At 43.5% G+C, this 288,358-nt stretch overlaps 4 protein-coding genes across 5 annotated transcripts in view; 3 read left to right on the forward strand and 1 right to left on the reverse strand.

Annotated features, from left to right (window-relative positions):
- Positions 1-847: 847 nt before the first annotated feature.
- Positions 848-140,944, forward strand: KIAA1549 (KIAA1549 ortholog). Its single transcript, XM_032401288.1, has 21 exons — positions 848-903; positions 2,307-2,701; positions 55,231-57,939; positions 61,752-61,840; positions 62,896-63,073; positions 63,791-63,921; positions 65,826-66,009; positions 67,528-67,587; positions 68,816-68,964; positions 76,337-76,514; positions 79,742-79,926; positions 88,185-88,387; positions 90,032-90,147; positions 95,459-95,664; positions 97,284-97,507; positions 98,472-98,625; positions 103,906-104,223; positions 115,239-115,285; positions 121,260-121,417; positions 134,472-134,617; positions 136,585-140,944. Exons 1-21 carry the CDS (start codon positions 848-850, stop codon positions 136,837-136,839), a joined length of 6,141 nt encoding a protein of 2,046 aa, XP_032257179.1. The 3' UTR covers positions 136,840-140,944.
- Positions 140,945-160,676: 19,732 nt separating this feature from the next.
- TMEM213 (transmembrane protein 213) lies at positions 160,677-161,425 on the reverse strand. Its single transcript, XM_032401289.1, has 2 exons — positions 161,308-161,425; positions 160,677-160,846 (listed from the first exon to the last, which is right to left on the reverse strand). The coding sequence occupies exons 1-2, from the start codon at positions 161,423-161,425 to the stop codon at positions 160,677-160,679; spliced, it is 288 nt and encodes a 95-aa protein (XP_032257180.1).
- Positions 161,426-189,190: 27,765 nt separating this feature from the next.
- On the forward strand, positions 189,191-240,654 carry ATP6V0A4 (ATPase H+ transporting V0 subunit a4). The gene is made up of 20 exons (XM_032401161.1): positions 189,191-189,307; positions 190,195-190,273; positions 190,549-190,643; positions 194,351-194,476; positions 194,933-195,027; positions 196,085-196,211; positions 198,805-198,887; positions 199,785-199,878; positions 202,694-202,906; positions 206,096-206,246; positions 207,776-207,915; positions 209,605-209,762; positions 212,398-212,491; positions 216,233-216,351; positions 217,958-218,174; positions 220,179-220,280; positions 231,692-231,820; positions 235,575-235,692; positions 239,019-239,190; positions 240,561-240,654. The coding sequence occupies exons 1-20, from the start codon at positions 189,191-189,193 to the stop codon at positions 240,652-240,654; spliced, it is 2,523 nt and encodes an 840-aa protein (XP_032257052.1).
- Positions 240,655-253,977: 13,323 nt separating this feature from the next.
- The window catches only part of SVOPL (SVOP like), a 68,270-nt gene continuing 33,889 nt past the window's right edge, over positions 253,978-288,358 (forward strand). The window contains exons 1-12 of one of the 2 annotated variants that reach the window (XM_032401162.1): positions 253,978-254,059; positions 254,243-254,334; positions 257,344-257,442; positions 262,304-262,375; positions 263,927-264,051; positions 267,220-267,283; positions 269,706-269,831; positions 272,384-272,512; positions 281,622-281,695; positions 284,951-285,162; positions 285,816-285,927; positions 286,674-286,755. In XM_032401162.1, coding sequence (XP_032257053.1) covers positions 253,978-254,059; positions 254,243-254,334; positions 257,344-257,442; positions 262,304-262,375; positions 263,927-264,051; positions 267,220-267,283; positions 269,706-269,831; positions 272,384-272,512; positions 281,622-281,695; positions 284,951-285,162; positions 285,816-285,927; positions 286,674-286,755 — 1,269 coding nt within the window. Of the gene's footprint in view, positions 254,060-254,242; positions 254,335-257,343; positions 257,443-262,303; positions 262,376-263,926; positions 264,052-267,219; positions 267,284-269,705; positions 269,832-272,383; positions 272,513-281,621; positions 281,696-284,950; positions 285,163-285,815; positions 285,928-286,673; positions 286,756-288,358 lie in introns of those variants that run through there. The other variant, XM_032401164.1, reaches the window with a different exon arrangement.

Here is a 288,358-nt window from a genome sequence, read left to right on the forward strand (position 1 = left end):
TTGTTTCTTTCTCTGTACAATGAAAATTGTATGAGATAATCTCCAAAATCACTATTTTAATCTTTTATATCCCCTCCCCCCCAGCACTAACAGGTCATAGTATGTGCTCAAAAGTGTTTGCTCGATTTATTTTTTGCATCATTTGGTATGAGTACCCTAAGGTCTTGTCTTAATCTCTTCTCAGACACAAGTGTGTATGGATGCGTGTGTTTACATATATGTGCCCTTACCTTGTACCACTCAGTCTGTCTTGGACTTCCAAGTCACACAACCCCCTAGCTGGATGGTTCGAGCCCCAGGAGACATTTTCTTAGACACTCAAGCAGAATGCATTAAATCCTAACAGAAGTAACATTCAGTTTTATGCCTTCAGAGCTTGGAAACTAGGAGACCCTAGGGGTCTTTCTATAGAGAGTTGGTGACCTTGAGTCATTTCTGGTATCTCAAAGTTGCAATTGTTATTTCCCATTGATGTCAATCCCTTCTTAATGGCTTGGCCAACATTTTATCTTCTTTGAATTGGCTGAGAATGGAAAGGGAGCCTTCTTTCTCTGATACCCCAGGTACTAGTGTAGGTGGGAGCTTCCTGGAGGCTGGGGCCAAATCTGAAAGGTTGAACCACTTCACTGGGCAGGTGGATACTCTGGTTCAAGTCAACAAATGTACAAGGAGGGTTTACTGGTGCTATGGGAATCCCTAAGCAGGATGACACCATCTTCGAACTTCATATTAACTTGGTCGGAGAGGCAAAACATAAATTCATAAAAGATAAAATAATACAACAGGACAGGACAATTTAAGAATCACTCCAAGGCAGTGGTTTGTAGTCAAATGACATGTTTACACAATGAGTTCAGAGGATGAAGAAAGGCATGAACAAGAGGTCCTAGATCTCGGGCCAAGGTATCCCGGGCCAGACATGCCTGGATCGGCAGTGTTTTCACAGGGGAACTCACCTGGAGATTATGGGCTGAAGGCAAGGTTTGCAAAATCCTCTGGAAGCTGGTGGGGAATCAGTTGTTAAGAACATGGGACTGTTTATGATGGGGAGGCTTAATAAAGTACAAAACAAATTAGGAACATCAACAAGGCTATCTTTAACCTTTATTCTCAATTATCTTCCTTGAAACTAACAGGTAGGTACTTCTAGGAGGGTTCCTCAGCCTTCTTCAGAGGAAGGGCTATCACTGATTCTCCAATAATCTCACCAGAGGGTAAGTTGCCTGGGCCTAGCAGGGGAACGGGACTGGAGAGCAAACGGGACCCTTTTACCAATGAAGATGATTCACATTTTTCACTAACCACTATAGCTTCCCAGGCAATAAGATAGTCTCCCCAACTCACATCTTTAGTCCCCTGCGTGGTGCAAGCCTTCTAAGAGGATGCAAAGATCCAAAATTGCCAATTCCACGTTCCAAGACCTTTACACCAGGTGTCTTCAGAGTTAGATGCCTGGCACGTAGCAGTTACTTGACAAATGTTAACTCCCTTCTTGACTTTCCTCGTTTCCCCTCCATTCCCAAACTGACTCCCCAAACGCTTATCATCTGATCTTCTCTCTATTGCCCAAGAGAGCTGCTTTCCCTAAGAGGGCCTGGACGTGCGCGGTTCTTTCCAGCTCCGCTGCAATTCAACCGAATTCAACTCAATCAGCAGGCACCTACTGAAGGCCTACTACGTGTGGGGTTTGCGGGCCTCCCAGGCCCAGAGTGTCCTCTCCTTCCTTAACGACCCAGACAGGAGGCAGAACCTCTAGAGGGAGAAAGGATGGGTAGAGCTGTGTGCGCGCATTTCCCACCTCCTCGACTGCACGTCGAAGGGAGCCCGACCTTTCCTTTGCTTTGTCCCCTCTGCAGCCCCGAAGGCTGTCCTCCGAACGCAGGCGCCCCACTCACACCTGCTGCCCCGCACAGAATGGAGCAGAGCGAAGCCAGGCGCCAGAGGAGGAGCGAGAGGCCCGCCGCTCTCCGGGCTTGCCAGGTTTTCCGGCTCTGACCCCTCCTCGCCGGCCTCCCTCCCTCCGGGCGCCCCCGGGAGCGGAACGCGTGGGGCCACCCGGGCGGCGGGCCCCGGTGTTCCGTGCGGGGCGGGGCGGCCCAGGCCTCCCGCGCCTCCCCCCCCCCCCCGCCACGGCGCCCCCTCCCGGGAGGCGGGTCCTGGGGGAGACCCGGCACCGGCCCCGCGCGGCGCAGCCTCGGCGCGCCCGAGCCCCGCGCTCGCCGCCTGGCCGCCCCGCAGGCAGGCGCCCGGCCGGCCGGGAGGTGGTGCTCGCCTCCCCGCGCCCGGGCCCGCGCGTTGCCGAGCAGCGGCTCGGAGGCTCCGAAGGGGGCGGAGCGGCGAGGCGGGCGTGCGGCTGGCGGCCCCTGTCCGCGGTTCCGGCCCCCGGCCCGCCCCCGCCTCGCCGGCCTCCCTCCGCGCCGGTGCGCGGCGCCCCGTCCCAGCCGCAGCCGCAGCGGCCGCCCCTCCCGGGCCCGAGAGCAGCCGAGCCGCGAGGCCGGGCCGGGGCGCCGGCCGGGACTGCCGGGGGCGCGGCGCCGACGCCGAGGCGCGGCCATGGAGGGGAAGACCCGCGCCGGGGTCGCGCTGGTCCCGGGGCCGAGCGGCCGCGGGCCTTCCGCCCGCCGCGCCCGCCGCCGCCCGGGGCCGCTGCTCCCCGGCCTCTGGCTGCTGCTGCTGGCCCGGCCGGCCTCGTGCGCCCCAGGTAAGCACCGCCGAGACCCTCGGGCCGCGACCCTGCCTTTTTTTATTGCTGTTATTTTCAAAAATCCTGCTTTCCCCGCCCACCCTCTTTTATTCTCCACCGCTCCCTAGCCCTCCTTTCTTGAGATGCTTTTCCATTCTTCTTGGGCCCAGCAAATAAAAGGCACGGCGAAAATAAAACGAAAAAGCGAACGGATTCTGGCCAGTCTCGCTCAAGGTCTGCGAAGCTCTCCTGTTATTCACGGAGCCCGAGGCGGGTCCTGTGGCTTCTCCGAATGTGCCTTTATTTTCTCTGCAAAATGCAGGCACGGGAATTGTATTTGTGCGTGGCTGTTATCAGTGTGGTATATCAAATGTTTGGGAATACTTCATTGTAGGGGCGAAGGGGTACATTCGGTGTGTGGGCTTTAAAAACAGTATTGCATTACTCTGAGTAGCCCGGCGTCCCCCAGATGCAGGCAGGCTGGCGGTGTCCCCCGGTGCACCAGGACACAAAGAACATTCAAAGAAAATCTCTTGGAAAGCGCCCTGGCCATGGATCTTTCCAGGGAAATAGCTATTGCTATTACTTCTGCAAAGGCATCAGTACAATAGAGTGGGAAAATATTGTGATTCTTCAGTGTCAGGGCATGAAAGGAGTAAGGGTTGTTTTATAATAGATGCAGTTTACTGACTCTTCGTCAGCATGGAATTAAGAGCCATCATTTATGAAGGCGCATGTGGGCGGGTTTTGTTGCTGAAATGATTTAATTCATACTGCTTCTCTGAAATGTTTATTTGTCCACCCTGAGCATACCCACAGGATGGGCTGGAAACCATCTCTGAGCTGACAGACACGCTGTAAACCAGTGGTTGCCCCAGCGCACACCCTCGACCACTTTGGGGGCAGAGGAGGAGAGGTGGGATGAGCCGCTCTGGGTGGATAGCTGCTGCACAGTGAACACAAACAGAGCCATGGTAGCTCCTCCAAACCCTCCCTTCCTGGGAGCAGGGCCAAAGGACTGCCAAGTGGGTTTGGAAGGAAATGGAACACATTTGAAGGTGTCCCTTGGACATCACTGTTGGAATTCTAACCGGTGCCACATAGGGGATGGGACAATAGAAGCACAGGAAAGGATGTCGGGGATCTTAGAGTGGAACCACTCCTCTTACTCCAGAGGAGACTGATAGAGAAGTGGCTTGGTCAAGGTCACTGGCTAGTTGGTGCAGACTCATCGCTTTTCCATTAGCCCCTACTGCCCCGGGACCTATGGGCTTATACACACCTGAGGCCTCCGCAAAGATTTCCCGTAGCTGGGTGGAACCCTGGCTCAGGGAGTCCCCCCAGAGCTGGGGGCGACGAAACAGATCTCTTGCGGGCAATATATGGAGAGTGCCAACAACTTTGCCTAACCTAGAGCCTCAGGTCCCAGTCCTGCCCTCTGCGTGTTCCAGCCCTGCGTGTCCAGAGGAGAGGAGACGAGACTCAGGGCTTTGTGTGAGAAGAGATAATCCTGAAGAGTGCCCTTGGCTTTCATCTGCAAAAGAAAGCCCATCTGATAGTAACGGACTCATCTGCGAGGCGACCCGGCACACTAATCGTTTCCATTTACTGAGTGCTTCCTCTGCCAGATGCTGCATTTTATAGACGCGATCCAGTCATGTTATGAGTTGGGCACGATTAGCCCCATTTTACAGATGAGCAAACTAAGACTTCAGGAGTTTAGGTTAAATTGATTCCAAACTCTATGCATTTAACTTCTGCATGGCTTCCCCATGTGAATGTGGCCAGCTGGATATACTGCCGATGTTGTGGATAGAATAAGTAATTCTTTTGATAAATTTAAAGTATACAGTGGAGCTGTTTGCACTGTCCCTCTGTAAGTTTCTTGTCTTTAGAAGTTGTTCTTGTTTCCCATCAGCCCCCAGTACGAATATTCACCCTGGACACATGAAATTCAGTATATTTCTGTGCTAGAGCTGACATCACGGAAGTGGAGACTTCATCCTTTCACTAATTTGTGTATTGGGCTCCTCTGGTTTGTACAGTTACTCCTAGGCCAAGTAATAGAATAGCAACTGAAGAAGTGGAGGGCACACTGGGTCTGTCCTCAAGGATCCAGTTGGACACTCAAAGCCGGTGCAGATCCTTCCATGGACTGTTCCTTAGAGAAAAACATCTTAAAGGTGGCCCCTGACCCATTTCTTGAAGGTTATGAGGAGCCATAGTGGTGGAGGGTAGCTTCCTGATGTAGGAGACCTGGGCTGGTGAGTGCTGGTTGATCCTGGGAAGAGGTTGCATTTCAGTTGGCCCATGTCTTCTCTCTGTGCCACTAGGACCTTCTGGCTCCCAGTCCTGAGTGTTTTTTTTTCACCATGGGAGTGGGGATGGGGGTGGCTTTGCTGAACCCTGCCGTGGTGGTTCTGTTTCTAAAGAGCCTGATTCAGAAAATGGCATGTCTTAATCCTGTGTGGGATTTCCTGGGTTAGGCAGCAGTCCCTTTCGAGGCTGGCTGAAAATGATCTCCTTCAGCAGGCTTCTCTTTCCCTGTTAACTTTTGTTAAATGGAGTCCACCTTTCAGTGGGTCCCCTTATTTCAGTCTTCATTTAAATTTCTGTGTTTTACTGATTTCTTGTCTCTTTCTGTTTCATTCAGAATCTTGAATGTGCCTTTTTTTGTTTGTTTAAACATTTATAAGTTTGGTCTTGACTGTTCACTGTTGTGGAAACAACTGGTAGTACTTTGGACTTGCTTTTGATTGTATTTTTTAGACGATTCTACATCCACAATATAAAAAGAAAGAATTGTGCTCCATTTCTTCATGGATAAGTCTTTCTTAAAAATAATAGCTATTATGAAATTGATAACTTTGCAGAGATTTTGGAAATTACTAGAAGGTACAGAAAACAGATACCCATAATCCCACAACCCATAGATAGCACTGTAAATAGTTTTTTCTTTGTTAACATTAAAAAAGTGAACATTGAATTATATGCACGATTGCATTTGTTACTTTTTTCACTTGATATTTAACTTAAGCATTTTCCTATTCATTAAATATTGTTTGAAAACACAGTGTTCCATCCTAATAATTTCCTTAAATATTCTTTTATTATTTCCAGCTTTTTTGGCTGTTAAAATAATGCTATGATGAATAACTATGTAGATAAGGCTTTGTATTTCTCTGTGTGTGTGTGTTTGTGTGTGTGTGTGTATGTGTGTGTGTGTGTTTAGCATACATTTCTAAAAGGGGAATTAGAATGCAGTTTAAATCTTAAGACCCACCAGGCTGAATCTTTGCATATTCAGTGTGCTGGGTGCCTACTAGGTGCTCTGTAAGTGGTTGTTGAATGAATTGACTTTTTCTGTAAAGCTGTAGTGCTGAAATCTTAGCAATTTATGCAGTGGCCTGTTTCACTTCATCAGCAGCAGCATTGGATATTATTTTTAAAACTCTTGTAGAATAAATTTGTAATCCACTGCTTAAGTTTTTTTATTTTGGGTTGGCTATTTTTGGTTTATTTTGTATTTGTATTCTGTGAATTCTCTCTGTGTTTTTGCTCACGTATATGTTGTGGGTATATATTTAAATCTCTGTATGTTAAGGATAGCAACCATTTCTCTCCTATTGGTTGCCTTTTCCCCCTTCCAATGGATTTGCTTTTCAATTTTATATAATTTAGAAATTCAGAAGTTTTGATTATTTTGATTAGCAAAGTCTGCTGTTCTGCTTTTCTTTTTGTAACTTTTTTCATTGTGTTTATTCTCACGGCATGTTAAATTTTTATCTTAATGTACTTATTATTAGCCATTTTGAGGTGAACATTTGTTGTACTTTTTGAGTGGTTTAGTATCCTATAAACAAAGACTTTAAATGTTTCAAAAGTGTGATCCCCAGCCCTTCTGCATCAATATCACTAAGGGATGGGGCAGGTGCTTGTTAAGAATTTAGATTTCTGGGACTCACCCTTGACCTCTATTAGAATCTTTGGTGGTGGTGCCTGGGAATCTTCATTTTTAACAAGCTCACAGTTGATTGTTAGGCACTTTAAACTTTGGAACCACTGATCCAGAGACTATACACCCAGTAATTGAAAGTTAATAGCATTTTGGGGACACACCGCTTAATATCTTGCAGTTGTCTTTTCATGATGAGAACAATTGATTTAAAATTATGATGTTGCAATTGTTTTTGTTTTTTTTTTCCTATCTTGCTGGTTTGGTTTTCTTTGGGTTGGGAGTCAAAGGGCATAGAGGACTTCATTTTAAATTCTCAGTCCTGGCCACTGGGGAACAGCGGCTGCCATCTTTGTCATGAAATGCCTCACTTAATCCTGAAAACAGAACCCAGCCAGGGAGTTGTTAAAGTTCACCAGGGACCCGGGAGCCACAGGTTTTCTATCAGTGTGCCCTGGGTGCTAGGGGCAGCTAGTTACTGTAATTAGAATTACAGTAGGTTGATTCAGATGGGAAGATGCTGCTGTAACGGATCTAATTTGTTTTCCACGTTGTCACCACCCACCCCTTTCATCTGCAGCTCACAGTGACGTGATCTCTTTCTTGTGCTTAAGCAGCATGATTTGTTGGAAGGCTCACTGAGCTGTGAGCTAGCAGACCCGAGTGAGCTCTTCTCCGCTGATAACTTGCTTTGTGACTGTGGACGAGTTACCTTGCTCTGGGTTTCTTCATCGGTGTCAGAAGGGGTCGCTGAGATTATCTCTGAATTCCCTTTTAGCTCTTCTATTTCAGGTTATATCCACATGTTGGATACCTTGGAATGCACTTGTTATAGACAGCGACAGTCCTGTTTCTGTTGAATGTTTGTAGCACTGTCTGCCTGTCCTGTAGATGTTCTAGCCCAGTGACTTGCTGAAGGCAGTTCATTCAATTCTTTTCTTTTTTTTAAATTTTAAAAAGATTTTATTTATTTATTTGACAGAGAGAGAGACACACACAGCAAGAGAGGGAACACAAGCAGGGGGAGTGGGAGAGAGAGAAGCAGGCTTCCCGCCGAGCAGGGAGCCCAATGTGGGGCTTGATCCCAGGACCCCGGGATCATGACCTGAGCCGAAGGCAGACGCTTACTGACTGAGCCACCCAGGCGCCCCTCAATTCTTCTTGTTTTAAAAAAAATCTTCCTCTACTCTTCCCTGGTGCATCCCCACTCCTGGAACACATACTTTGCTTTCTCATATTCTTTCTTTTTGTCTCTTCCTTTTATCCATCTTCGTTGATAATGCTGTGGCTTATGGCTTCAGGCATTGCTTCTCCTCATTAGTGAAAAGTTAATCTTGTTACTTACTGTGAAAGTGTGGCCACAGCTTGTTAGAAATGCAGAATCTCAGGTCCTACCCAAACCTTCTGAGTCCGAATCTGCATTTTCACAAGCTCCTCAGGTGATTTCGAACATGCACTTAAGTTTGGGAAGCACTGGGCTAAGAAATGGTGCGTCCTGTTCCAAACATCTGGGAATAAGTGGTGTTGGATCACCAGGGCCTGAGTCAGCCCGCACTACTCTGGAGCCATTCCTGATCTTCAGGGACCTTGAGATGCACCCGCCTTAGGGACTGAGTCTGTGTGAACAGTGTGCAAGAGCCCTATCGCATTTGACCAGGCAACTTCAGAACAAAATAATTCTCTAGAGCTGCCCTGATTTATAACCCATTCATTCATTATGGACACTTGCTGGTTGTGAAATACCGAAACCCTGCCATACCGGTTGGTAAATCGCTGCTGTGCTGAGCATCCCCAAGCCCCCAAGTGCCTGGGGCCTCCCTGCCCTCCCTCAGGCACTCAAGATTTGAAGACTGAGTTGTACCCACCTCAGATGGAGGGTCAGCCCACGCAAGTTTTTCAACCCCAGGGTGTGCTTCCTGGTGACAGACCAGCAGCTGACAGAGGGCCACCTTCCGCTTTGTCGGGGGTGGGGGTGCTGTTTTTGTTCAAGGAGTGAAATAGAGCAGAACGTTAGGGGATGGTAAAAGAGGGGGTGGAAAGGTAGGGGCCACCTGTGCAGTTGAGGAAATAGAGAGGAGCGTGGCAACACCGGGTGGGGCTCAAGGAGGTGGTGGAAAGGGGGCAGGAGGGAGAAATGGGGGGCTAATCTGGAGACCGAGGCATTGAGGAGAGGGTAGCTTTGTGGAGAGAGGTAGACAAGATGATCTTTTGGGAGGACGGCAAGCAGGGGCGGAATTGGGGGCTTGAGAAAATACAACTGGTTTCCAGGGGCAACTGAGAAGAGGTGAATGCACCAGTTGCCAGGCGGGTGCTGTCTGCTTGCCCCTCCAGCAGCCCTGGGTGGCCCAGAGCCTTGGTGGGAAGTGAGCGGGCGACAGTGCTCCTGGGTTATGGCCTGGCAAGTCTTGGCGGGAGGTCGGGCTTGGGAGGCTCCTGAGCCTGGTGATGGGCGGGTAGTGCCCAGCCCTGTGGAGTCATTCAGAAAACCCTCCTTGCTTCTTTCTTTGTTCTCCTGTCTCTTGTTGGGGCCTGTGGAAGCGACCCTTCATCACTCTCGTTTTGGGTGCTAGGATTAACTTTGGAGCCAGACAGCCTGAAGGGCTGCTCTAAGACGCTGGGTAAATACTGCTGGGGAGCTTTCAAAGGGGAAAGCCTCAAACATACAAAACAAACCATCTTCTGAAGCCAGCTTTGGGGGAAGCTTGGGCAAAGCGCAGGAGACAGGTGTGGACTGGTGGCCAAGTCGCTAGGCCTCTGCTGCTCCAGGTGTGGTCCACAGATGAGCAGCATCAGCAGCCCCTGGGAGCTTGTTAGAAAGGCAGAGCCTCTGGTCCCACCCCACCTCTACTGAATCTGCCTCTTAACCAGCACCTCGCCCGGGGTTTGTACGCACACTAGGGTTCGAGAAGCTCTGGCCTAGGCCGTGTCTCCTTGAGGTTGGGTGCGTTTCAAAGATTTTTGGTTGTTACCTAATTATTGAGGAGTCTCTACCTGGTAAAAATCCAGCCCAGATTTTAAGTTGATTGGGCAAACCGAGGGAAGGAGCAGTAGAAGGTTCAGAGCTGAGCTGGTGTTGGGCTGGGTGTGCGAGTCAGAGCACGGGTCTCGTTCCGTCTCTCCCCACGGACCCCCCCCCCCCCCCCCCCCCGCCGCAGGGCCTGAGCGGGTTTGGAAGCCTTTTTTCTAGTCCTTCATTTCTCTGCCCTGATAGCAGGAGTCAGGGCGGCTGGCTGAGGAGGATTACAGAAGCACGTGGAGATCGTTGAAGCAAACAGGTGTCAAAGCTGAGGTGGCGGTGGAAGGGACCCAGGTGTCTGTCAGGCGATGAACGGATTAACAAAATGTGGCTTATACATACAATGGAATTATTCCTTCTTAAAAAAGAAGGGAATTCAGACGCAAGCTGCAGCATGGTTGGACCTCGACATTCTGCTAAGTGAACTAAGCCAGTCACAAAAAGACAAAAACTGCCTGATTCCTCTTATATGAGGTACCTAGAGTTGTCAGAAGCATGGAGACAGAGAGTAGGATGGTGCTTTCTAGGGGCTGAGGGGAGGAGGAAATGCGCGGTTAGTGCTTAATGGGGACAGAGTTTCAGTTCCGCAAGACGAGAAGCGTTCTGGAGATTGGTTGGTTGCACAACCGATGTGAATATACTTAACATTATTGAACTGTACACGTAGAAGTGGGAGGTCAATATGGTGAATTTTAAGTTATGGTTTTTTTTTTAACCACTATTATAAAAAAAACAACAACAACCCAAAAACCAAAGTGAAGCTGGGTGGGGACTAGCTGGTTGGGTAGCAGAAGTGAACGCTTGTGAGACCTGGGAGCCACAGTGGTCTGGGGACAGGGCAGGAGAACACACCAGGTGTTCAGTGGGGACAGGTGGGCTCAGGTGACAGGCGGGATGCAAGGGCTTCTGCAGACCATCAGAGGCCAGGTCTGAATGGGGACAGGGAGGGGCAGGTCAGTGCCTGGTGGCCAGGAGAGGAGTCACAGCCCTGCACCTGGCTTGTGGCACCAGCTAGGATCTCCAGGCCTCTCTGCCTCAGGACTGCTTGATCTCACCCCTAACCCCTTCCCTCACCCACCTTTCCCCTCACCCACCTCTCACCTCACTCTTCACCTCACCCATTACCCCTCACCCACCCTTTACTTCTCATCTCATACTCCTCACCTCACCCCTCACCTCTTTTTTTTTAAATTTAATTTTATTATGTTATGTTAGTCACCATACAGTACATCATTTTTTTCACCCCTCACCACTTATCTTACCTCCCTCCTCACCTCGCCCCTCACCCCTCACCCTTTACCTCTCACCTCCCCCCTCACCTCACCCTTTACCTCAGCCCTCACCTCATACCTCACCCCTCACCCTTTACCTCTCACCTCACCTCACCCTTCACCTCACCCCTCACCTCACCCCTCACCTTACCCTTTACCTCTGTCTTCACCTCTCATTCACCCCTCACCTCACCTCTCACCTCACCCTTTATCTCTCACCTCCCCCCTCACCTCACCCTTAACTCTCATCTCACACTCCTCACCTCACCCCTCCCCTCTTATCTCACCTCACCTCTCATCTCATGCCTCACCTCAAACATCACCTCCCACCTCACATCTCACCCGTCTCACCTCACCTTTCATCTCACCTTTTACCTTTCTTTTTTTTTTAAAGATATATTTTATTTATTTGACAGAGAGATAGCAAGAGCAGGAACACAAGCAGGGGGAGTGGGAGAGGGAGAAGCAGGCTTCCCGCCGAGCAGGGAGCCCGATGTGGGGCTCAATCCCAGGATGCGGGGATCATGACCTGAGCCGAAGGCAGACGCTTAATGACTGAGCCACCCAGGCGCCCCACCCTCACCTTTTATCTTTCACCTCACCTCACCATCTTCACGTTATTGAATGTTTTTCTCCTGGACAGCTGTTTGATGGAGGATGGGGACTGGGCTGGGGACTGGGCTGGGGAAGGGGTGGAGTTTTCAACCCAGGCCTAAATAGAGGCTGAATAGAGTCTTAGGAATTTATAAAATCAGATTCTTCTTCCTAGCCCTTGGAATAGGGCTTTTAAATATTTTTATGCGTTTTCACAATTACAATAGCTTTATTGATTTTTTTCCTGATTATAAAAATAATATGTGTTCATTGCAATGATGTGTAGGTACTGTTCCCTCTGCCTAGAACAGTCTTGTCTCCGATATTATCTATATGGTTTACTACCCCCTTTCTTCAGGTCTGCTCAGATCTCATGCAGTCAGGGAGGCTTTCTCTAATTAAGTTTTAAAAATACAGTAACCTCCTATTGGTGGGAATGCAAGCTGGTGCAGCCACTCTGGAAAATGGAGGTTCCTCAAAAAGTTGAAAATAGAGCTACCATACGACCCAGCAATTGCACTACTGGGTATTTACCCCAAAGATACAAATGTAGGAATCCGAAGGGGTACGTGCACCCCGATGTTTATAGCAGCAATGTCCACAATAGCCAAACTATGGAAAGAGCCAAGATGTCCATCAACAGATGAATGGATGAAGAAGATGTGGTATATATATACAACGGAATATTATGCAGCCATCAAAAGGAATGAAATCCTGCCATTTGCAACGACATGGATGGAACTGGAGGGTATTATGCTGAGCGAAATAAGTCAATCAGAGAAAGACATGTATCATATGACCTCACTGATATGAGGAATTCTTAATCTCAGGAAACAAACTGAGGGTTGCGGGAGTGGGGGGGGGGGGGGGGGGGGGGGTGGCTGGTTGATAGACATTGGGGAGGGTATGTGCTATGGTGAGCGCTGTGAATTGTGTAAGACTGTTGAATCACAGATCTGTACCTCTGAAACAAATAATACATTACGTGTTTAAAAAAAAAAAAAGATAGCAGGAGGGGAAGAATGAAGGGGGGGTAATTGGAGGGGGAGACGAACCATGAGAGACTATGGACTCTGAGACACTAACTGAGGGTTCTAGAGGGGAGGGGGGTGGGGGGATGTGTTAGCCTGGTGATGGGTATTAAAGAGGGCACGTACTGAATGGAGCACTGGGTGTTACACACAAACAATGAATCATGGAACACTACATCAAAAACTAATGATGTAATGTATGGTGATTAACATAACATAATAAAAAAGTGTGGAAAAAAATGCTCAACATCACTCATCAATAGGGAAATACAAATTTTTTTTAATATATATATATATTTTTAAGATTTTATTTATTTATCAGAGAGAGAGAGACAGAAGTAGGCAGAGGGAGAAGCAGGCTCCTTGCTCAGTAAGGAGCCCGGTCTGGGACTCAATCCCAGGACCCTAGGATCATGACCTAAGCCGAAGGCAGACGCTTAACCGACTGAGCCACTCAGGTGTCCTGGGAAATACAAATTAAAACTGCAATGAGATACTTACTTCCTCACACCTGTCAGAATGGCTAAAATTAGCAACACAGGAAACAACAGATGTTGGTGAGGATACAGAGAAAGGGGAACCCTCTTGCATTGTTGGTGGAAATGCAAACTGGTGCAGCCACTGTGGAAAGCAGTATGGAGGTTCCTCAAAAAGTTAAAAATAGAACTACCCTACAGCAATTGCACTACTAGGTATTTATCCAAAGGATACAAAAATAGCGATTCTAAGGCACATATGCACCCCAGTGTTTACAGCAGCACTATCCACGATAGCCCAATATAGAAATAGTTCAAATGTTCATTGACTAATGAATGGATAAAGAAGAGGTGAGATATATATATTTTTATATTTTTATTTTTATTTTTTGAGAGAGATATATTTTTAATGTAAATTACATGAATATACAATTTATATTTATATATGATATATAAATATAATAAATATGTAATATAACATATATATAAATAAATACATAAATATAATAATATAAGTATTTATATTTATAATAATATAAAATAATATATAATATAAATACTTATATTTATAAGTATATCTAAGTAAATACATGTATTTAATTAAATTATATTTGTATTTATGGGTATTTATATTATTATATATAATATGTATTTATTTTTATATAAATATAATTTATATTTATATTCATATATAAATTTATTTTTATATTTATATAAAAATTTACTTTATATTATTTATATATATTTATATATAAATTTATTTTTATTATATTTATATATAACTTACATATAATACATATAAATATATATGTATTTATTCATATTACTCAGCCATCAAAAAGAATGAAATCTTTCTTGGATGGAACTAGAGGGTATTATGCTAAGTGAAATAAGTCAGTCAGAGAAAGACAAATACCATGTGATTTCACTCATATGTGGAATTTAAGAAACAAAACAGATGAACATAGTGGAAAGGAAGGAAAAATAAGATAAAAACAGAGAGGGAGGCAAACAATAAGAAACTTAACTCTAGGGAACAAACTGAGGGCTGCTAAAGGAGTGGTGTTTGGGTGGATGGGGTAACTGGGTGATGGGCATTAAGGAGGGCACTTGATGTAATGAGCACTGGGTGTTATATGCAACTGATGAATCAGTAAATTCTACCCCTGAAACTAATAATACACTATATGTTAACTAACGTGAATTTAAATAAAATCTTGGGGAAAAAAAATACAGTAACCTCCTTCATAATTCCTTGTTCCAGACTGCATTATTTTCCTCCATGGTGCTCAGCACCATCTTACATACGTCTGTTTATTCCCTGTCTGCATCCACTGGACGTAAGCTTCATCAGGGCAGACTGTTTTCTTCTGTGCTGTTTGCTCATTTATTCTTCACCTCTTTCTCGAGTGACTGCTCTGTGCAGGCACGGTGGCAGGCCCTTGGGATCCATCAGTGAACAAGGTTAATTGTATGCTGTGTTGCTAGGCCCTAAGTGCCAGGAAGGAATGGGGCAGAGAGAAGGTTTGGATGAAGTTTTAATCTGGGTGGTTAGGGAGGCCTCATTGAGAAGGTGAGTATCTTCATATGCTAGGGCCGCCTTAATGAAATGCCACAAACTGAGTGACATTTATTGTCACATGGTTCTGAAGGCCAGAAATCCCAGATCAAGGTCAGCAGGGCAGTGCTCCCTCTGAAGGCGTTAAGGAAGGGTCTAGTCCAGGCGTCTCTCCCAGCTTCTGGTAGTTCCTTAGGCTTGTGCAGCACAGCTCTGATCTTCAGGTGGCCTTCTCCCTGGGTGCGTGTCTGTGTTAAAATTTCCCCTTTTTATAAGCACAGTCATTGGATTGGGGCCGTCCTACTCCAGTATGACCTCATCTTAACTAATTACATTTACAGTGACCCTGTTTCCACATAAGGTCACATTCTGAGGTACTGGGGGTTAAGACTTCAACATATGAATTTGGTTGGGGGGGGCATGGCTCACCCATAGCAATGACATTTAATCTAAGATTTGAAGGAGGTAAGGGGGTGAGCCGAGCAGGTGTTTGGGGAAACAGTGTTCCCAGCAGATGAAGTAGCCAGCATAAAGGTGGGACTGTGCCTGGTCTTGGGGGATGAGGGGGAGGCCAGTGTGCCCAAAGCACAGTGGGTAGGGGTGAGGGTCAGCAGGTGCTCAGGTGGGTGCTGGGGGTAGCGGAAGTAGGTGCTGGGGTGGAGCATCAGAGACCCTCTTGAGGACTTTGGCATTACTCCAGGTGAGGTGGGAAGCAGCTGGAGGGTTTTGAGCAGAGGAGTGATATGATGAAGCTTAAAATGTAAAATTTATTGCACATTAAATGAATTCAGATGGTACAAAAAGATGTAAGTTAGAAAGTGAAAATCACCCCAAATCCTACCACTCAGAGATAACCATTATGACATTTTGGTGTTTCTCTTTTCAGACTTCTTGTTCACACATACAAGCACATACACATATACACAAAGTAATGGTATCATACTCGCCATGTTGTTTGCTAACTTGATTTTTTGCACTTCACACTTTATCGTTGAATCTTTACGTTGTCAGGAAATATAGATCCACATTATGATTTGGTACGATGCTGTGGATGTTCCATACTTTAACCAGTTCTCTGTTCATGGGTAATTATATTGCTTTCAGCTTTTACTGTGATAAAAAACACTGCTCTGAGCATCTTTGTATATCTGTCTTTCCATACTTTTCTAATTATTTCCTTAGGGTAAATTCCCAGAAATAGAATCGCTGGACTAAGCAGTATTCATATATTAGATTTTGATACATATTGCCAAATTGCTCTCTAGAAAGGTTGAAGTAATCTGCATTCTCTCTAGCAATGAATCAGAGTGCCGTTTTGCTTCTTCCCTCCATCTTACTGGCTGTTACCAATCTTTATTATCTTTGCCAAACTCACAGGTAAAAAATACCTCCTTTAAAGTTGCATTTCTTTGACTATTAATTGGCATTCATTTGGGTCTGTCATTGAGGCCCTCTTTGCGCTCCTCTGGTTCTCTCCTGCAGAAATCTCGGGGCTGACCTGGGAGTAATAATACCCAATAATTACAGAGTGCTAGCTGGCCAGGTGCCAAACATTGTGGGAGGCACAGTGTATCTTTTTAATCTATACAGTAACTGCGGGAGGTAGGTGCTATTATTATCCCCATTTTATGAGATGAGAAAGACAAAGATCAGAGAGGTTCACTAACTTGCTCAAGGTCACACAACTAGTAAGAATCTTCCTACCCCCGAGGTGGGGGTGTGCACCCTAGCCAGGGTCTCCTTTGCTCTGGGTACATGCAATGAAGAATGACTTCATAATCTCTACCATTAAAATGCCCACTCACAGGTTTTTTCTGCTTGGTAGAGTAAACTCTTTGGGTAGAGCCCTGCAGTCAGGGTCATCTGTGGCCCCTGCGTGTGTCAGAAGCCCTGGCTGTGAAGGCTCGCCCAGGGCCCCACACAATGATAGAAAGGAGGCTGGACCCCAAAGTCAAAGGCACAGACCAGGCTTTATTGGGGCTACATCTAGAGCTGAATAGAGACACGGCATTGACAGAGAGCAGTTAGGCTGGCCTCCCAGAACAGACGAGGAGACCCTGCTTGTATAGACAGTTCCCTTCTCCTGATTGGTTGGAAGGGCCTCGTCCTGATTGGTTGATATTAGCAGGCAACTGAGGCAGCTCATTGGTGCTTTTTGGAGCCGCGGCTTCTATTTTAAGGCCAAGTCGTGTGTGTGAGGTGGCGTTCTGGGTCGGATGTGCTGACGTACGGGTAATAATGGCAGCGCCCCGTGTGCATAATGGTTTTCACTCAGGGCTTGTTCCCGTGGTCCCTGTCCCATGTAGAAGGTGCTCACCACGTTGGTTAAGAGAAATGAAAGAAGCAGGCTTTTGAAAACTAGAGTATTGTGTGGAGGTGTCATTTTGTTTGATCCCAGCAGATTAAAAATTAAAAGTTTTAAAAATAAAAAAATTCAGAAAGTAAAAATTAATCTTATGAGCCTATATTCCCTATCCTCCAGCACGGGGAATAACATTTTTCGTAATACCAAGTGACATTTTTGTACTGCATTTCCTCTTTTATGTGCTGGACCGTATCCTTGTGGGTTTGATAATATTTCTTCTTTGTTTCAACTACACTATCTTTCTGTGGTTTGTTTCTGACTGCAAAGCGTGTGGTTGTGATACATTCTCTTTGTTAATAAATCAGTGTATACCACTGGTTTAAAATCAATTTCTCATTAACTTTGAAATTTCAGTGGGAGGAAGTCGATGCCATAAAATAAATACCTTGCTCAAACTCAACCAGTGCACCTCACTGTCCTGCTTCCATTGTTTTATATGCTCCTTGAGCCTTTTCAGTTCTTCATAAAACACAGTGTATTAATGCCTTGAGTTCTTGCCTGGATCTGGTGTTAAAGTTTAACATTCTGAATAATTCCCAGAAATCTTAGGCCTGCAACTGTTATATTTTTTTCATCACAGTTTATATTGACTTTACTCATTGACAACCTTCAAGTTTCTCTTCTCCCTCTTTCACTTCCGCCCTGAGAGGAAAGCCACATGTAGAATCTGTATTCTGTCAGTCAGGATAGACTAGTTGTGTGGCAGAAACAACCCTCAATCTCAGTGGGTTTCAGCTTGTGACTTCAGACTCCACCGTGCTGATATTTCCCTTTGTCTCTTTCCTGTACCTTTTGGACTTTGTGTAGTTCTGGAAATTTTGCTTTTCCATCTTTGTCTTGGGGTTTCCAGTGCCCGAATATGTGCCTGAAGGTAGACCAGTTAGACCAGGAGGTCCCATTCATTCATGCATGTGTGCATTTTTCAGCTAACATTTTATTTATGTATTAAAAAAATTTACTTATTTATTTTGGGGGGGGGGCAGAGGGAGAGAGAGTCCTAAGCAGACTCCATGCTGAGTGTGAGCCTGATGCGGAGCTCACAACCCTGAGATCACAGCCTGAACCAAAACCAAGATTTGGATGCTTAACCGACTTTGCCACCCAGGTGCCCCTTCAGCTAAAATTTTTTGAGCACTCACCACCATGTGCTAGATGCTGGGATACGAAGATAAATATGGCAGTCAGTCATGGCCGTCAAGGAATTCAGTCAAGGAGGAGAGATAGTCCTGTACATAAGTAACTATACAACCGTGTGGTCAGTGCTGTATTAGAGGACTACAGTGATGATACAAAGAAGGCAAGAACTGGTGGTAGATGTAGGATCAAGGAACTGTGTGGGATATTTTGTTTTAAGATGGGATGTAAGATTGGAGCATTCTTTTAGTGCTGAAGGGGAGCATTGTTCAGTTTTCTATGGCTGCATAACAAATCACCCCAAAACTGAATGATACAAAACAGTAATGATATATTATTTCTCAAGATTCTTTGGGTCAGGAGTTTGGACAAGGCTCAGATGGGCGATTCTTCTCCACGTAGCCACTACTGAGGTAACTCACTTGGCTGCTTGTGGTTGGTACTGGGATTGGGCTGGAAGGTTTAAGAGGGTTTCACTCATGTGTCCAGTTTCTTGGTGCTCCTCCATATGCCCTCCCTCTCTTTCTTCTCATGTGACTGTCTTGGGCTTTCTCAAAGCATAGTGGTCTCAGGGTAGTAGGATTTCATATTTGGCAGCAGGCTTCCAAGAGGGATGAAGCAGAAGCTGCCAGTTCTCTTAAGATCCTGGGCTCGAAAGTTACCCAAAGAAGCAAGCAGAATGTTGCCTCTTGTGCATATTGTTGATCAGAGCAAGTCACAAAGCCAGCCCAGACTCAAGGGTTGGGAGGGAACAGGAGCTCCCCATTGATGGATGGAATAGCATACGCTTATGAATTGATGGCGGTCATCCTTGGAGATTATCTACCACAAGCACAAAATGGTCGCAAATGGAGAGGAACTGGAAGGAAACAATTACTGGAGCAAGTTCTCAGAGTGGACAGGAATAAATGCTAATAACAGGCATTATAACAGCTAACATAATACTTATTATGCCCATATACCGGGCATGCTTCTAGGCACTCAACATGTATTCATTGTATTAATTTATTTAATCCTGACAACCACCCTGTCAGGTACAATTATTAACTCCCTTTCACAGATGAAGAAGTTGATACACAAGGCGATGAAGTAACTCGCCTTGGGTCACAGAGCTAGTGACTGGGAGAGGAGGGATTCCGACTCCTTGGACAGGAAGGATGGCGCCTCTTCCATGGAGACAGGTGGAAAGGAAGGAGTGGTGGGTGCAGGTGAGGGTGGGAGGGTCGTGCTGTTGAGGAAGCCAATGTCCGTCCAACTGTCTCTTTTTTCTTTTTGATGGTACCGTGGTCATCACTTGAGTGCGATGGGGCAGGAGCAGTTCGGGCTCCATGAAAAAAGTTGTTTATGATTGTATGTCTGTGCATCATAGCAGAAGGAGCAGAGCAGGAAGCTTTAAAGGGATTGTTGAGTGGTCGAGGGCCACGCAGGTGAGGACCCTTTGCTCAGCAGCAGCACCCTCCCTTGGCCCTGTGGGGGTTTCTGCGGCTGGGTTTTTCAGGTAGAGAAGGTACAGCGTGGGGCTGATCCCAGAGTGGCTATTTGAACCCATGATAAAAGTCTCATAGATCTGTGTTCTCCCCAGCTGCTGTGACCGCCTGGTCTCACAATATTTCCCCAGTGGCTTTCAGCAGCATTTCCATCATAGATTTGAAAAGAAGAGTGCCAAGTGACTCCCTGTGTTGATCCTACAAATGTTCCTTGAACTTGCATTGGGTACCTGTTCAAGGTACCAAGGGTCAAATGTCAAGTCTTGAGACTGCTCCTAGGACAACTTAGAATGGGATTTTATCTATCTTCGTGCTCCCAGAAGAGACTCCACTCTTTTTGGTGGGGTGAAGGACGTGGGCATTGATTGTCACCCAGCTCAGAGTGAGGAGCAGATGGCTTCTACTCTTCAGGCCATCCTGATGGCCTGCAAGGGGCCTGTCTTTCCACAGGACTGCACAGGGAGGGGTTATGAAGGGGTTGAGGAAGAGACTGAACTTTGTGGACCATCCACCCCTTTTATTTGCCCATACCATGTGGGATCTGCAGTCTTGCTGCAGTTTCCCGTGCTTACCACTTACATTCTTGGAGACTTTGAATCATAGGAGTCTATCTTCATAATGGTTTGATTTCTTCGGAAAATCCAGAAGGTACCTCCACATGTCTTTCTAGTCCTACAGTCCTTTAGAAAGCATCTCTTGAGAAAAGCACACTTACTATGGAAGGAACAGCCTTATCCCAGAAAGTTCCAGATAAACTCCTGTGAGGTGCCCACCACTGTAGCTTGGATTCCAGCCTGGGGTGTCTGGGAGGTTCAGCCCCTTGCTGGTGTTAGAAACATTTTAGTCTGTATTTTTTGACGCATCATACTATCTCCTAAGCCACAGGGCTCCAGGGGACAAATTCTGTTTCTCCTGGACCCCAGTGGCCCAATAAGCCTTCGGCCAGTTGGAGTGGGGCTATCACTCTAATTCCTGCTTTGATTCACCTATCTCGGATTAAGTTCTGTGGTATAAGCTGAAGCCTCTAACTGGACCAGGTCTTATCCATGTCAGGGGACCAGCAGTCTTCTCAATCTCTGCCCTGTAGTCCGGAGAACTGACCTGAAACCATGAGGCCATGACATTTGGAGTTGAAAATGGTTAGTCCTTGAGACTGGTGTTTAAAGAAGGGTCACATCTAATTCAGAGGCATGGTCGCCTGCAGTTGCTCTGTGATCCTTACAGGTGGGGTTGCTCATCTCCTTTGACGCAGCAGTCAGCTCTTAGGAATTTAACCAACTTATGACTCTTTGACGGTAAAATTTACATAACTGTATAAAGACATTTGTTAATGGATCCTCTAATCAAGAAAAATTAATGTCTCTAACTTAACATAAATTTATTTTTTTTAAAAGATTTTATTTATTTTTGTGTGAGAGAGAGAGCACATACAAGCAGGGGGAGAGGGGAGGGAGAAGCAGGCTCCTCGCTGAGCAGGGAGCTCGATGTGGGGCTTGATCCCAGGACCCTGAGATCATGACCTGAGCCTAAGGCAGACGCTTAACTGACTGAACCACCCAGGCGCCCCTTACCATAAATTTAAATCTTGTTTTGCAACCAAACTTTCAAGACCTACTTCATGCTGAAATAACTGATAACCAACATCAGGGTTAAAAATGATCATAACAATGATTATATTTTCTCCATTTATAAAATCTGGGTTTGAACTGCAGGCTTTTTATGGGAAATATTAAACAGCTTAACAATAACCCACAACCCTCGGACCAACTTATGGGAAATAAATAGATCTTTTGCCCTGTGTGGTTTGGGTCTCTGCATCATGAATCCCCACTCCCTTTCCTCATGGTGGGAACCCCGTTTGAATCATCTTTTTATTCTATGATGCCCACCTCGGTGTCTTGTACAAGTAGACGAATGAGTGAGTGAATGGGTGAATGGCACTTTTTCTAGTTGTTCATGGTCATGATTTGTGGTTGTCTTTTAGTTTTGATGGTTGGCTAGTTGCTGAGAGGGAGTGAATTAATATACACCAGGTTTTTGTAATACTATTAGGGTTGTTGGGTTCAAAAATTATGCATTAGAACTTTTATCAATAGTACAAAAGCAAATCTGCATTTCCTTAATAGTGTAGTTTGTACACCTACCTGGACAGGAGCAGCTTCTGAATCACACCGCATTGTTTGGATCGTATTGGATCATTGCTGAGAGATCCAGTAGTGTCTGCCGTCCACGCTGGTTAGGGGTTGCTGGGCAGAAGCTGGTCCTCTCGGACCTGGGAGAGGAAGAGTGGCTGATGTGGGATAACAGAGCAGCAATAAAGTGAACTGGGATGAGAGAAATGCCATTTTAAGTGACCGTCCCAGGCAAAGTTGTCATCATGGGAAGCATGTGACAGATTGTAAAATAGTTCCTGACTCATAGAACTTTTCAGCTGGGGAGTTATATAAATAATCAATTTCTACTTCTGTGGCCTTGACAAGATGCCCCAGGGCCAGCACCTTCAGGATCCAGACTGTAGGAGTTGGAGACTGTTCCTTTAGGGCACACCCAACAGGATGAATATCAGCCTTTTTATTATTCTGTCAAGATTCAAATTTTGGGGAGAGAGGCTGTGGCTTAGGATTGGTACCCCTTCCTTGGGCAGGAGAGAATGGGCCTCTTGGGTGACAGATGTACTTAGATCATGCACCATGGTGGAGGGAGCATCCCCAAAGAAAGAGTGGGGGAGTCTGAAACCAATGTCCACTCCCATGGCCTGCATGTGTGAGTCATTCAGGTGCAAATGTGCAAACCCATAATGAGAGATAAACATGCCTGGATATCCAGAGGAAGACAGTCATGCAGAGATGAGAGGAGTCCGAAATAGCATTAAGAGGCATTTTCACAAATACAGAGTATGCAAAGCTACATGAGTGTATCAAGCAGCATTGTGTGTTCAAGCATGTGGGTCAGTAGCGGTGCGTACAGAGATGCACTTGTAGATGTATACGTGGAAATACATCCATAAATACAGACGCGTGCCCGTGGCAAAGTGCGTGGGTGCTTGGAGAGAAAATGAGCAGAGGAAGGGAGACTGAATAGCAGAAGGTGGATAAAGGAGAGAGAGTAGAGGGGCAACAGAGGTGCTTGCTTTCACCAAGTAGTTGGTCAAGATTTATAACTTGACTTTGGATTTCTGCATGTGTTCTTCATAGGCCTCCTGGCCCTGGCGCTTGTTAGTGTGCTAAGTTCATCTGATCAGAAGGGCAATGTGATGTCACAGACGGCAGTCTGCTTGTGGAGTCTTCGTTTTCCTTGGTCTGTTTGTATTAATGGAACAGCCTCTTCCCCTTTCCTGCCTCATTTTCTGCCTCTGCTCCCACCACACCGTCCTGGCTGTGTGGCTGTTCCCCATAAGGGGAACCATGTTGAGTTCTTTTATGCCTCTGTGCCTTTGCACATGCTGTTCCTATACTGTTCCTTCTGCTTGGAATGCTCTTTCTTCTCATTTGCCTGATTCCACTCTTCTCTCAGAAATCGCAGGCCTGATGTCACCTCCTCCAGGAAGCCTTCCAGAAATCCCAGAATGGTTTAGACACCATCCCACCATGTGTATCCCTATTATAGCACTGACTACTCTGTGCTATAACTGTTTTTAACTAGATCGGAAGCTTCTGGAGGGTAGAGATGTGTATTTGTATCCTCACCATCTAGTGCTGTACCTGGTCCTCAATAAACATTTGTTGAATTGTTAAATGGATGATTGAAAGAATGATTCTATGGATGAATGAATGATTGTATTATAAATGAGCAAATGAACTAGAATAACTAATGACTTGGTGACTTTCGTAACCTGAACTTCATAAAGCTGGGCTTCCTTTTATTTTTCGCTGCCTCTTACCTGTTTTCTCCTGTTGAATCATAATTCAGAGCTGCTTTGCATACCCCCTCTTCTTACTTGAAGATCTTAATCATGTGGTTAAACCTCAAAACTACATCTTGGGGCGCCTGGGTGGCTCAGTCGTTAAGCGTCTGCCTTTGGCTCAGGTCATGATCCCGGAGTTCTGGGATCGAGCCCCACATCGAGCTCCCTGCTCGGCGGGAAGCCTGCTTCTCCCTCTCTCACTCCCCCTGCTTGTGTTCCCTCTCTCACTGTGTCTCTCTCTGTCAAATAAATAAAAAAAAAATCTTTAAAAAAAACAAAAAACAAAAAAACCTCAAAACTACATCTTAACTTAAACCCCTGGAGATGATTGTCATTTAAAACTCAGTAGTATGTGAGTCTGAGTTTTCCTGGCATGCCCATTCCTTCTGTGTTGGGGTAATAAAGGTTTATTTGTCTCTGATGACAAATAATACTCATTTACATATACTTTGTAAAATATGGAAATACATTTAGAAGAAAATAAGGATCTTTATTTCTATCACCTAACTATTTTGCAAAATGTTTATGTTTTTCTAGTCTTCTAGGAAATGTGCATACATGTATATATAATAGATTTGACTTTTTTCATAAAATGGGATCATACTATCTATGTAATTTTGCATCTTGTAAATTTCACTTCCTGACAACCGTTCCCAGTGCTATCACATATTCTCTAAATGTTTTTTGAGGAATGCATGGTATTCCTTTGTAGAGCAGAATTTTTCAAGTCATTCTTTAATTGTTTGGTATCTTTATTGGTACTTATTGTGGCTATTATATACGATGTTATGATGAACCACTTTGTACATAGATGTTTGAACTTTTTTTTTCTTTTAAAGATTTTATTTATTTATTTGAGAGAAAGAGAGAGCACACATGAGCAGGGGGGAGGGGCAGAAGCAGAGAGAGAAGCAGGTTCCCCACTGAGCAGGGAGCCCAATGTGGGGCTCCATCCCAGGACTCTGGGATCATGACCTGAGCCCATGGCAGACGCTTAACCGACTGAGCCACCCAAGCGCCCCGATGTTTGAACTTCTGGTTATATCCTTTAGGATGGGTTTATAGGAGAGTAACCGGGTCAAAAAGGATAGGCTTTAAAAGAAAAAATCCTGTGTGTGTGTATGTAAACTAGAATGCATTCCAGAATAACTATTACAAAATATGTCTTCTCTGTTGGGATTTTCAAAATAGATTTATGGTTTGTGTAGTTGAGCTGTTTTCCAGAAAGAAGAGTATCTGGCCAGGACTTGTTTTTCCCAGCCCTGTTGTCTGGTCATGTACTGTTTCATCTCTCATTGTGAGCAGGTGTTTCCCCAGAAGGAGGTCACCACCCTATGCACACCTTTAAAGATCCAGAGCCCCGGAGACAGAAGGTGTTTGGCTTTGGGAATCTCAGCCACACTGGGAATGTGGGGGTGTTGTTTCCTGGGGCTGATGGTGTGATCTAGAGGTGAGAGGAGGGGAGCTGGAGAACTAGGCCCTTTTCTGGGGCGTCTCATCTGCCATCACCCAGCGTCGACCCTCCTTTGTGCAGTGACTGTTTCCATTGTCTTTGTACTGCCTGTTGTACTAGTGATTGATCGATCAATCGATTATTGGGGTAAATATACATGACGCAAGATTTCCCACTTAACCATTTTTAAGTGCACAGTGCAGCGGTATGAAGTGCATTCACACTGTTGTGCAGCCATCTCCAGAATTTAATCATCTCTTACCGAAACCCTTATAGTGACTTATTTTTAATTCTGAGCAGCTCAGGGTCAGGGACTGTGTCTCAGGATCCCAGAAATCTGGGGCTGTCTGTGGCACAGAGTAGGAGTCTGTCAGGGTTGATAAAGAGAGGGCAGAGCCTCTCTTTATCTGTACGTTAAATAGGTACAGATCTCTTATGGGGAATCAGGTAAATGAGAAGAAAGAGCATTCCAAGCAGAAGGAACAGTATAGGAACAGCATGTGCAAAGGCACAGAGGCATAAAAGAACTCAACATGGTTCCCCTTATGGGGAACAGCCACACAGAAGAGCCGGCTGTACGTTTGGGGTCTTCCCCGTTGCTGTGTGTGACAGTGTCCGCCTCTGCCATGGCCACCTGACTCTGCTGTCCTAGAATTAGACTGCACAGGTGCCCTCTGCTTGTGCTTTTTTTTTTTTTTTTAAGATTTTATTTATTTATTTGTGTGTGTGTGTGAGAGAGAGAGCACAAGCAGGGGGAATGGCAGGCAGAGGGAGAGGGAGAAGCAGGCTCCCCGCTGCGCAAGGAGCCCAAAGCAGCACTCGATCCCAGGACCCTGGGATCATGATCTGAGCCAAAGGCAGACGCTTAACCGACTGAGCCACCACCCACCCGTCCCTGCTTCCTCTTCTTTTAGCCATTTCTGTCCACTTCATTCATTTGCCTTTACTAGGAACTAATTTTTATTCTTATCAATCTGAGTTTTTATGTATACACCTTGTTTTCCTGCTTAGATGATTTACTCCTGGGCAGCATAAAGCCTTGCACAATCGTAATATTACTGCTGATTACTGATATAATAGTTCATTGAAGCTAATGGACCATTAATTTTCTGTACCTCTGAGAAAGCAATGTCATGAATCAAAAAACACTGCCATTTAAACCATGACACGCCATTGGTTCTAAATGCACCCTCATTTCACGTATCTCAGAATGTGAAAAAAAAATGTGTTTTTGAATGGATGAATCACAGTGAGAAATAAGTGCTTGTTTCATGTTTTGTTTCTTTGTGTATATCTGTATTATGTGAAAGACAGATGAGAACATTTATAAATATTCGAGGCAATGGCTTTAAGATTTTATTTCATGAAAATTCCTAATTAAATTTCCATTGATTCTCTTCTTGAGAATGTAAATCATATAATGTTCCCTTTGATTTTAGCCCTCCATTCTTTCTTAAGGTGGCTGTCCTCATTTTGTTTCACTTGTGTTTCTTTCATATTTTTGTTTTTTACTACAGATTTTTCAGCTTATTCATTCTGGGTCTTTTTTTTTTTTTGTCTGAGTTTCCTATGGGAAGGGTGACCCTTGTTTTAAAGGCCTCCTAGAACCTTCTTGAGTATTTTTTTCAGGGTCCAAAAGAGTCTTACAATTATCACAAAGTGACAGAAGTGATAAGAGCAAGTGTTAATGTCTTTAATGTCAAGTGCAAATTTCAGTGGCTGAAAAATGCATTTTTAGACTAGAGTATGAATATTTTGCTAAAGTGGCCCATTAGATGATGATTATATTAGTAGCTGGTTGGATCTTCAGGTCCTGGGAATTCACATCAACAATTTACAGTTCCTGCTGCTTAACTATGGGTAGCCTTCATGAACACCACTTGATCTATAGTGGCCTTAATTTATTCTGGGAACTACATTTTTTTTTTTTTTAATTATACTGCTGAGAAGAGCAGGAACAAGAAAGCATGTTTGTTTTTATGTGCCCTCAAACCTATTTCTGCTGAAGCTTCTTGATTATTAACTCACTTGCCTTAGCTTGATTTCTTTTCTGTGCCTAATCTTGTTTACACCCAGACCCTGAATTCTTATTTTTCTAGGCCATATTATTAATAATTATACAAATAGCTGGCATGTGTTTTGAAAGCTCACCTCGTTTTTGTTCAATGGCTCCTGACCTTGGGCACATTAAATCACCTGGGAAAGTTTAAACTTCCGGCCCATACCCAGACATATGAAGTTAGAATCCCAGAGTAGAACCCAGGCATCATATCACAGCCATGCATTATCTCATTTAATCTGTCTGATGACGCTGCGAGGCATATATTCTTTTCCTTATTTTATAGACGGAAACACCGAGGACAGGATTGAGTAACCCAACATTCGTGGAGACTCAAATCCAGTCTGTCGGATTCCAGAGACAGTTCTTTCCATACGTATTAGTTATGTGTTGGCACCAGATAGTCTCATTAGAACAAAGCAATTATGTTCTGCAGTATTTATAAAGGTAACTCTTTACTATCACTTCATGAACAGTTTCATAGTCCTGGCCTTTGTACAGGCATATATTGTGTTCTTTTCTCTTGTAATGGGCTCTTCAGGATGTATTAAATTTCCACCGGTTCAGGAGTATTCACCAAATTGGCATTTTATTAGCTCAGATTGTCCTGAATGATCCTGGAGGAATGACTTGTTCCATTTGTAGTACTTAAATTGGTTGTTTGGTGGAGAGAGCAGTGTTACCATCCAACAAGTGGGTTTATAGAGTGAGCTGGTGATAGTTGTTCATTCGAGTGGCTCCCAGAACCCCAGGGATGGACATAAACAGTTCCGAGGGCCGACCTTGTGAGTGTAAACCCACCAGAGAGGAAATGCGGAGAAGAGATGCTAATCGCGCATTCCAGGAAATGCCCAGGGAAGGAAAAGGGCAAGGAAAAAAAAAACAGAAATAGGGGCTGGGGCAGCAACAGGGTTAAGGACAGAATGTTCTAGGGACGGAAGGCCTCTGATGTTTGAAGGAGAGAAGATTTTAAGGAGGAAGAGAGATGAAGCTGGGGGTGGAGGGAAGGTCCCGTGAGCCCGCATTGTGATGCCATGTTTGGCTTCAGAGAGGAAGATGTGTAAGTAGGTGGGTAGGGGAGAGGTGCACCTGACCTTGGGGATGATGAAGGAGTGATAGGGAGGTAACTGGGTGCACAAGTGGGCCAAGGTGAGGGTGAAGGTGGTGGGGACATCATGGGAGATGGTGCTGATAATTTAACAAAGCGGGAGAGACGATCTGGTGAGGGGGTGGCTTCAACTCCAGCCAGAACAGGAGGACAGCAGCCCTAGGGAGGAAGGGGATCGGGGAGCTGGTGGGCGGGTCGCCTCTGCCCTCTGCAGCGCAATAAGGCACGGGGAGGCGCAGCACTGAAGGTAATTTGGAAGTGATTATTCTTGTGCTAAACAGTCTTTAGATGATGATAGGCCCCTGAGGCATTTCAATATAATTCAGATTCCAGAGGTGTTTCCATACAGGTTTTTAAGAATTCATCTCATCAAAGCATTAAGGCTCACAAAGCATATTCTCTTTTCTGGAAGACTAGTAAGGCTGGAAGGAAGATTATAGGCAACCTTTCCCTTTTGGAACAGCTTAGCTGAGTGGCTTAACTAGCTGACCAGCTTAGTTGGAGTGTTTGGTGGGTCTGTTAGAAGTGTTTTAAGGGTTTTGCAAATTTGATGGAAGTATAGTTTTTGAAATTTTGTATATCTCTATACCTTTTACTTGTATCTTGAGGTATTATGTAATATTATTATATATGTTATGTACGTATATATATATGTACTCTTACCATAGCTCGATGAATTTGCCCAGACTGAACACAGTTATATAACAATACTGAGATCAAGAAACAGAACATTACCTGCCCTTCAGAAATGCTCCTCACCCCCTCTACCCCTTCTCTTTCGAGTCTCAAACCCCTCCCAGCAAGGCAATCCTCATCCTGACCTCTAACAGCCGAAGTACTAAATTAGTGTGTGCAATCATGTCAGACACAAATTTGAATACGATGGGGACCACCAGAGTGTTAGCTTATGTGGCTGGGGTAACTTTGTTTTTGTGCAGATCTTAAAATAAGATGGCTTTAGCCGTCTTCTTGAAAATGTGGCATGAATTAGGAGGATTGTGGCTTGGCACGGTCTGGTGACTTCAGATCTGCTCCCTGCTCTCTTGACCTTGCATAAGCTGCCCCCAGTTCCTGTGCTGGCTCGTGGGGCTGGCTCAGATGTGTTTGCTTAGTGTGTGTGATACATCCATGGGTCTCTGGGAGCCTGGTGTGCTACGGGCAATTCTGGGGTTTGTCTCAGATCCTTGGTGCCCCTGGGCCTCTGCATTCATTCCAGGGAACACAAGTGATTGTTAGGTTACTTAAGGAACTCTTCATCTTTTTATTATTTTTTTATTTTTTAAATAAAAATTTAATTCTAGTATAGTTAATGTACAGTGTTATATTAGTTTCAGGCGTACAGTATAGCGATTCACCAATTCTATACATTATGCAGTGCTCACTATGGTAAGTGTACTCCTAATCCTCATCACCTGTTTCACCCCTCCCCCCCACCTCCCCTCTGGTAACCATCAGTTTGTTCTCTGTAAGTTGAGTCTGTTTTTTGGTTTCTCTCTTTTTTTTTCTTTGTTCATTTGTTTGTTTCTTAAATTCCACATATGAGTGAAATCATGCGGTATTTGTCTTTCTCCGCCTGACTTATTTCACTTACCATTATACCCTCTAGATCTGTCCATGTTGTTGCAAGTGGCAAGATTTCTTTCTTTTTTATGGCTGAGTAGTAATTCCTGTGTGTGTGTGTGTATCACTTCTTTATCCCTTCATCTATTGGTGGACACTTGGGCTGCTTCCGAAATTGGGCTGTTGTGGAGTAATGCAGCAATAAACAGGGGTGCATATATCTTTTCAAATTAGTGTTTTCATATTCCTCAGGTGAATACCCAGTAGTGGAATTACTGGATCATATGGTAATTCTATTTTTAATGTTTTGAGGAGCCTCCAGACTGTTTTCCCAGTGGCTGCACCAGTTTGCGTTCCCACCAACAGTGTAGGAGGGAGGAACTCTTCAATCTTAGGGCAAACATTTCCTGGTGCTCCTGTTTTGAGTTTTGAGCCTGAAGAAGTAGGCTCGTTGGCCTGCAGACTTATTTATTTTTAAATGTTGAAAGACTCACCAACATTTAAAAACTGAGATTTCACAACAAAATGTGGATTCCAGTCTTATCTTGAGGTAACTGAATAGGCAGCCTCACCAAGCCCACTTTTATGAACCGTGGCCCATGCTGAGGATGCTTCTTGGCAGCCCCCTTTGCTTGACCTCACGCCCCTTATTTTATAGAGATTCACTCCTAGTCCTCTTTTCTCCCTGGCTTCTCTAGGCACGTGTGTTTAAGAGCCTTCTGAGGTTGCAAAGTGAGGAGTTCAAGAAATGTTACAACTTTTTGTTAAGTTTGTTTTAGAGCATTCTCAGTATTGAGCAGCTTAACTATTTTTCAGCAAATATGTATCTAAATCATGGATCACAAGCTTCCAGCCAGAATCAGCAGACATGGTATGGTATTTATTACTTTAAAATTTTTATTAATCTAACTTTTATTGAATAGGTTATACTTTCACATGGTTCAAAGTTTAAAAGGTATAGGTCACAAACTCAGATGTCTGCAGAGAGGAGCCAGGCAGAGAATAAATAAATGAAGCAGGCTGGTGGCACAGTGATCAAAGGACAGTAGGGGATAGTGGGGCCTGTGGAGAAATGCCCTTTTAGGCATTACAATTTTATTTTATCTTACTTTATTTTAAAAAAGATTTTATTTATTTATTTGAGAGAGAGAGATAGCGAGAGAGAGCAGGAGCGGGGGTGGGGGGGGTGGGGGGGCGTGGTGAGGGAGAAGCAGGCTCCCTGCCGAACAGGGAGACGGATTCGGGACTCGATTCCTATGACTTGAGCCAAAGGCAGACGCTTAACCGACTGAGCCACCCAGGCGCCCCTAGGCATTAAATTTTAAAAACTATGTGCAAATGTTGGTAAGAGTCTGAAAGTGATTGCCTGGGGGTTAGGAATTGGGGATGTGGGATTGACTAGAAGGTGCATGAGAGAACTTTCTGAGCTGATGGAAATGTTCTGTATCTTACTTTAGGTAGTGGCTACCTGTGTACTTTGATTAGATAAACTTCCTCAAATAAATTCAAAAGGCACAAATTACAAATAGCAAAGTGTCCCTCCCACCTTCTTTCCTGGCCACCTAATTGCCCTCCTTGAAGGGGATCAATGTCTTCTGTATCCTTCCAGAGATTAACGCAAATGCAAACAAAATGTGTGTGTGTGCGCGCGTTGCGTGCATCCCTTTACACAGACGACTTTCCATGTTCACTGTTCTTTCCTTTTTCATTCAAGAACCTATCTTAGAGATTAGATTAATACTTAAGGAGCCTCCTCATATTCTGTTGCATATATTGCATTTCTGGAGGAAGTTTAGACTAATTTGAATCTGGGGGTTTGAGGTCAGGGGTGCACTGTCTAGGTCCCCCGAAGCCCTACCATTCCACATAGCCTCCCCCTGTGCTGCTTTGTGGTGATGGGTGCTCCCTGATGGGTCCTAAAGGCATATATGCATTTGCTCTGCAAGTCCAGCCATTCTGCAGTCCTGACCTAAGTCCTGCTGGTGCTATGAAGGCCTTCCCCAAGCGTATCTCATGGTACTTTTGGAAATTCTGTTGCTCTTGCAGTCACACTTAATTGTCTTGCCACCCCAAGAATTTTCAAGTTCTTTGTGGCAATTTTTTTTTAATGTTTCTATGGCACCTCGGAATTTACTTGGTACCTGGTAGATACTCAATAAATAAGCGTTGACCCAATGAGACTAGATGATTTGACCTTTATTAACTCGGAGTTGGTGGGCCTTTTGAATGGTAGTGAAGACGTCAGAGAAGTCCTGCAGGTTTGTCTCTTTATTGTATGATGAGACAGCCGTATAGGCTTATGGTCTCCAGAGTGGGGCCAGGAGAAAAATATGAGAAGTTTAACTTATTTTTAAAAATATCTATTTTGTATATAAAAATCGAGATTATGTTTTATAATCAGTCATGTATGGGTTGACCCTGACGCCCTCATTTGGTGGGTATGACAGAGGGCTTCGCATCACATACGAAGCATGAAGTATAGGAACACTGGGGATGGAAACAATGGCAGTGGGTCAGTTCTGTTTGCTGTCTTCCAGCAGCTTGGGGTGGACGGAGGTGTGGGAATGCTCTGGTAAGTGGATTTTCAAATTATATATAAACAAATTTTCCCTAGTAGACCAGTGGCTTAAACTGATTTTTTCAAGGGCGTGAAGACTTACAGAGCGTAATTTAACAGTGCAAACAGGTGAGCAGGAACGCTGAGCCCATGCCGCTCCTGTTGCCTGCTGAGCTCTTCAGCCTGGTCACCTGCCCGGCAGACAGTGACAGAATCTCTATGGTCTCCCAGGGCTGCCCACACAAAGTACTCCAAGCTGGCTGAAAGCCACGGAAATGTACTGGCTCCCTATAGAAACTGTTTCCGAAGGTCATGTCTGGAGGTCCTGGGGCTAAGAACTTCAACATATTTTTTGGCGGGGGGATGCAATTCCACCTGTAAGAGTATTTTATACGATGTAGTAAGAAATTGGCCCCTGAATATTGATACTGAATAATGTCATTTATCACATGTTTACATCATTCTTTTATTTATTTATTTATTTATTTATACATCATTCTTTTAAAATGTGCTTATGTGTGGAGTGCCTGGGTGGCTCAGTTGGTTAAGCATCCCACTCATGAACTCAGCTCAGGTCTTGATCTCAGGGTTGTGAGTTCAAGCCCTGTGTTGGGCTCCATGCTGGGCGTGGAGCCTACTTAAAAAAAAATGTGGTTTTGTGTATGATTTGTAAGATTCATAATGTTAAAACAGAAGGCTTTGTGTGGGGTTTTAAAAAGCATGTGAGTAGAAGTGTGCTTGGGAATTTTTTTTTTTTTTTAAGATTTTATTTATTGGGGCACCTGGGTGGCTCAGATGGTTAAGTGTCTGCCTTCGGCTCGGGTCATGATCCCAGGGTCCTGGGATCGAGTTCCGCATCAGGCTCTCTGCTAGGCGGGGAGCCTGCTTCTCCCTCTCCCTCTGCCTCTGCCCCTCTCTCTCTCTCTCTTACTCTCATGAATAAAAAAAAAAAAAGATTTTATTTATTTGACAGAGAGAGACACAGAGAGAGAGGGAACACAAGCAGGGGGAGTGGGAGAGGGAGAAGCAGGCTTCCCGCTGAGCAGGGAACCCGATGCGGGGCTCGATCCCAGGAGCCTTGGATCATGACCTGAGCCGAAGGCAGACACTTAACGACTGAGCCACCCGGGCACCCCTGCTTGGGAATTTTTTAATGGGGAGTGTGTGACCTGTCAGTTTGGAGACCACCACCTAGGCTGGAGGCTGGCAAACCCATGTGTAGATTCCCGTTCTGTGTCCTACTATTGGATGGCCCTCGTGAATTCCTTAACCTCTCTAGCTTTAGTTTCTTCATTTGCAGAATGGGTTGTTGGGAAAATTAAGTGCTCTAATCCCTGAAAGGTGCTTAGCACAAAACTTGGCTGACAGGAGACAGTCAGGAACTATTAGCCATCACTGATGTTAATAAATGGATTTTTGTGGCTTTTCATTTCATCTCAGGGAAATTGATCAGCACGGGCCACAAATCACTCAAGGAACACAGCTGGATAAATCATGATTCTGTACTAACAGCCTTAAAAACAGGGAGATCGTGTAAAAGGGAGTGAGAGAGTTTACTTTTAGTCCCTCCCGCTTGGTGTGAACATGTCGATAAACCCAAGTGAACGTCCTCCTGTGCTTTTCCGGGACCAGTTGGGAGTGGGGCTGCCGAGGGTGCCTTGGGGTTGTTCGCAGGTCCTCATCTGCTGCTCTCCCCAGGCTGCCCCGGTAAAGATGCAGCATGTCGGTGGTTCTCAGCTGGGTAGGGCCACCTGCGGAGGCATTTTTTGTTGTCACTGTCGAATAGGGGGCACATTACAGACACCGATGGGGTCAGGGATTATTCCAGACAGCTGGGGACCTCTACATGTCCCTGTGTAGGACTGCTATAAGGCCTTTATTTATTTATTTATTTATTTATTTATTTATTTATAAGCTAAAGTTCTGTTTTAGAATACCTTTGGTCTCTGAGAGATTTTCTTCCTGTCCCTATAGCCCTAGCAAAAGAAGGAGTCATTGTATCATGACAGTAAAGTAGTTTAAAATTCTTGCTGAGGATGCCCCGTGTTCCTTTTTTAAATGGTGTCAGTAATCAAGACTCTCTTTCTCTTAGAGGCCACTGATGCCTCTAGAGAAATCAACCAAGGCTTACATACCAGCAGAAAAAAAAACCATTTTTTTTAAAGAACAAATTATAACCAGTGTTTAAAAGCAGAGAATAAAAAGCCACTCAGTAAATGTAGCAGTGAATATAATGTTATTTGGTTTCATATTCTTGTGCTGAACCAGTGGAGAAAAGGGAGAAGACAAGAGGCAGATGAGCACACAAGCGCTACGGAGAAGCTGGTGAAGGATGGGGAGAGATGGGGGGGAGTGACAAGGGCGAGGGAGGTTAGTAAGAGATGGGGGAACTAGCTTCCAAAGTGTTCTTTGCCAAGATTGCTGTTGATCCAGACTGTAGGTACATTTCAAAATTGCCACTCATATATAAAAATTTATAATCTTATTTAAAATTTGGTTCTTTTTTTTTTTTTTTTTTTTATTTGACAGAAAGAGAGAGAGAGAGAGCACAAGCAGGGGAAGCAGCAGGTAGAAGGAGAGGGAGAAGCAGACTCCCCGCTGAGCAGGGAGCCCAATGCGGGGCTCGATCCCAGGACCCTGGGATCATGACCTGAGCCAAAGTTGCTTAACCGACTGAGCCACCCAGGTGCCCCTAAAAATTGGTTCATCTTAAAGGATGCTTTTAATATGTCTAGAAGAAACTGTGTTAGTAGTCTGGTTTTAAAGTGGAGATGGTCAGAAATCAATCACTGTCTTTGGGCCAGATGGCGCGTGTGAGTTCAGGCTTTAAATATGAACTGTACTTTAAATACCTAAAATTAACAGATGAAGTACAAACATAGAAAACCAAAAAGTCTCATCAGTCTCGAAAGCAAGGTAACCACTCTGTGGACCAGAAGTGGCACAGGACTGCAAATAGTCAGCAGGACCAAGGTCAGCTTCTGCCTGGTGGAGGGGCTTGACTGAGCAAATGCCACTGAGCGCTAATGCAGCAGATGCTAACAGCTCAGGGAGAGCACCCAGACAGCGGCTGTCAGCATATAGTAAGGAGGTGATTAACACCTTTCTTTTGAGAAGCTCTGGGAACTGGCTGGAAGGACAAGGATGGGAGTCTTAGAGGTGGTGCTAATGCACTGGGTTCCTGGGTCCCATCCTCTTGGAAAGCCTGGGGAAAGGCCTGGAAATCCATATTTTTGTTTATTTATTTATTTATTTTTAAAAGGTTTTATTTATTTATTTGGCAGAGAGAGAGAGAGCGCGCACAAGCAGGGAGAGTGGGAGGCAAGGGAGAGGGAGAAACAGGCTCCCCGCGGAGCAGGGAGCCCGATGCGGGGCTCGATCCCAGGACCCTGGGATCATGACCTGAACCGAAGGCAGATGCTTAACAACTGAGCCACCCAGGCACCCCTGGAAATCCATACTTTTTAAAAGATCTTCAGGAGATTCTGAGAGCAGGACCACGCGGAGCAACACTGCGGTGATAGAAAAGTCGGCTTCAGGATAGCAAGCTTACCAGTTAAACTGGCCTAAGGATGTTTCACTTGTACCCAGGACCTCTTTGTATTTGAGCCCTTGAATTGATTGCTTTAACATTATCGTAAAATACACATAACCGAAAATTGCCATTTTAATTATTTTAAAGTGCAATTCGGTGGCGTTAGGGATATTCAGTGTTGTGCAACCATCACTCCCGCCCCCACCCCCGGCAGCCACTAATCTGCTTTCTGTTTCTCTGGGTTTGCTGATTCTAGTTATTTCATGCAAATGGAATCATACAATATGTGTTTTGTGTGTGTGTGTGTCTGGCTGCTTTCACTTAGCGTAATGTTTTCAAGGTTCATCTGTGTCGGAGAATGTATGAGTCCTTCATTCGTTTTTATGGCTGAATTATATTGCATTGTACGAGTGTACCACGTTTTGTCTCTGCATTAGTTGATGGATATTTGGGTCATTTGCACCTATTGACTGTTGTTAATAGTGCTGCTGTGAGCATTCCTGTACAAGTTTTTGTTTGAACACCTGTCTCCAGTTCTTTTGGGTATATTCCGAGGAGTGGAATTACTGGGTCCTACGGTAATTCTGTGTTTAACTTGTTGAGCACCTGTGAAACTCTTTTTTTTTTTTTTTTAAATAGGACTCTCCTAATGGGTGTGAATTGGTATCTCATGGTGGTTTCTCTAATGACTAATGACACTGAACATCGTTTCCTGTGCTTGTTGGCAGTTGTATTGCTTTTAAGTTCAAATGTATTCAGGTGGGTGTTGTTTGCATCATGCAGGGTAGTCCTTTTGTATGTTGTGACTGAAGATGCAGACAGACCGGGGTCCTAGTCCTGACTCTCTTGCTGGGCTTGGGGCAAGCTAGAACTCTCTGTGCCTGCCTTCCTGTCGCTGAAGCACTGAGGGGACCTTTCCTACCTTCCTGGCAGGGCTAGGTGAGAGTGCAGGGGTACGTGTGAAGCATCTAGGAACAGAGGGAGCTCTTCGTCATCATCATTTTCACAGATGAGGAGATCTCTTCTTATATTCATGCTTCTTTCTTATGGGTCTAACTGCAGTCCTCGGTGATTGAAGAGAGACTGCCCGGAGGGACACATTTTAGTGGCCTGTCCACTGTGTGAGGCCCTTCTGAGTTGCTGGGGGAAGCAGGTCCTTTGGTCCTTTGTATTCCTACTTGGGTTTTCCTGCTTCAGGCCCCACCTCTTGTTTCCCCTTGCAGGTAAGGCAGTGAATGTATTATGGGCACACTGCCCAGGAAAGCTCACCCCTGGGAAAGTTCCCAACCCTTTCACGGATCCCTTCTTGGGGCCTCCCCATGGGCCTCAGCATCCTTAACCAAGTACAGAGTCTTCCCGTGGCATTACTCCTATGTGGTCCTGATGCGAGCTGACCCTGGAAGCTCTTTTCAACGCCCCTATGGATACAGGGTCCGAGACGTTATCCTTACTGTGTCGTTCTTTTACATACTGTGTAATGCACCCCAAGTTGATAGGCCTGTGTTGGGATGCCATGAGCCTAGTTTTCAAGTTGGGAAGCCATTTTTAATGAATAGAATTCTGGTTTGTTGTGTAATTATAAAGACTTTTGTGCATAGCTATTCAAGAATGATAATCTGGAAATGTCCCTTGAAAACTCTTGGGTGCAATTTAAGATCCATCGCCCCAGAGAGGTAGTGTGGTGCTGTGGAGAGAGCAAGGGGTTTTGGCAGCAGAGGGATCACCTGGCACAGAGGGGTGGTTATCGAGGACACAATCCTGTAGGCTCAGTTGACCAGTTGGCCATTGCAACATTTTTTCTTTATTGTGGTAAGATACACAGAACATACAATTTACCATTTTAATAATTTTTAAGTATACGGCTCAGTGGCATTCATTGCAACATTTTAAACATTTCCTTACTCATGGAGTTCAGCGTCCCTCCTCATCATCCCTGGAGGTCACATCTGATGGCGGGGCTCTCCCCCTCCCTCCCCTACTTGGGGCAGGCAGGCTTGTTCTGTGAGCTGCAGGCTCCCTGCCCCAGGGGGAAATGCAGGCTGGCCTGGGAGGCTTGGCTATTAATAGAGGCTTTCTCAGGGTCATTAAATGATTGGGCAGAAGGTATTAACTAGACTCCAGTTTTGGAGGAGGGGGGAGGATTCTTTTGTTCTCCGAGGCATTATACTGTTTATTAACTTCTCTGAGTATGGGACAGGGAAGAAAAAGATTCAGGTTCTTTTTTGCTATTTTCTCGAAACTCCGGTTAAGGGGTTTGGGAAAAAGTGAAATTGACCATCATGTTTTAAAGTTATTTTAGTACTTCATTCATCTCTCCTTGGGAAGGGACTAAAATAAATGTACTGCTTTGAGATATTCTGACATTTTATTTCCTCCTCCTTTCCTCCTTCATAATTCTCATAATTTCCAAGATTTCCTTTATTTTTTATTCACTATCTTTTAGGAACTTTGAATTTAAGAGAGAGTCAGACAGACATAAGGCTTTATTCTTTTATGCGCAGAATTAGTAATTTATCAATAATCTTTCTTTTTTTTTTTTTTAAAGATTTTATTTATTTGAGAGAGAGAGAGAGTGAGAGAGAGAGCACAAGAGGGGGTAGGGTTAGAGGGAGAAGCAGACTCCCCGCCGAGCAGGGAGCCCAATGTGGGACTCGATCCCAGGACTCCGGGATCATGACCTGAGCCGAAGGCAGTCGCTTAACCAACTGAGCCACCCAGGCGCCCTCAATAATCTTTCTAAAGAACAGTGCAGAAATGAACATCTTTGTATTGAATTAATCAGGTGACTTGAGAAATGTTCTCAAACACACACAAATATGTTATTATGTAATCATGTTATTGTTTCAGACACCAAATAATAATTATTCCTTCTGTGAGTATTTCTCAAAAGTGTTAGGAATATCTTTTAATTAACACAGGCTTAAATAACTTCCAACCTCCCTAATGAAATAATGGATGTAAGCAATAATCATCTTGACTATTTAATCATTAGGTGAAAAGTTGATGAAGAGTCTTATCATGTTGGTAAAGCAGACTGTCACCACCTAAAGCCCTTGATCAAGTTTAGCATCACTCAATGTGGGATAGCCAGGCATCAGTCACCTCCTGAAGTGTTGCCATGGGAAGTACAAAAGACCACCTAGAAAATATTCTTGCTAAAAATACTAATCCTGAATCTAATGAAGGCTCTCGATGTAATGACCAGTTTATAGAAAGTTTGGGGGTTAGAAGAGCATGTTAAATGACACCATGAGAATATAGTTAGCCAAATATGGAATATGGGCTGGCTATGGGGACAAATGACCTTTTTCTTTAACAAGTAAATTGTGAGAGCTTAAAAAAAGAAAAAAGGAGGAGGAAACTCTTGTAGAGTAAGAGAGACTTAGGAGACACATCACCCAAAGCAGTGTGTGTTCTTGGTTTGGATCCTGATTTGCAAAGAGCAATTGTACAAACATATTTGGAGGCCATCAAGGAGAACTAAGTATGGAACATGTAATTAGATGATATCAGGAATTATTTTTAATTTTGTTGGCTGTGATAATGATTGTGGTTATGGTTTTTTAAAGTGTTTATCAGAGTATTTATTGGTGAAAAGAATAGTACGTGGGATTTGCTTTACTCTTGTTAAAAAAAAAAGTGGGGGATAGAGGAAGAGAACATGGCCAAGAGTTGGTGTTGAAGCTTGGTAATGGGTTCTAGTCTTTCTGTTTTTGTGTATGCCTGAAAATTTCATAATAAAAAGTTTAAAATGCTGAAATTGGTTTAGTGGTGGCATTTAGACACTTTAAAATAGCAAAAACAAATATAGAACTCTGTATACTGGTAAAGCCTCAATTTTGGAAAATTGCCTTTTGGCTTATCTACATATTTGGTCTGGTTAGTTTCTTGGCAAATTAGTATTTACATTAACTTCATGTTATTCCTCATCCTGGAGTCCCACGGAGCCCTCAAATAAACCAAGAGAAGTCATAATTATAGATACTTAGAGAGTTAATGCTATGGATAATTGCTAATCAGTAGGCTCTTCATACCAATAAGCAGGCAGAAGAGGGGTTTTGGGAAAGATTGTCAGTGAATGGAAATAAACTAAGTAAGGATGAGAATAATTTGTGTGCTTGACTGAATTGGATTGTAGAAGGGTATGTAAATAGCACTCTGTCTGGTATGATTACTGAAGGTCGCCCCTTCTGATTGCTGCAGAAAACTGGGTTCTCTTGCCGCCCCTTAAATGAACTAGAGTTACAGGAGTTGAACTTTTTTTCTCTCTCTCTCCCTTGATGGGGTCATTTGACTTCAGTCATCATCTTTCCGCAGAGAATCACCAAATCTGTCTCCCCAGCCCCAGTGGCTCTTTTGAGCACTAGAATCACATTTCTACCCACCTGGGGTTGACTTCCTGCCTTCTGCACCAGCCACGCCCCCAGCCAGACTCCCCTCGCCGGCTCTGTGCCCCGCACACCAGCTATATTCACATCTCTCGACATCTTTCCTGCCTCAGGCTTTTGCGTGCACCATCTCCTTTGCCTGGAGCAATCTTCCACTCTCTTTTTCTCCTGGCTTCTCGTCTTCTAGGTGTTGGCTCAGACACAGCCTCCTCAGGGTTGATCTTCCTGATCTTTGCCCATCATTCTGGGTCTCCAGCATCTTCCTCGTTTCCTTAGCAGCCTTCTGAGTTTGTAACTCCTGTCTCCTCTCCTCCACTGTGAAGTCCCTGAGCAAGCAGGGGACCATTCTGGCTTGGTAGAGTTCTGAGCAAGGAGTGATAAGGACTCAAACTCATAAGTAGTGGTAATGGGGATGAAGGGATCTGAGAGTTCTCGGAAAGACCCTGCCGTGAGAATGAGTGTGAGCTGGCATGGAGGGCTGGTCAGGGGGTTCTTAGGGGCAGATACTCAGGTGGAGTTCTCTGTAGTGGGCAGTTGAATCTGTGACTCAGAATCACCTTGGACTTCTTCTCTCTTGCCCTGCCCATCCCGCCAGCTGCGGAGTTTTGCAGGTTTTACTTTTGTGCATCTCTCTGACTTGTGGCTTCTTTTCCTTTCCTGTGCGATCATGCTCTGTTCCTGCTTGCCCCGTTGGCCGTGTACCTGAGCGTGGGATGGATCACTGTTTCCTGCTTCTGTCAAGTTGCTCTTTCTGCAGTGTAGCTGCTAAAAAGGCCCCTTTGCTCGAAATACCCAGTGGATCCCCATTGTCTACGGACTTTCTCACATTCCTCAGCCACCTTTTCTAGTATTCTCTGCAGCTGGTTGGAGCCACTACCGTTCGTTACGCAAACACATCCCACATTGTCCAGACATGGAGCCTTTGTCTACGTGACTGCTTCTAGCCGCAATGGCTCCTCTCTGTCTTTTAAGCCTCCTGCCCCCCTGATAAAATATGAAAGCTTAATTCAGAGCTGAATTAAGGAATTGAGCCTGTAGCATAAGCTCTTTACTGTTTGTTGGAATTAGACCCACCCAGCGAGGCAGTGATGTCTCCTGGTCACTTGGTTATGGGCTTGTGCATTTGTGTGGACTCGAATGGCTGCTGGGTCCTGTGTTTGGGAGGGAAAGTGCCTCTTCATGCTGAGTCATGGGATGTCGTGTGCCATTCCGGCCCTGAGTGTAACCAGAGACAGAAGATTATCTTGAAGCTGATGGTGTCCTTTTCCCTGTTGTTATGGGGCTGTGTTTTGAATTAAATTATTTTAGAAACAGATGGCTGACTGAGAATTTTTTGCCTTTGTTCTTAGTGAGTTGGGAGTTTAGTTTGGCTGGTTTTGGTTGCTCGCAGTGCTGACGGCCTTGCCTTGCAGGTTGGTAAAAGAGGATTGCGTTTTATTTAGGAAAGAAGAGAGCAAAGCAAACCAGCAACTTCCGATAAGTACTCTGTACCATGCTTTGAATTAAGCCAACATTTCAATATCTTTATCTGCTCAAATGAGAAAATCATGCCCGAAGCCGATATAGTAGCCCCCCAGCCCCTTACCCATGAGGTATACATTCCAAGGCCCGTTTCCGTGGATGCCTGAAAATGTGGATAGTACTGAACCCTATATATACTATGCATACATACCTGTGGTAAAGTTTAACTTAAAAATTAGCATAGTAAGAGATTAACAACAATAACTAGTAATAGAATAGAACAGTTATAACAATATACTGTAATAAAAGTGATGTGAATCTACTCTGTCTCAAGATATCTTAGTTTGTACTGTACTCAGCCTTCTTGTGTTGATGGGAGATGATGAAATGCCTACGTGACAAGGTGAAGTGAGGTGAATGACGTAGGCATTGTGATGTCACGTTAAGTCTCTGTTGACTTTCTGAGCTTACGTCAGAAGAAGGATCATTTGCTTCTGGACTGCAGCTAACAGAAATTGTGGAGTGAAACCGTGGATAAGGAGATAGGGGACCAGTGCACTGATGTTTTAGCTGTCATAGTATGGATTTTTTAAAAAGCTCTGTGGTACCCATTATTCAGTATTTTGTGTAGTTGTTCTCTGAAGTTACTCACTAGTTCTCTCCATGTTTTAGTGAAGTCACTCATTGTTACATGTTCCCATCTCTAGAGGAGGAAACGGAAGGTGTAGCTAATTATCAGGGATTTCTCTAGGGAACCTGAGCAAGTTTGAGGTAGAACAGGGCCCATTTCTCTGTGGAATGTTCTGGAGCTTTTGGCCCTGCTGTCTCCCTCCCTGACTGGGATTGTATTCTACTGGTGCTGAAGAGCTGTGCTTTTTATTAGCTAAAACTGAAATACCCTCCTCTACAGACGTAGTGGCCATTTGTCACTTTGGGAGGCCACCCTTTCCCTTTTCGAGAAATCTTTCATCGTGTGAGGGTCAGAGAGGACTGCAGCGTTGATGAGGCAGTGTGGCATGGGATTTAGGCATGGCCAGTGGGATCCTCCTCCCAGCTGGATTTTGAGTGTTGAGGATGTTTTGCCACGAAGCAGAGGAATGATGGGTCCACTGGCAGCTGGGCCAGTGGAGACCCGACTTGGTTTCACCAGTGGACACACTCGGCAGTGGGCTTCTCTGCTGCCCAGCCGCACGTGGCTCTTGTCCGTGTACTGAAACTGACCTGCCTTGTCCGTTCTGTGGACCCTCTGGTCACCTTCCATTGAATTCCCCTCCTGCTTATGTGGTCAGAGCTGTTGCCCCTGCAAACAACAGAGAACCCTGAGAAAACCTACAGCATAAGCAGAGGGTCCTATTTCAGGCCTGTACATAGAAAGTCAACACACGAATGCTCATTTTTCAGGTAGTGATTTTCAGGAACCCTGTATCTTACCAGCCGAAGAGGGAACTGAGACCCAGGAATGTGACCTGAGTTACTCAAAGTTAGCAGTTAATTAACTGTGGTAGACCAGGGTAAGGCCCAAGGCCCACAGGCTCTTGTTTCTGGTAATCCCTGCCCCATCCCAGCGCCTCTTGTTTGAATCAGGAATGAAAGATGTATCCTAGCCTCTTGGGCCGTTATAACAGAATGCCACAGACTGCGTGGCTTAAACATCAGACATTTATTTTCTCATAGTTCTGGAGGCCGGAAGTTCAAGATCAGGTGCCAGCGGTGTTGGTTTCTGGGGAGGCCTCTGTCTGCTTACCGATGGTGCCTTCTTGCTGTGTTCTTATGTGGCCTTTTCTCCGTGCCAGGGTGCCGAGAGAGAGCGAGCTCTGGTATCTCTCCCTCTTCTCAGAAGGACACCGGTTCTGCTGGATCAGGACGGCACCCCTATGATCTCATGTAACCACATCCATCTCTGCAAAGGCCCATCTCTAAATACAGCCTTACTGGGGGTTAGATCTTCAACATATGAATTTTTTGGGGGGGGGGTCACAATTCAGCCCATACCAGATGTGAAATATAGAAATATGGACATTTTTAGAAGATTTTATTTATTTATTTGAGAGAGAGAGCGTGCAAGTAGAGGGAGAGGCAGAGGGAGAGGGAGAAACAGACTCCCCGCTGAGCTGGGAGCCTGACATGGGGCTCGATCCCAGGACCCCAAGATCATGACCTGAGCTGAAGGCAGACGCTCAACCATCTGAGCCACCCAGGCGCCCCTAGAAATAGAGACATTTTAATGTTGTCTGTGACTTAGTAAAAGCTGAGCAACAAAAGATGTCAAAGGAAGATTTCTTCTTTTTTTTCTTTTTAGAGAGGGAGAGAGAGCGGGTTGGGGTGCAGAGGGAAAAGGAGAGAGAGAATCTTAAGCAGGCTCCATGCTCAGCGCAGAGCCCAATGTGGGGCTCCATCTCATGACCCTGAGATCATGACCTGAGCTAAAATCCAGAGGCAGATGCTTAACCGACTGAGCCACTCACACGCCCCCAAAGGAGGATCTCTAAAAGAAGTTGTGCATAGTGTTGAGATCTTCAAGTATCAGGACTGTGCAGTCAGGTACTTAACATTCACCCTGAGAGCTCATCAATGATTGTTCTTTGGGTAAGTCCCCATATCCAACTGTAGCCCAAAATGCTGATTTGGGAACAGCAGCTTTTCCTCACATGGGACATGAAACCTGCTTTCTGGTTTTGGATTGTAGCTCCACGGGAGAGCCTGGCAGCGTTGTTCGTGTCTGTAGGCAGCCCTGCTCCCCACTCCATGTCTGTTTCACACATTCTTCGCTGTCTCGGTGCACTCTGCCTTATGCTACCTCTGACCAGAATTCCCTTATGTTCTCACCAGCATGTCTATACAACTGACCAGTTTCTGCTCTCCCCTTCTCAATCTGTCATCTAATTGAGGATCAAAGGCCACTTCCCCTCTGGATGCCATTTCTTCTTCCTTCTCAGCCACCGGGGTTCCTCACTTATGCACTGCCTCTTCCATCTCTTCCTCTTTTCTGGATTGTTCCATTGGCATTGCTCTAGTCCAGTCCCTTTCAAAGGAAGGTCCCTGTACTTGCATTAGAATTGCCCATGGCCATGCCTAAATCCCATGCCACATTGCCTCATCAACCTTGCAGTCCTCTGTCTGCTTGTCATCTCACATTCCTGGTTCCCCCTGCTTCTCAGATTTCTCCTTACTTTTGTAGGTTTATCTCCAGGCTCATATATCTGTTTGCAAACTTGATATCTCCATGTGGATTTCTCTAAAAAAAAAAAAAAAAAAATCTCAGGCTAGTGCTCTCAAACTTTAATGGGCACATGAATCACCTGGAATCTTGTTGAAAGCAGTTTCTGACCCACTAATGTCTTGATGGGCCAAAGAGGTTGCATTTCTGAAACATCCGTGGTGATGCTGATGGCCTACAGCCCACACTGAGTAGCAGAGTTCTGGAAGGAAAGACCACTCTAATGTAAGCCACCATCATCTCAAGCTTCGACTGCTGTGAGCACATTACCAGTCTCTCCACATCTCCTCTTGCCCCCTGTTAACCTGCTCTGTACACTGCAGCAGGAGGGAATTTTAAAACCATTCTTCTGGTCATGTCATTCTCATGTTTCTAAATGCGTTTGATGGCTTCCCATTGCGTTTATGAAATCATTATCCTCAACATCATGGCTTCCAAGCCTTGTGTGTTCTGATGCCCTACTTCCCTCTGACTCCATTTTGGGGGCACTTTATCTTTCCTTCCTTCTTTCCCAGACACACTGGTCTTCTCTGTGTTCTTCACTGGGCTGCATTACTAGTTCTTCCTCCATCTATCCCACCCCACTGGGCCTTGTACTGATCCCACATCTTCTGCCCAGATGATACCGTGCAACGAGCTGGCCTGCAAAGTCTTGTCTTCCATCCAAGATGAGATAAGGAACTTAGACCAGAGCACGAACTGACCCCTTGTGGAGCATGCTTTCTGGTTCAGCTGACAGTTACATTTTTGTATCACGACCTACTCTCTGAAGAAGCCATGCATTGAGTTACATGCTGGCTCAAGCACCTTTTCTCATTGCAGGCCAGTAATGAAAAGTGCAAACACTTTGAGTAACATCGGTCTGGGATACTCTTGTCCATGTTCATACTACATACTACATACATGCACGTGTACACACATGTGCACACAGACTTTACACCTCCAGGCACACGTGGCTTTAAATGAGAAAGGCAAAACCTTAAAGCTTTTAGAAGACAATATAAGACCATCGTTATGCCTTTTGATGTAGGGAAGGATTTCTTAAATCTCTGTGTTAAGACCAATGCATGTGAACCTCAGACAATAACAAAAGATTGGTGAATTTGACCATATTAAAATTGAGAACTACTGTTCATCAAAAGGCCACATAAAGAGAATCAGACAACAAGCTACAAAACTGGGAGAAGTTATAACTGACATTGGATTAGTATCCAGAATATATCAAGAACGCCTTTAAATCAGAAAGAAAAAGACAACCCAATAGCAAAATGGGCAGTAGAATTGAAAAGATATCAGAAGAGGCAACATGAATGGCTAACAGATATGGAGAAGGTGCTCGGTCTATTATAATCAGGGAAATGCAAATGAAAACCTTAAAACTCTTAAGGTTTCACACCAACCAGATGAGTAAAAACGTGAATATCTAGGAGTCTAAGTATTGGTGAGAATTTATAGCAATCAAGTGTGGGAGTCTAAGTTGATTCAACTACTTTGAAAGATTACTTGGCATTATTTAATAAAATTTCAGATGAACATCTCCTCTGACCCAGCAGTTCTTTTTTTTTTAAGATTTTATTTATTTGAGGGCGCCTGGGTGGCTCAGTCCATTGAGCGTCTGTCTTCAGCTCAGGTCATGGTCCCAGGGTCCTTGGATCGAGTCCCACATTGGGCTCCCTGCTTGGTGGGGAGCCTGCTTCTCCCTCTCCCACTCCCCCTGCTTGTGTTCCTGCTCTCGCTATCTCTTTCTCTGTCAAATAAATAAATAAAATCTTTAAAAAAAAAGATTTATTTGAGAGAGAGAACGAGCAGGGGGAGAAGCAGAGGGAGAGAGAAAAGGAGAAGCAGACTCCCTGCTGAGCAGGGAGCCTGACATGGGGCTTGATCCCAGGACCCTGGGATCATGATGCGAGCCAGAGTCAGACGCTTAACCGACTGAGCCACCCAGGTGCCTCTTAACCCAACAGTTCTGTTCTCGTGCATGCGCGCGCACACACATGCACACATGCACATACATTCTTAAAACACAGGTGCACACACACAAACATATACAAATACATACATGTGCACATGCATACTCAAACATTTATATTTTATATGTGTATTTGTGTATCAAAAGATGAGTCAGAAAGTTCATATCAGAAGTGTTTGGGGCACCTGGGTGACTCAGTCAGTTAAGCGTCTGACTCTTGATGTCAGCTCAGGTCTTAATCTCAGGGTGGTGATTTCAAGCCCCACATTGAGCTTCACACACTGGGCATGAGCCTACTTAAAAAAAGAAAAAAAGAGGGGCACCTGGGTGGCTCAGTTGGTTAAGCGTCTGCCTTCGGCTCAGGTCATGATCCCCGTGTCCTGGGATTGAGTCCCACATCAGGCTTCCTGCTCAGTGGGGAGTCTCCTTCTCTTTCTCCCTCTCCCTTTGCCCCTCCCCCCTGCTCATGCTCTCTCTCTCTCTCACTCTCACTCTCTCAAATAAATAAAAATGAAATCTTAAGGAAAGGAAATATTTGTAAAAGCAACATTGACAGTAGTCCAACTGTTCCTCAACAATAGATAGATAAATAAATTTTATAATATTCGTACCATGGAATTCATGTTGAAGTGAGAATAATTACATGCAAAAAATATACTTGGATGAACCTAAAAAAATATGGAGTGAAAAATAAGTTGCAGCATATATGCAATATAATTCCATTTTGATAAAGTTTGAAAACACACCAAGCTGGAGAGTATGTATTCTTTAGGGATACACACTTGTGGTAAGACTATAAGGAAAAGGAAGGCTGTGAGAAAGGCATAGTTGAAGAGTGATTCTCTCAGTGGAAGGGAAGGGGGGAGGGGTCCCCAGGGGATGCCAGAGGAAAGGGCAATCTTTTTTCTTAAACTGGGTGATGGGAACTCAAGTGTTCTTTGTATTATTATCTATATACCTGGCAAATATGTTTTTATAAATAGCATTTCTTATCTTGATTATTTGATAATAAAACCAGTACCAGTTGGAAGAGAGAGTGATCTAGTAGAAGGTATTAGTATACAGTTGGGTTTGGAAAAAGAAAGGGAAGGAAGATACTGTTTTCTAAACTAGGGAGAAAAATGGGAAGGGGGGAGGATGATATTTGTTTTAAAGATTTATTTATTTATCCTAGAGACACAGAGAGAAAGAGTGTGAGCAGGGGGAGGGGCAGAGGGAAAGGAAGAGAATCCCAAGCAGACTCCCCCACTGAGCGCAGAGCTGGTTTTGGGGCTTGATCCCCCCTGACCCGGAGATCATGACCTGAGCCAAAATCAAGAGTCAGAGGCCCAACCCACTGAGCCACCCAGGCAACCCAGGAGGATGATTTTAATAACGGCACTAAAATCTTCTTCAGGGTAACCCAAGAACTGTAAAAAGAAAAAAAGTCGCTAAACATTGACCAAACTGGGCAGTAGTTTAACTATCTGCTTTTTTTTTTTTTTAAGTCTTAGAAATCCTGGGGGCAGGGCTCTTGTTTGGTAGTAGGCTTAATATCCACACAGAGTTGAGATGACTCATTATGTTTTGAAAATTCCACAATTTAACAAAGAAGCAAAAGTAATGGTTCTATTTGGATTAAAGCTCTTCAGAGGTTTTTGCTGCTGGTTTCCCGGGCCAGCCCTCCGAGGACGTGTTGTTTTCCTAGCACCCAGGCCTGCACGTGTGAGCTGTCTCCAGGGGGATGGTGAGGCCTCTCGGCTCTGAAGGCAGGCCTGTGCATGGGCTTCAGTAGCACCAAATAATAGTATATGCTTTCAGCTCCTTTGCAATGTAATATAACTTGGCATGTTTTCCAACGTAATTTCTTTACTAGCAATTGTAATTAAATGGACTGATTTGACTAAGTGTGCTTTGGTGTGTGAGGAGCCTTCAATCACTGAGAATTTATGAACCTGCCTTCCTAAGGCTGCCTAGGGCCCGGGTGCTATTTTAAGCAAGTCAGCTTAAAGTGTTTGAGCCTCCTTTGCAACGTGATGGGATCGACTAAGGTCTTAAAGGATCCATTCAGGTCGGAAAGTCCAAGATTCCATGATCGACTACTGTATTTGGGGATGATTTCCAGTTAGAACAATATCACTAAAAAGAAGAAAACAAAAAAAATTATCTTGCTTGGGTAAGACCAACAAATTCCTAGAGACAGGCATCTCCCTCGTGGATTTCTAAAAACTTCTTAAAAAGCTTTGTAAGAGATTTTTAAAAGCTTTTGTTTTTTCAAAGAGCCGTTTTAGGTTCACTGAACGGTGAAATTGAGCGGAAGGTGTAATTTTCTGTATGTCCTCTCCCCCGACACATGCACAGCCTCCCCCACCATCAGCGTCCGCCAGCGAGTGGCGTGTTTGTTACAAACTGTGAATCTACGTTGACAAATCATTTGTCACCCAGGGTCCATAGTTTATACCTTAGGGGTCATTCTTGCTGTTGTACGTTCTGTGGGTTTGCCTTGTGAATTTTTAAGCCCCGTGAATCCACACAGCAGTAGGACAGTCCCTGCTCTGTTACATACATCGTGGCAAGATGGGAGCCCAGGTGGACAAGGTAGGCACCCAATAAGGTCTGTATTGTGCAGTCTCCATGGGAGAAAGTGCCTCAACATGGGCTGTTCAGTGTGGCAGACGTGGTACTGCCTGAGAGGGACACAGAAACTCAGCGCCCACCCCAGCCCTGCTTTTGTTTTGTGAAGATTTTATTTATTCATCTGAGAGAGAGAGAGAGAGAGACAGAGGACAAGCAGAGGGAGAGGGAGAGGGAGAAGCAGACTCCCTGCTGAGCTGGGAACCTGACATGGGGCTCGATCCCAGGACCCCGGGATCATGACCCGAGCCGATGGCAGACACTCAACCATCTGAGCCACCCAGGCGCCCCCAGCGCCTGCCTTTTAACAAGACCCCCGCCTCATTCCCGTGCACGGAGTCTGAGGAGCACGGGTATCTCCCTAGCCCCTTTCTCTCTGTCGGCACAGAGACAGCCTTTCACTCGGGTGAACTAACACTTTAGAACATGAAAATTGATCTCCAGGGCTTGAAATTAGAGTCTATGAAGGCTTTTCTGCTGGGAGAGACTCGCTTGGGTTTTCTAACCTCTTCCTGAATTAACTACAGAAGTAATTCCCGTGGCATCCCAGCTGCTGTCTCTTCAGAGCTGGTTTCTCTCTCCTGGGGCTTGGCCAAAAAAGGGAGGAAAAAACAAAAAACAACAAACAACAAACCACATCACAGCTAGGCATACCTCACATTTCTTAGTGGGAAGTGTTTGTTCCTCTTTTTTACTGTGCAGAGAATTTTTAATCTTTCTGACCACTTTGCCTTCTCTGTTCCATGTCCTTTGTAAACAGGGTGGATTGAATTCTAACTGGCATCAGATACTTGGGCTTATAAATTAGCCCCAAAATGTTGCTTTTCTTTGCTGTTTTATCTCTTGTAGTCTTCCAGTGCATTTTCAAATATGTTTCTGATTCATTTTAAAAGGGATCATGCTCTCTATTCAGATCTTATATTTCAAAATAAATTAGATCATAGCAGAGTTTTAAAGCACACATAAAATGATTTGTCCTTAGAAGAACTTTCAAATCTATATGTTACATAGGTGGACAGAATGTTGATTTTATTACTTTTATTACTATAAATAGATTTATAACCGTTTACCCTTTACTGTGGAAAAGAACAGCTACAACATACTTTACCATGGTTGTGAGAAGCATCGTGATTACTTTTTTGCCCATGCTTGGAATATGATAGGTAAATAGTAAAAGTACATAGACAAGAAATCTTAGAGTGAGGTTGTAAGGAAGACAACAAATGCCTAATCATATTGAAATCTCTAAGAAAAGCTTTCCTTCTTTTATTCATTTTTATTTTATTTTATTTTATTTTTTTAAAAGATTTTATTTATTTATTCATGAGAGACAGAGAGAGAGAAGCAGAGGGAGAAGGAGGCTCCCCGCTGAGCAGGGAACCCAATGTGGGACTCGATCCTAGGACCCCGGGATCATGATCTGAGCCGAAGGCAGACACTTAACCATCTGAAGAACCCAGGCGCCCTTTGTTTATTCATTTTTAAAAGTCACATTACATAAAAAGGAGTGTGACCCTTTTAAATAAGCAGGTTATAGCTGGTGTAAGTTTATGACTTTCAAATGCTAATGGAACCAGTTAGAAATCTTTTGTCTAAATAAATATATGACTAAATATCATGTACTAATTTTAGTGTATACACACAAAATCTATTCACAGAATTTTGTCTTAATCTTGATTTCCATTTCTGCTAATGAGTCACAAATACCTCTGGATGCCCTCTTTCAGTTTCTGTGGGATCGTAGTAAGCTATAGTAATTCTGTAGTATGTTTTTTAACCTCACAAATTACGTAGTAGTATTGTTCATTTATACCATCAGTATTGTTTAGACTTAGCCGTATCTTTATCATTTATTTATCTTCTGTTCTTTCTTCTCAGATCTTCCTTCTGGGGTAATTACTTTTCCTTTTGAAGTATATCCTTGCTTAGAGAGGCCCCTCTACTGAAGGTCTTCTGTTGGTATAATCACTTTCTGTTTATCAGAAAATGTCCCTATTTTAACAAATAGAGAGTATTGTTGGTTATTCAAATCTAAGATGTCAGATATTTTCTCTTAGTACTTTGAAAATTTTATTTCATTGTCACTTGGCTCCTAGTTCTGGGAAGTAGTTATGTGATGGTGATTAATTGCCAGTCCTTTCCTCTGACTCATTTACAGTTTCTCTCTGTCTTTGGTGTTCTGTAGTATCATCATGTGTGTAGATACGAGTATGTATGTATGTATGTATGTATGTATTTATTTTGGGGAGGGGCACAGGGAGAGGGAGAGAGAATCCCAAGCAGGCTCCACACCCACTGTGGAGCCCAACACAGGGCTCGATCTCACAATCCTGAGATCATGACCTGAGCTGAAATCAAAAGTCAGACACTTAACTGACTGAGCCACCCAGGTGACCCTGGATGTGGCTTGGGATTTCTTTGTCTTCCTGAATTGAAGGATTTATGTCTCTTACTAATTTTGGATAATTTTTAGCACTGTTTCTTTGAATATTGTCTTACCCAGCTCCCTCTATTATTTCTTTTAAAAACTTTTATCAAATGTATGTTGGACTGTCTCATTCTATCTTCCATACTTTTTTTTTTTTTTTAGATTTTTTTAAAATTTATTTGACACAGAGAGAGAGATAGAGAGCACAAGCAGGGGGAGCAGCAGGCAGGCAGAGGGAGAAGCAGGCTCCCTCCTGAGCAAGGAGCCTGATGTGGGGCTCGATCCCAGGACCCTGGGATCATGACCTGAGCTGAAGGCAGCCACTTAACTGACTGAGCCACTCAGGCGCACCCCCCCCTTTTTTTTTAAGTAGGCTCCATGCCCGGTGCAGAGCCCAGTGCGGGGCTTGAACTCATGATCCTGAGATCAAGACCTGAGCTGAGATCAAGGGTTGGATGCTTAACTGACTGAGTCACCCAGGCACCCCACATCTTCTATACTTCTTAACTTCTCTTTTTAATATTTCTCATCTTTCTGTTTCTCTGTATTCCATTCTGTGTAATTTTCAGATCTATCTTCCAGTTCACTAAATCTCTCTTTAGCTATGTCTAAATTGCTATTTATTGTTTATTATGTATTGCATATTGAGTTTCAAAATTTTAACTCATATATATTTTTAAAGTTTTTAAATTTAGAGGCGCCTGGATGGCTCATTCGGTTAAGTGTCTGCCTTCGGCTCAGGTCATGATCCCAGTGTCCTGGGATTGAGCCCCACATTGGGCTCCCTGCTCAGCTGGGAGCCTGCTTCTCCCTCTGCAGCTCCCCCTGCTTGTGCTCTCTCACTTTCTCTGTCAAATAAATAAAATCTTTAAAAAATAATATAAGTTTTAAACTTTATTTAAGTAATCTCTACACCCAATGTGGGACTCAAACTCACGACCCTGAGATTAAGAGTTGCACGCTTCTCCAACTGAGCCACTTAGGCACACCTTTATTTTTTCATTTCTAAATATTCTTTTAATTCTTTTTCAAGTCTTTCTGGCCATTTTTATATAGTCTCTTGCCCCTTACTCATGTTTTCAGTCTCCTCTTTATTATTTTAAGTGGATTAAACACACTTTAAAAAATGTAGCTCACATTCCAATATCTAAAGTCTTGGGGCGCCTGGGTGGCTCAGTCGGTTAAGCGTCTGCCTTTGGCTCAGGTCATGATCTCAGGGTCCTGGGATTGAGTCCCGCATCAGGCTCCCTGCTCAGCAGGGGAGTCTGCTTCTCCGTCTCCCTGCCCCCCACTCATGCTCTCTCTCACTCTCTCTCTCTCAAATAAATAAATCTTAAAGTCTTTACAGATCTGATACTATTTGTGTGGGCTTCTCTTGACTTTTTTCATAGTACCTTACTTCCTTGTGTGTTTTGTAATTTTTAATTTTGCACTCATATTTATTGGACCTCTAGCTGCAGGACTACTTTGATGCCTGGTTTTCGAGTGTGTTCTTCTGGAGAAGATTTATGTTAACCTCTGATAGACACTGGAGACCTGGTCCACTTTAAATTATGATTCTAAACATACAGTTTTTAGGACCACACAAGTAGTATAGATTCCAAAGTTGGGAATGCTTTTTTTTTTTTTTTTTAGACCCTCACCCCCCTGGGAATGCTTTTTATAAAATATCTGCACAAAGTTAAAGTTGAGACAGACACTTTTTCTCACTGTTCTCTGAGAGATGGGTATTTTTCTTCCTGATTCACTCTTTCCCTGAGAGTATGGCCCTTCTCAGGTCCGCATTTTTTTGGAGATGGTCTTCAGTTGGGTTCTTTACCTGTTCAGACCCAACACTCGTCCCTTATTCCCCTGTGGCCTAACCATTAGGCTATCTGGTCCAGTGTCCCTCTATCCAATGACTGTAGTGCTTGATGACCTTCCTAGTCCATCTCCTTCTTTGCTCCTGTGTTTAGCACATGTCCCTTTTTGTCTTGCAGGCTCATCCAGTCATGTAAAAGGATGTTTTTGAATAGCTACTAAGCATAATTAAGTGTTACGATGTGGGAAGACTTCAAGATCTCCAGTCTGTCACGTTGCCAGGAATAGAACAGAAATAATTTACTTAAAAAAAAACAAAAAGAGTGAATTCAAGGTGATCTCTATAGTATTTCACACACTCATGTTCTGATGGACTGTTTGGATAAGCAAGAGGAGGGTATTATTATGGGTCATGATAGTTGCTCAGTCCCCAGCCTCTGCTGCAGTGGACAGTACCCTGTGCTCTGGGTCTTCATTAGGGGTTTGGGCCATTACAGATCCTGCCTCTGTATACAGTGTATTTGAATGATAGGTGGAGATACCTCAACCACTTCCATGATAATGATGGCTGTGACAAGGATAAAGAATATGAAAGTTTTGAGAGGATGATAGGATGCTTTTGGCACATATCAGAACTCGGTCCTCACCATTCACTCCTTTATTTATTCATTCATTTAACAGATGCTTATTGAGCTCTCACTATGTGTCGTTCACTGGGGTAGGCACTGGGAAAACAGATTGACGGTCCTTGTCCTCAAGAGGGTCACAGTGTGATGAGCGGACAGTTCATTTCAGTGAGGGATGAAAAGGGATATGACAGGTAGAAGCCTCAGGAGAGGCACGGACTCAACTTTAGAGTACTAAGGAGGGAGGTGGTGTCTATGTGGAATCTGCAGGACCAGTAGGAGTGATTCAAGTGGGGAGCCAGGGAAGGGCATCCCAAGCAGAGGGAGAAGAATGTGCAGAGTCGCTAAGCCAGAGGGAATTTGGATTTGGGAACTGCAGGTAGTCAGGAAGGTGTGAGAGTGGAGCAGGGAATGATGAGAGCTGAGCCTGGAAGTAGTCGGGGGCCTCAGTGTGGGCAGCCCTAAACTAGGATCTTTTGAACTCTTACCTGGGTTGTGAGTGATGCTGTCAGACTTGTCATGTTCATTTCTCTTGAGAGCTGGCTCTTGTGGAAGAGCAGGAACGTGGGCTTGGGAATCAAGACAGGCTGATATTGAGATTCCAGCTTCACCTCTGGGTGATCATGTAACTGATGTAGTTACCTTCTCTGAACTCTCTTTCTTGTGTGATAAATGAGACAGAATGGACTAGACAACCTCCCAGGACCTCCTCTATATCCAGTATTCTGTGGTGTCATTTGCAAGTCAGAGAAAAAAAATGTTAATGTCTGCTTACACACAAGCTTAAGTAAAGGTAGAGCTCACAGTTATGAATATTTGCAGATATTACCCTGAATGTAATTCTGGCAATTTCTGGCTCCCAATTAGCTGTTTAACTTCTGTGTGTTGTGCATATTCACAGTGAGTGGAGATTTTGAAACAAAGTGTTGGCAATATGACTTTGATTGCCTTGCAACTAACCCAGCTTTTACTTCCCTTGTAGATGAGCTCTTTCTGGAACAGCAAAACCTCTCTTTATCCTCCGTGGAGCTCATGATGAAGAAAAGCACCGTGCACAGCACTGCACATGTGGCCTTAACAGAAACTGCCCCAGGGTCCCAGGAAAGCAGTTCTCTCCACGTCATATCATCTCCATCCGCCACTATTTTTGATACAATCTTTTTTAACCAAGGAACAATGACCCAAAGTATAGCAGATCACAGCATCTCGGTGGCAAATTATGTGTCGATGATGAGCAATGCGGTGGTCAGAGAGGATGATGAAATGGATAACTTTTTGCCAGAAGCTCCCTGGACCACTTCCCGCGTGGTTTCTCCGATTCGGTATCTCCCGGTCAGCCCGCCGGCGCTGACTCCATCCTCACCCATTATTTCTTTACAAGACCAACAGATGACATCAGCGTGGCAGAACACAATGCAACAACCAACGACGTATACCGAATCCCCCAGTCATTTCAGTGCTTTTCGGTCAGCTTTTCCCACATCCGAGGGCATGCTTCCAACTCCTAGTAGGAACTTGGTGCTTTATGCTACTGACGCTTACGGGCACTCAGCGAGCAGGACTTTGCCGGAGATTGTGGCTTCAGGCACGGAGGAGGCAGAAACCCTTCTTTCTAGCTCTCTGTCTGCAGAGCCTCTGCCCTTAGGCAGTGGCCTGACTCAGCAGCCTTTGCCCTCCTGGGCGGAGGTCCCACCGCCTCCAGAGGATGTTCTGGCCACGGTCACGGCCACGGCCACGGCCACGGCCAGATACCCTGAGGCGACCACAGCTGTGAGTCGTAGTCTAGAAGGAACCATCCTTTCTAGAACAGAGCCTGCCGCAGCTCTGGCACAGATGGCCCTTGCTTGTAGCGGCGGCAGCCCAAATTTGGCTTTGTTCTCATCTCCTCCTGCCTCCGTGTCCTCTTCTCCTCCATCAGCTGATGTTTCTTCTAACCCCTTTCTCCCCGGCAGCTCCGGTGAGACGTCGGAGCTGCCGGGCGACGCAGTGGTCGTCGCAGCCCTTGAGGACGACGCCCGCGGCCTGAGCCTGCTGTCGTCACTCAGACCGTACCCGGGGTGCGTGTCCTGCCGCGTGGCGTCGCCTCGGCTCGTCGCGTCAGCCAGCCTCCCGGGGCGGGAAGACGCGGGCTCGGGGGACGGCGCCGAGACCCTGTCGGTGACCGCACCGGAGGCCCGCGGCGTCTCTCCGCCGAGCCGCAGAGTGGCGGACTTCGCAGAATTCGAAGAAGAGCCGCAGGACTTCCATACACGCTTCCCGTCCCGGCCGGTAGTTCCACTCTCTTCTCCCTCCGCGGGCGTCTCAGGAGCGGGCGCTGGGGTTTCAGCCGAGGCGGGTGCGAGGAGTGTCGGGACCGGCCCGGTGCCTGCTTCCCGCGGCCACCTCTCTGCGCCAGCGTCACCCGATCCTGCTCCCTTGGGCTCCTCCTCTGTCCCCGAAACGCCGGGCCCGCCAGGCGGCGGCGGGACGGCGGGGTTTCCCTGGGTCATCAGCAGCGTGCTGCCCGACTCGTCCGTCCCGCGCACCGCGGACCAGAACCGCCCCCCGCCCGCTCGCGGCCACCCACGGCCTTCGGCTTCCGCTCCGGGCGCGTCCGGGGAGCCCTCGCTGTCCCCTGACCCGGAGCCGGGCCGCTTTTCGGCACATGAGACTGGACGGGCTTTGGAGTCCGCGGCCGGTTTTCTCTCAACTCCACCGCTCGAGTTCAGCAGCCTGGTCCCTTCACCTTCAGAAGGACTTGCCTCTCCGACTTTGGGGACAGCGAGTGCCGCGGCCGCTGTCGTTTCTCAGGCGTCCTCTGCCGCGGTTGAGACGCTCGCATCGTCTGACTCTCTCCGTGCGCCGTCCGCCCCGCTTTCCGTTCCTGCTTCCACAAACTCTGAATTTTCTCAGCCGCGGCCGAGTTCAGACCTTTTAAGTACACTCACGTTTCTTCCTGGCTACTCTGAAATGTCGCGCCTCTCAAGCCTCCCTTCTGATTCTCTCAAGTTGTCTGAAGCAGCAGCAGTTTCCCCGACAGGTCCCGAAGCTCATTTTACCTCAGCCCTCACTGAAACTACCTCCTATTTTGAGTTGTCGCTCATTGCCCATGACTCTGCGGTCACCACCCTGGTGCCCTCCAGGTCTGAGCCCACCCTTGACATTTGGACTCTTGGGACTCACTTCCCGTCACCTTTGACTGCTTTTCATACGACACCCATTTTAGCAGAATCTTCTCTCTTTCCAACTCCAACTCCAACACCTTCCAGTGACGAAGTCAGTGCTCCGGATGACCGCTCACCTGTCTTACCCTCTTTCTCCAAAGTCATTGCCAGCCCCACACTGCTGGGCACTGATGCGTACCTGTCGTCAGCATCCTCGTTTGTTTCTGAGGTGGTCCCCTCCCCTCTTCCTACAGAGCCAATATTTGTGGGCCCATCATTCACACCCACAGATTTACCAATGAACACCTCCACGGAACCCACCTCCCCCAACACCAGTGCTGCCCCTGATCGTACTGTTGACAGCACCCTGGGCAGCAGAACTGCGAGTCAGAATCCCCCCGAGAGCAGTTCGGTGCGACCCCCGCCATCCCTTCATCCCGTGCCCACCTCCACTTCTGGAGCAACTGTTGCTACTCCGGCACTGGTCACCACCAAGCCGCCGTATGTGTGTGATATTACAGTTCCCGATGCCTATTTGATCACAACCGGTAAGGCTCCACTTCAAGTCACCTCTTGGTTGGGGTGATCTTTCTAAGGTGCTTGTATGGATTGCCTCTGTGACATACAGCATCCTGGGAAAGAGCGGGGGCTTCGGCCCCAGGGAGCCCCTGGGTGGTAACCCTCACTCCTTCCCCTTTCTCCTGTGAGTTCTCTGGACAGTTAGTCTCTTGACCTCTTGGTTTCCTCAGTTGTCAAACAAGGATAACTGTGGCATCTACGTTGTTGGGTTATTGTAAAGATTTAAATGCATCATTGCACATAAAGTACTTAACCCAGTGCTTGGCACATAAGAAACACCCACAAAATGCTACATATTAGTAGTAGCACTAAGAGAGAGAAAAGATTTAGATGGAGGCTTAGGAGCGTTTGCTAGGATCTTTCTTTGCCTTTGGAACTCATAGCCTGGTGGATGCGTAGATGGCACGATTAAAACAAAAACCTTCGTGTTTAGCTCAAGCAGATGCACAAATGTGTAAGGGCAACCGCTACAATTTCTTATTCTTTTCCTTGAAAGGAGGGAGCACTTTGCCCCTACACGTTCCTGTAAATGTCACTTAGATCCTGAGATTCCGAGAAAGAAACAGGGAGCAGCTAAATGTCTGATCTCAGTTATAAACTTTGATCTCCACCCTGGTCCACAGCCCGAGTGACTGGCTGACAAGCAGCAGCTTCCCTTGTATCTGCCCAGCTGCTTTAGTCTCATGAAATCAGAGCACGTTTGACGTCATATCTGGACATGTCCAGTGACTGGCCTGCCTGGCTGGGTTCTCCAGCTTGTTCTTCATCAGGAATGACAGGTTGCGTGTTAAGTCTTGCGACCTGTTAATATACTCAAATACAATGTAATATTGATGTGCAGCCTGGCTCTGTGTGTTGTTGATTTTGGTGGGAATGGAGGATAGAAATGAAGAAAGGGGAAAGAAGTTGATAGAAGTAGAGGAGGAATGGAGTGGAGTGGAGAAGGAAGAAGAATAGGGAAACGTAAGGTGAGGAAGGAGAAGGAGATCATGCTGTGAGGTCATGCATCCTCTGCTCATCATGGTGGTGCCACCACCCTCTGAGGTCGTGGGGAGAAGCTGAAGCCTTTACTCTCTTAACTCCCTCCCTCCCCTAAATAAGGAACCATTTATTAATTCATTTGACAAATAATTATGCCTTTAGAAGGTTTGAGGGTTATCTACATGAATGACATGGATCTGACTTTCAAGGAGCTTAGATTCTAGTAGGGTAGACACAAGCCATGTTTTCTTGGAAGTTGTGATAAGAATGGTTGAAGCAGAGTTCTATAAAAGTGACTTTTGAGATAGATGATGAGGGATGGGTTTGGAAGGATGTGAATTGGAGGTGCACACTCAAGAGGGCTGTCGTCTGGAGATGAAGGGAAGTGTCCTTCTGGTGGAAGGTGTGAACACAGGTGGAGAGGTCAGACAGCCCAACAACATTCAGCTTGGCTGGTAATTAGACTGTGAAATGGGGGGAGGAAGTAATTATGCTAGGAGATGAGGTTGGGACTAGTGGTGAACTTTCATCTGTGGGAAAACAGTAGTCCAGAGGAGAGAGAAGAGTTTCTCATAGACATGATACTTTTCTTCCTTTTCTATAGCATTACTATGTAGTAACCACAAAGTGGTCAGTTACAAGAAGCTTATTAAAAGAACTACTGAAAGCTTCTTTATTTCTTGGATTTTGTGACATTTATGATACTTGTAGGCGTAATGTGTCTTTTCAAATTTTTCTACAAATAATTAGAAACCATTTTAGAAGATCTCTAAGAATATCAGACATATATAGCCTGGATTAACTGTCATAGAGGATGTACATTTAATGAATTTGGTGTTCTTTGTTAGGGATCCGAGTATTTGCAATAGCTTTTGGGGTAGAATTCACTCGCTGTAAATGTACACTTCAACAGTTGTAGTAAGTATGGGGAGTTGGGCATAAGTATCCCTAGTGTTACATTGTATTTTTAAGTGGACAGGAATGCTATCTTTTGCTCTCAGTGGTTATCTTTGAGCCCTAGGAAGGATCACCTCATTTAGAATCTTCATTTAAATTTGGCCTTGGTTTCTTTTAGTCTTTTAGTAATTATCAGAGAGAGAGGGTTGGGGTGATTACTTGTCCTCTGAAAGGGTTCTTTTTATGGAGCTCTGTCATAAAAGTAAGAGCCCTCCGTTGATCCGTGGTGGACTCTTGGGAGAGCACTTCACCATGTTTATCCTCTAGGGGGTGAGGCTGTGCTTCCTACCCAGGACCTGCGTGACCCTGGCCTCCTCAGCAGGGCTCTTTCGCCTCTCTTGGCCCAAACTAGATATTTGGAGAAACAGATATTTGTTGTCGATGATCCTTTTTCCCCAAAGACCCTTGTGCTCATATCCTGACGTTACAGTTTAGATCTTACTTAGATTAACTAGAGAAGGTGTAGGTTTTCATGGTGGGTCGTGCAGACTATTCAGAGTAATACTTGGATGGTTCACCCTTTAGAGGGGCTACTTGCAACGTGTACTTCTTCCTTTGGTCTTTTGGGTTTTTCTGTCTCTGATTTTCCATTCTGTCTCTCCATTCCCCAAGTTTAGCTTTTGAGATCTTTCCTTCCCTCCCTCCGGTCTTTCCTCTCTCCCTCCCTCTATTTCTCTGTCCCTCTGTCCCTCCGTTCCTTCCTCCTTTTCCCTTCTTTTCCTTCCCACTCGTTTTTGTCCTTCCCTTTAAAACCCATGCTGTAGTCTGTCCTCTTGGAGCCCGTGTAGTCCAGGCCAAGTTGGCCATTGGTGTGTCCGCAGACACCGTCAGGGTGTCTGCATTTGTTCTAATGGTCTTATGAATTAAAAAAGCCCTTTCCCGTGTTTACTATCAAGGTCATCGATCAGTAGAGAAAACAACTGAATGTAACTTAAATGTTTTTTTTTTAAAAAGAATGAAAGATACAGAGCGATTCTGTCTCCAGTTTTATTTTTTATTTTTATTTTTTTAAAGGTTTTATTTATTTGTCAGAGAGGGAGAGTGAGAGTACACACAAGCAGGGGGTGCGGCAGGCAGAGGGAGAAGTGGGGTCCCTGCCCAGGACCCTGGGATCATGGCCCGAGCCAAAGGCAGACGCTTAACCCACTGGGCCACCCAGGTGTTCCCTGTCTCCAGTTTTAAAAATCAAGAATAGGAAGCAGAAAACCGAATAATAATTTCAAACGTATTTAGATTCTGCATTATGAGAAGTTAATGGAAGAGGAAAGAAAAAATAATAGGGAAAAGAAAGGGGAGCAGCAAGACATGTTTACTAAATACTGAGAAAGAGGCTCTCTTATTACACATTTTAAAATAGAATTTCTTAGATGTGGAAGGAGAGCTAAATATAGCTAGACTTTGTTATAAGAAATATTTTACTTCCTACATAAAATTTTAATACATGGGGATCGTGAAAATCCTTCCCGCCCCGTTATTAGTGGTGAAAACCCTTCCCTTACTGCATTGAAAAATTGAGGTAGGAGACCTCATTTTACAGGGGAAGATGTCATCTAGTTTTGCTGAGTAACATCTTAAAGTCTTTTAAAATATTACTGCTGAGAGTTTTAAAACTTTGTGTTTTACCGTTAGGGGCGTAGCCAAGAGACAGAACACCTGGGAATGTCCAGATCCACTGCCGTTCCCCTGTTCTTCCGTAGTCTGGGCCTGAGTTTTACAAAATGATTTTGGCAGCGGCTGTCACAGTTTGGCAGAGCACAGGCTCTGCTTTGGGGACCAGAAGTGTGACGCCCACATTATTCATAATGAAACTAAACTGCGTTTGGTGGTTGGCTTTGGTTTGTAGTGCTGGCCAGAAGAGCTGTGCAGGAGTACATCATCACGTCCATCAAAGAGGTGTTGAGGATTCACTTCAACCGGGCGGTGGAGCTCAAGGTGGGTGCCTGTGGCGCAGGAGCTCAGGCTGAAGGCATGTCATGGTTCTAGAACGCTCTCTATCCTCTCCTCCCTCCTTCTCTTGGTGAACACCCGCTCATTCTGGGATAGCCACTCAAACGTCGCTTCATCAGGGAAGCCCTGATCCCACCTGAGGCCAGGTGTAGTCCACTGGAGGGGTGTGTTGGCAGAATTGGAACAAAAAGGCTCTAAGACCAGAGTTGGGGATGATGACGTGATGATTCCCTTGATTTACGTAAAAGGACTTGGATTAGAATTTTAATTAGATTTTAGAGTGAGTGCGTGTGCATATTTCTGTACACTTAGTGGGATAGAGATAGATTTCCATACACAGTGGACCCTGTGCTCCTACCTCCTCTCCCCTGATGAGGTCAGAAAGCCACGCTTTATACCTGCACCATCCTGAACAGAGCCACGAGCCACATGTGGCTACTGAGCACGTGAAACGGGGCTTGTCTGAATTGAGACGTGCTGTAAGTGCAAAACTGACACAGGATTTCAAAGGCTGAGTGAAAAAAGAAATGTAAACTATCTAATAATTTTTTACATTGACCACATGTTGAAATGATATTTCAGATGTATTGGGTTAAATAAAATTAATTTCACCTGTTTCTTTTTACGTTTTTTAATGTGGCTACTAGAAATTTCAAAACTGCATATGTGGCTCATGAACTTCTTTTGGACAGCCCTGCTCAACAGAATAAGTGTTCCTTCACATGTGGATTAAATACAACGACTTTGAATTCTCCGTAACTCATTATTCAGTTCGTATTGTTGGCTGTTCTTTCTCGCTGTTTTTGCCCTTGTAATTTTATGCTGTTTTTGAGACAGTTGGCAGATCTGTAAAAGGGATAACTAAAATAAAATTTTGATTGTCTATGCAGCCCTCCCCCTTCATTTAAAGCTACCTGTTTATTTTTTACCTTACTTGCTCTGTTGTTTTTCTACTTCATGCAGCTTCCTTTAATTTTGAGTTACAGCCCTCTCAAATTTGATAATTACTGTCTTTTGTGTTTTTTTTTAAATTTTCATAGGTTTATGAACTATTCGCTGACTTCACTTTCCTGGTAACATCGGGGCCTTTCGTTTACACGGCAATATCAGTCATAAATGTACTTATAAACAGTAAACTTGTACGTGACCAAACTCCTTTAATCCTGGCTGTGAAACCTTCCTTCCTTGTGCCAGAGTCCAGGTTCCAAGTTCACACGGGTGAGAAAACTGAGCATAGTTGTTTCGATTGATTTGTAAATAAAATTTTATTTTATTTTTTACGTTGTTAAAAAATTGGGGGAGGATTTTAAACAATTCATTTAAATTAAAAAAAGCCTTTATAATTACGGAAGACTTCTAGCATATACAAAAGGGCACAGAATAGTTGAATGAGCCTCCATGTACTCATCGTACGGCTTCAACAATTTTCACCTCCTAGTCTGTCTTGTGATACCTACATGCCCTCCTCCCACATTATTTTGATATGGCATCATGTCATCTCACCCATAAGCATTTCAGCTCATGCCTCTAAGAGATGAAGATTATTGAATACACTCACACACACATATCCACAGTTGAAAAATTATTGACATTTTCCCATTGTTCCATCTATCCCCCACAGTGTTTTTTGAGGAGTTGAGAGTATTTTCACATTTCATACTTGAAATGTTTCAGTCACTTGCATCTTTTGATGCTCCCATTGTTATCTTTTTCCATTTTAAAAGATACAAGTCACCTTCACGTTGTATGTATTCATTTGGGGCAGAGTTGGCTTTCTCCGTTTCCCTGCTAGGAGACCGCTAAATGCTACCTCTCAGTACCTAATCCCATGCTATGGAGGCGTTTTTTGAGTTAGATAGTATTTTTTGCCTCCTCATTCCTCAGTCCTAAACCAGTGCCTGGTTCATGGGCCTGTGATTGCTGTCCTCCTTCTAGTTCTTCAGTTCGTGCCTCAGAGTGTGGATACCAGCTTCTGCAACTTCACCCAGCGCATCGAGAAAGGCCTGATGATAGCTCTTTCTGAAGTGAGAAAACACCACCAGGGGACGCATAACTTCACCGTGCAGGTGAGAATAGCACTGAATGCAGAACAAGGTGCTTTGTCCTTTAAAGAGGAACTCGTTTCACATGTTTGTTGAGGCCACGATTAACTCTTCCTCTCATGGAAGAAGTTCAGTTCACATGAATCGAGGTCGATCTCTTTCCGGGGCGCCGAGTTCACGTAGTGTGAATAGGCTAGGTGTATTTGAAGATTACGGAGCAGTAGGATGACCACGGAGCTCAGGTGTGGTGAGCTGGACAGAGATGAGCATATGCCGGAAACACAAGAATGTTCTAAGAAGGAACGGTATCAACCTAAATACCCAATTGGGGAGTGCCTCAGTACACGGTGTTTCATGTTATGAGGTACCACAAAATGCAGTGCTTCACTCTAAAAACAGAATCTAGCCACTCAGGAATGAACAGGCTTTGTGTGTATTGTATGGAAACCCCTGATGTTGTTATATTTCTTTGATATTTTTTCTCCGTATCCTTTGTTCTCTCTTTCTAGAATTTATATTAAATTTTTGTAAACTTGGAGCCACGTTTCATAATTCTTATGTTTTCTTATAATACCATCTCTTTTTAAATTCCTAAACTTTGTCTTCTGAGTCATTAATTTCGTCTTCAGCTGTGTCCATCATGTTTTTCAGTCCCTCTGCTGAATTTGCTCTCAGCTGTCATTTGTCTGTTGTTCTTGGCTCCTTTTTCATGGTGATTTCTCCTACAAAGATGCAGGATTATCTTGAATGATGATGCAAAATCACCTAGAAAGTCTCCGAGGACATTAATGAGCATTTGTTAAAAGTTGCCTTCTGGTTTCCACGTTGTCTCTGTTTTCTCTGCAGCCATTGTTCTCTTGGTCCTTGGCCTTCGGGCTCCTAGTTTTCCGTAAATATTTGGAGACCTTTGGTTAGTCGCCGTTAGGAGTGAAGAAGCAGGTTGTTAATTTTGGCCAGCTCTCCCATTCAGCTGTGGTGTCTGTGTCTATATCCGCCCTGTCTCCTGATGGGACGATTCCCTGGAGCACTGGGTCCCAGGCAGAGGATGAGGATGGTGAGGCAGCCTGGGACCCCTGCCCCAGTGCAGGATAAGGATTTCTGGGGATGGAGCGCTTCAGTGTACTTTTCACAGCAAAGCTGCCCTTTCTTTCGTTTTCTTTCCTTCTCTGTCTCTTGTGTGCTCTGGTGGATAGAAGTCTCTACCTTCCTACTTAGGGGCCAAACCCACACAGTCTGTTAGCCTGCTCTGACGGGGAGCTCCTTTTCCTTAGGGAGCGGTTCTTTGGGCAGATCAGGGTGCAGATGTGGCTTGGCCAGCACTTCTGTGTTGCCCTGCCTGTGGCAATTAGAAGGGAAGAAGAGGGAGAATCAGCTCAGCTCTTTGGTATACAGGCTTTGATTAATTGTACTGATTGCTGTTCACGGCCTCCTCTGGTGTCCGTTCCTGCAGAGTTCTCCCGGGGCACCAGGGGAACCGGCTCTCTGCCCCTGCGCTCCGTGCCTGTGTATGATTTGGGTCTCAGTTCCCTCAGTTCTGGTTTATGTCATTATGATCCCATCCTCTCTCCATCTTCCAGGAATTTGACAGAAATCTCTGATTTTCTTCCATTCTCAGAGCTGTTGTAGATTTACTCCCCTTTGTTCAGCTTATTATTTCAGGGGGATTTGGGGTGGGAGGGGTGCGGAGGGACTATAAATACATGTGTTCAGTTCATCACTTCATGGGAAAAACATTTTCAGTAAACTGAGAATTTTAAGTATTGCAGACGGGAACCAGGTTGTGGAGCTAGTTCGTTCCTTTGAAAAACGTTACCTCCTTTTAGCAAAAAAAAAAAATCAATGAGAGGAATCGTGAGAGAGAAATCATCGGCTTTTAGCTCGGTGTTTTGCTTTCTTTTGGAAGCTTATCCCACCTTCCTTCTTTTTAGATCTTGAATATCACCATGGGTGCTTCAAGGCCAGCTCCTCGGCGGGGCCCGGTGAATATCGTCTTTGCCGTCAGGGGCACGCAGGGGTTTTTGAATGGGACAGAAGTGAGCCAGCTGCTCAGGAACTTGAGCGTGGTGGAGTTCAGTTTCTACCTGGGGTACCCAGTGCTCCAGATCGCCGAACGTGAGTACGGCTCTCTCGCAAAGTGCTGGGAAAGTGGCCGCAAGTATTTTCATTGCTTGGGCCACTTTTGAAATACTTGGCTGAAGTCCAGAGTATAAATCAGATAAAATCGGAGCATCTCAGAGTCAATTCGGGGTGGGCCTCCAGAGCCCTCCTCACCCACTGGCCTTGTTTTATTATTGTCCTATGAGGGTAAAGGGCACTGATAAAGCCTACCCCAGTTCTGGAAAAGGTAAAACCAGAGGCATAGAGAACAGACCTGTGGTTGCCCGGGAGATGGGTGGGAGGAAGGCTAGACCGCAGAAGAGTAGCAGAAGGCAACTTCTGGGGGCTGATGAGCCTGTTCTGTATCTTTAATGTGGTGGTGGTTATGCAACTTTGTGCATTTGGCAAAAGCCATAAAGCTGTACACCAGAAAGAGTATATTTTACTGCATGCACGCATAAAACTAAAAAAAGAATAATAAAACAAACAAAACCTTTCTTCCTGGCTGAAGCAATTAGAATCACGGTGCAAACGGAGCGGGGTCGGGGTGGGGAAAACATTTACTTCAAAAAACAGTAGATCCCAGGGTTGAAGTCAGGCCAAAAAAACATCAAATTCTTTTTTTTTTTTTTAATTGTTATGTTAATCCCCATGCATTACATCATTAGTTTTAGATGTAGTGTTCCATGATTCATTGTTTGTGCATAACACCCAGTGCTCCATGCAGAACGTGCCCTCCTCAATACCCATCACCAGGCTAACCCATCCCCCCACCCCCTCCCCTCTAGAACCCTCAGTTAGTTTTTCAGAGTCCATCATCTCTCATGGTTCGTCTACCCCTCCGATTCCCCCCCTTCATTCTTCCCCTCCTGCTATCTTCTTCTTCTTCTTTTTTTTTTTCCTTAACATATATTGCATTATTAAACATCAAATTCTTTTTCAAAAATGGAACAGCCAAATGGTCTAATGACTTTTATGTGTTTTAGTGTGCGGTTAATTAAATGAAAAAGGATAACTTGTCAGATGCCAAAGTATCTGGGCAGGGATAAAAATTGTTCTTTACAAATAGCACCTGTTCATTCTGTGCAGTGCAGGTATGGGTAAAATAGTATGCTGGACAGCAGGGGTACCCCGGGACTGTCCGAGCCATGCCAGGACATAGGGTCACTTTACCCAGAGTCATTGCTGGGAAACCCTAGGGCCCCGGGGAGCACAGTGTGAAATCTCATTGCTCTGGAACAATGAGATTTCAAGGGGAACTTGCAGGCGGGCGGGCAGCCGGGCTCTGTCACTCGGTGACACTCAAACCAGCCTTTTACTTCTTTTTCTCTGCCTTTCTTCTGGAGACTCTTGTGCTCAGAAACTGCATATTGTCCGTGCCTTCACACCAGTCTGGCATTTTGTTCTAACACATTTTGTGCTAAAAGGTATAGGAAAGGCGAAGTACTGTGACTTACCGGGTACTCCCTAGACTTTACCTTTCTGATGGGTGCGAACATGTTTTCACGGATTTCCCTCGTTTCCTTTTTATAGCCTTCCAGTACCCGCAGCTGAACTTATCTCAGTTGTTGAAGTCCTCCTGGGTGAGAACAGGTATGTCTGACTTACATAATGTTTTGGGAACTGTAGGAATAAAAAGTCTGGGCAGGTGTATCGAGCATGATGCCGACTTTCTTGTTTCTGAGTCCTAAATTCAGGGCATCATGTCCTTTAAATTCTTGGCAAAGAATGAATGAGAAGGGAATTCAGATTCAGCTGTGGGAATGTGTCCCACTGAGTTATGGCACAAAAAGGATTGGCTTTCTTTAAAATTCATACATCAAGTCCAGGGGAAGGTCTAAGAAGAACGGAGTCTTCTGATCCAGAACAGGATGGAGTTCCAAAGCAAGGAGCTCTCTCTCTCTCTTTCTCTTTTTTTGTTTTCTAAAGAGCCTTATTTGTTTGGTTTTATGAGGATGAATAAGGTAGCTCGGTGAGCAAATAAGAAGGTTTTTTAAAAAGTCTTGTGGGCCTGGGTCAGATATTTATAGCTATGGCATTGCAGATAAAGGCTTTCTCACTGGGTAATCAAAGAATAAGAGATAGTGCACACTCACTGTGTGCCCAGCGTGTGAGCGGCTGGGTAAGTAAGTGGTCGTGGGGAGGATGTGTGCTGTATGATGATCACCGTCTGTGGCTTCTCAGACCCTGCAGGTTCTCCTTGCTTCACATACAACTCCCCATGTAGGGGCTCCACCTCTTTGCATGGTACAGTGACCCCATGTTCCAGACCATTTTCACAGCACTTCAGAGACTTGTCCATGGTCCTGTCTCAGCAGATTTGGGCCAGTTCTGGCTGAAAAGCTCAGGGGTTTTTCTCTGAGGATATGCTAACAAGCCCATTATCTGTTTGATAATCTTGTTTACCACAGATGTTTTAAGACAGGCACCCTTATCTCGGGTCAGTTTATGCATCTAAGTCTTGAGTCTAGATGAGATAAGAACTCAGAGCATTTCCAGAAATTTTAAAATAAGGATGGATAAAATATTTGCTCTTGTGTGGGAGTTCTTAGCTCCAAAGCTTCTATGCTGCTGAGTTCCTGGGACTTCTGGCCACCAGTCTGTGTAACAGAGCTTGGAACTGTAAATAAGACCCCTGAGCAGCACTTCCTGGCTCCCCATGACCCCGTTCATGTTCACTTTTTCCTCCTCTTAATGTCTCCTCCCTAGGGATGGGCACTTCATAGGAATCCTACATTAATTTTGTCTTCTACACACACTCATTTTTCCTCCACTGCTAACTTGTTTTGGGGCCTGCGTGTGTTTCATTTTGTAAATGCAGTTCTCCTGGGCGTTGTCGAGAAGCAGCTCCAGAATGAAGTGTTTCAGGCTGAGATGGAGCGCAAGCTGGCCCAGCTGTTCAGTGAGGTGTCCACCCGGAGGCGGATGTGGAGAAGGGCCACCATCGCTGCCGGGAACAGCGTGGTGCAGGTACTCTAAGATGGCCAGGGGAGGAGGGGAAGAGATTTGTCTAAAAACATGCGGTATTTTCATGCAAATGGAAAATGCCATGAGAAAATTCTAAATTTGGACTGATGACTCTATCAGGTAGCAAATGAGCGTGGTAGCATTTCAGTTCGACTAGAGTCTAGACGGATAAACCCGTGGGGAGCATGGCAAGAGAATTGTGTCACTGGGTTGCCATGCCATCAACATGAGCATCATAGTTATAAATCATCTAGTGGAATAGACCGTAAGGGATCGGAGAGAGGAGAATTTTGTGTCCTCCCTTCTAGCACTTCATCCTCCCTGCCTCCTGCCAACCCAATCATGTTACCCGATTGTCTCCACTTTTGTTGTTGTTGTTGTTTTAATTGAGGTAAAATTGATATATATTATATTAGTTTCAGGTAATGATTTGATATTTGCATACACCTCAAAGTGACCACTGCAAGAAGTCTAGTTACCATCTGTCACCCTACAGTCCATTTTGTAAACTAGCAGGAAGGTTACAAACAACAGATTCATTTGAATCCGAAAGTGATCCATTAAAAATGCACATGCTCGCAGAGAGTTGGAGGTTCAGGCTGTAATTTATTCCCATCTCAATGTGAATTCTGTTATTTTGGATTTTTTCCTTTATTGACTCCTGACTTCTAGAGCTAGGATAATTTAGAGCTATGGCATCACAGAGACAGGAAAGTGGGGTGAAAGGAAGTGCAGGGGCAGAGAGGTGGGTGGTTTGGGGGCATCAGCGAGAAAGATGCACAGCTGACGTGGGTGGGGGCGGCGTGAGTTTGCCTTGAGCTGGTGGCATTGTCCTGTGACCCTCTTACCGAGTTTTCCCCATAAGCATTGCTCTTGATTCCTTCTCCCAGAGTAGTTCCTTTGCCAGCTGCAGTTGACTATAGAGAAATTTTTAAAAAACTAATAAAAAATTGAGAGTAACATTAAATAAGCATGAAACAAGGAAGAAATTAAAATGACTTGTAAAAGCCTCGCCTTATTTAGCAGCTCTGGCTTCGTGGAGCTCAAGGTCTTGGTGGAGGTTAATTTATGCACGTAAAACAGTTATAGAGCCCCATAAAACTACCTAATGAAGGGCTACGTTAGTTGTGCAAACTCCCTCAGGTAGGAATGTGAGATCTGTGGGCGTGAATGAAACCACCCCAGCCAGCGGTGCCATCTGATGGATTGCATAGGGACCGCACCCCACATGTCTTCCCCCTTAGAGTGACCTAGTGTGGAGATGTAGACAAGGATTCATGTGCAACAGTGCAGGACTCTTCATCAAAATATAATCTGTAAAAGTGAAAGCATTACAGCAACCTAATGTCCAGCAGTTGGAGAATGAGTAAATACATTATAGTGAATCTTTATATGTTGGAATGTTATGTAGCCATTGTCATTTTAAAAAAATTTGCTGGAGTGGGGGCTGGGTGGGAGGGATGGGGGGGCTGGGTGATAGACACTGGGGAGGGTATGTGCTCTGGTGAGCGCTGTGAATTGTGCAAGACTGTTGAATCTCAGATCTGTACCTCTGAAACAAATAATGCAATATATGTTAAGAAAGAAAAAAAGAAGAAGAAGAATGTAGCAGGAGGGGAAGAATGAAGGGGGGAAATCGGAGGGGGAGAAGAACCGTGAGAGACGATGGACTCTGAAAAACAAACTGAGGGTTCTAGAGGGGAGGGGGGTGGGAGGATGGGTTAGCCTGGTGATCGGTATTAAAGAGGGCACGTTCTGCATGGAGCACTGGGTGTTATGCACAAACAATGAATCATGGAACACTACATCAAAAACTAATGATGTAATGTATGGTGATTAACATAGCAATAAAAAATTTTAAAAAATTGAGGACTGGGTGTTACACGCAAACAATGAATCATGGAACGCTACATCAAAACCTAATGATGTAATGTATGTTGATTAACATAACATAATAATAAAAAAAATTATTGAGGAGTACCTGGGTGGCTTAGTCAGTTAAGCATCCGACTCTTGATTTTAGCTCAGATCATGATCTTAGGGTCGTGAGATTAGGCTCTGCGCTGGGTATGGAGCCTGCTTAAGATTCTCTCTCTCCCTCTGCCCTGCTCTTCCCTGCCCCTCTCCCCCACTCACACTCTCTCTCAATAAACAAACAAACAAACAAACAAATAAATGAGTGAGTGAGTGAGTGATATAGTGAACAGAGGTTAACCAAAGAATGCATGCACTGTCATCCAAATATTAATATGAAACTTATAAAAAAAAATGAAATATGCCAAAATGTTTATAATAATTTTCTTTGGTTGATTGAACTTCAGGTGATTTTCATTTTATTTTTTATATATTTTGTGTGTTTTCAAAATTTCTCCAATGAGCATGTAATTTGTACAGTGAACATGTGATTTTAATCAGAAAATAATTTTAAAAATGAAATTGAAAATGTTGCCCAAAATGATGACTCCGTCCTACTATGGTTGTATGGATTCCAGCTATGAATCTGATAAGAAGTTATCTAGAAAGGATGCTAGAATTAGGTTTTACTGACTGTTGCTTTCAGATTGGACAAGTTTGTATTATCTTTAATTATATACCCAAATATATGGGAACTTGGTTTCTGCAAGGCAAAACCATTTCTAAAATGTATCAGAACTTTCCAGTGTAATAAATATTTACATAGTCCTTTGATAGTATTCCATTCTAAGGGCTAATAAAAAATTAATCATTACAGCCCAGTTTGGGGAGAGAGTAGGTAGTTAGGGAATAGAAGTGGTCAGGGAATTAGCCTAGAAACAGCAAACAAAGGGCAGGATAGATGAGCCCTTGTCAGGATGGGGAGGTTTAAAGAACAGATTCTCCAGGGATGAGAGTTTGGACCTATTTGTAAGGATCTTTATAAATAATCTTGAAGAAGGCATTCACAGTGAAATCATGAAATTGTTGATTTGCCAGAAGTTTCCAGTGGTGAAGGAGGGGTCCCTCAGCCGTGTCCGGAACGCAGGGCAGGGTTACAATTCTGTACACGTGGCTAGAAAATTAGCAGCTGCATTTTGCCAATGGCAAATGTAGATATGTAGATACGACCAAAAATTCAAATTGCTTGTACAAAATAGAGGGCTTGGACTCATTGTTGATATTGCCCCAAAACATCAGTCCTGCATTTTGCTGGAGTCTCAAGGGGCAGTAAAATTGTTGCATATTATTAGAGAAGCAGCAACAAAATAGAAACATGTATTTATGTAAGACTGTGATGCAGCAAGTATACCAGATTCTGAAGTCCTAATGTGAAAGGGCTACCTAGAACACCAGAGGGAGATCGATTCTGGGACAAATCAAAGTACTATTTGACCTAGGTGATTGTGAATTTATGCACAACTTTCTAGCTTGATTGAAAGATAATTGACATATGACACCATATAGGTTTAAAGTGTACAATGTGATGATTTGATATGTGTATATGTTGCAAAGTGATCGCCACAATAACATTAGTTAACACATCCATTACTCTTTTTTTTTTTGGATGTGGTGAGAATTTTTAAGATCTACACTCAGCACCTCTCAAGTATGTAACACGGTATTGTTAACTACGGTCACTATGCTGTACATTAGACCCCTGGAACTTACTCATCTTACAGCTGGAAGTTCATACCCTTTGACCGCCATCACCCATTTCTCCCACCTCCTGTCCCTGGCGACTACCATCTACTCTATTTTTATGAGTTTGGCTTTTTTAGAAGTGTGTGTGTGTGTGTGCGCGCGCGTGTGTGTGCACGCACGCGTGTGTGTCTGTATCACATCACATCTTCTTCTTTATCCATTCGTCTATGGATGGACACTTAGGTTGCTTCCATGTCTTGGCTATTGTAAATAGTGCTGCAGTGAATGGGGGGGGGGGTGGTAGGCAGCTATCTTTGCAAGATAGTGGATTTCATTTCCTTTGGGTATATACCCAGAAGTGGGATTCCTGGATCACATGGTAGTTCCATTTTGAATTTTTTGAGGAACGTCCATGCTGTTTTCCACAATACCTGCACCAGTTTACATTCCCACCAACCATGCACAAGGGTCCCCTTTTTCTCCATCTTCTTACCCCCGCCCATCTCTTGTCTTTTGATGACAGCCATTCTAACAGGTATGAGGTGATACCTCATTGTGGCTTTGATTTACGTTTCTCTGATGATTAGTGATGTTGACCTTTTCATATACCTGTTGGCCATTTGTGTATCTTTTTTGGAAAAATGTCTATTCAGATCTCATGCTCATTTTTAAATCAGAGAGTTTGGGTTTTGTTTTTTTGTTTTTTTGTTTTGCTATTGAGTTATATGAGTTCCTTATATATTTTGGATATTAACCCCTTATCAGATATATGATTTGTGCCTATTTTCTCCCATTCCATAGGTTGCCTTTTCATTTTGTTGCGTCTGTCTTTTGCTGCGCAGAAGCTTTTAAGTTTGATATAGTCCACTTGTTATTTTTGCTTTGTTGCTTGTGCTTTGAGTGTTATATCCAGAAAATCATTGCCAAGACCAATGTCAAGGAGCCTTTCCCTTATGTTTTCTTTTAGAAGTTTTATGGTTTCAGGTCTTACATTTAAATCTTTCCATTGGAATTATTTTTTGTGAGTGATATAAGGTAGGGACCCAGTTTCATTCTTTTGGTTGTGAATATACAGTTTTCCCAACACCATTTATTGAAGAGACTATCTTTTCCCCATTGAGTATTCTTGGCTCCTTCGTTACCAGGGTCTTCTGTGGTTCCATATGAATATTAGGATTGTTTTTTCTATTTTTAAAATGCCATTGGAATTTTGATGGCTACAGAGGGCTATAGATGTTATCTATAGGTGGCTTTGGATAGTATGGACATTTTTTAAAAAGATTTTATTTATGTGTTTGAGAGCGAGCGAGCGAGAGAGAGCACAAGCAGGCAGAGGGGCAGAGGGAGAGGGAGAAATAGACTCACTGCTGAGCAGGGAGGCTGACGTGGGGCTCGATCCCAGGACCCTGGGATCATGACCTGAGCTGAAAGCAGATGCTTAACCAACTGAGCCCCATGTTGCATACATGTACATCACGTACCATGATCTTTTTAATGTACTGTGACATTTGGTTTGCTAGTATTTTGTTGGGAATATTTGCATCTAATTCATCAGAGATGTTGGCCTGTAGTATTCTTTTTTTTTTTTTTTTTTTTTTTGTAGTGTCCTTAATGGACTTTGGTATCATGGTTATGTTGGTCTCATAAAATGAGTTTGGGAATGTTCCCTTCTCTTTACTGTTTTGGAAATTTTTGAGAAGGATTAGTATTAATTCTTTGAATGTTTGGTAGAACTCATGAGTGAAACCATCTGGTCCTGGGCTTTTTTTGTTGGGAAGTTTTTGATTACTGATTCAATCTTCTTAATTCTTATTGGTCTGTTCACATTTTCTATTTCTTCATGATTCAGTCTCAGTAGGTTGTGTGTTTTCAGGAATTTATCCATTGCTTCTAGGTTATCCAATTTGTTGGTGTATAATTATTCAGAGTATTCTTTTATGATCCTTTGTATTTCTATTATCTGTTGTAGTGTCTCCTCTTTCATTTATAACTTTCATTTGAGTCCTCTTTTTTCTTTGTTAGTCTAGCTAAAGATTTGTCAATTTTGTTTATCTTTTCAAAGAACCAACTCTTAGTTTTGTTAATTTTTCCTATTCTCTATTTTATTTATTTCTGCTCTAATCTTTGTTATTTTCTCCCTTCTGCTAACTTTGGGCTTAGGTTTTTCTTTTTTTTCCCTAGTTCCTTGGGTTGTAAAGTTAGTTTTTTAAAAAAGATTTATTTATTTATTTCAGAGAGCGAGAGAACACGCGAGCACACTAGAGGAGGGAGGGTCAGAGGGAGAGGCAGAGAGAGAATCTCAAGCAGACTCACTACTGAGTGTGGAGCCTGATGCGGGGCTTGATCCCATAACCCTGAGATCATGACCTGAGCCGAAATCAAGATTTGGATGCTTAACTGACTGAGTCACTCAGACGCCCAAGTTTTTTATTTGAGATCTTTCTTTTTTTTTTTTTAAAAGATTTTATTTATTTATTTAACAGAGAGAGAGAGAGACAGAGAGATAGTGAGAGAGGGAACACAAGCAGGGGGAGTGGGAGAGGGAGAAGCAGGCTTCCCGCCAAGCAGGGAGCCCGATGTGGGGCTCGATCCCAGGACTCTGGGATCATGACCTGAGCCGAAGGCAGACGCTTAACGACTGAGCCACCCAGGCGCCCCGAGATCTTTCTTTTTTCTTGATGTATGCATTTATTTTCTGTTTTTATTTGTCTTGATTTTTTTTAATTTCCCTTTTGATTTCTTCTTTGGTCTATTGGTGTTTGCAGGAGTGTGCTGTTTAATTTCCATGTATTTGTGAAATTTCCAGCTTTTCTCCTATTATTGATTGTAGTTTCATACCATTGTGGTCAGAAGAGATACTTGATATAATGTCTGTCTTCTTGAATTTGTTGAGACTGTTTTGTGGCCCAACATATGGTGTATCCTAGAAAATGTTCCACATGTGCTTGAGAAGAATGTGTATCCTATTGATACTGGATGGAATGTTCTGTAAATGTCTCTTAGGTTCCTGTAGTCCATAGTGTTGCTCAAATCTGCTGTTTCCTTACTGATTCTCTGTCTATGTGATCTATCTATTGTTGAGAGTGGGGTATTAAAGAATTTATGAGATTTATCACCCTGAGAGCAGTGATTCTCAAGTGGTGTTGATTTTGTGTCCTCCCTCCCCCACCCGGGTACATTTGGCAATGTCTGGTGACATTTTTGGTTGTCACAACTGCTGAGGGAGGATATGGCTGTTGGTCCTGGCATCTAGTGAGTGGAGGATGGTGATGCTGCTAAATATCCTGCAATACTTGGGCTAGCCCCCCACTGAACCAAGATGGCAGTAGTGCCCTAAAAAAAGAGGAAATGCTGATAAGATTCAAGACGAGATTAGATAGAACCTACAATCGTTTCCGAGGACCAGGGATGTACCTAACATTAATGATTCATGTTGGGAGGACAGCAGCATTCTCCCATGATGTGTTGGAGCTGGTTGGTCACAATTCTAGACTGCCTGGACTTGGCAACCCTGTGTTCTCTGTATCCTTCTTGCCCATTTGTCTCAGGGAAGACTTGGAGCAAGATGAGGCACATTTGTTATTCTGTACAGAGTAACATTCATTGTCCCTCTTACCATTGAGAGCATCGTGGGGATTCTGGCATCCAGAATGGTGTCAGGAGCTCATTATGAGGATTGGAATGAATCCTGAATAACACAGTCAAGATAGAGTGCCTTGAGCAAGGGCATTTAGAAATAGGAGCTTCAAAAATGCTAATGGTTTCTGTTATCTTTCAGATGGTAAACGTGTCAAGGCTAGAGGGAGATGACAATCCTGTGCAGCTCATCTACTTTGTGGAGGATCAAGATGGAGAAAGACTCAGTGCAGTCAAGTCTTCAGATCTGATTAACAAGATAGATATCCAGAGAGCAGCCATTATCTTGGGTTACCGAATTCAAGGCGCTGTTGCCCAACGTAAGTGTGTGAGGCGTAGACCCTAAGTACTGTCTGTGCTGTGCTGGGGTCAAAAGCCAGTTTTTTGTTTTTTTGTTTTTTTTCCTTTTTTTGACAATGAAATCCGAATTTAAAGCATTCTTATGTGCACAGAATAGATTTATGTCTTAAATCCTTATTATTTATTACGTGGCACTTGTATAAAACATCAGTTGTTTTTTGTTTGTTTTTTGAAAGATTTTATTCATTTGTTTATTTGAGAGCGAGCGAGCGAGCAAGAGAGCAGGAGCGGGGGGGAGGGGCAGAGGCAGAGGGAGAAGCAGGCCCCCCCTCCAGCAGGAAGCTCAACGCAGGGCTCCATCCCAGGACCCTGAGATCATGACCTGAGCCAAAGGCAGACGCTTAATCAACTCAGTCACCCAAGCACCCCAAAATGTCAGTTGTTAAAATTCACTTGCCAAGTCCTTTATTTCAGCTGCTTGTAGTTGTGGCCCGCACTACTGTTTTCCTACCCAGCATTTTGTATCCCCAGTGTTAAGGGTTCTAGTAGCTTAAGTTAACTGTAATATTTTTTCCCCTACTCCTGTACTATTTCTCGTTTTAAAAATTTTGTCTTAGGTAAAATAACTTGTTTTCTCGGTATTTATTCCAAAACCTTTTCTGTCATATTTTGAACGTTGGTGGGGACAGTTAGTCACACAGGAAGCTGGGAGGTGCCCTCTGCATTTATTGGCTTCCTGCTGAGTTTTTTAGCACAAAGAAGTCCTTGATCCTTACCCTTTTCAGTGCTGTTTCTCTCCCTCCCCATCCTTGCAGTGCTTCACAATTTAGAAAGAGGTATTTTGATATTTCTGTATTATTGTTGGAAGATACTTGGCTCCTGCCCTCGGCAGCGGTTGCTCCCAGTGCCTGATTTTTCAACTCCCAGATTTTGGGTATTTAAAATTAAGAAAAAGGAGAGGCACAGAAGAGTGTTTTCCTCTAAATGTCCCTTTATGAATCAGACTGCTATTTTAATGTGGATGCTTTTGCTTATGAGCCAGAGAGCAATCCTTGTGGGAGCTTGGTGATATTTGCTCCCAACAGTAAATGGATAAGTAAGTGTTTGGAAGGAATGGAGCATCGGGGAATATTGAAAAGTTCTTTACAGAGAACACATAGCCTGCAAAGGCACCTTTACAGAATGACAGCTTCACGGTTATCCTCGGTAACAGAAGATTCTTTGTGACATCTGTACTTGTCCCTGGAAACTAAGCAGGACCAGGGCTCATGGGCACACTGTCTAATTGACAGATGATGATGGGGAGAGTTTAAGCAAATAATCCGTTGGTGGTTTGTGTATTTGAGATATGACTGCATATTAGTATGTTCTGTTTCAAAGCAGTGAGGAAGAAAAAATAACAAAGCACTTACTTATATATCTTCATCGAGGACATTTCTGATTGTAGGAGAGGTGCCCCACTCCAGCTAAGCACTTCACCTTTGAAAGAAGATTAGTTGCTATAGAGTATGGGCACCTTTCAAGCTCCTTCCCTCTGTTCTTTGCACCTGTTTCCTCAGCTTCCCGCTGAAGACCACGGGATAAGGATCGTGGGATTGGAAGCCTCAGCCAACATCAGGCTCAGCCCCCAGGCAGCTGTAGACCCTGGCAGCCAGGCCTCGTTTAATGCATCTGTGCCTCTCCCAGGGTGTTCTAGATTAGAACTAGGAAGAGCATCCAGTTGTCCCAGCTCCTCGGTTTGATTCTGTCCCTCCTGTATTGTCAGTTGTTATGCAAAATGAGCTACGTATATAGACTCTATTCAGGCCAAATTTAGAGATTAATACTTTGTCCCTTTTTCCATTTCCTACATAGTCTCTGCTCTGTAATTTGTGCTTCCTTCATAATGCTCATGCTTTAGAGTGCTTGCTCCCCTCCCTTGTCACTCTCAGAGGCCTGAACCCACACTTAAACTAGCACCAAGAATCTTTTTTGTTGTTACATCTTTGAGCAGGAACATTTTGATCCCATAGCATGTGCTAACCATTATGGAATATGAAAAGAGCATAAAACTTAGTCTCTGCCCGTGGAGACTGAACTGTATTTGAAAAGACAAGACTTAGAGTCATGACCATATTAATGAGTAAAGTAGTACAGTTTATCAAGATGACATATTTATGTAACAAAATGCTTTTTAAAATAGTAAGGTACCGGGGCGCCTGGGTGGCTCAGTCGTTGAGCGTCTGCCTTCGGCTCAGGTCATGATCCCAGGGTCCTGGGATCGAGCCCTGCATCAGGCTCCCTGCTCAGCGGGAAGCCTGCTTCTCCCTCTCCCACTCCCCATGCTTGTGTTCCCTCTCTCACTGTCTCTCTCAAATATTAAATGAAATCTTAAAAAAAAAAAAAATAGTAAGGTACCGTTTGCTAAGCAAAGGCACCCAGAACAAAAGAACTTAGACAAGGAGGAAACTCGCCTTCTTAGCAGTTTTTATGAAGTGATGATAACAGATGAGAAGGTTGGGCAGAGGAGAGGGGGACATTTTGGTCTGGGGCACTTGGTAATTGGAACCTGAGCTTTAAGAGGAGCTGAGTCCTTTGAGAGGATGAGTACAGAATGAAGAGGATGAGGGCCCAGGACCAGGAGGCAAGGTTAGGGAAAGGAGCTGGTGAAGGAAAGGAAGGCAGAGTGCTTGAAGTATATTCATCCAAGGTCACGGAAGATGGGAGGCTGCAGCAGTGGTCTGGGTGGTCAGGAGGGTGGGGAATGGCAGATTCCGAGTAAGTAAGTTGGATGTCATGTAATTTTAAAATTGACATCTGGTGCCTTAAATCTTGTTTCAGGAGTTTAGAGAGAGACACAGGTGAAGAAATTAAGACAGTGTTTGTAGACTATTTATTGGGATTTCTGATTTTTAGTATGGAAGCGTTTCTGCAGTGAGATTAGGGTGGAGCTAGTAGAATACATGGGAAGTCAGGAGACCTGGAATTAACATAGCTCTGCCATTGGATGAGCCATGTTCCCTTTAGACATGTCAATATGTCACCATGGTCCCTCGGGCATTGAGGATGTAGTATTCTATGTTGTGCTTGTTCACTGCATCACGTTTCTGGCCATCAGGAGATCACAGAGTCTAACCGCTTGACTTGACCTGAAATGACAAGGACTTTCCAGGTTTCTCATCGAAGAAGCCATGTTCCCTGCACAGAAGTGCTGTCAAGTAAGTGAGTGCAGAGGAATTAGTGAACGACCTGTCTTCTTTGTCTGCAGCCTTGGACAGAGTGAAGAGGCCGTCCCCTGAGTCCCAGAGCAGCAACCTCTGGGTCATTGTGGGTGTGGTCATTCCAGTGCTGGTGGTGATGGTGATTGTCATCATCCTCTACTGGAAACTCTGCCGCACGGACAAGTTGGACTTCCAGCCCGACACGGTGGCCAACATCCAGCAGCGTCAGAAGGTGAGGGTGTGACCCCCCAGCCTTCATATGGGCAGTCATATGGGCTGGGGGAGGCTGAGTTCAGGCTCTTGATACTGAAAGCTGGGACAGAAAGCTGATAGGGACATTTTTTGGCTTTAATGGTGGTATCTCTTTGCCTCACATTTGCTGCTGGAACCATGATTCTTCTGTCGTGTTAATTATACGGCAAGAAGATGAAGCTGTATCCGGGCTTAGCAGTGTTATGAGCGCTGAGTTCTACTGTGATTTTATTTATGAAATGATTAGTTCAAAGGTCACATCCATTTTTATATGAATTCTGATCTATTTTAACCCTGGATATTTTCAAAGAACGGGAGCCAAGGGAGGTTTTCTCAGATCTGTGTGTCTATTTCTTTCATACACAGTTCCACTGGACGGCTCCTTTAGTTTCCATCCACCATATGGGAAACCCACTGTCCACCTCGATCAAGACCATTTAATCATTAAAAAAATGATACTTATATGCCTTAAACATTTTAATTTAAATATATGAGTGGGTCTGTATTTGCCAATCTTTTGCTGTACCCTGAGTCTTTTTTCTTTTATATTTTATTTTTTGGACTGTTGGTTTACCGAGAGGATTCTGTTTGGTTTTTCTTGTAAGAAACAATACACCCGGGGGCACCTGGGTTTTAGTTTAAGTCAGTTAAGCGTCCGACTTGATTTAGGCTCAGGTCATGATCTCAGGGCCGTGAGACTGAGTCCCACATCGGGCTCTCTATGGGGCCTGCTTGTGATTCTCTCTCTCCCTCTCAAAAATAAAAATAAAAATTAAAAAAATTAAAAAAGAAACAACACCTATAATGCATCAGCTGCAGTTTCCAGTTTGGGTTTCTTTAGAGAAGAGCAAGCAACCTGAGTGTAAAGTGCTCTAGGGTTTTTTTTTTTTTGATACCCTCCCCAACTCTGTAGTCTTTCAGAGCTAATTCACCTACACCTAACTTGACAGCAGTGTGTTTTTAAACATCTTTTTCATGTTGTACCAAAGCATCCCATTTAGTTTTTAAAGATTTTATTTATTTGAGAGAGAGAGAGAGAGACCGCAAGAGAGGGAACACAAGCAGGGGGAGTGGGAGAGGGAGAAGCAGGCCTCCCGCGGAGCAGGGAGCCCGATGCGGGGCTCGATCACAGGACCCTGGGATCATGACCTGAGCCGAAGGCAGACGCTTAACGACTGAGCCACCCAGGCGCCCCCCCATTTAGTTTTTATAATAATAGCAATTCTCACTTTTATGTTTCAATTTCTGCAATACTTAATTGTCACATACCAGTTTCAGAGCAAAGACATTGACTCTTGGTAAGTATTGAGTTTTGGTTGATCTGGTGTGAGCAGAAACATGCCAAGCACTGAAGAAGAACACAGTAGCTGCGCACATCTAGCACCCCAGGCAATGAGCCGTTACCAAGGGGATGGAGAGTGGGAATCTGTCGACTGTGTGTGAATGTGCACCCTCTGTGGGGCTCACACATTTAGAGGACTCACTTGACTCTAGAACTTTGATAAGAAAAAGCAAGGAAGAGGCAGAAGAACAAGAAGTAAAGGGCTGCCTGTTAACCTTTTAAATTTATTCTGTCTGGGTTTAAAAATTTCTGCCCATTACAAACCTACACCCGCTGAATGAAAAAGTAGGTATTCTTCACTTATTGTACTTTTGTAAAAGTAAATGAAGAGTATTCTTTTTCTTATGAATTAACTGAAAATGCAAAATCGTGACTAAATTGCAAGCTGGTGGTTATCAAGGGTATTGGAAGCATTTTAGACATTAACATTATATTTATTACCTATCTTCATTTATTATTTACAGAGTGTGCTGAGATGGTTTTGTTGTTAGACTAGATAATGCCATGGAAAACCCTGGAAAAAGTGCTGGAGGTACTAAATCATTCGTAGTGTGAATTTCATTGGAATAAGATCAACAATAAGTTTGGAAATGTTTTTGTTCTGGTGAAAGAGTATTGTTGCAGAGAGATTTACCCAGTGTAGATGGTTATGTATTCAGGTCTTTCATGTTCCAGGTTCCCTAACATAAATACTCCCTGTGGAAGCCCATCCGTCATCTGTTACTTCATTCACCTGTCAGAGGATAGCATCCCTTGAGTTCAAAACAGGATACTCCCCAGGTTTTCTCCTTCTCCCACTTTTACTTCTGAAATATCTTCGTGCCCCAGATGTTGCTGTAAATCAGATGGACAGAGTTTCAAATAGAACTTCCAGCCCTTAGGGTTGCTCTTGCTTTGCATGTGCTGGAGGATTTGTGCGTATGTCTTTACAACATGTTTGTCGGAAGGTCTTCTGTGTGGAGGAGTCCCTGAGGGAGTCAGCGTCTTCTGACCCGGGTAGGGGGGCCTGACCTCTGTGACATTTCAGAAGGGTGGTCTTTGGTTTGCTGGCACAGGAACCTACCGTATAGATCTTGTCATGCGTTTATAATAGGAAAAGGATGATCTCTGTTTAGTTTAGAAACAAATATCTCTACTTCACAAGTGTTTCTTCTAAGATTTACCTGGCAGTGGTGAAGGGCCTCTATCTAGCCCATCCCTTGGGACAATTTGAAAACATGCTAGTTTCCCTGGGACTGCGAAAGTTCTTTTTCCTTCTTGTGCGACTCTCTGTTGTCTCTCTTTCTGTTCTGCTCACCCTGCCCCCTGATGCTGCCTTGCTGCTACTCTCCCAGATCCTTGAGCTCCGTAATCCCGGAGCTACAAACATCTGGAAACAATACATGTGCCCACCAAAAAAATCCACACCCCCTACCCCTTGTAACGAGCAGGAAACCTCTTCAGATTGTCTGGGAGTGGATTAGTTTTGACATACGATAAGAGGGAGAGGCCATTCTGTCACATTTTGAGAGAGGGTCCTTTTTTATTTCCAGTCATTAAAAAACAAATCTAACCTGTATCTTCGCTTTATCTGTAGTCTCTTTAAAGTCATCACTGTTGACTGGTATCAGAAAAACTGCAGCTTGGACCCACCTCACCCTGTTGAGGTTCTATGTAAAGAGATGAATGGCATTGGCTAGATGCTGCTGGTCCTGTGAAAACTTGTTCCTTCTGATGGGGACAGTCCACTCTCTGTGGTTGGTTGGCGTGGGACCGTGGTTCCTGACTGGTGGGCACTGCGGGCAGCCACATGGAGATGCCTTAGTCACTGCATATCCATTCACCAAACACCGAGCATTTGCTCTGAGCCCAAGCAGGGCCAGGCCGGGTTGTAAGCCCAGATAACATGCAGTCCCTGTTTCGAGGGCTTCGGTAAGAGAGAAGGACGAGGGACCCGGACACTGACACACAGTAGTGTAGGTCTGTCTAGGCTGTCTTGGAAGCAGGGAGAAGGGGCAGCCACCCCATTGGGTGGTGGGCTGCCTCTGCCTTCTGGAAAGAGGCAATGCTGGGGGGGCGCCTGGGTGGCTCAGTTGTTGGGCGTCTGCCTTCAGCTCAGGTCATGATCCCGGGGTCCTGGGATCGAGCCCCGCATCAGGCTCCCTGCTCAGCTGGAAGCCTGCTTCTCCCTCTCCCTCTGCTGCTGCTTCCCCTGCTTGTGCGTGTTCTCTCTCTCTCTCTCTCACTGGCAAATAAATAAATAAATAAATAAATAAATAAATAAATAAATAAAATCTTAAAAAAAAAAAAAAGAGGCGATGCTGGGGCTGAAGCTCAGAGGTGGAGGAGATGAAGCCAGGTGAAGTGGGCTCAGGTGGAGGGAATGGCCTGTATGTCAGGAATGATGGAGCAGAAGTTGTCTGGAAGGGCACAGCAAAAACTGTGAGGTGACAGGAGGCAAGAGCCAGGCTGGGAGGAGTTGTAGGACGTATCAGGGGTCGGCAATGGTGCCGTAGGTGGTGGGGAGCCATGGAAGGATTTTCAGCAGGAACAGCAGCTTGAACATATTTATCTCTGGAATGACCACTTTGGGAGGCTGTGTGGACAGCTGATCGAAGAGAGAGGCTCCATGGGTGTTTCTCCCATCTCAGCCAAATTCATCTTGTCCCCTGTGGTTGCTCTTCGAGTCTCTGCAAGGACCCCGTGGCACCTAATATGTGGAGAGTTCAGTTCACCTGTGGTCACTTGGTTGCGATTTGCTGTGGCCCCCGGGGCGGGAGAGTCTTGGAGTTCTGCTCTTCTACCTCCAAGACCGCAGGGTGACCGGGGTCCCCAGGGCTGCAGCAGACACAGGCAGTAACTTTGCCTTGTCTTCACCTTCTGAATGGAAACAGCACGGCGACTACGGAGACTTTTTCATAGATCTCATCCACCAAATAAGAAATGGGTAGACAATGCTGCTGTCTTCGAGATGGCAGATTTTTACCCAGGTACCTTTGGGGTTTGCTCTTTGATTTCTATTGTTATCTTAACTGCTCCTTCCCAGGGGTTCAGGCTAACTGGAGTGCTAGAGATTCATTCCATCTTGTTCTGCCTGGGGTTGTATTATATTTACGGCTCACATGTTTTAAAATTCATCAGGCATCTCTCCTGTTCTTTGGCTGACCAGCTTTACCCGCCCGCTCTGACTTGTCGGCGACGTTATTCCAGTGGGGCACGGACAATGGGGCCTGTCCCCTCTGTGACATATTAAAGAGAGAAGGAACAAAAGAACTGTCTCTCCTCAGAAATAAAGGGTCCTAATGGAAATATTGAAGGCACTAATTAATTGTGGCTCTTCTTCTATAAAATACTGATTGAAGCTTATTCTGCATGTGGAAGCTGGAGACACAATACAGCCAGACTTAACTCTAGATTTTTTTTTTTTTTTAAAGAAATGGAAAAACTAGAAAAAAACATTCTGGAAAGTAGGGATGAAACAAAAGAGCTAATTCCATAAGTGGGCAAGGTTTCCTCTAATTTCTTCCTTCTGTGTGTGTTCTAAGATAGCTTTTGTTCTGTGCAGAAGCACAGAGTAGTTGCCAAATTTCTATTGTTGTAGAGGGTGGTGACTCACCCTGCCAGTGAGAAGTGCAAGGATCTAATGGAGATATTTGAAAATGTTAGTAGGAATCAACAGTAAGCCCACAGTGCTTTTATGGACCTATATTTTATTGATGACATATACCCTTTTTCATGGCTCCCCACAAGATCCAGCAAGTTTGGAGCTTCAATTGACTTTTTTTTTTTTTAAAGATTTTATTTATTTATTTGAGAGAGAGAATGAGAGAGAGAGAGAGAGAGAGAGAGAGCACATGAGACGGGGGAGGGTCAGAGGGAGAAGCAGACTCCCTGCTGAGCAGGGAGCCCGATGTGGGACTCGATCCCGGGACTCCAGGATCATGACCTGAGCCGAAGGCAGTCGCTCAACCAACTGAGCCACCCAGGCGCCCTTCAATTGACTTTTTAAAATTGATTTAGTCATCAAATATTTACGGACGGTCTACCATGTGTCACACCCTGTTGCTGAATTATAAAATTTCGTATCTAACTTCATAGCTTTTATCTGATGGCTGAGAATGCTTAGGCATTTATATTAACTGCTTGATATTTCATCATCCAACAGCAATAATAATGCAGCATTTTTGACGTATACATACGCTTGTTTCTTGCACGAACCCGAGAGTCTCTCAGGGTATACCAGTAGTATTAACTCCTAGACTTGGGGTACACTGAATGCATCACAGAGGTAGAGCTGTTTGTATTTTTCCCTTATTCACTTGGAGACCTCTGCTTGGAGGAGACAGTCTGTGGCTCCTCCTTCAATTTTGGTAAAGCAGATCATCTGCTTTGCAAAAGTGATTGTCTCTTGGTCGTTGGAGGCATTTAGTTTCTTGCTGGGAAATACACTAAAAAAGGTTTTACCAAGATTTATTAAATGGTGTTGATGGTGTTGACTCAGTGACTATTGATTATCTCTGTGATCCTTTCATTTAGAGGTAGCTTGTTTATGGAGCTACCATGAGGTGCGGCTGGGTAAAGGCTCCCGTGTGGGTGAGAGGGGCGCCTCTCTTCTGTAAAGCAGAAGGACCCTTATAACGGGAGGTGGGAAAAGGGAACCAGCCCGATGGCCAGACTACAGGCACACTCAGGAAAATCACTGGTAGTGAAGAGCATACACAGAGCTTATCCATCTGAACTTTGATGGTCTTAAAATGGCTGCATGCCCCTAGGAAAACGTACACCCCCAGGGATTCAGGGAGCCCTGCTGAAGATCACAGTCTTGTGGATGAGGAGATAAACGTATCCTGAGTGGTTGGAGGGGCAGGGGAACCAGAGAGGGGCAGGTTTGGGTTCATATTCATGAAAGAGTGTTCCTGAGCCAAGGACTGTGTGGAGTAGCCTGCTCTTGTCACATGACATCATTAATTTAGAAAATACAGCCCACCAGGTCTTTACCTTTTGTTTCCAAGCAACATCTTTGTAAACTACATTTATAGTAAGTTTTGTCCCCCTCTGCTGGCAGAAGTCATTATTGCAGACTCCTTCCCTTGTCTTCACTGATTGTAGACTTGCAGTGCTAAAAAGACCTCCGAGATCACAAATGGAAACCATTGGTGTTGTCACTCATTTGGCATAAAATTAACACGGATATGGCAAAACCTTTTGCTTCTATATAACCCATTGTCTAAAATAACTCCTTAGGTTGGTTTGGCCTTTGTCTTTGACGGATGGACTCTCTCTAGGGGTGGCATACAGCCGGGATAAGGGCTTTGGTTGTGCATGTGGCCTTCATGCCAAGGAGGCCCTTGGGACAATTATTGAAATGTAGTTTAGTTTCCTATACTCTGCAAACTCAAATTAATGATGCATGATTACCCCCCCTACACTTTCAGGGTCCCCACAAATGGTGCCTCACCTTGATTGCCCATAGTTCTCTGTACCTTGAGCACATTTCCTGTGTTGGCACAGGAAGCTAGAAGCTGAGGTCTGGACTCCGTGGTGACAGGGGTCTGGGCTGTGGGTTTGGTGTTGCTACTGTGTATCTCAGGTAGGACTTCTGCGTCCCCCAGTGTGAGGGGTGGGCTTTTTTGAAGACCCCTTTCCCCTTCCTCCTCGTGCCCCCAGTACTTCTGTTGGCCACTGCTTTCTAGAAATTCTGTATCCCCTTGCCTTCTATTACATTGAACTTTACAAATTCTTTTTTTTGAAGTCATCTATTTTTTGCTTGCCTCCTTTTCCTCCTTTGAGCCCCAAACTATTAGATGTTCCCCAACATTTTATCCACAGACTCTGTTTTCATCTTGAAAAATCTGAGGAAAAAAAAAATCTCAGGTCCCCTACCTGTCATCTTCTGTACAGATTCTCTCAAAGTCCTGTCTCCAACCTGAGATTTCCCCCAAGCTATTGTCCTCCGTGTCCAGCTACACGGGGCTACTCTCCTTTGGAGCTTTTCTGCCATCTCAAACTAAGCATGTCTAAAGTGAAACCTATCTTTTTATCTCCTCAGGTTACCATTCTTTCATGATGAATGTCCCTTCCCCCGTTCAGGATGCCTGCCTATAAGTCATTCAAGTCATCATTGGCTGCTTTCCCTTTCCCTCCTTTGCCTCTTGTGTCTATTTTTGGCTTCCAGATCCTTCAGCCCAGTCTCTAGAACGATTCATTCCTTCCCATTTCCATTGCTAGGGTTTAGGGCTCAGGCTTTTGTCATTTTTTGCATGGGTATTGTTGGCCCTCCAACAGCCCTGTGTGTCCTGTCTGCTTGGATTTTAGAAATCTTCCTCTTCAGAAATATTTAGTGGTTTTCTGCTCTAGAAACTGGCATTTGGTGTTGGCCAGCCTTCTCTCCCTCCCCACATTCTGACCCTTCTAGGTCAGCTGATGGGATCTCTTCCCAGCTCTCAAGTGTTCTCTGGTGCCTGACTTGATCTAGAACATCCTCTGTGTAGCTGCCCCTTTTCATTTCCAAGTTCTGCCTGTCCTGTGAATCCTGGCTCAAGTCTTCATTTCTCTATAAAGAATATCTCACTCGTGCCACTCTCTCTGGAACCGCGTGATCATGCTACTGTGATGGTGGGTCAGGCAGGTATTGTCTTGTGATGTCTTTTGTACTACGGTCTAGGTGTTTGATCCTGTACTCTTCTTTAATCTTTCGCAAGTATCTGTCTTTTCTGCAGACTCTAGGTGTGAATGGCACTGTGCACACAGCCGACGTTTTAGAGATGCTTGTTGAATTAGAATGATGGGATGGCAGGCATGATCTCTGGTCAGAAGTCAGCACTCAGCAATCTTGCCAGCTCTCACAATCCCTTTTTACCGTCCTCAGATTTCAGATTGACTGTCTTCGTTTGTGTGTGTGTGTGTGTGTGTTTTAGTTGCAGATCCCTAGTGTGAAGGGCTTTGATTTTGCTAAGCAGCATCTGGGTCAGCACAATAAAGACGACATCTTGATTATTCATGAGCCAGCACCACTGCCGGGACCGGGACCGGTGAAGGACCACACCACGCCCTCTGAAAACGGAGATGTGCCGAGCCCCAAGGCAAAGATCCCTTCCAAGAACCTCCGTCACAGAGGAAGGTTCTTATCGGGCTTTCTGTATTGTTCCCTATCACAGAGCATGCTTCCCTTCTCAGTTTTGTCAGTTTCCAGTGTCAGAAGAGCTGATGGTGAGTATTCCCTGGGTGTGCAGCCCGGGAGACTGGCAACAGCTTGCCAAAGTCCACGAACCACAGGGCTCTCGATCCACTCCAGTGGACCACCAGAGGCGGCCAGATGCTTTGGTGGTCCCACCTCCGAGACTTGATTAGGTCTTGCCTAGCTCGAGTGGGTTATATTCTGGGGTGATCGTTCTGGGCCCTCTGGAGATGATACCAGAAGTAATGTCTGAAAAGTGCATGACACATAATACACACTCAGCCTGACTGGCTTTGCCTTCCTTGCTGCGTCTGCGGGTGACTTTCATCACGTCCTTTATTCTTTGCTTGCTTTCTCTCTGGCCGGCTGTGCTGTCACCCTCGTTAGCATGTTTCCACAGACTCGGCACTGCCTCCTCCCTGCCCAGCTCCCCATCCCCACTGTCTTTCCATTCCTCCTATCAAAGGGAAGCAGGCCGAGGGCTTCGTGTTAACACGCCACCTGGAAGTTCCCCCTCACCCTCTGATCCTAGGAGAAGGGCTGTAGCTCCGTGGAAGTTCAGAATCAGGTTTTATGCAGCTGCCTTTAGATCTCAGCACAGTCACTCTAGGGTATGGAAGCCTCAAATTATCAGCCTGCCTTTGAGCTTTGAACTCCAAATCTTGATTTCCTGCGAGGAGGGAAGAAATGTGTGATCATACCAACATTTGAAATGCTGTCACAATTTCTACCCCAGGGGGTTCTGGCCTAGTTTTAACAATTTAATGGATGTTACACCATGATCTCTACAAAAGAAAATGAATTATGTCGAGAGATGTTATTTGCTTAATCATCTTGCAGGCTAAGAATAAATCAAATCACATTAAAGACTGTTGAATATGTTAGTATAATTTTGCCAAGTTTTTTTTTTTTTTTCTCTTCCCTTGGTCGTCTCATCCTAAACATTTAGATGCAACATTTCAGTGGTCTGCATGATTAATGTAGGACTTTAGCATCCCTCAGGGGCACCGAGAGAAGGGGTGCTAACAGGTTAAGGACTTTCATTAGCCTCCTGCAACCTGGTTCTGTGTCACCCTTGCTTTTGATAGACAGATTCAAAGCTCAGGGGTGATCGTTGCTTTTGTGTTGTAAGTATAGGCTTCTCCCAGAGCTCTGGGGTTCTGTGGGGGTGACAATAGGACCACCCTGGGTTCCTAGGGATTCTGCAGTCCCTGTTGACCGGGAACCAGGCCTGAACCCCAGATCTTCTGATACAATCTATGCCAGACCCAGACTACCAATCCAGGGCCCTGGTAACTGTGGGACCGTCCTCCAGTCTGGCCCTTAGCTTCCTGACATTCCTTGGAATGCAGCCTGCTGAGCCAGAGAAGCCACATGATACTGTCTTCAAGAGGGGACCATGTGCTAGCAACGTGTTCCTTGAAGATGATTTTTGGGAACTGTCTCATTTCTGTCTGTTTTGCCTGGAAACCTGACTTCCACATCTAAATTGATGTGACCTCTCCCCCCCCCCCCCCCCCCCCCCCCCCCCCCCCCCCGGCCTTTTCTTTCTTTTTCCTAATGTTTGCATTTGTTCTGTGACTGCAGAGTTTCTCCCTCGGATGCTGACTCTACCGTAAGTGAGGAGTCCAGTGAGAGGGACGTGGGAGACAAGACGCCGGGACCAGTGAACGATGGCCAGTCCCACAGAGCCCCACAGAGCGGTCTGTGACTCTTCTCATTCCCCACGTTCAACATAGTAATGATGAGATTCCAATAGGATAAGGTTTTATGCTACTTCAAATGCTAGACCCTAAAAAAAAAAAAATCTGCAGTGGAATACTCATCATCTGTATGGTGAATTTCTCAGCATCGACTGTCACTGTCTAATGTCGTCCTAGTGTCTTCGTTGAGGCGGGAGACCGTGCTGGAGGTTAGGGGTTCACTCAAGTATGTTTTGAGGTTAATAGCCATGTTCCATTCTAGTTTAGAGTCCTAATGGTTTTCCTCTCCGAAGAACAGGAGGACCCAAACTAAAACCAGAGTCTCAAAAACTACCTCCAGAATTTAGTGACCTTCTTAGGATCCAATTCTGAATTTTTCTCAGCTGTCACTGCCAGGAAGTCATTTATTTATCATGGGTCCAAATGCATTCTATTTGGTCCTGTTCCTAGATCCTTCTTCCCACAGGTAGTTCAGTGAGACCGAATGGTAGTCTGTGGCTTTTTAGGCCAGGTCTGAAATGAACTTCATGTCCATCTCAAAGGACTTTACTGTGGAGCTCGTGCTCTGTGATCAAACTAAGCCCACAGGTCTAACTAGACTTAGGGGCATTTTTTGGTGTGATGGCAAGGTAGTTTGGTTTTAGTTTAACAGATTCCGTAAATAAATGTGCGAGTACAGCTCTTGTATTTGTTGGAGTTTTATTTATATCTCAGGACTGTTTCAGTAATGCAAAGAAAAGTGGGATGCTCAGGATATTATTTTTAATAGTAATTTTTATACTTAAACATTTGTCATCACACATTTCTTTGTTTGAAATGCTCTACAGAGTGAATCGTATTCTATAAATGAACAGATTCTAGCTAGAAGCCAGAGGGCCTGATCTGTCACCGTCATGCGTGTGATCTTGCGAGTCCCTCAGCCTTTGGGGCTTCTGTGGGACTAAACTAGCTCATTTCTGAAATTCCTTCCAGCTCCTTTTTGATGTTAAAGAAAACCCCCTTAGAATAAGGGAAGAGTTTTTTCTTTGGATCCAGTTTCACAGAATCTTAGAAGTTATTTAGCACCATGGTAACAGGTGCTCTGTTTCAGATAGACAGGACTAAAATCTAATTTTGATTCCAGGAAGGAAATATATGAGGGGGGAAAAAAAAACAAACAATCGGTTCTGGGGTTTCTCTGTATCTGTTAATTGCTTATCTGAGAAAATCTCGCTTTTAGTTCCCACATTTAACTCCTGACAGTTTTAGTATATTTTGCATGGCTAACAAAAATCAAAAGTCACTATCATCGTATATTCAAAATCCAGGTAGTGAGCATGTGAGGTGTGGGACTGAGTTGCCTGTGGAAGGAGGCAAGTGTGTTAGATGTTCTTGTGAGTTCTAGAAGCATAGCTGCTGCCATTATGATTTGGAGAGACACCACAGTGTGCACATTATTTTCATGTTTTAGAAAGATGATTTTCTCACTGTAAATATCAATTCACTTGGAAGATTTTATTTATTTCTGTAAAGCTTCCATGAAGGCATTTTATTGCTTGCGTAGAACTTAATTAAATACCGTATAGAAAAGATTGTGAGTTTGTAACCCCTCCTCCGTGTTGCCCTGGGGCCAGTGTTGCCTCTTACCACAGCAGGTGGCATGGCGCCGGGTCCCCTCTGACTCCTTGGCGAGGCTTTCGATGGATGTCACAAGTCATCTGACATTTCCAGGACCCACATGGCAATATAGCTGATTTGAAAAGAGCTTGTTTTGGTTTTGGTCTGTTAAAGGTTGTGCTTTATTCCCTTCCCAGCTGACTGTTTTTGGAAGGCAGCTAGACCATAATGCATATATGACCGCCCATGGATGGACCCTTATGACGTTATTGACTCAGATGTCACTGTGTTCATGGTTATCACGGTTTTAGAATAAGTCACGTCACTACCACGGGTTCCCTTTAGCAGAGCTGTCAAGAGTGAGATGAGATAGGGAGGTGACGTACCTTCCTCGGGTGAAGGCAGAGGCCTTCAGACCGTTACTGTGCCACCACTGTGGTGTCCTTGCATAATGTCACATCCCCTTTCCTTCTGTCACCAGGAATCCCCCAATAGGTAAGGACTGCGAAACACGGTGTGCACGGGTGTGATTTTTAAGGAGTTGGAACTTCATTAAGGAGAATTCCACAAATTCCGAATTCTAGAACGGAATTCTTAGTTGGAACTAAGCTGACATCTACCTTGGCATGTGCTGAAGAGTTTGCAAAGAAGGGGCGCCTGGGTGGCTCAGTCCGCTGAGCGTCCAACTCTTGGCTTTGGCTCAGGTCGCGATCTCAGGGTCCCTATCTCGGGCTCCGTGCTCAGTGGGGAGTCTGCCTGAGTATTCTCTCCCTCTGCCCCTCCGCCTGCTTGCTCGCGCACTCACTCTCTCTCTCAAATAAATAAATCTTAAAAAAAAAGTTGGCAAAGCAAATTAATAGTTTTAGAGAGATTGCAGGGCACCTGTGTTGACTACCTGTCACATCAGTGTTTTTCAGATGATTGTGGAGTGCTTGTTTATGAAATGATTTGAGGTCATAAATTAGAATTCTTTGTATTGCGGCAGATCCCCAGAGGCCTCTTTGAGGTAACACTTTATGAACTTAGCTGAGATGACTGGTCGTTTAGTCCTGCATTCAGCAAATGGGTGCTCAGGGCCTGTGGTGGGGGAGGCGCTGGAACAGGATGAAGAGGGAGAGAGAAATGGAATCCCTGCCTCACAGGATATTAATGGGGGCCACGGGCCTTACGGATGATGCACTTTGACCGTATTCACCTATAGATAATGAAGTTCATATTTCTTGAGAAGTGTTCCATTGCTTCAGCATTTTAGCAGTGATCATTGCCCTTCCCTCTGTCATTCTGCTTTGTCAACGTTATCCCATACTCTAATTTCTATAATTACAATTTTTTTTTGGTTTTGTAATATTTGAATAGAAATGGGTTTTAATCCAAAGTCTCTAACTTACCTTAAGGCAGATTCACACAGATTAATCTCTGTGTATCGAGTTGTACTTTCCATTGGTTATTGTTGTCCAGGTTGTTTTTTAAAAAAAATAAATTATGCAGTACATAGCAAACAATAAAAATAACCCAGTTATAAAATATATATTTATATATATATTTTAATAAATACATATATACTGCTGGGTTCCGAGCAGTTTGGAAGCTTGAGGATTTTCTGGGCTTCTCGTGCGTCTCTGGTTGCAGTGGTGAATTATAGAGTGACGAGCCATGACCATGGCTGGGGGCTGGAAGGGGCACAGACAGGAGCCAGTCACAGGCCTGCAGCTCCCAGGTGCCCAGGCAGGCAGATAGCACTGCGGGGGGGGGGGGGGGGGGTGCATTCTTCCTTTGTCATCTGTGTGTCCTGGTCTTTTCACCTTCCTGGAGGAAAGCGGTCTCACCTTTAAGTATCAGTAGCTTACTGGGCCCCCCTTTGTGACATTTGCTGCTACGCTGTAAGTTTGGGTTAGCCAGGCTAGCCTATCTGGAGAAGCTAATTACCTCCTTTTAGGCATCGAGCCTGTAATTTGAGTAGCTGCCCCCGGATGAATGGTGGTGCCCGGCTGTGCTCATGTTGCACAAATAGGCTCCCTCCGGGCCCAGGGCAGGGAAAGAAAGCCCCAGATTAGCCTGAATCGAGACAACTATGCTTCCTCGCTAAGGGAGTCGTCATTCATTCACAGTTCCATAAATCATTTCTAATCGTGTGGGGTAACGAATGAATATAATTCACATTGAGAGGAAGTACAAAGACTTCCATACTACTGATGTGCATACATTCCTTATGTAAAATAGCTGTTACTATTTTTTACTGTTTTGCTCATTCTATCCTGTTTTATTTTATTTATTTTTTAAAGATTTTATTTATTTATTTGAGAGAGAGAGACAGAGATAGAGAGAGAGAGCACTAGCTGGGAGGAGAGGAAGAAGCAGGCTCCCAGCTGAGCAGGGAGCCCAATGCGGGGCTCGATCCCAGGACCCCAGGATTGTGACCTGAGCAGAAGGCAGACGCTTAACCTACTGAGCCACCCAGGCGCCCCTCTATCTTGTTTTACATCAAGGAGAAACCTCTATATTTTTCACTTGCGCTTGAATCAACCTCAGGCTTTTGTTTGAAAACAGATTCCACATGCTCTCACTCCTTCTCGTGGCCTCTTGGCCATTTATTTTAAAGCAGTGTCCAGGGTGCTCTGTTAAGCATCTGCCTTCGACTCAGGTCATGATCCCAGGGTTCTGGGATTGAGCCCTGCATCGGGCTCCCTGCTCAGCGGAGAGTCTGCTTCTCTCTCTCTCCCACTCCCCCCTGCTTGTGCTCTCTCTGTCTCTCTCGCTCTCTCCAATAAATAAATAAAATCTTTAAAGTAAAAAAAAAAAAAAAAAAGCAGCATCCGTAGGGTTCAGTGAGCGGCTGTGGCTTATCAGAGGGAGTGCTTCCCAGTAGCTCTGTTGAGCTCTTTCCATCTCTTTAGCCCTTCTGTATCTCTCGCTCTTTGCCTTTATAAAAGTAAAGTTTATCGGGATTATTTCTACTGTAAAAGTCATACTTGTTAAAGAACATCCTCACTAGAGAAAAGGCAAGAAATTGGAGAAAATCACCCATTATACCAAGATCCAATCTCTGTTTTCTTTTTCGAAATTCTGATTACTTTTCTAACATGTTCCAGGTAGTAAAATATACATGCCATACAGTTTCCCCTCTTGACCATTTTTTAAAAAAGATTTTATTTATTTATTTGAGAGAGAGCAAGAGAGCAGGAGCCCAACATGGGGCTCAACCCCAGGACCTGAGACCATGACCTGAGCCTAAGGCAAATGCTTAACCAACTGAGCCACCCAGTCCCCCCCCACGGCCATTTTTAAGGGTACTACTCTTCTTTTTTTAAAGTTGGAATGAATGCCCCGCAGACGGCAGCTTTTTCTCCTCGAGGCTCTTCACCTTGGTTTTCCTCGTGCATCAGAACTGAAAGGCCAGACGCGTTCAGTGTCTGCATGTCCACACTCCCCTCATCTTCTGTCTTTTCCCCAGTATAACTGCCTCAGTGACTACGTTTATATCTCTCCAAATGAGAGCGGAAGTTCAGAGCTGCTGTCAGTGTTTCCTTAAAAGTTCCGCAAGCCACTTAGTGACTCTGCGCAGCGCTTGCGCTTTCCCTTCCCCTCCTGAAGACTTTGAAACGCCTTTAGACAAAACAGGGCAAGTTTTGGCACCAAGTAGCATGACGATTGATTATTTGCTGTTTCTTCAGGATGGCTTTATTTATTTATGCTTTTGCTTCTCCTTCTGCTCCAGGGCCACCGCCACCCAGTTCGGGGAACGAGCAGCACTCGTCGGCCTCCATCTTTGAGCACGTGGACAGGCTGTCCCGGTCCTCGGAGGCCAGCAGGCGGGTTCCCAGTAAGATACAGCTGATCGCCATGCAGCCCATCCCGGCCCCTCCGGTTCAGCACCCCGCACTGGCCGACCGGGTGGCAGAAACCAACAAAATTAACAAGGAGGTATTTGCTCTTTTTTAAAAAGTCCATTTATTAAAAAAAAAAAAAAATTCACATTCTGATTTGGTCACTGCTTAAAAACAGGTGGAAATTGCTAAAGGTAGGAGCTGCTGACAAGTATTCGTCGTTTTAAATATCAAGCTGAGTTTTTGTTTAGATCCAGTGCCGTTCAAGGACACTGTTAGGCGTATGGCAGACGTGCAGAGAGTTAACATAGCAAACCCGAGCCTCCTATCCTTCAAAAGTCCTCCTCTGGCCCTTGGCTGATGTTTGGGGACTTACGTTTCAGAAACATTCCCACTATTCCCAGAACAGAGTGGCTCACTGTGCCCAGATTGTTTATGCAAACAGTATGACTTATCTGAACATCTCTTTTCCTTCTGGGACTCTGGAATTTGGGCACATGCTACGCAGAGGGAGCCTGTTGGACCAGCCCCCAGGACGAATCCTGGGCATTGCATCTCCAGTGGGCTTCCTTGGTGGACATTTCACATGTGTCATCACAACTCATTGCTGGAGGAAGGAAGCAACATTGTTGTGTGTGGCTCCCCTGGGGAAGGCCTCCTAGAAGCTTGCTCCTGGTTCCTCCGGACTTCACCCACATGCCATTTCTCTTTGCTTATTTTGATTTGCATCCTTTTGCTATAATAAATGGGACTAACTGCTGAGTCCTATGAGTTTTCCTAATGAACCTTTGAACCTGGGGTGATCTTAGGACCACTGTAGACTTTGTGATCCCTGATAGATCCACTCTGGCCCCAAGGATCTACTAATACCTAGTAAAATCCGACTGCAGTGAATCCTGGAAGAGTGAGTTAGATCCACTTCTCCCCTGAGATTTTGGGAACTAGAAGGCCAGGCCAAGTCACTGTTAACTTGACCTTGAGAGATTTGACCTGGGCTAGACAATGAGTGGCCCAAAGGCCATTTAGGATTGCACATAAGGCAGCTCCATGTCTGTCCATTTCCTGCCTCTAAGAAACACCTGCTACTGTTGTGAGTTCTGCCAGGGTGAAGTAGTAGGAAGTTGGTACAGTTGCAACCCCCTCCCCGCTTTAAAGGTGATCCTTAAAGTAGATCATCTTACAGAAGTCCTATCAAGAGTTCTTAATGGTCTTTCCTTCTTTTGCTAAGAATGTGCACTGTGGGTTTAGGATGGTGTGCACTGCCTGTGCTCACCAGTGCTGGGGAGCCCCAGCCCTGCACAGCCCCCGGCCTAACCTAGACCTGTCTCCCGCACCTCGAGTTGCATGTGCCTCTGTGCTTACCATGTGTAAGCACCCTAAAGTGGATTCTCCGTGTGCCGGAAAGAAAGAAGGGAGTATGCTCACCAGGCCTATGGCCCCACAACTTGATAGCGTACATCTCTGTTTTTCTTTTACTCTCTTTTTAAAATGTAGTATCTGATGCATACGTGGGCTATGGGACCCAGCCTGTGGCTGATGGCAGATTCTCTGGCCCCGTGTGTGTGTTGGGCTGTCCATGTCGCCCCCTTTGGGGCCTCGCGGGAGCCTGGGACGGCCATCTGGGGGAAAGGAACGCCTTCCCAAGATGCTCTCTCCACATGGGGGCCCCTTCGGGAACATTCCATGTGTCTCCCTTGTCTCCCCTCGGCCGTGCAGATCCAGACGGCGCTGCGGCACAAGTCCGAGATCGAGCACCATCGGAACAAGATCCGGCTCCGCGCCAAGCGCCGCGGGCACTACGAGTTTCCGGTGGTGGACGACCTGTCCTCGGGCGACACGCGCGAGCGGCACCGTGTGTACCGCAGGGCGCAGATGCAGATCGACAAGATCCTGGACCCCACGGCCAGCGTGCCCTCGGTGTTCATAGAGCCCAGGAAGAGGTGCGCGTCCCAAGCAGGGCTCCCCGAGGTCTGCCTGTGGAGGCGCCCACGGCTCTGCTCCCGCTCCGGCTGCTCTCATTCACCCTCCTGCCCCTCCTCTTGCCCCTTATTCCTGGGTTTACTCTGCCTCCTCGAATTCAGCTAGTTGAAAATAGCAGTCGCCCTTTCTTTCTCAGATGGTCCCCCCCTGGTTTCCCTCCTCCGTCTCCCCCCATCCCGCCCTCGCTCCCAGTACCTTCCCCTCCTCTGCGTGGGCAGGTCCATTTCTTTTCCCACAGCTGCCCTCAGAGTCTTGGTCTCTTGGTCTCTTGGTCTTCCAGACCCCCGTCCCTAAGGCGCATGCGTCGTCTCTGATCACTGCCCTCATTTGTGTCTTGCCCTGTTCAACACCTGTAGTGGTGTTGGTTACCTGCCACGTGGAACCTGCGCTCCGTAACAGGCGGGGCCCTGCCTCTCCATTCTGGCTGCGTTCCACCGTCCAGCGGTGTAGACAGGGTCTCCCCATTAGATGGTCCCCTCATTCCGCCCGCACCCACATGCATCTGCTTCCCCTTGCTGGCCCTCAGGATGCTGGTGCCTGCATCTCACACCCTGTCCCCGCATCCCTCCTCCTCTGCAGATCCTACTTGCTTCTTAAGACCCAGTTCAGGCCCCATAGCCAGCCACGGTATCAGTAGCCCACACTGACCTTGCCCTTTCCTGAATGCCTGAGAAAAAGTCATGGTATTTTATTACCTTACATGATTCTCTGCTGTTCCATGCGTTTAATATGCTCAGGTAGACTGTGGCTTTCTTATAGCAGAATCTGTGTCTTACACATTGTTTGTATCCTGTGGGGTGTTTACCGCATTGGCCAGCACATCCCAGATGCTCAGAAAATACTTAATGTTTAGTTGATAAGCTACTGGCAGGAAGGTTTATTTCCTACCAAGATAACCTCTTCCCTCCCCCCCACCCCTGGAAGCTCCAGGATAAAGCGATCTCCCAAACCACGTCGGAAACACCAGGTCAATGGCTGCCCCGGAGATGCCGAGAAGGACAGACTCATCACCACAGACAGCGACGGCACTTACAAAAGGCCCCCCGGTGTCCACAACTCTGCCTACATCGGTTGCCCAGTACGTAATGCTGCTTCTTGCTTCTGGGGTCAGGGTGGGGTGGCTCTTAGGGGAAGGAGAGTGAACAGTGGTGGCCGTGGCCCTGTGTGGTCATGTTGCCAGATGACTGACACTCCAGGGCCAGCTGGGCCGTGAGGCGTGGGGAGAGGGGGCCGGTGGGCTGCTCCTTTGAGGGGAGACATGAGTCACAGAGACCAGCGGGCAGCTGAGTGAGCCCCCTGGAAATGTAACTCTTGTGTTGGTCCTTTCTGTGTGCAAGCCCTGCTGTCATATGCTTCGGGATGGGTCCTCCTTGAGGTTAACTGGGAAACAGAAGTTTGTTTTCTTTTTTTTTTGTCTTCCCCTGGTCCGAGAGTTGTTTGGGTTTCTTGGTAATAGGAGGGATATTTAGGGTTTCGTCTCTCCCTTCTGTTCCTGGAGTGCTAAGAAGGTATTTTATGTGTGTGTGTGTACATGTATAATTTTAATGGAAGAAAAAGGTTAATGGAAATTAAAAAATACAGAATTAGGTATTTTTGTTTTCAAATGGAAAGGGGCCCACTCCGAACTGCTTGAGGTGCTCAAGGCAGACATTGGTGGCTTTAAGGCACATGCACAGACCCCACTGAGTAGGGAAGAAAGGGCCCGCCTCCCCACCGGTGTGCGAGACACCCCCAGATGGAGAGGGAGCTCTGGATGTGGCTGACTCGAGCAGTGCCAGACACACAGTGGACACCGGTAGCCTTGTGCCGGGGGCAGGCCTGGCTCATGGCACAAGACCCCTTCCTCCTCCCAGAGATACACAGAGGCATCCTTGTTTAGAGAGAAATTAGCAAGAGGAGAAAAAACAAACAAACCCACATCCTTGGAGAAGGGGTTTGTGATGTACGTGATGATCACTTTGGATAGAGCTTGTGTGCCCTTAGCCATTGTCTCCTAATTACACAAATAACTAACCCCGAAAGATGTGAAACCTGATCACACAAATCTGCCAAACACCACACTGACATTGGGGCTAAATGTCATTGAATCGTGGTCATCTGAAAGAACCAGACTTTTCCTTGGCAACTTCCTGTATTTCTAGTGTCCTAAAGACTGGCCGCGCCTGCTTATGAGGATCGGTGCAGTCCCAGAGGGGTGCAAGGTTCTATAGACTCAGCTGCTTTGCTCCTGACTCTGGCCGTTTCGGAAGGCTGCGAGTGAGTTCCTAAGATAGGGGAGCCGGTCCCGGCAGTTCTTACAGCAGATGGAGCTCGTGTACTGCTGTTGTGCTTTGGACAGGTGGTTGTCTGGGCGTCTGCGGTGTTTGGCTTCATCTGGGAGGACTGTCCCCTTGGCTCCCCAGGATGTTCACTTGAAGCTTTGGCTTTTGTCTCCCCCGGGACTTGCAGGCCTGATGTGTGAAACCAATGAATAGAAGAAGGGGGCATTCCTTCTCCCCAACCCCCTTACTTCCCTAGCCAGCCAGGAGGGCTCATTCCCTCAAAGAAAATCTGCACCAGTGCTATTTCAATCCTGTCCCCTCTTTTTTTTTTTTTTTTAAGTAGCCCTGAGTTCTGTCATCTGATGCCATTGGGTCTTGTGTCTTCCCCTTGATCTCTCCATTTGTCTTCATCAGTGATCCAAAATCAGGCCGCCTTCAGGGGGGGCCTGGATCATCTTTTCACTTCTTGCTTTTTTTTCTTAGCAGCAAGTGCAGAGGTTCCTCCTTCAGCTGGTGGAAATAAACCCTTCCCTGGAGAGCACCATCTCAGTCAGCCGGCTTCATTTTTCAGAGATTCCCTAAAATGAAATTTTTCTCAGATGGACTTTTTACTTTCTGTAAAAATTCTAAACCACATGCTCTCAAAGATAATGCTTTTTTTGTGGAACTCACTTTTTCTTAGGTAGTATTTCATCTTGAAGATTTTACTACACATACATGTTTTTTCTTAAATTTTGCACTTCACCCTCAAAATATTTTCTCGTTATGAGCTCTGTTCTCCTAGGGTGAAAGAAATATTCCTGTATTTCTTGGCAGCTAGGGGTTACCATTATAATTCAGGCCTCAGCACACTGTGGCCCTCAGGCCAAATCCGGCTAGCTACCAGTTTCTGTGACGTTTTATTGGAACACTGTCATGCTCGTTCATCTGCGTGTTCTCTCTGGCTGTTCTCGCTGAGTGGCAGACTTCCAATACAGAGCAACAGCGACTGTATGACTCAGAGCCTACAATATTTGCCATTTCGCCCTTTTCAGAAAAAGTTTGTATACCCCTGATCTAATTTATCATCCAAACCTGACACCTGGGAGCGTGATAGAAGGCTCTATTAATGATTATATTGGGACAGCAGGCATAAGTTGAGATTGTCCTCGGCCAACCAGGTTATCTGATCATACATCCTCTCTGATGACTGAAGGTAAAACAAAAAACAAAAAACTTCCTATGTATTTCTCAGGAATGATATCTATACAAAGGAAACAAATTGACCAATAATGAAGCTATCAGACTGAGACTCAAGAGAGCGGAATTCAAATTCCAATGGGGATCCTGGATAAATCTTAATGTTCATAGACCACTGTTACCCATTTATTATTCAGTACCACCTATCTGTGAAACACTGTGCAGACGTTGGGATATAGAAGAATGAACAAGACCTCTTCTTGGCCTGCAAGGTGCTGGTAGTGGAGCCCGCCAAACGAGGAGCCTGTTAGAGGTAGAAGGAACCGGAAGCTGTGACGTCATGGCTCCGAAGCTCTTTGCCTTCTTGGCAGGATTCATGAGTCCCGCCTTCACAGCTTCACAGTGTATTTCTTGCTGTAAAAGTTAAACCGTTGGAATCTCAGTTCGGGCCTGCAGTTTTTTATGTGGCCGCAGGCTCGCTTCCTTGCCATGCAGTGTTCTAAAACAAAATTCAGCTGAGCAAATTTAAAGATCGCATTGGCTTTCTTCAGGAGTTCATGAATCAGGCAGCATCCCACCCAGCAAGTAGAAAGGAGCTCCGAGGGGTGGTACGAAATGGAAAGTTTTTATAGACCGAAGGGGGCAGAAAAGGAAGTTTTCTAACAAAGAGTGGATTGTTTTAGGCAAGGTCACTTTTCTTTGGGGAAAGGGGGGAGGGGGTCTGTTGTGCAGATGACCTCACTCGTGCTGATCAGGAATTTCCAGATTGACTGGTTAAAGGTCACATTCCTGGGAGAGGCTGAAAGTGCGGTAAAGTCTTGCTTTGCTCTCTGGGGGCAATGACTCCATTTTGGGCTGGTTGTTGCTTTCTTGCTTTCTTCTTTGTTTTTTGAAGAACAGCTACCTAGCCATTTACTGGAACCACCAGGAACATCGCTTCTGTCTTTGGAGAGACCCCTTCACTTACCAGGGGGATGTGTTTACAGAGACACTTTTCCTTTTGCTCTACTGTGAACTGTTAGGTTGGTGACACACTCCTGGCCTCAGTCTTCCCTCTCTACTTCCCAGGAAAACCCAAGAATGGGAGAAGGGCCTGCACGCGGACATTTTATCCACCTCACAGGGAAAGGAACACAAAGTTCTTCCAGGGCTCCGTCACAGATCCAAGAGCCCTTTGGGGCTCCAAATCCTTACTTAGAATCCCTAGGTGACAGATGTCACTTAGTAGAACCTTTCCTGCAATAGTCCAGTTTTAAGGAAACAGACTTCCGGGACCAGGGTGTCCTGTCCGCGGTAGCGGGGCCACCCACTTGCTGCTGGGAGGGGAAGGGTGCCGGCCCCACCTCAGGAGGGTGGTCACGGCTCAAGGGCCGTGGTTTCTGTGGAGGAGTCAGGGCCTGGTGATGCTACAGCTTCAGAGTCTGCCGAGAGAATCCAGAAATCTGAGCTTTAGTATAAAATTTTCAGGTTTTGAGAAATATTGGCTCTTTATTTCTTTTAGACCGCACAGGCCAAGCGGAACAGGTCTGCGGGCCATGTGCGGCATGCCAGGCCGTAGTGTGGTTTTCTGTCTGTTTGGGGTTAAGCAGCTGCTGCCCTTCAGTGTTCGACGCTGGTGTGAATAAAATAATGATCATCTGTTGGACAGGACCTAATCATGAGGAAGCATTGTATTATTTTATTTTTTATTTTTTTTAAAGATTTTATTTATTTGACAGAGAAAGAGAGAGCATAAGCAGGGGGAGCAGCGGACAGAGGGAGAGGGAGAAGCAGGCTTCCCGCTGAGCAGGCAGCCCAGTGTGGGGCTCAATCCCAGGACCCCGGGATCATGACCCAAGCCGAAGGCAGACGCTTAACCGACTGAGCCACCCAGGCGCCCCATGAGGAAGCATTTTAGACAGTTGTCTGAGAGTAAGGATGTGTCTGTGGAACAGAGATTTTTCTTTGTAAAAGAGTCATTGATCTGAACATCAATACAGACAGGAACGTCTCCTTTAGCCCCTTGAGTAGGGTGGTCCAACCAGCTGAGCCAAACTGGGCCAGTTGGACGAGCAAAGCATTCTAGATACAAGGCGCCCACCCTTCCTCACGGAGGGCACCAGATCACCAGCCCCTCGTGCAGAGCCCCTTCTCCTCAGGGTGTCACTGGCAGTAACAGTGATGACGTGCTTCCGGTGCGCTGACACCAGGAGGGCCTCCTCTCACATCCGTTTCCTCTTTTGTCTCTTGTGTATATTATGGCAGCATTTTGCTCATGAAGCAGTATCAGGAAATAAGATTTTAAGAAACCTTAATTGTTACTTATATCCCTATCTCTTCGACAGTAGGTATAGAATATAATTTAAACCTTTCTGGGTGACTCATGTTATTCAGAGGTAGCTCCATTTGAAAGACATGTGGTTTCTGAATAAACACTCTCTATTTACCATTATAATCAGTTGTTATAATAAGTATCAAAGTTGTTTATACACACACAGGTGCAATATGGTGGTGACTTTGATCTCTTCTGGGGTTGTGTAGGGTGACTTTTTCTTACCATAGTCAATAGACTGCTTTAGTTTTGGGTATCTATGGAAAGTTGACTTGGTATTTTAGTATATAAGACTCTGAGACATTTTTTAGCTTCTTAGAGGCATTTAATAAAAATACATACTTTCAGGTATTGCATTTCAGATAATTGGTTGAGTTTTGCTGGCCAAATGATTGTTGACTATTTTCACTTTTTTCTTTCATCCTAATTCAAGCTCCCCCTGCCACTGCCATCCCATAGATGTTATTTAGCAAATTCTTACGGTAAACTTTTTCCTCAATGTCAGTGAAAATTGTTAAATTCCATTTTGGCCCTGTAGTTTTGCTTTCGAGTCACCACAGAAGCTCACATCTGATCCTTGTTCCTTTTGCTGTTTGCCTTGCTGTAGTCCGATCCCGATCTCCCGGCCGATGTGCAGACCCCATCCTCTGCTGAGCTGGGGAGGTATCCAGGCCTGCCCTTCCCAGCCTCCCAGTACATCCCGCCCCAACCGTCAATCGAGGAGGCGCGCCAGACCATGCACTCCCTCCTGGATGATGCTTTTGCTCTCGTGGCCCCCAGCAGCCAGCCTGCCAGTGCTGCGGTCGCAGGCCCTGGGGTCCCAGCCGTCCTGCCTGTGAACAGCACCCCTTCCCGGGATGAGAGGCGAGCCACCCAATGGGGGTCCTTCTACAGCTCTGCTCAGACGGCCAACAACCCATGTAGCGTAAGTACTGGCCTAGAATTCTCTCATGGGCCAGATGTTGGAATTTTGTTGCCTGACTTCCTCAATTTCAGAATCACTACAATAATACTGAATTCATTTGATCAGAATTAAAGCTTGGCTGAGGGACCTCAGTTTTCATTATTTTCTCCTGAGTTATTTCTTAATGTTGGAAGCATCCTTTTATGCAACTCTGGTGTTTTATGGGAGTATCTTCCTGGGTTCCCTCAGTGTCGTGAAATGGAGGTGGGGCAACTGTCAAAGCATGTTCTTATTGATGTCTTCATAAAAGGTACAGTTTAGAATGTACCAAATCATTGGGCTTCTTCTTAGAAGGCCACCTGGGACTGGAGCAGTCCTCGAGGCTCCAGGACTATAGGCAGCGAGCCCACAGGCAGGCAAGGACAACCATTTCAAATATCAAGTTTCCACCTTAGGACTTAACATTTAAGGATTTCATCTTCCTTTGTTATCCTTTATTTTTTTCATATTCCATCAGTCCTTTCAAATGTGCCTTCTCAAAATACGGGGGAAGAGGTAAAACTGAAGGATGTAACATTAAATATTTTTTTGCTAATTCCAGATTGGATGATTGGACTAAAACATTTGATGCTGAGGGAAGTTAATTAGACCCGGTTTCGCAAGGAGTGTTTATACTGGGTCCTCTGATTTTGTTACCCACATTAAGGTGAAATTGGGTGGTAGTGAACACATGTTAAAGGAATCTTTATCTCTGAAATTGGTTTGAATTTTCAAGGTATGTGGTTAGTAACAGATTGTTTCCTTCAATAACTGCTACCGTGTGGGGAAAATACCATTCCATCTCATTGTTGTCTTTAATGTTACAACTATACATATTAAATACTTCGTATTTGTAACTGGTAGTTTATAATCTGTAAGGAAGTGGATGCTATGGAACAAATTCTTTGATACAGTGAATGTGGCTTCAGCTCCTGTCTCTTCACTTTAAGTTTCTTTCATTTGTTTTTTTTGTTTTTTTTTTTTTAAGATTTTATTTATTTATTTGAGAGAGAGAGTGAGAGAGAGAGAGAGCACAAGAGGGAGGAGCGGGAGAGGGAGAAGCAGACTCCCCGCCGAGCAGGTAGCCTGATATGGGACTCGATCCCTGGACTCCAGGATCATGACCTGAGCTGAAGGCAGTCGCTCAACCAACTGAGCCACCCAGGCGCCCCTTTCATTTGTTTACTAATCCAGGTAGATTTATGGAGTACTGCTGTGTGTGCACTGCACAGCTCCAACTTCTGCATTATGGCCGGGGGTATGTGGACAATTGAAGCAGTGATTTTAAAACAATGTGGTGGGTGCCTTGGCAGGGGGAAAGTACAGCCAGGGAGCATCTAATGAGCTGTGAGGTGTTTAGAAGGATTTTGTAGATAAAATGGCATCTAAGTGGAAGTCTGAAGGCTAATTAATGGTTGCAGGAGAAAAACATGGCAGAGACAGAATTAAAAGTGCCCAGTACAAATTTCTTCTGGACAAGATGGAGGAACAAGGTTGGATTACCTTCCTTCCAGAAACAACTAAAATAACAAGGAGGGAAAAAAAAAGATATATATATATATACATACACACATACAAATATATGGGTTTTCACAATCCTGGGCATTAGGCAGCAAAGGAGAGGGATCACTGAGAAATGAGGTGAGCTCACACATGTCCCAGTTTACTGTCTTGAGAGAGTTTCTAGCTGCGGTGCAGGGAGGAAGACCTCAGGCAGAACGCAGCGTTCTCTCTGAGTTGAGAAAGACAGAATTGGAGACTGGGGAGGAAAAGATAGGTAGATTTCACAACAGAGAGTACAAGAAAGCAGAGAATTCTAGAGATCTGCAGAGAATCTTCACCTGAGTACTGACCAGTTTAAGGGTATGAGGAAACTACCTAAGACTGGGGAAAGAACCACCTAAAAAGATTAGAGGGAATAGTCCTCAGAGCTCACACAGGTGTGGAAATAAGTTCCTACTGTAGAATGAATTGTGTATCCCCCAAATCCAAATGTTGAAGTCTAAACCCCATGTGGCTATTTTGGAGCTAGGGTCTTTAAGGAGGTGACTAAGGTTAAATGAGGTCATAAGTTTGGAATCCTGATCTGATAGAACTGGCACCCTTTCTCTGCCATCTGAGGATACAGCAAGAAGGTGGCTGTCTATAAGGCAGAAAGAGAGCTCTCACCATAAACAAAACCCTGCTGGAACCTTGATCTTGGACTTTCTGGCCTACAGAACTGCAAGAAAACAAATTTCTGTTGTTGAAGCCACCCACTCTGTGGTATTTTGTTATGACAGCCCAAGCTGATTATTACAGTTCCTTTCCTTCCAGAGTAGAAAGCTGCATAATTCATGGAGCACCAGTTAGATTACTCAGAAGGAGCATTGGTTTGCTTCAGTAGTGGAGCAAAATGAGCCCCAGATTAAAGCTTCCCTAGCTCTACCTAACAGCATAAAAACAATACGTGAACCTGGGGGCACCTGGGTGGCTCAGTTGGTTGAGCGACTGCCTTCGGCTCAGGTCATGATCCTGGAGTCCCTGGATCGAGTCCCGCATCGGGCTCCCTGCTCAGCAGGGAGTCTGCTTCTCCCTCTGACCCTCCTCCCTCTCATGCTCTCTGTCTCTCATTCTCTCTCAAATAAATAAATAAAAAAATCTAAAAAAAAAAAAACAAAAGAACAATACGTGAACCTGAACAAAGCTCAAGAATATTTATAAAAAAACAAAAATATATAGCATCCAGCAAGGTAAAATTAATAATGTCTGAAATCCAATCAAAACTAACCATATAAGCAGAGGCAGGAAAATGACACAGAACTAGTAGACAAGGATTTAAAAAAAATAGTTATAATGAAGTTCCATATGTTCAAGAAGCTAGAGAAAAGATTGAATGTATTAATTAGAGGCATTGAGGACATTAAAGGATACAAATCAACGTAGAGATGAAAACTATAATGTCTGAGATAAAATACATACTTATGGGATTAGTGACAGATTAGATATTGAAGAAAAAAGATTAGTAAGTTTGAATACATAGTAATAAAAACTATCCAACATGAAACAAAGAGAGTAAGTAGACTAACAAAATGAATAGAGCATTGATGAGATCGGGACAACCTCAAGTGGACTAAATATACATGTAATTGGAGTTCCCAGAAGAAGGGAGGGAGAGTTAGAAAAAATCAATAATGGCGAAAAGTTTTTCAAATTTGATGGAAACTATAAATCTTCAGATCCACAAAGTTTGATGACCCACTATGCACAAGAAACATGAAGAAAATTATACCAAACAGTATAATCAAATTGCTCAAAATAATTGATAAAGATTTTGAAATCATCCAGAGAAAAAGGACACATTGTAATGCAGTGGAACAGAGGTGAGGATGACAGCAAAATTCTCATTGTCCAGAAGACAGTGAAACAATCCTTTAAAGAACTGAAGGAAAAAACTGTCAATTCTCTATTTGCTGAAAATAACTTTTAAAACTTTTTAGACACACAAAAGCTGAAAGAATGTATCACTGGCAGACTTTAATTACAAGAAATGTTATGGGAAATTCTTTGGGGAGAAGTAAAATGATGCCAGATAAAGATCTGGATCTACATAAATGAGTGAAAAACACTAGAAATGTAAATATGTGGGTAATTTAAAAAAACTTTTTCTTTATTATTTAAAATTTTTAAAAAAGATAATTGGCTACTTAAGGCAAAAGGATGACAGTGTATTATGGGGTTTATAGCATATATAGAAGTAAAATGTATGAAAACACAATAGCACAAAGGGCAAGAGAGGAGAAATAGAAGTACACTCTTTTGATGTTCGTATAGCATACACGAAGTGAAATAATAGCACTTGAAGGTAGATTGTGATGAATGAAAAATATAGAATATAAACTATAGCAACCATGAAAAAAACTTCCAGAGTAATAGTTAATAGCCAACAAAAGAGTAAAAATGAAATTATAAAAAGTACTCAGTCTTGGGGCCCATGGATGACTCAGTCAGTTAAGCATCTGACTCTAGATTTTGGCTCAGGTCATGATCTCAGGGTCGTGAGATTGAGTCTGGTGTTGGGCTCTGTGCTCAGTGTAGAGTCTGCTTGAGATTGTCTCCCTCCCTCTCTGTCTGGCCCTCCCCTGGCTTGCATGCTCGCTCTCTCTCTCCCCCCACCCAATAAATAAATAAATAAATAAATAAATAAATAAAATCTTAAAAAAAAAGTATGCAGTCCAGAAGAAGGCAGAAAAAGAGGAAAAGGGGAACAAAGAACATATGGGACAAATGGAAAACAGACACCGAGATGGTAGATTTAAATTCAGCCCTAATCACATTAAATATGAATGGTCTAAATATTCCTATTACAGGGCAGAGATTATCAGTGGAATAAAACTCAAGATCCAATTATCTGTTGCCCACAAGACACTCACATTAAATATAAATCCACAAATGGGTTAAAAGTATGGAGAAAGAAAAAAAAGTATGGAGATAGATAAACCGTGTTAACACTAATCACAAGAAACTGGAGTGGCTATATTAATGTTAGCCAAAATGATCTTATAGTAAACAATATTACACAGAGGATCATTTCATAATACTATATTGGTCAGTTCATCAAGAAGACATAAAATCCTAAATGTTTATGTGCCTATGACAGAGCATCAAAATATGTGAAGTAAAAACTGATAGAACTGCATGCAGAAATAAACAAAGCCACAGTTATAGGCAGAGACTTCAACACTTTCAATAATTGAAAGAATGAGTACATAGAAGATCATTAAGGTAGAGAAAACTTGAACAAGTCTTGAATTAATACTGATTTTCAGCTTGAACTAATTGACATTTATAAAGTGCCTTACCCAAGAAGAGCAGAATGTACATTCTTTCAAGAGTACATGAGTGATGGGGATTAAAGAGTACACTTATCATGATGAGCCCTGAGTAATGTATAGAATTGTTGAATCACTATACTGTACACCTGAAACTAATATAACACTTTACGTTAACCATACTGGAATTAAAATTTAAAAATTAGCTTTAAAAAAGAGTACACGGAACATTTATCAAGATAGATCATATTCTGGGGCGCCTGGGTGGCTCAGTTGGTTAAGTGGCTGCCTTCGGCTCAGGTCATGATCCCAGGGTCCTGGGATTGAGCCCCGCATCGGGCTCCCTGCTCAGCAGAGAGCCTGCTTCTCCCTTTCCCTCTGCCTGCCACTCTGCCTAGTTGTGCTATCTCTCTGTCAAATAAATAAATTAAAAAAATCTTTAAAAAAAAAAAAGATCATATTCTGGGCCATAAAGCTAATCTCAATAAATTGAACAAGATTTGTATTATCAAACAATCCCATAAAAAATGGGAAAAGGGGAATGTCTGGGTGGCTCAGCCAGTTAAGTGGTTGTCTTCAGCTCAGGTCATGATCCTAAGGTCCTGGGATGGAGTCCCACATCGGGCTCCTTGCTCAGCGGGGAGCCTGCTTCTCCCTCTGCCTGCCATCCCCTCTGCTTGCCATCCCCTCTGCTTGTGCTCATTCTCTCTCTCTCTCTCTAATTAAAAAAAAAAAATGGGAAAGGATTCGAATACAAATGTCACCAAAGAAGAAATACAAATAATAAGCGGACAAATACGAAGAATCAGCAGATGGAGAGATCTTCAATCTCATTAGTCCTTAGTGAAGTGCAATAAATCATGAGATACCCCTATATACCTATTAGAATATAAACAACTGGAACTTTTATAAACTGTTGATAAGAATGTAAAATAGCACAACCTATTGAAAAACAGTTTGACAATATCTTAAAAAATTAAACCTATGCCTTCTTTATGACCCAGTCATTCTATTCTGAAATATTTACTGAGGAGAAATGAAAGCATATGTCCAGACAAAGACTTGTACATTATGACAGCTTTCTTTGTAATAGATTCAAATTGGAAGCAACCCAGATGCACATCAACAGGCAAATATATAAACAAAAATGGTACTGAATTTATACAGTGGGATACTACTCAGTGATAAAAAGGAATGAATTTTTTAAACATATGACAACATGTTTGGGTCTCAGAATAGTTATGCTGAGGGTAAGAAGCCACCCCCCCCAACCAAAAAAAAGTGCATATTGTATGATTCCATTTATATGTAATTCTAGAAAATGCAAACTAATCTATAGTGACAGAAAGCAGACCAGTGGTTGCCTAGGGATGGAGTGAATTTGGGAAAGGGTATGGGACAGAGGGATAACAGAGGGGCACCAAGAAGCTTGGGTGGTGATGGATATGTTCACTGTCTGGTTTATGAGCATGGTGTGTGGGTACCAACATTTGCCAAAACTTAACAATTTGTATATTTGAATATGTGCAGTTCATTGTGTGTCAATTATAATGAAATAAGGCTGTTAAAATTTTTGCTCCAAAATGTTCTTAACAATGAAATTAGTTCTGGGCGACTAATACAGAGTGAGAAGTAAGAGCGGTGAGACATGAGGCAGGAGAGAAAAAGCAGGAAGCTGATAGGGGTAGAGCTTAGCCCTCATCCTGAGGGTAATGGCCAGACACCGAAGAGTTTTGAGCAGTCTAAAGACATAATTCAGTGTGCCTTTTTGACAGATTGCTCTCATTTTAGACTGGAGAATTGTTTGTTAGGGTGCAAGACCAGAAGCAGGGAGACACTTAGGAAGTTGTCCTAGTAACCTTGGTGAGTGATGTTGGTGGCCCCAACTAGCATGATGCAGTGAATGGATTTAAGAAAAGAAAAATCTTCATGGCCTCAGTGTGTTTATTGCTGATGGCACTGAGCCAGTCTAGAGGGAGAGTTCGATGATACAGGACGGGGGGTCCAGAGTGCCGAAGGAGGAATTATCTTTAGAAATGAGGGGATATATTCCTTCCAATTTAATAGCAGGAGGAGGGAGGAGTTGGGTACAGATATAATCATGTTGGTAGTGGGTGACAGGAAGTTGAGAGGTCTCCCATCTCACTGTGGCTTCTATTTTTCACAGTGGAGAAAGCAGAGTCATTTATTGAGAACGAGCGAAGTGTGGCAGGGCAAGAGATTTGAGGGAGAGCAGAGATTGTGCGTACTTACTGTAGAGAATGAAAGAAAACCGTTTAGGGACATAAGAATAATTACTTAGTGGCATTGAAGCCCCTGATGAGAATGACTGTTGCAAAATTATAGTGGCACAAATTAAAGTTCTGTAGTTTTGTTGATCAGCAGTTGGATACCCAGGTGGAGACAAGGAGAAAATGGGCAGTTGGACTGATCCAGGAGTGGGGCTTTCTCAGGCAAATGTGATGAAAGGACAAGGGGCAAGAAATGTACAGATTAGCGGGTGCAGTTGAAATGGTAGACTACACTGAAGGGCAAGGACAGGAGTTGGGGTCAATTCAACATGCTGCAGCTTTGTAGATTCTTCCTCTCGAATCCTCCGCATTACGTGGGTTGGAGCCACCCTCATATCTCGCCACCATTGCAAGAGCTTCCTGATTGTCCCTCTGCCTCCAGTCTTGAATGTAGGATATGAGGGTGGTGGCTGACATGTAAAATGCCATTTATTGGTGTTGAGCAGGCTGGGGAGCGGAGAGGCTGACACAGTAGATGCATCCTATGGAGGACAGGGGAACTCAGCACCAGGAGGGAAGCCTACAGGAGCCGCTTGACTTAATCTTGAGTTTGCAAAGGAAGAGTTCTCATATCACTTTCTAACATGACCTTGTTCGCTGCTGGCATCTATATGTTACTTCTCTCTGTTCCTAATGCTTTCTGAATTGTTCTATGAAGAAATCTGTGGCCATCTTAATTTCCCCTCTCCTGGTAAGGGATGTATGTACCCTACCTGCTAGGAAGCATAAATAATTCTGGGCGCTCAGCCAGTTTTTCTGAATCATTTTCCCCCATGAATAGCCAGTGTCCATTTGATCTTCAGATTCAGCTCTTTCATTCACTTAAGGGAAACTTGCTTTTATATCTGAAATAATTTTCTTACTCTATTTATTGTAGTCGAAGATACCAATTATCTTCATGTTGGCTCATCTTTGTTTCCTATACCTATCCTTTTATTCTCTAATGGCTTTAGCTACATTGTCCTGGTTTCTCTGCCTTCTTTATGATTATCATGGGCCTTTTCTCTGTGGCATTGATTTGATTTGGAGCCATATCTATTCTTTTCCCTGCTAGTTGATTTCTTAGAGTCATAATGGCATTGTTTTGGTCCTCAAATCATTTCCACCAATAATTAGGTCCCAAATTATTTCAATTCTGTGGTCTCCCATTTCCATTCACTCTATTCTTTTATCGTCTCATCTTTGAACTTTAAAAAAGGAATTGCTATTCTTATTACTTTACCATTATGCAACCATAGTCCTTTTTTTGTTCCTTGGCTGCTAGTTTTCTCAGTTTATGGCATGAAACTGTTCCTTTCTTTGCTTGTTTGGTTTCTGCTGGTGAATTTTAGCAATAATTTTTGACTGATTATTTGTTCATTATTCATAGGTTTTAGAGATGAACAATTCCGTGATAATGCCTTAATCCACCATGTTAACCAAGAATTCAAATTCATAGCAAGATTTTTATAAATACTCTTAACTGAGTGATTTTCTCATCATGGACCTTTGATGTTACCCTTATATGTTTTGATGATGATAGCTAATCTAGTGGAAAACCAGAATCATTGGCTGTATCTGTGCATATCTAATATAATTTTATCATGTTTATAAATTGGTCATAAATTACTGTTTGTTGCCAGGAGGAACCTGATCATCCTTTATTTCCTTCTTCTGACTACAGTAAAAACTACAATAATGTAGATTTCAGGATGTCCTCAGTTACCACATGAACCTTTATTTACCATCTAATGACATTTTTTAGTCTTTTTTTTTTTTTTGCCAGTGTAAGGGTGTTAGTTATGCATTGGTGAGAAGGCCACTTGTTGGTGGTATTTCTGCTTTCCTGAGTAAAGTTAACCTCCCTGGAGCAGTCTTCTAAGTACCAAGTGTGATTGTCTGAACCAGGACATTTTACAAACAGACCCATCCCAGACTCCACCAACCATTTAACATGGCTTTCTTGCTCTATTGGCCTGTTTTATACTGAATAGAAGGAAGGGATGCATTAAAATGGGATTTTTATTTGACATCGCTGGTTGAAACCTTAAAATTCTATTGTGTTGCCCAAAGTTTTATATAGATGTGACCCACTTAAAGTAAACACCTGTCATTATGTCTATGATTTTTTTTTTTAAATCTTTTTCATTGGCGCGTGCACTATCTGGAAAAATCACTTCCTTTTTCTGATTACAACAGAGTTAAAATGCCTTGTACCACAATAACAAAACAGGTAGAGTGGACAGCTAGTTTTCACTGTTTTTCTATTAGTTTATCACTTACTGGACCTCCTGAAATCCTGATATGTAAACTTTGATCTTTTTTTGTTTTGTTTTATTTTGCACATGAGTATGTTTAAAAAATTCAGACAGCTGAAAAACACAGGGGCCACTGTGAATAATCTTTATCTGGTCTCAGATTTCCCTTTAATTATTTGAAAAGGAATTGAAACTCCTTTTCCTTCTATTCTTCCCTTCTTCCATAATCCCCTTTGGCTGTTTGACCTCAGCTGGGGAACTCTACAAGGTTCTCCTCTCCCTCCCTCTGCCAAGGGGATGGAAGCAGAGAGGGTCAGAAGGTGAAGTAATTTGAGCACAGTTTCATATGTAATAATCCCTTCAAACTGTATGAGGTATAGGGTTCATTCTATCCTTCTTGGCATCAGGAAATAGGCCCAGGGAAGTTGAGTAGTTTGGCTAGTCTGTTTGATTCCAAAGCCTCTACTTTTCTTCATAAAGTAGAAATTCATTCAAGGGGGAAATCTGGTTTGGGAACCATGGGCAATGCAGTGCAATGGTGGTTAAAAGCTGGTCTTTTGAGTCAGAAAGACTTATTAGGAGGAAATAACTTCCTTGTGAGTTGATTTCATCTATAAAATAGAGGTAGTGAGCCTTTTGTTGCTGTTACTGGGGCCGGAGTTAGTGCTCATAGCTCTTACCACAAAATACTAATTCATTAAATGACAGCTTAAAAAATGTCTAATATGAGAGCAGGTCCAGAAACAAGGCTGACTTAATAACTTCACTGGGAGCTCTGGATCCTGGACAACCAGTTGGTTCAAGCTGACTGCAGTTGGATGGACTCTGTCCAGAGTAACTGCTCTGTTAAGGTTTCTGATTCCCAAATAGCGATTCACAGCTGTTGAAAGAAGTGTTGAAGTAGGAGTCCCATGAATGTTAGGGTCGGGATGTGTTGATTTCATGAGGAACACAACATAGATATACATTTCTTTAAATCTGATGCCATATTGATATTGTTCTAGCCAAAGAACATGTGGTTAGCTGAGATTAGCTCAAGTAAAAAGAGTTGACTGAAGGCTATGGGGCACCGGATGGAACATAAGGGCAGGAGTATGGCTGGGCCTCCTTGGAACCAGAAAACTTTCAGAAACTGAATGTAACTTCATCTTTAAGTGTCTCTCTAATTTCTGGTTCTCTTTTCACAATGTTCTATTAACACAGTTCAGTGCTCACATACTTTAGTTTTGTGAGTGTATTTGAATTGCTGCTGGAAGCCCAGTGGCTCTGGTGACCATCTTGGCCCATGTTGGCAGAGTCATTTGTACTAAGTGTGGCCACGAAGGCCTACCTTTTTAGCAGAAGATACCGATTTGTAGAGAATGAGCCTGTAGGGAAGAACAGAAGCTGGAAGGCTGTCTGTTACTCATATTTTTTATAAAAGAAAGAAAGGTCTGGAAATGAGTTGTCTGTTTTTTTAAAGGCTGGTAGCCCAGTTCCCCAAGCTGAAACTTCTGGCATTATTGAATGGCAGAATGCTTAAATGGCATGCCAACTGTTTTATGAGAAAATAATTCTCTTTAAAGTTAATCTTGCAAGCCTAAATTTGTAAGTTTGGTGTTGTCACTTTCTAATAAATGTGGAATGTTAATCTTCATCTTCTTTTGGTTTTCTTCCAGAGATATGAAGACTATGGAATGACTCCCCCATCAGGCCCATTGCCAAGGTAAAGTTTTCAAGAGAAAATGTATTAGAACTTCCTCACATAGGCTGTTTTTAAAAATTTTGTAAACTCACTTCTTTGAGCTAATATTTAGAGCAGATGAAAACTTCTGAGTTGTGTGTTGTCTTGGGCTAATCTGAAGAGGAGAAAAAAGGTGGAATTTAAGGTCTGCTTCCAGTAGTGACAGACTAGATAATTTGCTGAGGGCAACTGGAAAAGCTAGACAAGATGTTAAAATAAAACAAAACAAAACCCAGATAGCTAATAGGACAGTGAAGTGGTATGGGGCCAAGATCCAGGAAATTCAGAGAGATGAGCCCTGCCTCTTGGGCAAACTTTCTCCCAGGGGCACCTGCTAATTCCAGAGGAGGCGACTGAGAAGCTGAGCAAAACTTTGGACAGACTCATGGAGCTCGGAGTCTTGAAAATTCAACATAGTGAAAGTTGTGGGATACACCTCAAGGCATGCTTAGGGAGGACTTTGATGCCTTAAATGAATCAAAATATATTTGAAAAGAAAAATGGCTGAAAACCAGTGATCTAAGCATCATCTCAATGTTAAAAAAAAAAAAATCTAATTAAACCTAAAGGAAGTAGAAGGAAGGAAATGATAAAAATAATAGAAATTAATGAAATAGGGGCACCTGGGTGGCTCAGTCGGTTAAGCGTCTGCCTTCGGCTCAGGTCATGATCCCAGAGTCCCGGGATGGAGCCTCGTGTTGGGCTCCCTGCTCGACGGGGAGTCTGCTTCTCCTTCTCCCTCTACCCCTGCTTGTGCTATCTCTCTGTCTTGCTCACTGTCTCTCAAATAAATAGATAAAACCTTAAAAAGAAATAAATAAAAAGAAAGTAATGAAATAGAAAAACAAATAGCATAATAGAGAAGATTGACAAAGCTAGAAGTTGGTTCTTTGAAAAAAGCTAATAAAATTGATAAATCCCTGGAGAGCTTGATCAAGTAAGCTGTATAGCGTTATCAATAAGAGGAATGTAAAAGGACATATTAATCCAGATCTTTCAGAAACAAAAAAGATTTTGACAGATTTCTAAAAGGCTGATTTTTAAAAGATTTTACAGATACTAAGAAGATTTTATGAACACATTTTTGTGAAATTTAAAATGGAAAGTGGCTCAGTCAGTTAAGCGTCTGCCTTTGGCTCAGGTCGTGATCCCAGGGTCCCTTGGCAGGGAGTCTGCTTCTCCCTCTACCCCTCCCCCCTCCTTGTGCTCACTCTCTCTCTCATGCTCTCTCTCGAGTTCCCTCTCTCTCTCTCAAATAAATAAATAAAATCTTAAAAAAAAATTTAAATGGAAAAATCCTGAGACACCTGGCTGGCTCAGTCAGTGAACATGTGACCCTTGATCTTGGGGTTGTGAATTTGAGCCCCATGTTGGGGGTAGAGTTTATCAAAAAATAAATTAAATTGATTTTTTTTTTTTTTTCAAAATAAGATGGATGGAAGAATTCCTAGAAAGAGAAAACCCGAATTGTCATATAACTATTAAAAAAATTGAAATCATTCCTAAAATTCTTCCCACAGAGAAAACTTTGGGCTGGGGCGCCTGGGTGGCTCAGTCGTTAAGCGTGTGCCTTCGGCTCAGGTCATGATCACAGGGTCCTGGGATGGAGCCCCACATCGGGCTCCCTGCTCCGCGGGAAGCCTGTTTCTCCTTCTCCCACTCCCCATGCTTGTGTTCCTGCTCTCTCTGTGTCTTTCTTTGTCAAATAAATAAATAAAATCTTTAAAAAAAAAAAAAAAGAAAAAGAAAACTTTGGGCTTCAGTGGTGAATTCTGCCAAAAACACCAAAGGAAAAAAACATGCCAGTGTTCTACAAATTTATCTAAAGAATATAAAAACAGAGAATGCTCCCCATCTCATTCTTTGAGACTGCATAACCTTTTTTCTTTTTTTTTTTTGACAGAGAGAGAGAGAGAGCGCGAGAGAGCACAAGGAGGGGGAGGGGCAGGCAGAGGCAGAGGAAGAAGCAGGCTCCCTGATGAGCAGAGAGCCTGATGCAAGGCTTGATCCCAGGGTGCTGGGATCATGACCTGAGCCAAAGGCAGACACTTAACTGACTGAGCCATCCAGGTGCCCCAAGACTGCATATCCTTGATATCAAGGATGACAAGGACAGGGAAATTGCAGGAAAGAAAACATTAAGGGTTCATGAGTTTTACTTATGAACATAGATACAGAAACTTGAAACTAAATATTAGCAAACATACCCAGCATTGTATTCAAGAGGATATCATATCACAGCCAAACTGGATTTATTCCAACAATGCAAGGGTAATTTAACATTTTGAAAAATCAACCAATCCAATTCACTACTTTGAGGAGAATAAAGGAGGGAAATCTCATTTCACTAAATACAGCATTTGATAAAATTCAACATCCATTCATGGTAAAAATCTTAGCAAAGAAAGAATAGAAGTGAACTTGTCTAATCTGATAACAGTTATCTCAGCAAATATGATTTAAGGTTGAAATGTTAAAAGCTCTCCTTTTGAGAATAGGAGCAAGACAAAGATAGCTGCTTCCATTACCTCTATTCAGCATTGCTCTGGGAGTCTAGATGGTGTAGTGAAGCAAAAAAAAAAAAAAAGAAAAAAGAAAAAGATTAAGGAATTCAAGGAAAGAAATAATACTGTTATTATTCTCAAATGATATATTTTTAAGTAGAAAATCCTTAAATGTCAACACATAAGTTGTTAGAATTAAGAGAATTTAGCAAGATAGATAAATTACAAAATAGCTGGATATAAGATCAGCATACAAAAATCTGTTTTATTTCTGTTTATGAGCAAAAGACAAAATATACTGTACAAAATAGCATTAAAAAATATAAAATATCTCAGATTTAATCTCACTAGATAGTGAAGTCCTCTAAAGAAAGTGTTCATGGATTGGGCAACTCAGTATATTTAAAATATCGGTCCTCCTGTAAGTGATCTACAGATTCATTGTGATCCCTTTCAAAATCCTGGTAGTTTGTGGTCTTTAAAAAAATATGTGGAAACTGACAAGCTGATTTTAAAACTTATATGGAAATGCAAAGGCCCAACAATATTCAAGACACTTTGAGAAAAAGAAGAATAGTGTGTGAGGACTATTCTAAAGGTTGTAAATTACTGTAACGTAATGAAGACAGTGTGGTATCACTGTAAAGCTAGACAAATAGACCAGAGGAACAGAATAGAGAGTCCATAAGCAGACCCACACGAGTGGGCAAATGATTTATTACAAAGAAGGAATTGCCAGAGTTAAATCTCAGAAATCATACTCAACTATCTTTTCAATGACCACAAGTCACACAGAAGTAGGAATGTTATCTGCTTCCTCATTTTTTCTGTTCTTTCTTTGCCCTCATTTTCAGAGGGGCTTGTTTTATTTTTCCCCAACCCAGGCACTGCTTCATGGTCCAAAAACAACAAAGGTAAAGAGAGCACGTGAAGATTAGGTGATCTGGGGCAGAAGTTAATGATGGGTGGGGGGGGGGGGGGGGCAATCTGATCTGGTTTGCCCAGTTCAGTTCACACCTGTTTTCTAGTGTAATTATTAATAACTTTGACTCTCAAAAGCGTTCTGGTTTGGATGACCAATTTTGTGGTTACTCAAGTTAAAGGATTCTGGGCGATTTGGATCACACTGAACTGTGAACACACAATTGAGGATAAAAAGGATGCACGTGTAGCCAGGAGGAGGATAATTGGGTAAAGTAGAAATAAGTAAAGGGCAAGAGCTAGTTGTTGGGTGGATGGTCAAGAGATTATGATTTAATTAGGTGAACTCCAATATACAGATGTTGAAGGAGGAGCATGCCTTATGTTACGCTCTCAGATCTGTAAGGTCAGAGACGTCAGACATCTCTCTCTGAGGTCAACCTAAAACAGTAACAATTATCTAAAGAGAGCAATATAAATAGCCTGGGTCTCAATTTACGAGATGTGCTCCAGAAATAAGACTATAGAATTAGGGGCAAGTCAGTCTATGTTCTCGTCAAACTAATTTGATCTGTTAATTATTGGTTGTCATTTGCAAAGAACTGTAATTAGATATTCTTGAGTTTCTTTAGAAGAGTGGTTCTCAAGATGGAATTCTCAGATCCCTAGAGAGAGGGTCCTTGAGACCCTTTTGGGGAGGGGTGTCTATGAAGTCAAAACTGTGTTTCATAATAATACTAAAGCATTATTTAACTTTTTCTTTCTTTCTTTTTTTTTTTTTGTGCTGATGCCTACACTGAGGGGCAGAAGCAGTGGTGGATGAAACTGCTGGAACCTTAGCATGAAACAAGGCAGAGGCACCAGATGGCCTGAGTAGTCCTCATATTCTTCACCATGCAATCAGATTTTTAAAAATGCCAGTTTGTTAGTTATGTTAGCATGTCCTCGGTGAAGTAGTACAAATTATTAATTTTATTAAAAGTAAACCCTTGAGTCTTTAATCATCTGTAGAACAAAAGAGGAAATACATATAAAGCGCTTTGTGTAGTATGGAATTTTGAAGGAAAAGCTCCTGTTCGTTTGTTTGTGTTGAGAACTGATCTGTACTGCTGCTGTGTTTTCTCTTTGAGTGATCAATTGGCAGACATCGTTATTCAGACTTGGATTGCTTGGCAGACATTGTCTTAAAAAAAAGGAAGTGAGCCTGTCACTTCCAGAAAAATAACTGACAGGATTTCTTGCCACTGATAAAGCTGAGCTTTCAAGTGAAAATTTGAATTTTGTCTGCCACTGGGTGCTTCACAACTTCCTAGTACTTAAAAGACTTTTCTGATGAGCTCAATGATGATATTAATAATGTGATTTTTTTTTGATACTACCAAATGAAATGTATCAATATCTAGAAAGTCTGCAAAACTCAGTGAACTCATATTTTCCAAATGACTTATGTCATAAAATCATGCATGGGTCCATTCAAAGTATAAAATAGACCAGTGGGATTTCTGTAACAGATTATATAAAGTTAATTGATACTGTTTCAGATTCCATATTGCCACTAACCCTTAAGGAAATTTTGTTGAGTTTTGGTGTATCAAAGAAGAATATTTTTCTGAAATATTATTTGAGTATCATCTGAAAAGGCAATTAAAGTCTTCCTTATCCAATTATGTATTTATGTGAGTTCAGATTTTCTTCTTAAAATAACTTAACAGCAACTGATTGAATACAAAGTATATGAGAATCCAGATGTCTTTATAAGGAAACTTGAAAAAATGTAAAACTCTTCTCACTACTTTTTGGGGAGGGAGGGGTTAGATAATATAGTTGATTTCATGAGAAAATGTTAACAGGTAAGATGCTTAATATTATTTTTAAATTAATTTTAAACATAGGTATTTAAAAATGTTTTCATTTTAATTCTGAATGCAAGAAATATCTATAGATATAATCCACATACACAGAAGTTCTCAGGAGTCCTCAGTAATTTATGAGTGTAAAGGCATCTTGAGACCAAAAGGTTTGAGAACCTCCGCTTTAGAGCACTGATTTTCAGCCTTGATGAGTATCAGGATCATCAGTGGAACTCTGAACTGCCGAATTTGGGTCCCACCTCTAGAGATCTTGTTTTCATAGGTCTGGGGTGCAGCATGGACATCGGGGTTTTTAAAAGATGCTCATGGGCAGCCGAGGTTGGGAACCACCACTTCAGTCCGATGCTGGAGGTGCACAGGCCCTGGAATTTTACCTGCACCTTCATGTAGTCTGTAAACTAAGGCATTTCTTCTTCAGTCATCTGGCAGAGATTTATCCAGCATCAGCCATACTCCAGGCAACGTTCTTAGTGCCGGAGATATGCCAGTGAGCAAACAGAAAACGCCTCTGCCCTTAGGGAGCTCGTGTTCTAGGAGAGGAGATGTATACACCAATAGACAGAGAGGTCTTATTTTTCTGTAGGGCTGAAAGTGGAACTAATAAAATTCCAGAGCCAGGGAAAAGTGTGGTCCTGATGCTTGGGCTTGCTTTGCCTTCAGACCAGGTTTTGGCCCCGGTTTGCTGCCGGCTTCGGAGCTGGTGCCCCCCGAGCTCCAGCAGCCACAGGCATCGGCTGAAGCCCCGGTCGCCGCCCGAGGGATCTACTCGGAGGACATGCCATCGGTGGCCCGGCCACGGCCTGTCGGGGGCACCACAGGTACATGTGGCTGTTTAGCTTGCATTTCTGAGCTAGACAGCCCTTGCTTTTGGCTACATTCCGGAAGAGGACATTTCAGGCTTCCCAGCACTTTGGTGTGCCGGTATTCGGTGACCTGCACGACTGGTCTGAGCCGCGTTCCCCTGGATCCTGGTGGAGGTGTAGGCAGGGGAGGTGGGAAGAGGGGGTGGCTGAGATCCCAGGACTGACGCCTTCTGATTTGTTCCTGAGTCTGTGTCTCAGACGCTGTCCCTTCATGTGGAGTTCACAGCACAACTCTTCCAGGGAAGACGTCTCAGAATTCTTATGGTAAACTGAAAGATCTATTGCTGAGCACTTGGTATGGTATTAAAAACAAGTGTTTGTTTTAAAGAAGGCATTTTTCCAGCTTGTGATAAGCAACTCTGGACGTTGCTGGCCAGTGACCTGAGGGAGATTTTTGTTTCATTTGGCCCTCGTGACGAGGGATGCTGCTCATAGGTGACAAGCAGGGCCCAACGTGGCTGAGCTGAGATTCCTGCATGGCACTTGCTGGTCTGCCCCAGCAGTTTACCTGAGATCCAGTCTTGAACCCCAGAATTAAAAATTGCTGTTTTGTATCATGGAATTCCATCTCATCAATAGTTGATACTATGAGCGCTATATTTGGGAATGTTGTTCATTGTTCCTAAAGCATATATGGAGTTTAAGATTTAAGCTCTTTCTTTTTTTTGTACAGCTCAGCATACTCTGAAAAATCCTCAAAGTTCATTATACCCACCTAACTGTTTATTCCAAGGGCTCAAAGTCACTCTTTTATTTTCCTTTTTATTTTATTTTCATTTCTTCACCTTCCTGTTGGAAGCTTTAGTAAGAGAAGCCATTACATGTTAAATAGCTTTTTTTTTTTTTTTTACAGTTTCTAAATTTTGGATGATACCTACCTTTCTAATGTCATCAAGACGGTGCCTGGGTGGCTCAATTGGTTAAGCTACTGTCTTCTGCTCAGGTCATGATCCTGAGGTCCCAGGATCGAGTCCCACATCGGGCTCCCTGCTTGGCAGGGAGTCTGCCTCTCCCTCTGACCCTTCCCCCTCTCATGCTCTCTCTCTCTCTCTCATTCTCTCTCTCTCTCAAATAAATAAATAAAATCTTTAAAAATATATAATGTCATCAAGGAACTAGTTTAAGCCAATTCGAAACTTGTAATAATTGGATAATTACCCATTATGGTTTCTTTGGAAGTTCTTGTATGTTGCGTTGTTTGTCAGTCAACAAAACAAATAATATATCTGGATATCCTACAGGATTTCATATATTTTACACATGCTGTGCTTACAGTGAGTTTTGTTTCTCCTGCTAATTATTGCTTATTTGAACGTTGTTGTGTATTACATATCCCAAACAAAATTCAGACATACTCATCTTCAATCTAGAAGAATAGAGAAATGATACCTATAAAACATTTGAAGAGGATGTTATTTTCTAATAATTTCTAATAAGAGTAAGTTGTGTAAAAATTTGTAATAGAAAATATTAAGATATACTGGAAGAGTTAGCTTTCTGACTGTGTAAAATGATCAAATATGTCTATATCTAAAAATTAGTAAAAGCAAAAGGAAAATAGTATCTAGGGAAGTATTCAGCAGATAGATATGTCCATGAGGTATTTTTATTAGAGGATGATTCATATAAATTGATAAGTGGGCAGACTTCAGAGCATGAATGGGCAAAGGACAGGAAGAATGAATTCACAGAAGGAATATTTGTGTGGGGTGTGTATCACATGAAAGTAAAAATATGAAAAATGCCCAGTTTTGAAAATTACTAAAGAAATGTACATTAAAACCATGACGAGACACCATTTCAGTCTTGTATCTTTTCATAGTAATGTAGCGCGTGACAACATTATTATCCAGTTTCTTGCTCTGTACAGTGGGCATAATGTGTTAGTGCTTACTTCCTGTGGTTGTTTTGAGGATTGCAGAAGATAACAGAATGTGAAGGGCTCAAAATAGTGCCTGGCATGTTGTAAACTTTCAATGAACGTCAGCTACAATTATTATATTTTCAGTGGTGGTATAAATCACTAAACATTTAGAAAGCAGCTGGGAATGACTTACTGAGCTTTGGATTTGGGATTCCACTTTTGAGAATCTAGGATTCTCCTCCCCAAAGAAATCCAAATACTGGGAAAAAACTACAAGTGCAAAGATATTTATTAGAGCATTATTCATAATAGCGAACAATTGTGAGCCCTCTAAACGCCTAGTAATAAGGGAATCAGTGAGTAAATTATGCATCTATTTATTTATTAATTACTTAATTTCATTTTAGTTTTTTTTAATTCCAGTATACTTAATATATAGTGTTATATTAGTTTCAGGCATACAATATAGTGATGCAGTATTTCTATACATCACTCAGTGCTCATCATGATAAGTATAACTCTTAATCTCCTTCACCTATTTCACCCATCCCCCCACCTCCCTTCTCTGGTAACCATCTGTTTGTTCTCTGTAGTTAAGAATTGGTTATTTTGTTTGTCTCTTTTTTTCTTTGTTCATGTGTTTTGTTTCTTAAATTCCACATGAGTTAATTTATGATATTTGTCTTCCTCTGACTGACTTATTTCACTTAGCATTATACCCTCTAGCTCTATCCATGTCATTGCAAATGGCAAGATTTCATTCTTTTTTATGGCTGAGTAATATTCCATTGTATACACACACCACCTCTTCTTTTTTAAATTTTTTTATTGTTATGTTAATCCCCATACATTACATCATTAGTTTTAGATATAGTGTTCCATGATTCATTGTTTGTGCATAACACCCAGTGCTCCATGCAGAACGTGCCCTCCTCAATACCCATCACCAGGCTAACCCATCCTCCCAACCCCCTCCCCTCTAGAACCCTCAGTTTGTTTTTCAGAGTCCATTGTCTCTCATGGTTCTTCTCCCCCTCCGATTTCCCCCCCTTCATTCTTCCCCTGCTGCTACATTCTTCTTCTTCTTTTTTTCTTTCTTAACATATATTGCATTATTTGTTTCAGAGGTACAGATCTGAGATTCAACAGTCTTGCACAATTCACAGCGCTTACCAGAACACGTACCCTCCCCAGTGTCCATCACCCAGTCACCCCATCCCTCCCACCCCACCCCCCACTCCAGCAACCCTCAGTTTGTTTCCTGAGATTAAGAATTCCTCATATCAGTGAACACCACCTCTTCTTTATCCATTCATCTATGGGTGGATACTTGGGTTGCTTTCATAATCTGGCTATTGTAAATAATGCTGCTATAAACATAGAGGTGCATATATCTTTTTGCATTAGTGTTTTCATTTCTTTGGGTAAATGCCACTAGTGAAATTACTGTATCATAGGGTAGTTCTATTTTTAATTTTTTGAGGAAACCCCCTACTGTTTTCCAGAGTGGCTGCACCAGTTTGCATTCCAAGCAATAGTGCATGAGGGTTCCTTTTTCCTCTGCCTCCTTGCCAACGCCTGTTGCTTCTTGTTTGGTTTTTTTTTTAAAGATTTTATTTATTTATTTGACAGAGAGAGACAGAGCGAGAGAGGAAACACAAGCAGGGGGAGTGGGAGAGGGAGAAGCAGGCTTCCTGCTGAGCAGGGAGCCTGATGCGGGGCTTGATCCCAGGACCCTGGGACCATGACCTGAGCTGAAGGCAGACGCTCAACCAACTGAGCCACCCAGGTGCCCCTGTTGCTGCTGCTTTTTTTTTTTTTTTAAAGATTTTATTTATTTATTTGACAGAGAGAGAGAGCGCACAAGCAGAGGGAGAAGCAGGCTCCCCGCTGAGCAAGGAGCCCGATGTGGGGCTCAATCGCAGGACCCTGGGATCATGACCTGAGCCGAAGGCAGACGCTTAACCGACTGAGCCACCCAGGCGCCCTGCTTGTTGTTTTTTTTGACTTTAGCCATTCTGACAGGTGTGAGGTGATAGCTCATTGTAGTTTTGATTTGCATTTTCCTGATGATGAGTGATGTTGAGCATATTTGCTTGTGTCTGTTGGTCATCTGGATATCTTCTTTGGAGAAGTGTCTATTCATGTCTTCTGCCCATTTTTAATTGGATTATTTGTGGTTTTTTTGTTTTTGGTATTGAGTTTTATCAGTTCTTTATATATTTTGGATACTAACCCTTTATTGGATATGTCACTTGCAAATATCTTTCCCCATTTCATAGGTTGCCTTTTTGTTTTGTTTTTTTTTTGTTTTGTTTTACTTATTTATTTAGTTCAGTTAGCCAGCATATAGTACATCATTAGTTTTTGATGTAGAGTTCAATGATTCATTAGTTGCGTATAACACCCTCCTTTGCTGTGCAAAAGCTTTTTTATTTTGATATAGTCCCAATAGTTTATTTTTGCTTTTATTGCCCTTGCCTCAGGAGACATATCTAGAAAAATGCTGTTATGAATGATGTCAGAGAAGTTACTGCCTGTGCTTTCTTCTAGGATTTTTATGGTTTCAGGTCTCACACTTAGGTGTTTAATCCATTCTCAGTTTTATTTTTGTGTGTGGTATAAGAAAGTGGTCCAGTTTCATTCTTTTGCACGCTGCTGTCCAGTTTTCGCAACACCATTTGCTGAAGAGACTTTTTTTCCCATTGCATGTCCTTGCTTCCTTTGTTAAAGATTAGTTGACCATATAATTGTGGATTTATTTCCTGGCTCTCTGTTTTGTACCACTGATCTATGTGTCTCTTTGTGCCAGTACCACACTGTTTTGATCGCTACAGCTTTGTAGTAAATCTTGAAATCTGGGATTGTGATATCTCCAGTTTTGTTCTTCTTTTTCAAGATTGCTTTGGCTATTTAGGGTCTTTTGTGGTTCCATACAAATTTTAGGATTATTTGTTCTAGTTCTGTGAAAAATGCTGTTGGTATTTTGATAGGGATTGCATTAAATATACAGATTGCTTTGGGTAGTATGGACATTTTAGCAGTATTCTCCCAATCCATGAGCATGGAATATCTTTCATTTGTTTGTGTCATCTTCAGTTTCTTCCATCAGTTTTTTATGGTTTTCAGAATACAGGACATTGACCTCTTTGGTTAAGTTTATTTCTAGGTATTTTATTATTTTTGGTGCAATTGTAAATGGGATTGTTTTCTTAATTTCTCTTTCTGATACTTCAATATTAGTATATAGAAATGCAGCAGGTTTCTGTATATTGATTTTGTATCCTGTGACCTTACTGATTCATTTATCAGTTCTAGTAGTTTTTTGGTGGAGTCTTTTGGGTTTTCTATATATAGTATCATATCTCTGCAAATAGTGAAAGTTTTACTTCTTCCTTTCCACTCTGAATGCCTTTTATTTCTTTTTGTTGTATAATTGCTGTGGCTAGGACTTCCAGTACTATGTTGAATAAAAGTGGTGATTGGACATCCTTATCTTGTTCCTCCTGATCTTAGGGGAAAATCTCTCAGTTTTTCACCGTTGAGTATGATGTTAGCTGTGGGTTTTTCATATATGGCCTTTATTATGTTGAGGTATGTTCCCTCTAAACGTAGTTTTTTGAGGGTTCTTATCATGAATAGATGTTGTACTCTGTCAAATACTTTTTCTGCCTCTATTGAAATGATCGTATTGTTCTTTTCTCTTGTTGATGTGATGTATCACATTGATTGATTTGGGAATATTGAATTATCCTTGCATCCTAGGAATAAATCCCACTTGACTGTGGTGAATGATTTTTTAAATGTATTGTTGGATTTGGTTTTTTCATATTTTGTTGAGGAGTTTTGCATTTATGTTCATTAGAGATATTGGCCTGTAGTTCTTTTTTTGTTGTTGTTGTGATGTCTTTTTTTTTTTTTTAAAGATTTTATTTATTTATTTGAGAGAGAGAAGTAGAGAGAGAGAGAGAGAGCATGAGGGGGGGAGGGTCAGAGGGAGAAGCAGACTCCCTGCTGAGCAGGGAGCCTGATGCAGGACTCGATCCCGGGACTCCAGGATCATGACCTGAGCCGAAGGCAGTCACTTAACCAACTGAGCCACCCAGGCGCCCCTGTTGTGATGTCTTTATCAGGGTAATGCTAGCCTCATATAATAAATTTGGAAGGTTTCCTTCCTCTTCTGTTTTTTGGAATAGTTTGAGCAGAATAGGTATTAACTCTTTTTTAAATGTTTGGTAGAGTTTGGGGCGCCTGGGTGGCTCCGTCGGTTAAGTGTCTGACTCTTGGTTTTGGCTCAGGTCATGATCTCAGGGCCATGGGATTGAGCCCCATTTTGGGCTCCGTGCTCAGCAGGAAGTCTGCTTGAGATTCTCCCTCTCCCTTTGCTCCTTTCCACCCAACTCTCTCAAATAAAAGACTAAATCTTAAAAAAAAAATGGTAGAATTCATCTGTGAAGCCATCTGGTCTGGACTTCTGTTTGTTGGGACTTTTTTGATTACTGATTCAATTTCATCATTGGTGATTGGTCTGTTCAAATTTTCTGTTTCTTCCTGATTCAATTTTGGGAGGTTATATGTTTCTAAGAATTTATCCATTTCTTCTAGATTGTCCAATTTGTTGGCATATAGTTTTTCATAATATTCTCTTATAATCCTTTGTATTTCTGTGGTGTTGGTTGTTATTTCTCCTCTTTCATTTCTGACTTTGTTTATTTGAGTCTTTTTTTTTTTTTTTTAATGAGTCTGGCTAAAGGTTTATCACTTTTGTTGACTGTTTCAAAAAACCAGCTCCTGGTTTCTATTCATCTGTTCTATTGTTTTTTTAGTTTCTACTTCATTTATTTGCACTCTAATCTTTTTTTTTTTTTTTTTTAAAGATTTTATTTATTTTTATTTGAGAGAGAGAGAATGAGAGAGAGCGAGTACATGAGAGGGGGGAGGGTCAGAGGGAGAAGCAGACTCCCTGCCGAGCAGGGAGCCCGATGTGGGACTCGATCCAGGGACTCCAGGATCATGACCTGAGCCGAAGGCAGTCGCTTAACCAACTGAGCCACCCAGGCGCCCCTGCACTCTAATCTTTTTTATTTTCTTCCTTTTACTGTTTTAGGTGAACCAGTAAAAAAGAAACCCTTTTTCTGGTCTAGCTTCTTTAGGTGTAAGGTTAAGTTGTGTGAGATTTTTCTTGCTTCTTGAGGTAGGCCTGTATTGCAATAACCTTCCCTCTTAGATCAGCTTTTGCTGCATTCCAAAGATTTGGACCATTGTGTTTGTTTGTTTCATTTGTCTCCGTGTGTTTTTTGATTTTGATTTCCTCTTTGATTTCTTGGTCAGCCCATTCATTGTTTAGCAGCATGTTATTTAACCTCCATGTATTTGTGATCTCTCCATATTTTTTTCTTGTGTTTGACTTCTAGTTTCATAGTGTTGTGGTCAGAAAAGATGCATGGTATGACTTCAGTCTTTTTTAATTTGTTGAGACTTGTTTTGTGGCCTAACATATGATCTGTTCTGGAGAATGTTCCATGTGCACTTGAAAAGAATGTGTGTTCTGTTTTAGGATGGAATGTTCTGAATCTGTTAGATACAAGTGGTTCAGTGTGTCATTCAGAGCTACTGTGTGTTTGTTGATGTTCTGTTTGGATCTATCGATTGATGTAAGTGGGGTGTTTAAGTTCCCTACTATTATTGCATTGCTATTGATACTTTGTGTATATTTGTTAATAGCTGCTTTCTGTATTTGGGTGCTCTTATATTGGTTGCATAAATACTTAAAATTGTCATATCTTCATTTTGGATTGTTTCCTTTATGACTGTGTAGTGTTCTTCTTTGTCTTTTGTTATAGTCTTTGTTTTAAAGTCTATTTTGTCTGATATAAGTGGTGCTATCCCGGCTTTCTTTTCACTTCCATTTGCGTGGTATTTTTTCATTTTTACACTTGGAATCTGCATGGGTCTTAGGTCTGAAATGAGTCTCTTGTAGGCAGCGTATTCTTGTTTTTTTTTTTTTATCCACATTCTGTCACCTACCCTGTGTTTTTTGATTGGTGTGTTTAGTCCATTTACATTCAAAATAATTATTGATAGGTATGTACTTATTGTCATTTTGTCACTTGTTTTATTTTTATTTTTTATTTTTTTTAAGATTTTATTTATTTATTTGACAGAGAGAGAGACAGCGAGAGCAGGAACACAAGCAGGGGGAGTGGGAGAGGGAGAAGCAGACTTCCCGCTGAGCAGGGAGCCCGATGCGGGACTCGATCCCAGGACCCTGGGATCATGACCTGAGCCGAAGGCAGACGCTTAACGACTGAGCCACCCAGGCGCCCCTGTTTTATGGTTGTTTTTGTAGTTCTTCTCTATTCCCTTCTCTTGCTCTCTTATCTCATGGTTTGCTGGCTTAATTCAGTGATATACTTGAATTCCTTTCTCTTCATTTTTTTCAGATCTATTACTGGTTTTTTCTTGTGATTACCACTAGGTTTATATATAACATCTTATGCATATTGCAGTCTATTTTATTTTATTTTATTTATTTTTTTAAAGATTTTATTTATTTATTTGACAGAGAGAGACACAGTGAGAGAGGGAACATAAGCAGGGGGAGTGGAGAAGGAGAAGCAGGCTTCCCGTGGAGCAGGGAGCCCGATGCGGGCCTTGATCCCAGGACCCTGGGATCATGACCTGAGCCAAAGGCAGATGCTTAACGAGTGAGCCACCCAGGCGCCCCTTGCAGTCTATTTTAAATTGATGGTCACTTAAGTTTGAACCCATTCTGAAAGCACTACATTTTTGCTCCTCACCCTCCCATGTTTTAGGTAAATGGTGTCATACTTTACATCCTTTTATTTGTGAGTCCCTTGATTGATTTTTATAGATACACTTAATTTGTACTGCTTTTGTGCTTCCTACTTCCTACTTTTCATATTCTTGCTTCATTCTCTTGTTTCCACTCAAAGAGTCCCCATTTCTTGTAGGGCTAGTTTAGTGGTGATGAATTCCTTTAACTTTTGTTTGTCTGGGAGACTCTTTATCTCTCTTTGTATTGTGAATGATAGCCTTGATGGATAGAGTATTCTTGGTTGCAGGTTTTTTTCTTTCAGCTCTTTGAATATATCATGCCACACTCTTCTGGCCTGCAAAGTTTCTGCTGAAAAATCCACTGATAGCTGTATGGGGCTTCCCTTGTATGTAACTGTTTTCTTTTCTCTTGCTCTTTTTGAAACTCTCTGTTTATCACTAATTTTTTTTTGTCATTTTAATTACTATGTGTTTTGTTGTGGATCTCTTTGGGTTGGTTTTGTTGGGGGCTTTATGTGCCTCCAAGATTTGGATTTCTTTTCCCTTCCCCAGATTTGGGAAGTTTTCAGCTATTATTTCTTCAAATAAATTTAGCTGCCCCCTTTTCTCTCTCTTCTTCTGGGATCCTTATAATGCAAATGTTGTTGTACTTGATGGTGTTGCTACGTTCCCTTAATCTATTCTCACTTTTTATTATTCTTTTTTTCTCTCTCCTGTTCAGCTTGATTGCTTTCCATTACTCTGTCCTCCAGAAATTTTAGTGACTGAGTTTTTCATCTCTGATTGGTTCTTTGTTTTCTCTTTGTTGAGGGTCTCACTGGGATCTTCCACTCATTTCTCAAGTCCAGTGAGTATCTTTATGATTATTACTTTAAATTCTTTATCTGGCATATTACTTATCTCTGTTTCATTTAGCTCTCTTCCTGTTATTACCTCTCTTTCATTTGGGACATATTCCTCTGTCTCCTCATTTTGTCTAACTCTCTGTGTCTGTTTCTATGCGTTAGGAAAGTCAGCTATATCTCCTGCTCTTGAAAGTAGTGGTCTTATGAAGAAGAGGTCCTGTAGTGCCCTGCAGTGTGATGTCCTCTGTTCATCAGAACCTGGTGCTTAAGGGGTATCTCCTAAGCACCTCCTGTGTGAGGGTGCACCCTACAATTGTGGTGGTGCCACTTTTGCCTTCAGTCCAGTTGTCTGTGCTGGCTCTTTGCCTGTTATGGGCAGGGTTTGGTCCCTTGTTGTTAGTGGGCCAGTCTGGGGCCATGTTGGGCTTGTTTGGGGTCAGACCAGGTGTTTGCCAGAGATACAGTAGCACTGAAGTGGAGGGCATTTTCCCCATGTTGTCCCCTGAAAAGCTTTCCTTGGTTGGCGGGGCTTGCAGTCACACCAGATGCCTGCCCCCAGCCCACTGCTGGGTCCCAGTTGGACTAGTGTGTGTGGTTATCATCCTCTCACCCCAGGGCAGGAATCACTTTTTGAGTGGTGCTGATCCCTGTCAGGGCTGCTTGCATACTGCCATGCTTGTGGTACCTCTTTGTATGGATTCCTGCCAAGGGTGGGTTGGAGGGGGTGTGTCTGCAGGAGGATACAGGAACAGGGTGCCTGGTGTTAGCAGAGCTCAGTTCTGCCCTAGGAGGAACCTGGAGCTTCTTTGGAGAGGGGCTAAGGGCAGGTTGGAGGGGGTGGGTCCACGGAAGTGTGTGGGGGTAGGGTGCACTGTTAGGGAGCTAGGTGGAGAGTATTTGTGCTGTGCTGGTTCCTGCAGGTGTCACCTATATATGTAGGCCGGGGGTGCTGGGCAGGGAAGTGGCATCTCTATACCCCAAGCGTTTTTCAAACTGCTGCTTCTATGCTGTATCTAAGTGGGGCTGGTTTTGCTCTGTCTCTTTAAAGGTGGGGACTCAGTTTCCTCTTGCCCTCTGCCTTCCAGAGTTGAGCCTATTCATTTTTAACGTTCTAGATGTTAAACCCCACTGATTATAAGAATTCATGAAGTTAAGCCCCTCTGGTTTTCAAAGTCAAATGATACAGGGATTATCTTCCCAGTGCAGGCCCCCTGTGCCTGGGGTGCCTGAGGTGGGGCCTTCTCCTCTCCCTTCTCTGTGCTTGCAGTGACTCTCCCTCCTGAGGACAGTCTGGAGGGTTGCTTTGTTCCTGAACGCATCTCTGCCCTACCTACCCTTTCTGATGTGGCGTCTTCTCTATGTTTAGCTGTGGAGAGTCTGTTCTGCCAGTCTTCAGGTCATTTTCTGGGTGATTTACACTGATGTGGGTGTTCTCTAGGTGTATCTGTGGGGATGAAGTGAACTTAAGGTTCTACTTCACCATCTTCCCTGGAAGTCCCCAGTTGTGCAGCTATTTAAAATGAAGAGCTCAGAAAGAGTCAGAAAAAGAGGGTTTAAGATTTCCCAATTGCCTCTTACTTTTATGGTACTTGACCTATTTTATCTCTTTCAGTTCTTGAAATAACATCATGAAGTGGATTTTTTATCCCCATTTGAGAATTGAGGCATCCAGGCTCAGTGGGAGTGGTAGCCAGCTGCCCAAGGTCACAGTGGCAGGGCTGGAATGCAAACCCAGGTTTCCTGCATGTAATGCCCCACTTGAATCATGGGGAAAGCCTGTGCTGTATCATTAAGTTAACAAAGCAAGATACAGAATTGTGTCTGAATTATGATTTCAACTACCACTGTAGTTTTAACACAAAGGTATGCTTTTCTGTCTATGCACTTGTCTGCACTTTGGTAAATGCTGGGGAACAGTGTACTGCATTTTTTGTTTTTTTGCAGGATTTGCTCAGTGTGTATTGGGCAAACGGTACTGATAGTCCTAATAATTTTAATAACTATTATAAAACTTCAGTAACTGGCAAGAGTTTCTGTAGGGTACATTGCTCTGATAAGAGCCTGGCAGGTTTTTTCTGACCTTTAGTTATTAGATAACCAAATAAAACTGTGGCATCCCCCCCCCTTTTGTTAATGTATTTGGCTAATGGAGGCTGTTCATTTGACAAATTGAGTAGGAGAGGACTGGAAGATGGAGAGGGTCACCTCCCCTACCTCCGTGAAATCTCTGAACCTTGTAGGACCATTCTGCATAACACAGATGAATTTGATGATCCTAGGAGCTTTTGGAAACAAGTATTTTATTTCACAGGGCTTAAAGATCACTTTTTTTCTCCCTTAATCTATGAAATAGGGATATATCCATATACCAAAAGTTGATGGAGGAGAAAATACATCATTTACAGCCTGGCCTTCATAGCTACCTGAGGCTATAGTGTGTCTAAGTGTGGAGCATGAGCTCTAGAAAGACTCCTGGCTTTAACCATCAGTACACCTCAATGAGGAGGCTGGGGTGGGGGGGTTGGCTTTAAAATTTTAATTATGACATAGCTTAGTTATGGGGAAAATATAAGTATGGTGAAAATAAATGTACTTAAACATTCTGAAATCAAAGAAATATGCACCCTGCCTTTTAAGAAAATATGCATATTGTATTTTCTCTCCTTGCGAATCTCAAAGCCACGAGCAAGAAGGAGCTAGGTTTCAGCTTCTTTATGGCTCCGAAACTTTTCACTCCTTTTCTCTGAGTAAGGAAGATTATCCTTATCTGTAACCTCTACAGAAATGAATAGAAGGGCCCTTTATTATAGCCTTTATACCCTGTCCTTTGATGTCTAGCTAGGAAAATAAGAACATCACTGTTAGCCACTGTATTAAACAGAAGTAAAAGCCCATGAACCAAGAAGCTCACGGTCTGTTTTCCATTCGAAACGTCATTCTCTGGAGATAGAATTGGTGCTGTGTTTGAACAGTGCTTGTATCCCTTGTCCCTAAGGGAAAGCTGTGGTCAGAACTGAAGTGTCTTGGCTGCCTGGGTGGTGCAGTCTCTTAAGCGTCCGACTCTTGGTTTCGGCTCAGGTCTTGATCTCAGGGTCGTGAGATTGAGCCCTGTGTCGGGCTCCAAGCTTAGCAGGGAGTCTGCTGGAGATTCTCTCTCTCCCTCGCCTTCTGCCCCTCCTCTCTCTCTCTTTCTCTCTCAAATATTTTTTTTTTTTTAAAGATTTTATTTATTTGTCAGAGAGAGAGAGAAAGAAAGCACAAGCAGGGGGAGCGGCAGGCAGAGGGAGAAGCAGGCTTCCTGCTGAGCAAGGAGCCTGATGCGGGACTCGATCCCAAGACCCTGAGATCATGACCTGAGCTGAAGGCAGACACTTAACAAACTGAGCCACCCAGGCGTCCCTCAAATAAATAAATCTTTTTTAAAAAAAGAACCAGAGTGTCTTGCTGGGCAGCCTCACGTCCCTTCAAGTGTTGACCAGGCTGCCCCACTGTGTTCCTTCAGGCTCCCAGATTCAGCACCTGACACAGGTGGGAATTGCAAGCAGAATTGGAGCCCAGCCAGTGGAAATCCCACCAAGTAGAGGCGGCCAGTATGGGGGACCAGGTTGGCCTTCATATGGGGAGGATGAAGGTGGCCGAAGAGAGGCTGTGAGTATCTTGTGTTTGGGTCATCACTGAAAATTCAGACATAATCACTTAATTTAACTGCTTCTGCTTTGGGGATCCCTTTTTAAAACCTTTAAGTAAAAGTTTTAACCTCTCTCCCTTTTCTCTGTGAGTGTATTTTTGCTTGCAGTTTTTAGGTAGTAAATTCCCACCCACCCAGAGTGGGAGAGTAATTACACTGAACTTGTAGAAAGTATATAATTTTTCCTGAGGCAGATTTCAGGCTTAAAGTAGTGAATTTTTGAAAATAACCTTTAAAAAAATAATAAAAGTGATACTCATTACAGAAAATCTGGACAGAGACCTGTAAGTAAGAGCTACCTTTAAAATTTTTCCAATTTTTTTATATTGTGGTAAAACACACATAATATAAAATTTGCCATCTTAATCATTCATTTTTAAGATGGCAAATTCAGTTCAAACCAGTTCAGTGGTTTTAAATACATTTGTGACGTTATGCAACCATCCCCACCATCCATCTCCATAGTATTTTTCATCTTGTAAAATGGAAAGTTTGTGCTCATTAAACACTAAGTGCCATTTGCCCTTCCCCCCAGCTCCAGGCAACCACAGTTGTACTTTCTGGCTCAGTGATTTTGACTTTCAAGTAATGAATTTGAACCTGTAGGTGACTAAAATCTGGACCTGATCTTTGGCATTATTGTGTAAATATGCATAATCTTACATACCAACTTGCTTACCGTTTATGCTTTGTTGTGGGTTTATCCACATCATTTCTGTTATGACCCCCCCACGAGATGCTTCTGCAATAAGCTCACAGTTTAGGTTTCCAAGGCACAGAGTTTCTCTTAGAGGCTTCTCATCACTTTGATCACTCCTTTATAGGAATGAAATCAATATGGGCACAGGTAATTTCCACAAATGCTTTTCTTTGTTTTTCTCAAGAATTTTACGTGCATTTACATGTCTTTCCAGCAAATACACTAAATTATTTTCATGACTGGAGGCTTTTACTACTCAGTGAAAGAAAATTAATTTTAGAATATAATTTTCCTCTAATAGATACATCGTTATACTTAGAATTTCAGGTATCTGCTTTACATTTGCTGACCTTTTTCTGACTTCATTGTGCCCAACTTATTTTCATAAGGTATTTCGGGTTTTCCTATCAAATCCAGTGTTCACTTACACTGCCTCTTTATCACTATTTGGAAACGTGAAATGTAGGAATATTCGAGGGCTTGAATGCCATGTTTACCATGAGGCTTACTTTTTAGCATAAGTGAAACCACAGGTTTAGTACTCTTGCATATATCTAAAGAGAGATTTTTTCACTGAAAAAAATCACTGAAAAGTACAATAATTCTGGTCAAATGAATGCCCAATTAATTTATATTATGCAAATATAAGCAAAACTGTTGTGTGTCCTAGTGCAGATAACTTTTTAAAGAAAAGGCTTGGCAGAACAGTCAATAGATACACAGATAAATAAAGTGGAAAATGATTTTGTGATGTTGTGTTCTGTGTCGCACGCACACCCTCCTAGGCCTCGAGTCCCAGAGCAAAGGCAGTTCTTGTCAGTCTCTCTGCAGGTACTTGCTCATCTCTTCCAGCTCTCAGATACCCTCATTTGACCTTTCACCGCCACAGGGCACCGCAGCTCTCCAGGCCCCTTCCTGTTCTCCCAGTGGGCCACTTCCTTCCACACACGGGCACAGAGACTTGGCCAACCTCATCATTCTTTCTGTCTGCCTTTAAGCAAGTATATGTCAGGCACCTGTTAAGTTCAGGGGTTTCTTGGTTGTATTGCTCTCCCTCCAGCAGTTCTCTCCACAGTTTCTATATTCCGTCCTGGGGGCCTTCTTGGAGGGCCATGTTTGGTGGGAGGTGGGCAGAAGTCCTGGGAGCGTGCCCACCACCAGTTTGAATTGGATTTTCCCTCCTGTTCTTACGTGGGAAGTACAGTAACGTTTGCCGTGTTTTTTCAGACACACATGCTTGGACATCAAGAATATTCTTCTTCACCGCTGTTCCAGGTGCCAAGGACTTCAGGTAGGGAGCCCTCCGCTCCTCCCGGGAACCTCCCGCACAGGGGGCTGCAGGGTGCGGGGCTGACTTACACCACCAGCTCCACAGAAGACCTCCAGCCCGGCCACTCTTCAGCTTCACTCATCAAAGCGATCCGCGAGGAGCTGCTCCGGCTCTCCCAGAAACAGACCGCCGTGCAGAACTTCCACAGCTGATCGGCCTCGCCTTGCAGATTTGCCAAGTATCTGCTTCCCGTGGAAGCAAGACTAAATGGAAATCAACTAAATGGGTGTTTGTGAGAGAACGCGCATCTCCTGGGCTAGGTGCCCGTGTAAAGGAGCAAGTTGCAATTTTAGAGGACGCCGTAAGTCACGTGACAGCTCATGATGCTTTTAATAAGTTGGCAATTTTTTGATCACTTGGGTTTCTGTCAAAATTTATGTACTTTTGGCCAAAAGCCAGCAGCACTTCATGAAGGCAAACCACAAACCTAAGCTAACAACAACAACAACAACAACAAATCACTAAATTAGTCTCCTTTTTAAAGGTAAAAGATGGAAATGTGTAGATGGTATAGGGATTAACGGAATCCAGCATTTCCGTGGGAAGATGTGATTCAGACTGGTTTGTATGGTGAACTTGCTGCTTTGTTTTCTGAGAAAAGAGATTTGAAGACATTTTATTAACAGCTTGATTTCCCTCTTTTTCTCCATAGGAACTTATTTTAATAGTCATATTAACAACAAAAATACTAAGACTGTTTGGGAATAAAAAAAGCTACTAGTGAGAAACCAAATGATAGATTGTAGAGCCTGATGATTCCAAAAGAAGCCATCATCTGCATTTTTCCTTCTACTTCTGGTGCTACAGCTCCGAGGGCCCCTTCACCTTTATGTCTGTGAAATGCAACTTTGGCTTTTTCAATGGGAGGATATGTTGAAGATTTCATTTTGTTCTATAAAGAAAAAAAAAAATACCTCCCAAATGGGGGGAGGGGGGAGTTTAATATTTATTTGGTTATTCAAAATACATAACGAAGTTTAGATTTACATTCTTAATTGTATTTGCTGTTTATTAATTGGGCGCATGCAACTACCAACAGCATCCCATTTCAGTGCATGCCATCATTAAGCTCAGACCTACAAAAGGAGGCTTTCAGGAGGTCATAACTAATCCTTGCACTTGGCTGATGAGTTGCTCACAAATTATGTTTGAATGAGAAATCTTACATGAGCAAAAATTATTTATAAAAACTACCAGGGCCAACAAATTGTTATTCACGAGTACGTTTCTAGTAATCACATTCTCTGTGTTCAAGACCTGGAAATGGAGTTCGGTCCAGCCTCTCAGTAATAAATCAAGAAATGTAAAGAAGAGCTTTGAGGACCACAAGGGAAAGGAGAGAGTTGCTCCTGGTTTCTGATTTTATTGTGCATGACCACTGAGTGACTGTTAAAACCATCTTATGTTCTTGGGACCTGACAGAGGGTATCATCTGTCTTGAGATTCACTCCTGAAGTAAACATTTCCCTACTTCCCAAATTAGACTAAGGGGTATAATAACAAGGGCCATTCTGTTTTCTGATACCTGAGTAAAGCTCAGAAGAAAAACAGATAACGGATTTCCACTATGAATCCTTTTTTTATTAGATCCACTAATACTTTTAATTAACAATGGATAAACAGAGAGAATTTGGGGCTCTGATGAATCAAAATCTGTATCAAATTTTAAGAACCCTGAAACAGCTAAAATAGGTTTCCAAAGTGTAATCACTGTGGGCCAGAATCATGTTTTAGCACTTCCTCAATGAAGCCTGTCAGTCTTATGATACAGGGAATGTTGCTTCTGGGAAGTTAAATGTAGCCTTGTTTTTCATCTGTGCTCTCTGAAAGAGGAGGGGTGCAGGGGAATAAGTCTCTCATGGATGTTAAAGGAATGGAAATCCCTTATCAGGTAGTCCTCACAGGCTGCAAGGAGTGTGGGAGATAAGACCCCTTTCTGGGAATGATTTTTTACCTCTCAGTCTTCGTTTAATACCAGACTCTCCCCAGAGTGGAGGATTATCTTTGCATGTCGCGCAAAAATACCAGGTTTCCTGACTATGTTAAGAATTTGAGATATCCGAGCAGAATTTTATTACAGACACCTTATAGTGAATTCAGATCGTGTGACAGCAAATGGAATAAACATAGACCCCCTCCTCCCATTCTGCTCAGTGTCATGTTTGCACACAGTGTACTAAGAATGGTTACCTCCTCTGTACATCCCAGAAACGGGTGTCTGTTTTCCAGAGGGCTGCTGTAGTGATTTTGATGCCTTTCAGACTAGCATGAAAGGATTCTACCTGTATTGTTATGCTTAAAATTGATAGACTTTTCAACTAATGTCATGACCAAAGATAACATAGGATAACCGTGGTGTGTGGTGTGGTGGGGGCAGGCTCATGGGATCACCAGCATTCTTGTGTTGATTGTAAAGCACACTCTGCACTTGTTTTCTCTGAACACCTGCAGCAGTTTTACCTGTCACCAAACTCAGGACAGACTAACTGTCGCGGGGAGCACCACACCCAGGTGGGTCTTTGGATACTCAGTTAACATGATCTACTGAAAAGAAAGGTCCTCATGTTGATCTTGTGTGGCTTTGAAGTTCCATTAACTGAAGTACTCTAAAATGAAAAGTTAAATTTTGTATCTATTCTCTTTTCCTAGTTTAAAAGTTCTGGTGGTAATAATGCAAGCCATAAAGTTGAGTCAGAATTTCAGAGAGGGTTGGAGATCATTTTCAGAGTCTACTTTGTCACCAACTTGCTGTGTCAGGTACCTTCCTGAGCCTCTTTCTCCCCATCAGCCAAATAAGGACAGACCTCTTCTGTCCACCTCCCAGAATTTCTTGTTTCAAGATTCAGCTATGATCTTGTGTGTAAACAACCCTTGAGGAGGGTGCACAAAGCTTGGTGAAATGTAAAACATTATCTGTATGATTGTACTGGGATTGGACAGTCTGACATGCTCTTTTCTACCAGTGAATGACTTCACATGGAGGTAACCAGAGCAAAACCAAGGGCTCCATGTGACTCCTCTTCCTCTTTCCCAATTTGCTTGAAATTCACATCCTTCATCCTTAACTTTAAAACAGCATTTATCAAACATCTTTCTGCACCTGAATTTTTGCCATTCCTAGCACCAAAAAAGTCAACATGAGTCCCGTCCCGTCTTTTAGATCTTAGAATCTAAGTCAGATAGCATAGCTGGGTATAAAAGATGGAAGCTACAGATACATAATGTGGTGTGAACATCAGTAAGATTCACTGAAAATACACAAGTATGTTGGGTACTCAGGAGAAAGGAAGTCGCACATTTGGAAACCATGGGATCCTAGGGAGAAGCCCACTTCAGAAGCTACTTTAATGAAGACGGGGGAGCTGGTGAGATGTCAAGGGAAGAGCTGGGAGTGGGCCTGGGGAAGGACGGAGAAAGTGGGCAAAGCTGTCCTCGAAAATGAACTTGACCTGCTGCAATATGGGGACAGGATCCCTAACTGCACTGTTTAGGGAGTTTTAATAAAACAAGAGGAGGAAATGGGGCTGTGAGGATGTGTTTGCAATAATACAGCAAGAAAATGGCTGGGTCTGCAAAGAAGGTCTGCACAGCAAGAGATCCAGTTTGGAGGAGGGAAGAGAAGAGTACCAAGAACTGCTGGAGGACCAACTGTAAAGTAGGAAAATATTGTAAGAATTCCACCAAGGTTTACTACTTAGGGCAGCTCTCAGTGGTCAGCCATTCAAACACATTAAATCCTTTGTGGAGCATAGTAGGTTATAAATAAATATATTCTACTTCTTTATAGCTGCCTATACAATTTTCTCCAAATTTTATTTAATTTGAGAATATGTTTTGATTTTGGTGGGACATGGCTTTTGAGCAGCAGACTAAGCAGGTTTTGCCAACCGGATTTTTCAGGGCATGAGGCCTGTGATGCAAAGCCCAGGTGAAGGTGCGCCTGAGGGCTTTGGGCCGAAACAGGTAATTGTGTGCTTTACGAGCCTCCCGTTTAAGTGTGTACTGCATTGCCCTTCTTAGTGCTCCAGTGGCTAAACCAGTCACTCGGACACCAATTTGCATTTGCAGTAATTCACATGTTAATCATTAAATAAACTTCTCTTTCCCTTTCATACTAGATTCTTAAACATGAATGAATTTGCTAGTTGAAAGGAAAACTGGTTAGGGTTCTGGGCAGGTGAGAAGGGGGCCTCCAGTCTTTTTTTTTTTTTTTAAAGATTTTATTTATTCATTTGACAGAGATAGACACAGCGAGAGAGGGAACACAAGCAGGGTGAGTGGGAGAGGGAGAAGCAGGCTTCCTGCAGAGCGAGGAGCCTGATGCGGGGCTCGATCCCAGGACTCTGAGATCATGACCTGAGCCGAAGGCAGATGCTTAACGACTGAGCCACCCAGGCACCCCGAGGGGGCCTCCAGTCTTAACAACCATACTAACTTCAGCTCAAGGTGAGCTTTAGCCATTCCATTTCTACCTCCAAAGCCAGTCTCCAGAGCCTGCTTATCCACATTTGTCCCTGACGGGAGCATGAGGGAGTCCACTTCTGGACCTGCACACTGACCATTTGATCACAAAACACATTTTTTATGGAATGGTAACTTGAACTTTGTTTTTACATTTAATCCAACGTATTAATGGATATTCTTATAACAGGTGAGAGGGGTTTCTAAGAGCAGCTGCTGTAACATACTCATAAAATGTAATAGGCTCACACTTACTACCTAATGAATAAGGAGTGTGTATATTTTAGGTTTCTTTTGATATTCTTGGAGGTGACTTTGAGTGTTTAGGACTCCTCTCTTTAGTATTAAAAAGACTTGAAAACTGAAACCTCACGGTACGATCCTAATTCCATGCTTGTGTGTGTTAACACTACATTTGAGAATTTATCTTAAGAACACACAGCAGCATTGAAATTTAGGAAAAGAATATTAAATGCCTTTGGAAACATGAAACAAAGTTAGGAACCAGCGAGCAAGTGAGAGAAGGAATGAATGTCTTAATCTGAAGTGGTCTAGTCCAAATTAGTTTCCCACAGGGTAGTTATACAGGATCCTTGCTTTTCCTTCTTCCAGGTTTTTCTGCTGTGGGGCCACTTCACATTTAATGAAAGAGTGAATGGTGGAAGGGACAGAGATAAAAATTGAAGTGATTTGAGTCGCTCGGTCCCTGATTCCACCAAACCTTTCTGGACATTCTGGAGCATCGTGAAGGGTCTCATGCCCCCGTTTCATGACTTGACTCCCTAAGTGTACAAGTTAGGAATAGTACAGGGCCAAATTTAAGCCAGACCCCCTGTACTGTTCCTCTTGTTCATGTGGGGAAAGAAGGAGGCTCCACTGATTAATGCACTTGCTCTAAACACCAGAGAGCTCATTTCAGAAAAGGGGGTAAAAACTCAGCTTGGCCCTCCTCCAGAGCATCTTCGAGGGAGCATGGAGATTGGGCTCATTACCCTTGCAGGAGAGGTGGCTCAGCAGAGCTGCTCTGGGATGCCCACTTGTCTCCTCCTACTTTGTCAAGGTCCATGTTCTTCTGACTCTTCCTGCACTCTCATTCCTGGACTGTGAGTGATAATGTACGAAAATATGCAGAGTAAATTGAAGCCACTCGTGGCATCAATACTGCAACTTGAACTTGACAATCATGGTTTGCTGGTCTCAAACGGGCACTTAAATTTCAGCGTGGGTATATGATTTAGTAATCGAACTCTCCCTTCTATTTGTCAGTTATGTTTCTACCCTTCAATTAGCTGCCCTGTTTTCTAATGTGCTGTAGAGTTTTTGAAATAATTTATGCAAGTGTTTGGTTTCCATGTTTACAATTTATACTGCTTTCCTAGCATTTTAAATGGAAATGTCAATAAATGCTATGAATTGGTGTCAAATGATCTTTTCTGTTTATTTCCTTTGTAATATGATTTTCTCATTTGTAAAGTGTGATGGTGGAAGGAAATGAGCTTTTCCTCTAGTTGTTGTGTCCCTGGTGAGAACACCTAGGACCTTCATTTTCTAAGGAGTTAAGTTGAAACGAGTCTAGTCCGCTTGTGCAATTTGCAGAACTGTTCACTCCTCCCTTGGCTGGTGCCACCCCCTTCTGCTCACGTGTTTTGCTTTTCTGCTACCCACTAATCAGATTGATGCTTCCACTAAGAGCAGATTCATCTTGGAATTAAAGGATTAGGACTCTACAATCTAGAAAGATAAAGGAGAAGATCAAAGTCTGTACAACCTTGAAAGGTAATAGGGTAAACCTGGAGTTGTTTATGAAACCCAAGACCATAATGCCTTGAAACTGAGAAAAGCAAAAGGAACAAAGTGCGGTGGAACATAACAATGACATGAGATGTGGAAACATGGATAAGATCCTGGAACAACAAGAACAATAACAAATGACATTAGAGGAAAAAGTGGTGAAACCCAAATAAAGTTCATAGGGTAGTTAGCAGTATTGTGCAAAGGTTAATTTATTGGTTTTGCTAACTTTACTGTGATTACTAAGACTTCTCTCAGGGGACATGCAGAAACACTCTACGTTTACAGTTTTTCTCTAAATCCAAAATGATTTAAAAATTTCCAAAACGAGTTCGGCACAGATGAGGCCGCCAGACCCCGTGCAGAGGCTAATGTGAGCCTGCGATGGGCAACCAACACCCAGGCACCTGCCATGCTTCTCAGAGCTTAAGACAACTGCAAGTCTTGGCAGAAAATACACTTCCATGAAGGAGAAGTCATGGGATCAACCAAAAGGAGAGTTTGGACCTAAAAATCAGAAAAATAGACCACTATGAAAGAGACCTTAAAGAAAGTATGTCTTAAATGACAAAATCAAATACTACTCCTTGAAGGAAAAATAAAGGAATTTTAAAACCTGTGCACACACAATGGCCAGATACTCCAGTATTTTCGACATAGCTGGCAGTTTTAATTAATATGTCCTCGTTTTAATAAACATAGCTTTAGATGAAAAAGAACAAGCAAAATACAATAGACTAACTGCCACAACTTGTTCCCCTAAGAGATTTTATATGTTCTGCATGTAAATAGGTTCAAAACCATAGAAGAACAAGGAGTTACTGGAAGTAGCTGTCATAGAAGAAAGGTCAGGCTGGTCCCACGCCCGGAACCTGAACACTGAGTTGACATGAATATGAATTTAAACCATAATTGGCATTTCTTTTCTCTCTGTCTCCCCTTCCACATTGCACCTGCCAAGTACAGCTTAAGGTAAAAAACAAAGAGGAAATAGTAACAATACAAAGAGAGAGCCTTTGGTTGGGTGTCTGAACAGATAATCAAATTAATGAGATGTTTTTATTGTTCTTGGACCGTGCACTACGTGTTTAGTAACTTTTTTCCTTTAAAGATTTCCTGAACATTCCTTGTTATAGCCCTCTGCGGAATAAATGAGACTGGTGTATGCTTGATTTCTCCGGTGTTAAGGACTTGCAAAATTACAGCCACAAGTCCAGGTAACCCACATTTGTGTTGTTAAACTATTTTTTGTTGTACTCATGCCAAAGGATAGCATTACAGAAGCGTAAGACAGAACAAATCTGGAAAACTTACTGTAAACATTTTAGAATGGCTGGGTCATGGATGCTTGTATTAGTGTCTTGAACTTGAAATATGCATTAGTGTAGGTACTTGGGTTTTGATTCTGTGATGTGCTGAGATCAGTGGTTTCTTTCATTCAGCATCTTAAAATTCTGAGATTGTTCTAAAGGAAACAGTACAAAGAGTTTAAAAAAAAAAAAAAGAGACAGAGAGAGTGGCTTAAAAGCTGAAATGGAGTTGCTGCATTTCAGTATAAATGAATGTTGGTCTTTTTTTCCCAACAGTAGTTGGGCACCATGGCTCCTTTTGAAGAGTAGCAAGGACGTTCTACTTTTAGCAGAATCCCGAAATAACTCTTCCCCGCCTTAGATCCTCCTAAAGCTGTGAGGGATGGGAGTTGCTCACTGCCTGGGTTCGAAGGCCAAGAGCCAGTATGTTTTCAGATTGCTGTCTTACATTTCCCCAATACTGGTATTTCTGGATTCCTTGTGAGACAAATTTTATACACAAATTAGGAGTAAAGAAGTAAAAAAAGACATAATTAACCAAATTTAAATCAGACTATCCTGTTACTCTACGTAGCCCATTAACTCTAACATTTTTTTGTTCTATCTTTTCTGGTCAAAGTGCAGATTTGCAAGAAAGAAGAAAATAAAAACAACTCCACCATCAGAAATCCTGCCATCAAAATTTTAGTGAATTTTGGTCTTAAAAAAAAAATCTCAGCCAGCTTAATCTTGTTTGGTGATTGGGACTGATGAAAATGCTTTGCTTTCTAATTGATTTTACAATAAGCTATTGATTTGGATTCCAAAACACACAAGGGCAGAAGGAGGGCTGGGAAGAAGGCAGAAGGATTAGCGTTGGTGCTGGAGGTCATCTGTAAAGAAGGAGGGGGAGATGTGTCTGAGCACCTTCCGCAGGGGGTTTTGTAACCGCTGGAGGAAAATGGCACCATGACCTTGAGAGGCTCAACCTTTTCTGCCTAAGTCTGCACGCCAGTGGGCGCCGCTGCCCAGCAGACCCCCTGACCCATCCCATGGAATTTTGCAGGGGCTTCCTCCCTGGTGTTTGTAGCTGAGATAGAGGACTTCATGGATATATAGAAAGCATTGTTCCTGTCCAGAGAGTAATATTCTGTTTCTGGCCCTTGGCCTTAACAGTAGGTAACTTCAAGCCTTCAGTATACAAACTGCTTTTGAGGGACCCCTGTGAAAAGTGTGTGCCTCAGTGTCTTTTCCTTGATGGCGGGGCTCTCCTTAACTGGCTAACTAGGGATAAACATCAGCTCGCTCTCTCTAAAATAAATCTTTTTTTTTTTTAAGTCAAAATGATATTAACAGGCTACAACACAGGCCAAAAAAAAAAAAAAAATCAATTTCATTTATTCCTACTAAGTTTAAAGTCCTACTTCTAGGATTAAAAAATCTATAATATGCATATAGCATAAAGGGAATATGGTCTAACAGCACTTTACAGGAAAAGATTTGAAGATGTTAACAGACATGTTAGGAGTGCTGGGCATATTTGAAAGATCAATCCAGACTTAGACACTGTAAATAGAAATATATTGCCCCAGTGAGGGGATATAAGAATTTCCATCTCCCTTGCTGGTTACTTAAGAATATAGGTGCCATATTTTGAAAGGAATGCTTATGAATTGGATGGAAAGACGGGGAGAAGAGGAGCCAGAATGGCAAGATTGGAATCCATGTTGTTTGAGGAAGAAATGAAGAAATTAGGTGTTTATCGTGAGCAGTGAAGGCTTTGTAGGAAGCATAGCTGTCTTCAAATATCAGAAGTGGTGTCATGAGAACAGGGATTGACTTCCTTTATGGTATTCTGGAAGACAGAACTAATATTTTGTAGGAAGTAGGTCTTGGCCCAGTTAAAAGCAAGAACTTAACAATTAGTAGGTCCACACAGAAAAGCCATTCCGTGGAAGTCCTTTCCATTGACCTCTGGTGAGAACCTATCTCCCATGGCACTGAGCTTGTCCATCACATGGCCTCCAGCAGAAGGGCGGGCATGTCTGGGCCCTGAGGTCTTCCAGCTCACCCAGTCCTTTTCTAAGACTTTCATGAAAGCTGGTAAGGTGGAAGATGAGCATCTGGACACCTGGAGGAGAGATGGTGCTATGGATGGGACTGAACAAAACCAGCTCAGGCTCTCCCCAGAATCAATACAATGGAGAAATACTCCATCCCCTACTTCATTAGGTAGGGTGCAGGGGAGAATATTGTTCCCAAGAATATGTCTTGGGAAAATAGCTGTGAATAACGTTTAATGGTTTACAAATATGCTTGTACGGTTAGAACACGGTATAACACTTGTGCATAAGAGCAAACAATCTTAATTCCAGTGTTGAGAATCTCATGGAACAGCAAATACATTTGCTGAAAACTGACTAGATTGTATGGTAATACTACTGATGTATGAATGCATCCACAAATATTTGTTGAATGCCAGCTATGTGCTAGATACTATTGTAAGCACTAGGAATTTGTAATACACGGGGGAATAAGATAGACAAATCCCCTGCTCCAAGTTGGGGGGGGGTAACAGATACACAACATGGGGGTGTTGGGGACCTTGACAGGAGCAATTTTTGTGGAGTGCTGGAGAAAGAAGCTAGCTTGGAAGGAGGCTGAAGGAGGACTAGGAGATGGGAATGGAGAGAATAGTGAATTTAGACAATTCAGATACTTGGCCGAGAAGGGACAAAAAGAAATGGGGTGATAACTGGAAGGTAGGGATGTAGGGTAAATGACAAAGTGTTGCCAAATAAAATGCAGGGAAACCAATTAAGTTGAATTTCAGATAAGCAAGGAATACTTTCTTTTTAATTTGGGTATGTCCTAAATATTGCATGGGACACACATACTAAAATATTATTTGTTGTTTATCTGACATTCAGATTTACCTAGGTGTCTGTATTTTTATTTACTAATTGGAAACCTTAAAATGACCAGCACTGAGTTATATGCTGATGGGGTTGATCCATGGAGTGGGGGAGGTTATTACTGATAATGCAGAAGACAGAGGAGAAAGTGAGAGGTGCTGGGATTCAGAGCATAATGGTGAAATTAGCCTTCAGAAGAGCAGGAATATTATTCCATTGTGTAAAGGAGGGAAAGCAGAGCATAGCACAGATTCAGGTCATTGAATTTTTGATTCTGAAAAAAAAAATCCAAGTGAGTATGTTATCATTTCTTTTGATTTATTTTTTTAAACATTTTATTTATTTATTTGAGAGAGAGTGAGAGGGAGAGAAAGTATGAGCGAGGGGAGGGGGTGCAGAGGGGCAGAGGGAGAAGCAGATTCCCCTCTGAGCAGGGAGCCCGACATAGGGCTCGATCCCAGGACTCTGGGATCATGACCTGAGCCTAAGGCAGATGCTTAACACACGGAGCCACCCAGGTGCCCCTGTTTTGATATATAAGCTCAGGGATTTTTTTTTTTTTAGTAGGTGACAAAAACATTTTATTTCATGATAAATTAATTTTAATTTTGTGCTTGCTTAAAGATGAACTCTGGTTCATTTTCAATGGTTAGTAAGATACATTCAGATTAATAGTGTCTGTTACTTGGGGTAACATAATGACTGAGGGACATTGTGGTATTTATTCTGTTAAATTTTTTAAGGTGCGTTTTATGGTCCAGAATGTGGTCTGTTTTGGTGAATATTACATGTGGGTTTGAGAAGAATGAGTTGTCTGCTGTTGTTGGATGGAGTAGTCTATAAATGTCAATTAAATCCAGTTGATTGATGGTACTGTTCAATTCAACTATGTCCGTCCTGATTTTCTGCCTGTGGGGTCTGTCAGTTATGGGTAGAGGGGTGTTGAAGTCTCCAACTGTAATAGTGGATTCATCTGTTTCTCCTTATGGTTCTATCAGTATTTGCCTCATATTTTGTTGCTCTATTGTTAAGAGTGTACACATTAAGGATTGTTATGTCTTCTTGGAAAATTTGCTCCTTTATCATTTTGTAGTGCTTCTCTTTATCTCTGATAACTTTTCTTGCTCTGAAGTCTGCTCTAAAATTAATATAGCTACTCCAGCTTTCTTTTGATTAGTGTTAGCACGGTATATCTTTCTCCATCCCTTTACTTTTTATCTGTCTTTATATTTAAAGTGGGTTTCTTGTAGACAACATATAGGTGGGTCTTGTTTTTTTAATCCATTCTGATAGTCTCTGTCTTTTATTTGGTGTATTTAGACCATTCACATTGAAAGTGATTATTGGTCTATTTTTAACTATTTTCATCTATAGACCTTGTTCTTTGTTTTTGGTTTTTGGTTTGTTTTGGGTCTTCCACTCTTTTTCTGCCTCCTCTAGTTTTATTAGCATTTTATATCATTCCATTTCTCTCCTCTCTTGGCATATCAATTTTTACTTTTTTAAGCAGTTGCCCTAGACTTTGCAATATACATTTAGGACTAATCCAAGTCTATTTGTAAATAACACTGTACTGCTTCACAGGTAGTGTAAGGACCTTATAGCAGAGTTCCAGGCTCTTTACATGTTGGACTAAAACTTGGAAGACATGGTGTATCCAGTTCACAATTAAATACATACACAAATGTGCCACCCAGACATACACATTCCCTCATCATGTTGTTCAAGTTTACTATGCAATTTACTCAGACAGCCCTCAACATTTAAGTGAAATTCCTTCCAGGATTTTTCCTATGCCTTTTCTTATACCCAGTAGAGGGACATATTATATACACAATGTTCTATCCTGTTTTCCTTCTTTAGCATGGTCATAAACATTCTCTTGTGTCATTAAAGATTCATTTTTGTCCATCATTTTATGTCTATTTAGACATATTTTTTCCAGATTCTTGTGTAATTTATTATTTGTCTATCTTATAGCTTCCATGTATCCGAATTCATTTCTTTACTAAAAACATTTTTTCCTTTGACAACTTGATTACACTTGTTTCTTTTAAAAATTTTGTGGTTGGCACTCCCATTTCTTTTAACATTTCAGCAAAGGAATTGCTGATTTATTCATCATTCTTGGCTAAATATGAAGCATATAATTAGTTCTGGAGGTGGAAGTTGGAGATCAGGGTGTCAGCTTGGTAGGGTGAGGGGCCTCTGTCTTCCAGGTTGCAGACTTCTCATTATATCCTCCCATGGTGGAATGGCCTAGATATTTTTTTTCTGCATAATATTCCTTCTATGGATCTACCATAATTTATCCATCTCCCTAATGTTAGTGTTTGGTTGTTTCTAATGTTTTGCTATTATAAATGATGGTGGGCTAAATACCTTTGTGTGTAAGTTGTCTGATTTTCAGATTACTTCTTAGAATAAATTCCTAGAAGTGAAATATGGTCTGAGTAGAGTGAAAGGTACTTCTATATTATTTTTCAGAATTCCTGGGCCAATTTATATCCCCAGCGTCCACTTTGAGAAAACATGTTATTGTACTCTTACCAGCATTGAGAAAATAGAAATATATATATATATATATATATATATATATATATATTAAGGATTTTATTTATTTATTTGACAGGGAGAGAGAGAATGAGCAGGAGGAGGGAGAGGGAGAAGCAGACTCCATGCCGAGCAGGGAGCCCAATGCAGGGCTCGATCCCAGGACCCTGGGATCATGACCTGAGCTGAAGGCAGATGCCTAACCGACTGAGCCACCCAGGTGCACCTATATTTATATTTTTAATGTTTTATAATTTGACCAACAAAAAAGTTTCCACATAGTTCTCATGGTTATCATTTTACACCTCTCTAATATCCCATAGTAATATTATCTTACCTTAGCCCTGTTTTTTTTGTTAGTGGTCTTTTTCTAATATGTTACATTGTCTAGAATAGCAAATTATTAGAAACAACTATTTTCCAGACTATTTTCTACCTTTGTGTTCCTTTGAATTATTTTTTAAACAGGCAAATTATCAGCAATAGGTCATAAATTATGAACATTTTCATTACATATGGATTTTTAAAAAATTTTAGTAGGGGTTCTCTTATAGTGTGATGAACATCATTTACTGGAAGTCACTGAGCAAGAACACATCCTTCTTAAAGTGTGGTTAAGCATGTGTGTGTGTGTGTGTATGTGAGTGTGAGTGTGTATGAGAGAAGGAGGTGGGGGGAGGAGAGAGAGGGGGGAAGGGAGGGGAGAAAGAGAGGGAGGGAGAGAGGGAGGAAGGGGAGAGGGGAGGAGGAGAGAAATGGAAACCACTGGCCTTTAAGGTCCCTTCTAATTCTGATTTTGTGACTCACTATATTGTCCAGTATCCAAGGCAGTCTTGGTGATGAGGGTTTAAAGAACTCCAGACCTGGAGAGGATCGGATTTGTTTTGTTTTGTTTTGTTTTTTTTTTTAATGCACGCTGAGCTGACTGATATGACATTAGCCAGGTTACATTATCTCCTTGGGTTTCATTGAAACCCATAGATGCACATAAAAATAATTAATGTAAAAAAAATAAAAATTCAATAAAAAAACCCCTGGGTAAAAAAAAAAAAAAAAAAAAGAAAAAATTAATGTTGTCACCCTTAGACCATCGTGGAGATCTGATTTGCCTTACATGCAAATTCCTTCCACCCTACAGATTTTGTCCACCTGGCTCCTTGCCGACCCCTCCCACCCCCCACCTTAGGGTTCTTCAAAGGGAATTACCTTTGGGAAGCTGGAGGTGAGAGGTTTGTTTGCTCCTGTTGAGCTGGCTGCCTTCCATGTGGCTTTATCCAGGATGGCTTGGAAAGCTGCCATCTCTGAAAGCCAATTAGAGATACTGAGACACTATGGGAGGTTCATTGTCTTCTGAAGAATTTAACTCTTGAAATGGTGTATCAAGTCTGTGGAAATTATTTTATTTTTTTAAAGTTTATTTATTTTAGGTCATCTCTACACCCAACGTGGGGCTCGAACTCACAACCCCGAGATCAAGAGTCGCACGCTCTTTTGACTGAGCCAGCCAGGTACACTGTGAAAATTACTTTAAAATACTAAAAGTAATTTTTTTAGATGACAAAAACACCTGGCTCCCTGGCATTGACATTCTAGCATTTTATAGAATAACAATGGACAAGGGCACCTGGGTGGCTCAGTTGGTTAAGCATCTGCCTTCGGTTCAGGTCATGATCCTGGGGTCCTGGGATCAAGCCCCACGTCCGGCTCCCTGCTCAGTGTGGAGTCTGCTTCTCCCTCTCCCTGTGACCCTACCGCTGCTCGTGCTCTCGTGCTCTCTCTCTCAAGTGTATAAATAAAAAATCTTTTAAAAAAAGAATAACAATGGACCAAAATATCCTCCGTATAAGCCTCATAGGTCATGATGTCTGAAAGTTTTTCTCACCATCTTAGCACAAAACCTGGGTATTATTCAGCCTCATGATCTGCTCTATTGTTTGTTCTCATTGCTAGGGCAGACTTGTAGAACTGATCAGTAGTATGTACATTTTCCTTCATTTCTGGCAAAAACACACAGTGGTCTCACTCATAGTTCCCAAAAGTCAATTGCCAAATTGCTCTTTTGAACAAAACAGTTCCTTCCCATTTCCCCAAACCTGGCATGATCCTGGCATATCTGAAAAGGCTGCATTGGAGCCAGGAATCTGGTAACAGGACCACAAATTTTATTTTTAATCGGGCAAAATGCACACTCACCTAGAATTATATTTACAGCAAACCTTTAAAAATCTCACATAAAAAGAAAAATGCTAACTCTAATACAAATCAATAGCAATTCTGTCTTCAGATTCAAAATAAAATTGAATTCAATATGTTGAATTCAGTATCTAATAGTGGGAATGCCGTGCATGTTATTTTTGGGTAAGGCATGGGCATGATTGATGTCTATCCTGAACAGGCAGATAGAAAGAAATAATAAAAAGTCAATTTCAATTTCTGGGACAATTGAATGAAATATCTATATGCCAATTTAAAAAGCAGTTTCTCCCATACTACTTAAATTAAGAATAGATTTCTCCTATGACCCAGCATTACTGCATCTGGCAAGATTTCCCAAGGAAGTACATTCATGGACCCATAAAGGGAGCAGGTGAGGATTTTCATGGTGGTGCGATGTGGAAATGGGGCTTGAGCCAAGCTAGGAGTGCATCTCCCAGTGAAGGGAGAAGTGAACCATGACAGCTTACACAGAATCCTGTGTGGTAGCTAGAGGATCTGGACATAGGGACATTGAGGTAAATAGATTTGAAAAACATTACTATTGTGGTGAGCAAAGAGGCAGGATGAAATCCAGTTTATGTAAATCCAAAACAACTAATTGTTCACGTTTTATAAGAGCACAGAGGGGGACCCGTGTGGTTGCCTTATGGAATGGGAGCCGGAGACAGAGAGAGCACTGGGGGGATAAAAGTGAATAAAGAGTAAAATGAATGGCACCTTGCAGTGGCTGATGACGATAGAGTGAGAACTACATCCCCTGCACAGACATGCAGATAAGTGGAGGAAAGTATAGGCTATGAAAGAATAAAACTTCATGTGGTGGAAGGCTGGGACTAACACTGGGAATGTAGCATACATTTTCCCAAAATCCATAAATAAGTTAGTACACTTCTCTTAAGAATAAATGGGTACTTAAATTTTAATCTATTCAGTGATCCTAAGGATGGACTTGGTGAGCTAATTTAGGCATTAAAGTTTGTTGCTAGTGCATAAGATGCAGAAGGCGTCCATCCATTAGTAGTCTTATGTTGAAGATTTTCAAGTGTATTTAACTTGATGCATAAATTATCACCTTTCTCTGGAGCAATGAGATTCTCCCAGATTCTTGTGTATTGGTTTTTCAAAAAATAGATTCCTCCCATTCATCCTTTTCTCCCCACTGATCTGTTCACTGTCTCCATAGTTTTGCCTTTTCCTGAATGTCATATGGTTGGAATCATACGGTATGGAGCTTCTTTCATGTAGTAATATTACTTCTTTCACGTAGTCATATACATTTAGGTTTCCACCATGTCTTTTCATGGCTCGGTAGTGTGTAAATCAGTTTTCAAAAGAATATTTGATCTGAGTATCTTCGAAGTATAATTAAGTATTCTCTGTACTTAATATATCACTTATAGCAATACAAAGTTTGGGGAATTTGTACCAGACAAGCCTGTAATTGAAGCCAAGTGTTACATCTTATGTGTCATTTTTTTCCCCCTCTTAAGTTTTGGTGGATCTTAGGACATCTCTACGCAAATTATAAAAGGTGCCCATTCCTCAAGAAAAACTGAGTGGGTACATACGAACAACCTGAGCTACCCTAGAAGGGCTTTCCAGATCCCAGTGGGCAGCAGTCTTGGGCCCGCATCGCTTTCCTGCTCAGGTGCACCCTGGACTCCAGGGCGCCCTTGTTGGCTTCTCAAACACTCCATGTTCCTTTCCTGCTGCCATCCAGAGGCAGGTGAGGACTCTGGCTCAGCAGTGTCAGGGGGCAGGTGGGTGAGGGAGGCAAACTCAGGGCCTCCAGAGCAGGGCTGGGACCAGGTGCCGGTGTGCGTGGGCACTCCGCAAGGATGTGCACAGTTGTGTGTACAGTGTGGGCTTATTAGAGGGATTTTACCAGAAGGGGACTTCCTGCTGCCCCAGGACTAGTATGAGAAGACTGAATTGCTTCATTCCCCACCCGCTCTTACTCTCAGCTCTCACATAGGTAGGTCTGGATGGAATCGTGATCTTGCCAGGTGCACAGGAGGTGTGTGACCCCGGGGCTGGCATCCATCACCTCAAGTAGCATCTCCCAAGGAGAGTCTCCACCCTCTTGACCTGTTCTTGGGCAGGTCGTATGTGGTGCGGGAGAGGAGATCCATGGTGGGGTGCAGGGAGGGGCAGGCGGGCTGCCTGGGCGTCCTGTGGTAGAGTGTGAGTCATGGCACACTCCCGTGGCTTGAAGCTCCCTGGAACCTGCATCCTGCCTATTTATGTAGTTGCTTACATATCTCTGGTCTATATACTGCAAGCACTTGAACACAAGGCTGCACTTTGTTTCAAGTTGAAACTGCTCTTTTCAACAACTCATGCATGCTCTGTATTAGTTCGCTAGGGTTGCTGTAACAAAGTACCACAAACTGGGTGGCTAAGACTGATAGAGGGATAGAGATGTAGTGTCTCACTGTTCAGAGGCTAGAAGTCCAAGATCAACATGTCAGCAGGACTGGCTCTTTCTGAGGGCTGAGGGGAAGAATCCATTCTAGACCTCTCCCCTCGTGTCTGGTGGGCTGCTAGCGATCTTTAGGATCCCTTGGCTTGTAGACGTGTCACCCTGATCTCTGCCTTCAGCACATGCTGTTCTCTCTGTGGGCAGGTCTGCGTCCAAATCTCCCCTTTATATAAAAACAGACTGGATTAGAGGCCCACCCTATTCTAGTGTGACCTATCTTAAGTAATTATCCCAGCAACGACCCTACTTCTGAATAAGATCACATTCTGAGGTCCTGGGGGATAAGCATTTGCGGGGGATAGAGTTCAGCCCATAATACTCCCTCTCGGTAGTTTCCTTCATTTGATGGGGTAACAGGAACTTCCCAGATAAAAAGATCTCCCTCAGGGTACAAAGAACAGGACAAGAGTTTCAGCAAAGAGTTCAACAAATAGTGACCATGGGAATAAACAAGGACCACCCAAATGAGAAGCCAAAGCTATTCATTCAGAGCCTGCTCTAGCAAGGGAGTCAGCCACCATCACCTACATCTGGGAGTCACTAAGAGGCAGGCAAGGGAGTGGGAGAGCTTCACAGCGAAAAAGGGGAAGGCTCCAGATCTTCCGTGTGCCGACTGTAGGCTGTTGGCATGGGCCAGCTGTAGGTGGGCTGGCTGGGAGTGGGGCATCCTGTGTGATTGGTTAAGGGTACACATTTCCCTTTCCCTGGATGGTCTGGAGTTGGAAGCAGGGGTGAAAATAATTAATTAACTGAAGCTATCTGTTACTAACCAAATCTTGGCTGAGTGCTATGGAGGTGGTTTGCCTTCCTGACTTGGGTGCTACAGATAGTAGTTTGACTTCCTAGACTAGTTGACTTCCCAGAGTACTAGTTGACTTCCTAGAGTACTAGTGGACTTCCTAGGCTAGTTGACTTCCTAGACTACCTTCCTAGACAGGTAGTGGGTGGACTTCTTGGACTGGTTGCCTGCAGGTTGTGGGTCAAAGTTCTATTTTTATATATGGTCTGGCCCTTGTCCAGTTGTCTCTCATCACAGAATTAACTTGGTGGGTAGATCTGCCCGTTACTCATTTCCACAAATGACTTAAATATGTATTTATTATAAACTCATGGAAACAATAATTAAAATTTTTTCCAATCTTGAGATGCCAAGTTTTCTCAAGAGCCTCCTCCTCTGTCTTCATAGCTCTACCTCTTTGCTGTGGTTGTTTGCACAGGCCACGTTCATGGGTCTCATCTGAATCACTAATTCATCAAATGTTTACTGAGTTTGTGCTGCACATCTAGGCCTTGGGTAGGTGGAAGGAATCCGAGGTTAAAGACACAGTCCCTGCCTTCAGAGAGACTAGTGAGAAAGACAAGCAGGTAGATATTATAGTCCAACATGCTCAGTTGTCAAAGATAAAAAAAAAAAAAAAGCTGGACACCAAAGTGGTTAAGGACAGATTTTAATATTGTAATATACTGTTACAGCAGGGAAGAGGGTCTAGCATGAACTCAACTTCGATTTGTACAGAGGTGACTGGGGGGTGTGTTACAGGGGAATGAGGGAGTAAGGAGTGGGGTGAGCTGGAGCTCAGTAGTGTCAGGGAAGTGAGAAATGCAAAATGTTGGTCAGTGTAAACGCTAATGATTAGGCCAGCTGTGTCCGCCAGTTGTCAATCATCAAAATTAAGACCCTGTCCTTCCAGAGACTGGGAGACAGAGGCCCTGTCCTTCCTGGTGATTACATTTTAAAGGAATAGCTTTCAGATCCTGGTTGTAACAGATATATAGATGGATAGATATATAGATAGATACGTATAGAAATAGACATATAAGTCCCTTTTAGTAAATGCTCTAAGAAAAGGTGGTCAGATGCCTACTTTCAGGCATTGGTTAGAACAAATAGTTGATTTTTTTGGTCAGCCTTGAGCTTTCTCAGACAAGCACTTTAAGGGGGTGGGGGGCTTGGGTCATCCTAGGGATGTGGCCTTGAGTTGTTAGAAGCTATAATAGTATTTGTTTAAGTCTTTGAATGTGTGGGGGGAAAGGTAGACAAAATCGTTTGTATTGAGATTCTGTAGTTTTTATAGGCCAGGGTTGAGGCCTAGTTGAGATGAGGGGTCAAGAGGAGCCTGGCTAGAGTTTGGTCAAGCAGTTTGTCACAGTGCTGCCCTGAAGGTGAACACAGGCCTTGGAGGTGGTGTGTGTGTGTGTGTGTCCCCATCCAGGGACAAGGGACAGCTGGACTGGAAAGAACACTCCCAGTAAACTAAATGAGTCCAGTCAGAAGAGGGAAGGGGGAGCAGAAGAGCAGGGTTCAGGCTTGTAGGACCTCACATGCATACAATTAAAAGGCCCTCTTAAGGAAATATATATAGAATTAGAAATACAAAATTAGGTAGCGGGCCTGCGGTGGGGGAGCCCGCAAGTAAGGTGACCTGAAGTGTAAGCTGCCCTTGGCTCATGAGCAATCTGTCTCTTGGGAAGAGTATGTTCCAGGCCCTGTGAACAGCAAGAACAAAGACGGGTAGGATAGAAAAGACCTGGCATGTTTAGGAACTAAAATCATTCAGAACTGGGTTTGCATGAAGGATATGTAAACGTTAAGCTAGAGAAATATCTGGGGATCCAATCACAGAAGGCCTGATGGGTCATCCTAAGAGTATGGATTTTACTCTGTCAGCTGTGGGGAGTCACAGGAGGATTTCAGGCAGGAGAGTGCCTTGATCACTTATTTAGGTATTAGAAAGATTATTCTGGAAGGAAGGGTGAAGGATGCGCTAGACCAGGTAAGGCTGGAAGGAGACACCAGATAGAGATTGTCTACAAGGCACTCCTACCACATGCCAATGAAGACCAATGCAGTCACACCACATTATGTATATATGATCTTAAAATAGATGCCAGGGTTCAGACGAAGTTGCTCTTCATCAAAAACATTTCTAGATTATGATTTCTGTAAGTTTAAAAGTATATTTACATATATTTTTATGGAAAAGCTAGCTTAAGACTTGTTGTTGATGAATCTTGCATGGTATAACATTTTATTTTATTTTTTAAAAGATTTTATTTATTTATTTGACATAGAGGGAGGGAGCACAAGCAGGGGGAGGGGCAGAGGGAGAAGCAGGTTCCCCGCTGAGCAAGGATCCTGATGTGGGGCTCGATCCCAAGACCCTGGGATCATGACCTGAGCTGAAAGCAGATGCTTAACGCACTGAGCCACCCAGGCACCCCTAACATTTTATTTTTAATAAAAAATTATGTATTTGATTTATTTGTCCTTGGGTATCATGCATATATAAAAAGGAATAGATTTTAAAGTCAGATAATTGTGCCAAACCTTAATGTATAATATTCTATTTTTATGCAGGACACTTTGGTACAGAGATGTCACAAGCAGTGTGGATTCTGTGTCACACAGCCTGTGACAGTGCTGGGGGCAGCATCATCTACTAAAAGCAAAAATCTTAGGGCACCTGGGTGGCTCAGTCGTTAAGCATCTGCCCTCAGCTCAGGTCATGATCCCAGGGTCCTGGGATCGAGCCCCGCATCGGGCTCCCTGCTCCGCGGGAAGCCTGCTTCTCCCTCTCCCACTCCCCCTGCTTGTGTTCCCTCTCGCTGTGTCTCTCTCTCTCAAATAAATAAATAAAATCTTAAAAAAAAAGAATAAAAGCAAAAATCTTAAATGAAAAGCACATTTACTGTTAGGTCCTGCTGCTTTATACCAGGGGGTTCTTAGATCCCTGGAAGGTGATACTTGGTTTTCCCCTTCAGGTTTTCCTTTTTAATTTATTGACAAATCTTTGCTTTGATAGAGTAAAGAGATCCTGTGCTGAGGGAAGATCTGAGATGAAGCATCTGGAAAGTATAACCATCAAATCATGTAAGTTGTCTTTCTGTCTAGTCTCAAAGAAAAGAGCAGTGATTTGGATTTGGTCTGTTCTTCCTCCTGTACAGAGGAAAGGAAGGCGATTCACAACACGCCTAAATTTGCACGTGGCAGTGGTAGTAACTACACATTATTCACTTCAATGTAGTCTAAGAACCTTCACGTTGCCCAGACCCAAGGGGATGTTCTGGCTTTCTGCTTCTAAAGCAGCAAATGAGGGGCGCCTGAGGGCTCAGTCAGTTAAGTGTCCGACTCTTGATTTCAGCTCAGGTCATGATCTCAGGATTGTGAAATCGAGCCCCACGTTGGGCCCTACGCTCAGTGGGGAGTCCACTTGAGATTCTCTCGCCCTCTGCCCCTCCCGCACCTTGCTTGCACTCTCTCTCTAAATAATAATAATGAAGGAACAAATGAAATCTTACTGTGGAGGTCTGGCATATAAGAGGTAAGAGCCACGCACTGTGGTTCCAAGGACCAGCCTCATGCCCTCCCCTTCCGTGCAGCACCCCAGCTAGCCCTCCAGGCTTTGGCAACCCAGTTTGTAACCACGGCTGTGTCCAATTCCTACATTCTCTACTTAGGAAACTGACACTCCCCAGGGTGAAGTGACTCGTTTCCGTTCACATTGGCCAGCAATCAATCTTCATTTCCCTTCTCTCTCTTGCTTTTCGGAGGTAGTGTTCTCACCAGGATGTCACACTGTTTTATTTCAAAAACGCTTGCAGATGTTAAATCCCAGGGGGTCCTTACTGACTCTTTCCATCTCTAAGGAGGTCAACTATCATGTATTGTGGAAACTCTTTCCTCAAATGTCTAAAAAAGTGGAACATGCTCGTGTGTGTTTGTAACATCGCATGGGGCATCACGCAGACCCTTGTTCACGTGATTCTGTAACATGTGGGCACAGTAAATCCATCCATTTTATTGATTAAATCACAGAGATTCAGAAAACAGCAGACTGAGCCGGGCAATTCCTTCAGTTCCCACTGTTGGGGAAATCTACCTAGATTTTCTGAAAGAGCAGGTGGGCAGCTCTGAGCCATCTGCCACCTCTAGGAAACAATTCTTACTTCAGGGGCCTCCCACTTGATTGTGTATGATTATTTGGTTGTTCAATCTAAATACATGTGTCCCCACAAAGGGCAGCCATTGTCTCATAAAGAGAGTCATTTGGTCCTTCCTTCCTTCTGATGAACCCAGTCTCCTCTCCTCCTGAACCCCCTGGCAATGTTCCCGGTGACCAGCAACATCCTTGTGCAGGATGAGGAATGATGGTCCTAAGTTCATCTCGGGCAAGGACTCGATCGTTGGTTAGTTGGTTCATTCATCATTCACTCATCGGACAAACATCACGAAGAGCTTTCTATCCCCAGGAGCAAGAGGAAGTATACACTGTATATTCACGAGGGCTGCACTTCAGTGTGGAGCAGACGCACCCCTAAAAGCACCAGCTCCGGGTCCCCCAAAGCTATCAGGGAAGGCTGCAAGAAGAGCAGGCATTTGGGCTGGACTTTGAGGGCTGGCCTTCCATCTGGAGGCAGGGTTGGAAGGCATCCCCCCACCCCCCAGCAGAGCAGAGGAAATGGAAGACATCGGGACAAGGACTGGGTCACCGGAGCCCTGGTCCCAGAGGCGCGCGGAGACAGACCTGGGAAGGGGGTCGGACTCCTGCGGAGAGCGGAAGGCCCGCCGCATGTCCGTCCAAGGTTCGGGGGTGAGGCTTTACGGAAGGTCGTCAGCAGGGGGCGATAGCACCACATTGACAGCTGCCCCGGGGAGGGGCCCGTGGGGAGGACGTGCCTGACGGCTGCGAGAAGAGAACCGAACATGCCTGAACCGATGTAGGGGCGATGGAGGAAGGCCAGAGCCGGGGTGCCGGCGGGGACGGTGCGGCCGGACGGCCATGGAAGATAATGCTGAAGAAAGAACAAGAGCGGGAGAAGCAATGCACGGGGTGGGGGGTGGGGACGGGGGGCTGGTCAAAGGTAATTCGTACATTTTGAGATGCCAGTGATGCCCTTGAATGAAATGAGGGATGGAAGACAGAGACCTGTTTTGGGTGAGAAGGTTCTGAGTTGAGCTCCGAATGTGGGGACAAAGGTCAGAGTCGCGTGTTTCTTGTGCACCTCCCTTGGAGTGCGGACCAAAGCTCTGGTTAAAACCGAAGCAGGCCCCGTGGATTGAGAAAGAGATTGTGGGCGCTCAGAAGGCACGAGTGCCTTGTGGATTTAGGAGTGAAGCAGCACTGGCCTGCCTTCCTCGGATCCCCCTTTCTCTCTTCCTTCTGTTTTAAAAGTCACCGAAGCACAGAGGTGACACCTGTAACTGGTTAGAAACCACATGACCACTCCCCCCTCCCCCCGCGGTGACCCACAGTTTGGTGGCCACTGACATTCTCAGGGGCTCATGCTTGCAAATCCTTGGGCTCATCTGGAGTGAGCTTCATCAGTTTGTCCACGCAGAGCAGGATGAGGGTGAGGAACCACAGGCTCCAGCCCACGGCGGCCGCGATCCAGCCGTATTCGTCCACTCCGGTGTGGCAACACCGAGCCGCTTGGGGGCAGAAATCCACGTCTGGCGGGGAAGGGAGAGCAAGAACAACAGGGTGCATCGCACCAGCCCACCCAGCTCCCCCTCCAGGGTTTGTAGGAACAGGCCAGGAATCATACGAGAGCTAACGTTTACTAAAGGGCGCCACACACTGTTAGGTGCTTCACACACGTCCCCTTACTCATTCCTCACACAGTGAGAGGTACAGTTCCTATTCCCATGAAGGAGCTGAGGCTGTAACTCGCCCAAGGTCACCAGATGGCAGAAGAGGACTCAAACCCAAGTCCGAAAGAATCCAAAGCACTGAACTTAACCTCTAAGTATTATTGCCTATTACCCTCCTTCGTAAATGCCCAGAAGTAAACACATTTGGTCATTCAGTGAGGGCAGCAGAAAGGAGTCAGACGTAGAATAAAGCAACACTAGTTTCCCTCCCAGACCCAGGGCCAGCTCTGGGGTGAGGTCAGCAGCCAGGAGAAGCTTACTGGGGCACTGCTCCAGGCTTCCAGGGTCTGGGTGGTGGGTGGTCAAGGTGGCGTTGTCGCTGTTCCTCGCTTCTGGAAGAAGAGACAGAAGAGGGTCACAGGCAGTAGGAAAATCCATCCCCAGGCATAGAGTGTGAAATCTTTTTTGTGAATTTGTAGTGATACTGCGAAAGTTCCAGTCTGGGTATTTTAAGACTTCATGCAACAAAGCTAACAATTTGTTATAGACTGAACTGACCCCTCCAAGTTCATCGAAGTCCTAACCCATGGTAGTGACTATATCTGGAGAAAGGGCCTTTAAAGAGGTTAAATCAAGGTTAAATGGAGTCGTATGGGTGGGTCCTCATTCAATATGACCAGTGTCCTTGCGAGAAGAGGGAGAGACACCAGGGATGTACCTGTGCAGAGAAGAGACCGGGTGAGGTCACAGTGAGAAGGTGGCCTCAGGAGAAGACACACCTGCTGACACCTGGAGTCTCCAGAACTGTTAGAAAATACATTTCTATTATTTAAGCCATCCAGTCTGTGGTAGGTTGTTATGGCAGCAAAGGAATACAGTCCCCTTTTCCTTTCACTATTATCATTCAGAGACGTTTTATCTGCATGTCTCATCGACTCATGGCTTCACACCTCATCTCCTTCATATCTCACCCTTCAGTGGCCAACGCCTGATGCAAATAGCTTTCCAAACACTCTATTTTAGCTGTTTCCTATGCAAATAGCTACATGTAGACATAGTTTCTCTCATATATATTAAAACAATCATTTAACAAGGTCGCATGTCTTCTCATACCTATCTTCAATTCCCTTCAAAAACAATCTGACTTTGATTCTTTACTTCTGATGATTATGATGGTATACCTCAGGCAGATGGTTATCAAAAAAATTAAACACTATGCAACCAAGTCCAGAGATGGCTAGAATTTGCAGCCTTTAGAGTTGTCTCTTGACCCATAAGTAAGGAGCACAAAGGTAAAAAGAATTTTAGTGGGAATTCTCAAAGTTCTATCAGTGTGGGGGTGAGGTGGGGCTACGGAGATGAACATAAAGATTCCTAAGCATGAAAAGCCATTGTCTGTGTTCCCTCTCATGACAGAATGAGCAGATGGATGATCCAGGTCTATTCTGTCCAATAGGGCAACTACTTGTAGCTATTTAAATTTATTAAAATGGACTTAAATTAAAAATTCAACTTCCTGGTCATATTAGCCACACGTCAAGTGCTCAGTTACCACATTGCTACCATCTTATTCCCAAATGCTTCCATCTTAGAAACACAGCACAGACGTGGAACATTTCTGTAGAGGCCGCTTTTAGGCAATAGGCATGAGGACTGGAAACTTGATCAAGGCAAAAGGGCCCACAGCGCCCCCCAGCTGAATGCAAACAGATTCATGAAGCTTTGAAATTGCCACCCGAACTGACCAGCTACAACCAGGCACAGTTCCTAAGATTACCGGAACAGGGGAAGTTCCGTATGTTCCCATGCTCCCTCACTCCGCCCTATAACTACAGCCCCTCACCACCACCTCGCCGCAGAATGTCTCTCCTTGGCTGTCCTGCCCGTTGCCCTCTTGCAGTGTATTCAGTAAACTTCTATCTCCTTTGTTCTGCCTGGGGTGAATTCTCTCACTATTGGTACCCTGGCCCCCACCCAATTGGGACGCCCCACAACTTCCATCATCAAAAAAATTTTTATTAGATAGTGTTAGTCTAGGTAGATCAAGACCAAGAGGTCAATTTTAAAGAATTGTTCTGGAAATTAATTTTACTGCTGTTCCGCTTCCTTGAGGATGCAAAAAATAAATAAATAAAAAATAAAAGGTGGTTTGGAAACTCTCAAGGCCCCACTGACTGTAGGGCAGCGTGTCCTTCAAAGGAGCTTGTTGTCGTGTAGCAGGACAAGTCAGGAAGAAACTCCTTGTTTAGCCAAAGCCATGAAATTGCTGCTCAAACTAATTTTATGCCACCCACCCACCCAGGCCACTCCAATGTTCTACCTGAAGTATAGTAATTACCTTAACACAATCTGATTGTTACTGTAAATTATTTACAACTAAATGGCTTAGAACTTGGTCTTTATTTGTTTTGGAGAAATTGATTCCTCAACATTTAATTTCCCTTTTAACCCAACTAACTTCCTTGGCCTTGACTTTCATCTCCCCTCTGCCCTAGAATGGAAGTGGTCCCCATCTAGAGCAAGTGAATGGAAAAAACCTAGTTAATCAGATGCTGGTATTAGGTTAAAGCGTTCGAAATTGCCATTTCGGTAGGTCAAAAAATTTTTCAATATCGGTAATTTTATATGGTTTGAACTGAATAGCCTAATTAATAATTTCTAAGAATTTAAACCTCATCCTCCTCCCTCATAAGCATAGCCAGTCAGGGACCAGTCCCACTTGGGGTCACTTCTGAAGTACTGGGTGCTGGGAATACCCAACAATTAAGTGCAGTTAAATTTGTCAAGTTTTTTGAGAGCCTATCATAAGCAAGTCACTATGAGGGTAAACAAATAAATAAAATGCTCATCTGGGGAGGGGTATTAGAAAATAAACATGCTAACATTCATTGTTTACCCTGTGCTAATTTACTAAAACTTCTTTACATGCAGTAATCTCATTTCATCTTATGACAACACTATATATATAAGTGCTATGATTATCCTCACAGTATAAATGAGAAAGCTGGGGCACAGAGACGTTAAGTGATTTGCTCCAGGCCACACAGCTAGTAAGTTGTGGAAGCCAGAGTTGAGCTGAGGCTGAGTGGCTAGAGCTCATACTCTCAACCTCTTAAGGAGAGGCGGTGAGGGCGAGGGAGACAGATACAGCCCTGAGGGGTCATCGAGGATTGGTTTTGAGAGAAATCCGTCAAGGGCAGGGCAGGAGCTGCAGAGCAAGATCAAAGCCAGAGGCCAAAGCCAGGAGCATGAGGGTATGAAGGACGTCTCCCTGCATGGGGTGCAGAGCCCCGCCTGAGAGCAAGACAGGAGTTGCTACTCAACCCCTCTAGCGTGCGTGAACAGAGAGGGCAATAACTCAACATCTCCCGTGCTCGGGGAAGGTGGGAGAATCGTAGGCAGCATTTGACAGCTTTCCTGCGTTTGGTATTTGTGAAAGTTGCAAAGGAAGCACAGGGTTAAGGGAGGGACAGAGGACCTTAGGGGAGGATCAGGAGTACAAAGCGGGAATTGCAAACCACAATAGCCGGGGGCACCAAGAAGGAGCCGTTGAGACACAGCAACCAATAAAATGTCACTTTAGGCCAGATTGGTCCCAGCATGGGAGAGACTGTCAGTACACTGCTTTTTCCTCTTTCTTTGTGGCAAAGTCCAATCGAAGTGGCTAATCCTGTCCTAGCTGAGGAGTTGAGCATTTGATCAAGGGCTTAGGTAAATGTCGAACACCCCCACCCCAACTCACCACCTCCTGTCTAATCCTTCAGGTGAGAACTGTTTGCTCTTTGCTTTGTGTGGGACCAACCCTAGCCAAAGAATCCTCCTCCTTCCCTCTCCCTCCTTCCCTCCCTCTCTCCTTTCCCTCCTTCTCTCCCTCCCCCTTCCCAGCGTGGCCAAGAATAAAGCTCACAGTTCTACCTGCCAAGCAAGCCAAGTGGAAGGAGACAAAGACCAGGCCGAGGGCCAGGGCAGCCCAGGGTGCAGAGGTGAGGTGCTTCATGCCGGAGAGGGAGAGGGAGAGGGAGGCGTCTGTCCGCACTATCCCTGCAGAGGTGTGCTGAGGGCTGCGTGCCATGTGTCCTGTGTGGACCGTGTCCTGCCGGAGCTTGAAAGCAGTGTTGTCAGAGGTGAATTTCTGCTCTGTGTTTTGGGGAAAAGAGAGGGGGTGGGGCAAGAGAAACCAGCTGTCACTCCTCGCTCTCACCTCTTCAGAAGGGAAGCTGAACTATGTTGGCTGGGGGAGGAAGGGAGGGGCGATTTATGCAATTCTGCCTTGAGTTCACTTGTTATCCCTACTGATAAAAGAGGGGACAGGAGAGGAGTTCTGTGCACTTCCAGTTCCTTGAAGTTGAGTTTGCTGCCTCTTTCAGCTGCCTGGTGTAGCACTGGATTCTTTATTCTCTTCAGTCCAGTATTTACTGACACCTACTATGTGCACTACACTATGCTAGAGTCTGGGAATACCTGGCCTCAAAGTGCTTTCATTACAGACACATATCATTCAAACACAGAGCAATGTTTCAGGCATGACTCAGGACGGAGAGAGTGCTTTGGTTCTTAGCAGCAAGAAGCCACATCTGCGGATGGAATGCTTCATGACCAACATGGCGTTTGAGTTGGGCCTTGAAGGATGAATAGAAATTTGACAGGCAAAGAGGAGAGGAGGGCACTGTAGGCAGAAGGGACAGAGGGGTAAAGGCCCAGAGGTAAGGGGTGCTCGGGAGTGCAGCACAGATAACCAGATGGGACCTGAGGGGGGCGGGCATGGGTGACCAGCGAGCCATGAGACTGACAGACTGGCGTGCCAGGCTGGGGAGTTTGAAACAACCAGGAGGCAAAAGAAAGGCTTTGTGAAGATTTTGAACCAAATAGTAACATTTATTGAACACCCCCCCCCCCCCCCATTTATATAAAAGGCATCATTGTAGGCATTTGGGACCCAACGATGCCTGATGTGATCCTACTCTTGATTCTACTCATGGTCCGGCAGTGAGACCAGCATTAAAGAAAGATGTGTGATGTGGTACAGTAAGACTCAAACAAGGGTACCTTCTGCAGTTGTGGGAATACACAAGAGAGAGAGCAGTTAAATCTGCCTGAGAGGTACAGGGGAAGCGTTCACAGGGGAAGTGACATTTGGGCTGGGTATTGAAGTTTGCATACACAGATGGGACCTGATGGAACAGCACACACGGGGGCAAGAGGATTGTCTGTGTGCCTGCAGGCCTGCCATGTATAGATAAGTATGCTGTCTTCGTGCACAAGAACTGGCCTGGACAAGAGAGTGAGGTTAAAGTCTAGCTCATTCGAAGCTCTGTGGAAGGACATGTAAGCCATGTGTCAGCTCAGGGTAAGGGTGTCTTATTGGAGTACATCAGCCCAGAGGAGGCATTTTTTTCTAATTTGCCCCAAAGTACAACTTATTCTTGGGTTTGAGGGTTGGGGGCAGAAGTGCTTTAAGAAGGCTAATCTGCAGGTGATGTACACACATCGAGTTTGGTTGAACATTCAGTTACTGAGTAGCTGCTATGTGCTGGATGTTTGGTATGGGAGGGGGGTCTGAAGTGGGTAAGGCAACACAGTCCTTGTCCTCAAGGAGCTTGGGGTCTGGTGAGGGAGAGGGACAAATAAATAAAACACAATAAAGTAAGTGTGGTGAGGAAGTCTTGACAAAGAATGGGAAAAGCATGGAGGAGGGTTGGGGACTAGGGCGTTCAGTGAACATTTCGCAATAAGGAAGGCATTTTGACCTGAAATTTGAAATCTGTGTGGTCTGCCAGGCACAGGAAAAGGGGACAGTGTGTGCAAGATCCCTGAGCACGAACGCATGCCTCTTGTCCGGGGAGTAATCACTGTCTTGGGAGCATGAGGTGGGCTCATGGTGTGTATGGTTTGACTAAGAACAGATCATAAATGGTCCTGAATGCCAGACAGAGCAAACTGGACTCTATCTTACAACTGGGGACTTGTACATGTGGACACCTTTATATTTCAGAAACATGGAGGATAGATCCACAGAGGGCAGGCTTGGATTCAGAGAGATCCTCTAAGAAGCTGTTGCAAAAATCCTGGCCAGACGGGGCACCTGGCTAGCTCACTTCAAAAAAAGAAATCCCAGCCAGAGATCAAAAGAGCCCTGAAATAAAAAGTTGGACTGAGGATAGAGAAGAGGGGAACAGAATCAAGAGGTATTTAGCTGGCTAAATCAACAGAAGGGAACCAGGGAGTTGCATCCACAGTTTCCAGCTGGTGCAGGTGGGTGGCCATGAAGCCAGCCTGGGGTGGCATTCCAGCCCAGCTTTTCTTGGCTGAGTGGCCCTGGCATGTTACTTTATACCTCAGGTTCTTTATCTGACAAGGAATAGGATCGATCCCATGGCTTGTTCTGATGACGGAATGAAGTCATCCATGTGAAGCGCTTCACGTGGTGCTGCTGGCCGGTAGTAAATACTCGGTAAATGTTAACTATCATTTGAACAGGAGGACCATCTTAAGTAGAAAATGTGGGACAGAGGCAGTTTTCAGGGAAAAATAATGCTATTGATGTGTTGATTTATTTATATCCTGCCTTGGTCCAAAAAGGGTTTAAGGAAGCTTACATAAATTAATTAAGCCAGATAAAATAAAATGAAAATGAATGGGAAGAAATGAGGCAAAGGGAAAGTTAGGGTAGAAAATAGAAGAGGGATCTCTGAGTTTAGAGCACAAAATGGCACACATGTTTTCTAAGCTTTGCAGTGAACCGTGTGAAGAGGGTAGGGTCACCTGCATGACTCATGGGCCCCCAAGATGAAAAACAACAGTGTGAGTACAACTGCTCTTGATACCAGAACTAGAGAGACATTTTCTCCTTGGGCCCTCCACAGAGATGACATTCCTTAATGGGACAGACACCATTCTTGACATTTTCTTCATAGTAAGCCCCGCAATAAGCCTCATAGACTAGGGCTGATTTAGCCCCTGGGCACTAGAGATGACAGCGGTGCCTGGGGTCAACAAGATTTTCGAGGATCTCGAAAATGCTGGAGACCTGAAGAGAGGTTCTCGGATCCAAAATATGAACAACGGACTGTGCATTCAAAAGGAAAAGATGATTTCAAAAGCAAAGTTATACAATTCATTTTCAACATTTAAGCAGAAATGGACGTAGGGTGTTGGGTGCATCTTAATATGTTTGATGGAAGCAGAGTGTCCTTCCAAAATGATGACAACCTGGGACATGCAAAGATTTGAAACAGCCCTGCCTAGGGTTGTTGTGACAGTGCTTTGAGTAGCACCCACTGATCTAAGCTGACAGCGTCCTATTGAATCATACCAGTGAAAGCAATTCTGGGTGTAGCAAATAGAGAGAGCAAGGACGATAATCAGTTCCCTGTCTCTTTCTTTTTAACACACTGTTGTTTGACCTGGGACTGTTTTAGATTAGGAGTTTGCAAGTCAATTGAAAGACAAACATTCTCTTAACAGATGAGAGGACTTTCTTATCCTAAAATAAGATAGGATGGGCTTGACTGGTGTCTGATAGCTCATTAATTCCCAAAGACTGGGCTGCATTGCAACTATTTTTACAAATACCACCATTATTAGCTGTTTTTTTTTTAACAGGTCTATAATTAATAACTCTGTGCAGTTGTTTACCTCACCTAGCAACTGTCTCATACATTTTACATTAGGTTTGCTTTGGAGAGCCTACCGGGAAGTTGACCTGCTCAAAGCTAGACATTCTACAGGAACTTCCTCAAGATTTTTTTTTTTTCAATGGTTGAGTTAAGTGTTTGGTTACCTTTAAAAAAACGTCCAGGCTAAAATGTGGCCAGGCTCCATGGTGGTGGTTGGGATGGGATTGGGGTGGGGGTTCCATGGCCTTCACTGCCTCCAATTTTATGTTTTCCCTGATAAAATTGCATTTGAAAAAGGGAAGGAGGGGGCACAGTGTTTCCTGTGGTAAAAGACTGAAAACCAGCATTCTGTGACCTGGAGTGGCCCCCTATAGGTAGGATATTTTATGTGAAGGAAGCTTCCCTTGTGATTCTGATAGGCCCTTTTCCTGTCCCTTCCATCCCTGGGAAGAGGCCCCTGGCTCTGAACTTGAGGCTTTCATTTGCCATCAGCTCATCCTGAAGAGAATCATAGCCCTAACCGCGACTATGCCTGTTTTCCCTAACTTCTGACCAGAGGCGGGCCCATGGCTCTTTCTGCAGAGGGCTTTGTCAGGCTGTTTTCACAGGATAATGTCAGTCTGCAGTTGCCCATAGGACTGAGACATGTAGCTTCAACTAAGCGGGATCTAGTTTGTGGGGGAGTTTAACCACGCTCACTGCTGCTCAGTTATGGGTCTGTAATTTGGAGACAGTGAGAAAGAAAAATGGAGTTCAATCTTGAGATCAGGCCATAGGGTTGATCAAAGTGACAAAGTGAGCAAGGTCTTGAGTCCACCATTTGGAACGATTTTTGAGCAGTTCCCGGAATAATTCATTCCATTATTGCACTAGGGTGGGCTGCGGTGCCAGACGGAAGTGGGGTTAACAAATGGATGGGATTTCATCTTGGCGAAGGCCACCTTCCATGTGGGCCCTGGATCTCATTCCCGCCCATCTTAGATTGCACTGCAATCTGTGAACATACTTTGATGATTTCTGTGTTTTGTTATTCATTAAGACCATCATATGGCCATTTTGGGTAAACATTTGGCAGTGCTTGAAAAGAATGTGTCACACAGTTGTGGGCTTCAGTGTTCTGTGTAAGCCCATTAGTGCTAATTGTGTGGCTCACATCTTCTGTATATTTCCTGTTTTTAAAAATCTGGTCAGCATATCCTGTCGGATACTGAGACAGATGATTGTGGATTTCTCTTTTCCTTGTAGTTTTGTCTATTTTTGCATTAAATAGTTGAGGCTGTCATTAGGCCTCATGCAAATACAGAAATGGCACACCAGTGAATTGAACCTTCTTTAAAAAAATCATTTTGTAATATCCCTCTCTACCTCTAGTGACACTTTGTGCCATCAAGTTTTTGTCTGATGTTACTATAGCTAAACCACCTTTCTTTTTGCTTAGTTTTTCATGCTGGACCTTTTCCCATCATTTCACCTTCTCTAAATTCTTACTATGTTTTTTTTTTTTTTTTAAAGATTTTATTTATTCATCTGACAGAGATAGACACAGCGAGAAAGGGAACACAAGCAGGGGGAGTGGGAGAGGGAGAAGCAGGCTTCCCGCAGAGCGAGGAGCCCGATGCGGGGCTCGATCCCAGGACTCTGAGATCATGACCTGAGCCGAAGGCAGATGCTTAACTACTGAGCCACCCAGGCGCCCCAATTCTTACTATGTTTTAGATGTGTACCTTACAAAAATGTAGTGTAGGATTTTTAAAAAAACCCCGTCTTGGAATCTTTGCCTTTAATTTGGCCATTTAACCTGTTTACATGGGATGTATCCATACTGATTGGTTTAGGTTTGAATCTCCATCTGACCAAGCGCTCTCTGGTTTTCCCATCTGTTTGACATCTCTTTTTTCTCACCACTTCAGGATCAAATTTTTTATTCTATTTTTTTTAGAGATTACTGCAGGCATTCTTGTCTTATCAAAGTCTAATATTAATTGATACTTTTACCATCTTTCCAAATAATGTGAGGAGCTTAGAGCTTTAATACTACTTGTCTATTCCTGATTTTTATATCATTATAGTCATGTATTTTAACTATCTACATATAGATTTTTTAACTCGGTAACTCATTATTACTATTTTATACAGTGAATGTTTGCTTAAATTTATCCACGTATTTACCACTTTATTGCTCCGGATTCCTTTCTGCAAGTCTTGTCTTCCATCTACAATGCTTCTTCTCCTTAAAGAAGATCTTCAAGTATTCCCTCGGTGGAGTGATACTCTCAGTAGTTGTGTGTTAAGATATGTTTCTCTTCTTCCTTTATTCTTGAAAGGTATTGTCATTGAGTGTGGAATTCTAGCTTGACAGATATTTTCTGTCAATGCTTTAAAGATATCATTCTATTTCTTTTGATTTCCATTGTTTCTCTTGAGAACTGTCCATCCAACGGTGCTCCCTTGTACGTAATTTGTCTCTTTTTTTCTTTGGTTGTTTGCAAGATTTTCGCTTTGTCTTTGGTTTTCAGAAGTCTTATTACAATGTGTTCAAGTATGGATTTCTTTTTATTTGTCTTACTTGGGGTTTGTAGGCAATTGAATATGGAGTTTGATGTCTTTCATCAGCATTGAGAAGTTGTCAGCCATCAAATACTACTTCTGTCCCATTCTTCTCTCTCTGCCTAGTTCTCCAATTACACACAGGATAGACTTTGCCACTGTAGACTCTAATTCTCTTACCCTCTTCTTTATTCTCTATCCTTTGTTTTCATGGGCTTTATTCTGACTATTTTCTTCTGCCCTATCTTTTATTAAATCTCTTATCATCTGTGTCTAATCAACTTTTATAATTACCCATTGGATTCTTAATTTCAGTTATTTTAGTTTTAGTTCTAGAATTTCCATTTTGTAAATTATTAAATAGCTTTTTGTTATACAGTGTCATTTTTCATCTTCATGAACAGAGTGAATATAATTAAAAAAATCTGATAACATCAATATTTGTTCACTCATTGATCTGTTTCTGTGGTCCATTATTTCTCCTGGTTAGTTTTCATTCATGTTGCTGTGTTTCCTTGTGTACCTCGTTATTTTTATTGTGTGCATAATATCAATTACACACAATTGTTTGTAGAAATAACTTGAGACCTAGGATGAGTCATGTTTTTTTTTTTTTTTTTTGGTTTGGTTGCTTTAGTCAGGGACCAACAACAATCTGCCACCATGTGTCTAGTCTCCAATATTGAGATAGTTATAGTTAAGTTGTAGACTTTGTAAGGGTTAATTTATTTTGGTCACCTTTCCTTCTATGTGCAGCTCTTTGGAAAATTTTTCCCCAAGGAAATTAGAGATGAGCACAAAAATGCATATCCAAGATTCTCCACCTCAACATTACAATATTTGTGAAAATGACAGCTTAGAAGCAGCTTATAATGGAATAAAAGATAGCTTCTAAAATGATGTTTTAAAATGATATTTAATTATTTGGAAAAACACTTGCTATATAATACAAAGCAGAAAAAGCAGGATGTGAAACTATGTATTTAGTAGGATTCCAGTTTTGTAATACACATGAATATGCAAAGAAGAAGCTTGGGAAGCATCCTATCAAGATGTTAACAGTGGCCATATCTAGAATTAACACTCTGGGACAATTTTTATTTTCTTCTTTACACTTTTACATGTCTTTCAAATTTTCTACAATGAGTGCATATTACTCTTTTTTTGAATGCATATTACTCTTATAATCAGGCAATAAAATCAAATTAATACATTTTACATAAAGTCTTTTTTTAAAAGATTTTATTTATTTATTTATTTGACAGAGAGAGAGAGCACAAACAGGGGGAGCTGCAGGCAGAGGCAGAGGGAGAAGCAGGCTCCCTGCTGAGCAGGGAGCCTGATGTGGGGCTCGATCCCAGGACCCTGGGATCACGACCCCAGCCAAAGGCAGATGCTTAACAGACTGAGCCACCCAGGTGCCCCCTATTTAAAATTTTTAAAAAATTAATACATTTTAAAAAAGAATATTTCAGGGGGACCTGGGTGGCACAGTCAAGCATTTGACTTCTGGTTTCGGGTCAGGTCGTGATCTCAGGGTCGTGAGATCAAGCCCCGTGTCAGGCTCTGTGCTCAGTGCGGAGTCTGCTTCAGGTTCTCTCCCTCTCCCTCTGCCCCTCCTGCTTGTACTCTCTCTCTCTCTAAAATAAATAAATAAATCTTGAGTATTTCACAGGAAAGCAATATAGTTACAACAGAGCCGATAGACTACATTTAACAGTACTTATCTGGTTGCCTGGGAAAATTTTCAATGTCAGAGAATCTTCTTTTCCATCAAAAAAAATTTTAAGTGCTTTTTATTTATTTATTTTTTGGGGGAGAGAGAGAGAGAGAGAGAGAGAGAGAATCAATCTTAAGTAGGCTCCACACCCAGCACAGAGCCTGACATGGGGCTCAATCTCACGACCCTGAGATCATGACCAGAGCCAAAATCAAGAGCCGGATGCTTAACTGACCAGGTGCCCCCCCCAACCAAAAAAAAAATACTAATTAAATGTCAAGTTGCATATGGTGTGGAGAACTGCTTATTGACAGACAGCCTTTGTTTTTGGGGTGCCCAAGGTATACAACAGAATGTACAGACACACTCCAGAATGTTCAAGACATAAAGAAGACTAGAAATAAGACAGAGAAAAAAACCAGAATCTCAGTGTTGGAAAGGGACCTAGAGGCCATCTGGCCCAATCCTTAACCTAGTAAGAATGCTCTCCTACAAAGAAAGTAGTATGTTAGAGAGCTTGGTAAGGCTGCATTTGACTTCTCCTGCCTCTCAAAGTTGTTACTTGGACTTCTGCTAAAATGCCTCAAGTGGCAGGTGTCTATTTTTTTTTTTAAGATTTATTTATTTATTTTAGAGAGAGAGAGAGCATGAACAGGAGGGGCAGAGGGAGAAGGAGAGAGAATCTCAAGCAGACTCTGTGCTGAGCCCGGTGCGGGGCTCTATCTCATGACCCTGAGATCACGACCTGAGCTGAAACCAAGAGTCGGACACTTAACCGACTGCCCACCCAGGCGCCCCTGTTTCTTACTAATTTTTAAGGCAGCCAGTTCCACTGTGGGATAGCTCTCTACCTGTTAGAAAAGTTAGTGAGTTACTAGCCCAAGCAGGTAAGGGCATTTTAAGGTGAAGTTAATAAACAATGGGAGGGTAGGGTAGGGGAGGCCAACTCTATGATTGGCAATTTCTGGCTTCTTCATTCCCAGCCTTACCATTTGTACAAAATATTTCTGTTGGCACAACAGTGCTTGTGGTCAGATTCATTTTTGTTTAATAAACAGAGATGTATGTTCTCAAAGAGTAATTTTAAGCTAAGGTTTTTGGGAAATAAACTGCATGTTTGTGATAAACACTCAGCCAATTTTTCTTTTCCAGTTTGTCCACATGAAACTAAAAAGGATCAGAGAGCTGAGTCCGACACTGTTAGCCCTTCCTCCCAGGCTCAAGCTTCTTCTCTCTGGCTGTGTGCTTCTGGCTGTTTCTGGAACTTTCCTTCACTCTCTGTCTTTTGTCTGGGCTGCTCGTAGCCTGGACAACCAGCTGTGAGTCAGGAGTCCTGGATTCCACGTTTGTGTTGTCTTCCTTTGTGTGACCTTGGAGGAGGTCATGTAACCTTGGTGATAATGCTACCCAAGAGAGGCGGTGGGGGCTCTCTGGGAGGGAGATACATGGGGGAAAATCCAGGGAAATGTTGCCTTCAATCCTTTGTGAGAATTGTCTGAGGTCTCCAGGACTCTCCAGAGGGGATAGGTTATCCCTAGAAGGGGTTTTGCTACGCATAGTGCCTAATGCAAAGGGATGTTATGTCCTGTAAGAGACCAAGGGGAAACCAGAAGCTACGACGTGAAGAGACTCTGAGAGTCAGGAGCCCATATTCTGCCTCCAGCCACTAATTCACTGGGGGAGCTTAGGCAAATCCCTTCACCCCCTGGGGTTGCCTCCTCATCCTTACAGCAAGGGGATTGGACTCGATGATCTCTATCTAAGTTTTCCTCCAGTGGTACAATTCTGTGACCATGTGCTCAACACAGCCTGTTCAATGGAGAAGCAGGTAGAGGTGGCCATTGTGCCGAAAAGAGCCTCCCCAGTGGAGTTTGGAGAAAATATTACCGAAAAGGCAAATAAGCGGGGAGGTGCTCCTGAGTGAAAAATGGGGAAGTCTGAAAGGTAAAATGCATCGGTGACAAACTTTGAGGCATTCTGTTCTCTTCGTGAGGAAATTTTATTTTCCTACATCTCACTGCCAGTCAGCCTGTGACTTGGCAAGTGAAGACAGAAGGGAGTGGAGTGTAAAGTAGCTCCGCTCTGGAGAAAGGAGATGCAGAGAGACGAGGCCAAGATATGTGGAGGTGCAGGACAAGCAAGCCGGAGGGTTCCATGATGGAGGATCTTCTCCTAAGGAGTGAGGTGGCCGTGTGCTGAGGGGAGGGAGGTAAGATGAGATGGAGCAGGAGAGGAGAATGTGGCTGTCAGTGAGAGCCACTTGGGGGGGCTCTTTTTTAGGGAATAATCTCGGGGGACAGAAAGGTGTAGAAAAACTGTGAGGGCCAAACTGACGTTGGAGGGCACCATTGTGCACCGTGACACTCCCTGAAGAGGGTCCATGGCCAGGAGAGAATGGGGATGTATGTGGCAGGAGATGATTCTGGTTTCAGCAAACATCACCCTGACCTCAGTGTGCTGATGACATGAACTCTTGGACATTACTATCAACAAATTGCATCTCTCTGCATGTGTGTGTGTGTGTGTGTGTATGTGTAAGTTGAACGTCATTCCCTCTCTTTTTAGCAACTTCACATCATTCCCTCTGTCTCTAGCACTTTCCCTCTATGAATGCAGATTGTGAAGGATTGTGGTTAATGGGGTCAGTGTCCGGCCAATGGTGAAGTGCTAGGTAAGTGGATGGTACAATCAATTATTTGAATGAAGGTGATCTGGCTGGAATTCAGTTCAGAAAAGTTAGACACTGTTTTTGGAAAATTGGGTTGTTACTTTGCAGCTAGATTGTTATTTTTGGATTAAATTCCTTGTGAGTGTTTTAGCTTGTTCTCCACTTATCTCTTTTGGTTTTTTATTTTTATTTATTTATTTTTTAAAGATTTTATTTATTTATTAGAGAGAGAGCACACAAGCAGGGGGAGTGGAGGGCAGAGGCAGAGGGAGAAGCAGGCTTCCCGCTGAGCAGGGAGCCCGATGTGGGACTTGATCCCAGGACCCTGGGATCATGACCTGAGCCAAAGGCAGTTGCTTAACTAACTGAGCCACCCAGGTGCCCCACTTTTGGTTTTTTAAATTAGGATGATTTCCTGTAAGTTGATCTTGTACTGCTGAACGTGTGGTCGAGCACAGTATCTTTGTAATCCCCTGTATAGGGACGTGGGAACAAAGGAGGCCCTTTGTTTAAAGGAATGCCCATTTTGAAGGGGTGTAAGTGGAGCGCTCACCTCTTTCCCTCCTCAAGAGCCCTTTTATAGAAAGTCCTAGGGGCACAAAAGTGCCTTGCCGGAGACCTGCATAGACAAGTGTAAAGAGGCCCAAACTAGCATTGTGCCCCAGACTTGTCTAAAGAATGGGATCACTGGTAGTAAACCCTAAATGTCAAAAACATTTGATCATACTGGGGACCAATTCTGTTCTAAGAAGGTTGTTTTTCTCAAGACCGATGCCAAAGGTGTCAATTTAAAGCCTTGGGTTGAGAATTTTGAAGATTCATAAAAAAACCAGACTTAATGACTAATAGGAGGATGACTTGCTTTTTAAAATAGTGACACAAACAAAGGAACAAGAGCTACTTCCTAACTTTGGGTAAGTTATCTAGCTCGCCTACGCCTTGACTCCAAGGAGTGGTCAGGACTCAATCTTTGTGTCTTTTCTACCTATTGCCGGAAACGCTCTTGAGGGTCATTGCTGTGCTGGGTTCTCCTCTCCCCTTGGCCCTCTGTCTGCTGTTGAGATTCACAGCAGAGAATTTGGGACGCTTACTTTGGTTTTGGACGACCTGGACTGGGGTTGCTGCTAACGCTGGTGCCGTTCCAGCCCTGAGTATGTCAGCAATGCTGTGAAATGCTCTGTGGAAAGAATACGCTCAGGTAGGACACTCTCAGAGAAATGTAAGATTTATCTTTGTATGATTCAAAGCGTTTGTCTTACAGGCACCTAAGGGGTAAGGAAAGGTAGAAGGTGCCCAGTTCTAGATGTGCTGGGCCACTGGAGCTCACAGAATTATCTTGGATTATCAACTGTCTCTTCCTTGAGAAAATAAGTGAAATCTTCCCCTGACGCCAGTTTCCCCCTCAGTTACTGCCCTGCTCCCTCCTTCCCTTTCACAGCCTGAGATCTTTTTTAAAAAAATTTTTATTGTTATGTTAATCACCATACATTACATCATTAGTTTTTGATGTAGTGTTCCGTGATTCATTGTTTGCGTATAACACCCAGTGCTCCATTCAATACGTGCCCTCTTTAATACCGATCACCAGGCTAACCCATCCCCCCACCCCCCTCCCCTCTAGAACCCTCAGTTTGTTTTTCAGAGTCCATCGTCTCTCATGGTTCGTCTCCCCCTCCGATTTCCCCCCCCTTCATTCTTCCCCATCTGCTATCTTCTTCTTCTTTTTTTTTTTTTTTTAACATATATTGCATTATTTGTTTCAGAGGTACAGATTTGTGATTCAACAGTCTTGCACAATTCACAGCACTCACCATAGCACATACCCTCCCCAATGTCTATCACCCAGCCACCCCATCCCTCCCCTCCCCCACCACTCCAGCAACCCTCAGTTTGTTTCCTGAGATTAAGAATTCCTCATATCAGTGAGGTCATATGATAACATGTTTTTCTCTGATTGACTTATTTCGCTCAGCATAACACCCTCCAGTTCCATCCACGTCATTGCAAATCACAGCCTGAGATCTTGAGAGAATTTGAGAGTATCTGGCTTTCTTCACCAGCCACTGACTTCCCAATTCCCCAGTCCCTTCTTTAAATTTTGCCTCCTTCGTGTGCCTCAAGTAGGTCCATCCGGGTCACCAGTAACCTCCAGAGGACAGACAGTGAGCACTCCACGATTCTTGAGACACTTTCATCTCTTGAATTCTCTCTCTTCTGACTAGCCTCCTGGATCTCTGTTTCTGGCCCATCTCCTCTGTCCTGCCTTCAGACCTTTGAGCTCCCCCACTCCGGGGCCTGACTTCATTGCATCTGTCCCCCTTGTTGTGGACTGAATTGTGTGCCTCTCACACACTCCCTGTTTTCATAGGGTGAAACCCTAACCCCAGGACCTCAGGATGTGACCTTATTTGGAAATAACCTGTTATATGTTAGTATAAATACCTATTTTTATGAAAATACTGTATTTTCCAAAACAAACAATTTAGTGAAAAGAGTAGCATCGCTGGCTTTATTTTGTAAATCTCTTTAAAGTCTGACTTAATAGAAGACAGCTGGATGTCTTTTGCATATCTATTTTTACATTTGGACTCCTTGCTATATGTTATTTTTGTTGAAATACATGATGAAAATCTGGCTTCACAAAAATATGTAGTCTTAAAAAAGGGAAAAATGGGGACACCTGGGTGGCTCAGTCGGTTAAGCGTCTGCCTCAGCTCATGATCCCAGGGTCCTGGGATCGAGCCCTGCATTGGGCTCCTTGCCCCGCATCGGGCTCCTTGCCCCGCATCGGGCTTCTTGCCCCGCATTGGGCTCCTTGCCCCGTAGGGAGCCTGCTTCTCCCTCTGCCCGCCGCTCCCCCTTCTTATGTTCTCTCTCTCTCTCTCTGACAAATAAATAAAATCTTAAAAAAAAAAAAAAGAAAAATAAAAAATGGAAAAATGTTTTACTAGTCTCTTCAGGTAGTCATGTGTATTTTTCATTGATTCTCTACCAAAACTTAACAAGTAGTAATTTTTAAAAGCTTAGGTGCAATGTGGAATCAGAAACCAAACCACTGACCTTTTCATTACAATCCCTTGGATAATCATATACTCTCAATGGATCATTTGCCCAAATGTGACTGTGTATCATCATGCATTGGACATTTGGGAAATACTGGTTCACTGAGTTTTGCAGATCTCCCAAATGCTGTCACATTTCATTATATAATCACTTAAAAAAAAAAATCACATTTATAAATATCCGCCACAGAAATACCCTCATCAGAAAAGTTTTCAGCATTGAGAAGCTGTCAAGTTCATGTTGGTGCAAAAAAGTTTTCCAAAATTTTAATTGTTTGAAAGTTAGTATTTCATCACTGGCAACAAACAATGCCAGTTGTTTTCCTTTGAAATGACAGAATCGTTTGGATCGCTTCTGAGAAGGCGCCCGCCAAATGCCTCTGTCTGAATAACCACAGCTTGTCAGCCGTTCTTTCAAGTAAAGATGGTGTTCTGTGAAAATAGCAGCTCATTCAGCTGACAACTCACACCAGCAGCACTCTCCTGACTTCATTATGCCAGAAAAGTGCTTTCTGGGTGCTTTCCATTTTGTCCCCCGGGATATTAAAAATTAAACAATATCTCCTCTTTCGCCTGGACCACAGCTCTCGTCTCAGAACTGCTCTGCCTGCTGGAGCTCTTGCCTCCCTCCCCATCCGCTCTGCAATTAGAGTATGTTTTCCAGGCTGTGCTGTTTACCCCCACCCCACAGGCTTCGGAGCTGTCAAGGGCGCCAGTCGCTCTTGTGATAAAGCCACCGTCCTTAACAGGGTCTGCAGCTCGTGGCTGTCCTCGTCTTGCTTCACCAGTGCAATCCCACTCCCCGCCCCCTCGTTCTCTCTGCCCTGTTTATACTGCCTTCTTCCCCCGAGGAAGAGGAGTCCGGTTATGCAGCTCAGAGAGCTGTGTTCTCTCCTTCCGTGTACCCATCTCAATTATTACACATTTGTCCCTGTGGTTACTTAATTTGATTACTGAGACTAGAGAGTCTCAGCTCCGGAGCCACACTACCTGGGCTCAGATCTCCGCTTTACCACTTACTAGCTGAGCAACTTTGAACTTGTCACCTGTCTCAGATTCCTAATCTGTAAACCAGGCAAACCATAACAATGGGGATTTAAATTATACCTATTTCTTCGGGCTTTGTCTTACATTAGCCCATAGTAAGCATCATCTTTGTATCAGCCATTGATATTAGGATCATTATATTTGACTGCCCTGCTAGACTTCACCAGAACGGGAATTGTTTTGCCCATTGATGTACCTTGCCTGGCACATCATAGTTGCTCAATCAATATTTTTGAGATGATTTTCTTTTATTGTCAGTGAAAATTTGGTTTTAATTAAATGTTTGATTTTCTTCAAATTAGTCAACGGATGCTAATTTAAAAAATCAAGTGGTGCAAAGGGGTTATCAAAGTAATGCTAAAGTCTCCCGCTCCACTCCATCTGCGGTTTTGTTCCCTAAGAACTACTTCTGACTAGTTTTTTCTTCTTGTTGTTACTGTCAAAATCTCCAGCTAATACATTGCCATTGCTGTTCCTGATTTCTCTGCCTTAGGCAGTTTCTATTGACTCGTACGCTTCTTTAGTTTTGGTCTCTCCCACCCCCACTAAAACATAAGCTCTGTGAAAGCAGGGGCTTGGTCCTGTTTCCAGCTGTGTCTGCAGAGCCTAAAGCAGAGCCTGACACATTGTAGGTGCTCCATAAATAAATAACCCCTGAATGAATAAGTGGCTACATCAAGACTCACTTCTGGAAGTTTCTGTAGATGCTTAGCATTGTGCTTGGTGAAGTACCAGTAAACGCCCAACGGAAATGAAATGGGCCCTATTTTTATCTTTACTGTTTCACAACTGTTACCTTCTGTCTCTCCTCTGTCCAGTCGGTTTCCATATCCATTTTATTACTTACACAGTTGTGAATATGATGCCCGCTCAAGTTGCCATTTCATTTTGTAACATTGTATCACTAAGGACTTAGTGTTTCCCCCCCAAGGAATTTTTTGTATTGTTTTTGTCTTTATGGACCATAATGTGTTGTTTGCAATCCAGAAATCCATAAAGCTCTGAAAACAAAAATAGTTTTTATGGACTTGGCAGCACAATCTGACCTGATTTAACGTGAGGCATATATAATTTCTATTGATTCTTTTTTTTTTTTTTTTTTAAAGATTTTATTTATTTGTTTGACACAGAATGAGAGAGAGAGAGAGCACATGAGAGGGGGGAGGGTCAGAGGGAGAAGCAGACTCCCTGCCGAGCAGGGAGCCCGATGCGGGACTCGATCCAGGGACTCCAGGATCATGACCTGAGCCCAAGGCAGTCGCTTAACCAACTGAGCCACCCAGGCGCCCAATTTCTATTGATTTTTCATAGTAAGAATGTAAATATTTAAGTACAGAAGGATTAACATGCTTTGATTACAGGATGCTGCCCCCAGGACCCACGGGGATATAATATATCATCTATACCTGGCTTAACTTTCTAAATAGGGAACATTCTGAAATCTGAAAGCCATCTGATCCCAAGGTTTAAGACCTGTACCAAGAGTGTTATGTGTTTGTTACAAAAATATCAGAGAATAAAGAAAAGGACAAAGCACATAAATCCAGATCCAAACCCTACCCATCATGATGATTTCAGTATAGTTCCTTCCACATCTTTCTATGGGGATTACACATGTTAAAAAAATTCAATGATACTATATGTACTGTTTCATAAAATACTTTATCAACAGTGTTCCAAGAACATATTTCCTTGTCATTTCATGCTGTTTTAATAGCTGTCCTGTATTCTATCACACATGTGTGTCATAGTTTATTTAGCACCCTTATCCTTTCCTACTCCCTCACAGTGGCCCCTGAAAAGGGTTCTGCAAAATCTCTAGGGTTCTGTGTACCAGTTTGAAAACCACCGATCTGGCTCAGCATCTTCATTTGGCAGTGAAGGAACTGGGCCTCATGATGGGGAGTTGTCTTCCCCCGGGGCCGCTCAAATCTCTCGGGCTAGTTTGATTTAGAATACACATCTCCAGAGATTTGTCTCTCTCCTCTCTCCATTATATAATGCCAGCTGAGCACACGTCTTCTTTGCTCTTCCTAAAATCTTTAAAAAAAAAAAATCTTTTATTTTGAAATAATTATAGATTTCACAGAAAGTTGCAAACAGGACAAGGAGGTCTTATATAACCCTCACCCAGTTTTCCCCCATTGGTTACATGGGGAAATTGACAATGACATAAAATTGTATATGGTTCTATGTCATTTTATCACATGCATAGATTCATATAACCAGCACCACAATCAAGACAAAGAACTATCCTGTCATTGTGAAGATCTCCCTTGTTACCCCTTCACAGGCATGTGAACACACACTACCACCACCATCACCACCATTCCTAATCCCTAACAATCACTAATTTGTTCTCCATCTCTGTAATTTTTTGTCATTTAGAGAATGTTATATAATTGGAATCATACACTGCGTGACTTTTTCAGATTTTTTTTTTTTTTTCGCTCAGCGTAATCACCTTGAGATCTATCCAAGTTGTGTTTATCAATAGTTTATCGCTTTTTGTGCTGAGTAATATTCTAAGGTATGGATGTACTACAAGTAGGAAATTTTGGTTGTTTCCAGCTTTTTTTTTTGTGAACATAAGTTTCCATTTCTTTGGGATAAATGGCATGAGTGTGATTGCTGGGTCCTAAGGAAAATGCATATTTAGCCTTTTAAAAAACTGCCAAGCTATCTTCCAGAGTGTACTGTTTTACATTTCCACCAGCAATGCATGACAGATCCAGTTTCACTACATTTTTGCCAGTGTTTGGAATTGTTACTATTACTTGAGCTGTCCTAATAGGTACGTACTGGTATCTCATCGTGGTTTTAATTTGTATTTCCCTAATGGCTGAACATCTCTTCCCGAAATTAGTTGCCATGTGTACATCCTTTTAGGTGAACTGTCTCTTTATGGCTTTGGCCCACTTTCTGATTGGATTTTTTACCACTGAAGTTTGAAAACTTGATAAATTCTAGTTGAATCCTTTATCAGATAGATACATGGCTTATATATATTTTCTTCCAATCTTTATTTTTTTTTTTTTTATTTTTTTATTTTTTTAAAGATTTTATTTATTTATTTGACAGAGAGAGAGAGACAGCGAGAGCAGGAACACAAGCAGGGGGAGTGGGAGAGGGAGAAGCGGGCTTCCCGCCGAGCAGGGAGCCCGATGTGGGACTCGATCCCAGGACCCTGGGATCATGACCTGAGCCGAAGGCAGACGCTTAACGACTGAGCCACCCAGGCGCCCTTCTTCCAATCTTTAGCTTGTCCTTTTATCCTTTTTTTTTTTTTTTGAGATTTATTTATTTATTTGAGAGAGAGAGAGAGTGCATGTGAGCGGGGAGAGGGCAGGGGGAGGGGCAGAGGGAGAGGGAGTCTTAAGCAGACTCTGTGCTGATCTCGGAGCCTGTCCTGGGGCTCAGTCCCGTGATCCTGAGATCACAACTTGAGCCAAAACCAAGTCTGTTAAGATCACAACTTAGCCAAAACTAAGTCTGTGCTTAACCGACTGCACCATCCAGGCTCCCCTCTTTTTATCCTTTTTACAGGATCTTTTGCACAGCAAATTTTTGTATTATTTTTTTGTTTGCTTTATGGATACATTTTGTATGTCTTATCTAAGAACTTTTCACCAAGCCCTTAGTTCTGAAAATGCTATGTTTCTTCTCAAAGTTTTATAGTTTTACATTTTTCTTTTTTTCTTTTCTTTTTTTTTTTTAGAGAGAGAGCATGTGCTCACATGCAAGTGGAGCAGAGGAGGGGCAGAAGGAGAGAGAGAATCTCAAGCAGACTCGTTGAGTGAGGAGCCTGCCTTGGGCTCGATCTCACAACCCTGAGATCATGACCTGAGCCAAAATCAAGAGTTGGGTGCTTCACCAACTGAGCCACCCAGGCGCCTCTAGTTTTACATTTTAAATTTATCTATGATCTGTTTTGAGTTAATTTTTGTAGAGGGTATGAGGTTTAGGTCTTGGTTCCGTTTTTGGCCTATGGATGCCCAGTTGGTCTAGACCATTTGCTGAGAAGGTGATCCTTCCACTACTGAAATGCTTTCCACCTTTGTCAAAAATCAGTTGACCTGACTTGTGTTGTAGGTTTATTTCTGGATTCTCTATTTCCTTGCATTCACCTATGTGTCTACGTTTCCACCAGGGCCACACTCTTGACTATTGTAGCTGTATGGTAAGTCTTGAAATCAGTTAGTGTGGTTTCTCTTACTTTATTCTTCTATTCACTAGACCTCTGCTGATATGACCCTGTCTGGGAAGAGAGGAGTGCCTGGTTACTGCTCTCCACATGACCTCCACGCCCCAGTGAGGGGGTGGCCTCATTACCAATGGACAGTCGGGAAAGTCTCATTGGATCTCTTCTGATACCACCCAATGAGGCTAACAAGGGGTGCCTTATTATCACAGGGATAATAAGGACTGGGAATTCAGACTCTGCACTTGGCCTTCTCTGACACGATACTGGGGGTATCACTTTGGTACATCTGGGTGAGGGTAGAAGTCTGGGCTTTCCACTTGGGCTTTGCGGGCATGAGTGGGCATGGGATCACAGTTTTTTCTGTGGTGTTTGGCTGGATTAGAGTGATTATTATCTAAAAGTCTTTCTTGCTAGGCTGCCCCTTTCCTGATCCGTTGGCTAGAGAGAACAGGCTTTATTTGGGATTTTTTTGGGGGGGGGGGATTTTTTTTTTTTTTCTACCTGCATATCTTGCTGGCTTCTGCAGCACCAAGCCTAGGATCTAATAAGCAAAAGAAACCTCAGAGAACTCACCTCTGTCATTTCTCAGACCCCGAGTTTCCTAGAAGGTCTGTCTTCTCTCTACCTTTCAGAGCCTTCTAATATTTATTGTATATATAATGTTCAGGGTTTTCCGTTTTACTTATTGGGAAGAAAAAGTATTTCTACTCCATCTTTCCAGAAGCAGAAGTCAAAGAAATTTTTTTTAAATGCGAATCAAGTAGGTAATGTCATTCCCCTGCTTCAAAATTTCCAAGGGCTTCCCAGTGTGATTAGAATAAAATCCAAATTTCTTATTGGCCCCTCAGAACTCCCCTGGCTCAGCCCCTGCTTGCGCTGACACCTCTCCCCACCCTCTCATGCCCCAGCCACACTGGCTTCCTTTCTATTTCTTGAACAGGTTGAACATGCGTACCATGCGTAGTTGTAAACAGGGACTCTGGTGTTAGATGACCTGTCCTGAGTGGCTGTGTGACCTCGGGCAACTTACTTAGCCTTTTTGTGCCTCTGTTTCCTCATATGTGACTTGAGAATAAGAATACCGCCAACCTCATAGGGTTATTGAAAAGATTAAGTGATTGACACACGTAAAGTAATGAAATGTGCTCTGCAGTCATAGGAACAATGCCCAGCACAGGGAAGCACTCAGGAGATACATTAGCTATGGGGATGAAGTCACATGACCGCTCTTGCAGGGCTGGCTGTTCCTTGCTGCTTGGACTCCCTTCCCCCAGCTCCTTTTTTTGCAAGCCTGGCTCATTTTAATCCTCTAAACCTCAGCTCCAATGGCCATTATCTGCTTATCTAAAGTAGCCTCTCTTCCTTTCTCTGAAGCCTAGCTTTCTATAATTGCTCTTTTCATACTCTGCAATATCTTGCTAATTTATTACTTGTTTACTGTTTGTCTCTTTCCATATGGACATCAGCTTCATAAGGGCAAGGACCTTATCTCTTACTTAACTGCCCTATCCTCAGAGCCCAGAACAGAGTAGGCACATAGTATACACTCTAAATATTTATTGGATGGATGAAAGAATTCAGGTCATTTATGGTTACATGCTTATTACACATAATGCTGCAGTAGACACTATTGTAGTTAAATTTTGGTTTACAACCTTAAAAATTTTTTCATAGGCTGAAGTTCCTAAAGTGGGATTACTGGGTCCAAGGATATGCAAATTGCCTTTTTGACAGATTGCATTAATTTACTGTCCAGCAGGTGTCCTATGAGTGTGCACCTTCCACTTAGGGCTTTAGGAGAAAAAGAAAGCAAGCCTTGAAATACAGTCTCCCTCTTATACTTCTACTTTCAAAATAATTACCTAATATTCTATTATACTTTGCAGAGAAGGACACTGGGAACCTGGGGTTAAATCGCTTCCCCAGGGTCGCACATGGTAAATGAGAGCTGGGATCCTTGCTCAGGCAGTTTGGTTCTAAACTCTGCTCTTAACCATCAAGATGTGCTTTTCCTCTCTATGCCCCTCAGTGATTCCTGGGCCCCGGAACCTTTGAGGACGGCTACACCATCCGCGGACAGGGAGACACAGCAACCCCCAACTGGGGTGAAGAGCAGAATGAGAGGTGGGCAGGGGAAGGGGCAGGAGAGGGAGGCACCGGTTGGTGCGGGGGCTCCTCTTGCTTCGAGTTCCCCTGGCAAGAGAGGCAGACTCAGCGTTGGTCATTCTCCTTACAGTTTTCAGTTCTAATCCTTCAGCTCTGCCTTGTCGCTCCTGAGTTCAGCCTTCAGAACTTTGCCCAGGTGAGTATGGACTCGAGTGATTCTGCCATGTTGGGATGGTGGCTGCGGCCAAGCTCTGTTTCTTAAGAAACCTGGCATTACCTTTCCTGTAGGCCTCGTTACAGGCCACCTGCTTCCGTTGAGGCCCTGGCCCCCCACCTGCCCTGCCCCAGGTTCAAGCAGCACCTGCTCAGCTGATCGTCCCCAACTGCCTTCACCCTGTTGCCTCCCAAGGTAAAGTTAGATCTTGCACTGTGTTCTCAAAAGCAATAGTTCTATTTGATGATGCACAAGAATCACCCGAGGGGTTTATTAAAAAAGACAGATCTCAGACAACCTGGGAAATTCTAACATTGATGGGATATTTGATATTAAAGAATTATTGTTGAATTTTAGGTGTGATCATGGTATCACGTGTGTGTATTATATATAATAATAATATGTATAATTATTATATATAATATATAACACGTGTGTGTATATTATAATATATATTTATATTATATGTGTGTATTTTTTAGAGATACATACTGAAATATTTTGGAAGACATAATATGTGTGGGATTAGCTTCAAAACAGTCTGGGGTGTGTAGGAGAAGCAGGTGAGGGTACTGATGAGGCGAAATTCAACAGGTGATGCTGAGTGGTCTGTCTATGGCGGTTCCTTAGAGTGCTCTCTGTACTTTTGCAGATGCTTTAATTTTTCCATAGTAAAAAGTAAAAAAAAAAAAAAAAACAGCACCCCTTTCATTCTAGGGTACATCGTTCAGGCACCCCAGGTGGGTGCACGCAGGGATCTGCCCCCGCAGGGAAAGCTGCTCTGCCAAGCTCATTAATGGGCACGAAGGTGGTCTCTGCAGAGTAACCAGCCCCTGAACCAGGAGACACGGCTGTAACCACTTCACTCCTCAGCCCCTTAGCCTCCCCACCAAATAAATGCAAGACAGTAATATTCAGTGAAAGGGTAAATCCTCATGTCTGGCCCTGTCTCTTTTTACCTGGGTCACGTCAGAAGCTGACTTTTAGCTACCGACTATTCATCGGTGTATTCTCTTTTGGAAGTCAAGTGTTTTTGAAGATAGCTGTTGTTAGGATGGTGGGCATGATATTTTTTTTTCGTTTCCAGAACGATTTCATTTTCACAGTGACAAGGAGGGTTCGGTGTGCTTCGTAGACACACTGGAAGGTTGTCTCTAGGGCCCTTCGAAGGCCTCTAGAAACCTCTTCCAAAACTTCTGCTCGCTGCAGGGTAAGTTACTTTCCTTAGAGAAGAAAGTCACTGCTTCCTGGTGGGGCCCCAAGGTTGTGGCCCCGGGCACAAGTGGCTGGGGGAGGGAGGGGGTTTGAGCAGGGCTGGCCGGTGAGGCAAGTTTGTCCTCACCACAGGCCAGTGTTGATACAACAGGGCTGGCTCTGGGCTCTGCAGGCACCTAGGGAGGAGAAGTACCGGGAGGGGCTCGCGGCCGCAGGGAAGCCACCTGAGGAATCCCCAAGCCAGGCTGGTCCTGGCCTGCCACTCACAAGCCCTGACCAAACACCTACTTGGGGACTGGGCTGAGGAAGCGCGGGAGCCTTAGCTCTCGCCCTACTGCAGATACCTGTCCAGGACCTGCTGGGGCAAAGCTGGGGTAAGAAGGCTTTTCACCCTATGTTCTTGGTCTGCTTGCTGCTAGTGGTGTGTGTCTCTCTTTTATGAAAACATTGCCTTATTTACCAGACAGGGTAGTATGAAAAGTTTTGATTCATCTAGGTGTCAAAAGGCAAAAAATGGAGGATCAGGCCAGGCATTCTGGAGGGAGGGATGAAGTTTGGGCTCTAGTCAATTAATTGGGAAATACCTTCTGAGCACCTGCTTTGTGGTCGAGCTAGACTGGTGATAGAATGGAAAACATGACATAGTTCTAACCTCATGGAATTTACTGGCCAGTGGGCAACACAGACATTAAACAAGTAATTGCCAGTAACTTCTGTTCCGGGAGTACTTGGTTCACCTGGTGTTGGTGGTGGTCTGGAAGGGCTTATGGAGGAAGAGGATCCTGACACTGAGGCTCCAATGACAGGATTATGTTGGGTGTGTGGGATACTGGGGGGCGAGGGGAGGAAGAGAGTGAGGTTCCAGATCTAGGGGAAAGCATGGACAAATGTCCTGAGGCAGGAGGGAGCTCTGGGAGAAATTCCGTGTGTCTGGAGAGCAATGTGAAGAGAAGTGAAGCTGGAGGGGACGGCAGAGGCCAGACACGCCGCAGCCTTTTGTTGGACAAATCTCATATTTTATAAGAAATAGAGATGATGGAAGACTTAAAGCAGAGAAGAGGTAAACCCAGTGTCTGGCAAACAATAGCTACTGTACACATTATAAAATGAAATGAGAAAAGGGGGCCCATTCTGGAGGTGTGGTAGTTATTCCAGAAGGTTGGTCTTTGGGGCAAGCAATTTGGCTTGGCAGTGGTAGAGCAGTCCAGAGGGTCTTTGATGGGAATGGATTCTACATGAATACCCTTTTTCCCTATAGAGGACATACAGATTTATTTCATTCTGCTGACTGCACAGGGTTCTGGAGGTCAGCTTAATCACTTTCCTGTTGATGGATATCTGGGTTAGATTCATTTATTACAATTATTGTATACAATGTTATCAGAAACATCTTTGTGCATCTATTTTCCCATACCTCTCCAAGTTTGTCTGGATGAAGAGCAGCAGAAATCCGAGGTCATGGGTATGAGTAATATAAAATTTGATAGACACTGACAAATTCCTCTCCGAAAAAGCTGTACAAATTTAGACTTCAGCTACTAAGTGTATGAAAATGCCTGCTCTCTCACACCATCTACAACAGGAGTTTGTAATCGTATTTTTTAATCTTTCGCCAATCCAATAGGTGGTGAAAAGTGCTATCTTGTTTTTGTTTATATTTCGAAAATTAAGAGCCATTCCTGTTGGATTTTTTTTTCATGTTGGATATTAATATAGTGCAACTAAAGCCAGTTTTGATCCGAAGGTTTCTACACCCTTACTCTCTCCAATATCTTTGTCTCCTGCAGACCAAGGCTGTGTCAAGATGGCGTCCGTGTTTCGCAGTGAGGAGATGTGTTTGTCCCAACTGTTTCTCCAGGTGGAGGCTGCATATTGCTGTGTGGCTGAGCTTGGGGAGCTTGGATTGGTTCAGTTCAAAGATGTAGGTGCTGCATTCTTGGAAGGCCAGAGGAAGGTGGGGTGGGAGTAGACATCTCTTTCACACCACTTCTTGGTAGTGAACTACGTGCAGGGAGAAGAGCCCTGAGCTGGGATAGATGGAATTCCATGTGGTTCTAGTTGTTCTGGCTAAGATTTGTGATAACACTGAGCAAGTGACTTGCAAACCTGTTCTCCTTTCCTCCATATGTATCCCCTCTATAGGAATGTTTTGAAGCTCTAGTACAGTCAATACTTGTTAGATGGCATTAGACTTTCTTTCCTAAGTAGTATCTTCCAAGAATTAGATATCTCCAGTGGGCATGTAGATTACCAAACCTTGTTCTGAGGACAGAAATCAATGCTTCCTAATTAGTCAGTCTGAGGACAAAGTATCATGGGGTGCACAGTCTCTCTGTGGTGATATTCTAGGGTGAGATGGTCTTGAGTGTGATGTTGGGGTACATTTCCCAGAGGTGGTTTCCTTACCAAGCTTTTTTGAATCTGATTTAGAAAATTGGACTCTTTACCCCTTTACTTCCTCACCAAGATCATGGCCAAAACTAAGCTCCTACAGGGAAGGATCATGTCTTGTTCTTTGTGTCCTTAGTTCCTAGGACCTGATGTGAGGCTATTCCTCAGTGACATTTATTGGGCAGGATGCCAAATTGCATTTGGGGGATTATGTGTAAGAATATCAAGGTTTTTGCCTGTAACTCACGTCTTGTGCATGGAAATATCTATTCCTAAAATGATTCCAGCAACATTTTCCAGCATTAAAAAAAAAAAAAAACAGAACAGAAAAAACACAACAACAACAAAAAACCCCAAAAGGAATACGTTGGTGGCTGTTGATACCAATGTGTGTCTTGTGGTTTCTCCCCACTCTAGTTAAATGTGAATGTGAACAGCTTCCAAAGGAAATTTGTGAATGAAGTCAGAAGGTGTGAGTCACTGGAGAGAATCCTCCGTAAGCCAATTTTCTGTTTACTGTCTAAATGTGAACTGGTGGGGAGGTAAGTGGTTTGCAGGACTGAATTATAACAAACATGTCCCTATTTGTATAGGGACAAAGTGTTCTAGAGACAAAGTGGGGCAGTGAGAGTTGGGATCCAGATGCTGTGGCAGGTCCCGGGGGCAATTTAGGCAGCTTAGCCGGCTGAAAGTCGGCTGTCTGCTTGGATCCATTTCTTAGGGGAGAAAACACAATCACCTTGGGATCTCTGGTGGGGTTTCATCCCGCAGGTTTCCTGGAAGATGAGATGCAAAATGAGATTGTGCCTCAATTGCCAGAGAGGCCCCCACCAACCCCTCTGCCACGGGAAATGATTATGCTGGAGGTATGTTGAGCCAAGGACATGATAGCTGGTGGCCCTCCATCTTTCTTTTTCTCTCTACTTCCTTTTATAGAACACTGAGTGCCCGCCATGCGCAAGGTACGTTAGAGAGAAACAAAACCTGGCCGTGCCCTCTAGAAGCTTATAGAGGAGATAGTGGAGGAAGGAGGGAGGGGTGAGGTGGTGGGAGAGGATGTCAAAAGGTAGGCAGAGCCAGATCCTGGAAGGCCCTGCAGATCTTGATTTTAAAAAATTGGATATTTTATCATCAGAAGAGGAAGGGCCCACTAAAGGAGGCGGGAAGGTAGGGGAGCTTCACTGCCCGAGCCTTATCTCTGGCTGGGTTTGTTTGTTTTTTTCTTTTAAGATAACTTAAAATTCTTGAAATTTTTGAAGCTGTTAGTGGTATAAATAAAGATACTCTGACAGAGATACGAGACTGGCAACTCCTCTGAAAAATATTTTGGATCCTGTCACACTAAATCCTGGATATTTTGGGAGAAGTTGTGTTGGTTGTATGTTTCAGACAGTACCTTAAAAAAAAAAAATCAGTGCATCCCCCTCCCCCCCCAAAAAAAAAGAAGAAGAAAGAAAGAAAAAAGAAGAAAAAAATCAATGCATCTAAATGAGTTTGGTATTGGCTGATTGGTTGGTTTTGAAACTCTACACTCTCACACATTCGTAGTAATAACCAGTTAGATAAGGCACAATCAGATGTTCCAACAATCCTTACTCAGTGTTTTCCTTTTAGATATTATTTATTGTTGTTTTTAAAGATTTATTTATTTTTTTTAGAGAGGGAGAGAGAGAGAGAGAGAGAGAGCCAGGGGGAGGGGGGAGAGGGAGAGTCTTAAGCAGACTCTGTGCTGAGTGTGGGGCCCGATGCAGGGCTTGATCCCACGACCCTAAGATCATGACCTGAGCTGAAACCAAGAGTCAGACGCTTAACTGACTGAGCCACCCAGGCGCCCCTGGATATTATTTACTATAAAGATGAAATTAGAACAACATGAGCTTCTGAGTAGCAATATCTGTCTAACCGTTGGTCAAGGGGACAGACTGATTTAACTGATCTGGCAGTGAGTTGAGTGTTCCTCCAGCATTCCTAGGGAGGGGAATCCTTCTGGCAAGAGTACACAATTGGCTTTGGGCCCTTGCCATGCAGAATTTCTAAAGAGGCTTTCATAACAATCCTAGGGAAAGTATTAATTAAAAAAAAAAAAATCTACCCACAAATCCACCATTTCAGCAAAAACTGCCTTTTCTATTTTCAGGTTTTATCCTTATCAGCTATATTTTTATGTAATTACATGTCCATAGTCTACATTATAATTTTCTACTGTTTGCATTTACTATCATATTGTAAACTGTTTCTTAAATGATGCATGATTCTCCAAAATATATATATATATTTTTAAAGATTTTATTTATTTATTTGAGAGAGAGCATGAGAGGGGTGAGGGTCAGAGGGAGAAGCAGACTCCCTGCTGAGCAGGGAGCCCGATGCGGGACTCCATCCAGGGACTCCAGGATCATGACCTGAGCCGAAGGCAGTCGCTTAACCAACTGAGCCACCCAGGCGCCCTCTCCAAAATATTTTTAAAAGCAGCATTATTTTTAACAGAATCATTAAGTGGATAGAGCAAATGGTTAAGAAATGGGGATTTCATTTTCTTCCCCCCACCTTTGTGCCACTGTAGTTAGTGTTCAGAATTTAGGGTAGTGATTACCTCTGGGAGGGGAGGGCATGGGATGCAATTGAAGTTGGTTGATATGTATGTGGGGTTCATGGTGCAGTTCTCTCCATCTAACATATGTAAAATTTTCCATCATAAGAAATGTTAAAAATTCAATTTTGTCTGATACTAATATGCTTTTGAGGGTGGTGGGGGAAGGTAACTAATATTTGCATGGATATCTTTGTTTTACTGTTTATTTTTAAAATCTTTTTGGTAAGGGTGTCCCTCAGGTAGATTAAAAGAAATCTAGCATGATAATCTCTGTTTTTTAATAGGTGATCTTAATCCATTTTCAGATATTGTGGTTGCTGATTTACTGGCAATTGTTTTTGTTAAATATTGAATTGGTACAGTAGAATTTTTAGAAAATATGTGTAAGGTAGAGAGAATAATGATATAGCAAACACCAAGTGCCATCACTCTGTATGACATAAAAGATGACCACAGTGATGCTCTTAAAAGCCTTCTGTGTGCCCCCCGTCCTTCCGCTCCTCCCTTGAGATAATCCTGTCCTGAATTTTGTGTTTTTCTTTTCCTCGTTTCTTCATTGTTTTATCACATATTTAGTCTTTTAAATAGCATATGATTTAGCTTTGCACATTTTAGCTTTATATAAATGAAATCATCATGTTTCTTCTTTTGCAACTTGCTGTTTTCTTACGTCATTTTATTCTTTAAGACACCGTATTGTTTCATGTTTCTGAAATTAATTTGTTTTCACTGATGGGTAGTGTTTCTTTTATTGCATGTTCCATACTTTATGGAACTTTATCCATTCTACTGTGGGTGGACATTTGGATAAATGAGAAATGAGCTTTCATTCTATACCAAATCTTAGTAGTGCATTCATGAATTGTGTCCAATAAAGAGTTGATCTTCACCTATTAGATTTTGAATTTCAATACCTATATTTTACATTTCCAAGATTTCTTAATTGTTCCCCTTTTATATTTACCTTTTCTTTCGTTTTAGGGCATGTTGGTTTAATAATTTTTTGGTTTGTGTGTTTGTGTAAGCAATGCCTTCACTTACCTCTTTGAGCATTCTAAAAAAAAGCCTTAAACTCTTTTTCAGACTAATCCATAAAAATAATTTCACCCAATGTGAATTTGTGTTCTGATTGTTGATTTTGTTGGTGATTTTTCTTTTTCTTTTTTTTTAATTTTTAAAAAAGATTTTATTTATTTATTTGACAGAGAGAGATATAGGGAGAGAGAGCATGAGCAGGGGGAGTGGGAGAAGGAGAAGCAGGCTTCCCTCCGAGCAGGGAGCCTGATGTGGGGCTCAATCCCAGGACCCTGGGATCATGACCTGAGCCGAAGGCAGACGCTTAACAACTGAGCCACCCAGGCGCCCCTGATTTTTACCTGGGATCATGACCTGAGCCAAAGGCAGATGCTTAACAACTGAGCCACCCAGGCGCCCCTGATTTTCCTTATCATTAGATTTCTTCTTGAGACTTACTCATTTTGTATGCTCATTTTGGAAGGAAGATTGTTTTTTTCTTTGTTTTTGTCTTGCATGTTGTGCTGACAGTTCTCTATATAGCCTTTTTTACTTGCTTGTACCTGGTTCTCCAGATTCCAACCCAGAACTAGCGATTCCTCTTGTTATATTTCATCATTGCAGTGTGTTTGGGGCAGAGGGAATTCTCAACATGTAAATTCACTCCAGCTTCCCTTTTTTCGTGTTTTAAATGGGGGAGAGACATGCAATTTGCTGAAATGCCTTGGCTTCTTCAGGAAGCTAATTTCCATCCCTGCAGAGTGTTTTCTAATCCTATTTGATGAAAATGGATCTAGTTTATAGCTCTCCGGTCATTTTGAGTTGGACTGAACATGCCACTCAACTTCTGGCTATATTATGATACACTGAATTCTTCTTTGATATTTAGTTATTTGTAGTGGTTAATATACAGTAAATATTACAGCACTGTCTGCCTGCTTTCCCTTCTTTTTCCATTCTTCATAGACTCTTCTAGAAAAACTGGAAGAAGAATTACAGGAAGCCAACCAGAACCAGCAGGCTTTGAAGAAAAGCTTCCTAGAACTGACTGAACTCAAACATCTGCTGAAGAAAACCCAAGATTTCTTTGAGGTTGTTATCTGGGGACTCTTTATTAAAGGGACCTTTCCCCCAGAGCCTCAAGTTTCCATTTTGAAAACTGGCTGGTTTGGAATATGCATAAATCACGCTTGTTTCTGTCCCATGCCGAGGTCATTAGTGAGGGGGGAGGGCATTCCGGGGGAAACGTGGTGCCAATTTGAACTAAACACAAACATATTATGATGCTCTTTGGAAAGTATGTGCCCTAAACACGCAGATGGAAGTGAGAACAAAGCACAACAGTGAGTTTGGGCAGATTTGGGATTTCGGTAGTAAAAGACTGGGGGAAGTTTTTGATCTGGCAAGGAGCACTCGACTTTTTGAATTCTCTTAACTATTTGTGGAAAATTAAAGTTTTGTTAAAAATAGACAAACCTTTGAGGTGGAGGGAGCTTGGAAGGTCGTCTAAATATGTTTAAGAGAAAGCAGTAGTTCTTTGACTTTCAGACAGAAACCAACCTTGCTGATGATTTCTTTATGGAAGACACTTCGGGTCTCCTGGAGTTAAGAGCGACACCTGCCTGTGTGACTGGAAAACTGGGGTTAGTGTAACTCTGCTCTGAAAGTTACATGTAGATGGGTTTCTGGTCCACAGTTCAGTGCCTGGAATGTGATAGATTTCCCAGAGGGTCTGAGTGAGTGAGTGAATGAATGAACGAATGAACCAGACACTGGAATGAGGGCTATTTCACATGAATATAGACCTCCACACTGTAATAAACCCAAGAGTAACCTCTTCAGGTTGGTGGAGTGGGAGGTAGTGTTACCTTGTTGTTAATGGTGAAACTAGCATTCTGGGAGCCTGAGGAATACAATGTTTATGTTGTTCCTACAGGGGGAGGATCGTTTAGATGCGTTTTCTCAACTGTTCCCTGCTTCCTTATCTTGGAAATACTGCTTTGGCAATAAAATAGATTTGAAATTTGCTGTTTGAAGTGCAATTAGCAATGAGGTAGTCATATGATCACATCATCCACAAGAAGGAGTAATGTGGTGTTAAAAGCATGGTGATTCAAAACAGTGGGATTTCATTCAGTGTCCAAGTAAAATTGATGTGTATGCATTGAAAACATTTGATCAGAAGGTAATATAGGCTCAGCGCACGTTTAAAGTGAAAGACCAATGGAAGTAACCATTTTAAAATTAATAGAAAAAGTTTCAATTGGAAATTATCTAGACACAGGGATGATTTTAAAAGTAGAGATAAATGGAAATGAGTATGTCTGTTTCACTTCTAGCACATTATTTATAAAAATGCATAGAGCCCATTGTTGAGCAGTTGGAACAGTTCCTTTCTTAGCTACGATGCCGTAATGGCGGGCTATCATATTGCTAATTGCAAGTAAGTGACTATGTAGTATCGGGGTGACTAAGGAAGTCTCAATACATCGGAGGAAACAGGAGGCCAAAAGGGACTTGGGGCGAGTAGGGGCTGGGCTGCCGAGTGGCCTCGGGACCCTTGCCAGCTAGTGAGGCCTCCTCGTGCTCAGGGGGAAGCGGGCCTCCGTCTCGTGCTGGCGCGTCCTCAGGTCCTGCGGGGCCTTCTCCCTGCACCCCGCTCCCTGGGCCTCAGCAACGTCTCCCCGTGTGACTGCCCAGGTTCACGGCCGGGGTGATCAACAGGGAGCGGATGGCGTCCTTTGAGAGGCTGCTGTGGAGAGTGTGCCGAGGGAACATCTACCTGAAGTTCAGTGAGGTGGACACGACTCTGGAGGATCCCGTCACGGTGGGTGTCGCGGGCTGTGGAGAGCTCTGTCCTCAGTTTCCCGGGGCCCTCGCCGGGGGCTGGCGGGGGGGGGGGGTTCTCTGAAGCCGTGGGTCTTCAGTTCTGTGAAGCTAAAAGCCACTGCCTTTCTTTCTCCTGGCTTTTCTCTTCCCCCCTTTGTAAAAAAAAAAAAAATTCCTACAAAAGGTCAATTCAAGGACTGATTGTTGTTAACACCCCACAACTATTCATGCTTCCAAGACCCAGCTATACCAGGTCCTGGAAACTTAGCAGTGCTCCCGCCTCGGGACGCGGCAGCTGGGTCTTCCTCACCAGGAGCTGAGAACTGGGCTGGGTCAGTGCGCCCCAAGCTTCCGTGTGCACCTGAGCAGCAGTGACCTGGGCATCCTGTTAAAATGCAGATTCTGAGGCAGTGGGGTGGGGGCGGGGCCTCCGATTCTGCATTTTTTTTTTTAAGATTTTATTTATTTATTTGACAGAGAGAGACACAGTGAGAGAGGGAACACAAGCAGGGGGAGTGGGAGAGGGAGAAGCAGGCTTCCCGCTGAGCAGGGAGCCCGATGTGGGACTGGATCCCAGGACCCCGGGATCATGACCTGAGCCGAAGGCAGATGCTTAATGACTGAGCCACCCAGGCGCCCCCCCCCCCCCCCCGATTCTGCCTTTTTGACCAGCTCTGCTGATGCTCGGAGTCAGTGGACCGCGCGCTTTCAACAAGGATTTTGAGAGGACTCTTCACTGAGTACCCTGCACTTACTGCTATTAATTCTGTGATGTTGGCCTTCTCTGCCCGTCCAGTCAGCATTTCAAGCCGCTTACTTTTTAATTCCAAGTTGCTCTTATTTCTAAGTGTCCTAATCTTTTCCAGAGTAGAGGTGAAAAAAAAAAATTAATTTGAGGTTTTATCTCATGGAAAATAATTTCAGAGTTAAGTGAAATTTAAAATAGGAAGAAAGCTTATTTTTTCTCTTGTGTTCTTTCTCTCTCGTCCGTAAGCCAGAAGCAGGTTGTAGTAATAAACATGGAATCTTTTTTTTTTTTTGGTCTTCTCTTGATCTTGGAGAATACAGTTTCCCCCTGTATCAGTATGTGTCCCTCATAGATATTATTTTAAAAATTGATGTTGAATCATCACTTTCCACAACCATGTTTTGACATGTAATAGTTATGGTGATAGAGTATAAAGTAGGCATCTGGGAAAAGATAACGTTCGCCTGTTGATATAGAAGGTCACTGAGCAGATGACATGAGATCAGAGTGGATTCCTGGTTCTGGTGGATCCAGGGACAGGAGGACCTGAGAGATTCAGAAAAGGACCAGGGGTCCTTGGACAAAGGAGCCTTTGGAGATAATGTAAAGCAGGTAGCCCCCCCAAATCCTAAATAGCCCTCCCTGGCTCCCATGAGCAGTTGCCAAAATGACGATTCGTTTTTATCTTCTTTGCAATTGATGCGGAAAATTTCCAATGAGTTGATACGACATTATCTATCTACTTATGGACTTTGTTTCCAGTTTTTCTCCAGAATACAGACACTACGATGACCATCTTTATGCATGTCATTGTTATTTCCTTTTGAATTACTTCCTTGATATAAATTCAAGGAAATAGGATTACTGGCTTAAAGGGGGTGGGCATTTTCATGACACTTGGTGGCTCCTGACAAAGGGCTTTTCAGTGGGGCCATACCTGATTCCAGAGCCCTGAGTGGCATATGGTGAGTGCACTGGATTGGTTATAACTTTTCCAATGATGGATTTCATTATTTTGCCTTTACCCTCCTCTGCCCCAAATTAAATAAGAGTAAAACAGCACATTGCTTTGCTTGAGCGCTTTCATATATGCTTGTGAAATATGTATTCTTTCTTGTGAATTGTCACACTTGGACTTGAGAATTACATTTTAATCAGTGTTCCTATGGACGTACAGTGAGTCAAAAATTAGACATGGCTTTACCTTTGTTAAACATCAAACACCCACTCACCCTTGAAATGTAAATATTGTATGTGAGTTAACTCTGGTGAGCTAGGTCTGCTACTTTCATTTTAAGCCTTATAAAACCTGGTTCCTCTCTTCTGCATGGTTTCTTGTTTATGAACCCACCTCTTAAGTATAGCGTTAGAGGTGAATACAGGCTCAGTTGTGGTCTGGCTGGTATATCCAGTATTAGGGTTATTGCTTTAAGGCTGCCTTGGCCTCTCTCAGTGGCCTTGCCCTCAACCATAAAGAATTACAAACTTAGATCAACTGGGAAAAGCTGAAGTTTTCCAGCTGTAATTTTTTTTTTTTAAGATTTTGTTAAATAATCTCTCTATCCAACATGGGGCTTGAACTCATAACCCGAGGTCAAGAGTCACATGCTCTACCAAGTGAGCCAGCCAGGCGCCCCTCCAGTTATAATTTAAAAAAATTTTTTAAAATCTAAAAACAGGATTTTACATTTCTATTACATTATAACCAAAAAGAAAAAATTTTATATATATATAAAATTATGTATTATTATGTAAATTATTTATATTATTATGGATAATATATTATGTAATATATATTTTATATATATAAAAATATATAGTTTTTACTGTTGTGATTTTCCAGAAAGAAGAAATTAAAAAGAACATATTCATCATATTTTATCAAGGAGAGCAACTCAGACAGAAAATCAAGAGGATCTGTGAAGGGTAAGAGGCTGTTCATGGCTCTTTCATCAGTGATTTGGGTCACGATTAGGTGAAGAGGTGTGTGAGACAAAGTACTCTTGACTGGAGGTTTCTTTGAGGTCCCTTAGGATTTTAGAACAACTTCCCTGCATTTGACTAGATAGTGTTAAAAATGCGACTGATCTTTAAGAGCTGTGGGAATAGGAGCAGAGAGGACTTGAGTAAGCAAAAGTCAAGGTAACAGAAAGTAGGCATCATAACCAAGTCCGTGTATTCCTTCTCACACCCTTTATCAGCCGCTAAGAAGTAGGCACACCTCATGCTGAGCTGTTTCTGATTTTACAGAATCGATTTACTCCAGCAGAAATTATTCAGTAGAGAAAGATGCTATTACATTAATAGATTCTAGAGAGAAGAGACAAGTCGAGCCGTAGTCTTATTTACCTAAAAGCTCACAGGTTCTTTGGTTTGAGTGAAGCTCATTCATTGAATAGAATCATAGCTTGAATTTAAATAGTGCCGAGCAATGCATCAGGAACCCTTAGAACTGGGACTCATTTTCCGACTGCCAAAGAGACAGTTATTTTATTTTTTTTTTTTAAAGATTTTATTTATTTATTTGATAGAGAGAGACACAGCAAGAGAGGGAACACAAGCAGAGGGAGTGGGAGAGGGAGAAAGCAGTCTTCCCGCCGAGCAGGGAGCCCGATGTGGGGCTCAATCCCAGGACCCTGGGATCATGACCTGAGCGAAGGCAGACGCTTAACGACTGAGCCACCCAGGTGCCCTGAGACGGTTATTCTAGAAAAAGGTGGTCATCTAACCAAAGTCAGCAAGTGATGGCTTTGGCAGAAGGGGACGTTTTGGCAGGCTTTTCCATGGTAACCCCCTGTGACCTTTGGAATGTCTGAAACACAGGTTTCGAGCCACCATCTACCCCTGCCCAGAGCCTGTGGGGGAGCGCAGAGAGATGCTGGCCGGCGTCAACGCGAAGCTGGAAGATTTAATCACCGTGAGTGAGTAGTTGAGGCGCGTGACCTGACCGGGAGCTGCCAAGGGGTTACTTTTGCCATTTCCATTTAAGTCCTGTGACCCAGTGCCCTCGCTTTCAGGCCAGCTGGAATGTTAACTATGCTCTCCCAACGATCATGACGGAAGATTTCATAATCAGAGCACGGTGTCCAGTAAGCTGGAGGTGGTGATTCTGAATATCAGTATGGCTCTACCTGGGCTTGAGCCCCAGTCAGCTTTGGGTGGCCAGCCCAGTCGGATAGAAGGAGCCCTTTATTGTGAGCCCGGCCTGGGCCACATCTGGGATACAACTAACTAGCCAGTTAAGTTGAACAACCAGTCTGACTGATTCTTTTTCCATTGACTCACCCAGTTGTTTGAGTGGATCAATTACTTCTGTAAAAACAGTGAGTGAGTCTAGTTTCACCATGTGAACACACCCCAAATTCATAGCCTCTTGTAAAGTGAGTTGTCATCCAGGTTGGCACTCAACACTCATGTGATTGGAACACTTGCTTCAATAAGCTTTGAAAGGAATCCACTAAAAGCAGCTGGGCCTGCATCACATTGCTTCTTCCAGATGAGCACTGTCCTACAGAACTTTCTGTGGACATGTTATCTAACCTGCAAGCACCATGCTGTGGCCACGAGCTGCACGTAACCACAGAGCCCTTGAAACGTGGCTAGTGCAACTGAAGAACTGAATTTTTATTTTATTTTATTTTTTTTAAGATTTTATTTATTTGCAAGAGAGAGAATGAGAGACAGAGAGCATGAGAGGGAGGAGGGTCAGAGGGAGAAGCAGACTCCCTGCTGAGCAGGGAGCCCGATGTGGGACTCGAGCCTGGGACTCCAGGATCATGACCTGAGCCGAAGGCAGTCGCTTAACCAACTGAGCCACCCAGGCGCCGATGAATCTTTATTTTATTTTATTTTTAATTTTTTTAGAGGTGGGGAGGGGCAAAGGGAGAGGGAGAAAGAAAATCTTAAGCAGGCTCCATGCCCAGTGCAGAGCCTGATGCAGGGCTCAATCTCACAACCCTGAGATCATGACCTGAGCCAAAATCAAGAGTCGGATGTTTAACTGACTGGGCCACCCAGATGCCCCCTGAGTTTTTATTTTTAATTAATTTTAATTAAATTTAAAATTTTCGTGGCTGCTGAAATCCGTTGTTAGCACAATTCTGGATCCTCAGGGAGTGATTTAGAAATGTGGTATGTGAGTGTGTTTGTGTTGCGAAACGCTTAGAATAAGAGACTTCTTTGCCTTCCTAGAAAAATCTGTGCTTAATTTCTTTAATCCCCTCTATTACTTCCTTGTCACTTGTCAAGGAGATTGTGTTTCCCTGACGCAATTACCCTTCAACTACTTTCCCCAAACATTCCATACTAGATTTTATGAAAGCTTCATGAGGAAAAGAAGTTATTCCAAACTTATGTTCCTGTTTAGTCTGACCCGGGGAGCCACCGGTGAAGGTTGCTGAGACGGGTACACTCTGGTAGCCCTGAACAAAAACGAATCCCATTAAATAAATTCTCTGTGGGCAAAATTGTCCATTCCCTCCTTCATTAATTCACTGGTCATTTATTGAAGACATTACATATGTAAAGCATTTTGATAGATGTATTAATTTCCCAGGGCTGCTATAACAAATGACCATAAACTGGGGGGGCTTAAAACACAGAAATTTATTTCCTCACAGTTCTGGAGGCTTGAAGTCTGAAATCCAGGTGTCAGCTGAGCCAGGCTTCCTCTGAAGGCTCTAGCAAGGGATCCTTCCTCACTTGTTCTGCTATGGTCCTAATGTGTGTTGCCCCCACCCCCAAACTCATATGTTGAAAACCTAATGTCCGAGGTGATGGTATTCAGAGGCGGGGCCTTTGGGAAGTGATGAGGTCATGAGGGTGGAGCTCTCCTGAATGGAGAGCCTGAGCCCCCCACCCCCCTTATAAAAGAGGCCCCAGAGAGCTTGCTTGCCCCTTCTATCATGTGAATTTGAAGTCGGCAACCCAAAAGAAAATCCTTACCTAACCATGATGGTAGACCCTGATCTCAGACTTCCAGCTTCCAGAACTGTGAACAATTAATTTTTGTTGTTTAAGCCACCCAGTATGGTGTTGTATGATAGCGGCCTGAATAGAGTAAGACCTCTCCCTAGCGTCTGGTGGTTGTCGGCAATCCTTGGTGTTCCTTGGTTTGTAGATATTGCAGTCCAGTCTCTGCCTAATTCACATAAGACATTCTTCCCTGCATCTCTAGTTGTCCAAATTTCTACCTTTTTTTTTTTTTTTTTTAAAGTAGGCTCCACGCTGGGCATGGAGCCCAGTATGGGGCTCCAACTCACAACCCTGAGATCAAGACCGGAGCTGAGACCAAGAGTCGGATGCTTAACTGGCTGAGCCACTCAGGAGCCCCTAGATGTCCAAATTTCTTATAAGGACGCCAGTCATATTGGTTAGGGCCCACCCTACTGCCGTATGACCTCATGTTAATTACATCGGCAAAGACCATGTTTCCAAATAAGGTCACATTCATAGTTACCAGGGGTTAGGACTTCAACGTGTCTCTTTTTGGGGACACAGTTCAATCCATGACAATAGTACTCAGGAATTTAGAAGAAAGGGAAGATATAATCTTTGCCCAAGGGTTTTGACCTCTACAAGGGAAGATAAAGATAAACTGCTCATGAGGCTGCAGGCCAGAGGAGGGAGCCCAGAGCCGGGGAAGCCATGATGGCTGACGGACTTCCATTTTGCCACATTGCCAGAGCCCTGCATGAGTGTTCCTGTTTCTCTGTGTGCTGTTCCCCGTCCAGGTCATCACACAAACAGAGTCTCACCGTCAGCGCCTCCTGCAAGAAGCCGCTGCCAACTGGCACTCCTGGGCCGTTAAAGTGCAGAAGATGAAGGCCATTTACCACATCCTGAACATGTGCAACATTGACGTCACCCAGCAGTGCGCCATCGCCGAGATCTGGTTCCCGGTGGCAGACGCCGGGCGCATCAAGAGGGCATTGGAGCAAGGCATGGTGAGGGGCAGATGGAGCTGGGGAGGGGACGGATGCCCCACCTCCAGCCTCAGCAGTGCCCCTGTCAGGTGCTCGGAGGCCGTCAGCCTCCCACGTCACATGAACTTCCCAAGGACTGTCTCCCTCATCTTTGTATCTTCAGTTCTTAATCCAGGGCCGGGCACCTATTAGAAACTCCTTTTCTGGCAAATATTCAACATTTCTTTGATCTTCAGCAAGTGCATGTGGAGCACTGATGTACCCGTCACTCTGCTGATTGTGACGGTAGATTGACCACAGTCAGTGTGACTGTAGGTCCGTCCTTTCCCTCCTGAAGGTCACGGCCTGGCTGGAGAGACAAATAACCGGACACCTGTGCTCACTGTGTGCCCACAGCTCAGCACTCTGTAGCCCAGTTAAGGTCCCAGCCTTCATGCTTCGCCTCTCCAGATGGTCACTGGGCCCCAGGAACAGACCTGGGGCTATGCGGCAGAGCAAAGCCCCGCTCCCGACAGACTTTCTAGAAAGGAAGACAGATAGTAAGCATATCCATCACTAATGTGATTTCAGGCAGCGATGGTGGTGAGCAGGCAGTAAAGTGAGGGATGGGGGAGGATGGGGTGAGGAGGGAGGCTTTGTTCTGATCACCTATTCACCCTGCTGGTGAAGAAGGGAAGGTACGAGATGGCCAAACACACAACAGCTGCCCCCGGACACACGAGACTGACAGCAGTTGGTTAGTCACATATGCTCAGAGCCCAGGGGAAGAGGACACACAGGGCCACATGGAGGTTGTCCTTGGGGCTTGCACTTGGGGGCAGAATGAGCCAGCCGGGGCTATGGGCGGCAGCCTCCCATAAGAGGAAGGGGCCCTGGTTTCCATGGGAGGACGAGAGGAGCTTATTTGAATACATTTCTGGGGTGGCAGGGAGGCGGAAGACTAGGCAGGGTGGTCTGGCCTGTGGGGGAGCTAGCTGGGTGGGGAGCCTTTCCTCCTCGGTGGGTGCAAATCTGGTGAGGGCAGAGGAACGCACGGTTTGGCCTTTGGGGCCCTGTGAGACTCAAAGATGTCAAGGCAGCGCTTGGAATTTTAGGTCTTACGATACCATTCTAGGGCTGTGACTGGAAAAGGCCCCCCTGAGCAGGTGGCTTGGAACAGGAGCGGGCGGCGGGGTAGAAGGGGGAGCTTTCGGGCCGGAGGGTCTGAAAGAAAGGCCTTGAGGTGGGATTGGACTAGGAGGTAGGGCCTATCTTTATCCCCCTTGTACAATGAGGAAACTGAGGCACAGAAGGTAGGAAGTGACTTGACCACGGTCCTGGAGCCAGGAGGCAGGATTTGAAGGTCCCCGTGTGATAGTCCAGGAACGACCTAACGGGGCACTTAAGAAGAGCTTGTCACTCAGATTGGGAAGGATTGGGGTGCTTCCTGGAGGAAGTGATGCCTGAGCTGAACCATGGAAGGGGTCAGTGAGCAGGTGACCGGTGGTGGGGACGGGCATGTGGTGCAGGCCCACCTGAAGGCCAGTGGCTGGAGAGAGGGTGCAGCCAGTTTAAAGAATGGGAGGAAGATCAGGGAGAGGCTGCAGCATGGTCCTGAAGGACTTTTAGTGGTGTAAGGGGTCTGATTTTATTCTCATGCCAGAGTGACACAATCCAGTTTGCATTTTAGAAACGTTTCAGTGCAGTGTGGACGAGGCTGCGGAGCTATCGGGGAGGTGTCCTAATGTCGGGATCTGAACTGAACGGGGTCATCCTGTCATCACGAAGGGGTCAGACTTCTACAAGGCCACTTCAGACTGTTTCTACAGTTTCTTCAGCCTTCTGAAATGATAGAAGTCTTTTCCAGATAGGAGTAGAAGGCCCTGTGTGGGTAGGAGGTGAGGGGAGAAGTGTAAGGGGTCAGCTTTCATTATCATCATCATGAACAAGCAAAAAATACTTACTCTATGCCAGGTGTTATGTTAGGTGCTGGGGCCCATGTTAAAAACAAAACAAAACACCACAGTCCTTGTCCTTAAGGAGATCATGGTCACATGAAGATATATAACAATAGAGTAAGGAACTCCTTCACTTGCTGTGTGACGTAGGGGAAGTTACTTAACCTCTCTGGACCTTCATTTCCTCATCAGTCAAGTGGGGCTTGATAGGTAGTTGATACCGACCTCATGGTGTTGTTAGGAGCATTGATGAGCAGTCATTTGGCTGGTGCTAGGTCCCCCTGAGTGTGCAGATGGTAAGTGCTGTTAGACTTTGGAACCACCAGAAGGTTCCGGAGGGTGAGCCTGGGGAATGGTTCATACCTGGGTAAGATGGCTGGTGTGGAGTCGGCTGATTTCCATGCAGAAGTAGTGGGGATGAAGGTGTGAAAGGAGTCTAAGTCAATATTGCAAAGAAGTCTTGATTACTAGACTGAAGAGTTTTGATTTCACTCTTTTGGTAATAAGAAGCCTTTGAAGATTTTTGAGTAGGAGGGTAGCATGACTGGAACAGTCCCCTTTGTTTTATTTTTATCAAAGGATTTCACTGTCTGGAGTGTAAGATAAATGGAAGGGAAAGAGACAGAGGAGGACAGCGAGGCTCGGGGATGGGAGCAAGAAGAAGAGGGATTTGAAAGGGACAGGCAGGAAGATTTGGTGATTGGTTGATTGATTAAACCAGGAAAAGGGACACATCTGATGATTCCAAAGGTTCAGGGATCTGGAGAATGGAGTCTGCTGAAGCGAGGCCAAAGGAGGACCTGGCTTTGGGGCAAGTTGATGAGTTTGGTTTTAGGCTCCTAGATTTTGTGGGGTTGCTGAGACATGAGAGTTTGAAAACCCAGGCAGACAGTTAAAACAGAATTGCAATTCGGAGGAGGGTCAGGGCCATTTGAAAGAATGGGGCAGAATGAGGAAAGTGGATAAACTCTTGAGGGAGTGAGTAGAGAGAAAGGAAAAGTAGAGGACCCAGAACTGAGCACAACAGGTGCATTTGCAGGAGCAGGAGAGTGGAAATGGCCAGAACCCTACTCGCTTGATGACTTTCCTTTGGGATAAACTAGATAAGTATTAGGAAGGTATTCACTTTTACAGATATGGTCATGGGTCTCACAGAAGTCAAGAAATTGTTCCAAGTTTACCTTTAAGGGATGGTGCGAATCGGACTGTGATCCATGTGCTGACACCCAGCTCAAAGCTCTCTTCCTTGCATTTTTGTCAATGTTTTTTGTAGGAACTAAGTGGCTCCTCCATGGTCCCCATCCTGACTGCAGTGCAATCTAAAGCAGCTCCTCCCACATTTAACAGGACCAATAAATTCACAGCCGGCTTCCAGAATATTGTAGATGCCTATGGTGTGGGCAGTTACCGGGAAATGAACCCAGGTAAAGGGTCTGATGCATTGAATAACAGGGAAGCTTAAAAATGAAAAGCGGGGGCACCTGGGTGGCTCAGTTGGTTGAGCGACTGCCTTCGGCTCAGGTCATGATCTCGGAGTCCCGGGATCGAGTCCCGCATCGGGCTCCCTGCTCGGCAGGGAGTCTGCTTCTCCCTCTGACCCTCCCCCCTCTCATGTGCTTTCTCTCTCAAATAAATAAATAAAATCTTTAAAAAAAAAGAAAAAAAAAGAAAAGCAGGTAAGATTGACCCCTTGGGTGGCAGAGGAGGTGAATTGTTGAAAACTGTGAGATCCCTAAAATCTTATTTGGCTTCCTGGATGCCCTGCGTTGTCTTGCATAAATGGCGATTAGTGAAAGATTTGTTCTTTTATTTTTTTTACTTTTTTTATTATTATGTTAATCGCCATACATTACATCATTAGTTTTTGATGTAGTGTTCCATGATTCATTGTTTGCATATAACACCCAGTGCTCCATTCAGTACACGCCCTCTTTAATGCCCATCACCAGGCTAACCCATGCCCCCACCCCCCCTCCCCTCTAGAACCCTCAGTTTGTTTCTCAGAGTCCATAGTCTCTCATGGTTCGTCTCCCCCTCCGATTTCCCCCCCTTCATTCTTCCGAAAGATTTGTTCTTTGTCAAGATTTCACCTGTTCTGTCTTAAACCATAGTTATTAGGTAGTTAAATTCAGTTCTTTTTCCCTTACCGATTCAGTGAGGGTCATCTCTCAACATCTTCGTAGAGCCGTAGCTGTTTTGTGGGTGAGATGACTTGGAGTCAGAAGACTGGATTCTTAGTGCCATAAGCTGTGTGATATGGTTGCCTGGTTTGTAAAAACAAAGGGGTAGACCAGCTGCCCTTCAGCCATGTCGTCCACAGTGCTCTTCTCCAGCCTGCGTCCTAATCTTGTGACCTGTAATGCAGGGGCGCCATAGGTTGGGTGTCCTGTGAGTAACTGCTGGAGGTGCCTGGTGCGTGTGAATGCTGGAGAAACAGACAAAAAATGGTAGTGGAAGAATATACAAAACACTCAGAGATAGAAAACTGGTTTTATTGTTACTTATTTTTTTAGAGTGGGGAGGAGGGGCAGAGGGAGAGAAAGAATCTTAAGCAGGCTCCATGCCCAGCTGGACTCCAGGCTTGATCTCACCATCCTGAGATCATGACCTGAGCTGAAATCAAGAGTTGGACCCTTAACCAACTGAGCCACCCAGGCGCCCCACCCCAGAAAAGTGGTTTTAAAACCCATTAAATTTTGTGATCTTGGGCAAGTCACTTAACTGCTTCAAAACTCAGCTCATTTGTGAATGGGGAATAATAATGCTTACTTATTGATAAGCTGATGTATGTGGGAGCTAAGCATGTGTTGGGGTTGGGGATGGGGAGGGAAGAGAGAATTAGGAAGATACAAGGGAACCAGCTTGTGGGGCATGGAACGTGATCGACAGATCTTTGATGGGGACCCAGCGGCTGTGGGAAGGACTCAGGCTGTTGGGGGTCTCATCTCTGCAGCTCCCTATACCATCATCACTTTCCCCTTCCTGTTTGCTGTGATGTTTGGAGACTGTGGTCATGGGGTCGTGATGCTACTGGTAGCGCTTTGGATGGTCCTTAATGAGAGACGCTTGCTCTCCCAGAAGACGAACAATGAGGTGGGTGTCCGCCAAATACCTTGCCTCATTTCCTTGAGGTTGTAAGTAGAATATGAAAAATGTGTATGTTGTTTTCACCATAGAAATAACCTGTTTTATGAAAAGCAAAAGAGAGAGAGTAAAAAAGGGCCAAAATTCAACACAGAAATTCCTGCCCAAAGCTTGATGCTTTGGCTGGTGCGGTGTGGTTCCTTTCAGCATTTTTGTTTTTTTTGTACATTGCTTGACAAGGCATTGATCTTATTTTTAAGTTTTTTCCCCCTAATATTGATTTTTTCCCCCTTTGATTATAAAGACAATATATGTTTATTTTAAAAATGGGGAAAATACAATTTAACTTCCTAGAGAAAAATCACAACTTACGTTTTTATGTATCTTTCCATTTTTTTCTGTGCTTATACACAAATAAACACTTTTTTAAAAACTGTGATCAAATAGTGCATTTTAATTTGTGGCCTTCTTTTTTTTCCACTTAAAATAATCACAAATATTTTTTCCAGGGCACCTGGGTGGCACAGCTGGTTGGGCGTCTGACTCTTGATTTCAGCTCAGGTCATGATCTCAGGGGCCTGGGATCAAGCCCCACATTGGGCTCTGTGCTCAGTGGGGAGTCTGCTTGGGATTCTCTCCCTCTCCTTCTTCCCCTCCCCAGCGTGCATGCGCTCTCTCTCTCTCTAAGAAAAAAAAAAATCACAAATATTTTTTCATGGCAGAGCCCTTCTCCCACAATCAGCCCATGACCAGTGTTCTTATGAAACCCTGAATATTGTGTCTTCACTTTGACACTTGAAGTGTCCACACCTTCTGTGAAGTGCCTTCTCGGTGTTGTGAAGGTTGAGACAACTCGAGAGTCTGCAGTGTTTCAAAGTTAATTAGTTAGGGTCACTTTATGTTCATTGTAATACATTTTATAAGCCGGAAATGTGCCTTTCACTGTGTTCTGCATTTTAAGAATATCTGCAAACTTTTATTACAAGTTATCTTAACTAGAGCTAGTTCAGTGATGTCACAGTGGGTTAATCATCAGCAAAGTTAGTGCGAAAATCTACTCCTGGCCAATATAGTTTTGCATGACCAGCCACTTTAACAGCTGTAGTTGCCTATAATAAATATTCCAAGTCTCAAAGCTACACTTGAGCAGGTCTGAGAGTGATCGACACACGTCATTCAGTATTATAGAAACACTTGACTCTTCTTAGTGGATGTGCTTAGACAGAGACTCGATTTTATAATGACAAGACCCAAAATGAGTGTAGATTTGACTTGCAATGAAATTGAGCCACCGTGTGATCCAGCTCTGCGCTTGTCTTCTAGAAGCATCTGAGACAACCCCTGCCCACTGTCACGTCCCCTCCCTGACACGTGAGGCCTCAGCTTCTGGTACAGGGATGTTTTCTGACCAATGATCACTTCAAGAATATGGGGCTTACATGGTTTTGCTTCCACAGTAACAATTTCTGGTCTAGGACTCTTCTGATTCATGGATATAAGCTCAGGAAAATAATGATGTGTGTGTGCTCTATTTGGATCGCTTTGATGTTGCCTCGTCCCGTGGCCTCTTTGTATAGGGCCTGTGTGCCTTGCTGGGGCTATTCCAGTGGTGCTGGAGACGTCCCGTAACACACTTCCCACCCCAGGGTCTGGTGCTGAGCCCACTGACCGTCCTCCTCTCTGTCTTCCTGAGGCCAGATCTGGAACACCTTCTTCCATGGACGCTATCTGATTCTCCTCATGGGCATCTTTTCCATCTACACGGGCTTGGTTTACAACGACTGCTTCTCCAAGTCTTTCAACATCTTCGGCTCTTCTTGGAGTGTCAGACCCATGTTCAGAAATGGCACGTGGAAGTAAGTTTACAGACAGACATGGGTCCGGGGGGCCTCAGTGGCGGATTTCATGGCCAGGAAGTCTGCTCAGAGGTGTGCCCACAGATTCAACAAAGAATTCCATTTTATCTCTGAGTGAGAGACCTCAAACCAGTCCCTCAGTAATTGGACTAGTAACTGTAATACATGGAAATCGTTTTAAAATTTCAATTAAGTATATATCACGGAGTGCATAGCACTACTGCGAAAGCAAACTGTGGAGCAGATATCAACAGGTATCAGTTTGTATAAATGGATATCATCTTGGTATCAGTCACAGAAGCCAAGTTCCCTGGAGGAGAAGGAGGCCTTTGAAGCATGCCTTGTTCTGGCAGGGAACTGGAAACAGTGAAATTAGGCATCCAGGGGCTGAGGAGAGAAGGCTGATGTGGGTGTTGAACTATATATAAATGCTTGATTCCCTGTGTTCAAGGTCCCAGACTCATCTGAAGGGCATTTTCTTTGACGGTTTCAGAGCAGCTTGATTCAACGTTGAACACAAAGGAGGGGATGGCTAGTTTTGCAACAGTGGTTCCCTGTGTTTGGTGGGCGATGCAGTGAGGAAGGCAGGTAGGGTGGCATGGGCGTGTGTGGGGGTAGCTCGTGAGGACATGGCTGCAAAAGAGAGGGACCTGGGAGCTCTCTCGATGCCCACCAACCACAGCTTAGATGGACGGTAAGAGTGCGGGTGACTGTGTCATGGAGGTTCGGTGCATCTTTTTGGTTTCTCTGCTGGGTCCAAGTTCCTTGTGGTAGAGGACAGGAATGTTAAACAAACAATAAATAAAATTAATTAATGAATTGAAATGAAGAATAAAACATTTTCCAGAATTACAGATGGCTATATTGATAAGGGTTTTTGTTTTTGTTTTTGCTTTACAATTAGTACCCTGAAGAGATGCCTAGGAGAACAAAGCTTTCATAAATTTAAAGGCAAATTACTTAGATTTGCTCTTTAGATTTAAACTCATAAGTATAATGATGGACTGGGAAACATGTTAAATCAGCATCATTTCACCAAACCACCAAGATGAAATCTAATTTGCCCAGGAGTGTGATTGGGAGAGGTCTGAGTCAACTGGCTTTTTCCCATTCTGCAAATGTGGGCTGGAATGTTCTTTCATGCACATGTGAATGACCGCTGGCTCAATTCAAGGCTCTTGGAGGCCAAGCCCAGTCTGAGGGATGCTCAGTCACGTGCCCAGGCACTGATTATATGAAGTGGGACCTCATTAACTGAGACAAACGAAAATTGCCGTCATCCATCAGAGTGGCAAAGGACACAGCAAGCTGATTTTGGTCACGAGTCACAAGCCAGGTCTTGGGGCTTGCTTTCCCTGACAATTGACTAGGGACACTGTCACAATGCTCGTCAGCCCAAGACCACCAGAAGCCTGCCTGTTGTCCCCCAAAACTGAGGTTATTGACTCAGGGAATGTGGTGAGCCAGTGGGGAGCTTGAGCGTCTCAGCAAGAGGGCGTGGGAAAGGGTTTACAGTGTCTGGCTCCCCACAGGATGAGGGTAACATTTGGTCATTTCTGTGGTTTGGGCATTGTCCTTGCTTTGGTATGTCCATATTTTGATATCACATATGACTGTGGATCGGTCTTGTTTGTGTCTGGGTCCAGCACGGTCACAGGGTGGCTTTGTCTGGTGTTGGTGTTCTGTGAACTTGTTTACGTTCAACAGCAGATACCATGACTTTGCTGTGGCGGCCAGCTCACTCCCATCGGGGGTTGCTTTCTTCTTTGTCCACACACAACAAATCTCTGTAAATTCAGTGCAACCATTTGCCGTGAGGCATGCCATTAGCACGGGGGTGTCTGTGTCTGAGATGGCCAGTCAGGGCCAGTTGTTTCCGCTGCGTCTGGAGGACCTGATCAGCATGATCAGGCTCCCTGACTCCCTGGCTGCTACCCAACACTCTCCAGCGCCTCAGCTGTAGGAGGGAGGGAGTATTCCTAGGTAGGCGGCCAAAGTTGCCAGAACTCTGTTCCTCATCATTTCACTACTCCTTCTTGGCCCCTCTATAGATGTGTGCTCTGTTAAACAAACAAACAAACAAACAAACACCCGTAATGGTCTTGCAGAGATAGTAAGAAATTCCTACCCACTGACGTCCATGCTTCTGGGCAAAGTTGGGAGACTGATTTAAAGGCATTCAATGGACTTTTGAGAGCTAAGTTTCACAGAGATTAGGGTCCATGGGTGAAAGCCAGTTCATTCCTCCAGGATGAGCCCACGTGCTCCCTGGGGAGGTTTCCCAGGCTTGTCCTTGGGCTGAGATTTGTTTCCTCTACGCTCCTTCATCACTAGCCCGACTTCTTTTCTGATGTGGCATAACTGTTTTTCTTTACAATACTCCACCCGGGGAGGAGCCCTTTGGAGACTCGACATCTCAGAGGCCGGATGGCCATGTCTGTAGCCTCAGCCTCTGGGACGATACTCGGCACACAGTAACCATCCACGGGATGACTGAATGAGCCAAAGGATGAGTTGCACCAACAGTGAGGCTTTGATTGGCTTACAAGTTCATGACCAAGGACGCTATTGTATATTTTTTCTACCTCTGGTTGATCATTGGTTTTGTTCTTATTTTTTCTTTCTCCCTGTGTAGCACATACGTGATGGAAACAAATCCATATTTACAGCTGGACCCAGCCATTCCCGGAGTGTACTCTGGAAATCCGTACCCATTTGGGATTGATCCGGTAATGTCTTCTTGGGTTAAATATTTATTATGTAAAATGTCTTGCTGAGGAGATCTCTAGGTAGAGGAAGAGAAAGTGCCAGAGACTGTCAAATCAACACATTTATGCTGAGATAGAATTACATATTCTGGAGGTTTTATGACACTGTGCAGGACTCAAGTAAATGTCCTACCTATACCCTTTACCTAGCCCGTGGTTCATTTTCCATATAGTTGCTCAAACATCTGCCTCTTTCTCTGATAATTTATACCCCTGATGGTTAATGATTGCTTCTTTCAAAGGCCCTTGGTTGCCTGGAAAGCATGCATCTTAGAGGAGTTATTTAACATCCCAATCAAGTTGCCTACTCTGGCTTTTTCTTGCAGTCAGTAACATCTCCCTTTTCCTAGGAAAGTGTGGATTTGCTCTTATTTTTGCTTTATTTTACCACATAGAATGGATATAAGTTTTAAAAAAAAAGGTGTGAGTTAACTTTTATGTGGTTGTTATAGCTATCTCAGCTCGATTTGAGCCAAGCAAAACAAAGGTGCTTCCTGGCGTAGCCTTTTAGGTATAAAGGGATTTCGAGAAGGCTCCCATGCCTGTTTGCTTAAAGCCATATACACATGATGTCCCAACACATAACCGCCACCAGGTGGCAGCCTTGTGCCCCAAATGAGCTTGAGCGGGCTAGACCCGAACTTGGCAAATGCCGTCAATAAATGTTTCTTCTATGCTCTTTTTGTGGGAGAGATCCCGGGACCTCAGTTTTGGTTGCTGACAGTCGAGAGTAAACAGTACCGGCCCTAAAACTGTACTCTCCTCTCTATGGGTCGTCTCTTCTTCAGTTTCTCCGAGTCCTCCCACCGCTTGTCTGCCTCCCATCCCTTAGAAAGATAGGAGTGCGTCACCCAGGATTTGTTTATAGTTGCCACGCGGAGGCACTTGCAATTTCAGCTTTATCAAAAGAGGTGAAGTCCTTGAAAGCTTCGTTGTAAACTGCAAAGTGCCGAAAACAAATGCAAGTTGTTATTTTTGTGGACTGAAAGGCTTTTTCTGTGGTCCAAGGAATTTCATGATTAGTCAGGGGGCAACGGAGGAGTATAGAGGGGGCTGATCCTAGGGCCTGGTTGACCTTCCTTTGCTTTGAATCTCTTTGCCGCTACTGTCCTCTCTTCGCTTCCCAGCCCACCCCTGACCTATCAGCAGATCCTGCCTGCCCAGTTCTGCTCCTCAGACGAAGGACAGTATAGACTGGGCTGGAGTGTCTTACTGTGCAGGCGGTTTTGTCTGCCTGCCCACCAGTTAGAGGAAGGAAAAAGGGGAGGGTGGAAGAGAAGTGGGAGGGTGAAAGAATTAACGTTTTTCCTGGTAGCAATTATTTTTGAAATTTCTGGTCTTTTTATTACAAAATAAGGCATATATGAGATTAAAAATCCATATAATACAAAATAGTATAAAAAAAGAAAGAGTTCTCTCTCCTATTCTGGTAATTCTATTCCCCAGAGATACCCCCTTTAACAGAACGTTTCTGTGCCTGTGTTAGCACTTAGCTATTTTTTAAAGATTTCTTTTTTTAAAGATTTTATTTATTCATTTGAGAGAGAGAGCACGAGAGAGAGCGGAGAGCACAAGTCGGGGGGGAGGGGCAGAGGGAGAGGGAGAATCAGACTCCTGGCCAAGCAGGGAACCTGACTCGGGACTTGATCCCAGGACTCTGGGATCATGACCTCAGCTGAAGGCAGACGCTTAACCGACTGAGCCACCCAGGTGCCCAAAGATTTATTTTTTCATTTTAGAAAGAGAGTGCGCATGTGTGAGCAGGGGGAGGGGCAGAGGGAGAGAAACTCAAGCCGACTTCCCGCTGATCGTGGAGCCCAACCTGGGGTTCGATCTCATGACCCCGAGATCATGCCCTGAGCCGAAACCAGGAGTTGGTTACTCAACGGACTGAGCCACCCAGGCGCCCAGCACTTACTTCTATTAATGAAGGGCTGGATTTTTAACATAATGTAAATTTCCACAGATGCATTTATTGACGCATGCAACATCTTTTTGCGAATCAAATCACAAAAATATTTGGCTGTCAGAGCTGAGAGGTCTTTCTAAAAGTGTTTGTAGATATTTTGTAATAAATGAACATAACAAAATGTTTAAAAGCCTATGCTCTTGGATCAGACAGCCTGTGTATAAATCTTGCCTTTTCTGTTTCCTTGCTATGTGGTTTTGATCAAGTTAACACCTCTGTGTCTCTACAAAATGGATATGACAACAGCCCTAACTCATTGCGTTGCTCAGAAGAGTAAGTGATTTTTATGCATAAAACATCCAGAAGAGAGTCTGATACATAAATAGGATCAGTACCCCATATGCCATGGTATTATTTCTTCCTCGGTGTGTAAAGAACTCAATCTCCCCGAGATAGAGATAAAATTCTCTTATGTGTAAAATGGGAATATTTATATCATAGGGTTTTTGTTAGAATTAAATGAGATAGTACATTTAAAGAGCTTAGTATGTGCCTGGTACTTAATTTTTAGTTTATCAGATTTGGCTGGGTCTACAGTGTGCTGGTAAACCTGTCCTAACCATGTTGAATGATCCTGTAGGGACTGGCCAAGCAGGCAGGCAAAGGGAAAAGCAGAGGGTGGAGGACAAGCCTGGTGTTGTTGAAATGCCAGGCAGATGGGGGAGGTAGAGAAGATGCTCCTGGTGTCTGGACACCTGTTACTGGAGACCCTTTGCCCACCTTCCTAGCAGCCTTCTTAGTGGTTGGCCAACTCGTAGCTTCTTAGGACATTTTAAAGAGAGAATCAGTGAGATGTGGTTCCTGCCTGTATGTGTGCGTGGGGTGGGGGCAAGTTACCTTTGCCTTGAGACTCTGTGCAGGGGGTGCTTTGAGCCCTTAACAGAAGCAAAGTAGTTTGGAGGAGGAAGTCGTTTTAGGAGGGAAAATGAGACGACCCTTGTGGGTCTGTTACCTTTGAGATGCGGTATAGCAAACCCTTACACATATCCAGCAGGCAGTTTGGGGATGTGTCTAAAGTTGAGGAGGGGTTGGAGGTCAGAGCAAAGACTTGAACCATTTACATAGGAGTGGGAGTGGAGACCATGGGACCATTAGCTAGCGTGGGACCCTGACCAGCCCCCTAGCCCCTCTGAGTGCTTGCTCTGTGTGTCAGTCTTGTTAGGAGGGCAGGGACACGTGTCCCTCCCTTTGCAAGCCTGGCAGCTCTGTTTAAACCAGGGACCATGGAGAAGGCAGGGACCATGTCTGGCCCTAGTGCTAATAAATATTGGCTACAAGAGTGGTTTCTAGAGATGGACCCAGGAAAATTCTTTGTAATGTGAAGCACTATAGAAATCACAGTAAAAGGTGGTATTATCAAGAAGGGATTGGATACATTCATGGGCCAGAAATCTCTACCACTAAGAAGTGGAACTGAGGCAAGTTTGAAAGCTCTCCACAATGTTTCAGAATGTCTTTTCCCTGAGGAGGAAAAATCACGTAGGATTTTCTTTCTTCTGGCCACTTGATATTTACTGATGGCACTGATGGTTCTGACACATTTGTCATTAGAGTTACATTGATAAGGGGTTTCTTCCTTTTCCTTTCCTGAGCCTAGAATGCATGCATTGAACGGGATCGAAATTTGAAAATGTGGTCCCTACAGTGACTTCCTCAGGAGAAGTCCTGCTGTTGCCCCCGATAAAACTTCTAGACTCTGGTCTCATGCCTTTCTTGTCATGTTTCCCATCCAGATTTGGAACTTGGCTTCAAACAAACTAACATTCTTGAACTCCTACAAAATGAAGATGTCGGTCATCCTGGGAATTGTCCAGATGGTTTTTGGTGTTATTCTCAGCCTTTTCAATCACATGTAAGTTTTCATGATTAACTTGCTGCCCGTTGGTCTGACCCTGTTGTTGAGGAGCAGGGACAGAGCCGCCCATGTGGCCCCGTGTCCCTTTGTGCAAGAGTTTCCTTCTTCCTACGGGGAGTGCTTTGCCGTGTCTCTTGGCTTGAGCCAGGACAGGCTGGTTTGGTAGAAGTGGGACCTCTCTTTCTCCTGAGCTGGGTCACTCAAGTAGGAGTGTTCCTTTCACCTCAGAAATATTTGAGGGTTCAGAAACAGACTGGCAAGCCCATAGCACCTTGGGTCCCCTGACCTGAAAGGCCTCGGTCACTGCCATATCCAGGAGAAGCTCCCACCAGTGGGCAAATGGAGACGTAAGTACATTGGGGCCCACGTGCCCTCAGATTCTCAATTCCTTTTGATGTCAGCAGCCTCTCACTTGGGCTGTTCGTGTCTTATCTTTCCTTTCCTTGTATCAAGCTGCATCTCGGAAAACTTCTCAAACCTATTTTTCTAAAGGCAGCAATGTATGAAAACATGGAAAGTGGAATGTGGAATGTGCAACGTGGAAAACACGGACTCTTAAGCTTCCCCCCGGAAGCGACCCACACCACTTCTGTTCCCATTGGCCGGAGCCAGCCCCGTGGTGCCCCCGACCTGAAAGCTCATACAAGTGCAGATCTATTCGAAAAATCAGATATAGTTAGCGGGTCAACTAGTGACAATTAGTGACAGTGACCCTGGTACTGCTGCCTCCCTGGAAGGGCCACGAGAATTAAATGAGAGAGAATCCCGGAAAGTATTTTCTGGAGCAGTCTATCATTGGTTTCATTGTGTTTCAGGCCGGCCTCAATGATCCAGGGATCCTGTTTTATCGTGAGATCTCCCTTTTCCCTCAGATAACTCTTGCAATTAGCAAAGGGAGTGGGGGCCCTTTCTGACATTTTAACTTGGGGGCCCCCAACTTAGCCTTGTGGGACCCTCTCTATATCTTAGAGCGGGAGTTGGCAAACTCTTTCTGTAAAGAGCCACAGAGTAAATATTTTGGGCTCTGGAGGCCAGATGGTCTCTGTCACAACTACTCAGGCCTGGCGTTGGGGCATAAAAGCTGCCATGGACAATCTGTCAACGGATGAGTGGGTCTGTATTCTAATAAAACTTTATTAATGAACACTGAAATTTGAATTACATATAATTTTCACATATCATAAACTATTGTTCTTTTGAGTTTTTTGGTCAACCATTTAGAAATGTAAAAATCATTTTCAACTTGTGGAATGGGCTCAGTTTGGCCCATAAGCCTTAGCTTTCCTACCCCTGTCTTAGGAGAAAAAGCTTCCTAGTCGCCCTTCTATATCTTTGTGCCCTTGGGTGTGTTGGTATGAGCTAGGTGTGCAGGTCAAACCACCAGCTCTCCCTGCAGACCTGCCCTTTGCTTTGGACACTACCTTCCAGACCCTGGTTCTCTTGAATCTTTCCTTTCTCCTTTTCCCATCCCTGCATAATTGCTGCTTGCTAAGGGAGTAGATGCAGTGTGCGAAAAATGAACATTTTGTGCTTTGGGGAGAATAATTAGTTCCTGATATTCACTCAGTGTTCTGTCTTTCATGTGTGTGTTTCCCACCCCCAGATACTTCAGAAGAACTCTCAACATCATTCTGCAATTTATTCCTGAGATGATTTTTATCCTGTGTCTCTTTGGATACTTGGTTTTCATGATCATTTTCAAATGGTGCCACTTTGATGTCCATGTGTCCCAGCATGCCCCTAGCATCCTCATCCACTTCATCAACATGTTTCTGTTTAACTATGACGACCCTTCCAATGCACCCCTGTACAAACATCAGGTATTGATGGCGGTTTTTTTCTTCTTTTATGCACTTGATAACGTCACATCTCTCTCACACTCTTGAGCATTGCAGAGAATAGTTATTTGCAAGACTGAGCCATCTTAGCACCCACTCAAGGTTGTTGACACCTGGATGTCCTCATCAAAGACGTGCTGTGCCCCTCTTGTGGCTGCTCGTGGCCTCATGCGCTTGAGTCCTAGCTGTGTTCACCTCCTATAGGAGCAACAAAATTAGAAGAGAAAATGCCCTGTGGCGGGGCATTTTTTATGAAAAATAAAGATAATTCAGATCTAAGATAATAATCAGAGAAGACCTATACCTCTGAAAGCTCTTTTGAGGTAGCCCACTTTACTGTTGTAATATTTTTGTTATACCTCCGTGAATGGTATACGAACAACCCCTAGACCATGAGCACTAAATGAACATATTTGGAAGGTTCATTTACTCAGTGCCAGCGTTCGAATGAAAGTTCACTTGGATTTCCCAAACAAGTCTTCTCTTTTAGGCAAAGGACTCAGACCAACTATTTCATGCACTAACTCCTTTCATAGAGACTAAAGTCCTCACCTGGTTTGGAATATGCACTGAACTTTGCACAGTGAATGGCTTTTCCAGCTTTTTTCCCCCCTTCAAAACCCTTATTGGGAGTTGGCTGGTTTCCCTGTGCCCTGGTATGAAGATGCATTATCCTGACACAGTTTGAAGTTTCCATAGCCTCATTTTGGGGTCATGCAGCTGGAAGAGACGATGTAAGTTGATAACCCAGCCCCTTCCCAACACTGCCATGGCCATCGTGGTACCATGTTTGAATATCAAAGAAGAAGAGCAACAGATAAATATAAATCTCTGGTTGCTGTGTACATCGTGAGGTGGAAAACCTTGCATAAAGATGGACAAATGGCGATGAGGTAGCGCAGGAAACTAGAACTGGCAAGCGTGGTGTGTGTTTCTGAGGCTCCCTTCCCTCTTCTGAGCATTTCAGAGGGGAGGAGGGTAGAAGACTGAGGGGATAGGATGTCCCCACTGTTAGCAGGGTGAATCTTGTTACGACTGGCATAAAAATCGTCCCCTGGCATTCACTGAGAGCTTGGCCAGAACAGTAGAAGAAAAGTGAAGGTCTAAGAAACATTTTTCTTTTCCGCCCTCGAGCACCCAGTGTCCATGCCTTTTAGTAGCTCCGACTAAGCCTCCCCGGGCTTCCTGGTTCTTTGACCCAGCAGCTCTGAGTCACTCCTCCAAGTTGGTGACTAGGGGTTTTATAATAAGAGGTGGAGGCATGAGGACATGAAAGGAAATGTGTAGCAGGATGATGAGGTGGGACAAATTCTGGGTTTCAGCAGAAGCATCAAGACCATGGCTGCCTCAGCCCAGAGGGAGCTATGAGGGAGACAGCCAGGGAGAGTCCAACATGGCTACCCCAGAGCCCGGCGGGTGACTCACCCACAGCAAGAGCATGAGGAAGCTTTTTTTTTCTTTTTGAGAGGAAGTTTTTTTTCTTTTTGAAAGAGAGCAACAGAGCACAGATAATTATCTAGTCCTGGGAATATACAATTGCTAATTGAGATCATCTTTGTCACTTAAAGTGACCCAAGGGGTTTTGGCTACTAGGGAGTGACCAGTGAAGTCATGGGGCCTGCCACACTTTTCATGCAGGGCCAGGGGCTAACTATTCCCATGGGACAAGGGATAAATAACGTGGCCCTTATTATGTGCCTTGTGAGTACTTCTTGTTCACATATGGGGTGGGAGGATAGCAAGGGGGTACTCGAAGAGTAAGGAATAAGATAGTGAGTTTCCAGTGCCCACTCTGGATTGAGGCTGGGCACCACTGGACTGCAGTGGGAATACTCCAAGATGTAAAGGCGAATGGATACATTGACATGCTTTAGATCTCTCAAAATAAAGTACAACTAAAATGATCCATATTTATAATTTTTATCATGTAAGTTATGCTGTGTGATCACCTTGAAGTGATGGGATCTTACGATTTTGACCTCACAGCAAGAAGTCCAAAGTTTCTTTGTTATTATGGCTTTGATTTCTGTCCCGTGGATGCTTCTGATTAAGCCGTTTATTCTTAGAGCCAATCATCGAAAATCCCTGGTAAGTGCCTATTCATTTCCATTCACTCACTGTGGGTAAGAGTGTGGGTTCCTTGAACATAGAAGTCTGGGCTTTCAACAGAATGCTGGGCTTTGGGGGCCTTCTTATTTCCAGGACAATGCTCTATTAAATAGGGCAAGCACATTTAAATCTTATGTTTTGCAAACTTTGCTCAGGGTATGTGTGTGCATCTCTGTGTGTGCACCAAGTCTGCTGGTAGCTAATGACTTACGAGTCTGAACATGGTTGTGTTATTAGTTGAAAGTAAAAGTATTTTACTATAGTTTGAGTTTGTTGGTGAATATTGAAAGCTGTTTTTATCAGATTTTACAGTTGTGAGCTTTCACTGTATTATGTTACAGTGTGCTAGTGCAGGAGTAAAGAAATACAAATAAGCCAGATTCCGTTTATTTGTGATTTTTCCCTATTGCCAAACACCCATTTCAGCCCATTTCCTCCTTTTGTGTGAACTGCTCCTGAGCCTCGCATTTATTCAGGGAATGAAGAAGAGTTTACTATCAGTCTAAATCAAATAGGATTTGGGAAGATTGACCTCCCAGGGCACGTCAGAATCTAGAAATCCACATGAGCGCTGCTTGAGATTATCAGTCTCTGCTCTCTCTATCTACATCAGTGCAAAAGAGTAAGTGGAATGTGCTGAGATCACATATGTTTTAAGTGGCTGTAGATATTTTCAGATAAATTCATTCTTTTCTAAAATCTGTGGGATATTGACTTGGCTGAGTCAGGGACCTGGAGATGAGACTGGAGTTCCGGAGGTTCGTCCCTAGGTGGCGCCCTTTCCCTACATCACCGGCTTCTCTTCTGTTGTGTCTGGTCAGCCTTGACTAGTTAGGAAGCCTGTCTGGTAAATAAATTCAAGTGGGAGATGAATTTAAAAAAAGACAAAGCAAAGAATACTTGTTTATTGTTTGGCTAATTGGTGAGAGGCCCAGATGATAAAGGGCGGGTGAGGTGGAAGGTTGTCTGGAGGTGACCAAGTGTTTCAAAGGAAGGCGGCAGATAGCTGTTTGCCGACATAGATACCACTCTTTTCTGAAACAGCCTGTCCGTGAAGTCAAGTGCGCTTACGCCTAAGTCCGTAAGTGAGCCGCTGGCTCGCCTGACTCCCCAGACTCTAAAATAATAGCTTGCCTCGCTCTTTGCTCCACAAAAAGTGTAAATAGTTGCTGATCTCAACGTGGTTGATTTCTCGCTTTCCTCCACGATGACTTATATAATAGGGAAGGAAGTCAGAGGAGGTTTTCTTAGGCTGCCGTCTTGGATGACACCCCCTAAAACGACTCTGGGTAGCAGGAGCTCCCCGAGACTGCGTGGAGGCCTGTCTCCTTGGGCTCTCCTTGGAATGCATAGCTGTTGGTTGGTCTTTTAGGCTGCCGATTAGGATCCTGGTAGTCCTTTTTCATGTTAGAAACATTTCTACCACCTCCATCCAAGAGATGATTGCATAACGGCATTATTTGGGCCACCCAGGTGCCCTAGTTTCATTTATTCTTAAATGCTATGTAAGGGGGATCATAGAGTACGCCGTCTTTTGGATCTGGCTTCCTTCATCCAGTGTCATATTCCAGAGGTGTGTGTGAAGATGCGTGTGTGTAGAATTGCTATATAGTATTACTGTGTATGAATATACCACAGTTTATTTATCCATTTGTATATTGATAGTTATTTGGCTTGTTTCCAGTTTTATTATATCTTCGTTTATTTTGTTTTTAATTAAAATTTTTTTATTATGTCTAAAATACCAGTATAGTTAACATATATAGTGTTACATTAATTTCAGATATACAATGTAGTGATTCAACAATTCTATATAATACCTGATGTTCATCACAGTAAGAATACTCTTAATCCCTTTCACCTATTCTACCCATCCCCCCACTCACCTCTTCTCTGGTAACCACCAGTTTGTTTTCTGTACTTAAGAGTCTGTTTTTTTGTCTCTTTTTTTTCTTTGTTCATTTGTTTTGTTTCTTAAATTCCACATGAGTTAAGTCATATGGTATTTGTCTTTCTCTGATGGACTTATCTCGCTTAGCATTATATCCTCTAGATCACCCATGTCATTGAAAATGGCAAGATTTCATTCTTTTTTTATGGCTGAGTAATATTCTAATACACACACACACACACACACACACACACACATATCACCTCCTCTTTTTTTCATTCATCTGTTGATGGGCAGGTTGCTTCTATAATTTGTTGTCAGTAATGCTGCAATAAGCTTAGGGGTACATATATCTTTTCAAATTAGTGTTTTCATATTCTTCGGGTAAATACCCAGTGGTGGAATTACTGGATCATATGGTACTTCTATTTCTATTTTTTTGAGGAGCTTCCATACTCTTTTCCACAGTGGCTGCCCCAGTTTGCATTCCCACCCATACTACACAAGGTTTCTTTTTCCTCTACATCCTCTCCAACACTTGTTGTTTCTTGTGTTTTTGATTTTAGCCATTCTGTCAGGTATGAGGATATATATAGCTCATTGTGGTTTTGATTTGCATTTCCCTGATGGTGAGTGATGTTGAGCATCTTTTCATGTGTCTGCTAGCCAACTGTGTGTTTTCTTTGGAGAAATATCTATTTGTGTCTTCTGCCAATATTTTAATTGGATTATTTGTTCTTCTGGTGTTGAGTTGTGTAAGTTTTTATATATTTTGGATACTAACCCCTTACCGGATATGTCATTTGCAAATATCTTCTCTCACTCAGTAGGTTGTCTTTTAGTTTTGTTGATTGTTTCCTTTGCTGTGCAAAACCTTTTTATTTTGATGTAGTCCCAGCAATTTATTTTTGCTTTTGTTTTCCTTGCCTTAGAAGACATGCCTAGAAAAATGTTGCTATGGTTGATGCCAGAGACCTTACTGCCTGTGTTCTCTTCTAGGATTTTTACGGTTTCAGTTCCACATTTAGGTCTTTAATCCATTCTGAGTTTATTTTTGTGTATGGTGTGAGTAAGTGGTCTAGTTTCATTCTTTTGCATGTAGCTGTCTAGTTTTCCCAACACCATTTGGTGAAGAGACTGTTTTTTTCCCATTGCATATCCTTGCTTCCTTTGTCAAAGATTAATTGACCATATAATCATGGGTTTATTTCTGGGCTCTCTATTCTGTTCCATGGATCTATGTGTCTGTTTTTGTGCCGGTACCATACTGTTTAGATTACCACAGGTTTGTAATATAACTTGAAATCTGGAATTGTGATACCTCCAGTTTTGTTCTTCTTTTTCAAGATTGCTATGGCTATTTGGGGATCTTCCTTTGCTGTGCAAAAGTTTTTTATTTTGATGTAGTCCCAATAGTTTATTTTTGCTTTTGTTACCCTTGCCTCAGGAGACATATCTAGAAAAATGCTGTTATGAATGATGTCAGAGAAGTTACTGCCTGTGCTTTCTTCTAGGATTTTTATGGTTTCAGGTCTCACATTTAGGTGTTTAATCCATTCTCAGTTTTATTTTTGTGTGTGGTATAAAAAAGTGGTCCAGTTTCATTCTTTTGCACGCTGCTGTCCAGTTTTCGCAACACCATTTGCTGAAGAGACTTTTTTTCCCATTGCATGTCCTTGCTTCCTTTGTTAAAGATTAGTTGACCATATAATTGTGGATTTATTTCCTGGCTCTCTGTTTTGTACCACTGATCTATGTGTCTCTTTGTGCCAGTACCACACTGTTTTGATCGCTACAGCTTTGTAGTAAATCTTGAAATCTGGGATTGTGATATCTCCGGTTTTGTTCTTCTTTTTCAAGATTGCTTTGGCAATCTTTTGGGTCTTTTGTGGTTCCATACAAATTTTAGGATTGCTTATTCTAGCTCTGTGAAAAATGCTGTTGGTATTTTGATAGGGATTGCATTAAATCTGCAAATTGCTTTGGGTAGTATGGACATTTTAACAGTATTTGTTCTCCCAATCCATGAGCATGGAATATCTCCATTTTTGTGTGTGTCATCTTCAATTTCTTTCATCAGTGTTTTGTAATTTTCAGAAATACAGGTCTTTCACCTCCTTGGTTAAGTTTATTCCTAGGTATTTAATTCTTTTTGGTGCAATAGTAAATGGGATTGTTTTCTTAATTTCTCTTTCTGCTACTTCATTTTTAGTGTATAGAAATGCAACAGAGGGCGCCTGGGTGGCTCAGTTGGTTAAGCGACTGCCTTCAGCTCAGGTTATGATCCTGGAGTCTTGGGATCGAGTCCTGCGTCGGGCTCCCTGCTCAGCGGGGGGTCTGCTTCTCCCTCTGACTCTCTTCCCTCTCGTGCTCTCTGTCTCTCATTCTCTCTCTCAAATAAGTAAATAAAATCTTTAAAAAAAAAAAAAGAAATGCAACAGATTTCTGTACATTGATTTTGTATCCTGCAACTTTACTGAATTCATTGATCAGTTATACCAATTTTTTGGTGGAGTCTTTCAGGTTTTCTATATATAGTATTATATCATCTGCAAATAGTGAAAGTTTTACTTCTTCCTTACCAATTTGGATGCCTGTTATTTCTTTTTGTTGTCTGATTGCTGTGGCTAGGACTTGCAGTATTATGTTGAATAAAAGTGGTGAGAGTGGACATCCTTGTCTCGTTCCTGATCTTGGGGGAAAGCTGTCAGTTTTTCACCATAGAGGATGATGTTAACTGTGGGTTTTTCATATAGGGCTTTTATTATGTTGAGGTATGTTCTCTCTAAACCTACTTTGTTGTGGGTTTGTTTTTTTTTTTATCATGAATGGATGTTATACTTTGTCATATTTTTTTCTGCATCCATTGAAATGATCATATGGTTTTTATCCTTTTTCTTATTGCTATGGTATATCATGTTGATTGATTTGTGAATATAGAACAACCCTTGCATTCCAGGGTAAATCCCACTTGATTGTGGTGAATGATTTTTTAAATGTATTGTTGGATTCAGTTTGCTAGTATTTTGTTGAAGATTTTTGCATGTATGTTCATGAATCAGACAGAATGGTGTGTAGTTTTCTCTCTTTTTTGTGGTGTCTTTATCAGGATAGTACTGACCTCATAGAATGAATTTGAAAGCTTTCCTTTCTCTTCTGTTTTTTTTGGAATAGTTTGAGAAGAATAGGTATTAAGTCTTTAAATATTTGGTAGAATTCATCTGTGAAGCCATCTGGTTCTGGACTTCCATTTATTGGGAGTTTTTTGATTACTGATTCAGTTTCATCATTTGTTGGTAATCAGTCTGTTCAAGTTTTCTATTTCTTCCTGCTTCAGTTTTGGGAAGTTATAGGTTTCTAGGAATTTATTCATTTCTTCTGGGTTGTCCAATTTGTTGTAATATTCTCTTATAGTCCTTTGTATTTCAGTCGTGTTAGTTATTATTTCTCCTCTTTCATTTCTGATTGTGAGTTCTCTCCCTCTCTTTCTCTCTTTTGATAAGCTAATGGCTTATCAATTTTGTTGATCTTTTCAAAGAATCAGCTCCTGGTTTCATCGATCTGTTCTTTTTTTTTTTTTTTTTTTTTAGTTTCTGTTTTATTTTTGCTCTAAACTGTATTATTTCCTTCCTTGTACTAGTTTTGGGTTTATTTGTTGTTCTTTTTCTAGCTCCTTAAAGTGTAAGATTAGGCTGTTTGAGATTTTTCTTGCTTCTTGAAATAGGCCTGTATTGCTATAAATTTTCTTCTTAGAACAGCTTTTGCTGCATCCCAAAGATTTTGGACCATTGTATTTTCATTTTCTTTTGTCTCCATATGTTTTTTGATTTCCTCTTTGATTTCTTTGTTGACCCATTCATTGTTGAGTAGGCTGTTAATTAACCTCCATGTATTTGTGTTCTTTCCAGACTTTTTATTGTGGTTGATTTCTAGGTTTATAGCATTGTGGTTGGAAAAGATGCATGCTATGACTTCAGTGTTTTTGAATTTGTTGAGATTTGTTTTGTGGCCTAACATGTGATCTGCTCTGGAGAATGTTCCATGTGCACTTGAAAAGAATGTGTATTTTGCAGTGTTAGGAAGTAATGTTCTGAATATATCTGATTCATCTGGTCCAATGTGTCATTCAAAGCCACTGTTTCCTTGTTGGTTTTCTGTTTGGATGATCTATCCATTGATGTAAATGGGGTGTTAAAGTCCCCTAATATTATTGTATTACTACGGATTACTTCCTGTATGTTTGTTAATAGCTGCTTTATATATTTGGGTGCTTCTCTGTTGGGTGCATATTATTTACAATTGTCATATATCTTCTTGTTGAATTGTTCCCTTTATAATTATATAGTGTCCTTCTTTGTTTATTGTTATAGTCTTTGTTTAAAGTCCATTTTATCCAATGTAAGTATTGCTACCCTGGCTTTCTTTTCACTTCCATTTGCATGATAAATATTTTCCATCTCTTTCCATTCAAACTGCATGTGGCTTCAGGTCTGAAATATGTCTCTTGTAGGCAGCATAGAGATGGGTCTTGCTTTTTATCCATCCCATCATCCTATGTCTTTTGATTGGAGTATTTAGTCCATTTACATCCAAAGTAATTATTGATAGATATGTATTTATCGCCATTTTGTTCCTTGCTTTGTGGTTGTTTTTGTAATTCTTCTCTGTTCCTTTCTTCTCTTGCTTTCTTCTCTCACCTTTTGGTGGCTTTCTTAAGTGATATAATTGGATTCCTTTATCTTTATTTTTTGCATATTTATTACCAGTTTTTGATTTGTGGTTCCCATTACATTTATATATAACATCTTCTGCATATAGCAGTCTATATTAAATTGATGGTCACTTAAGTTTGAACCCATACTCAAAGCACTAAACTCTTACTCTTCTCCCCTTCTCACATTTTAGGTATGTGGTGTCATATTTTACATCCTTTTATTTAGTGAATCCTTGATTCATTTTTATAGACGTACTTTAATTTTACTGCTTTTGTGCTTCTTACTTTTCTTACTCCTGCTTATGATCTTTCATTTCCACCTGAAAAGTCCCCTTTAACATTTCTTGTAGGGCTGGTTTGGTGACAGTGAATTCCTTTAGCTTTTGTTTGTCTGGGAAGCTCTTTATCTCTCTTTCTATTCTGAATGATAGCCTTGCTGGAGAGAGTATTTTTGGTTGCAAGTTTTTTTCTTTCAGAACTTTGAATATGTCTTGCCTCTCTCTTCTGGCCTGTGAAGTTTCTGCTGAAAGATCCCCTGATAGCCTTATGGGACTTCCCTCGTATGCAACTGTTTTCTTTTCTCTTGCTTCTTTTAAAATTCTCTCTTTATCACTACCACTTTAATTACTATGTATTTTGGTGTGGGCTTCCTTGGATTGATTATGTTGGGGGATCTCTGTGCCTTTTGGATCTGGACTTCTGTTTCCTTCTCCACATTCAGGAACTTTTCAGCTGTTATTTCTTCAAGTAAAATTTCTGTCTCCTTTTCTTTCTTCTTCTTTTGGGATGCTTGCAATATGAATATTATTACACTCAGTAGTGTTGTTGAGTTCCCTTAATCCATTCTCATTTTTTATTATTCTTTTTTCTTTCTTTTGTTCAGCTTTGATTACTTTCCATTACTCTGTCCCCCAGGTCACTGATCTGTTTTTCCACTTCCTCTAATCTAGGCTTTATTCCCTCTAGTGTATTTTTAATTTCAGTGATTGAGTTTTTCATCTCTGATTGGTTCTTTTTTATGTTTTCTATCTCTTTACTGAGGGTCTCACTGAGGTCCTCCACTCATTTCTCAAGTCCAATGAGTATCTTTATGACCATTACTTTAAATTCTTTATCAGGCATACTACTTATCTCTGTTTCACTTAGCTCTCTTGCTGGGATTTTGTACTGTTTCATTTGGGACAAATCCCTCTGTCTCCTCATTTTTTCTAATTCTCTGTGTCTGTTTCTATGTGTTAGGAAAGTCAGCTACATCTTGTGCTCTTGAAAGTAGTGTCCTTATGAAGAAGAGGTCTTACCTCTGTTCACCAGAATATCAGTCTTCAGGGAGGTCCCCTGTGTGTGTTGTGTGTGTCCTACTGTTGTGGCTGAGCTATGTTTGCCTTTAGTCTAGTCATTTGCAATGACTCTTTGCCTGTTGTGGGCAGGGTTTGGTCCCTGTGTTGTTAATGAGCCAGTTTGGGCTCGAGTTGGGACAGACCAGGCATTTGCCAGAGATGCAGTAGCACTGAACTGCAGGGCACTTTCCCTGTGTTGTCCCTGAGAAGCTTTTGTTGGTGGACAGGGCCTACCATCAATCCCGATGTCTGCCCCCAGCCTACTGCTGGGGCCACTCATGAACAGGTTTGTGTGGTTATCTTCCCTTCTCCCCAGGGCAAGAGTCACTTTGGAATGGTGATAAATGCTGTGGGCGCTGCTTGCACAATGCCATGCTTGTGGTGCTGCTTTGGATGGACTCTTGCCAAGGGTGGGTTGGAGGGGGTGGTTGGCAGAAAAGCATGGTGGGGGGTAGGGTAGGGTTGGGGGCACTGTTAGCAAGGTGGGTGGAGAATGTTTGCTGGCTGCACTGGTTCCCGCAGGTGACTGTGTATCTAGGCTAGGGGTTGGGGGAAGGAAATGGCGAGGCCAGCTCTTTTGTTCTTGGAGAACTCAAAGATCCTTGCCACCCTAGTACTAGTTCTGAGATTAGTAAGTAAATCTCCTTCCCTTATATCCCTTTTCTCCAAACTGCTGCTTCTATGCTGCATCTCAGTGGGCTGCTTGTTGTGCTCTTTCTTTAAAGGTGGGGACTCAGTTTCCTATCCCCTCTAACTTTCCCAGGGTGGAGCCTGCTGATTTTTACAGTTCTAGGTGTTAAACCCCATTGATTGTAAGAACTTGTAAAGCTAAGCCCCTCTGGTTTTCAAAGACAAATGATACGGGGCTTTGTCCTCCTAGTGTGGGTGCCCTGCACCTGGGGTGCCTGGTTGGAATCTACTCCTCTCCCTTCTCCAAGCCTGTGTGTCCCTCCCTCCCATGGACAGTGTCATGCGTCAGTTTGTTTCCTAACTGCACCTTTGCCCTTCCTACCATTTTTTTGGTTTTTTTTTTTCTTTTTTTAATGTGGCTTCTTCTCTACCTTTAGCTGTGGAGAGTCTGTTCTGCCAGTTTTTGGGTCATTTTCTGGGTTCTTTGCATGGATATGGGTGTTATCTAGGAGTATCTAAGGGACAAGGTGAGCTTAGGATCCTCCTACCCTGCCATCTTCCCTCGAAGTCCCTGGCTTATCTCTAGTTTTAGTGATTACAGATAATACTGATGTAAATATCCTTGTGCATGTCTTTTGGTACATGTGTTTTCAGAAAGTTGTCAGTAACTAATTTAAAATTGAGTTGTTGTACATTTGATTTCACTGGGCACCCAGCTCAAAGATTGTGAGATGGTTAGTAGAAGATGGGCACTAGGATTTATAAAGTCCAGTATTATGCTTCTGCAAACTTATTCATGTTCATTTTAACCAACTCCAGGATAATGACCAGGAAAGGCTGGAAATTAGGGATTGAAATGGAAAAACTATCTTCTGTGTCTTGTTTGGGATTTTCTTCTTTAAGTTAAGGGGGAGAGAAAATAGGATTTCAGGAAGACAAAGTCATGTTAACACGAGCCATATCCTTCATCATGGGATAAGGAACTATGGGGCCAAGGGGAAAGGCTTACCCAGAGTCCCCACTTGGGACCTGGCACCCTGGAATTCTTGTCCAAATGGACTCAAGTCCATTTCCAGGCCCTACCAAGTGCCAACCACACAGTGGCATGGGTACCACTAGACCCTGACATGGGGCAACTCTTTTTGGGGAGTGTGGGTGGAACATGGACACTGTGGCGGGAGTGTCCACATGTGTGCACACATGGCCCTCGTGCTGTGGGATGAGAACAGAAAGGAGAAGGAGAAGGTGCATGCCACAGTGCAGGGCCAACTCACCTGTGCTGCCGTGTCCTGGTGTAGGGCTCTGAATTTGAACCTGACCTTTCAAGTTCCTATGAGCCTTGATTGATTCATTGATTGATTGATTTATCAAGATAGGAGGGTAGAACATATCTTATTTAGGGGTCTGTGGGCTTGACTTATAACTCTTAAATATTTAAATATATGACATGTGGACTTCCATTTTTACCTTTGCCTAAAGCTCTGCAAATATTAGATTGTAGACCCACTAAAGAAAGAAAGGTAAAAAGACCTTAATGCCTAATTTGCAATACTCCACCCATAAAATCATTCTAGGAAATACTTTGGGCATGGGACATTAAGTTTCAGAGTAACTTGAAAGAAATAGTCTATTCAAACTCAGGGAGGGGCGTCTGGTTTGCTCAGTTGGTTAAATATCTGAGTCTAGATTTTGGCTCAGGTCAGGATCTCAGGGTCATGAGAGTGAGCCCCATGTTGGGCGCTGTTCTGGGAGTGGAGCCTTATTCCTCCCTTTGCTCCAGCCCTCTTCCCCTACTCTAAAACAAATCAACAAGCAAACAAACTCACGGATAAAACCAGGCCAAATTATATGCTGACTACACCTAGATTTTTTGTCCTTGAATTTTTTCTTAGCTGTTTTTATAAAGTGATGTTTTTATTTTAAAAGAGTATATTAGTGTTGAAAAAGGGATTGTGTTACTCAGTTTGGACTGCTATAACAAAATACCACAGACTGGGTGGCTTATAAACAATAAATTGATTGTTCAGTTCTGGAGGCTGTGAAGTCCAAGTTCAAAGCCTCCAGTATGTTCATCATTGTGAGGCTCCCCTTCCTGGTTCTTAGCTGGCACTTTCTCACTGTGTCCTCACATGGTGGAAGGGGCAAGAGAGTTGCGTGGGGAATCCTTTATAGGGTCACTAACCCATTTATGAGGGCTCCACCTTCATGACCTAAGTACCTCCCGAAGGCCCCACCTTCGACTACTATCCTCTTTGGGGCTTAGGATTTCAATATAAGAATTAGGGGGGATACAAACACTCAGACTATAGCAGTCATTAATTTCTCCTAGTTAATTTTGCCTGCAGAAATCTAGCTGTTCAGGTCACAAGGCTGTGTCCAAAGTACAACTGACTATTTTATGATATTGTGTATATATATATTTTAACAATAAAAGGTACTCTTGTACATGCACTGGTTTACTGTAAAGACAGATTAATTTGGCACATTCTGGAGCACCATGGAGAAAAGCACATGTTCTGGAATCAGATTGCCTGGGTTTGAATCCTGGCTCTGCTACTAACTAGCCTTACAAGCTGTGTGATCTTGGGTACATTTCTTAACCTTCCTGTGCTATAGTTTACTTCTCTGTAGAATGAGGTGATAATTGTGCTCATATGAAAAGATTGTCATGAAGCCTAAATGAGATGATGTAGAGAGAGTTTAGAACAGTGTCTGGTACATACTTAATACTTAATGACAGCCTTTATTTTACGTAGAATAAATTGTAATTCTAATTCTAAGGGTGAATTTAGTGCTTCACTTCCTTGCTTGCTGACAGCTGCAGGCCTCCAGGATCCAAGAAGAAGCCACAGAGGACACTGAAGGTGACAACTCCAGCCCTTCCATGAGCGCTGGCCAGAGGGCTTCTGCAGGTGCCCATGGGGCTCAGGATGACCACGAAGAAGAGGTATGTGGGACTCGGTAGTTGACAAAGACTCCCCAGTCTGTACAGATTCTAGATGTGGGATCTCATCAAGGATGATTGTCAAATATTTACCAGCCAGTAGGGCATGGCCACCAGCCCATCAGAAAGGACTTGGGCAGTGGATCTGGGAGGGTCAGGAGGACCGTGCTGGTGGCAGCCCTGTAGCTGAGGAGTCGTGGGATGTTGGGGAGGTTGCAAGGGAGGGGGAGTGCCTATAGGGTCAGAACAACAGCTACTCGGGGTGCCTGGGGGGCTCGGTCAGTTAAGTGTCCAACTCTTGATTTCAGCTCAGGTCATGATCTCAGGGTCAAGAGATCTCTCCCTCTGCCCTGTCTCTAGCTCACTGTCTCTCTCTAAAATAAATAAATCTTAAAAAAAAAAAATAGAAAAGAACAACAACTCCTCACCAACCAATCTAGGAGTGTTTTAACATTTTAACCCAGGTGCTGCTGTCTCTGTGAGATCTATTGGCATAGGAGGTCCTCGATGTTAGTGAGGCCTCCTTGACCCCAAACCGTGCCCTTGGCAGTCAGCTACATTTATTAGGAGCTGTCCAATCAGTGCCCCTCAAACCAAGAGCCGAGCCCAAATCTAGCCCTGTTGTTGAAGTCAAAGGCGGGTTATTTACTCCCAGCCCCCCTCCCGGACACGAGCTTGCCCGGCAGCCTTCCCCTCTTTGTTCTCCTGTCCCCACCCTGGCTCTATTGGGACTTCGCTGACCTATCTTTGTAACATTATCTGCCTCTCCTGTGAATTCAGGAATTGTTCTCTTTCCTCCTCCCTCCCTGCCCATTTCTGTCCACGGGCAGTCACTCTCCCTCAGGAATGTGCCACATTTTCCCAGATGAAGCAGGTGGCTGTTTTTATCCCATCACTAAAACACCCGATAAGCCTCAACTGGCTGGGGGTTTTAACTGGAGTTCTGTTCTAATCCTGGAGTGGGGACAGGGTTCTTGTGAAGCCTGAGGGAGGCTAGAAGAAGCTCCCTTTGTGGTGTTAATGACTAAAAAAAAAAAAAAAAATACCATTTAAACTAATGGATGGCCAATTAGAATTAATGAAAAATCTGGATCAAATGTTTCCGACAAGATTCCAGGTACAGAGAGTAGCCCATATTAGTGGCTATTAATATTACTGAGTCTGTCAGACCTGCTGGGATGTTTTAGAATCCAGCCCACACATCATCTGACTCATCCCGTCCCAGCCTGTCCAGGACAATCTCTCTCCTCTGTTCTCCTGCCCTCAGGATTTGCCCAGTCAGGGTTCCCCAGCTGCTTCTGCAGTGAACGGGCTGCCTTTGTTTGGGTGACTTGAGGCGCCATTCGTAGGTCCCTTCCCCCGAGTGCAATCATGTGTGGTCTCCTGTGGCAAAGCAAACACAGGCTTGATTACATTGTCCCCTCAAAGTCCTCTCTGACCTCTCTCCACACCCGGTGTTGGCCAAACTCAGGGTTAAGGGCACAGCTCTTCAGACTGCCAAGTCCGCCCAAGACTTCCGACACTAGCCACAGGTTTGGGGATCCCCAGGACCACCCTCTCTTCAGATCATTCAGTTACAAATTCAGGGTCCCTCACATTCCCTCAGGGCCAATAATCCATAGAACGACTTAGAGAACTCAGTAAAGTGCGATCCTTACAATTGGGGTTTTATTGTAGCACAAGTATAGAAATCAGAAGCCGCCAGAGGAAAAGGCACATAGGCAGAATCCAACTCTGGGAGGGTTCCAAATTCCAGAATTCTTTTTTTTTTTTTTTTTTTGAAGAGAGAATGAGAGAGAGAGAGAGAGAGAGAGCACAAGCAGGGGGGAGCGACAGAGGGAGAGGGAGAAGCAGACTCCCCACCGAGCAGGGAGCCTGATGCGGGGCTCGATCCCAGGACCATGACCTGAGCCAAAGGCAGACGCTCAACTGATGAGCCACCCAGGTGTCCCAAATTCCAGAATTCTGTGTCCTTCGGGAGGCATTCATCTGCCAGCATGTGGCACTATGCACACAGCCTTGTCAGCCCAGGAAGCTCACCTGCGCTCCCGTGTCCAAAGTTTGATTGGCGTTTCATTCCATAGACTGGCAGCCCTGTGGTTGTACTCGATCTCAGCCCCATCTGCTCCCTGGAGATTGGACTGTAAACACTTGGCTCCTGGTCTCAACCTTCCAACCACAGAAAGGATCCGATGTGGTCCCAGGGGCTACCATGAATAACAAAGACAGTTCTTTCACGCGGGAGATGTGAGGAGTTTAGAGCTTGCCTCCCAGGAGCCAGGACAAAGCCAGCCCTCTCCTTGGTGGGGTTAATGCTTCACTACACATCCCTCCTTCACCTTGACTCTGTCTCTCCACTCTCTCCCTCTCTGCCCATCCCTGTCCTTCACTTCCTCCCAGCTCTTTTCCTTGCTGAATCAGAGACATGGGTTCCTGTCTGCTCTCCATGGCTCCTGACATGGGTGACCACAGCCCCCATTCCTTCCCGGGTTTCTCTGCAACCTTGACCATAGCCCTGTGGCTCCTCCTGGCCTTTTGACCTTTTCTTTGCATCATCAGTTTTGTTCTTTCTCACCTCCAAATGAAGATGTGTTCCAAGCCTAGGAGCTCTTCTTTCTGTGCTCTTTCCCTTGTCTATCTTCCCAGTCCACTTACCTCCCACCGTTGCTCCTCCCACAGCTGAGGTCCTAGGTGTCCCATTTCCAGCCCAGACTTTTCTTCTGAGCCTATCCTGCCTCTACTACTGTGTGCTGAGAGATGCTACTTGTGTGGCCGGCTGTCACCTGAAGTGCAACACATCTGAGTATATCAACTCATCTCCTTCTCCAATTTTCCATTTCTATCAATGCCATTCTTTTAGCTGCTCAGACTCAGGTGCCTCAGAGCCCTGTACGATCCTGGCCCCTCCTGGGTGAATGGCCCTTCTGTGTCCCCACCATACTGCTGATTCTTGATTATTGCACTTTCTGCGCACATTGTCCCCACCAGACTGTGAGCCATGCGAGGGCTGGGATGGTGCCAGTCGGATGGTTGTCCCCACAGCATCAGAGTGCGTGAGGCCAACAACGGGCTATCGCTGTCTGTGTGCTGTTTCATCCTCCCCACCCCTAAGCTAATCAACAAACAGGCTCTTTTGCTCACCGGCTTTGCCCTTGCTGGTCCATTTTGTCACCAGATTAATCTTCCTCCCAATACTTCTTTATGTCGCCCCTGCCCCCTGCCCCGCCGGCCACTTTCTACTCAGATGCTTTTTATGGTTCCTCATTGACTCCAGGTTATTTTCTCAAATCTGTCCTTTCCTGAAACTTCAGCACCTGGTCTCTCCTTTCTACTCCTTACCAAATAAGCTCCCACTTCCAGCCAAACTGTTTTCCTCGAGAACTCGCCTTCCCAATGTTCCCAGCCTTTTCCTTAGCAGGAGTCATTTCCTTCAGAACGAATGGTCTTGCTTATCTTTTACTTCCGGATGCTTCCCCCTCCTTCAGCGCCCATCTGCCTCCTGTGACGCCTTACCAACTGTTCTCTCTTCTCTGAACTTTTTTCAACTATTTCTGGGAAATGTTCCTGCACACATATTATATCTCCTACTTTGTGCTGCTAGTTCTTTTCCTACGAGTATGTTAATATTTGTTTTCCCCTAGTTCAACTGGAAGCGACTTACGGTGGAGCTCATGTTTTATTCATCTGTGTCTCATTCGTGATACCTTCCATGGAGGAAATTCTTAATGAAATTAGAATAAAGAACTCTCTCTTTCAGTTCAATTTTGGAGACATCTTTGTGCATCAAGCCATCCACACGATTGAGTATTGCCTGGGCTGCATTTCAAACACAGCCTCTTACCTCCGGCTCTGGGCCCTCAGCCTGGCTCATGCACGTGAGTGAGTGGCCCTCAGGGTCACAGTCAGAGCTCCCCTGGGAAGCAGAATCAAAGTACTTGTTGGGAGAAGTGCCTTCTTGGGTTATTTCTGGTTCTTCTTTCTTAGGAAGATGTGACTTTTTTCCCGTAGGCCTGACTTTATATTCTCAGAGCGGTAACCCTCTGTACCAGTCCCCCATTACTGCTGTAACGCATTACCACAAACTTAGCAGCTTAAGACAATACACATTTACTATCTTACAGTTCAGGAGTCCTAGAACCAACGTGTCAGCAGGGCTGGGCGTCTTCTAGAGGCTCTAGGGGAGAATCCATTTCCTTGACACCATTTCTTGTTTCTAGAGGCCGCCTGCATTTCTTGGCTCTGGGGCTCGTCGCTCTGACACCAGCTGCCGGCTTCATGTCTCCAGTTTCTTGGGCTCTGACTGTCCTACCTTCCTCTTCTAAGGAGGCAGTGGCCACAAGGACCTGCACCGAGGCTCCTGAAGCTGCCACGCTCTCTGGGCCCTTCTGTGTGTATGCCCTGCAGCCCACTTGCTTGAAATATTCCTCTCTCTCTCTTTTTTAAGTAGGCTACATGGCCAGTGTGGAGCCCAGTGTGGGACTTGAACTCATGACCCTGAGATCAAGACCTGAGTTAAGATCAAGAGTCAGATGCTTAACCTACTGAGCCACCCAGGCGCCCCATTCCTCTCTTCTTTTTTTTTTTTTTTTTTAAGGTTTTATTTATTTATTTGACAGAGAGATAGAGCCAGAGAGCACGGCAGAGGGAGAGGGAGAAGCAGGCTCCCCACTTGAGCAGGGAGCCCGATGCGGGGCTCGATCCCAGGACTCTGGGATCATGACCCGAGCCGAAGGCAGACGCTTAACCATCTGAGCCACCCAGGCGCCCCCCATTCCTCTCTTCTTTAACTTTCTCCCCACTGGTAGCTAATTCCTCCTTCAGAACTCACTCAGACGGCACCTCCCCTGGGAATCTTCCTCCCTGGTCCCCGGTCTAGAAGGTGCCCTTTCCCTGAGTTCTGGGAGTGCCCCATCCTAGCAGTGATTACAGTTCTGTTGTGATTAGCCTTTCTCCCTACTAGACTGTGAGCTCCTGAAAGCAAGGTCCCTGTCTTCTATCCCTGTGTTCCCACACTGAGCACAATGCGTGGAACTGAGAAACCAGGCCGAAGTGTGTGCTTGATGGATAGAAACCAAAGCAATGAAAGTGAGCCTGCTTATTGATTTGTAGCAGAAATGCAAGCGCTCACCATTAGTCTTCACTGCTCAGGCCGTGTTCATTTCCTTGCATCAGCTCCCACACATACACACAAACACACTTCTGCATGCACACAGGTGCTTGGATGCATACCTCCAGCCTGTAAGTGACTGCACACAGACACCCACGAGCACCCACGTATGTTTACTTGTGCATTGACATGCACTCACGTGAAGTGGTCATCCAGGGACCCAAAGCGGATCTCTGAGCTTCTGTGGTCAGTGGTGTTGATGTCTGCCTTGAGCTCTGATCTCAGGTGTGGTCTGAAGGGCTCAGGTCACAGCTAGATAGAGCAGGAAGGTCTCCTCTGGCCAGCGCATGCTCACTGAGGATGTAATTTGACTCCAAAAAATCCATATGGTTCACAGCTGCCTGGCATGGTCCACCCATTGGGTATTTCTGGCAACTTCTTGAGACATATAGTTCCCATGGATACCTTCTGCTTCATGCTAACAAACTTGCTTGAAGAGGTAGTTTGGTAGAATGACAACAAATACTGATTCTGTTCGTTTCTGTTCTACCACTTTGAGCTCAGTAACTCAGGCAGCAGCTTAACCTGTGTGTGCCTTGACTTTCCTGTGTGGTTCTCATAGTTAGCCTGCTGTATTAGTCAGGCTGGGCTAGAATGTGCTGCAGTAACAACCACCCCCAGATCTCAGCAGCTTAAAACAGTGGACATTTACTACTCTAGCATATTGTGTTCATTGGTGCCATGTTAAGATCTAAGTTGAGGGAGCCTGTATTTGGACACATGCTTCAAAAATCAAGATGGGGGCACCTGGGTGGCTCAGTCAGTTAAGTGTCTGCTTTCGGCTCAGGTCATGGTCCCAGCGTCCTGGGATCAAGCCCCGCATCGGGCTCCCTGCTCAGCAGGAAGCCTGCTTCTCCCTCTCCCATTCCCCCTGCTTGTGCTCTCTCTCTCTGTCAAATAAATAAATAAAATGTTTTTTAAAAAATCACCAAGATGGGGGTACAAGGAAGAGGTGAAAGTGAAACATTAGAAATTAAGCACCTGCCTTCCCACAGGTGTGGGGGGAGGCTCCCATGAGCTACTGTGCATGAGAAGTCTTCACTGAAAAGCCCTGTGGAAATAGATGGTATGACTGTTAGCCCCCTGCCCGTTGGCACCCGGAGCAGAGGAAAGCAGCTCTCGGGAAAACTGTGATTTTGCTGTATCTAAGGGCCATGGGGAAGAGAAGCCACATGAGTTTCACAGCATGGTGCAGTTCTAATTGCTTTCAGTTTTTATTTCAATAATTTAGTAAATGTAGAGGCAAAGAGTCCGTGCTGACTCAGAGTGCAGAGGAGTGGGTAAGGTTATAAGTAGATGGAGGTGAAGCTGTTCCCACCATGAAGGACCCTGTGTTACTCCAGCCGAAAGCCAGAGCTCGGGGGCGGGGGGCACAGTACAGACACAGGTGCTCTTTCTTGTGCTCCCACATGTGTCTCTTCTCATCATGTCCCGGTGGCCACGTACAAGTGACAGGGCTTGATCTCTCTGGGCCATGCCACTGTGACCTTTCGGTTGGGTAATCTCAAGTCTCAACCCAACAATGTAAAGATAGCTCTCTGATGTCTCTTCTTACAAGGGCACGAATCCCATCATGAGGGCCCCACCCTCATGACCTCATCAAACCCTAATCACCTTCCAAAGACCCCTTCTCCAAATACCATCACTTTGGTGGGTAGGGCTTCAACATATGACTTTGATGGGTGGGGAAGGCACAAACATTCAGTCCATATCAAATCATATTATATGTATTCTTTTGTGTTTTGCTTCTGTGGCGTACCATGATGTTACTGGCATTTACTCATGTTGCTGCTGGTAGCTATAGTTTGCTCACTTTCATTGGTGAATAACAGGCTACCAGATGTTTGTCATCGTGACAGAAACCCCTCCATCATGAGCAAAGCTGCCGTTGACAATCTCCTACAGGTGCCCTAGGGCACACGTGCCTGTTCTCCACCCGAGAGCTGAGATTTGGGATCCTAGGGTGTGCAGACCCAGGAATAGAGTATGGAAAGATGAACCCTGTGGTTGAGAATGTTTCTCCTGTTCTCACAGAACTGTCGGAGGTGCTCTGGACCATGGTGATGAACATCGGCCTTCGTCTGCGAGGCTGGGGAGGACTCATTGGGGTCTTCATCATTTTTACCATATTTGCTGTGCTGACGGTAGCCATCCTTCTGATCATGGAGGGTCTGTCTGCGTTCCTGCATGCCCTGCGACTGCACTGGTGAGCAAGGCTGCCCCGCAGAGGCTCCGTGTGCCCTAGAGAGCGGGTGAGCCGCGGGACCCGCCAGCTGGCTTCAGACCCTGACCTGGTTCAGTCACCTGTTGGTGTAATATTACATGATGATGTATGTGTATTTGTGTGTGTGCCTGTGTGTGCGCACACATGTGTGTATGTGTGTGTGCATGTGTGTATGCTTGTGTACATCCACGTCTGTGCATGCGTGTGTATGTGTGTGCATGCACGTGTGAGTGCATGTGTGTACGCATGTGTGTGTGTGTGTGCATGTGCATGGGTGTGGGTGTGTGTATACACATATAATGGCCACCCTATACTAAATGTTAGTTCCCATTTACTCATTCTCTTTTAAATGTTAGCTTGTTATATTACAACTGGCTTCAAGATAAGGGACACCTCCAACTACTGGTAAGATGACACATCAGAGAGGCTCACAGGGGCACGCTGAGCGAATCTGGGACATTTGGCCCTTGTTGCTGAGTGCAGGAATTAAACCAATGGTAGAGGCTCCTGCCCTGTACAAAGTGGAAACAGAAGGAGGGTACCTGGAAGGAGGAAGGCACTCACAGGAGCCCTTGACATTCACAGATGTGTCCGCAGACTATCAGCCATCACTAGGTTTATAAATATGAAAACATTTGTTGAAGCTTCTGTTTTTCCTCTGAGTCATCTCTTAGCCCAGAATCTTGAGAGTGTGTGTGCACCCTCATACCCCACAGACTGTCTTCAGCTTTCACTGATGCTTTCTACCTCCCTCTGTGCCCGCCGTTCGTAAAGAAAAGTATTGACACTCCATGTATTGAGCAGACAGAATCACAGCATCCCCCCCTCAGGTTGTAACATCGCCTCTCCCCCCTGTTTTTGAGGAAATGAATTCTGCTCCATCCTCAAGCATAAAGGATCATACATGTATCCATGATGGAAGTCATCAGAACGTTAAGTTAAGGTTCTGGGTATTCTGCAATAGCGTAAGCCCTGTGGTTAATTAAGATCAGGATGGAGAAGACAAACCACGTCTCACCCCGGGGAGACATTTTCTTGTCCCTGGCTTGTGAGACAAGGCTGCCCGGCAAGGGCTTCTTGGCTTATGGGAGCCGTGGGGAGGGTGGCTCTGCCGTGCTCTCAGCGGGGGTAGCAGACGCCTGGAGGAAGTAGGGTGGGAGAGGCAGGGAAAGGTGTAAGCGGGAGGTAAGAGAAGGGTTTTAAGGATCAGAGGATCCCTGTGGAGGCCACCAGCCTGAGTGCCTTCCTACCCCCCAGCTTGATTTTATAAATGTTCTGCTTCTTCCCTTTGGCCGCCAGCCTCTAGTTTATGTGTTTAATCTCGCTTCTTCTTGCCCCCCAACCCTCCCCAGGGTAGAGTTCCAGAACAAGTTCTACGTCGGGGCTGGTTACAAGTTTTCTCCTTTCTCCTTTAAATGCATCCTGGATGGGCCAGCCGAGGACTAGCTATAGGCCCCGCAGCCTGCCATCACCTCTGGCTTCAGTCTCCGTGCCAGCAAGAGAAGTTGGGCTCGTCTTCAGCGTCCGCCTGGGCGAGTTCGTCAATGGGATGATTGTTCTTGGCTCGCTGGAGGCGGGAAGCCTTGTGTATTTTACTTATAAGCCTTGGGATTTGATATGACTTCACCATGTTATAGACCTCATGGTTGGGTCTGAAATACTAAAATGGGGAGGGCTACACTGATGTTTTCTTGCAATTTTGTAAGTATGATATTTAAGAAAATAAACTGCTGGGCTGTTCCCTTGTTCTTGAAGATGTCTTTGTGCAAAATTATTCCATAAAATTTAGTATTGATAATTATAGGCCAAAGCTAAGCAATAGAGGTACACAAACTAATTCCAGAGGATTATGATTAGTTTATTCTTTCATTTCCTGGTTCCTCAGACACCTTTTCTCTTTGCCTGGGGCTAAGCTTTATGAGATTAGGAACTTTCTCATGCATCTTCACTGCAGGTGGGAAAGAAAGGGTAATGTTCTCTCTATGAACAGGAGGGCGGAACAGTGTGGCTCTGCATTGTTAAATCCTGTGGAATGAAGTGTGACAACATGACATGAGCAGCAGCAGCTGGATACACAATATGCTGCAGGAACTGGAGAAAGAACTTTGAAGGCTTGAGAAAGTTCTGGAAAACAGCTTGCCAGAAAGGAGACCACCAGACAGCCTTACTCTCTGGGTCTGTTGGCTCCTGGATTGGTGAACTGCTAAGAGCCAGGTGTAGAGTAATATATATTTAGCCTGAGTGACCATTATCCAGGTTAATCATGGTCTTCATGGTAACTATACCAGTAGAATTAAGCATTGTTAACATTGGTACAGCACTTTACAGTTTAAAAGGCACTTAAAAAAATTATTGATTAATTAAATTTTTTTTTTTTAAGTGAACTCTGCCCTCAACGTGGGGATCAAACCCACAACCCCAAGATCCAGAGTCGCATGCTCTTATGACTGAGCCAGCCAGGTGTCCCAGAGGGCACTTTCTATGTAGTATCTAGTTCTTAAGATTCCAGAAGATCTGACCAAATCCAAACTTAACTTTTGGACCGATCTCTATTTTTTTCAGCTCCCTCCTGCCCCTCCATGTAGCAGGGTTGACTGGTGCTCATGGAAGTGTCATTGCTTATACCCAAGGAAGCTTCCATGTCAACTTCTATGTCAGTATCATGACTCATCTAGCACAACTTAAGGCACAATGGGCTGCTCCACAAATATTCAGTGATTAAAGCAAGTGGAGCCTAAGAATGAGAGTTGATATCTTTGAGTTCCAATTCTGACACTTTATCACGTGTGTCCTGAGGTGGGAAGTGGGGAAAGTGATTTCCACCTCTCTGGGTTGTGGAAGGTGGGTGTCAAGCACCGGGCATGGACCAGATACCCAGCCAGTGATGTTGCCTGAAGGGAAAAACAGACAAAAGCAGCATGTAAATGTTAGCTCTAAGTCCGTAGAAGCCAAGGTCACTGGGCAGTTTCAAGGTTCTCAGCTCATCCTGTCCTTCTCAACAACTATCTAAAAATATGCTATGCTTAGATAGATCACCAGCCTTCTGCCCTTTAATTCTAAGCAATGATGGCTGCAAGAAAAGGTTTGAAAGGGCAAAGCTTCATTCTTCCCCTTGCCTAGACACCTGATCTTCCAGAAGTCTCCATGGCCTTCCTGAGAACTGTTAGTTTTCTCCAAGGTTTGACAGCCTCCTTCAGTCTCAATGAGAAATATAATTTCCCTTTTAAAAAGGGATCAGGTGAAGGGCTACAGGAAAGGGGGTGTGACCCGGATGTCACTCACATGCGCAAGATGCAAGGTTGCTCTTTAAGGAATTCGGTTCAGTTCGCAGAACTGAGCCAAAAGGGGAGGAGAAGACCTGGGGGCCGGGCTTCTTGAGCAGGCTAGTCCAGAAGCCCCTCCAGGGGCCACCAGTGGTCTAACTGCTCTGTGAACAGAAGAGCCTGAAACTGAAAAGCTTTCCAAGGAATATACACAGGTAAGAAACTCTCATGGGCAATGTGGATCTGGATTTACTTCTCCTGCTTTAGAGTGGGGGTGGGGGAGGTGGGGATAGGGGTTTGACCATTCAAACTTGGCTGAAGGCATATGGAATATGAAAAGTTTACTCTTCTTACTGATGATATTGCAAAACAAATTGCATCATAAACACACACAAGCAATGTTCAGTTTTAAAAAGCTCTACCATGGCTCAATGATTTCCAGCTAAAAAATTTAGTATAGCAAAATGCAATAGAATGAAAAACCCATCAGTGCTTTACAATCTGTTTTAATGAAGCCTGAATGCCATGTGAGCCATTTGAGTTTCAGAGTAGACCCCCAATATGTCAGTTCTTACAGATTCTTTGAAGCTAGGTCATGGGTTACTTTCCCATTGTAGTGTTTAAGGAACTGATGGTGAGAAGTGGGAAACATTCTTCCCCATGTTCTTCCTTCTTTTCTTGAGTTGGTCTGACTGATTATCCATCCCCCATCCATCCATCCATCCTCTTCCTGTGTTAGAAGGGATTTAGAATGGTCTAAGGAGACAACAGAAGATGCTTTTCCAACACTCCATTCCAGAGCTGAGATTACAAGCTCTATCTGCAATGTTCCTTATACCCATCTCTGTGAAACGTTTTGTCCTCTTTTTTGTTTATTTGTTTCTGTTTTTATTTATTTATTTGAGAGACAGAGAGACAGTGAGTGGGAGAATCTGAAGCAGACTCCATGCTGAGCACAGAGCCTCATGTGGGGCTCAATCCCACGACTTCGAGATCACCAGCTGAGCCGAAACAAAAAGTTGGATGCTTAACTGACTGAGCCACCCAGGTGCCCCTGTCCTCTTTTTTTATGAAAACTTTTTCTTTATGAAACTTTTGGGTGAAAATCTAGAAAATACTAAGAGAATACTCCCCTGTGTATTAACTTTGAGTTAATATTTGAGTGTCTTCTTAATGATTTGGAATGTAAGCTCATTTATAATGCACAGATATGAACACCCAAATCCTGATAATCTCCTATCAACACCTCTGTGGCTCCCCACCCTACCCACCCCACCAAAGACATCCTGTTGTTGAAGACCCTGTAATAACTTAACAGGGCAGGAATGGGAACTTTCTCTGCTGCAGATAATTTGTATATTCGTTTCTTCCATCCCTTGGCAACATCCCCAGACATTGGGAACCCACCCGGGGCCTTGACCATCTTCAGGGGCTGGGCATTAGAAAGATCAGTGTTGTAACTGGGGACCATGACCACTATTTCAGTGGCTGGTTTGAGGCTCTCTTCTCTGAGGGGAGTTTGAGTGAGTCACACATCACTGATGCCCCTTTCCTCCACACCTACCTCACCCCTGCGCCCACGAGCCCATTCCAAACTGGAGTTTGGAAAGTGTTTTTTTTTTTTTTCTCCTGTAAAATATACTGATTTTGCCATTGAAGGCAATGTAGAACAGGGGCGCCGGGGTGGCTCCACCCATTAAGCGCCCAACTCTTGATTTCAGCTCAGGTCTTGATCTCAGATTTGTAATTTTGAGCCTCATGTTGGGCTCCATGCTGGGCGTGGAGTCTACTTAAAAAAAAAAAAAGTAATGTAGAACAAGAGAGTGTTTTTGGTAAAAGTTATCCATTTTGTTGTGCCCTTACTAAGTAGGATGAGACGACTGATTTGGATGGTATCAGCGTCCTACATCTGGTTGGAGAAGTTTGGAGAACCTATTTTCCAATAGGCATGCAGCATGTGGGATGGCTTCCTAACACCACTTAGGTTTACCCTTGAAATAAGGTCAATCTATTTCAGAAAACAAGTAACTTTTTTTTTCCATTTGGGTGGTTTTTATTTGAGCCCAATGTGTTCTAATGTTAGTGGAATATTAGCAATAAATGCTTTTGGAGAGATACACGTTTGATAACTCTGAAAATACTTAAACACTTACCCTGTGTGTATGTGATTTGTGATTATGGTGACATTTTAGACATTTAGTTGATACCTTTATTCAGAGACAAGAAACAGTACTCCCATGGGTGTTTATGTTGCAACGGGCACTGTGTCCTATTATACAAACATCATCCCATTTAATCCTTGTAACATAATGAAGAAGGAAGCTTATCGGTTAAGAATTACACACAATTGGCTGGTCTGAGTGCAGTGGTGTTCACAATTCATTGATCACAGCCAACTACAGAGTTCTTTGTTCCTTCTCTCACACTGCTACACTTGACTAGCCTAAAAAAAAAAAAAAATTGCACACAATTTCAAAGAACAGAAACCAGAAATAACAGTGTCTTAAGCAGAGAGCTTATTTTTTTTTCCACGTAGATGTCTGGAGGTAAGTAGTCTACACCTGAAGGAGAAGTTCCAGGCTCTTCCTAGCTTCTGCCCTGCCAGACTTGGCCCAAAGTTTCCATATTTGCATCATGACCTGAGACGCCTGGCACTGTGCAGGAGGAAGGGGGGAGGAGCAAAAGGGCTTTCTCAGAAGCACTGCCCGCCCCCCCCCCCAGCCTCCACCTGCCTCTGCGTGGCCCCCCTCATCAGCAAGGTACAAAGGAGGACATTACTGGGAAGGCAGCAGCTACTTCTCCCACAGGGAGCGAGCTATTGTTTCTATTTTCAGAGAAGGAACTGAGATAGAAGAAACTCCTTCCCTTCATCCCGCCTTGCTACCTCTAATCCCTCTTCCCTTCCTCCTCCCTCCTGCTGTCCTTTCCTCCTTCTTATGCTTGTTAATTTAGTAGGTATAAAATGATACCTAAGGATTTTTTTGTGGCTCTAATTTTGTCAGTTACTACAGAAGCTGAACTGTTTTCCAGTTTTGCTTACAATTTATATAGTCTCTTGTGAACTGCTTGTTCATGTAATTTGCCTATCAATCTATTGGAATCTAATATTTTTCTTGTAATTTGTGGTTAATTTGTACCACCAGCATTTATTTGCTGGGTGCCGCGCATACACACACACACACACACATTTGCAAATGGTTTTTCTTATTCTTTTAATTTTTGAAATTGTGGCAAAATACCCATAACATAAAACTGACCATTATACCAATTTTAAAGTGAACAATGCAGTGGCATTTTTTAAAGATTTATTTATTTATTTTAGAGAGAGAGAGAGAGAGAGAGTGTGTGTGCAAGTGAGGGGAAGGGCAGAGGGAGAGGGAGAATCTTCAGCAGACTCCCTGCTGAGCGCGGAGCCTGAGGCGGGACTGAATCCCACGGCCCTGAGATCATGACCTGAGCCGAAATCAAGAGTCAGACGTTCAACCCGCTGAGCCACGCAGGCGCTCCTAGTGGCATTTAGTTGTACAATTTACAGTGTTGTGCAGCCAAGGCTACTATCAGAGAGGGTCTCCTGTGCCAGGCCACCTTGTGGACTCCCAGCCAGTCAGTGATTTGATTGTGTCTGGGGGAAGCACCTACCACTGACCCAACAGGTCATGGCCAGTGATGGAGGGCAGCGGGGGCATGTGGCCCAGGCCTGCTTAGGACAGTGGGCTGGTCAGCACCGTGAGCAACATGTCAACTCTCCATTGGTTCACTTTTCCAAAAAGAATTTTTATGGTAAAAGAACTAGCCTTTCTAAAAATTCAAACAATGAGATAAGCATAAAGAAAAAAGAATGGGAAAAATCCTACATTCTCCTTGCTCTCTTCTCCCTTGTCCCACTGGCCGGCTCCTGCTCATCCTTCAGGCCTCCACTCAGAATTGCCTACAGAAGCCTCCCCAGGTCTCAGGACTCAACAGAGCAGGGGCCCTCCCTCGTGTACCAGAGCAACCTCCACTTACCCCTGGGACCACGCTGCTCCCGCCTGACTCCGTACCTTTGCTCCCCATAAGACTGTGGGTCCTTCGGGGCCAGGAACTGCTTTGTTATATTCAATTGCCTGGTACATAGTAGTGCTCCACAAATATTTGCTGAAAGACAAAACACAGTTTCGGACATCTCTCCTGAAATCTCCGTATAGGTACATATTCAAATAAAATTTTATAAATTGGGATGAATATATACATACCTATATGTTATGGATACATGTGCATTATGTATACACCTCTTGGAAAATGCTTTTCAACACTAAATAGCCTTTCACTAAGATGTTTTAAGTGGTATTCTGATTAGCCACTTCTCTACTGGTGGGTATTGGTTATATCCAATTCTTTTGTTGTTGTTGAAACAACTGAGTGGTGACCTTCTTTGTATGTATCTTTGTCTGCCTTTTGACTAGCCCATTAGGATGAATCCTGGGAGTGAAATTGCTTAGTCAATATTCTTTCATCTCTGCCTAATTGCCTTCCAGAAAGGTTGTAGCAATGTACACTCCTAGCGATAATTTGAGTGCTTATTTCCCTTTCACAGGGTATAATCAATCTTTGAGATTTTTGTGAATCTGATAAAGGAAAATGATAGCTCTTTTTAATTTGAAGGCATGTTACTAGTTAGTAACATAATTTCATTTATCAGCCACTGTACTTATTCTTCTGTGTTTGTTCCTCATGTCTTGACCCCTCCGTTGTTTCCTTCCTGACCTACACGAGCCTTTGTTAAACACGTATGTTGCAGATAGTCTGTGTTGGTTTACATTTATTGAATTTTATAATTTTTATATTGAAGTCGTAAGTGCCTATGGCAACAAGTCAAATTGCCAGATGAGTTTACAACAGAAATAAACAATCTCCTGACTTGATTTCCCCATCCCCAGAGAAATTTCTTTTGTTTTTTTATTTTTTTAGTTTTTCTGGTGATTATCTTTATAGTTAAAACAACATAATTGTATTTTATTTCTTAGTTTATCAGCTTAAGACAGTATCAATCCATTGTTCTCTAGACAAAAGATGATGATTTAGGTCATTATTTCCTCTTTGCCATTCTCCCAATATTTTATAAGTATCTTAAAAAAAACCAACAGCAAGTGTTTTTCATGTTATTAAAAACGCTACATAAATATAATTTTAAATGCTGGATGTATTATCAGTTTTTAGAACCATTCCCTCATCACACTTAGGCCGTTTCCAATTTATTATTGTTAAAATAGACTTGAATAAACTTAAAAAAATTTTTTTCCTGGGTAAACTTTGTATAGAGAGCATTTTCCACATTTGAGATACGTCCTTGGGACAAATTGTTAGAGCTGGGATTACCAGTTCAGATGAAACTAGTTTTAAAACCTTTTGATACATTGCCAAATTGGCACGAACTATTTGAAAGGCGTAGAATAATGGTTTTCAGGTGGGGGCTGGGTAGGGATCAGGGTATCAGGATCACCTGGAAAAAATTTGCAAGCCATCCGTGTCACTCCGTATTGATGTTGAAATGTTGGGGTCCGGGAGTGAACGGTCAGGAAAGAATTCTTGAGACGTCTTCGGTGCAAAAAAAGGTGGTTTTATTAAAGCTCGGGGACAGGACCCGGGGGCAGAAGGAGCTGCACTGGGATTGTGAGGAGTGGCTGATTATATACTTCCAAGTTGGGAGGGGGTTAGGAATAGCGTAAGTCTCTAAGGAATTTGGAAGCCAGATTTCAAGGACCTTGAGAAGCTAGCTGTTAGGGAAAGGTCATTTATTGCTGTCTAGTAAAACGTTAGTCATGAGACCCTTTATATATATTATCGGTGGGCCATATGCTTGGAGGATGATTGCTAACGTATATCTTGGTGGGGGTGTGGGGGTGGGGTGGGGGGAGTAGAGATAAAGGAAGTTTCCAAAGGGATTTTTATATGGGATCCTGGAGGTCCAGCTAACGTCAAGCTAGTTTTGCTTCTAGCAAAGTATTATTGTTGTTTTTCTTTTTTTAATTTTATTTAATTTAAATTCAGTTAATTAACACATAATGTACTATTAGTTTTCAGAGGTAGAGTTCCGTGATTCATCAGTCTTATATAACACCCAGTGCTCTAGCAAAGTATTAACTTTGTAGCAGTTGGAGCTCCTTGAGGAAGGTCACCCTGCCTGTCCTAATATTTGTCAATAAGCTATAAGTTGTAAGGAAATTCAATTTTTTTCTTTCTTGCCTTTGTTCTCCACATCACATACCACCTCCTTCTTGAGGTTGAGAGTCACTGGTAAGGAAGGAAGAACAGGGGCTTTGAGGTGTGGTGTGTTTAATAACGTGGGGATGGGGGGGGTGGTACCTTGATTTGTAGTGTTTGCTGATTTCCCTGGTGTAACTATTCCCACCATGGCTGGTTTTAAATTACCAACGTGCTGTTATTGAATACAGAGGTGGGAAGAGATGTGTGCAGTCTGCCCTCAGAAGCTGGTGGGAGCGGTCTCCAGCATAGCACCATAATCCCTGGCATGCACATCGTCCTGTCTCTTACATGTATGTTTTTATGTATGTAGTTTTTCATTCCCGTTCACCCACATCCCAAGCTCTCACTCCTTTTGCCCTGTAGGTGGTCACTGTAATGGCATTTTCATATATCTACGTAAAATGTAAAATGTACAGTTTTGGGGTACGGATTTTCATTTTACATAAGTTATATTGTTCTTGTTCTTTTTCTTGCTCTTATTTTTAGTTACTCTCTTCGTTATTGTTGTGATTATAAATAGTATCTTTATAGCACTGGTTCTTATGTGGATTCTTCAGGGGGGATGCCTGCCCATCCCTCCATCTTTCCTGACTTCCAGCTCTTGTTTATCATGGGTAATTTTACTCATTGTTGAGGGTATTAACATTTCCATTAAGGGGGCGCCTGGGTGGCTCAGTCGGTTAAGCGTCTGCCTTCGGCTCAGGTCACGATCCCAGGGTCCTGGGATCTAGCCCCACGTCGGGCTCCCTGCTCAACAGGGAGTCTGCTTCTCCCTCTCCTTCTGATGGTCGCTTCCCCTGCTTGTGCTCTCTCTCTCTGACAAATAAATTAAAAAATCTTTTACATTTCCATTCAGTTCTGAAACCACAATCAAGTCTATGTATTTTATTCAAATGTTGACTCTAAACCTGAAAATGGATAAACGGTCTTTTTTTAACGACCATATAAATATTGCTCACTTGAGGACCGAGCATTATATATGAAGATTATATATTTTTTTGATGTCCAATGTCATGACCAAAAGGAATTCTCTCTTCTTTATCTCATCGGTTGCCTAAAACCATGTTACATTTTAGTTTCATTCATATTATAGAAACAAAATAATATGAATCTCCTCTTCAATCAAGAAAAATGTGGAATCATATGGGGCACCTGGCTGGCTCCGTCAGTGGAGCACGTGACTCTTGATCTCAGGCTTGTAAATGAGAGCCTCCCGTTGGGTGTAGAGATTACTTAAAAATAAAAACTTAAAAAAAAAAATATCACAAATGTGAATCTCCCTTTCTGGGATCAGCTTCCATTCAAGAAAGCTGTGAAGTAATTATCTTGGACCTAACATCTTCTGCCAGGCCCTCTGTGATGAATTGCTTCTCTTTGCTGATAAGAGAAGGGAGGAATGTAGGATATTTATGACCCATGGAACTACCTAATCAGGTTAAAACATACAAATTAAAACTTGCTCTGCTCAATAGTAAATGGCAGATTTCCTGGGTTTCTTTTTTTTGCCACTCACTACAAAAAGGAGAGTTGCTGGAGGTTGTTTTATTACTCTTCTAAACGTAAGCCTTTGTGATCGTTAAAATTTTAAAACATGTTTTGATTGCTATGAGAGGTCATAAAACTTGACTGTAGGAGAGATTAAGTCTTGATTAAAGATTGAGGATTGAGCTTATTGTTAAGCATTTTATTTGTAACTGAACTCAAAATGAACTTAGTGGGATTTAAAAAATTATTTTCCCACCCAACTAAATGGTTTTATTCTCTAAGACTCTAAATGGCCAGAATCACTTTCAGTTGTTAAGTCTGCTGCTGTGATTTGAATTACTACTTCTTAGAAAAAAAAATTTTTTTTTGGATGCAATTTGCATACAGTAAAATTGACCATTTTAAAGTATATAATCTGGTGAATTTTAGTACAATTTTAGTGCCAGTTTGTACAATCCTCACCATTATCTAATTCTCACTGAATGGTCTTGTTTTCAAATTTTGATTAAGTTAAATCTGTTACCAGTTCATCTTTCCATCTAGAAATGTGATGGTCAGTCATAGCTAAGCTTTTTTTAAGGATTTATTTATTTATTTTAGAGAGAGAAAGAGCGTGCGTGGGGAGAAGGGCAGAGGGAGAGGGAAAGAGAGAATCTCCAGCAGACTCCCCGCTGAGCATGGAGCCCGACACGGGGCTCCATCTCACTGACCCTGAGATCATGACCTGAGCTGAAATCGAGTCAGGCACTTAACTGAGCCACCCAGGTGCCCCTGTCGTAGCCAATTTTTAATGTGTCTCGAAGTCCTTTTATAATCAAAAGAAGGGGATTTTTTCTGCTAACTACTTCATTAAAAAAGTTACCAGATAAAGAACACCTCTCCAAGGGGTGTTTGGACAATGTCTGGAAAGGGAGTGGTAGTTCTAGAACAGTCTGTCGTCGTGAGAGGCCAATTATTTTTTACTTTTTCCACTCTGGGAAAATAACAGCTTTTTGTGCTTTTCAGGTTCTCTCTTGGGAAAGAGGATTTCATGGACTTACTTCTGAGCATTATTGATCTATCTCTCATCTGGCAATATTTGTGTCTCTGTGACAGTGTTTTAAGAACACAAATAATATCAACATTACAGGATAGTTGTTTTGATGTGTATCTTTTGTGTCCCTGACTAGAAAAAAAACTCCTTAGGGCAGAGAACATGCCAGACCTTCCTTCGAAGTCTTCACAGGAGCTCACACAATACAAGACCCAGAGCTAGCAAACACGAGTGACCTTGACGTGCTGCTCTAGACTGGCTTGTGGCTATCTCTATATTCTGGGGAAAAAATGCCTCTGTTTGAGTTCTGGTTCTGCTATTTACTAGTGGTCTGACATTGGAAAAGTTATTTTAAAATCTCAAAACCTCACTTTCTGAACTGATTTTGAAAAATGTTATACATCTTCAAAAGCAGATGGTAAAATGAATCCCAAATGCACCCATCATCCTCAATAATTTTCAACATATGGGCATTCTTTATTCTTCTATATGCCCATCTATTTCTTACGCACTGTATTCCACACTACCATTGAATTGTTTTAAAAATTTATTTATTTATTTTTTTGGGGGGGGTGGGACGAGAAGCAGAGGGAGCGGGAGAGAAAGAATCTGCAGCAGACCCCCCACTGAGCGTGGGGCTGGATGCAGGGCTCGATCACATGACCCTGAGATCATGACTTGAGCCAAAATCAAGAGTCTCTAAATATTTTAGTATATATCCCTACTATACAAAGATTCTTTTTTTTCTGCTATAGCCATAATATCATTGTCACACCTAATGATGTCATCAGAAATTCCTTAATATCATCCAACTTTTGCACTTGCTTACATTTCCCTGACTTTCCTCTCCTCTCTTCTTCATCTCATTCTCTTGGGTGATGTTTTACAGTTGGTTTATTTGAATGAGGATCCAAATAAGATCAACTCATTTATTTGGTTGATTTGTCTCGTTAGTCTATAAGTTCCCCTTTCCTCTTTTCATCTTGTCATTTTTTCATTGAAGAAGTTGGGTCGTTTATCTTATACGACTTCCCACATTCTGGATTTTTTCTTATTGCAGCCACATGGTACAGTTTAATGAGTTTCTTCTTCATCTCCTGTATACATTGGTAGAGCTAGAGGATCGGATTCTGCTTGAACTTCTTAAGAGAATACATCACAGGTGATGTATAGTCCAGTCTTATTGCAGCTCATCAGGACCACGTGATATCTGATTGTCTCTCTTTTGGTGGCATTAAGATTTGTAGATGGCTACAGGTGTTATCAGTCTTATCCATCTCTTACCCATTTCTTCATCAGCCTTCCTAGTAGTTTATCAGCCATTGGTAATCATTGCCTAGATCCATTATTTCATCGAGTTGCAAAGTCATGATAATTTAATTCCATTCATCCTTCTTTTCCTTGCATGTGTTAGCTGAAATTAAAAACAATTTTCTTTCACCAACTGTTTGGTTACTCTGAAGTACCAAGAATTTGTACAAGAAAGACAAGATATTTACTAGTTTTCAGAATAATGAGTTGGTTTCTTAGTATTCTCCAAAGATGATTAGTGGGATTTTCATTTCACTGTTGCTATGAACAATGGATTTTGATATCTTTGATGTGTTTCAATTCTTTGCAGTCATTATTCTTCTTGATGCTTAAATGATCCCATCTTTGGCCGATGGGAGCCTTTTTAAGTTGAATCTTGTAATCTTTTGTTACAACCCCAGGAGTGTTTGATATCTTCCTTGCTATCTGGTATGACAAGATGTTCCAGGCTCAATTTACACATTTCCTGTCCCAGATCCAGAATTAGCCATTTATCTAAGGCACCAGGGTTTCTTTTAATGGGAAATAGGAAAGAAAACAATCAGGGCTCTAGGAGTGCTCATTAGTCATTTTTTCCAGACTCTTCCAGTGGATAATGTTAGGATATGTGTATATGAAAAACACAGTGAATTCATAGTGATATCTCCAATTCAAAGTTAGGATTATAAGATTTTTATATAACTTCTCTGATTTTTGTATTGTTTTTCTTTTACACCCAAAGTCTTGATTCATAATCATATTAATGTAATTACTACTTGCTTTATCCTACAATATGTACTAGTATCAAAATAATGATACCAATATTAATACTACAATCTAATTACTGAGAATAGGTTAGGATTTCTATTTATCCCTCTAGGGATATAAAGTTAAATGACCTCAAGAGTTAAATGTCTTCAAGTCATTTGGAAAAAACTTCACTAAGTTGATACTCAGCTTTCTTTGTTTTGTTTTTCTTTTGATTTCTAGAATTAAGAATCCTTCTTTGGGCTAAATACAAGAAGGGGGAGGGAGCCAATAAAAAGAAGTGCTCCTGGGTTTCTGTCAGAATGAAAAGAAAATGTTACATAGAAAACACACTATACACTCCAAGATCTATGGGAATGTAAAGCGCCGGCTACTGTGATTATTTCTCTGTAGCAAAGGCCATCTTCACTCCCAGATAGAGGATGCTTTCGGCTAAATTGTCCAGAGCTCACCTGGCCCCTGACTCAGGGTTGATTACTAGCCACTGGGGCCCCATCGTCTCATTTGGCCATTTGACCTCTCCATGTCTCAGGGTCTTTATATGTAAGATGGTGATGAATTAGAAAACTAACCTCACAGATTTTCTGTGAAGATTAAAGGAAAATTTGCATTCTATTATATATTTTTCTTCTTCCCTCTCCCGCTTCCATCAGGGAAGCTGTGTGGGGACTTGGGACCATTTAGAAGATGGCGACCAAGCAGATGGAGCCGGTCACCATCATTAGCCTTCGGAAGCTGAGCCCGGAGACCCCAGAGACCCAGCCAAAAGGTAAAATGATCATGGAAGCCTCGGACCCTGAAGCTGCTTCTTAATTTCCCCCTGTATTTACTAGGTTTTTTATAATAATGAATTGGTTTCCCAATATCCTTCTCTTCATTATTAGTGAGCAATTGTCCACATACATTCCCTTCCCACAGAGGCTATTCCTCTCACTCTGCCCTTCCTTGTTAGAGTCAAAGACATTCACCGTGGAAGATGCTGTGGAGACCATTGGATTTGGACGTTTCCACATTGCCCTGTTTCTGATCATGGGCAGCACTGGGGTGAGTGCTCTGTGGAGATCATTTGAATCTCTAAAGCGAATTCATTATTGGACACAGAGTCTTCCACTGACCTCCAGCTCTGGGATGTCCATTCAGGGAGGGGAGTGAAAGGGAGCAGGAACCCTGTGAGGGGGTTAATTAAAAAATAAATTTCATCTACCTTTGGCAGGTATTTGGTTATGAGCATATAAATATCTGTGTCTTTATGTTCTGGGAATTCAGTATTCATTTAAAAAAATGGTTTAAATTTCTTCCTTCTCTGGGAAGAGAGGAGAAAACTAGTATCACTCTAAGTGAAATTAGACACATGGTCCTCAAATATTTTGTGCATAAGAATCATATGGGACACCTGTTGTCATTACAGATTTCCAGAACCTTTAGGAGACACTAATGAAGGTTTGCTATTTTGAGAAAAGAAGAGTGACAGCTCAGTCCCAGGGCTTTGACCAATAGTGGGACTGTCCCAAGAGACCACTACTGCTTCCTCTTTTTGTCATAGGTGCAGTGAGAATATGTTAGGAATATGATAGTGATAATGTGACAGAATGGAAAAACTGAGAGAAGTGGTAAACATGACAATGGTTTAAGGCGGGACATGAAGATAGCCAAGAGGACACTAATGAGTAAATAATAGAGAGCCCTGACCCTCGCCCTCAGCTAAATGGTATGAGAAAAAGAGTGATGTGAGCTGGCGGGAGCACTTGGCGAGTTCTGATGCAGGGCTCCAAAGCCTTGTGTTCTCAGGAGGCAGTCCAGGAATGGAGAGAAAAGTAAGACACATCCTGATCCTACCTTTATAATAACCAACTGTAATACAATTTAGAACATTTCTTCATCTATAAAGTAATGTCTCACCTAGGCTCCAAAATGTTAAGTTCCATATTACAAGGGACAAATGGGTGTGACTGGGGAGGGTTTTATCATAACTTTCAACCAGAACATCTCCACTTCTGTTTTACATATATGATTTCCATTACATGGTCCCCTTGGCTTAAACACTGTTAAACTCTCTGCATCTTTTACCCTCAAATATGTTGGGAACCCTGTCTTTTCTTCCATTATAGCCCTCTGGCAAGTGAAAAGAATATGCAGAATTTTTTTTACCTTCCCAAATCAACCAAACCACCTATACAAAGGGGGTGTATTTTTATTAGTTATTATCTGTATTAGAAAGATGGTGCTAGTGTACCCCCTTCCCAAAGGATAGGTATCACTTTTGTATAGGTAACCCCTGATGTCCATATCCAGATCCATGTCCATGGAGATTGTATGTCTATTGCACATTTACACTTGATGTTGTTGTGAAATAGCTTCTGGTCTTCTTTCAGTGTTTTATAAGCTGCTTCAGTTCTTCCCAACCCATCAGGTAGGAAGGGCTATTTACCAGGCTGCCTCCTCCCTGTCTCTCTCTCTCTCTCTCTCTCTCACACACACACACACACACACACACACACACACAGAGGGTGTGGTAACCAAATCCCTTCCCTGGTTTTAGGATGGGCTGCACTGGATGGATCTTCTCATCAGAATAGGTGTGTTGACAGTGATGGGCATGGCTCCTCCTGGCCATGGTCTCTTAAGGTTCTTGGTCAGAGACAGTGGGAGCAATAGTTGGGTTTCAGGGCCTCACGTGACCAGGGTGTATGTAATAACATCACAATAGCAACGCAGCCTCAGTCTGTGACCAGGCATCCTGAATCCTGGTGTTCTCTGAGGTCTTCTAAGATCTTCTTATACGGTGCTGCTCCTCTGTGTCCCTCTCCCCTAAGGCTATTATATCAGAGTGGGGCAGAGTCTTATCCCTTATTGGCTTATTTTCTCCTAAGACCACTTGGAGGAGTAGAGTCCTGATTAACATTGACCCAACTGCTCCTCATTACTGAGAGAGAGAAGTTTAATAAATCAAACATCCTTCTGAGGTTGTCATGCTGTCTCTTATTCATTATGCTTTTTGGGCTAAAACACACCAGCTATCTGAACTCTAAACATGAGTAAAGTACTTTCCAAGAAGAGACAAACTTTATGATGTCTTTCCAATTCCCATATAGTAGCTAACACCACTATACTTTATTCATCCCAGAACTTTGAGTTATAAATATAATATTTATATTATAAATAGTGTCTCCTAAAGGTTCTGGAAATCTGTAATGACAACAGGTGTCCCATACGATTCTTATGCACAAAATATTCTCGTTAAATGGATATTAAAGTACACTTCCCATCATGCGGAGCTCTGGTAAATCTTGTGTCTAATTTTGTGTTACTAGTTTTCTCCTCTCTTCCCATATAATACATAATCCACACAAATATCAATTCTTTTCTAGCATCTACATATTCCTTTCCCTGGGAGATAAACTCACCCTACAATGGATTGCAAGATACAGACAGAGGATGATATTCAAACTTCTTATTGAAAGAAGTATTTGGGAGCATAGCTTACACTAGGTTTGCCAAATAGACCTTCTTTCCTGGTGATGAACTCATTGTTTTGTACTTGCTGCTTTACTCTCTTCTGGTTTTCATGAAGCTTGCCTTCCAGCTCAGCTTCTTGAGATCAGAGACTATTTCACAAATCCATTTGGAAAGGCTATGCCCTGAGACCTTCGCAATGATGAGTATGAAGCCACAGAGCCAGGTTGATGTGGATGCTGGTAGTTAGTCAGGTCATCTACTACCTAAGTGACTCCCCCAACACACACACACACACATAACACCCTCATAGTGCTATAGTGCAAATACATGGATCAGCAACATCGCAAATAAATATATGTCATAATTCTGTGGGAGTCCTCTCAAATTATTCAAACCATAAACATTATATCCATGAAAGCCAAAGTTCTATTATACTTCATTACCCAACTAGCAGTGTTGAGTGGGTACACTGTAGGTGCTCCCTCAATGTGGAGGGGAAGGAGGAGATTAGGATTAGAAGGATGATGGACAGGCACACATGGGAAGAATTGATGAGAAACCAACACTAAGACGTGGTGTTTTCCCTCCTTCTTTAAGGTTGTCGAGGCCATGGAGATCATGTTAATAGCAGTCGTGTCTCCTGTCATCCGCTGTGAATGGCAGCTGGAGAATTGGCAGGTGGCTTTAGTGACCACGGTGAGTGCCTGCTTCAGGTGCTTTGAATGAACCAACTGAGAACCAGGGCTTCTGCTCCCCTTCCTCCATCCCACAAGGCTAAGAGCCAAAGGCTACCTCACTGCTTGGTGTGTTGGCTTCCAAAGCTCATGGGTTTACGGGCCCAAACTACCATTTGGGGTCTTTCTCTTTTTTTTCTCTTTTCCTGTAAGGAGCACAACCTTGAACTGCTTCTTTTCTAGCCCCTAGCAAGAGGCTAGAAGAGACAAATGCAAATCAGAGAGAGTAGCCCTTAAGTCATGGATTAGTTATGGTTTGAGTCAGACTGCAAATTAGTTGGACCATAGTGACTTACGGAATCACCAAATCACGCTCACGGAATTGTATTGTGGTGTGCGTTCAACTTTTCTCGAAGATCGTTGTGAATAGCCTTATGAAGTGCACATCAAGTTTTGCTACAGAGTGGAATTAAGGATATTCTACAGCATTCTTTCAAAAGGTGTTTATTAAGTACCCATGAATTGCCAGCAGGCTTTGTGTGCACGCATGTGTGTTGGCAGGAGTACAAGCAGCCCCATGTTGCTTGAATAGAAAGTCAGGAAGAGGGAACAATGGGAGACAAGGCTGCAGAGACAGGTGGGCATCAGAAGCATCTTGGAGTCCATGCATGGACTCCATTCTGGAGACCGCTGTGGGCCCCCGCACACCAACTTTGGTCAACATGCGCAAGCCCCCCAAGCACAATATAGTTGGCACAGATCTATATGACAGTTTTTCCAAATTACTCTTTGACGTAACAAAGATCAATTTCACCTAAACACATCATTGACGTCATAGTCATTATGTATTTCTCGTTAAATAGATATTAAAGTACATTTCTTATCATGTGGAGCTCTGGTAAATCTTTTTTTTAAAAAAAATCTTGAAAGAGGCTCTTCATGCCTACAAATGTTGGAGTCTACACTGTGGATGACAGGGAGCCATGAAGGGGCCTTAAGGAGAGATGTGGTCAGCTTTCCAAGCGCCCTGAGGAGATAAGGTTGGAAGGTGGATACGTGAGCAGTAGTAAAGTGGCAGAGTGCATGGAGGTGAGGCAGTGTGTTCTGGAAGTATTTAAGATGTCACATCAGCTGAGGAGGTGAAAGAAACAGAAGGTGAGGAGTGGAGAATTGATTTACTTGGGTATTGAAGCTGGTTTTCATGAGGGCAGGACTAAATAGAAATACAATGAGACAGGTGCCAACATCCTCACCGAGAGGAGAGTGTCAGGAGGCAGGGAGGCGGAGCTGGGTGAGGGATGCAGAGTTAGTTGGCAGAGGCCTTGAAAGACAGTAAGGCTTTATAAGAGAGTGAGAGTTATGGTCTATAAGAGAGTGAGAGTTATGGTCTATAAGAGAGTGAGAGTTATGGTCTATAAGAGAGTGAGAGTTATGGTCTGAAACTGGCCGTGGAGCATGCTGGAAGTTTTCCCCAGCCCCCTAGGCTTCTGGGGGTTATGGGCAGAGAGGAAGGGGTGTCCCCAGCTCTCACTCACTGCCTTGACCAAACTTGACCTGGGAATTCTTATCTGTGTTGGGAACCAGGAACCTCCTCCTCCTCTAAGGAACCGATCTGAGTTCTCCTCTCAGATAACATATGTTATCCGCCCAGTTGTGTTTCCCTCTGTGTCGTGGAGGCCAGGAAACGTGGAGCCCGGTTTTGGACTCAATCCCAGCAGCAAATGTACAAATCTGCTTATTTTCTGACATCCATTTCTCTCTTTAAAATCCCTTTATTAATTCTGTTGCACTTGTTCCTTTTTTAAAAAAGTTCTAATGCTTTTAGAAGAGGGAAGGGGTATAAATAAAAATAGCTAAAGACCTTACCTGGGCTTGTAATGAAGTGACCTGGCCATTTTTCATTTTCTTCTACATACAAAATGCAGTTGCAGTTTGGAAAGCATTCCTTGTCAACCCTGTGCCTTTAGAGTGACCGCTGTAAGGTTCTGTGTAATTATCGCTGCACCACACCCCAACGGGCTTGTGAATATGCATGTCTCTGTTCCTGAGGATGTTGGGGCACCTAGCTGTGGTGTTTGCATCCGTCACTCCCATGAAACTATATTATATGATACACTTTCTATATTTACAAGTGACATTTCATCGGTTGCGTTTATGTTGTTCTCGGTGGCACCTCCCTGATGTCACCTGTAACGCAACTTCCTTGTCAGATGGTTCACGGCTCAGGAGACTTTTCTCTAGGGAATTCAAGTCACCCCAGATGTGCCCATGTCTTGCTCTGAGTTCCTGGCTGGCTACTGTCTTTTTGTGGCTGTCACCCTGGCTGTGAGTCCCATCCGGCTTTGGCAACCGCACCCTGGGCTCACTGGCCACGGCCTTGCCAACGGGAGGGGCTCGGACTGATTCAGCCAAGAGGCCACATTTTGACCAACTCCCAGGCTCCCCATTCCCCGAGCCCAGTGCCACCTGCCATCTTCAGGACAACCTGGCCCGAGCAGATGTTAACCTTGAGGACTGTGGATGAATTACAGTCCCTCACGTTTTGTGACTAAGAGCTGGCGCCGAAGAAACAAAACTTCATGTGGTGCATAAAACAGAAATAGAAGAGTAATATTTATGCTCAAAATAAGTACCTGCAGAAAAGGCAGACCCGGGGCGCCTGGGTGGCTCAGTCATTAAGTGTCTGCCTTTGGCTCAGGTCATGATTCCAGAGTCCTGGGATCAAGCCCCGCATCGGGCTCCCTGCTCAGCGGGAAGCCAGCTTCTCCCTCTCCCACTCTCCCTTCTTGTGTTCCCTATCTCGCTGTGTCTCTCTCTGTCAAATAAATAAATCTTAAAAAAAAAAAGAAAAGAAAAGAAAAAAAAGAAAAAGCAGACCCTCCAAAGGGAGGGGGAGAGACAGAGAGAGAGAGAGAGTTTATGTCTTCCCCTCTGTGCGATTTCCCAAACAGGACTAGCATTCACAAGTTTTGGGGTTCACGTAGGCATTGAGTCAAGGTTTGTGCTCCAGACGGGCTTGATAATAAACAGCTCAGCCTTAGGAAAGTCATGTCTTTACACTGAATGGAAAGAAAACAAGAAAGAAAAAAAAATCTGCCACTTATGGGCAAGAACAGAGTAAACTTTAAATTTGATCTTATTTGACTCTTTGCTTCACCTTTATTAATCATTTAATTAAGCTTAATCCAGGGGCAATTAAGTCTATTAACCCAACATAGCATCGCAATAAACAAAAGTGTTTTAAATCCAAAGAGCCACTTTCCTCCCTGCCCTGGGCAGTCTGTGATTGCTTCCTTTTATTCAAGTCTGGTCAAAAAGAAAAAAAAAAATTAGTTTACGTCTTCCTTCTTGGAGGGAACTTGATAATTTCATAATAGAAATTGCTTAATTTCAGGGGCACCCAAATTTTGAGATTCCCCAACTGATATGACTTTTTAATTTTTTTAAAGATGTTTATTTATTCATTTGAGAGAGAGAGAGAGCACAAGTGGGGAGTGGGGGTGGAGGGACTGAGGGAGAAGCAGACTCCCTGTGGGGCAGGGAGCCCGATGTGGGACTCGATCCCAGGACCTTAGGATCATGACCTGAGTGGCAGGTAGACACTTAATCCACTGAGCCGTCCAGGCACCCTGATATGATTTTTTTTTTTTAATTGAGCGGCTGACATAGGGTTGACATTAAAAATATATATATTTGATAATTAAGGCTATTAGGAGATGAGAAAGAGGTAAAATATCTTGCCATTGACTACCATCATCTTTAAAAAAAAAAAAGAGAAGGGCACATTCATATCAACAATCAGAAAGAAAATTATTCCAGAATAAAAAGAGCCCTTAATATTTAATAAATTTAGATTTATTCAAAACATATCACATTGACCTTATTTTCAACGTTTTTTCTCAGGACTGATTAGATTTCATGATAGGGCAGCATCTGTCCCAAGACTGGCATTTAGAAAACACTGGCTTCTTCCCCCTCCCCTTCTATCCTAGAAAGCACAAGGTAGAGGATAGCATGGCTTTGTTGTTCAAGAATAGATATGATGTGGTTTTTTTTTCTTCTTATAGTTCCCTGTGGAAGAAATGCGTTTGAGTCTTCTTATGAAGAGTAAAGAAGGGGAAAAAAAAAAGAGAAAGCAAAGCAGGCAGCAGAGAGAAACAGTTCTCTTACTGAAAAAGTCTGAGAAATGCAAGCTAACACCTTTCCTTTGATTACCCTAGAGTCAATCAGAGATCTTACTAGAAAGGAAAGCAAGTGAAGCTTGGAACTGCTTGAAAGAAGAAAAATAAGTAGCCTAAAGGCATAGACATCAGATCACAGCTCAGACGGTTCTTGAATTTTATCAGTGTAGGATAAGCTATTGTGAGAACAAGGATGGAAAAGAAACAGATTTATATTAGTTTTGAAGAGTGTTTCTGTATGGGGGCTTGGCTTGGGTGTTTATTTAAAGTTTGTGTTTACCTGTAAAAACATAAAGGAAAATTGCTTCTAGAAGTCTCAACTTGTGTGTGGGATCAGGCAGGTCATGAATGAATAGAGGTGGTTTTTCTTTTTTAATTCTTAAAATGGAAAAGCACAATTATACATCTGAGTAGAATGAGGCCAGGGCCATCATCTTGGATCAGAGGGAGATAAACTACCTGTTCCTCTGACCCCTGTTTCCACCTGGGGGCAGCCTCTCTATGTGTGGGGTGAACCGATGGGAAGCATCAGCCTCTGAAGCCCTGAACATGGGAACCAGAGGCAGGGGAGCTTTGTGAAGCTTCTACCCCTTGCACATTTCCAGTCAACTTTTCATGAAGATGAATGAATGGGAAATGCAGCTAATCAGCATATTCTAGAAAGCCTGCCTACCGGATCATTTTTTCTCACTCCACCTCCAGATGGTGTTTTTTGGCTACATGATATTCAGCATCCTCTTTGGCCTACTTGCTGACAGATATGGCCGCTGGAAGGTAGGTTGGCCTTGAAGAATGATTTGGAATTTTCTTTTGTGATGATGTCACCCCTGCTTCTCTTTAATGGACATTTCTTTGTCTATAACCAAGATAGAATGGGCGGAAATGTCCCTCTCTGACACCATGTGCCGGAATTCCAGGCTTGTCTTCTTGCTTTCTCAACTTTTCCTGGGGTACCTGTCCTCATACCAGGTCCCCGTCATCCAGGAATGGAATTGATGGGTGTGCACAGTCAGAAAATATGAGAATGTAGAGGAGGACACATAGAAACATAAGCAGCTTCACACAGTTAACTTGGGTGTAGCTTTGAAACTCAGCCACTTGCTCAAGGTCACATATCAACTAAGGTTAGACAGTAAGATCTAAACCTATGTCTTCTGATTAGAAACCTGGGTCTCTCTCTCTCTCTCTCTTTTTTTCCCCCTCGTCTGGTTTCTGGTAGGGAAGGCCATTCTAAGCATAAGCACAGGGGGACAAGCACCAAAGGAAAATAATTACAGAATTGGCTGTGTGTTTTGAAGTACACGAAGTAAATATCATAGACATTCATAAATTAATCTGAAAACACAAGTATGTCAAAAAATGTAAAAAGCACAAGAAGACATTTTACAAAAAAATAAACATGGTCAATATATCTTGGAAAAGATTTGATTGTGGGAGTAATCAAAAGGAAACATATTAGAAGGTATGATTTTTGGGGTATCAAATCCATAAGGATTTTTTCTTTTTTTTTAGAGAAAGCTGCAAGTGTACGGACTTCATATTGGTATAGTTTTTCTGACCATCGGTTTGGCAGGATGAACCAAGAACCTTGAGAATACGCATTCTAGTCTGATCATTTTCTTTCCAGAAATCTAGCCCGATTAGATCATCAGAGAACCACAGAGATTTCTGTGTAGACATTGTCACAGCTAACTGTAACCATGAGAAAACCTCAGCATTCAACCACAGGGAAGGGGTTAGGCATGATATTACATGCATTATAGTACATTTCTCCACTGGAATATTTTGCAGCCATTAAAAATATGTTTTCCCTTTCAAGCAGGGAAAATAGGATAAAAACATGTTAACATGTCTTTTTTGAGGGGTTGGGAAGTCAAGCAAGATTTAAATATTTTTGTTTTTCTCTTTTTCTTCCCTATTCTCTTCTGTGAATTTGTATTATTCTTATGATTAGGGAAAATGCAAATACCTTAAATTTTCTCCTCATCCCATTCCAACACAACACTTCCCTGTGCTCCTAATGAGGGCAGGTTTTTGCATCCTGATTTACAAGTTTGGGCTCCGGTCACCTGTTAGGGTGGATGCAGTCTGGCAGTTTTGAAGAATGGTCTAAATTTGGAATGTCTGGACTTTCAGGCAATACAATGGCATAGATCGTGTTATTTGATGATTGTGAGAGATCGGTGAGCTCCCTGTAGAATTAGCTTCTCTGAGAAGCAAACATCTGGATGGAAATTAAAAATCATCTTCAGAAGTTACATTTTCTCCCATTAACTTCTTCTATTGAGGCAGGTCCCATTAATAAGTCTCCTTTTGTTGCTTCAGATTTTGCTCATCTCGTTCCTGTGGGGAGCCTACTTCTCCTTGCTGACCTCTTTCTCTCCGTCCTACATCTGGTTTGTCTTCCTGCGGACAATGGTGGGCTGTGGTGTGTCTGGCCATGCACAAGGGTAAAGACTTCACCTAGAGGACGCTTGAGAGAGATGCATACACCACCAGATACTTACACATACGCTGTGGCTCATGGGCCAATTGCATCAACAAGTTGTAAATGTATAAGACTTCACTTGTGCTAATTATTTTTTAGCTTTTTATTTATTTTTTAATTTTTCTTGAAGTGATGGCTGCGAATTCCACTAGGAGCTATTTGCTCATCAGAATGTTTGATGGTGAGGCTAGCAGAGTGTACTAGCAGTGAATGTGTTTAAACTTTTTTGTCCCTAAGGCTGCTCTTTATTTTGTTAGACTAAACACTAAGCAAAATTGCTGTATGAGGTAGGTAACACGGTCTATTCATTGCTGGAGAATTTGTTGGAAAAATTTAGTTTGATCAGGAGCACCTTTAACATTGAGGGGTAACCATTTTATTTATTTTTAAAGATTTTATTTATTTATTTGAGAGAGAGAGAACAGGAGAGCAAGCACGAGCAGGGGGGAGGGGCTGAGGGCGAGGGAGAAGCCGACTCCCTGCCTAGGAGGGAGCCCGATGCAGGACTTGATCCCAGGACCCATGACCTTGAACTGACTGAGCCACCCTGGTGCCCAAGGAGTAACCATTTTAAAATGCCACTGCCCTGTGACTGAAAACTTTGTCTAAATGCATTTGCAAAGCAGGGGGAGACCGCTGCGAGAGACGGTGGTTGCTTGTCCTTCTCTGCCCTGGGATAAGGGCGCAGTGTCTTCTTGCGCCTGGAGAGTTGCGCTAAAGGTTCAGCAACTCCGGAGCCTCCCTTAAATTCACGAGCCCCTCAGGCTACTGTCTCTGGGGTGCCTGTGAGCAGGTTACCCTTAGAATGTATTATCATGTCAAAGCACCCAATTATTACCTTAATGTGTTGCAGAAAGACTGTTCCGCCCTGGGGCATAAATTAAGCCCGGCTCTGAGCTGTGGAGCCCTACAGGAGTAGAAGTAAGCTTGACATTTACAACATCCCTCGGGGAACCAGCCTAATAAATATGTTAAGAAAGCCCAAACCCTGGTTAATAATTGCACCAGGGAAGGGCAATTAGAAAACTGAAGGGAGTATGATGCTATTTATTTGTCTCTTCACAAAATTAATTAGAAACCTGTGCTTTGACTGTCACCATTCACTGTGGCTAGCTATTTACTTTCTTTTTTTTTTTTTTTTTTTAAAGATTTTATTTATTTATTTGAGAGAGAGAATGAGACAGAGAGAGAGAGCATGAGATGGGAGAGGATCAGAGGGAGAAGCAGACTCCCTGCTGAGCAGGGAGCCTGATGCGGGACTTGATCCCAGGACCCTGGGATCATGACCCAAGCGGAAGGCAGACGCTTAACGACTGAGCCACCCAGGCGCCCCAGCTATTTACTTTCTTTTAGGCGTATTTTAATTTCCCAAGTATGTTTTAGAAAGGGGAATCAGGCTTGGCAAAAACATTTTGCCAATTTTTTGGGGGAAAAAAAATAAGGCTCATCTCTCTTAAATGGTAGAAGGTTGAAAATAACTTTGGGAAGAAACATGTAAACAGAGCAGTTGCAAATTTCTTTTTGTTTTCTTACGTGGATATTAGCTGTTCACAATTATACAGCAAAATGTAATTGTTAGGAAAAACTTCTGTTTGTTTTTTTTTTTTTTTTAAGATTTTATTTATTTATTTGAGAGAGCGAGGGCGTCAGAAGGGGGAAGGTCAGAGGGAGAGGCAGGCTTCCCGCTGAGCAGGGAGCCGGACATGGAACTCGATCCCGGGACTCCAGGATCATGACCTGAGCCAAAGGCAGTCGCTTAACCGACTGAGCCACCCAGGCGCCCAAAACTTCTGTTTTCCTTTACACACTCACACTCAGTACTTGTGACAAATCTTCACTTTTTTTTTTTTTTTTAAGAGCGAGAAAGCACATGCAAGCAGGGGGTGGTGGGAGGAGGCAGAGGGAGAGGGAGAATCTTAAGCAGGCTCCCCTTGGAGCCCAATGCGGGGTTTGATCTCACGACCCTGAGATCAAGACCTGAGCTGAAATCAAGAGTCAGTTGCTTAACCGACTGAGCCACCCAGGCGACCCGATAAATCTTCACTCCTGACACTAAATGTGTGGGTTATTTACACACCGGCCAATTCTCCAGCACCAGCTGGGTATTCTACAGTTTAGTTCAATTCTGACCCTAACCGGGAGTTTGCTCAGACCCCACAGGTTTAGGGCTCAGTCGCACGAGGCTATCGCCCACCTCAGACACCAATCGCAAGCAGTAGGTCCCCAGGTTATCCAGTTGCCACAGATCCGTCTGGGGGCTCAATAAATTGCCAGAGCAGCTCACAGGACCCAGGCAAACAGTCTCCCTACTATTGCAGATGTATTACAAAGGATGTTTTATTTATTTATTTTTTTAAAGATTTATTTATTTATTTGTCAGAGAGAGAGAGCACAAGCAGGGGGAACAGCAAGCAGAGGGAGAAGCAGGCTCCCCGCCGAGCAGGGAGCCTGATATGGGACTCAATCCCAGGACCCTGGGATCATGACCTGAGCCGAAGGCAGACGCCTAACCGACGGAGCCACCCAGGCGCCCCTACGAAGGATATTTTAGAGGAAACAGATGAATGGCCAGATGAAGAGCTCTACAGAGGGCAAGGTCTGGAAGGGTCCTGAGAGCAGGAGCTTCTGTCCCTGCGGAGCTGGTGGTACCACCCTCCCAGCACATAGATGTGTTCGCCAGCCTGGAAGCTCGCCAAGCCTTGGATGTTAGCGATTTTTAGGGAGGCCTCATCACGTAGGCATGAGGCATATAGGCATCGACTCATATGCCAACCCCTCTCCTCTCCCCAGGGGATGGGGGTTAGGGCTGGCTGTTCCATGATTCTAATCACGACTTGGTCTTTTCAGACCAGGCCCCATCCAGGCGTTCACCGAGAGCCACCTCATTAGAACAAATGATGCTCCTTTGGACCAGGGAGGTCCAAGGACTCTAGGTGTTCTGTGTCAGAAACGGGAGTCAAAGACCAAATACTAGCAGGAACTGGCTGCTGAGAGCAGTATATATATTTTTCACAATGATGAAGTCTATGTTTTTTCATTCTTCATCTCTATGACAAGGAAAGTTATGATTTTTTTGTTATTTGCTTTGATAAAAACAAAATTATTCTCTTCCCCCTCCCTTCCTGTTTAGGCTAATCATAAAGACTGAATTTTTGCCTACAAAATATCGAGGCTACATGCTCCCCTTGTCTCAGGTAAGGTAAAATAGGAATCCTACCCGGTCTTCTGATCCTAGAGGATATGATGCACAGGGTTTTGCTTCTAGCTGGTTGATTGTCTGATGAGCACACTGCCTTTTTCTTGGTGTTAACTAAAGAGCACTGGGAAGGTTGGATGCCTGGGGGTCCCATTTCAAGGTGTCCTCAGCCAGGACTTTTTCTCACCCAACAGTAGCATTTAGAACACAGTAGCCCCTTCCGGGAAACATTCCAATGGCTGGTCTCAGTGGAATGATGGAAGCCCAGGAATGCATCTGGGATGGGCTTTGTCTTCCCACTGAGTCTTCAGTAGGGGGACACAGCTACTACCCCTTTTTAGGGCAGCCCATCTCCCCTATAGGGTAACTAGTCTCTTTGAGGCCATAACTGGCCCATGCCTGCAGGGACTAAGTGCCTTGTCCCCCTGAGCCATTTATCCAGGTGAGGAGATTGGGATGCTCCCAAGCCCTCCCCAGGCCCCGCTGGCCGCTGAGGAGAGGTTCTGCATCAGAAGCTATGTCGATCAATCTAGGTGCCCTTGTAGCATCTCTGATGCTATCATTGTCCAAAAGCCCTGACTTTCAGGGGCCCAGGAAAGAGAAGGCTCTTCTCACTGAAACATATATTTGACAGTAAGTAAAGCCGTAGGAGAATATTTTAAAATTTATTTTAAATTTTTCTAATGCTCAATGTAGGCAACAAAAAATGATGAAGAACGTAACAAACACTGCATGCTAACTCTTTACGTGCTCCCAGCTTTCTTCTGATCTGTGTTAAGATAGATGCATACACTTTTAATACTTAGCATTTGGATTTTATCCTTAACAGTATTTCATGGGCGTGGTCCTGCTCAGGCTCATTTGTGGATATTTTCTCTTCCATCTGCCACTCATTCCATGGCACGCTTCCAGGTCATGTCTTCTCCTTGCTAGTCTTATTTTCCTCCTCTCCTTGGGTCATCTAATTAATACCAATGGTTTTAGCTACCTATATCTGTAAACCCGAATATCTTTGTCTACAACCAAGAGCATCTCCCTGAGTTTCAGATGCAGGTAGCCAATAGACTACTGGAGAGTCACTTGACTATCGCTTCACAAATATCACATGGATAGAATTCATCTGTTCATCTTCCCCTGAAATGTCTTATTTCCACGTTTCCACTCTCAGCTAGTAATAAACATTGTATGGGCCATAAACTTAAGAGCCATCCCAGGCCCCTCCTGTGCCCTCACCCCCATTCAAGCCTTCACCAAGTCCTACTGATTCATCCCTTATTGATGGGCCCCCAGTTGCAGTGTCCATTAGGAAACCCTGTCACTTTTACCTCTAATATCTGTGCCAAATTATCAGTTTTTAAATTTTTTGCCACTTCCCTACGAAAATCCTTGTCAGTGACCTATCCCCTGTCACTGTGATAGACCCCCTGTCTGGTCTATCACAATGGCTTACTGCTAGTCTTCCTATTTGTTGCTTCTTCAGAAAGTGCATCCCTGATCACTCCCCATGACATTACTCTTTTTTTTCATAGTCCTTAGCACTTTCTGAAATAATCCTGTTCAGTTTTTGTAATAGAATTCTTTAGTGATAAAATAGTCACCCCTTAGTCACCCCTTAATTAGTCTCCCACGAAGGGTCTTTTATTCTATTGTCTTCTCTCCATCTCTGTGAGGTGGAATGGAACTGTCATTTACTCTCCATCTTCCAGTGGGGAGAGAATGCTCAGGCTAACATTTGGAATCATTCTAATTCCCAAAACCATGGGGCCTGGCCGTAATGGGCTGCCATGTTGTTTGTCGATATAAAATGATCTTCAAGATACATTTTTCAGTACAAAAAGCAATGCTTATACTATGATACCATTTGTGAAGAAAGAGAACAGGATATATCCTTATTAGCTTGTATATGCATAGAACAGCTTTGGAAGGACACAAGAAATTAGTAATATTGGTTCCTTCTAAAAAGAGAACTGGATGGGAAGTAGGAGAGGAAGAGAATATTTTCAGCATTTTCCTTTGTGCCTTTTGAGTTATGAACCAGAAAATCTATTATTTATTCAACGGGGAAAAATGTCAGTGTCTCCGATTTTTAAAACTTTGGTGATAGCACTGACCCCCTGTCTAGCTGAGCCTTCCATTTATAGACACACAAACAGAGCCACAGAGAAGTGAAGCAATGTTCTCTGTTCATCCAGGTCCTGGAGGACCCTCTTCCATCTCACCCTCTTATACTGAAATGCTTCTGAGAGAGGCAGGGTTGAGCACACTTGATAGGAGGAATTGTAAAGATTTTATTTTCAAGTAATTACTATAACCAACATGGGGCTCGAACTTACAACCCCAGATTAAGAGTCACAAGCTCCACCGATGAGCCAGCCAGGTGCCCTGATAGGAGGAATTTCAACCTCCCATTCTCTCCCCAGGTTTTCTGGCTGGCTGGCTCCCTGCTTATCATCGGCCTGGCCTCTGTGGTCATCCCCACCATTGGGTGGCGGTGGCTCATCCGCATCGCCTCCATTCCCGGCATCATCCTCATCTTGGCCTTCAAGGTGAGGGCACTCATGGGGCTCCCTCTGGTCCTCCCCTCCAGCTGGCCCAGGGGTCCTTTCACCCCACAAGTATCAGCCTTACATCTGCCTCTTTCCTTCACTCAAGTCTCGATCTGCTTCATCCCTCCCCTCCGTTAGCCTGCCTTCTGATCATTTATTGCTGGATGTTTTGCCTGACAGCTGCACCCTATTTGGGCTGACCCTTCTCTAACCTTTAGTGCTTGGAGTCGGATGCTGGGTACACATTCTTAGGCCACTATAGACCAGCTGGTTTGTCCTTCTGCTCTCCCTCTAATCTGCAGAATCATCCTTCCTTAGGTTCTAGTAGAATTATGCTCATTGTTCAAAGATGGGGCTGGCAGTTCAGTGGAACTGGGATGTGTTGTGTGTGTGTGTGTGTGTGTGTGTGTGTTACCTAACACTATGGAATCAAAGAATTTCAGATTTCACAGGGGTCCTTGGAGGGCATTTATTTCATACCCCAACCACAAGCACACATCCTGTCACGGCCAGAACACTCCCAGCTTTGGGCACTTTCAGACTCTAGACTTTATAGACGACATCAGTATGTTCCTCTGCAGGCAGCCCTAGTTCTTAGGAAGTTCTTTTTGAACGTGAGGGGACCCTGCCTCCTTATGAATTTACGTGCAGTCTTAGTACTTCTCTCTGAAAATCCAGAGGTCTATCTTCTACGTGATATCCCTCCAAACAGTTAAGAAAATTAGCCCAATCCGAGCTTTCCTTCTTTGAATGAAACAGTACTGTTACCTTCAACTCTTTCTGCTGACACCTGATCCCAGAGCCCTGTCCTTTTTTTTTTCCTGGATGAGCCCATTGGTCCGTGTCTTCTCTGCAGTGAACAGTTGCTTGGCGTCCCACACAGAGCGGCAGATGCCTGGGCCCAGGGGCTTAGTGGACCCAGGGCTTCCCGTGAGCAGCCTGCCTGCCTTGGTTGGTATAGTCAGAAACAGACTGTCCTGGCCCCACCATCCTGGGCAAGTTGTCCCACCTCATGAATAAGGCGTATCTCCCCGTGCACTGGGGAGGATTAAACAAGGTAATGCATAAGACTCTCTTCCCGAGCCTGCAACATGAACAGTGTTCAATGTGCATTAGCTATGCAGTTATGTTATTACCTTTTTAAGAATTATTTTGAATCTTGGTCTTGTCTTTGGATTGATCACACTCACACCGAGTATATACTAGGCTCAGCATTAGGTTCCAAGGCTAAAAGTATGCATAGGATACAGTTCTTACCATCAAGGAGCACCAGCCAGTCAGCGAGAGATAGATACGAATGCAAAGGGTGATTGTACCAGCGGGACTCGGTCAGCACTGTCACAGCTTTCGTTCTGTGGGTGCTCAGGGGAGAGAGCGGATTGTTCCAGTGAGGTGGTGCTGTTGAATTTGGCCTTGAGGGCTGGTACAGCCTGCATCGGGAGGGCCGGTGAGTGGGGCAAGGGCATTTGGGCAGAGCTGAGGCATCAGCCCAGTCATGAAGGTGTGAATGCAGAGTATGTTTGGGGGAGAGCAGGTAGGCAGGAATGAAGGGTGCTGGTGGGAGGCGGGGTGCAAGGACAGGCCTGTGTCCAGATTATGAGGGCCTTCAAGGCAAGGGGTGCTGGTGGCATGGAAGGGGTTGTGTGCTGGGAAGCTGGTTCACGGCTGCATGGCGCCTGGGTGGGAGGGAACACGAAAACGCCAGGAAAGCAGTTGGACTCATCCTAGTAGGAGATGAGGAGGACCTGCCCTGCCTGCTGGTCACGGGATGGGGAGCAGGGTGCTGCTGGGTGAGGTGCTTTTCTGAGGAAGAACCAGCCCCCCTTGATCGGTTGTGAGGCATGAAGGGCAGGGAGTGGTTCAAGGTGACTCTCAAGGTCCCCGCCTCCACAGAGGCCTGTCTTGTTATGTATGTATGTATGTATTTATATTTATTTATTTGAGAGAGTGTGAGAGCATGAGCAGGGAGAGGGGCAGAGGGAGAGGGACGAACAGACCCCGCTGAGTGGGGAGCCTGACATGGGGCCCGATCCCAGGACCCCAAGATCTTGACCTGAGCCAAAGTCAGTCGCTTAACTGACTGAGCCACCTGGGAGCCCCAGCCCGTCATGTTTTCTGAGTATGGCAGTCAATGATCAGTGGGTTGAGGGTCTGTCTGGTAAGTCAGGAGTGATTCTTCCCCCTGTGGGTGCCAGAGTCCCTGCTGTATTCATGCTGTGGGCTGTTGCATGTGGGAGATCGCAGGGTTCCTGGGGAGAGCCTGGGGTGACAGCACAGTAGAGGGACCCTGGGGCAGCTGTTTACCAAGTGGATGTAAGCATTTCCTTGTGTTAATGAGTAGATTGGGTTCTGTATCAGCCTGATGTCATCAAGATGGGACTATAGTAAGGAGGATCAACTTGGAATGCCGAAGATGCCTGCCATATTGTGTGGCTTTATGCTTGCTGCTCCTCCATCCCTGGAAACTGGGGCATGTGACTATACAACAGTCACTGTGGAACCCCTGGGGTCCACAGCAGTTGAACTCTGATGCTCTTTCCTTCTGTGCCCAGTTTATTCCCGAGTCCGCTCGCTTCAATGTCTCCACTGGGAACACTCAGGCTGCCCTCGCCACCCTGCAGCGCATCGCCAGGATGAACCGCTCAGTCATGCCGGAGGGGAAGCTGGTGGAACCCATCCTGGTAAGTTCCCAGCAGGGAGGTCTTCTCCTCCCACCAGAAATCCGCTCAGTCCTAGAAGGGTAGAGGGGAGGGGACCTTCACTCTCTAGCCTTGCCCTAGAGGGATGAGGAATAAGAGCAGGGCAGACTGGGACTAAATCCAGCTCCGTGGAGAGCCAGGTGGCCCTAGCAAGTTATCTACCTTCGCTTTCCTCATCTATGAAATGGGAATAATAACCTCTACCTTGCAGAGCTAGTCACATGACTTGGCATCTTTGTTTATAGGTGAAAGATTGTTTTATAATTTTATTTTTTTGTACTGGCCTTATAAATGATGTAAATGATAAGTGATATCAAACTATAAACCTCATTAAATGATTTCTTTTTTTAAAAAAGATTTTAGGGGCGCCTGGGTGGCTCAATCGTTAAGCGTCTGCCTTCAGCTCAGGTCATGATCCCAGGGTCCTGGGATCGAGCCCCGCATCAGGCTTCCTGCTTAGCGGGGAGTCTGCTTCTCCCTCTCCTTCTGTCCTTCCCCTCCTCCCCCCTCTTGTGCTCTTTCTCGCACTCTCTCTCAAATAAATACATATAATCTTAAAAAATTTTTTAAAAAAGATTTTATTTATTTATTTGTCAGAGAGAGAGAGAGCACAAGCAGGGGGAGCAGGAGGGGAAGCAGGCTCCCCACTGAGCAAGGAACCCGATGAGGGACTCGATCCCAGAACTCTGGGATCATGACTTGAACCGAAGGCAGACGCTTAACGACTGAGCCACCCAGACGTCCCTAAATGATTTCTTAAAACAAAACTTGGCATTTCCATTCTACTGGTTCCAGGACTCTTAATGTCAATCTGAAATCATTTCTCACACCAGCCCTGACCACCCACCTGTAGGCGGGTCAATCATAGGTACCAGTGGTACCTTCCTCACCTGTCCTGCCAACTCGGCAACACTTTATGTAAGATAGAAATTCACCTCTCGGTTATGGTTGGAATATGGTTTTGGAATGCTTGGTGAAACTCGCCTCTAATGTCATTTATGCCTAATATGTATTTTGAGGGGAGCAGTGGGGGATAACAATGGGGTGTTACATAGAGGAGTTTTTAAAACTATGATTTAATTTATGTAAAGTTTAGAGTCTACTTTTGTTTAAGACTTTTGATTGAGTCAATTCTGGTAGTGTATATATTTTAGAAAATTGTCCAGCTCATCTAGGTTTTCAAATTTGTTGATATAAAATTGTTCCCAGTGTCCTCTTAGGAGTTTCAAAAATCTGCTGCATATGTCCCATCGTTCATTTTAATGCCATATATTTTTGCCTTCTCTCTTTTTTCATGGTCCTCTTACTAGAGGTTTGTGTATTAACTTCAAAGAACAAGGGTTTTTTGTTGCTGGTCTCTTTATTGACTTTTTTTTTTTGTGGTCTTGTTAATTTCTGCTCTTTGTTTTCTCCTTTAGCTTTTTATGTTTTTCTAGCTTCTTGAGTTTAGTACTTAGCTCATTTATGGTCAGTCTTTTTGATTTTTAATTAAGTATTTAGCTGCATTTAGGAAGTTTTGTTACAGAGTAATTTTATTTTTATTTCTATTTTGTAACTGTTCTGAGTTTCTCTTTAACCAGTGAGTTATCCGTTAACTCCCCCTTTTTTATTTTGTTTGTTTCTAATTTAATTGCATTTTGGTCAGAGGATGTTATCAATTATTTGGAATATTGGAGATTTTTCTGTTGTTCTCTACATAGTGACTTTTAATTGATGTTCCATATGTGCTTAAAAAGAGCATGTGTTCTCATTGAGTATATATATTTTGTTATATACTGTTAATTGTGCCATATAAATATCTGACACTTTTGCTAGATTTTGCCTGGCTGAGCTAATGGTTTTTCAATAAGATGATGGCTTTGTTCCTTTCTCCTTATAGTCCTGACAGTTTACTTCATATATTTTCAGGATATCTTGTTGCTTCCTAACATATGATTGGCTTAGTCTCATGGATTAACCTTACTATGTTGTTATTTTATACTGGTTTGGGCCTTAAATTTTATTTTCTCTCATATTAATATATCGAAACTACCTTAGGTTAGCATTTTTCCTGATATATCTTTTTTCCAGACCTTCATTTTTAACTCTCCTGTGTTGCTTTGCTTTAAAATTATTTCTTGTGTGTATATATAGCTGATCTTTATTTTTTTCACTCAATCTGCTATTCTGTGTCTTTTAGTAATGAATTTGATCCATTTATATGTATTGTGATTACTCACATATTTGGACTTCTGCCATTTTATTTTATATTTCCTCTTAACCATGTCTTTCATTTTCTCCTTTCCTACCTTTTATTAGAGTGATTCAGTTTGCTTTTCTCCCCCCTGTGCTTCCTTCTACTGGCTAGGAATTTGTGCACTCTATTTCTTTTGTTATATTTACTATTATTATTATTATATAATATAAGAATATATTATAGCCCTTAAATATTGAAAATGTGTACCCACAGTATCTATGTTACTTAGTATCTTTATTTGCTGTCTGAAAAATACAAGGCCCTTGAAGATGTTAATTCTGATCTGCCCCAGTCTCATCTTCCAAATTATTTTTGTCTTATGTTTTTGTTTCATGTTGTTCATAAGTTTCCCTAAAGTAGACATTATTTTCTAAGAGGTATCTATTTAGATTTATTAATATTTTTACTACTGTCTTTTTTAGTGGTTTCAAGCTTACCTTTTACAACAACATTCTGGTATCCTTCTCCTTTCTATGGGGTTAATTTGGTTTCATACTTACCATTTAAATGTTGGATCTATCTGGGTTTAATTGAATATAAGAAACATGGTACAGGTCTAGCTTGGTTATATCTAAATGGCTAACAATTTGCACTCATATATTTTTATTGAATAATCCATCTTTTGTATATTTGAGTCTATTTTTGAATTCTCTATTGTGTTCTAATGACAGATTTGTAGATTCAAGTATGTATGGGGACTTATTATATGATAAAGAGGGCATTTCAAGTTGTTGGAAAAAGGATACAGGTTAATTGTTGGTCCAATGTGACACTTTTAATTACAGTATTTTTCACATCTAGTAGGATAAGTCCCCTTGTCAAAATTCTTTTTCAGAATTTTCCAAGTTATTTTCTCAGTACCATTTTTCTAGAACAACTTTGAAGTCACTTTATTAAGATCTTCTCCTAATTTTCCCCCAAAACCTAGGAGAGTTTAATTGGGATGGTGTTGGAATTATTAGTTAACACATAAAGAGAATTGATACCTTTATAATATTAAATATTTTTATTTTGATAAAAGTGTATGTTCCCACTAGTCAAGTCTTTTTATATTCCTCAGCAACATTAAAAAAAAAAAACAACAACAACCCAAAAACCAAGACAAAAAACTCTTATTGGAAGGCTGAATTTCCTGAGGGGAGAGTTCTCCCTATATGTTTTTTATCTCTATTTTTGTTGGGTTTTTTTATGCACATTTTTTATTTGATACTCAGAGAAAACCCTATGAGGTAGGCAAATATTTTACTTTCTTTTTTTTTTTGCATTTTATTTTTTATATGTATTTTTTAAATTTATTTTTTATTACTATGTTCAATTAGCCAACATATAGTACTTTCATTTGTCAAATTAAGAAACTGATCTCAGGAAAGAAAAGGAAGGAATCCAAGATTCTAAAGTGAGTACAGTTGACTCTTGAACAACACAGGGGTTAGGGGTGCTGACCCCCTCCCCATGCAGTTGAAAATCCATGGGTAACTTTTGATTCCTCAAAAACTTCATTAATAGCCTCCTGTTGACCAGAGGCCTTCCTGATAACATAAATAGTTGGTTAACATATATTTTGTATGGGCAGCACCTGGGTGGCTCAGTTGGTTAAGCAACTGACTCTTGATTTCAGCTCAGGTCATGATCTCAGGGTCGTGAGATAGAGCTCCGCTTAAGATTCTCTCTCTTCCTCTCCCTCTGCCCCTCTCCCCCACTCTCTCTCTCAAAACAAAACAAAACAAAACAAAACATATATTTTGTATGTAATATGTATTATATACTGTATTCTTACAATAAAATAACCTAGAGAAAAGAAAAAATGTTAAGAAAATCATAAGGAAGAGAAAACATATTTACAGTACTATACTGTATTTATATATAAAAAAATACACATTTAAGTGGACCTGCACAGTTCAAATTCATGTTGTTCAAGGGTCAACTGTAATGTTTTTTTTTTCCAGGCACGGCTTTTTAAAAATTTTAATTCCAGTATAATTAGTGTACAGTGTTATAGTACTTTCAGGTATACAATATAGTGATTCAGCAATTTTATACATTACTCATTTCTCATCATGATAAGTGTACTCTTAATTTCCTTCACCTATTTCACCCATCCCCCTACCCCCCATCTTCCCTCTGGTAACCATCAGTTTGTTCTCTATAGTTAAGAATCTGTTTTTTTATTTATCTCTTTTTTCTTTGTTCCTTTGTTTTATTTCTTAAATGCCACATTTGAGTGAAGTCATATGGTATTTGTCTTTCTCTGACTGACTTTTTCACTTAGCATTATACCCTCTAGATCTATCCATGTCATTGCAAATGGTAAGATTTCACTCTTTTTTATGGCTGAGTAATATTCTACCATATATTTACACCACCTCTTCTTTATCCATTCATCTCTGGATACTTGGGTTGCTTCCATAATTTGGCTTTTGTAAATAATGTTGCAATAAACATAGGGGTGCATATATCTTTTCAAATTAGTATTTTCATATTCTTTGGCTAAATACCTAGTAGTGCGATTGCTGGATCATACAGTAGTTCTATTTTTAATTTTTTGAGGACCCTCCATACTGTTTTCCACAGTGCTGCACCAGTTTACATTCCCATCAACAGTACAGGAAGGTTCCTTTTTCTCCACATCCTCACAACACTTGTTGTTTTTTGTATTTTTGATTTTAGTCATTCTGACAGTTGTGAGGATATAGCTCATTGTGGTTTTGATTCACATTTCCCTGATGATGAGTGATGTTGAGCATTTTTTCATGTATCTGTTGGCCATCTGAATGTCATCTTTGGAGAAATGTCTGTTCATGTCTTCTGCCCATTTTTTAATTGGATTATTGGGGTGTTTTGGTGTTGAGTTGAAGTGCTTTATGTATTTTGGATACTAACCCCTCATTGAATATGTCATTTGCAAATATCTTCCCTCATTCAGTAGGTTGTCTTTTAGTTTTGTTGTTTTCTTTGCTGTGTAGAAGTTTTTTATTTTGATGCAGTCCCAGTAGTTTATTTTTGCTTTTGTTTCCCTTGTCTTAGAAGACATATCTAGAAAAATGTTGCTATGGCCGATGTCAGAGAAATTACTGCCTGTCCTCTTTTCTAGGATTTTTATGGTTTCCTATCTCATATTTAGGTCTTTAATCCATTTTGAGCTCATTTTTGTGTATGGTGTAAGAAAGTGGTCCAGTTTTATTCTTTTGCATGTAGCTGTTCATTTTTCCCAACACCATTTATTGGAGAGACTTTTTCCCATTGCATAGTCTTGCTTCCTTTGTCAAAGATTAATTGGCCATATAATTGGGAGTTTATTTCTGGGTATTCTATTCTGTTCCATTGATCTATGTGTCTTTTTTTGTGCCAGTACCATACTGTCTTGATCACTACAGCTTTGTAATATAGCTTGAAGTCCAGAATTGTGATGCCTCCAGCTTTGCTTTGCTTTTTTCAAGATTGCTTTGGCTATTTAGGATCTTCAGTTATTCCACACAAATTTTAAGATTATTTGTCTAGTTTTTTGAAAAATGCTGTTGATATTTGATAGGGATTGTATTAAATCTGTAGATTTCTTTGGGTGATATAGACATTTTAACAATATTTGTTCTCCTAATCCATGAGCATGGGATGTCTTTCCATTTGTTTGTGTCATCATTTTGAAGTGTACAATTCAGTGACATCAAATACATTCATAATTTTGTCATCATCCTGAATGGACACTCTGTTAGGCCATAACTCCTCACTCCTACCCACCCCAATCCCTGGTAACTTCTACTTTCTGTTTCTATGAGTTTGCCTATTCTCTATTTCATATAAGGGGAATTATACAGTACTGTGTCTGGCTTATTTCACATTGCAGCCTGAAACAGGTGTTCATTAATGCTCATCTCACTGTGGCATCCCCTTTGAGACATTGTAAACCTCTGCACCACCAAGTCTGATCGGCCGCTGATTCCCACTGGTGCCTCTACAACAGTTGGCTTTTCCATCCAGTCTCTTTCTTTCACACTGCCACCTCCTGCCCCATGCTGTAATGTCATCCAGCCCAACACTGTCAGACAAGTATTCTTCAAACACCAATACCACCCCTTCTGTTCAGGAGCCTTCACTGCCTCCCTGCCCCTGCCCCTCTCAATCCCTGACTATAGGTGAAGCCCAGAATCCTCATCCTGGCATTTAAGGTCTTCTATGATCTTTGTCAATCAGCCTTTGTATCCTTGGATCCATGGCTAAGGGAAGATTTGGATAAGAGGAGGATTGACAGAATACAAGGATGTTGGACATATGACTGAGTAAAAGGCATCACCAGAGAGGTAGAGAGTGACACAAAGCAGGGACACCAGCAGCACAGAGAAAAGCTGTAGGTTCTCACCAGGACTGGCATGCCTGTGGGAGAGGCTGTTCTTCTGTTTACCCCTCTTCCAGCTTTATTGAGCTGTAATTGACATACAACATTGCATAAATTTAAGGTGTACAGTGTATTGATTTGATACACTTCTATATTGCAAAATGATACCTGCCATAGAGTTCGTCAACACCTCCATCATATCACATAATTACCATTTCTTTCTCTTTTTTTTTTTTAAATTTTTTTTAAGATTTTATTTATTTATTTGACAGAGAGAGACATAGCCAGAGAGGGAACACAAGCAAGGGGACTGGTAAGAGGAAGAAGCAGGCTTCCCGTGGAGCAGGGAGCCGGATGCGGGGCTCGATCCCAGGACCCTGGGATCATGACCTGAGCAGAAGGCAGGCGGTTAACAACTGAGCCACCCAGGCGCCCCTCTTTCTCTTTTTTTTTTGTGGTGAGAACATTTAAGAGTGACTCTCTTAACAACTTTAAAATATATTATAAAGTATTAAATCAGGGAGACTCAATTCCCATAACAACTACCCTCCCTCCTCCACCCCCATCTAGTCTCCATCTTCTCTCCACATTCCCCATCCTCCATCGTCCCTCTTACATCCTCTCCTTTCTCCCTCTTCCTCTTCCTCCTGCTTTCCTCCCCTTGCCTTCAGCTTGCAGCTTCCATCCGTATGCCCATCTGATGGTCTTGTCTTTCATGATTGTGTCTTGTGCGAGGCCCTGTGGATACAGAGCTACAAGCCATAGACCCTGCCTTCAAGTTTCTTACAATCTGCTTAGTGAGATGAGGCTCACACAGCAAAGAACCACTAACAAAACAGCCAGATGTTAGAACCAGGTGAGTGGCGCAGGCAACAGCATGTAGGATCAGAGCAGAGAGGTGAGCATGGCCAGGGCAGTGGAGCCTCCCTGAGGGGATAATTGAGGCATAAATTGAACACTGAAAGGAGCAGCATCCTCAGGGGAGGAAGGAGGTGAAGTGGTGTGAGCCAAGACCGGAGGCAGGGATGTGCAGTGGATTTGGTCATGCTGGCTGCCATCAGAGTGCCATGCCGAGGGGGCTGGACAAGATGGCCTGGGCAGGGCAGCCTCTGCAGCTTCACTGCACAGACTCGGAGACGAGAAGCTCTGGGGACCGGCTAAGGAAGGGTCACACCATAGATGAGTGAATGAGTCCACCAGTTTGGATTGCAGTCTAAGATTCATGACCACATAATTTCTTTGACTATAATTTATGATTCATTGTGATTTACGGCAGACTCAGAGTTCTGAATCTCCAGTTACCCTTGGGGATTTGAGGGGACCATAGTCACATCTAAACTCAAGGGGGCATGTCAGGGAGGTAGATGGGCAAGACTCAGGACTAGTGTTTAGGAGACCTGACACCAAGCTGGCTGTGCCTCCAAACAGCTGTGTGACCCTGGGCAAGTCACTTGCCCTCTCTGGGTCACATATTCTGTATTGGAAAATGGGAGGCTAGGACTAGTTCAGAGGTTTTCCAATGATGACTAGCCAGAGCCCCAGTATGGAAAGCAGATGAAAAGGGACTGTCAGTTGCTACCCTTTGCCCACAGTGACCTTTAGGAGCTGAGCCTAAAAGTCATTAGATCAGCAGGGTGCCTGGCTGGCTCAGTGGGTAGAGCTTCTGACTCTTGATCTAGGCATTGAAAATTCGAACCCTACCGTGGGTGTAGAGATTACTTAAAAAAAAAAAAAAAGTCACTGGAGCAAGTTTCTTCAAACTAACTTTTTGTGACAACAAAATCCAGGACACCTAGGATCATACTCCTGGTCTATCTAAAGGGGGCCTGTAATTCCAGGTCTATTTGTGAGAAAAGAATAGTTGGTTTTCAACTAAGTACCCCCCCACACCTATACAAAGCGTTCTTAGCTTTATTTTTTTTTTTTTACGTTCCTAGCTTTAAATAAAAATCCATCACTGCTCAATTGTATATAACCCATCCTTATTTATTTTTCTCCAAAATATTGGACATAGCACTGACTATGGATAAGAGTTTTGCTGATTACCCTAAAGACACAAAAAGAAATGGGGCATTCTATCCTCTTTCCAAATGTATGCCATTCTTTTTCTTACACAATTCTCATGCTCTTTTTCAATACTAGGTTTTCCATTTTAATGTGAAGTTTAAACGAATCTCCCAACAGTTTTATGGTTATGCTTTTCTTGTATCCTACTATTTTCTGTGCTTTACCCCACCGCTCACCAGCGCTGGTGAGAAGAAGAAGAGAGAAAGGGTTAGAATTTTCACTTCAATGGACTGGTCCTTGCCAATGATAATAAAAAGCATGCAAAGACTGACTGGCCGAGATGGATGAGGAGAAGCAGTGATCTGTGGGCTGGGTGAGGTGCGCTCATGGGAGCCCCATTACATGCCCCATTACATTCCCACACTGTTCTTACTTTCTGTTCTCTGAAATACTAGAGAAACCTCTGCCAGTCTGTAGGCCACTAAATCTAATCTGCCTGTCCCTTTTCACCACCCCAGGAAAAAAGAGGAAGATTTGCAGACCTATTGGATGCTAAATATTTACGGACCACGTTACAGATCTGGGTCATATGGTAAGAATGTAATTATTTCAAAATGACTTTTCAATAAACACAGAGCCCACTTAAGTAAATCCACTCAGTGCTGGGGGGGAGTAAAACCACAAGGCTGACTCCAGCAATGTCTTATCCTTCTGCTACCACCACCAACCAACCAATAAATAAACCATTTTTTTTTAAAGGAGAAAGAAATTATTGATGACTAGATTTTTATTTTTCGTATGAGGTCACTTTCTAACCTTTTGTAGTCTGGCCTTTTTCCTCGCCACATGACAAAGTGATCCTTTGAAGTTACCAGGAATCAAATTCAATGGAATAGACTCTTGTGGTTTTCTTTGTGCCTCACTCTCTGCAGCCATGACCTTGAATACACAAAGATTTTCTAAACAAGATACAAAAAGTGCTACTCCATTAAATTAGGAACTCTGAGCCATGAGATACCATGAGGAATCTGAAAGGTAAGGTCACCAACGGGGAGAAGAAATTTCTAAAATACCTAGCAAATAAATTTATATATATATACAACTATAGCTATATATAAAATTATATGTATATAATTTTTTTCAACAAGAAAAAGATACACAAACCAGTAGAGAAATAGGCAAGAGACTTGAACTGGCACTTGGCCAAAAATTAGATCAAAAAATATATGAAAACATGCTCAACCTTAAAGTCACCAGGGAAATGCAAATTAAAACCAATGAGACACCGTTACAAATCCACTGGAATGGCTAAAATTAAATTAACTATTAAATTAACTATACCAATTAACTAACCAATTAGATTAACTATAGCAAGTGTTGGGAAGAATGTAAACTAACTGGAACTCTCATGCACTGCTGACTGGAGTTCAAATTAAAACCACTTTGGGAAACTATTTAGAGGTATTTATCACAGTTGAAAATATGCATAGCCTATGACTCAGTAATTCCATTCATAGCTTTATACCCAACAGAAATGCATACATGTGTTTACCAAAATACATTTGCATGAATGTCCTTAGCATTATTTTATTTGTAACAGCCCCAAACTCTAAACCATCCACATGTCCATTCACAGTATAATGGATACACTGTGTTACAATCATAAAATGGAATACTATACAATAATGGGAAAGAGAAAACTAGTTATCTACATTCAACATGGCTGAATCTTACAAACATCATAAGGAGCAGAGGAAGCCAGACACACAGATACATATTCTGTGATTCCATTTATATAAAGATAGAAAGCAGGCAAAACTAATCTATAGTGTTTAAATTCAGGAAAGTGTCTATCTGCCTTTCTCAGATAAAATCATTATTAATAGGCTGGTATGTTGCCTCTTAAGACTTTAATTTTTAAAATACTCTCAATATTTGGAAATTGAACTAGAGCTACTTTATTTTTTTTAAAGATTTTATTTATTTATTTGAGAAAGAGAGAGAGCCCAAGCAGGGGGAGCAGCAGTGGGAGGGGGAGAAGCCGGCTCCCCACTAAGCAGAGAGCCCCACGCGGGGCTCAATCCCAGGACCCCAGGATCATGACCCAAGCCAAAGGCAGACACTTAACCGACTGAGTCACCCAGGCGCCCTGAACTAAAGCTACTTTAATAACAAGGGGAAGTATTGTAATTATTGGGGTTTTTTGATACTTTGTTATGAAACAAATGCACACAAAAGTAGAGGTACCGTGATGACCCCTGATTGATCCATCGCCCATATCTGACAGTCACTGACAGTCGCTCATAGTTGCTTTGGCTGTGTTTTCCTGTGCTGACATACTTTGAAGCAAGCCCAGGCTCCGTGACATTTCATCCCGATACTTCATTAAGAGTCTCAACTACTCAAGGACATTTTCTTAGATGATTCCATTCCTATAATTAACAGACAAGTTTAACAATCATCTCACTAATATCGGCTGATACCCAGAACATTGGCACTTTCCCCTGGTTGTCCCTCTACGCTGTTGACGGCTGGCTTTTGCAACCACTTCTGTGAAGCTAAGAGGGGCACCAGTGGAATTTCTGGGGGGGGGCTGATATTTCTTTCCTTGACTTTGATACATGAACTTTTCTGTATGTTATTATAATTTTATCTCAACACAAATATTTATTAAAGAATAGACAGAAAAAAGACAGGAAGTACATATAAAGAAAAAGCACCCCCCCCCCCCCGTGGCTCTTCATGGCCTTTTATTTATTTTTTATTTTTTAAAAATTTTATTTATTTATTTGACAGAGAGATTGGGAACACAAGCAGGGGGAGTGGGAGAGGGAGAAGCAGGCTTCCCGCGGAGCAGGGAGCCCGATGTGGGGCTCGATCCCAGGACCCTGAGATCATGACCCGAGTGGAAGGCAGAAACTTAACAACCGAGCCACCCAGGTGCCCCTCCTGGCCTTTAAAGATGCTTTGGGACAGGCAGAATTCTGAAGATCACTCTCTGCCCCCCCCCCAAGATTACCAACTCCTGTTGATTTCATCACACACTAATTTGGGTGCTGGTGTGAAGGGACTGTAGAGATGTAATTAAGGTTGCGGGCCTTAAAATACAGAGGGTAGCCTGGATTAAACAGGTGGGCCCAATCCAATCACTTGAGTCTTTAAAAGTAGAGAGATGTCTCCAGCTGGGAATACAGATGGAGGAGAAGAGAAAGCACGAGGTGAGGCGGGAGGAGAGATTCCAGAGCAGGAGGACCCGGCTCAGCGTCCCCGGCTGTGAAGACAAGGAAGGAAGGAAGCCTATAGAAACCGAGAGCAACTGGTCAAGAGTAGCAAGGGGATGGAGCCCCATGGAGCTGAATTCTGCCCCGGATCGGGGAAGATTCTGCCCCCGTCCCCAGCAAGGCCTAGGCCCTGCCTATACTGGCGTTTCTGCCTTGGGAGCCTCACGGCAGAGAAATCAGCCCGACCCACACAACTTCTGGCCTACAGAACGGAGCACGTAGATGTGTGTTCTTTTCAGCCACCGAGTTGGTGCTAATTTGTTAGAGCGGAGATAGAAAGTGAGTCCAAGCTTCAAATTTCCTTCACTGGCTGCGGGGTCCTCCCGGATCCGGCCCCAGGCTGCGCTTGCAAATCCCTTTCCCGCCCCGGTTCCCCTGCACGCCTCCCTCGGGCTCCCCAGGAGAGGTGCGCCCAGCCTTTGGCGCCCTCCGCACCTGATGCACCCCCCCACCTGACCGCTCTCCCCCTTGTCCCCTCTTCTCCCCACCTCTCCCCATCTCTGCTGGCGCTGCCCCTCCTTCAGGCCCGGGGCAGCTTTCTAACGAGCGGCTTCTCTCCCTTCCAGGCTGGGAATCTCTTTCGCCTACTACGGCGTCATCCTGGCCAGCGCCGAGCTGCTGGAGCGGGACCTGGTGTGTGGCTCGCGGTCCGAGTCCGAGTCCGGGGTGGCCGTAACCCTGCCGGACACAGAGGAGAGCCACAGCCCCTGCCACTGCCACGTGTTTGCTCCCTCCGACTACCGGACCATGATTATCAGCACCGTTGGCGAAATTGCTCGTAAATGTCGACCTCCGTGTTTTGGGTCCCTGTCTGTTTGGGGTGGGGGAGCCGGTCCTAGACGGGCTCCTGCCTGGCAGAACTGAACAGGTCCCCTCCCCTTCCTTGCTCATGTGTCTCCAATGCAGATTGGTGTGGGGAGAAGTCTGCAGGAGTAGAGCTTTGAATTACTATATTCTATCAATTCTAAGATGCATTCCCCCCACCCCCCACTTCGGACGTCTCCGAAATTGAGATGTCTTACAATGGCTCCTTAGATTTCAATTTGCGGCACTGTTTGCATTTTAGTAGACATAAAATAATAGTACTTAAAAATCAGTGGCCCTGTAAATTTGATGAGAAACAGTAAAACCATTTAAAATATAGACCTAGCAGGTTTGCAATTAACGATAGACCTACGTGTTATAATCATCTTGGGCATAAAATACCCTTTATATACACACCAGTGCTTGTCCTTCTTTGACCCACAAGGAAAAAGCATGGGGAAGGAGTCATGAACGGGATGACCATGGGACTGGGTTTTGGCTGGAACACACATGAGGTTCGGATGAAGTTGCCTCTTTCTGAAATGACAAGGAGGAATCCTTGCCAATGTTGGTAAATACCACTTGCTTTCGAGGTTTCAGAAATTGTCATTGTCATTTGTTTTCTAGTGAATCCTTTCAATATCCTGGGCATCAATTTCCTGGGAAGACGGCTGAGCCTTTCTATCACCATGGGATGCACAGCCTTATTCTTCCTCCTCCTCAACATTTGCACATCAAGGTATTTTTCTCTCTGATTGCTTGAAAATAATATAGGTTTGTGCAGTGGGTTTAAGTTGTGGTTTCCTGACCCATAGTGTTCAGTGGGCATCGGGGCAAGTCCCTTTCACCAGGGGAGTAGTGAATGGGCGGCTGCTGATTTGACTGGAATGGGTCTTTCCTGGCACCTGCCGCTCCCCCTCCCCTCTTGCACTGACCCGGCCCTGCCTCAGCTCTCCCAGGATACAGGTGCTAATGCAGCCACAATCCCTCCACCCGCCAAGATATTTAGGATCTTTATGCTAAGCTTTGTGGAACGTCAGGACTCTAGTTGTTTACCAAATTATCTGGACTGTTGTTACAGTAGTTCAGGGAAATAGGTAACCTACTTGTGGTGTAAAAATTCGTTTCACTCTTTAATTTGCACTCTTAGAATGTCCTCAATGGCAATCTATATCCTTCTGCGAACAGCATCATTTTTGGAGGGTGGTAGCCGAAGGTGGGCTAATCTGGGGGGGCCAGGCTGGAACAGCACACTTGGGGGAGTGGGAAGGACAGATGGGGAGTTGGGTTGAAGACTGGGGTCCAGCATTTATTTTAGGACCCCACAATCAGGCCAGGTGAGAAGCAGCATCTCCCCGGGACCCGGTTATCTGTGGGCATGTGTCAGCATTTCTCATGCTAAGCTGTGTAACGTGAGCACCTGTCAAGGCCATGGAAAGCCCTCCATGCTGCCTTTCCTAACGTCTCTGGCATCTTGTTCCCTAGCTCTGACCTGACAGGCTTCCTCTTCATGCTGAGGGCTTTGGTGGCAGCCAACTTCAACACCATCTACATTTACACTGCTGAGGTGAGTTGTGGGTTGGTTACTCCAAGACCTGCACGGCGAGCTACTTAGGGTGTCTGTCCATTGAAGACGCATCCTAGCTTCTGTTGACTTTTGACAATTTTCTAAAAGCACTCCAAGAAAATGCTAGCAGGCGGTTTGATAGTTTGCTCTGCTCCATAGAGTCTACTGAAAGCCAGTGTATGAGAGGACATTTAAGGACCCACCTATCTCATGACACAGCATGCATGTAAAAAATCCACCTCCTTGTCCTAGCACCATGTTGTGTTCCCCTCCATCTGTTATTTGCCACATGTAGCTTAAATTTGAATATAATAGCCTAAATTTGAATGATATTCTTTATTGAATTAATACATCTATTGTATGCAGGGCACTACCTGAAGGAGCTGGAGAATTTCCTCAAACACCCACCTTAAAGAGCTAGTTTTCCTAGAAGTAATATGTGAACCAAAAACTTAACAGTATTTTAATTGGTTTTGTCCTTCATTGAGCTAGAGAAAGTGGCACTACAGAGACTGGTAAAGCTGTGCTCATTTTCTTCCCCTGCCCCCAAGTTTTTATTTCAATTCTACTTAGTTAACATACTGTCTAATATTAGTTTCAGGTGTACAATATAGAGATTCAACACTTCCATACAACACCCGGTGCTCATCACAAGTGCACTCCTTAATTACCATCACCTGTTTCCTTCATCCCCCCCCCCTCCTCTCTCTAACCAATCAATGTGTTCTCTATAGTTAAGAGTCTGTTTCTTGGTTTGTCTCTCTTTCCCTCACCCCCATGTTCATTTGTTTTGTTTCTTAAATTCCACATAGGAGTGAAATCATACGGTATTTGTCTTTCTCTGATTTCACTTAGCATAATATTCTTCATAGCTCCATCCATGTTGTTGCAAATGGCAAGTTTTCATTCTTCTTGATGGCTGAATAATATTCCATTGTAGATCTATACCACATCTTTATTCATCAGTCGCCGGACATTTGAGCTCTTTCCATAATTTGGCTATTGTGGACATTGCTGCTATAAACATTGGGGTGCATGTATCCTTTCAAATTAGTATTTTTGGGTAAATACCTAGTGCAATTGCTGGATCAAAGGAGAGTTCTATTTTTAACTTTTTGAGGAACCTCCATACTGTTTCCAGAATGGCTGCACCAGTTTGCATTCCCACCAACAGTGTAGGAGGTTTCCCCTTTCTCCGTATCCTCCCCAACCCCTGTTGTTTCCTGTGTTGTTAATTTTAGCCATTTTGACATGTGTGAGGTGGGATCTCATTGTGGTTATGATTTGCATTTCATGATGAGTGTTGTTGAGCATCTTTTCATAAATCTGTTGGCCATCTGTATGTCTTGGGAAAAATGTCTATTGTCTTCTGCCCATTTTTTAACTGGATTATTTTGGTTTGGGTGTTGAGTTTGATAAATTCTTTATATCTTTTGGATACTAACCCTTTATCAGGTATGTCATTAGCAAATATCTTCTCCCATTCTGAAGGTTGTCTTTTAGTTTGGTTGATTGTTTGCTATGCAGAAACTTTTTATTTTATGTAGTCCCAATAGTTTATTTTTGCTTTTGTTTCCCTTGCCTCAGGGGACATATCTAGTAA

This window comes from Phoca vitulina, unplaced genomic scaffold, assembly GCF_004348235.1.
Source record: "Phoca vitulina isolate PV1807 unplaced genomic scaffold, GSC_HSeal_1.0 scaffold4, whole genome shotgun sequence".
Taxonomy (NCBI): Eukaryota; Metazoa; Chordata; class Mammalia; order Carnivora; family Phocidae; genus Phoca; species Phoca vitulina.

What these genes read in the sequence shown, in the direction of transcription:
- KIAA1549 (XM_032401288.1), top strand. Translation starts at nt 848, where the DNA reads ATGAGTTCAGAGGATGAAGAAAGGCATGAACAAGAGGTCCTAGATCTC. An exon ending in ACATCCAGCAGCGTCAGAAG is followed by an intron (nt 79,927 to 88,184) that starts GTGAGGGTGTGA and finishes TGTGTGTTTTAG; the next exon opens with TTGCAGATCCCTAGTGTGAA. An exon ending in AACCTCCGTCACAGAGGAAG is followed by an intron (nt 88,388 to 90,031) that starts GTTCTTATCGGG and finishes CTGTGACTGCAG; the next exon opens with AGTTTCTCCCTCGGATGCTG.
- TMEM213 (XM_032401289.1), bottom strand. Translation starts at nt 161,425, where the DNA reads ATGGATTTTCCTACTGCCTGTGACCCTCTTCTGTCTCTTCTTCCAGAA. An exon ending in AAGCCTGGAGCAGTGCCCCA is followed by an intron (nt 160,847 to 161,307) that starts GTAAGCTTCTCC and finishes CTTCCCCGCCAG; the next exon opens with ACGTGGATTTCTGCCCCCAA.
- ATP6V0A4 (XM_032401161.1), top strand. Translation starts at nt 189,191, where the DNA reads ATGGCGTCCGTGTTTCGCAGTGAGGAGATGTGTTTGTCCCAACTGTTT. An exon ending in AGGATGACCACGAAGAAGAG is followed by an intron (nt 231,821 to 235,574) that starts GTATGTGGGACT and finishes TCTCTCTTTCAG; the next exon opens with TTCAATTTTGGAGACATCTT. An exon ending in CATGCCCTGCGACTGCACTG is followed by an intron (nt 239,191 to 240,560) that starts GTGAGCAAGGCT and finishes AACCCTCCCCAG; the next exon opens with GGTAGAGTTCCAGAACAAGT.